The 236530-nt window shown below is 41.8% G+C and overlaps 2 protein-coding genes and 1 long non-coding RNA gene across 9 annotated transcripts; 1 reads left to right on the top strand and 2 right to left on the bottom strand.

The window, feature by feature from the left end:
• Positions 1-5049: 5049 nt before the first annotated feature.
• Positions 5050-27007, bottom strand: LOC110505140 (dihydropteridine reductase). 4 transcript variants are annotated; one of them, XM_021584137.2, is made up of 7 exons: positions 20343-20539; positions 19960-20052; positions 19470-19566; positions 19117-19257; positions 15433-15541; positions 14465-14548; positions 5050-5531 (listed from the first exon to the last, which is right to left on the bottom strand). In XM_021584137.2, exons 1-7 carry the CDS (start codon positions 20424-20426, stop codon positions 5429-5431), a joined length of 711 nt encoding a protein of 236 aa, XP_021439812.1. In that variant the 5' UTR covers positions 20427-20539; the 3' UTR covers positions 5050-5428. The 4 variants fall into 4 exon arrangements, with proteins under 4 accessions (XP_021439812.1, XP_021439813.1, XP_036826072.1 ...); XM_021584138.2 differs by lacking the exons at positions 19960-20052; positions 20343-20539 and adding an exon at positions 26864-27007; XM_036970177.1 differs by lacking the exon at positions 19960-20052 and having other exon boundaries at positions 20343-20546.
• Positions 27008-58301: 31294 nt separating this feature from the next.
• LOC110505137 (follistatin-related protein 5) lies at positions 58302-221891 on the top strand. Of its 4 annotated transcripts, none has more exons than XM_021584135.2 (17): positions 58302-58665; positions 72235-72385; positions 91881-91911; positions 125177-125428; positions 152612-152808; positions 159519-159639; positions 179875-180041; positions 183997-184008; positions 187410-187530; positions 192050-192211; positions 193306-193440; positions 200686-200712; positions 201056-201174; positions 204066-204215; positions 206698-206805; positions 207391-207515; positions 219364-221891. In XM_021584135.2, exons 1-17 carry the CDS (start codon positions 58643-58645, stop codon positions 220064-220066), a joined length of 2604 nt encoding a protein of 867 aa, XP_021439810.1. In that variant the 5' UTR covers positions 58302-58642; the 3' UTR covers positions 220067-221891. The 4 variants fall into 4 exon arrangements, with proteins under 4 accessions (XP_021439810.1, XP_021439809.1, XP_021439811.1 ...); XM_021584134.2 differs by having other exon boundaries at positions 183994-184008; XM_021584136.2 differs by lacking the exon at positions 183997-184008 and having other exon boundaries at positions 58308-58665.
• On the bottom strand, positions 188249-192839 carry LOC110505139. Its single transcript, XR_002470694.2, has 3 exons — positions 192736-192839; positions 192012-192222; positions 188249-188888 (listed from the first exon to the last, which is right to left on the bottom strand). It is a non-coding gene; the product is annotated as an uncharacterized LOC110505139 (long non-coding RNA).
• Positions 221892-236530: the final 14639 nt, after the last annotated feature.

Here is a 236530-nt window from a genome sequence, read left to right as displayed (position 1 = left end):
GCTATATTAATAACTCTGTGTGTATTAGGTATTTGTTGTGAAATTGTTAGATATTACTTGTTAGACATTGCTGCTCTGTTGGAACTGGAAGCACAAGCATTTCGCAACACCCGCAATAACATCTGCTAAAACACGTGTATGTGACCAATGACATTTGATTTGATTGACACCTTCTGATACAATGCGTTATATGTCAATCCTATTTTTTTTTTCATTGTAACTCCACCCCCAAAAAACAATATTTTTGTATTTATTTAATTAGTTGTCAATCCTTTTTTTAATGGTAACTCAACTCAAAAACAGTTTTTTTTTGTCATTTATTTTATTAGTCCATTGCAAAACACAGCATCACGTGATCCAAAATGCATAATACGGGACAGATCTCTGTGTTTTGAAAGTTACATATTTTGAAAACTTGACTGCTGACATGCAAAGCATTTTTGAGACTATGTCAACAATGGACTAATGAAACAAATACAAAAAAGATTGTTTTTGGCTAAAGATTTCCTTTAAGGCTTTCCAAGCAATGAGTCATAATTCTATGCTATCTGTTGCATGACGACACGCTCTGTTATTGTAATAAAAGCAGACCTTACATTCGACCTAAATATGACAACATCTGGTAATATGACGTGTGGGATACATGTAACAGCTTACGACAAAATCCTTTCAACCCTAAGGGAAGTGCAATCTGGTTGATAAGACAGGTAATAAATGTGTCTTTGACAAATAAGCCAACACGACGAGGAGTGCACACCAAGCACGAACCAGTGCTGCCATTGTGATCCTGTTCTTAGCTGTCATGTCATTCCATTTACGTGCTACATGTCATAGGCTACGTGTGCATTCAAGTGACACTCATACGTCAAAGATTTGCCTTGGCTATCAGCGCTGTGTATTTCTTCCTTCAGTGGGGTACAGTGTACATTCTATGGTTGCTTCCTAAGGATAAGAGGTGAACACAACGTTGGTACAATAGGTTTTGAGATGGTATTCTCCTTGCATACATATCACAACTAACCAAATGGAAGACAACCGAATATGAGCCAAATAGTGAAATTAAATCAGACAGAAGTCCTATTTTGATTCAACTCTGCGAAACCTTTCTGTAAGGGAATATATGCTGCTTATGTACCGAGTGTAATTATAAGAAACAGCAGGAAGTATTCAAGGTATTCAAGAAAATAAAAGTCGATCAATTCTCACCCTGGGCCACTATTTATTGACGTAAGGTCAATTTAATTACCGGGAAATACTTATCATGCACATTTTAATTACGTTACCTTACCTTAAACAGTCCGGCTAGGACGTAGCACCATCTAGCGTTGGACTACGGGGATATAAACACTGAAGGCATACCTCTCCTATTTAGGGAAACTAACTCAATAGACTTTAAAATTACTAAAGCCACATCGAAACTGTGCAGAGATGTGATGGACATATGTTCATAGTTTCCTGATGAACTGTGCACAGTCTTAACTGTCCAGCTTGCTAATAATCAATCACTAGAGAGTCAGGGAGCGTAATTTATTTATTTTTAAATCCAAAAACGATGCTAATAATCAATCCCTAGAGAGTCAGGGAGCGTAATTATTATTATTTTTTAAATCCCAAAACGATGGATAGGACTATTTTTAGGCTAATTTTGACAGTAAGGGATATATAACACATTTTCAGTGCAGCCCTCCGGACCTCGTTGAAGACCGAATGGGGCCCCTGGAGCCAAATGAGTTTGACACCCCTGCTGTTAAACATTAGACTACTGGGGTAATCTGATTTCAAAGTGAGTGACCGTTCATAATTGCTTTTGCAAGAGTAAGGATATAGTAATACTCTATGTTACAGCTTCAGCTATTATTTGATCATATTATCAATATTACAAATATTCCTGTACAAGGATAATTGCTATGAGTAATTTCAGGTTAAACAGGTTAAACATACTGTATATAGTCTTCATTTTGTCTATTTTACCCAAGATCTTGTTTTCGTAGTACTCTGTAGAAAAAAAGAACACTCCCTCTAAGAAGTGCCTGGGAGTAGGCAGATGTGAACATCAGAGGCATCAGCCACCCCCCCCCCCCCCCCCTCTCTCACGTAACACGTGTGCGCTTAGGTTTTTAGGTTCTCAGAGGTAGTGGAGGGGTCTAGTCCCATGCAGGTCATATAACTGTGTAGCAGGCTAACCACTACCATCTGTCCTCACATTACACACATGCACACCCCACCGCACTCTCTCGGGGCTCAATGGCTTCCACGGCGCCCTACCATTTGAGACATGCCCTCCCCTCTCTAACCCTGTCGCCACCCCCCAATAACAGCAACATTTAGAAGGGGATGGGAAAATGGGGCTGGAAGGTGGAAAGGGGGTCAGTTTAATCCAGACATTTATTTCCAGGGGTTTGTTTCAGGCCTTTGGTGGTGGAAGAGGCTCAGATGAGACCCTAGTGAAACCCCCACCGCGAATGTTCAAATTCTGTTCTATGACTGGTGTCGCTAACAGGGCTCTCCAACCCTGCTCCTGGAGAGCTACCATCCTGTAGTTTATCATTTCAACCCTAATCTAGCGCACCTAATTCTAATAATTAGCTGGTTTATAAACTGAATCTGGTTAGTTACAATGGGGGTTGAAGTGAAAACCAACAGAAGGGTAGCTCTCCAGGACATGGTTGGAGAGCCCTGCTAAACGGTGTATCTTCATATCCTCCATGTCCATCTTGTGGAGAGGCCATAAAACAGCAAGGTGGTCAAAACTGCAATAATGTGTAGCATATGATATCAGCTAAAATGGCCATAGAAATGTATTCACAATGCCAAGTTTTAAAACTGAGTGGTCACACAACTGTAAGTCCACTTTAGTCTTGCGAGCTAGACACCTTAACCTCGATCTCCATCTTCCTATCTTCCTCATCGAAAACAAAACTATGATCTCACAAAAGTAAGGAAGAAAACACCCAGGAGTTTCATCTCGGCAAATGCAAATTTCCCGTTCCCTCAACGAAAAATGGGAAACCATCCATTTCAACCATTCTATTATGATAGATGGACTTTTCTAGTCCTTCCACTCTAAATAAATAAACCAAACAATAACCCATTTATATATATATATTACTCTCGTTCCGTCAACCTATAAATCGTCCTATCGGTTTAGCGGATATGTGCGAATTCAAATTTACCCTAGGACATTTATTAGGCCTTAGGCTAAAACGCTGCTGTTTCTCATAGTGAGCTGCAGGAGCTACAGTTATAAGGCCTGGGCCCTGGTGATGACACACACCATAATAAATCACAACGCTGAAGAGAACAAGGAGGTGGTGTTCAGTCCCTCTGATACGTACTTATGCAGGGTGGCGGGGCAATTCATCTAGGCGTATTGTGTGAGGGCCCCCAGGCACATTCAACACGTCCCGGCAGCATACATTAGTTCCCATGATGTTGTAGTGCTATAGAGTGATTGCCCATGGGAATACATGGAGCCATTGTTTATCACAGAAAGCGCTTCAGCTGATCGAAGATACCTGCCGGTGATAGCTCCTTGAACATGAGAGCGACACGGACTATCTTCTCATAATGCTACCGATGCTATTGCTCTGTGTAATGTGTGGTAGGCCTATGGGGGCCAGCCGTTGTGTTCTGTCATACAGTGTACAAAACATTAGAAACACCTGATCTTTTCATAGACTGACCAGGTGAATCCAGGTGAAAGATAAGATCCATTATTGATGTCTCTTGTTAAGTCCACTTCGGTGTAGATGAAGCGGAGGAGACAGGTTTAAGAAGGATTTTAAAGCCTTGAGACATGGAATGTGTATGTGGGCCATTCAGAGGGTGAATGGGCAAGACAAAAGTCATTTGAACGGGGTGTGGTAGTAGGTGCAAGGCGCAACGGTTTGAGTGTGTCAAGAACTGCAACGCTGCTGGGGTTTTCACGCTCAACAGGTTCCTGTGTGTATCAATAATGGTTCACCACCCAAAGGACATCCAGCCAACTTGACACAACTGTGGGAAGCACTGGAGTCAACATTGGCTAGCATGCCTGTGGAACGCTTTCGACACCTTGTAGAATTCATGCCCTCACAAATTGAGGCTGTTCTGGGGGCAAAAGGGGGTTGCAAGTCAATATTGGGGAGGTGTTCCTAATGTTTTGTGCACTCAGTTGTTCTTAGTAAGGATATTCACTGATCAGTCGTTTTATCAGCAGCCTGGGGTTATAATATGAAATGAAACCAAGAAACTTGAATCTATAATGAACTTTTTTTTTTTTAAGGAACCGTAATGGAAATCAGTCTCTGATTTTGTGATATTCCAGTCACATTTTTATACTGTGTATGTATTTCTTTCAACTGGCATATAAAATCAATCAATAAATCTCAGACTTTCAGTGGAGCCCATTTATTGTATGTTGCCTTTTCTTCATTGACTTCTGTTTTCGGCCAAATCCACTCATATGTTGTATGTGTTAACATTACTTTATAGTTACTTTTGTGACCAACACATTTACACAGGCAGCCCACTTCTGATCTTTTTCTATTACTTGGTATTTTGACCAATCAGATCAGCTCTTTTGCCCATAATTGGGCAAAAGATCAGAATTGGGCTGCCTGTCTAAACGCACTCATATTCCCTTAGGCACACAACGGCTAATTTGACTGGTGAAGTGAGTTGTTATCCAGGGGCACCACCTGGTGGTGAAGGCTATAGCATGTCACTGGAAATGACCATGCACTAGAACAAGTCAAACAAGGCAGGTGAAGAATTTACTGTAACTGGTCTCCAACCCCATTCAAAATGGTATGTATTTAATGGAAGGCAAATAAGTCTAATTATAACCAGTTAAATTCAATGAAATATATTATTTGGGGGTAGGGGTGGGCAGGCATTAAATCAGGATTTCGACAGTGGTGAAACTGCTACAAATCCATAATCCCCAAAATGTGTTGCTTTTCTATGATTGTTTTCAGCAGATGTGCATTAGATTTCCACTGTTTAAAGTACCAAGGTTACGGTGATGTTGTAGTATCTTGATTGTGTCTCACATATAATTAAATCAGATTATGATTCATATGGAGTTTTATTCAAATTGAGACCGAGGAATAAAACCACATCAAAAGACACAAAAATACAAACAATTTGTTATGAGATACTGATAATAGTTCTTAGAGGGAACATCTTCAACCAAGCATTCATTCCCTCTTTCTCCCTGTGACTCATTTTAACCCCCCCGACCTGCCCTATCACCATCTCTCCCAACCATCCCGCTCAACTAGCCCTCCCTCCCTCTTTCTCCCTGTGACTCATTTTAACCCCCCCATCCTGCCCTATCACCATCTCTCCCAACCATCCCACTCAACTAGCCCTCCCTCCCGCTCTCCCTGACTCATTTTAACCCTCCCTCCCGCTCTCTCATTGTCTATCTCTCCCTCCCTCTCCTCTATTGCGTGGGTAGTGTCTGTGTCTTGCCTCCCACAGTAGTGAGCTGCATCAGACTGCCCGATGCTGGACGATCTGCACCAGTGGCCCAATTGAAGAACGTTCTGGAAGACAGAAAAATAAGACTGAGAAAATAAGAAAATTAAGAGGATGAGACTATGGAGATAGTGTTGGCTAATGTTTAACTATATAAAAGAAAAAGTGTTAAACAAAACAATATGTATTTTATACTTGAGATTCCTCAAAGTAGCCACCCTTCGCCTTGATGACAGCTTTGCACACTCTTGGCATTCTATTAACCAGCATCATGAGGTAGTCGCCTGGAATGCATTTCAATTAACAGGTGTGCCTTGTTAAAAAGTTAATTTGCCGAATTTCTATCCTTCTTAATGCGTTTGAGCCAATTAGTTGTGTTGTGATAAGGTAGGGTTGGTATACAGAAGATTTGGTAAAAGACCAAGTCCATATTATGGAAAGAATAGCTCAAACAAGCAAAGAGAAACGGCAGTCCATCATTACTTTTAAGACATGAAGGTCAGTCAATGTGGAACATTTCATGAACTTTAAAAGTTTCTTCAAGTGCAGTCGAAAAAAACATTAATGTGCTTTGATGAAACTGGCTCTCATGGGGACTCCACAGGAAAGGAAGACCCAGAGTTACCTCTGCTGCAGAGGATAAGTTCATTCGAGTTACCAGCCTCAGAAATTGCTGCTCAAACAAATGCTTTACCGAGTTTAAGTAACAGACACATCTCACCATCAACTGTTGAGAGGAGACTGCGTGAATCAGGCCTTTGTGGTAATTTGCTGCAAAGAAAACACTACTAAAGGACACCAATAATAAAGAAGAGACTTGCTTGGGCCAAGAAACACAAGCAATGGACATTAGACTTGTGGAAATCTGTAATTTGGTCTGATGAGTCCACATTTGAGATTTTTCACTCCAACCGCCGTGTCTTTGTGAGACGTAGAGTAGGTGAATGGATGATCTCCGCATGTGTGATTCCCACCGTAAAGCATGGAGGAGGTGGTGTGATGGTGCTTTGCTGGTGATTTATTTAAAATTCAAAGCACACTCCACACCACCTCCTCCATGCTTCACGGTGGGAATCACACATGCGGAGATCATCCATTCACCTACTCTACGTCTCACAAAGACACGGCGGTTGGCTATCACAGCATTCTGAGGCAATACACCATTCCATCTGGTTTGCGGTTAGTGGGACTATCATTTGTTTTTCAACAGGACAATGACCCAACACACCTACAGGCTGTGTAAGGGCTATTTGACCAAGAAGGAGAGTAATGGAGTGCTGCATCAGATGAGCTGGCCTCCACAATCACCCAACCTTAACCCGGTTGAGATGGTTTGGGATGAGTTTGACCGCAGAGTGATGGAAAAGCAGCCGACAAGTGCTCAGCATATGTGGGAACTCCTTCAAGACTGTTGGAAAAGCATTCCAGGTGAAGCTGGTTGAGAGAATGCCAAGAGTGTGCAAAGCTGTCATGAAGGCAAAGGGTGGCTAATTTGAAGAATTGATTTGTTTAACACTTTTTTGGTTCCTACAGGATTCCATGTGTCATTTCATAGTTTTGATGTCTTCAATATTATTCCACAATGTAGAAAATATAACAATGAAGAAAAACCCTTGAATGAGTAGGTGTGTCCAAACTTTTGACTGGAACTGTAGATACAGTATCTCTCTGTGCCTCTTAGTGTGTTTTGAGTTATCCTGTTAGCCAATTACCTATTTCAACAACAAATGTTCATGAGCTAGCCTATTCCAGTGATGTAGTCAAGTCACTAAACCTCGAGTCCGAGTTGAGTCCTAAGTCCCTTATGTTCGAGGAAGAGTCCTAGTCAGAGTCTTTATACTCGAGTCACGAGTTCCTTGTTAGTGCTAAAAGTGAGACCTACTGTATTGAACATTGGTAAGGCTAGGAGCTACAGTAGCTATTCAACATGTGCCGTTGTAGCTAGCATGTTGAATTATGCAATGGAGAGAGACTTAAGAAAATTACATTTTATTTGTCACATGCCGTGAATACAACAGGTGAAATGCTTACTTACAAGCTCTTTAATTAAAAAAAAAAAAAATACAGTGCCTTGCGAAAGTATTCGGCCCCCTTGAACTTTGCGACCTTTTGCCACATTTCAGGCTTCAAACATAAAGATATAAAACTGTATTTTTTTGTGAAGAATCAACAACAAGTGGGACACAATCATGAAGTGGAACGACATTTATTGGATATTCCAAACTTTTTTAACAAATCAAAAACTGAAAAATTGGGCTTGCAAAATTATTCAGCCCCCTTAAGTTAATACTTTGTAGTAAATATTTTTGTATCCAAATCCGGCTTTAAACTTCTTCACAACAGTATCTCGGACCTGCCTGGTGTGTTCCTTGTTCTTCATGATGCTCTCTGCGCTTTTAACGGACCTCTGAGACTATCACAGTGCAGGTGCATTTATACGGAGACTTGATTACACACAGGTATTTATCATCATTAGTCATTTAGGTCAACATTGGATCATTCAGAGATCCTCACTGAACTTCTGGAGAGAGTTTGCTGCACTGAAAGTAAAGGGGCTGAATAATTTTGCACGCCCAATTTTTCAGTTTTTGATTTGTTAAAAAAGTTTGAAATATCCAATAAATGTCGTTCCACTTCATGATTGTGTCCCACGTGTTGTTGATTCTTCACAAAAAAAATACAGTTTTATATCTTTATGTTTGAAGCCTGAAATGTAGCAAAAGGTCGCAAAGTTCAAGGGGGCCGAATACTTTCGCAAGGCACTGTATATATATATATATATATATATATATATTTTTTTTTTAATTAAAACTTATAAATTAAAGTATGAATTTTTTAAAATAAAATAACAATAACAAGGCTATACAGTGCATTCGGAAAGTATTCAGACCCCTTGACTTTTTCCACATTTTGTTAGGTTACAGCCTTATTCGAAAATGTTTTAAATAGTTTTTTCTACCTCAATCAACACACAATACCCCATAATGACAAACCAAAAACAGATTTTTAGAAAATGTTGCTAATTTATTAAAAATAAAAACCTGACATTTACATAAGTATTCAGACCCTTTACTCAGTACTTTGTTGAAGCACCTTTGGCTGCGATTACAGCCTTGAGTCTTCCTGGGTATGACGCTACAAGCTTGGAACACCTGTATTTGGGGAGTGGCTCTCATTCTGCTCTGCAAATCTCCTGATGCTCTGCCAGGTTGGATGGGGAGAGTTGCTGCACAGCTATTTTCAGGTCTCTCCAGAGATATCTGGGCTCTGGCTGGGCCACTGAAGGACATTCAGAGACTTGTCCCCAAGCCACTCCTGCATCGCCTTGTCTGTGTGCTTAGTGTCATTGTCCTGTTGGAAGGTGAACCTTTGTCCCAGTCTGAGGTCCTGAGTGCTCTGGAGCAGGTTTCCATCAAGGATCTTTCTGTACTTTGCTCCGTTCATCTTTGCCTTGATACTGACTAGTCTCCAAGTCCCTGCCGCTGAACAACATCCCCACAGCATGATGGTGCCACCACCATGCTTCACCGTAGGGATGGTGCCAGGCTTCCACCAGATGTGACGCTTGGCATTCAAGCCAAAGAGTTCAATCTTGATTTCATCAGACCAGAGGATTTTGTTTATCATGGTCTGAGAGTCTTTAGGTGTCTTTTGGCAAACTCCAAGTGGGCCGTCATGTGTCTTTTACTGAGGAGTGGCTTCCGTCTTGCCACTCTACCATTAAGGCCTGATTGGTGGAGTGCTGCAGAGATGGTTGTCCTTCTGGAAGGTTCTCCCATCTCCACAGAGGAACTCTAAAGTTCTGTCAGAGTGAACATCAGGTTCTTAATCACCTCCCTGACAAAGGCCCTTCTCCACCGATTGCTCAGTTTTGCCGGGCGGCCAGCTCTAGTAAGAGTCTTGGTGGTTCTAAACTTTTTCCATTTAAGAATGGAGGCCACTGTGTGCTTGGGGACCTTCAATGCTGCAGACATTTTTTGCTACCCTTCCCAGATCTGTGCCTCGACACAATCCTATCTCAGAGCTCTACGGACAATTCCTAAGACCTCATGGCTTGGTTTTTGCTCTGACATGCCTTGTCAACTGTGGGACATCATATAGGACAGGTGGGTGCCTTTCAAATCATGTCCAATCAATTGAATTGACCACAGCTGGACTCCAAGTTGTCGAAACATCTCAAGGATGATCAATGGAAACAGGATGCACCTGAGCTCAATTTCGAGTGTCATAGCAAAGGGTATGAATACTTATGTAAATAAGGTGTTTTTTTTAATATATTTTTTTATACATTTGCAAACATAAAAAAAAAAACGTTTTCACTTTTTTGTTATCAAATCAAAGTTTATTTGTCACGTGCACCGAATACAACAGGTGTAGGTAGACCTTACAGTGAACTCTTACTTACAGGCTCTAATCAATAGTGTGAAAAAAAGGTATTCGTGTGTGTGTGTAGGTAAGTAAAGGAAGAAAACAATAAAAATACATTTGAAAACAGTAGCAAGGCTATATACATATACAGACGGTTAGTCAGGCTTATTGAGGTAGTATGTACATGTAGGTATGGTTAAAGTGACTATGCATATATGATGAACAGAGAATAGCAGTAGCTTAAAAAGAGGGGTTGGCGGGTGGTGGGACACAATGCAGATCGCCCCGGTTAACCAATGTGCGGGGGCACTGGTTGGTCGGGCCAATTGAGGTAGTATGTACATTAATGTATAGTTTAAGTGACTATACATAAATGATAAACAGAGATTAGCGGCAGCGTAAAAGAGGCGTTGGGGGAAGGCACACAATGCAAATAGTCCGGGTAACCATTTGGTTACCTGTTCAGGAGTCTTATGGCTTGGGGGTAAAAACTGTTGAGAAACCTTTTTGTCCTAGACTTGGCACTCCGGTACTGCTTGCCATTCAGTAGTAGAGAGAACAGTCTGACTGGGGTGGCCGGGGTCTTTGACAATTTTTAGGCCCTTCCTCTGACACCGCCTGGTGTAGAGGTCCTGGATGGCAGGAAGCTTTACCCCAGTGATGTACTGAGCCGTACGCACTACCCTCAAGTGCCTTGCGGTCGGAGGCCGAGCAATTGCCGTACCTGGCAGTGATGCAACCGGTCAGGATGTTCTCGATGTTGCAGCTGTAGAGCCTTTTGAGGATCTCAAGACCCATGCCAAATCTTTTTAGTTTCCTGAGGTGGAATAGGCTTTGCTGTGCCCTCTTCACGACTGTCTCGGTGTGTTTAGACCATTCTAGTTGGTTGTTTATGTGGACACCAAGGAACTTGAAGCTCTCAACCTGCTCCACTACAGCCCGTTGATGAGAATGGGGGCATGCTTGGTGCTCCTTTTCCTGTAGTCCACAATCATCTCCTTAGTCTTGGTTACGTTGAGGGATAGGTTGTTATTCTGGCACCACCCGGCCAGGTCTCTGACCTCCTCCCTATAGGCTGTCTCGTCGTTGTCGGTGATCAGGCCTACCACTGTTGTGTCGTCTGCAAACATAATGGTGGTGTTGGAGTCGTGCCAGGCCATGCAGTCGTGGGTGAACAGGGAGTACAGGAGGGGAGTGAGCACGCATCCCTGGGGAGCTCCAGTGTTGCGGATCAGCGTGGCAGATGTGTTGCTACCTACCCTCACCACCTGGGGGTGGCCCGTCAGGAAGTCCAGGATCCAGTTGTAGAGGGAGGTGTTTAGTCCCAGGTTCCTTAGCTTAGTGATGAGCTTTGAGGGTACTATGGTGTTGAATGCTGAGCTGTAGTCAATGAATAGCATTCTCACATGGGTGTTCCTTTTGTCCAAGTAGGAAAGGGCAGTGTAGAGTGCAATTGAGATTGCATCATCTGTGGATCTGTTTGGGCGGTATGCAAATTGGAGTGGGTCTAGGGTTTCTGGGATAATGGTGTTTATGTGAGCCATTACCAACCTTTCAAAGCACTTCATGGCTAGACGTGAGTGCTACGGGTCTGTAGTCATTTAGGCAGGTTGCCTTTGTGTTCTTGGGCACAGGGACTATGGTGGTCTGCTTGAAACATGTTGGTATTACAGACTCAATCAGGGACATGTTGAAAATGTCAGTGAAGACACCTGCCCGGAGCACATGTCTTGGTAATCCGTCTGGCCCCGCAGGCTTGGGGATGTTGACCTGTTTGAAGGTCTTACTCAAGGCTACGGAGAGCGTGATCACACAGTCGTCCGGAACAGCTGGTGCTCTCATGCATGCTTCAGTGTTGTTTGCCTCGAAGCAAGCATAGAAGTTATTTAGCTCGTCTGGTAGGCTCGTGTCACTGGGCAGCTCGCGGCTGTGCTTCACTTTGTAGTCTGTAATAGTTTGCAAGCCCTGACACAGACGAGCGTCAGAGCTGGTGTAGTATGATTCAATCTTTGGCCTGTAATGACGCTTTTCCTGTTTGATTGTTCTTCGCAGGGCATAGTGGGATTTCTTGTATGCTTCCGGATTAGAGTCCTGCACCTTGAAAGCGGCAGCTCTGCCCTTTAGCTCAGTGCGCATGTTGGCTGTAAACCATGGCTTCTGGTTGGGGTATGTACACACAGTCACTGTGGGGACAACATCTTCGATTCACTTATTGATAAAGCCAGTGACTGATGTGGTGTATTCCTCAATGTCATCAGAAGAATCCCGGAACATGTTCCAGTTTGTGATAGCAAAACAGTCCTGTAGTTTATTCATCTGCTTCATCTGACCACTTTTTTATAGACCGAGTCACTGGTGCATCCTGCTTTAATTTTTGCTTGTAAGCAGGAATCAGGAGGATAGAGTTGTGGTTGGATTTACGAAATGGAGGGCGAGGGAGAGCTTTGTACGCGTCTCTGTGTGTGGAGTACAGGTGATCTAGAATTTTTTCCCTCTAGTTGCACATTTAACATGTTGATAGAGATTTGGTAGAACTGATTTAAGTTTCCCTGCATTAAAGTCTCTAGCCACTAGGAGCGCTGCCTCTGGGTGAGTGGTTTCCTGTTTGCTTATTTCCTTATACAGCTGACTGAGTGCGGTCTTAGTGCCAGCATCTGTTTGTGGTGGTAAATAAACAGCCACGAAAAGTATAGCTGAGAACTCTTTAGGCAAGTAGTGTGGCCTGCAATTTATCACAATATACTTCAGGCGAGCAAAATCTAGAGACTTCCTTAGATTTCGTGCACCAGCTGTTGTTTACAAATATGCACAGACCGCCCCCCCCTTGTCTTACCGGAGTGTGCTGTTCTATCTTGCCGGTGCAGCGTATATCCCGCTAGCTGAATATCCATGTCGTCATTCAGCCACGATTCCGTGAAACATAGGATATTACAGTTTTTGATGTCCCGTTGGTAGGATATTTGTCGTCGTACCTCGTCTAATTTATTGTCCAATGATTGCACGTTGGTGAGTAATATTGACATAACGGCAGCTTTCCTACTCGCTTTCTGCGGGTCCTGACGAGGCATCCGGCTCTTTGACCTCTGTACCTGCGTCGCTTCCTCTTGCGAATAACTGGGAAGTTGGCCCTGCCGGGTGTTTGGAGAATATCATGCGAATCTTGCTTGTTGTTGAAAAAACTCTTTGTCTAATCCGAGGTGAGTGATCACTGTCCTGATTTCCAGAAGCTCTTTTCTGACGTAAAATACGGTTGCAGAAACCTTATGTACAAAATAAGTTACAAATAAAGTGAAAACCCCCCACATAATAGCACAATTGGTTGGGCGTCCGTAAAACTGCTGCCATTTCTTCCGATGCCTATCTGGAGAGCTATGGGCTATTGTGTGCAGATTACTGAGAATATATATTTTTGAATCCATTTCGAATAAGGCTGTAATGTAACAAAATGTGGAAAAAGTCAAGGGGTCTGAATACTTTCCGAAGGTACTGTATACAGGGGGTACCGGTACCGAGTCAATGTGCAGGGATACAGGTTAGTCGAGGTAATTGAGGTAATATGCCCATGTCGGTAAGGGTAAAGTGACTATGCGTAGATAATAATCAGTGAGCACCAGCTGTTTCTGACAACAATGTCACCAATAGTCAAGTCTGAGTCCAAGTCGTGCCTGGCCATGCAGTCATGAGAGAACAGGGAGTACAGTCCGAGTCATCACTGGTTGAGTCAGAAAAAAAAATTGTAACTTGAGTCCGAGTCAAGCCTGAGTCCTGGACTCGAGTACTACAACACTGGCCTATTCACACGTCAGTCAACATTCATACTCCAGTCCATCAAGCGGACATTTGAGAAGCAGCAGAGACTGTATCAAAGGGTTAATTGAATTGCCCTCTCCCATTGCTTCTATTTATACTTCCTGACCCTCATCTGTTTCTACTGTTAATCTGCAGGGTTAATGACATCCAACTATTCTGGGATTATAAAAAATCCCATCTAATCTCTACCATGATACAGAGGAGAGACTGGAGACTCAGCGGTCTGTGTCTAAGGTTACATGAATAGAGGGACACAAACTTTAGAGGCTCCATACGCTAGCTTAGAATAGACCCACAAAAAAAAGTATAGCTCATTGATGTTGGTGTATGTTAATTACAGTATATCGTTAACATTGCATATACAACACATTTGGGCAAATCCTGAAAAGAGGATATGTAAGTAGTCGAAGCCAAAAGTATCCAAGTAATTTAAGATTGGAGATAATTAGTTAATTGATATGTCCATCAAATTCATATTATTTTTTTTATCACATAACAGTATTATTCAAACCAGACATTTGGCTCTACATATCTTTTGGCAAGGTGTTGATTTTAACAATATAATTGAGTAGGCTATTTTCCAGCATTGCCATCTTCTGGCGAAATATTGGTATACACCAATTCCCTTAAAAATAAAAAGATTGTCTAGAATTATAGTCATATACTGATCAAGAGATGCATGTTCTTAACCCTGGAATACATCGAATGATGGCCTTAAAGCATAAATATACTGTACATTTCAATTCTAAGTTTGAGATCAACTAAATTTCAGATAAAACAAACAGTAACGTAAACAACCCATCATCCGCCACATCACACTCACTCTGAAATGTACTCCAGCGGTGTCCAGGAACCAAAGTCTGCATCAGGCATGAACTTCCTGTTCATCGGCGTATCCAAGGTTACCCTGTGTAATTAAGTCACATGACAGTGATCTGGCAGTGGTGGGAACTGACCCGAGGCCTGAGGATCTGGCCCTGGACTGAATGTAACAGCCCCATGTAAGCCCCTTGTCTACATATTAAAACGCATTAGCAGAGCTAAAGCGTAGAGATGATATCTCTGTTGATTTATTTACTGCCAGCAAGCATCCAACAACCTCTGATTTCACTGTTATATTTTGAGATGAGCAAGAGAATTGCTACATAAACATTTACACACGTTGAAATATGATTTTAGATATCTATTGTATTAGTTGCATGTTTGAATGTGCACAGTTGCAGTCTACAGTCTTTCTTGTGTGTGTGCACAGTTGCAGTCTACGGTCTATTCAATCTGCACAGTTGCAGTGAGCAAAGCAACCCTCATCCTATACGTATTGGTAGTGCAGAAGAACTGCAAGTCATGGGGGTAATGCTAACCATATGTGACAGCTATTAGTAGCCTGGCAGGTGGCCTCAGCCCAACCTCATGTAATTGGAATGTACCATAACAGAGCCCTGAGAATATTGACAATAAAACTCAGATACAGGCTTCTCATCGTGACATTGCAAAAAAAGTGCTTTACATGCATCAGTTAATCAATGAAACTGTGTAAACAGATGAGGTGAATACAAGAGCGACTGAGCGAGTCTTCTTCCTTTAGGACAGGCAACCCTTTTCGATCCTCCCAGACATTGAGGCCAACTACACCTACAACTGTGATGAAATAAACAATTTCCTTATTTTCATTATTTACCCTTTGACCTCTGTTTCTGCAAATAAATTAAACTCCCAACGACCTTCTAATGAGGGCAGGGTTTTCCTATTCCTAATTAGTAAATAAACTTGGCAGGCGATCAGATGACTCACGGTAGTATGGCTACAGCCACACCTCCAGGGGGCATCCCACTGTCTTCTCCGGCTAGACTCTGACAGAGCTGGTGGACTGCTGCCTTGGCCATGCCATAGCCCACCATGCCTGAGGAGAGAGAGAGAGAGAGGGATGAAGAGAGGGAGGGTGATATAGGAGAGATGGTTGGATAGGTGAGTTGTCATTTATACAAACAGCCAAATCAGATAAGCAGAAAAAAAAACACCAATAAATCTCACCATTATAACAAGGGACATGAAATATACACAATAAGTGTTACAAAGTAATACACAGTACCAGTCAAACGTTTGGACAAACCTACTCATCACAGGGTTTTTCTTTATTTGTACTATTTTCTACATTGTAGAATAGGGAAGACATCAGAACTATGAAATAACACATATGGAATCATGTAGCAACCAAAAAAGGTTTAAACAAATCAAAATAATTTTGTATTTGAGATTCTTCAAAGTGCCACCCTTTGCTTTCTTGACAGCTTTGCACACTCTTGGTATTCTCTCAACTAGCTTCATGAGGTAGTCACCTGGAATGCATTTCAATTAACAGGTGTGCCTTGTTAAAAGTTCATTTGTGGAATTTCTTTCCTTCTTAATGCGTTTGAGCCAATCAGTTGTGTTGTGACAAGGTAGGGGTTGTATACAGAAGATAGCCCTATTTGGTAAAAGACCAAGTCCATATTATGACAAGAACAGCTCAAATAAGCAAAGAGAAATGACAGAGTATCATTACTTTAAGACATGAATGTAAGTCAATCCCACCACAGGAAAGAAAACCCCAGAGTTACCTCTGCTGCAGAGGATAAGTTCATTAGAGTTATCAGCCTCATAATTTGCAGCCCAAATAAATGCTTCACAGAGTTCAAGTAACAGACACATCGCAACATCAACTGTTCAGAGGAGACTGCGTGAATCAGGCCTTCGTGGTCAAATGCAAAGAAACCACTCCGAAAGGACACAAAAAAAGAAGAAGAGACTTACTTGGACCAAGAAACACGAGCAATGGACATTAGACCGGTGGAAATCTGTCCTTTTTGGTTCTAACCGCAGAGTCTTTGTGAGGTTCAGTATAAGTGAACGGATGATCTCTGCATGTGTGGTTCCCACCGTGAAGCATGGAGGAGGAAGTGTGATGGTGTGGGGGTGCTTTGCTGGTGACACGGCCAGTGATTTATTTAAAATTCAAGGCACACTTAACCAGCATGTCTACCACAGCATTCTGCAGTGATACGCCAGCACATCTGGTTTGCGCTTCATGGAACTATCATTTGTTTTTCAACAGGACAATGACCCAACACCCCTCCAGGCCGTGTAAGGGCTATTTGACCAAGAAGGAGAGTGATGGAATGCTGCATTAGATGACCTGGCCTCCACAACCACCCGACCTCAACCCAATTGAGATGGTTTGGGATGAATTAGCCCGCAGAGTGAAGGAAAAGCAGCCAACAAGTGCTCAGGATGTGGGAACTCCTTCAAGACTGTTGGAAAAACATTCCTGGTGAAGCTGGTTGAGAGAATACCAAGTGTGCAAAGCTGTCATGAAGGCGGCTAACTTGAAAAATCTCAAATATATATATATATATATATATACACTTTTTAGGTTAGTACATGATTCCATGTGTGTTATTTCATAGTTGATGTCTTCACTATTATTCTACAACGTAAAAACAAATGTCAAAACAAAGAAAAACCATGGAATGAGTAGATGTGTCCAAACGTTTGGTACTATATGTGATATTACAAACATAGTATATTTTGAGCTCACCAGCTGAGGAAACTATGATGTAACATACATTCACAACACATTTCCTGTTCATATACTATGGACAAATATTCCAGGTGCTTTTGGATCCCAGACTTTGCCCATTACAGTTGTATTGAGAGATGACTGCTTGTTCCACAAGCATGCTTTTGACTTCCCTTCAATGTTTGTAGCATCTGGAAACAATACGCAGCATTTTCCACTTAGAAACACTTCTTTGAAGAATGTAATATGCTCTCCCCACCCTCATATAAAACAGTGGAGGCATGCCACAGCTACATTTGAAGAATGGACCAATGGGAGAAAGGGGTGGAGAGTTAGCTCTTCCTTAAAATGGTTGTTCTGTACTACTAAAATGAACTGGAACATATTTGAAATGAAATGGAACACATAGTCTTTCGTTGGGGGAGACTGTCGTATTTGATTGCATAGATGTGCTCCAAATTGCGTTAGGATGGTTCATAGGAAGTGTGCTTAGAATCTATTACCCCAAAGAGGATTAACAGACTTGTGTGCTGAATCACCCAAAGTTAAATCAATGTTATTTGACAGTTCAACCTCTCTTTTAAATCTAGGGTGAAGGATAAGGGTCATAGGGTGCTCACATGGTTAACTAACCTCAGTCTTTAACCCCAAATCAACCCATAATCTTTTAGTCCACAATGGAATGTTTACAATGTAGCTTACTTTTCGTCTGCCTTTGTAAGACTAAGACACCACTGGAACCCAAACTGCCCAAAGGCAGTATATCAACATTGAGAACACAGTAAATCAGACTCATAAGTAGCTGGTAAAGTATTAAAGCTAAAATAAAAGTTTAAATATAAGCACAGATAACCCCTAAACACATGCAATCTTTAAGCACTACTTCTGTCTTCCACTGTCTTGTTTTTTTTTGTCAATAGTACAGAGCATTTGTATTTTGAATAGGCCTAAGGCAATCAATGTTTGATAAGGCACGGGGGAAATGCTTTACCTACATTATAAAATGAAAAGTAGTTTTAAAAGACGTATTTCTAAAACTCACACACTTCACCTAAAGGCAGCTCTGAGCATTACCTGAGGGGAAATACTGTAGAACCTTTTTTAATACAAATAAATACTGGCATACAGATGAGTTAAACGATAGGAACATCCCCAAATAATATTAGACATACCACTGTCAAAATAAACCATCCCCCCTCAGGGAAAACTCTGCAATTTCCTGGCCTTTGTCTAGATTAGCACTAGATGCTACATTGCAATAAGAGAACAGCACAGCACACTCTAACCATGTCCACATGTGAAGAGGCCCAAATTCTGCTGACTCATTCTCCTCCCCAATCTGACAGCCAATGAGAGCGGGAGCTCGGTAGCGACTGCCAATCAGGGATTTTAGGTGCCCTAATGTCATGAGTTGTATTGTTGTCAGGGTCATCATATGGGTAACACACCACACAGGGAATGGCATGGGTGCTTGGTCCTATAGGTACCTTCACATGCACACAGGGTCTAAAATATCAGACAGCATTGTGTGAAAAAACATAGTAGGAAGAATCTCTCTCCTCATAATTGTTCGACGTCGTGAAATATCACTATGTAGATCATATTAAACATGCTACTAATATTTTAGTTCCTACGTCATAGGCTTATTTGTACCCACGGGTTACAGGTTTCACAAAGTGCTTGATGACACAAGCTGCTATTTGTTTTGGCTGCTTAAATCGTGACGACAGTAGATGTATGCCAAAGTCCCTCGGACATCAAAGTCTGAATGAAACGGTGGTCAGAACAGAGGCACAATCTAACAGGCCCAGCATGACAACATTACAAGAGAAAATATAATGCATTTAAATTACAATGCCAGTAGAATATTTTAGAACACCAGAAGAATAGAATACCAGTAGAGGTATGTGGCATCTTACCACTAGTGCCACTCAGTGATGCTTTAGCCCCAGCCAGAGTCAGCAGCCCCCCTTGTTTCAGGTGAACAGCAGCCAGGTGGCTAGAGATGGTAGAGGTCCACACACTCTGCTTCCACATCATGTCTGTGTTTTTGTACAAGTCTAAAACATACATACACAAGAGAACATTTTGTTTGAGGAGCAACATGGTAATAATGAAGGACCATGTGACTAAATAGAACACTATACAATGGCACGAACAAACATCCCCGTTGAGAATTCAGCCTAAGGGGAAATTGGTTTTAAACTATTCATATCAGTGTGTGTTCAAAATTAACTGATGATATCTCAGGGAAATGCTGTTGAACTCTGACCTTTTGAGCTGCAATTTCCTCCTGCCCATCCACCTGCCACACACAAGATGGCATCTACTTTCTGGTCCCCTAGCAACTGTGCCACATCTGCTGTCACCTGCAGCAAAGAAGAAAACCGTCTTATTTGAAAGGGCAAGACTCTGTTTTGCTAATATAACATTTGATTTGAATATATATTTTATCATTTGGAATGTCACCACTTCCCGTGTTTACAATTCGTTGACATCCAGCTGCCACAACGAAGAAATCAATTTAACCTAGCATTTTAAAAATACACATTCAATACGGCAATGAATATAATAGACCCCTATAGACCTATGCAATAGCATAACCATGGAGTACAGTTTCCGATCGTGGCATAGAAATTACGGTATGTATCCAGCGTTTGGCAAATGGAAAGTCAATGATCGTTTCCCTTGATACCGGATCATTCACTAAGCCAAAACTGTCAACATCACAGAGGGAGCAGGTGAAAGCGCGTTCCTCCTACCTGCCCCGCTTGCTCGGTAAATGACTCGGATAACTTCACCAGCACGTTCGCGTTTGCCTCCTCATTGGCAACGATATCGATGCTGGCTACCCACTATTGTTGGAAAAGAAAGAAGCAATTGAAAATAGGATGATGGCATCGAACTATCCTGCAAAGTAGGCTATTTATTCAAAATGCAAGTGATGATATGTTTTCTGAAAGTTCTGGGCTGGCATCGTTCAACGTTAAATGATGACACTTTCATATGGATGAATAGAGACAATACTTACCATAGCATCTACTTAACATGTGGTTATTGCAAATAGACACTGTGGCAAGCAACAGCGCACACTATTTAGTATTTGTATTCTTTATAAAAAAAACAACTATAGTACGCTACTCACCCATCCTTTAGATTTGAAGTGCTGAACAATTTTGCTACCTAGTGCGCCTCTTCCTCCGTAAACGAGTACCCGATTGGCAGCCATGCGTTCTTTACTATAAGCTTTAGCAATGATGATTATTTCACAAAACGCAACAGCTACCACAGACAGAAATATATATATATATATAGGGAGAGAGAACGGGCGAGACAGAAGGAAAAAAAGAAAGAGTTACACCCACCCACAAGATTTAAAGAGACACACTCAGCACATCAAGAGGCGGATCCTCTAGTTCACATATGTCAGAGTCAAGGCCCGCGGGCCACATCCGGCCCGCAAGAAGGTTTTTTACGGCCCCTGGGATGATCTTGATTTATTATTAGAACCGGCCCGCAGCAAGCCGGCAGCCCGCAGATCTTTTACACGCACCAATACTACATTTCCCACAATGCAAAGGTGACGCACCGAGCAGTAGGCTGCTTCATTTCAATATTTATTGGCACAGCAGTCGTCAGCATCACAGTAAAATTAACTTTCAGATACCCATCAAAAATGGCAAAACGGAAGGTGGATACTGAGAACCGGGGGTTTCAAACAAGGTGGGAGTCGGAGTATATGTTCACGAAGGTAGCTGGAAAACCTGTGTGTCTTCTGTGTGGAGAAAGTGTGGCGGTACTGAAAGAGTATAATCTGAGACGACATTATGAAACGAAACACGCGGACAAAAACAAGAATATGGACATGGAACAAAGGCTACAAAAGGCAGAGGAATTAAAACGAGGCCTCAAATCTCGACAGGCTCTGTTCAAAAAAGCCAAATCACAAGGCCAGGCTGCTGTCAAGGCCAGTTTTATTTTGGCAGAAGAGATCGCTAAATCAGCCCGGCCATTTACGGAGGGGGATTTCATCAAAAACTGCATGATTAAAGTTTGTGACGAAGTTTGCCCAGAAAAAAGGCAACTCTTTTTAAATGTGAGTCTGAGCAGAAACACCATTGCCGAGAGAGTAGACCAGTTGTCCATCAATCTAAAAGAGCAGCTTGTGAAAAAGGGAAAAGATTTTATTGCATATTCCTTGGCTGTGGATGAGAGCACCGACATTTCTGACATTGCCCAGTTGTCAATTTTCATCCGCGGAGTGGACTCCAACCTAAGCGTGACAGAGGAGTTTTTGGCTTTACGTCCTATGCATGGCACAACTACGGGGCATGATTTGTATGAAGAGGTGTCAAGATGTGTAAATGAGATGGAGCTGCCTTGGGAAAAACTCGTGGGTTTGACAACCGACGGAGCACCTGCGATGTGTGGACACAGGAGCGGACTGGTGGCGAAGATACGGGAAAAGATGCAAGAGGAAAACGCGACAGGTGAGCTGACAGCTTATCATTGTATCATACACCAGGAAGCGTTGTGCGGTAAAGCCTTGAAAATGGAGCATGTAATGAGCATCATCACGCGCACAGTTAACTTTATCAGAGCCAAAGGTTTGAATCACCGCCAGTTCAAGGCATTTCTGACGGAGTTAGAAACGGAGCATGGTGATTTGCCTTATCACACAGAGGTGCGATGGCTAAGCCAGGGAAAGGTGCTTCAAAGATGTTTCGAGCTTCGTGAGGAGATTTGTCTGTTCTTGGACAGCAAAGGGAAAGACACAACACAACTCCGAGACGAAATGTTTCTGTGTGAAATGGCTTTTCTGTGTGACATTACGAGTCATCTGAATGCAATAAACTTGCAGCTGCAGGGTCGGGATCGTGTCATCTCTGATATGTACAGTACAGTGAAGGCATTTAAAACCAAACTGACTCTGTGGGAGACGCAGATGCGGAAAGAAAATTTGAGCCACTTTCCCAGCTGCCAGACCATGAAAGAGAAGCTCTCTACCAGTGCGTTCCCGAGCACACAGTTGGCTGATAAAATAGGTATGCTTGCCGCTGACTTTCGACGCCGATTTGCTGACTTTGAAGCACAAAAAAGCAGGTTGGAACTGCTCGGTAACCCATTTGCTGTTGACGTGGAAAGCTCACCACCAAACCTCCAAATGGAGTTGATTGACCTCCAATGCAATGATGCACTGAGGGCAAAATATGCGGCAGTGGGTGCTGCGGAGTTCGCCCGTTTCCTCCCCGGCACAATGCCCCAGCTGCGCATCCAGGCTGCTCAAACGTTGTCTATGTTTGGCAGCACATACCTGTGTGAACAACTGTTTTCTTTGATGAACCTGAACAAAACATCACACAGAAGTCGACTTACTGCTGAACACCTCCACTCAATTCTGAGGATTTCTTCAGCTCAGAGCCTTACCCCGAACATTGATGAACTTGTGGAAAAGATGGGACACCACCAAGTATCACCCTCAAACTCAAACAAGTGAACATTACTGTGCAATCACATATTTAGAGTTTTTACTCAGTTCAAGTTTAAAAGTTAAAATTTAATATTTGTTTTCACTGCATGTTACTTCTCCTTAAACAAAGTGTTGTTTTTGATTAATAGATTTTTGCACTTTATTTTTTTGTATTTCAATCCAATTATATTTTAAAAATATTTCAGTTGAGTGGATGATAGAAAATTGCTATTATTGTTTTTTCTTTGAAGTAAATTTAGCCCACTTTTGCTAAAATAGAAAATATAGTCTACTGATGGTGCCTTGAATACCGGTTTCTTTCATTTAATGTTCATGTTATGGGGATATTTATATAAAGGAAATTTGTCTTTTGTGTCTGTTGAAAATTAAAGATTACTGACAGAGCCATAAGAAAATATTGCTTTATTTATCTGATCATATTGTAATATATTTGTTAGGTTTTCAGTAGGTTCAATTAGGTTCACTAGACTATATGCGTCATTTAAAAATTTTTCAATGAACATTCGAACAGTCCGGCCCTCGTCTTGTAGCTGATTTTTTTATTTGGCCCTCCGTCCATTTGACTTTGACACCCCTGCTCTAGTTCAATAGTGTTCTAAATTAGTTAAAGACTGTTCGAAAATTCTGAGTGCATAGGTTACACCATAATGAAAGTCAGTGGAGGGGTTGACACTAATAAGTGCCTTTAAAATGACACATGATTAACATGATTTAATGTAATCAATACTAATCATGAGTATGGGTTAATTGATACCAGGCTCCATCCAACATGCACAAAGAAAGCCACTGCACCGTGACAAACTGTGAAATTGATCATGCGTTTAATCCAGTGGTAAACACACACGATTATGTGTGAACTTATGTATTCAGATAAAAATCAACATACAGTATTTGGATACAGTAGCAGTGAGACAGCAACATCTTATGACACCGGCTTGGCCTGTGTGGGAACACGTCCTAGTCATCCTGAGTACAGCGTGTCGGAATCTGTCACAGCAACACAGCTCATCGTAATGTCATCAAAGGATTTTCATGCTCTGGGATATCCCTCACAGTCAAACATACTAGATGTATCATTGCACGCTGATGGCGTATGGCCTAGCTTCTGCAGTAAATTGCACATCCAAGGAATACACATTTGAATCAACACCAGAAAATGAGGCCGCAAAATTCCAAATGTTTATTCGCATAGACTAGTACTTGATCTCACGTCGCTTTGACCAGGTAATGTCTGTTACGACACATCCAATGATGGTATGAAAGCATTTCCCCATGCATTTTTCTATGATTTGTGCCGTTATTAAATAGCATGTGGTTTTTGTAGGATGCACTATTACGCAAAGTGATGATTATGATGTTGAACACACTGCTCAAAGGGAGTTGATCATTGTAGTTGCACTTCTTGACTTCAGCTATTGTTAGGAGCAGTGGCAGAACTAGAGTTTTATACATGGGGTGGCCCGGGGGTGGCCAAGGCTACTACATAGACCATGACAGAAAATGAGTGTGTAACCCTAACCTGGCATCTAAGGAGCATGAGTGAATACTATGATTGCTGATTAGAGGGAGAAGTGATAACTCACTGAACCCGGAGTTCTTCAATGTGGCAAAAGGGTTACTTCACTAGAATTCTTTAACATACTATGAATAGTCAGTGTCTCTACCTCGGAACTGCAGCTAAATTTCTTTGTCTCTCTCTCTCTCTCTCTCTCTCACACACACGCACACACACACACACACAGTACTCACATACTGGAGAGACTTGGGTCCCTCTGTTTTCATGAATATATAATCTGGGTCTATAAGTGTTGAACATCTAAAATATTTTCAGAAAATTAAGCTCAAGCACCAAGGAGATAAGATAGCATTTGTGTGTTACATAAATTGCACAGTTTATTTACAAAAAGTACATTTACAAAAAAAACACACTGCAATTTGACATACCAGGTATCAAGTAGAAATGGACTTGAAAAATAAAAATAATTTTGGTGTCCATCAATATTACAAACTTACAGTATCATATTTATTCTAATATATATTATGTTAACTAATAGCAAAGATTTTTGGGGGGAATTGGCCAAGACCAAATTAAATCTGTGTGAGATGATACCCTTTGGATTTATCATTTTAGAATGTCAGTGTACTAGCTAGTACACAGTGCAGATTTTAATCATGACCAGAGGGACTGCCAAAGTGTCAAATTATCCTAGGTAGATTTAAAACAGCATAATTCTGCGGTTCTGGTGAGAACTGGCAAAATGTTTCACAAACTCATCCATGTTGAGGGTGTGTGCCCTCCTTGACTCAACACTGAGAATTCTGAGGTGACTTAACCTGTCATCAACCATTGTTGTCCTAACCTGGGTTTTAAATCAGTTTTATAGCTGAAGCACTGCTCTGAAGCACTGCAACACTCTCGCAAGAAGCACTGGTGTAACAACAGAAATCTTACAAAGTGGAAATAGCACATGGAAGACCTCTTTCTAAGGTTCTAGAAACACAACCAAGTCAAGGAGAGTAGACGGTCTGTCCCTTCCACTTGTCTCTCTCCTATCAAGAAGCCGCTTGGTTTGATGAACCTCGTGTTTGAGGTCCTCTAAATGTGACTCAAAGGTCTGAGCAAAGGCAAACAGAGGCTCCTCATTCAAGAATGTTGTACTCTTTGGGGTGAGAGACTGGACCCTTTGCATTATCTTCCAATTCTTCTATGAAAAAACCGCCTCTGCAGCTCAGCTGTGAGACTGTCGAGCAGCTGATAAAAGAGAGCTCTTTGGAAGCTCTCACCATCACGTTGGTCACTATTTTCATGTCCTACAGGGCTCATCATCAATGAGTCGTGAAATCTTAAGCTTGTTTTGGGCTGTCTTTCACACACTGTTCGTACACTTATTTTGCAGTGCTCTGCAATCTCTTCAACCTCTTTCCATAGTTCTCCATAGTAACCCTCACTTCTGTAGTCCTGTAATGTGTCTGTAAGGGCACCTACTAGATCTACAGCCCTTCCGGGTTGGCATCACCAGGCACTTTACAAAAGGTAACCAAGAGCCCTATGAAATGTAAATCTATCTGAGAAAGAAGGCCCCTTGCCTACACTGATGTATCACCCCTATTTTTCAAGTGTGATATCCTGTAGCACTCTCGGAACTGCTGGAAGCCTGTCCCTCAGATTATGGCATGCCATGTATCTACATGCCCACCTTACATCCGTAAGTCTCTGTAGTTCCCTGGGCTGCTGCTGTGGATACAGCTCTTTCTGAACTGCAAGCCACTTGAGATGAACGTACGAGCCAGATACAAAGTTCTAAAGCTTCTGCAGGAGAGCAAAAAAGGCACTGATTTTACAGCATCGACAAGAACCAAATTCAAACAATGATCATTGCAGTGCACATGAAATGCATATGTTGCACTGTTTTTAATCCGTGCAGACGCACCAGAATGCTTTCCGCTCATGACGGCTGCACCGTCATAGCCTTGCACCACATTAATATTTCTGTCGTCCAGACCATGTTTTTCAAGGCTAACATGTTTTTCAAGGCTGATATCTCTCCCTTTCTTTTCATGTTTAATTGACCCTATGCAAAAATAAGACCGTCTGTGGTTACATCTAAACATCCAATTGCCCACATTTTAGTCCAATCTCAATCTTAATTACAAATCCTCATTATCATAACTGTTCCTTAAAAACAACTACCAGCCTAAATTACTAGTTAGATCATGGCTAGCCCTACTCTGCAGTAAGTAACTTAGCTAGCTACACTTTCTTACACCTTTACGATAGCAAACAGGCTATCTGAAAATTGTGGTAATCTTTTGAGTAACGTCAACAGATTGATAGTAACAATTGTTCGTTTTGAGTTCAAGTACGAAAATCTAACTGAGTAAATGGATTTCCAATTGCTGAAGGTTAACTTTCTGAACAGTGACAGCGGTAGCCTACTAGTTACCCCACATTAGCTAAACATTCGTATACTGTAACTTATGACACTGCACTGTATATGCGTGTATTACTAGCACAGGTGTAAACGTAATGTTAGGCTAAATTGGGAACTGTTCTCTCTTATGTGATTAACTGTCTGTTAATGGAGCCAAAGGTCTAACATGAACTTACACAGCGACTCAACTTTCGTAAAAGTTGTTCAGGAAACCTAAACCCGATGCTTAACCTTAAAACTTACTTCAAATATGATGCTTTCGCCAATCGTGAAAAGAGCTCGTGGAGCTGTGGAAATATTCTCTCTTCTTATTCTTATTCTTCTGTATCTCGCAACCAACATTAATACTCTCTCTTCCTCGTCCTCGATTTGAAAAGGTCCAAATAAATGCTTCTTTCAACAAGAGGTGAAATGAGAAGTCATTCAGCGAATTACATTTTGGGGTGGCACCCCGGACACCCCTCTGGCTCCGCCCCTGGTTTGGAGGCCGGCTTAGCTGGTTTCCCTTCGACCAGACATAATTTATCAAGGTGTCGAATTCACCATTACTATCAATGCTGCTTCCCCGACAGTTATATACCCCAGAATCCACATCTGCTTTGGTTCCTATTATCATGCTCAACGTGCCTCCATCCTTCCTCTCCATCTTATCAAAAGCGCGGGTAACAGTCTATTTCTGCTTTAGCCAAGCCCTGCGTCATCACAACAACTAAAGCACAAACAGACTTCCACCCAGGCTATCATTCATCCAAGTTAAATAGCCTTATGTGGTTGTCAGTAGGCTTAAGTCTGGACACACCGTTAAAGGGTCAATTAAATGGACAATCATTTGATATGACACCACTTCTTCAGTTTGACCACTAGATGTCATCAAAAGACATTGATACAATTATTCCGAATGTAAGCACAATATGGATTTCAGGATCAACAAAGGCAAACAAAAAGTGTTAACTCTCAAGTTAAGAAGATATAAAAATGGCCTCAGGGATCTAATGACTTAATTTAAAAAGAAAAGTGTATAACCTTTTCCAGTTTGATAGCTTTTGTCTTATGCTGACATACTATACATTTACCAAGCATTAGGCCCTACCAGTTTTATAGATTTTATACATTTACTAATAGATAGAAATCTGTCAAGCTAGTTAGGCCTACAGCCCAATGGCCCACGGGTGAATTGACCTCTCATATTGTGAGGTAGGCTGTCGCAGAAAGGAGGCAGACAAGGGAAGCCGGTGCAAATCCCCACAATGAATATCTCAAAACATATTAACAGCCAAGGAGGGGAATGAGCTGAGGAGACAGTGGCGACAGTGCAAGATATATACAACAAAGATAACAAACAGGATGTTGAAACAATAACCAACTGACATGAATTCTATAATACAATATTTTCTTTATTTCCCCATAAAACTAAAATATATATATATTTTTAAGGAACTAAGTCCGGCTTTAAACATACTCTTAAAAGTTGTAATAGTAGAATGCACAAGGTGCAATTTCGAAATTGGGTAGTGAATCATCAGTGTCATTGTCATGTTAGTCATTGCATACCTTATGTACAAGCTATGTATAACTTGTCAGAAATGCCCAGATCAACTAGCCCATGTCAGCTAACGTTTTTTATTTCGTTTTTTTTAGCCCATAGATTTTGTTGTAATTTATTTTGTCACTTAAATATCACATGAATACAAATTAGACATGGCAAGATGTATAGAATTGCAAGAAAATTGGCTTTAAAACTGCAACATTTTCTTTCCACCCCATTACAAAATGTGTAGAATTGCAGGAAATAAGCTTTAAACATGCATCATTCTGTCCACCAACAAAATGGTTGTGATCAGTTTGTGTCATGAACAGTGTTCCGTAATGCTGGAATGGGGCCCCAAGTGAAAAGGTTTGGGAACGCCTGCCCGAACACACAGACCTGAAAATCATAGTTTACAGGCCACATCACATGTGTTTACAGGCCACATCACATGTGTTTACAGGCCACATCAGGCATGCAAGTCACATTATGCTGGTTTGCAAAGTGATGTGTAATTCCTACTGGAATCCAGCCAGTGAAGACATCCAAAATTCAGAATGACAACCAGGAATACAATGATATGAGACTAACTAAAGCATCTAAACTGGGAAAAAAAACATTTCAGCAACGTCCAACTTACAGATTGGAATAGTTTTGAAAAATTCATGTTATTTATAGTTGAGTGGCATGAGATTAATTAAATGCAAAAACATAGATATTGAAACAAATAATACTAAAAATCAACTTGCAAGAAAACATGCTCGGGAATATGATAATTAACCCCCCACCTAACTTTAAAGGTTCTTTATCAGGCAAGAGTTCTCCAATGCTTTTTTCAAAGCACTACTGATCCGACTTAATGTGCCGATGCAAAATGCTTTATTTTAATTTTATTGAACCTTTATTTAAACAGGTAGGCTAGTTGAGAACAAGTTCTCATTTACAACTGCGACCTGGCCAAGATAAAGCAAAGCAGTTCGACACATACAACAACACAGAGTTACACATGGAATAAACAAACATACAGTCAATAATACAGGAGAAAAAGTCTATATACAGTGTGTGCAAATGAGGTAGGATAAGGGAGGTAAGGCAATAAATAGGCCATAGTGGCAAAATAATAAAAATTTAGCATTAACACTGAGTGATAGATGTGCAGAAGATGAATGTGCAAGTAGAGATACTGGGGTGCAAAGGAGCAAAAAAATAAATAACAATATGGGGATGAGGTAGTTGGGTGGGCTATTCACAGATGGGCTGAGTACAGGTGCAATGATTGGTAAGCTGCTCTGACAGCTGATGATCAATGTTAGTGAGAGAGATAATAGACTCCAGCTTCAGTGATTTTTGCAATTTGTTCCAGTCATTGTCAGCAGAGTCCTGGAAGGAAAGGCGGCCAAAGGAAGAGTTAGCTTTGGGGATGACCAGTGAAATATACCTGCTGGAGCGCGTGTTACAGGTGGGTGCTGCTATGGTGGCCAGTGAGCTGAGATAAGGCGGGGCTTTACCTAGCAAAGACTTATAGATGACCTGGAGTCAGTGGGTTTGGCGACGAAAGCGGGGGCCAGCCAACGAGAGCCTACAGGTCGCAGTGGTGGGTAGTATATGGGGATTTGGTGACAAAATGAATGGCGCTGTGATAGACTACATCCAATTTGTTGAGTAGAGTGTTGGAGGCTATTTTGTAAATGACATCGCCGAAGTCAAGAACCGGTAGGATAGTCAGTTTTCAATTAAACTTTGTCTAAAGGTAAATCTGAAACTGCACAGTAACATGCCCTTTGTAATGTCACCACTAGGTGTCAACGTTAGCATTTGTCTTGAGTAGATTTACTACTGTGTTTACAACAGTCAAAGGTCATATAAACAAGGGTCTTTCTAAAAAAAATAATGGGGCCAATGTGTGACATTGGGATCAACATTTCAAAATGGTTTAAATGTAAATTAAAATAACATATGTAAATTGGCAAATAACACCACCTATACAACAACATAGCAGGATAAGCATAAGCAGGATTCATGCTGACTGGCAAGTCAAATTCAAAGACTTTAGGGTCTTTTTCAATAACTTTACTGTACTTTTCAAGGACCAATGTTATACAAATGTATAATTGTACAACACCCTTCAATTAAAGCGGCGGGGAAAAAAACAACAAAAGTGGCCACGTCGCCTACAAAAACTGGTCAAAAATGACATCACAGATCATTATAAGGGAGCAGAAGAACATATACATTGGCTACAATAATTACAAGGACTTGTCGAAGAGCAAATTTCCAGGTAGACCTACAGTATTCCAGTATTTTCATTTCTGAGCTCCAAATTCAAGTTCAAGTAGGTTACTTCCAGCCCCTTGTATTTGGCAGGTGTAACATGGAAAACAGAATGTATTTCTCATGTTATTTCATTACCAGATCATAGTGTGAATAAACCCACTAGGCCATGTGATTTGTTGTCATTTTATCAAGAATAATTAACAGGAAGAGCGTTGCTCAAAAAAATAAAGGGAACACTTGAACAAGACAATGTAACTCCAAGTCAATCACACTTCTGTGAAATCAAACTGTCCTCTTAGGAAGCAACACTGATTGACAATAAATGTCACATGCTGTTGTGCAAATGGAATAGACAACAGGTGGAAATTATAGGCAATTAGCAAGACACCCCCAATAAAGGAGTGGTTCTGCAGGTGGTGACCACAGACCACTTCTCAGTTCCTATGCTTCCTGGCTGATGTTTTGGTCACTTTTGAATGCTGGCGGTGCTTTCACTCTAGTGGTAGCATGAGACGGAGTCTACAACCCACACAAGTGGCTCAGGTAGTGCAGCTCATCCAGGATGGCACATCAATGCGAGCTGTGGCAAGAAGGTTTGCTGTGTCTGTCAGCGTAGTGTCCAGAGCATGGAGGCTCTACCAGGAGACAGGCCAGTACATCAGGAGACGTGGAGGAGGCCGTAGGAGGGCAACAACCCAGCAGCAGGACCGCTACTTCTGCCTTTGTGCAAGGAGGAGCAGGAGGAGCACTGCCAGAGCCCTGCAAAATGACCTCCAGCATGCCACAAATGTGCATGTGTATGCTCAAACGGTCAGAAACAGACTCCATGAGGGTGGTATGAGGGCCCGGCGACCACAGGTGGGGGGGTTGTGCTTACAGCCCAACACCGTGCAGGACGTTTGGCATTTGCCAGAGAACACCAAGATTGGCAAATTCGCCACTGGTGCCCTGTGCGCTTCACAGATGAAAGCAGGTTCACACTGAGCACGTGACAGACGTGACAGAGTCTGGAGACGCCGTGGAGAACGTTCTGCTGCCTGCAACATCCTCCAGCATGACTGGTTTGGCGGTGGGTCAGTAATGGTGTGGGGTGGCATTTCTTTGACACCAAATGCGCATCCAACAAGTATTATGCATAATAATTAAACAATCACGTCAATGACAGTATTCGATTTAGGTTTTAAGTATCAATGCAAAGGGGACTCTTTTGGTGAGAAGCATTTGATTGTTCAATCTTATTTATTACTATAGATTTGTGTGCCCATGAAAACTGCTTTCACCAACATAAGGAGGCACAAGATGTTACACTGCATTTCTGAGATTTCTATACAAAAACTGTCCGACAGCTCGATCCAGGGTTCAAGTTCAATGTCTATTTTAACTGATTAATGCTTAATCTATGATATGAATACAACTTACACTGCCATAACTTCAAGGACAGAAAAGTAATGTTTTATGTCACACAATCTTGGACAAATCTGTCAAGACACCAACCATGATTTGTAATTTATTAAGGACCCCCATTAGCTGCTTCCAAGTCAGCAGCTATTCTTACTGGGGTTCAGCAACATCAAGGCAGTTTATATACAATTTCAATCATTACATGACATTACATAACACATTTCACAACATTAAGTGTGTGCCCTCAGGCCATTACTTTACTATTATATACTTTATCTGCAATACAAAATCCATGTATACATGTGTGTAGAGTGTGTGTCTTATCATGTGTATGTGTAAGCCTGTGTCTGTGCCTGTGTTTGTTTCAGTCCCCACTGTTCCATAAGATTTATTTTTATCATTTAAAAAAACAAATCTGATTGTACTGCTTGCATCAGTTACCTGATGAGTAATAGAGTTCCATGTAGCCATGGTTCTGTGTAGTACTGTGTGCCTCCCATAGTCTGTTTTGGACTTTGGGATTGTGAAGAAACCTCTAGTGGCATGTCTTGTGGGGTATGCATGGATGTCCGAGCTCGGTGCATTCAGCCTGTCGACACTTCTTACAAAAACAAGTACTGATGAAGTCAATCTCTCCTCTACTTTTAGCCATGAGAGATTGATATGCATAGGATTCATGTTAGCTCTCTTTGTACATTTAAGGGCCAGCTGTGCTGCCCTGTTCTGAGTCAATTGTAAAGTCCCTCTTTGTGGCACCTGACCTCACAACTGGACAGTAGTCCAGGTGTGACAAAACTAGGGCCTGTAGGACCTGCCTTGTTGATAGTTTTGTTAAGAAGACAGGGCAGAGCTTTATTATGGACAGACTTCTCCCCATCTTAGCTACTGTTGCATCAACATGTTTTGACTATGACAGTTTACTCTCCAGGGTTACTCCAAGCAATTTAGGCTCCTCAACTTGCTCAATTTCCACATTATTCATTACAAGATTTAGTTAAGGTTTAAGGTTTGGTGAAGGATGCTTTCCAAATACAATGCTTTCAGTTTTAGAAATATTTAGAAGTAAATTATTTCTTGCCACTCATTCTGAAACTGACTGATTTTACTCACTGTAGTAACTGATGTGTATATTGTTGCGTCATCGGCATACATAGGCACACAGGCTTTAGAGCCAATGACAGGTCATTAATAAAGATTGAAAAAAGTAAGGGGCCTAGACAGCTGCCATGGGGATTTCCTGATTCTACCTGGATTATGTTGGAGAGGCTTCAGTTAAAGAACACCCTCTGTGTTCTGTTGGACAGGTAACTCTTTATCCACACTATAGCAGAGGGTGTAAAGCCATAACACATACAGTACCAGTCAAAGGTTTGGACACACCTTCTCATTCAAGGGTTTTTCTTTATTTTTTTTACTATTTTCTACATTGTAGAATAATAGTGAAGACATCAAAACTATGAAATAACACATGGAATCATGTAGTATCCAAAAAAGTGTTAAATAAATCAAAAAATATTTTAAATTTGAGATGCTTCTAATTAGCTACCCTTTGCCTTGATGACAGCTTGAATGAATAGGTGTGTCCCACCTTTTGACTGGTACCATACGTTTTTCCAGCAGTAGACTGATTGATAATGTCAAAAGCCGCACTGACGTCTAACAAATCAGATCACACAATTTTTTTAATCATACATTTCTCTTAGTCAATCAGCGGTCATTTGTGTAAGTGCCATGCATGCTGAAAGTCCTTACCTATAAGCGTGGTGCAATTATGTTGTCAATTTCTCTGTAAAATATCATTTTTAGGCCTCCTGGGTTTTTAGGCCTCCCGGGTGGCGCAGTGGTTAAGGGCGCTGTACTGCAGAGCCAGCTGTGCCACCAGAGACCCTGGGTTTGCACCCAGGCTCTGTCGCAACCGGCCGCGACCGGGAGGTCTGTGGGGCGACGCACAATTGGCCTAGCGTCGTCCGGGTTAGCGAGGGCTTGAACAGTAGGGATATCCTTGTCTCATCGCGCACCAGCGACTCCTGTGACAGGCCAAGGTTGCCAGGTGCACGGTTTTTCCTCCGACACATTGGTGCGGCTGGCTTCCGGGTTGGATGCGCGCTGTGTTAAGAAGCAGTGCGGCTTGGTTGGGTTGTGTATCGGAGGACACATGACTTTCAACCTGGGTCTCTCCCGAGCCCGTACGGGAGTTGTAGCGATGAGACAAGATAGTAGCTACTAAAAACAATTGGATACCACGAAATTGGGGAGAAAAAGGGGTAAAAATTCAACAAAAAAAAAATATATATCATTTTTATCAGGTCAAACACCAGTTTATTAAGGGTTAGTAACAGGCTGATTGGCTGGCTATTTCAGCCAGTAAAGGGGGCTTTACTTTTGCTTCCCTCCAGGTCTGAGGGCACACACTTTCTTGTAGGCTTAGATTAAAGATATGTCAAATAGGAGTGGCAATATTGGCCGCTATTATCCCCAGTAATTTTCCATTCAAGTTGTCAGACCCAGGTGGCTTGTCATTGTTGATAGACAACATATTTGTTGCTACTTCTTCCACAGTCACTTTTCAGAAATCACAATTACAATGCTTGTCTTTCATAATTTTCAGTTATACTTGGATGTCTAGTGTCGGTGGCATGCTGACATGTCATGCCTAAATATGCTAATATTGCCAATAAAAAAAGAATGAAAGTAGTTGGCAATATCAGTGGGTTTGTGACGAATGAGGCATTTGATACAATGAATGATGGAGCTTTTTTGCCAAAATGTTTGCTTAAGGTGCTCCAAAGTTTTTACTATCATTCTTTATATATTGTATCTTTGTTTCATAGTATAGTTTCTTCTTTTTATTCAGTTTAGTCACATAATTTCTCGATTTGCAGTACGTTCGTGCAGCCAGACCTATTTTCCCTTCCTTTGGCCATACAGCTTTAAATAATATTTCTGCAGCATTAGTATAGATGTGATCAAGGTGTCATTGTGATTGCTGACACCCCATTCTTCCAGTAACTGTGTGTGTTTTTTTTATGTTCAGTGTACATTTTGCATAGAGTTGTATGGTTAGTTAAACTTTGAAATCAATGTTTTTTGTTTGGCATACATTTTAAGTGAAAAATCTGAATCTCAGCACAATTCCGTTACTCTGGGATTACCCAGGATCTTAATTTCATCACCCTGTTGCAGGAGAACTTGAGTATTTGAGGTTTAAGTTTGTAATTTCCAAGTCTTTTTTTGATTGTGGGTTCTTAGCCAGACCCAATAAGAGGTAAGTTTAATTTTCTTACCTTTTTCCTTTGTAATATTATATATTTCTGGAATAAGATAAGTATTTCCTGTATATCATTCTTTCTGTTTAAATTGTGTTTTAAACCCGACCAATAAGAGCCCGACCAATAAATTGGCTGACCAATATTATCGGCATATATTAGCCTTTAACATAAATATTTTTGTCAGCCTTTATTCCACAAATAAAGCACCAATATTATATACATAGAATTTTAAAAAGAAGTCTGCTGATTTGTGGACATTTTTAATGCTTGCCTGCGTTGAACATCATTCAGCCCTAGGTCACAATGTGAGAAAGAGTAGGCATGGTGGTTTGACAGTGACCAACTTGTCACAGCCATCATATTTTAATAAGTACATTTATTTGTTATTTTTCCAGGTAAGTTGACTGAGAACACATTCTGATTTACAGCAACAACCTGGGGAATAGTTAGAGGGGAGAGGAGGAGGATTATTAGGTGACCGTGATGGTTTGAGAGCCAGATTGGGAATTTAGCCAGGACACCAGGGTTAACACCCCTACTCTTACAATAAGTGCCATGGGATCTTTTCTTTAATGACCTCAAGAGAGTCAGGACACCCGTTTAACGTCCCATCTGAAAGACGGCACCCTACATAGGGTAGTGTCCCTAATCACTGCCCTGGGGTATAGGGATATTTTTTAGACCAGAGGAAAGAGTGCCTCCTACTGGCCTTCCAACACCACCTCCAGCAGCATCTGGTCTCCCAGCCAGGGACTGACCATGACCAACCCTGCTTAGGAATTGGTTTTCAATAGCGGAGATTTGAAAACTTACTGTATGTCTGTTTCAATATTGAAATTCGATCTCCAGCTGTCCCATAGTAGTGAAAGTATAGTGGTCAGACAGGCAGGCAGCTTTTCTCAGCCAGTCGAAATCATGAATCAGCATTATTTTTATGGATATATACAAAGAAATGTCAATAGAAAACAGGTAAAACATAATTAAATGCAGCTAGTTTGCAATCTGTCCAGCTTCAGTTTGAAGGGATTGTGTTAGCTGTGTTGTTGGCTAGCTCCTCTGAACAATAGTGTCCTGACGAGAACCCATTTTCTATACCAGGTGAAATTGAGCGTCATTAGCTCATTGTTGTGGATGTATCCAAATAAATGTCACTAGAAAACAGCTTAAACAAATGCAAATACAGCTCTTTTGCTGTTATTCTGGTTGCACTGTTTGACGTGACTGTAAGTTAGCCGTAGTTGGCTAGCTAGCCAGCAAGGGATAAGAACATTGCCAGACAGTATGTCAATAGAATATTTAGAACGAACGACTGCGTCGCATCCATAGATACAGAACAGAAAGGCTTAACGACTGGGTCTCTGGTAACCAAAGACTTGTGTTGGAACTTTATCTTGTGGAAGGATGGAAAAGTATGAATACATTTGACTTTGTCTCGGGCCTAACGCCCATGCCAATGTATCCTCCAAACACTGGCTTCTCGGGCATTATCACTTAAGCATAAATGATTTCAGCCATCAGCTAATGCCATTTGCAGTTGAAATCCATAGCCAATATATGTTGTATTGAATAACAGTCTAATGTACATCAGGGTTTTGTAAGAACACATTGTCCTAATGAACAGCTAGCTTGTGCTTGTCATAACGTACTCTCATGGTCCATGCTATCCGGGTCCTTGGTACGTCCCTACACCATTGAAGTTGACATTTAAGATAGTTAAGATTAGGGTAAGGGTTAGAGCTAGGGTTAGTAGACAGTTAGTTGAAATATCACTGATAATCTGTAGAGCATCTTACAGATGGACTTTCCAAATAAATGTGATACTGGATTTACACCAGGTAACGGAATTGTGGTTCCTGATCTGTACTACACAGAAATGCATAATTATGGATATGAATGTCATTCTCTTCATCTGGATGTAGCCTAAATATGTACATGATGGTATAAATATGCACAATCCTCCTTTGCACATTTGGGTATTATTCTACACACTATTATTTTGTTATTCTTTTTAATGAGCTCTGCCCCTAAACAAGATCACATTGGGTTGGGCTGGATCTGACCAAATTTGAACCAATCATAGACATCTATGTTTCACAAGTTTGGATATCAGAGTACAGCACAGTAGAGCTCAATAGAGTGAAGCACAGTACAGCACAGCACAGTTGAGTAGAGTTCAGTACAGTACAGTACAATAGAGTACAGGAGAGTACAATTAAGAACATAGTTCAGTACAGTATAGTACAACACAATACATTATAGTGTACTCAACTCTTGTGTTCTACTTGTGAACCCAACTGTGGTTTTTAAACGGAATTTCGAGTTTCAATCACTTAATAATTCATAAACAAAATGTATATCAGTAAAAACACTAACTAATTGATAATAAATGTTTACTTCTGTGAACCTTTATTATCCTCCCTCCTCATGAGAGAGAGAAATCTTAAAGATATGTATGTTTTTGGTAATGGAATTTCAAGGCAATGTTCCTTAAACTTAAAGAATGCAGAAACGTGTTGATTTTTCTTGGCAGGGTTCTTTACTTGAACATTATTGTATTTTAATGTATTTTTAATACCTTTTAAGACTTTCTGGTAGATATTTTCTAAGACCCCTTTTCCATCCTAATTTTTAGGATGGAAAATGGTTGAAAAATGTGCATATGCCTTACTTCCACAAAAATATGGAATCTTAGTTTTCATTTGACACCCACATTTACATGTTCTTATGAAATTCACCTGTTGGTTCTCATGGGTCCTTTTGTTTACATTGAAATTACATCTGTAGAAAGAGATGAGTCTCCCAAAGCTGCTGTGGGATAAAAGTAACTTGCCTGGATAAGGCTGGATGACACTGTGGCTGAGGGGTTTGCAGGGGACTGCAATGTGATCAGAGATAGAGAGGGGGAAGATTCCAAGGAATAAAACAAATTCCAGTGGGTGCTCTATCAGAGTGGGAAAAATAGAAGAAAAATGGTGGGAAAAATGGAAGAAACAATTAAAAGGGAAGAGGGAAATCAAATTTTGCGTTGGAGCGACAGAAATAGAAAGCTGAGAAAATATGTTTTGTGAGTGTATGGTAGTGACTTGAAATTAAAGAATGCTGTAAAATAAACACAATGATTCATTAATGTCACTCGATTGTCATGGATAAATGCATCTACATTGCATTTTTTTTATTTACAGGCAAAAAGTTCAATGTGTACATCGTTACACAAATGATTCAAGATTAAAAGTATTTTAAACTTTTTTTCCTGAGTGTTTTGATTTAGTTAAAAGGTTTCAGTTAGGAAACCACTTTGACAGCTGCCTGCTTTTGACTTTATTCTGTCTGTATCAGATTGTATTTTACAAACAATGAATAAGGCAAATAAAGTGGCAGCTTTTGATGTTTTATATCAGTGGACAGAAGCCTATATTAAAGTAATCTCACTTTTAAAAGTTAATATTCTCTTAACTCGTACCAAAATAAGGATGTTGACTCATCCTTTACTCATATATGTGTCTGAAGCATGAATTGGAAAAAAACACTTAAAAACCCCACCTCAAACTTGTATCTCAAAATTACCGTTTCAAAAATGAATGCTACTTCCATATAGAGGATGATGTCATCCTCCTGAGGAGGAAGAGCTAGCCAATCAGCGTTCCACTTGCATTCATTTTTTTCACCTCTACGGGATTGGTGACCCCCCCCCCCACCCCCCCACGGGATGGTTGAGCTGATGTGCACTAATGTGATTAGCATGAGGCTGTAAGTAACAAGAACATTTCCCAGGACATAGACATGTCTGATATGGGCAGATTTACAGATTGTCCAATTTACAGTAGCTATTACAGTGAAAGAATACCATGCTATTGTTTGAGGAGCGTGCACAGTTATGAACTTGAAAATTTATCAATAAACCAATTAGGCCCATCTGGGCAGACTTGATACAACATTTTGCTGCCATTTTTACAACACTGACAATGTGTTTTACAACACATTTTTACAACACTGCTGCCATTTTCATCTGGATCTTCGCAACTAGCTAACCGCAATCCCGGGTGACTACCCCTGGCTAGCGTTTCCATCCCGGAGCAAGCACCAATTAGCCTGAAGCTAGCCCGGCCAGTGCTCCTGTGCTACCACCGAAGCCCACTCCTGGGCTACAATATCCAGACCCCCTCTACTGCCGGGGCACGGAACACTGCCGATCCTCTACGACTGGAATACCAACTACTTCTCTGATAGAGTTCAGTGTGTCGAATCGGAGGGCCTGTTGTACGGGCCTCTGGCAGTCTCTATCGGGATGCCACAGGGTTCAATTCTCGGGCTGACTCTCTTCTCTGTATACTTCAATGATGTGGCTCTTGCTGCTGGTGATTCTCTGATCCACCTCTACGCAGACGACACCATTCTGTATACTACTGGCCCCTCTTTGGACACTGTGTTAACAAACCTCCAGACAAGCTTCAATGCCATACAACACTCCTTCCGTGGCCTCCAACTGCTCTTAAATGCAAGTAAAACTAAATGCATGCTATTCAGTCGATCACTGCCCGCACCTGCTCGCCAGTCCAGCATAATTTCTCTGGGCGGCTCTGACTTAGAATACGTGGACAACTACAAATATCTGGGTGTCTGGTTAGACCATAAACTCTACTTCCAGACTCACATTAAGCATCTCCAATCCAAAATTAAATCTAGAATTGGCTTCCTATACCGCAACAAAGCATCCTTCACTCATGCTGCCAAACATACCCTCGTAAAACTGACCAAATCAAATGTATTTGTCACATACACATGGTTAGCAGATGTTAATGCGAGTGTAGCGAAATGCTTGTGCTTCTAGTTCCGACAATGCAGTAATAACCAACGAGTAATCTAACTAACAATTCCAAAACTACTACCTTATACCCACAAGTGTAAAGGGATAAAGAATATGTACATAAAGATATATGAATGAGTGATGGTACAGAGCGGCATAGGCAAGATGCAGTAGATGGTATCGAGTACAGTATATACATATGAGATAAGTATGTAAACAAAGTGGCATAGTTTAAAGTGGCTAGTGATACATGTATTACATAAAGATGCAGTAGATGATATAGAGTACAGTATATACCCTACATTATTTATCTCATTTGTATACGTATGTAAACATTATATTAAGTAGCATTGTTTAATGTGGCTAGTGATATATTTTACATCAATTCCCATTATTAAAGTGGCTGGAGTTGAGTCAGTGTGTTGGCAGCAGCCACTCAATGTTAGTGGTGGCTGTTTAACAGTCTGATGGCCTTGAGATAGAAGCTGTTTTTCAGTCTCTCTGTCCCAGCTTTGATGCACCTGTACTGACCTCGCCTTCTGGATGATAGCGGGGTGAACAGGCAGTGGCTCGGGTCGTTGTTGTCCTTGATGATCTTTATGGCCTTCCTGTGACATCGGGTGGTGTAGATGTCCTGGAGGGCAGGTAGTTTGCCCCCGGTGATGCGTTGTGCAGACCTCACTACCTTCTGGAGAGCCTTACGGTTGTGGGCGGAACAGTTGCCGTACCAGGCGGTGATACAGCCCGACAGGATGCTCTCGATTGTGCATCTGTAGAAATGTATGAGTGCTTTTGGTGACACGCCAAACTTCTTCAGCCTCCTGAGATTGAAGAGGCGCTGCTGCGCCTTCTTCACGATGCTGTCTGTGTGGGTGGACCAATTCAGTTTGTCTGTGATGTGTATGCCAAGGAACTTAAAACTTACTACCCTCTCCACTACTGTTCCATCGATGTGGATAGGGGGGTGTTCCCTCTGCTGTTTCCTGAAGTCCACAATCATCAACATAGTTTTGTTGACGTTGAGTGAGGTTATTTTCCTGACACCACACTCCGAGGGCCCTCACCTCCTCCCTGTAGGCCGTCTCGTTGTTGTTGGTAATAAAGCCTACCACTTTTGTGTGGTCCGCAAACTTGATGATTGAGTTGGAGGCGTGCGTGGCCACGCAGTCGTGGGTGAACAGGGAGTACAGGAGAGGGCTCAGAATGCACCCTTGTGGGGCCCCAGTGTTGAGGATCAGCGGGGTGGAGATGTTGTTACCTACCCTCACCACCTGGGGGCGGCCCGTCAGGAAGTCCAGTACCCAGTTGCACAGGGCGGGGTCGAGACCCAGGGTCTCGAGCTTGATGACGAGTTTGGAGGGTACTATGGTGTTAAATGCTGAGCTGTAGTCGATGAACAGCATTCTCACATAGGTATTCCCCTTGTCCAGATGGGTTAGGGCAGTGTGCAGTGTGGTTGAGATTGCATCGTCTGTGGACCTATTTGGGCGGTAAGCAAATTGGAGCGGGTCTAGGGTGTCAGGTAGGGTGGAGGTGATATGGTCCTTGACTAGTCTCTCAAAGCACTTCATGATGACGGAAGTGAGTGCTACGGGGCGGTAGTCGTTTAGCTCAGTTACCTTAGCTTTCTTGGGAACAGGAACAATGGTGGCCCTCTTGAAGCATGTGGGAACAGCAGACTGGGATAAGGATTGATTGAATATGTCCGTAAACACACCAGCCAGCTGGTCTGCGCATGCTCTGAGGGCGCGGCTGGGGATGCCGTCTGGGCCTGCAGCCTTGCGAGGGTTAACACGTTTAAATGTTTTACTCACCTCGGCTGCAGTGAAGGAGAGTCCGCATGTTTTGGTTGCGGGCCGTGTCAGTGGCACTGTATTGTCCTCAAAGCAGGCAAAAAAGTTATTTAGTCTGCCTGGGAGCAAGACATCCTGGTCCGTGACTGGGCTGGTTTTCTTTTTGTAATCCGTGACTGACTGTAGACCCTGCCACATACCTATTGTGTCTGAGCCGTTGAATTGCGATTCTACTTTGTCTCTATACTGACGCTTAGCTTGTTTGATTGCCTTGCGGAGGGAATAGCTACACTGTTTGTATTCGGTCATGTTTCCGGTCACCTTGCCCTGATTAAAAGCAGTGGTTCGCGCTTTCAGTTTCATGCGAATGCTGCCATCAATCCACGGTTTCTGGTTTGGGAATATTTTAATCGTTGCTATGGGAACGACATCTTCAACTCACATTCTAATGAATTCTCTCACCGAATCAGCGTATTCGTCAATGTTGTTGTTTGACGCAATACGAAACGTATCCCAGTCCACGTGATGGAAGCAGTCTTGGAGCGTGGAATCAGATTGGTCGGACCAGCTTTGAACAGACCTCAGCGTGGGAGCTTCTTGTTTTAGCTTCTGTTTGTAGCCAGGGATCAACAAAATGTAGTCGTGGTCAGCTTTTCCGAAAGGAGGGCGGGGGAGGGCCTTATATGCGTTGCGGAAGTTAGAATAGCAATGATCCAAGGTTTTACCAGCCCTGGTTGCGCAATCGATATGCTGAAACAATTTAGGGAGTCTTGTTTTCAGATTAGCCTTGTTATAATCCCCAGCTACAATGAATGCAGCCTCAGGATACATGGATTCCTCGACTTCGGTGATGTCATCTATAAAATAGCCTCCAACATTCTACTCAACAAACTAGATGCAGTCTATCACAGTGCCATCCGTTTTGTCACCAAAGCCCCATACACTACCCACCATTGCGACCTGTACACTCTCGTTGGTTGGCCCTCGCTTCATACTCGTCGCCAAACCAACTGGCTTCAGGTTATCTACAAGTCTCTGCTAGGTAAAGCCACGCCTTATCTCAGCTCACTGGTCACCATAGCAGCACCCACTCGTAGCACGTGCTCCAGCAGGTATATCTCACTGGTCACCCCCAAAGCCAATTCCTCCTTTGGTCGTCTTTCCTTCCAGTTCTATGCTGCCAATGACTGGAACAAACTGCAAAAATCTCTGAAGCTGGAGATTCACATCTCCCTCACTAGCTTTAAGCACCAGCTGTCAGAGCAGCTCACAGGTCACTGCAACTGTACATAGCCCATCTGTAAACAGCCCATCTATCTACCTACCTCATCCCCATACTCTCCTTTGCACCCCAGTATCTCTACTTGCACATTCATCTTCTGCACATCTACCATTCCAGTGTTTAATTGCTATATTGTAATTACTTCACCACCATGGCCTATTTATTGCCTTAACTTACCTCAATTGCACTCACTGTATGTAGACTTTTTGTTTTCTTTTGTTCGACTGAATTATTGACTGTATGTTTCGTCTATTCCATGTGTAACTCTGTGTTGTTGTATGTGTCGAATTGCTATGCTTTATCCTGGCCAGGTCACATTTAACTCATTGTCTCAGTATTAACAGGTATCCAATAGGTTATAGGTTATAGGTTATAGGCCACAGGTGTGCAATAAACTATTAATGAATATAGGCTATATGACAATAAGATCCAATTAAATGATTGGAAAGCATGCTCCAGAATGACTAGTAAGTATTTTTTAACCTCCCGCTTTGGGCTGGAAGTGCCAATGTGTGGTTCATACATGCATAATCTATGAACTGAATTACTGTCTTACCTCAATTAGAGATTAAATAGTTTGAAAGCGACTGTTTACTGGAAGATGTGCGGGACCATTTCCCCTTCATTTTCTCCCACGTGGACCAGCCCCCTAGCAATTTGAGTGACAGCTACCAAGATGCACACACAGCAGAGTATGAGAGAGAGTAGCCTCGTTTCACTGCCAAAAATCAAATTAAACCATCTAGTTTTCAGAGGAATAACAACACAATGTCAAATACAGGTAGCCTAGTCAAATAATATACATCCAATCACATTAACCGTTACTCTCTAGCGGGAAACCTTCACTCTTGCACAGACACTTAGAAGCAAACATGACAATTTGAAAAATAAGACACGGGAGTTTATTGAGCGAGAATAAAGATGACTTTGGAGTAGTAAGACATGTCTAAAAGCAACATATACTATTAATAAGAAGGGGCTAGAAGCATCTTATATGGTGAGCTACTGAGTGGCTAGGACAGGCAAGACCCATACTATTGTGGAGGACTTAATTCTTCCTGCTGCCGCGGATATGGCTGGGACAATGCTGGGGGAAAAGGCCAAAAAAACTATACAGACAATGTCTTCATCAAACAACACTGTTTCACGACGCATCAGTGACATGGCAGGAGATGTTTTGAAACAATTACTGCTTCGCATACAAACCAGTGAATTATATGAGTTGCAGCTGAATGAGTCAGTTTACAGGACCTGGCACAGCTCCTGGTATATGTCCGTTATGTTTATGGGTGGTCAATTAGGAAAGACATCCTCTTCAGCAAACCACTGGAAACCAGGACAACAGGAGAGGATATTTTTTAAAGTACTGGACAGCTTTGTGACATGAAATGGACTTTGGTGGTCAAGATGTGTTGGGATCTGTACTGATGGCGCGAAAGCCATGACAAGGAGACATAGTGGAGTGGTAACGCGGGTGCAAGCAGTTTTTCCCAACGCCACTTAGGTACACTGCAGCATCCACCGAGAGGCTCTTGCTGCCAATGGAATGCCTGATAGCTTGAAAGACGTTTTGGACACTACAGTGAACAAACCTTTGTTAATAACAAGGCCCCTGAACTATTGTGAATTTTCTGCATTATGCAATGATATTGGCAGCGACCATGTAATGCTTTTACAACATACAGAAGTGTGCTGGTTAGGGGCAAAGTATTGACACATTTTTTTTTTAAATTGAGAGACAAGCTTAAAGTTTTCTTCACTGACCACACGACTGGGCTTTCTGGATGGTGTTTCTTCTCTCCTGAATGATCTGAATCTAGGATTACAGGGACTCTCCACAACTATATTGAATGTGCGGGACAAAATTGAGACTATGATTAAGAAGTTGGAGCTCTTTTCTGTCTAACAAGGACAACACACGGTCTTTACGTCATTGTAGGATTTTTTGTGTGCAAATGAACTCAAGCTTACGGACAATGTCAAATGTGAGATAGCAAAGCACCTGAGTGAGCTGGGTGTGCAATTACGCAGGTACTTTCCCGAAACGGACGACACAAACAACTGGATTCGTTATCCCTTTCATGACCTGCCAACAGTCCACTTACCGATATCTGAACAAGAGAGCCTCATCGAAATTGCAACAAGCGGTTCTCTGAAAATTGAATTGAATCATAAGCCACTGTCAGATTTCTGGATAGGGCTGTGCTCAGAGTTTCTTGCCTTGGCAAATCGCTCTGTTAAGATACTGATGCCCTTTGCAACCACATACCAATGTGAAAGTGGATTCTCGGCCCTCACTAGCATGAAAACTAAATACAGACAATGATTTAAGACTGAGACTCTCTCCAATACAACCCAACATCGCAGAGTTATGTGCATCCTTTCAAGCACACCCTTCTCATTAACCTGCGATGAGTTATTCACCATTTTTGAGGAACAAATAAAGTTTTATATGTAAGATGGCTAAATAAAGAGCAAAATTATTGATTATTATTATATTATTTTTTCTAAGAGCTCTTTGTCACTTCCCACAAGCTGGGTTGTGACAAAAACTCACACTCATTCTTATGTTTAATACATTTATAGTATAGTGTGTGTGTGTGGCAGGCTTACAATGATGACAAAAAACAACATTTGAGAGTGCTCTGACCCTGGTGCTAGAGGGGGTATGTAGCTGTTATAGAACAAAAAACAGATTACTTTGTGTGTGTGTGTGTGTGTGTGTGTGTGTGTGTGTGTGTGTGTGTGTGTGTGTGTGTGTGTGTGTGTGTGTGTGTGTATGTGTGCATGTGTGTGCATTTGTGTGTTTGCATTTATGCGTCTCTGTGTGCATTGTGCGTCTCTGTCTCTGTTGATCACTACCAGCTCTCATTGCTTGGGTGTTCAAATCCTGTTGCTTTTTCAACATCATTCCGATTACAAACGTGCTTGGATCACGTTTGCATAAGTTTATCCTAGAATCACCCCAGCCCACATGTGGGCCTTCTTCTCTACTTCAAAATGTATTGTTTACTTGATTCTCCTATTGTTTCTTAGAATGCCTTCGGACGTTTAGCATCAGGGCAGCTAGAGCTTATTAACTGACCCAACTAATATAAATCATTATTTTTGCCTCTCTCAGACTCTCGCCGCCCAGGCTTGGTGGAAGGATATCCAGCCTGTCAGCTGAGATGAGTGGGCTCTGTTTGAATTGTGGTGCCCTGAGACTGGACTTCTATTTACAGCTGGTGAGTAATGATTTCTCTTTCAGGCAGTTTCCAGGGACTGGAAGTGGAATCGAGCGAAGGTGTTTCTCCAACTCGCCCAAAACTTCAGAAGTCAGTGTCAACTCCCATGGTAATGTATCACTGCCAAGTCAGTGCCCCGTCTTAATTTGAAGTTTGGGCGATGTCTCATTTGGGTGGAGAAGACATTTATAAAGCATCTCAGAGATGGAATGGTCACAGGATCAGCCCCCCCCCCCCCCTCCATATAATTGTACTAATTATGATCTAAAACAGGGATCGGCAAAAACAGGCCAAAAATTTTATTTAATTGTCATTTTGTGTTACTTATTTGTTACACTTACTCTAAAAATTGAGAATAAACAAATGAGTTGGGACACATTATTTTTAGTTGTCTAATAATTGTGCACACTTATATGTTCCCCTGAGAAAGACAAAACTCACTTTTCCTTTGTTAAACATTCAGGTCTGAGGTTCAGTAACATTTTTGATTGACTGAGAGCATTGTGTTTGCTCAACAATAAAATGAATCCTGAGGAATACAGGTTGCCTAATATTTGTGCATGCAGTGTACATAACAAGTTGGAAATTGCAAATTCAACAATAAGTGGTTTGGAAGGAATCAGTGGCTAACTGCAAGACTTGCAACGCAATCACTATTTTACTTCCCCCGCCTGCTATTCGGTGGAGAGGGTGTGTGGTCCAAGTCTGGGTTTAAGGGTCTCTTTTCCAATCTTAAAAGGATAAACATACACACACACCACCATGGGCCAGAAAAGGTTGAATACATTGGCCATGGTGTCAATCCAGCATGACTTCTGCCGCGTTCAAAACAACTGGAACCTCGGAACTGGGAAGTCTCAGACTTCAGTGAGTTCAAGACAACTGGGGAAAAACAGGCTCCGACTGGGAAAATACAGCTCTTTCTAGAGCTCCGACCTGAAGATCACTGACGACATGATTCGACTTTGTTTTTTCAGAGTCCACAATTGTCTTGAAAGCACCATCATGTGAATGCCAGACTTTTATGAAAAAGTTTAATGACAAAATTTGCCCACAAGAAGGACTGGTGCGCCACCTTTCTGTTCAAGTGAGAGAAGCTGTCACGCCCTGGCCATAGAGAGGCTTTTATTCTCTATTTTGGTTAGGCCAGGGTGTGACACGGGTGGGCATTCTATGTTCCTTTTTCTATGTTTTTGTATTTCTTTGTTTTTTTGTATGGTTCTCAATCAGGGACAGCTGTCTATCATTGTCTCTGATTGAGAACCATACTTAGGTAGCTCTTGCCCACATGGGTTTTGTGGGTAGTTAATTTCTGTTTAGTGTGTGTTGTTTTGCATTTTAGTGTTCAGTTTCGAATAAACATGACGAACATGTACCACGCTGTACTTTGGTCCTCACCTTCTTCCACCAACGGCCGTTACAGAAGCACAACAAGTTGAGTCCAAAAATGTGATATATGCTGCTGCAGAAATGATGTAATATGCCAGGGAGATATGTATACTGTAGCTAAGAAAGTAATACTAAGTATATGTTGTGTAGTAAGCTGTTAGAAGCACATGTGCCTAATAATTGCTGTAATGCAGCAAACATTTTTTTTTAGGGGGAGTTTGCCCCACGAAGATTTACATACTAAAATTGCTTCTGGACTGCGTGTATTGAGAGTTCTCTAAAGACCATTGGTTCCAGACAGATATACGTAAGAGTATACCCAGCTCGATTTCACCTATTTTTTTTTCTCTGATTTGAATGTGAGCATGTAACATGAATCTGTTACTTTTAATATTTCTATCTACATTTCTCCTATAATCCCTGCCTTGTTTCATTCGGAAATATCAATAATAACTGTTTGACCTTAGGCCCTCTAATCCCCGTTACCTGTGTGTGACTCTGATTCTGTAGCTTATCATATTAGTACATAATTTTGCCATTTTGCCTTAAATCGACATCGTTGCCAGGGAACAGTTGTTGTGGGGGTTACTTTCCTTGCACAAGGGCAGAACGGCAGATTTTTCAACTTGCCGGCCATGGGATTCATGCAAGCAAGCTTTGGGTTACTGTCCCAACGCTCTAACCAGTAGGCTACTTGCTGTGCATTATAAGGCACTAAAATACCTTATGGCTTCTTGTAATAGCCAATAAAAATGATATTTCGACAAAGACAAAGGTAACTCATAGAAAGTGTTACTTGTAAGTGTAATAAAGGCCTGACCCTTAGAGCTTTGTAGTGGAGTCGAGAGGTCAAAATGGAAGCTGACCTGCTGAGAAGTTGGACTGATCTACCATCATTCTCTTTCTTTTTACACAATCCTCTCAGAACCATAAGTGTCAACACAGTCTGAGTGCGGTGGTCACTCCCATGTGCCAAGGCCTGGTAATTCAGCCTGCCACAGTGGGTGTAGCCTAGGTTGACAATGCAATCTGGAGCTTTGCAGAACACTTGGAATGTGATGGAACGTGAAACTCCATTCACAAAATCATCAGTGGCTACTTTTACCAACCACTGACTATGCATGTACCATGTGACACATTTTATTTGGGTTTTATTAGAGTACCATCACAATCCTTCTCCAAATAAGAGACAAATATCCGAAATTATCATTCTTAGTTGTTATTGACATTGACATATTTCCCTTGTTTTCTCCTATACCGTATTTCACACATGTATATACTGTCACGACTTCCACCGAAGTCGGGTCCTCTCCTTATTCGGGTGGTGCTCGGAGGTCGGCATCGCCGGTCTTCTAGCCATCATCGTTCCACTTTTCATTTTCCATTTGTTTTGTCTTGTTTTCCTCACACCTGGTTTCAATCCCCTCAATCACTTGTGTATTTAACCCTCTGTTCCCCCCCATGTCTTTGTGTGGGATTATTTATTGTTTCATAAATGCGCACATTACGCTGGTTACGCTGGGTTATGTCAACCCGTATTGTATTTCGTGTTCATTGTGCAGTGTATTTTTTGGTTCACCTAAATAAAAGGCTCTGTTTGCTACGCAATATCTGCTGTCCTGCGTGACTCCCTTACAGCCATTTACGCATACCTAACATACACAGTTGAAGTCGGAAGTTTACATACACCTTAGCCAAATACATGTAAACTACATTTCTCACAATTCCTGACATGTAATCCCCGTAAAAATTCCATGTCTTAGGTCAGTTAGGATCCCCACTTTATTTGAAGAATGTGAAATGTCAGAATAATAATAGAGAGAATAATTTATTTCAGGTTTAATTTCTTTCATCACATTCCCAGTGGGTCAGAAGTTTACATACACTTAATTATTATTTGATAGCATTGCCTTTAAATTGCTTAACTTGGGTCAAACATCTTGGGTAGCCTTCCACAAGCTTCCCACAATAAGTTGGGTTCATTTTGGCCCATTCCTCCTGACAGAGCTGGTGTAACGGAGTCAGGTTTGTAGGCCTCCTTGCTCGCACAAGCTTTTTCAGTTCTGCCCACAACTTTTCAATAGGATTGAGATCAGGGCTTTGTGATGGCCACTCCAATACCTTGACTTTGTTGTCCTTAAGTCATTTTGCCACAACTTTGGAAGTATACTTGGGGTCATTGTCCATTTGGAAGATCCATTTGAGACCAAGCTTTAACTTCCTAACTGATGTCTTGAGATGTTGCTTCAATATATCCACATAATATTCCATCCTCATGATGCCATCCCTCATGATGCCAGTCCTGTCATGTATTGTCATGTTGTGTCTTTCTGTCCTTTCCTTTCACCCTGTCTCCCTCTGCTGGTCGTATTAGGTTACCTTTTCTCCCCCGCTTTCCCCCAGCTGTTCCTTGTCTCCTCTTGACTACCTCGTCACCCCTTCTCCCACCTGTTCCCCTTTTCCCTCTGATTAGTCCCCTATATCTCTCTCTGTTTTTGTTCCTGTCCTTGTCGGATTCTTGTTTGTTGTGTTTCATGCCTGAGCCAGACTATCGTCATGTTTGCTGTAACCTTGTCCTGTCCTGTCGGAATCTGCCGGTCTATCTGAGCCTACCTATGTTTGGTTATTAAAGAAGCTCTGTTTAAGTTAGTTCGCTTTTGGGTCCTCATTCACTCACCGTAACAGAAGAATCCGACCAAGAATGGACCCAGCGACTTCGGATCCTCTCCACTCAGCCGTCGAGATCCAGGGAGCGATGCTAGGCAGACACGAGCAGGAATTGTCTGCTGCTCGACATGCCGTTGAGACCCTGGCCACCCAAGTCTCCAACCTCACAGAACAGGTTCACCATCTCCGCCTCGATCCACCGGCCACTTCCAGGGCTTTCGAATCTCCGGAGCCCAGAATCAATAACCCGCCGTGTTACTCTGGGGAGCCCACTGAATGCCGCTCGTTCCTCACCCAGTGTGATATTGTGTTTTCTCTCCAGCCCAACACTTACTCCAGGAGCACTGCTCGTGTCGCCTACGTCATATCTCTCCTTATTGGACGGGCTCGTGAGTGGGGCACGGCAATCTGGGAGGCAAGGGCTGAGTGTACTAACCAGTATCAGGACTTTAAGGAGGAGATGATACGGGTTTTTGATCGATCTGTTTTTGGGGAGGAGGCTTCCAGGGCCCTGTCTTCCCTATGTCAAGGTAATCGATCCATAACAGACTACTCTATTGAGTTTCGCACTCTTGCTGCCTCCAGTGGCTGGAACGAGCCGGCTTTGCTCGCTCGTTTTCTGGAGGGTCTCCGCGCAGAGGTAAAGGATGAGATTCTCTCCCGGGAGGTCCCTTCCAGCGTGGATTCCCTGATTGAACTCGCTATTCGCATTGAGCGACGGGTTGATCTTCGTCACCGAGCTCGTGGAAAGGAGCTCGCGTTCTCCGTTGCCCCCCTCTCCGCATCACTACCATCTTCCTCTGCCGGCTCGGGAGCTGAGCCTATGCAGCTGGGAGGTATCCGCATCTCGACTAAGGAGAGGGAACGGAGAATCACCAACCGCCTCTGTCTCTATTGCGGTTCTGCTGGTCATTTTGTCACTTCATGTCCAGTAAAAGCCAGAGCTCATCAGTAAGCGGAGGGCTACTGGTGAGCGCTACTACTCCTGTCTCTCCTTCAAGATCCTGCACTACCTTGTCGGTCCATCTACGCTGGACCGGTTCGTCAGCTTCCTGCAGTGCCTTAATAGACTCTGGGGCGGAGGGCTGTTTTATGGACGAGACCTGGGCTCGGGAACATGACATTCCTCTCAGACAGTTAAGGGAGTCCACGGCCTTGTTCGCCCTGGATGGTAGTCCTCTCCCCAGGATTCAGCGTGAGACGCTACCTTTAACCCTCACTGTTTCTGGTAATCATAGCGAAACCATTTATTTTTTGATTTTTCGTTCACCTTTTACACCTGTTGTTTTGGGCCATCCCTGGCTAGTTTGTCATAATCCTTCCATTAATTGGTCTAGTAATTCTATCCTCTCCTGGAACGTCTCTTGTCATGTGAAATGTTTAATGTCTGCTATCCCTCCTGTTTCCTCTGTCTCTTCTTCACAGGAGGAGCCTGGTGATTTGACAGGGGTGCCGGAGGAATATCACGATCTGCGCACGGTGTTCAGTCGGTCCAGGGCCACCTCTCTTCCTCCACACCGGTCGTATGATTGTAGTATTGATCTCCTTCCGGGAACCACTCCCCCCCGGGGTAGACTATACTCTCTGTCGGCTCCCGAACGTAAGGCTCTCGAGGATTATTTGTCTGTAGCTCTTGACGCCGGTACCATAGTCCCCTCCTCCTCTCCCGCCGGAGCGGGGTTTTTTTTTGTCAAGAAGAAGGACGGGTCTCTGCGCCCCTGCATAGATTATCGAGGGCTGAATGACATAACAGTTAAGAATCGTTATCCGCTTCCTCTTATGTCTTCAGCCTTCGAGATCCTGCAGGGAGCCAGGTTTTTCACTAAGTTGGACCTTCGTAACGCTTACCATCTCGTGCGCATCAGGGAGGGGGACGAGTGGAAGACGGCGTTTAACACTCCGTTAGGGCACTTTGAATACCGGGTTCTTCCTTTCGGCCTCGCTAACGCTCCAGCTGTCTTTCAGGCATTAGTCAATGATGTCCTGAGAGACATGCTGAACATCTTTGTTTTCGTTTACCTTGACGATATCCTGATTTTTTCACCGTCACTCCAGATTCATCTTCAGCACGTTCGACGTGTCCTCCAGCGCCTTTTAGAGAATTGTCTTTTTGTGAAGGCTGAGAAGTGCACTTTTCATGCCTCCTCCGTCACATTTCTCGGTTCTGTTATTTCCGCTGAAGGCATTAAGATGGATCCCGCTAAGGTCCAAGCTGTCATTGATTGGCCCGCCCCTAAGTCACGCGTCGAGCTGCAGCGCTTTCTCGGCTTCGCGAACTTCTATCGTCGTTTCATCCGTAATTTCGGTCAGGTGGCAGCTCCTCTCACAGCCCTTACTTCTGTCAAGACGTGCTTTAAGTGGTCCGTTTCCGCCCAGGGAGCTTTTGATCTCCTCAAGAATCGTTTTACATCCGCTCCTATCCTTGTTACACCTGACGTCTCTAGACAGTTCGTTGTCGAGGTTGACGCGTCAGAGGTGGGCGTGGGAGCCATTCTTTCTCAGCGCTCCCTCTCTGACGACAAGGTCCACCCATGCGCGTATTTTTCTCATCGCCTGTCGCCGTCGGAACGTAACTATGATGTGGGAAACCGCGAACTGCTCGCCATCCGGTTAGCCCTAGGCGAATGGCGACAGTGGTTGGAGGGGGCGACCGTTCCTTTTGTCGTTTGGACTGACCATAGGAACCTTGAGTACATCCGTTCTGCCAAACGACTTAATGCGCGTCAGGCGCATTGGGCGCTGTTTTTCGCTCGTTTCGAGTTCGTGATTTCTTATCGTCCGGGCTCTAAGAACACCAAGCCTGATGCTTTATCTCGTCTCTTCAGTTCTTCAGTAGCCTCCACTGACCCCGAGGGGATTCTCCCTGAGGGGCGTGTTGTCGGGTTGACTGTCTGGGGAATTGAGAGGCAGGTAAAGCAAGCGCTCACTCACACTCCGTCGCCGCGCGCTTGTCCTAGGAACCTTCTTTTCGTTCCCGTTCCTACTCGTCTGGCCGTTCTTCAGTGGGCTCACTCTGCCAAGTTAGCCGGCCACCCTGGCGTTCGGGGTACGCTTGCTTCCATTCGCCAGCGTTTTTGGTGGCCCACCCGGGAGCATGACACGCGTCGTTTCGTGGCTGCTTGTTCGGTCTGCGCGCAGACTAAGTCCGGTAACTCCCCTCCTGCCGGCCGTCTCAGGCCGCTTCCCATTCCCTCTCGACCGTGGTCTCACATCGCCTTAGATTTTGTCACCGGACTGCCTTCGTCAGCGGGGAAGACTGTTATTCTTACGGTTGTCGATAGGTTCTCTAAGGCGGCTCATTTCATTCCCCTTGCTAAGCTTCCTTCTGCTAAAGAGACGGCACAAATCATCATCGAGAATGTTTTCAGAATTCATGGCCTTCCGTCAGACGTCGTTTCGGACAGAGGTCCGCAATTCACGTCTCAATTTTGGAGGGAGTTTTGCCGTTTGATTGGGGCTTCCGTCAGTCTCTCTTCCGGCTTTCACCCCCAGTCTAACGGTCAAGCAGAACGGGCCAATCAGACTATTGGTCGCATCTTACGCAGCCTTTCTTTTCGCAACCCTGCGTCTTGGTCAGAACAGCTCCCCTGGGCAGAATACGCCCACAACTCGCTTCCTTCGTCTGCGACCGGGCTATCTCCTTTTCAGAGTAGCCTCGGGTACCAGCCTCCGCTGTTCTCATCTCAGTTCGCCGAGTCCAGCGTCCTCTCCGCTCAGGCTTTTGTCCAACGTTGCGAGCGCACCTGGAAGAGGGTCAGGTCTGCACTTTGCCGTTATAGGACGCAGACTGTGAGGGCTGCTAATAAGCGTAGAACTAAGAGTCCTAGATATTGTCGCGGTCAGAGAGTTTGGCTCTCCACTCAGAACCTTCCCCTTAAGACGGCTTCTCGCAAGTTGACCCCGCGGTTCATTGGTCCGTTCCGTATTTCTCGGGTCATTAATCCTGTCGCAGTTCGACTTCTTCTTCCGCGATACCTTCGTCGCGTCCACCCGGTCTTCCTTGTCTCCTGTATTAAGCCCGTTCTTCGCGCCCCCGCTCGTCTTCCCCCCCCCCCCCCCATCCTTGTCGAGGGCGCACCCATCTACAGGGTCCGCAGGATTTTGGACATGCGTCCTCGGGGCCGTGGTCACCAGTACCTCGTTGATTGGGAGGGGTACGGTCCTGAGGAGAGGAGTTGGGTTCCCTCTCGGGACGTGCTGGACCGTGCGCTGATCGAGGATTTCCTCCGTTGCCGCCAGGTTTCCTCCTCGAGTGCGCCAGGAGGCGCTCGGTGAGTGGGGGGGTACTGTCATGTATTGTCATGTTGTGTCTTTCTGTCCTTTCCTTTCACCCTGTCTCCCTCTGCTGGTCGTATTAGGTTACCTTTTCTCCCCCGCTTTCCCCCAGCTGTTCCTTGTCTCCTCTTGACTACCTCGTCACCCCTTCTCCCACCTGTTCCCCTTTTCCCTCTGATTAGTCCCCTATATCTCTCTCTGTTTTTGTTCCTGTCCTTGTCGGATTCTTGTTTGTTGTGTTTCATGCCTGAGCCAGACTATCGTCATGTTTGCTGTAACCTTGTCCTGTCCTGTCGGAATCTGCCGGTCTATCTGAGCCTACCTATGTTTGGTTATTAAAGAAGCTCTGTTTAAGTTAGTTCGCTTTTGGGTCCTCATTCACTCACCGTAACAAGTCCCTCCTGCAGCAAAGCACCCCCACACAACATGATGGTGCCACCCCCGTGCTTCACGGTTGGGATGGTGTCTTCGGCTTGCAAGCCTCCCCCTTTTTCCTCCAAATATAACGATGGTCATTATGGCCAAACAGTTATATTTTTGTTTAATCAAACCAGAGGACATTTCTGCAAAAAGTATGATCTTTGTCCCCATGTACAGTTGCAAAGCGTAGTCTGTTATTTTATGGTGGTTTTGGAGCTGTGGCTTCTTCCTTGCTGAGCGGCCTTTCAGGTTATATTGATATAGGACTTGTTTTAGTGTGGATTTAGATACATTTGTACCTGTTTCCTCCAGCATCTTCACAAAATCCTTTGCTGTTGTTCTGGGATTGATTTGCACTTTTCGCACCAAAGTACGTTCATGTCTAGGAGACAGAACTGCATCTCCTTCCTGAGCGGTATGACGCCTGCGTGGACCCATGGTGTTTATACTTGCATACTATTGTTTGTACAGATGAACGTGGTAACTTCAGGCTTTTGAAAATTGCTCCCAAGGATGAACCAGACTTGTGGAGGTCTATAATTGTTTTTCTGAGGTCTTGGCTGATTTCTTTTGATTTTACCATGATGTCAAGCAAAGAGGCACTGAATTTGAAGGTAGACCTTGAAATACATCCACAGGTACACCTCCAATTGACTCAAATTATGTCAAATAGCCTATCAGAAGCTTCTAAAGCCATGACATACTTTTCTGGGATTTTCCAAGCTGTTTAAAGGCACAGTGTATTTAGTATATGTAAACTTCTGACCCACTGGAATTGTGAAACAGTGAATTATAAGTGAAATAATATGCCTTACTTGTGTCATGCACATAGTAGATGTCCTAACCGACTTGCCAAAACTACAGTTTGTTAATTGTGGAGTGGTTGAAAAACGAGTTTTAATAACTCCAACATAAGTGTATGCAAACTTCCGACTTCAACTGTATATGCAAGGCATTAATTGCCAATATGATTAACTGGTGCAATACCTGGGTGAGATGGGTATTCTGAGCACATATGTACCATGATACACACCGGTCATGGAGAAATTGTTATATAGAGGGTTTCCACTTATTTCCGACCATAAATCTCACTTTACATTCATTTGTCTATGGCAATGACATGGTTGGCATATGGGGCTGTATGACTATCCATGAGCATCATGTTTGATTATGGTGATACTGTGGGGCAAAAAAAGTATTTAGTCAGCCACCTATTGTGCAAGTTCTCCCACTTAAAAAGATGAGGCCTGTAATTTTCATCATAGGTACACTTTAACTATGACAGACAAAATGAGAAAAAAAATCCAGAAAATCACAATGTAGGATTTTTAATCAATTTATTTATAAATTATGGTGGAAAATAAGTATTTGGTCACCTACAAGCAAGCAAGATTTCTGGCTCTCACATACCTTCTTCTTTAAGAGGCTCCTCTGTCCTCCACTCGTTACCTGTATTGATGGCACCTGTTTGAACTTGTTATCAGTATAAAAGACCACAACCTCAAACAGTCACACTCCACACTCCACTATGGCCAAGACCAAAGAGCTGTCAAAGGACACCAGAAACAAAATTGTAGACGTGCACCAGGCTGGGAAGACTGAATCTGCAATAGGTAAGCAGCTTGGTTTGTAGAAATCAACTGTGGGAGCAACTATTAGGAAATGGAAGACATACAAGACCACTGATAATCTCCCTCGATCTGGGGCTCCACGCAAGATCTCACCCGTGGGGTCAAAATGATCACAAGAACGGTAAGCAAAAATCCCAGAACCACACGGGGGGACCTAGTGAATGACCTGCAGAAAGCTGGGACCAAAGTAACAAAGCCTACCATCAGCAAGGGCATTGAAGATGAAACGTGGCTGGGTCTTTCAGCATGACAATGATCCCAAACACACCACCCAGGCAACGACGGAGTGGCTTCGTAAGAAGCATTTCAAGGTCCTGGAGTGGCCTAGCCAGTCTCCAGATCTCAACCCCATAGAAAATCTTTGGAGGCAGTTGAAAGTCCATGTTGCCCAGCAACAGCCCCAAAACATCACTGCTCTAGAGGAGATCTGCATTGAGGAATTAGCCAAAATACCAGCAACAGTATGTGAAAACCTCATGAAGAGTTACGGAAAACGTTTGACCTCTGTCATTGCCAACAAAGGGTATATAACAAAGTATTGAGATAAACTTTTGTTATTGACCAAATACTTATTTTCCACCATAATTTGCAAATAAATTCATAAAAAATCCTACAATGTGATTTTCTGGAATTTCTTTCCTCATTTTGTCTGTCATAGTTGAAGTGTTACCTATGATAACAATTACCTGCCTCTCTCATCTTTTTAAGTGGGATAACTTGCACAATTGGTGGCTGACTAAATGCTTTTTTTGCCCCACTGTATATATGTGACACTTCCTGCAAATAACATAGCTCTTTTGGCATGAATATTGACCATGTTTGGTGACTTAAAAGAAATGTGTATTTTAATATGCCTGTATGCCTAAGCCTTCTTAGCCTGGAATTCAAACAGAATTGTTCTGTTTCATTACTGTTTCAAGATGGTTAAGGTTCCAGGCTTAAAAGGTGATACACGGTCAATCTGCCTCTGCATTGGCCGTGCAGAATTTACGGTGATATGGACTCTGCAAGAGTCAGGGTATTCATACTTGCGCTTCGCCAAGCAGTGCAGAGCTGTTGTGAAGGAAGTTGTCAAGGAGTTTGTGTTAATGCAGGACCTCCCGCCCTCCCCTACCGTCATCCAATCATGTCAATGCGAAGATATACATAGCTCTCTCCACATTGTTTCAACATTTGAAAGGCGCACTGCGATGAGTTACAGAGCTCAATTTGGCCTCTGCGTGCCTCCAGGTGCTTCACAATTGCGTCACACCATCCATAAGGTGCCTCCGACCACATTTTAGGATCAAGCGTAAATTGTCTCTTACCCTATCAATGTATTGGAGATGAATTCAGCTTAATTTACATTGAAGAGGTTATGTGTGCTTAGTAGAATAAAATGAAAGAATATGCCTTTATGACACTGTTCAGTTTATAAAAGGAAAGAAAAGTTGAACCAGCTGATAATGTGTATATCGATGAAAACAGATTATTGCATTGGTATGTATTTGGAGGACCACCATATTTGTCATAACCTTGTCTGTTCGTGGATGACGCTTGCTTGCAGGACTTGATTGACGGATTTCAGTGACTCAAAATTCTAAACAGTGGGAAGGGTGACATTCGACAGCCCCCAACTCTTTTCATCTCAGTCAAGGACAATTCATTCCAGTGGATGGGATCAGTCGAGGCAGATTGTTTATCTTCACTTTCGCGCTGGAGATTACTGCTGGGCTTTTGATTGGTTATTCCTGTGACTGTATGTAAATCGGATCCGGACGCATCCAGTAGGTGGTGGCTTGTGCTTCAGTGGCACAGGAGACGATCCAGAGAGGTTAGACCCGCAGCTTCTAACGGAGCTGTCCACTCCTCTGGTGGTGCTGAACGTCAGAGATTCGCTCTTCGTAGCCTACCCGATGGTTGATGGTATTCGAAAAGGATTTACAGACTTCACGTTTACAAACTTATAGGCAGGCTATTGTGTGGATGTCGAGTTACAATCGGTGGATTTGATCGGACCAGTTTGACATATAGTTGTTGTGAACTACTGTTTAAAAAAACAATCTCGTTCGGATTATCCTTCTGGATGGTTTGCGTCTGGACATACAGGTAAAACACAATATACATAGATATTCATAGTGTTTCTATTGTTAAATAACACAAGTAAAAGGTGGAATGTGAATAGAAAAACAAACCATATTCCACTGAAAGTGCACCTTCCATAAAAGTGTTTCATTTAGCATCGAACTGCAGTTTAATCGACATCAAAGACAAATCCCTCCGTACAACTCTTCTCCATCACCGGAAACATGTAATTTTATTCAAAGCATATATGTATCGGGGTTGTCATTTAGTTTACTTACTTGATAAAGCTAAGCTATGCTTTCTGAACTGTAGGCAATACAACTGCATCAGTTGATGGCAATGAAGTTGCGAGTGGAGTGCATGCTTTTTGTAAGTGCGCTATAGGTGACTGCGCTGCTAGAATGCCGTGATGAGTAGCCTAGTTCTGAAACGAAATCAATATGTTTGGGAATGAATATATATATATATATATTTGGGAATGGCAGGGACGCTCCACTCCGGTGCCTAGTATTTAGTATTTAGCGTGTTATTCTTTAGCAGGCAAATCCTTGTTACACTGTTAGCGGCGGAAGGATTACGGGATACTCGAGTTTTTTTCCACCCGCTCTCTCTCTGCGCGTGACTCGTTTGGCTTTATAGAGACTGCGATGGACATTCATTTTATTTGTAAATTCTCCGCTACTCTGAATGGCTGTGTACTGTATCTTCTCGAGCGTAGATGTAGGACTTTAGTCCCGTTAAGTCTTCAAGTCCGACTGGATAGTGTTATCGATTTGAATAAACTCCTACATTTTTTTAAAACTCTGAAATTGAATTCAAATTGACTATTTGTTGATAAATGGGTTGATTGGAGAAAATCTAACCAATGTGTTTTTGTATTGTCTGGCAGACCTAATGACCCCTTTTACTTCTCTCAGGCCCCTTGCGATCCAAACTTGAAGATAACAGTCGTTAGAAACCTTCCATGTGAGATGTACCTTGATTCACATTCATCTGAAGGTGCTGAACATGGAGAACTTGCGTTCAACAGTCCCTCAACCAGTTGGGCTATTACTATTCAAGCATCGCCCATGCTGTCCACTCACCCTGTATCGATTCGATTTTTTTAAACATCAGAGGGGAACAACACCTCTTCTGTCTAAATCCGAGAGAATTTGACACACACACACACACGTTGACATAAAAATGCTGAGGCACACACACACACGTTGACATAAAAAAGCCAAGGCATTGATGGAATCCCCACAATACATTTCTCAGTAGACCGGCATAACCTGCAATAACAACGAAAATGCATATTTTACAATAAAAATGGAGTGACTGATACCCCATAAATCCATTGGAAATGGCACTATATGTAAATGGCTAAACGCCGACGTTCTGTACATTACCTTGGAAATAATGGATGACGCAGCGGGACAAGGCGGAGCCAAGTCCTTTTTCGGAGTTTATATTTCCAGGGTAACGTACAGAACCGAGGCGTTTCACCCGCTTATACCAAAGTTGCCAAAGAAAACAATATGAAAGTACACATTTACCGCTATCATTTAAAAAAAAAGCTAATTCATACTTTCTCATCAAACCCAGTCGTTTGTTCGATTAGTTCGATATTTATGGACGCAACCCATTTGTTCGTTATTTATGTCCCGTTGCCATGCTCAGTGGCAACCTAGTGGTTCTGGGCCGACTCCGGCTGAGAGTCGGGGCATTTGGATGAGAGTCAGACTCGGCCGACGTCATGTGGCCGGAGTCTGGGCAGCCTTCGGCAGTATTATTTATGGCTACTATGAGGGGATTGAGCTAGGGCCGATTCCGGTCTGAGTTGTCTGGCCCAAATGTATTACTTGGGGCTCGGGCCGATTCCGGTGTGAGTTATCTGGCCCAAATGTATAACTTGGTGTTTTGGCTGATTGTGGTTACTCTCCGGCAGATGATTACACGGGCTGCTTTATATATTTAACATTTCATTACTTATTTATTTTTCCATACTTTGTAATTGCTTTTGTGATCAAAAAAACAAAAACAAACATTAAATTCTTTAAGAGTCCTGTTTAAGTAGTATTTTAGTATTTTGATACTTTGTGCAGGGAAATTGATTAGCATTAAACTTTGGATGGGGCCAACTGAGTTCAGCAGCTGTCTAAGACGCGGCATCGCAGCCAGCACGATACCAGTGCTGGCTGCTACTGGGAGACACATGAAACGATGCACAATTGGCCCAGCATCGTCCAGCTTAGGGGAGGATTTGGCCGGCCGGGATGTCCTTGTCCCATTGTGCTGTAGCGACTCCTGTGGCGGGCCAGGCGAATGACCGTGTCAGCGGTGTACGGTATTTCATCTGACACATTGTTCATCCGACACATTGGTGCTGCTGGCTTCTGGGTTAAGCATGCATTGTGTCAAGAAGCAGTGTGGCTTGGCGGGGCTGTGTTTGAGGAGGCATGGCTCTCGACCTTCACCCCTCCCGAGGCTGTACGGGAGTTGCAGCGATGGGACAAGACAATTGGATATGACGAAAAGAGGGTAAAAAATAAATAAATACAATAAAACATTTTTGGGGTGGATGGGTATAATTTGTATGTATAAAATGTATAATAGTAATATTTTAAATTACTAAATCGGGTCATTTTGTATACATTTATTTAAAATAGCATGGGGCCGCTTTTGGGGGGATTCCAGGTAGACGGCTGAATTCCGGTAGAAGGAAATTGCCCAATGTATATTCTGGGCCGATTCTGGGCAGTTATTCATTTTATTTCCGGGCCGAGTCCGACACCCGATTCAATCAGTTCCGGCCCGCCGGAAGAGGGCCACTTCTGGGCCGATTCCTCATTGCTAGCTGGGAACGTATCCCTTGTTTGCTAGCTAGCCAGCTAGCTATGGCCAACACGTTCACGATCTCTGCAGCCAGAATAACAGCAAAGTAGCCGTTTCTATTGACATTCATTTTGAGACATCCATAACAATGCCTGATTTTGCCTGGCATAGCTAGAAAAGTTTGCCTTCTCGCCAGGACACCCGACAGTGTTCATTACGAGGAGATCGCACTGCATATCAAACACTAGGCTAGAAGCCTGCTAAATAGTTTGTTGATAGCAAACCTGCCAAAATGGCTACCGAATTAAAAAATACCACTTGCTGAAAACAGCTGGTGAAACTAGAAACATGGGAGGATTTGACAGCATAGCTTCACTTGTGTCATGACTGCAACATTAGGGAGCAGAGAAATTCATGTTCATCACTTACAATGTTACATCATCAGATGCTCCAAAAAGATGTCTCTGCAAAAACAAATCAATCCTAGCTAGCTAGCAAAGTTTTTCCTCCTTGGATCTGCGTTTACAATGTCTCCAATTTCAGTTTGTGTAGTTGTTGGTTTAGCTTTTTGTAACTTTGTAGCAAGTATGGTCTGCATGTGTAGGCACATATTGCGTCATGATTGCAAGGTGTCCCGATATCTTTTCCAACGGTCCCGTTATCTGGTTTTAATTTATGTCCATTCTAGAAAGCACTTCTTCCCGATCAGAAATGAGTATTCAACAATGCTGTGGTATAAGAATAATAAGAATATATGATAGCTAGGCCACACTGAATCCCATGCATTACAAACAGACATGAATACTTTATCTGGGCATGTTAATGCCTGGTTTAATAAACCAACCAAAACTGCAAGCCTCACCATCTGCCACTCCAGGCAGACTCAACCAAACGATTTTGAGCCCAGGTGTGATTACAAAACCTTTCAGCCAAACATTATCCAACTCAGTAGGACATTTTCTATTTGAAAGAGGCATTTTTCACACGTTTTATTTTCCGACCTAAATGTACCCAATTAAATTTGTTTAGCAACAGGTATGAGATTGTGCCGGGGGAAAAGGTTCTCATATTAACGGAACAGCAGGAATTAATGTGCACTCCGCCTCTCATTACAATGACTTCAAGCACCCTGGGGACCGAATCGACGCGTGCTCATTTGCTAGACAAAGTGGCTCATTTCTTTCTGTCCTATTGTTACAATTTAAAAAGAACGATCCTAGATCAGCACTTCTATTTTGAAATGTATGAATACAGCCCCTGGAAAATGGATTAAGATTAGATTGAGATTAGAGAGCAGACAGAGGTACTCTGGCAATGTGTTGCACATATATTGGTGTTGGAAAGGTAATGGATGAAATATGAATGGAATACCACAGTGTTGGAGTAAACGTTTTGTAAATACTTGTATAATACTGTACCCTGATCCTCAATGCTTAATCTGTCTGGGAAACATGCCAAAGTGTTTAGGTTTGAGGGGTTAGGGGTCAATTGGGAATTTAGCACTTGTTGTGATTGATTGCAGCAGAGTCCTCAGTTCTAGTCATGTCTGGCAAATCTACGTTAGTGCACAGCGGGTTGGGACAGGCGTTTGGGTTTGATTTGAGATTCACCACTATTCATGGCTATAGCTATTTTATGGGCTGTGAGAAATATCTTATCGACTTTGAATGGCTTTGTCTCCATTAGGTCTATGATACCAGTGAACACACAGACAGTGGGCTAGTCTAGCCTAATATTGCTAATGTAGCACAAATAGAGGGGTAGCTACAGACGAGGGCGTTTACAATCTCGTTAACATGTTAGCACTTAGCTTAGTGAGTGATTAGGAACCCAATTGTAATAGTATGGTTCAATATTTCTTGTTTTTTATTTAAAGTGCACTTCATTGTGGCACAGCAATGCTATATGCCCATAGTGTGGATTTTTGCCATTTTGCCTGAATCTCAGCCATGGCAAAATGCTTTCATTAGTGTAACAGTATCGCCATTTGAAAGATACATTACGGATGTAAACGTGACATGTATAATATAGGCGCTCAAGCTGTTTGCTGTGGGCAGTACTGTCACGTGTACTCCCTCTCCGGCCTCTAGGTCATCAGGCTGCTGTCACCATCTTCAAGCGCACCAGCGCCTCACGACACTCACCTGGACTACATCCTATCCTTGATGGACTTCCCTATATCTGTCTCTCCCCTTGGTTCTTTCCTCAGGTGTTATTGATTCAGTTTTATGTCGGTGCATTGTTTGTGTTTCGTGTTTATTGTTTTGTTTCTTTATTAGAAAAGTCACTCCCTGTACTTGCTTCCCGACTCTCAGCCCGCTCGTTATAAGGGCCGTGTCTTTAACGCTGTGGGGTTGATCCTTCTGGTCTTAAAGACAGATGGTCAGGTCACTTATCTAGTTCATCAACAGGGTGGTTGAGGGTTAACGGTTTAACGAGTTATCACAAGCTCGCCCACTGTAGCTGTGTGGTAATCCTGTGTGTACAGCAGAGTGTGTGTGTGCGCGCGTGTGTGTGTGTGTGTGTGTTCATGTCAACGTATGTGAGGTTACGGGGGTTGAGATCAAAACACTAAGTGTTATTGTCTTTGTGGGTTGCTCTCTGGTTATTATGTGGGAGGAGTCTGCCCATGCATTGCACTTTAATGGACACACAGGTCACAGTTTGCCCCACATCACAGCATGGGCCAAGTGTGGCCACATTGTTCTGGTCCTCCTTAGATAACATCGCTGTGTTAATGTAATGTTGTGTAGCAATTGAGGAAAGCCCTGCTTCTATTGCCCTGAGATTTCACATTCGTTTCATTGTCCAGTTCTTCAGTTCTTCTCTCAGCTATAGTTATAGAGAGAATGTCATGGGATTTTCTTGTATCTACAGTACAATATTTAAGTGATAATGCCGGAGAAGTTGGTGTTTGGAGGATATATTGGCACGGGTTTTTTTTTTTTTTTACCTTTATTTAACCAGGCAAGTCAGTTAAGAACAAATTCTTATTTTCAATGACGGCCTAGGAACAGTGGGTTAACTGCCTGTTCAGGGGCAGAACGACAGATTTGTACCTTGTCAGCTCGGGGATTTGAACTTGCAACCTTCCGGTTACCCGGTTACTTCCGGTTACTAGCCCAATGCTCTAACCACTAGGCTACCCTGCCGCCAATATATCCCCCATAATGCTTCTCAGGCATTATCACTTATACAACGGGTTACCACCATATTCAAATAATGATTGACATATTTTAATGAAAAACTTTATTTTGATTCGTTTATTCATACTGTTTCATCCTTCCACAAGATATAGTCCCAACACAAATCTAGGGCTTGTATCCAGGCTGGCTGGACGTTCTTTCTATCAGTTTGGTTGCTAGAGTCGCGACCCAGTCTTTTGTTCTAAATGCTCCATTTGTCACACTGGCTGGAAATGTTCTTATCCCTTGCTTACTAGCTAGCCAACTATGGATAACTTATAGTCACGTCAAAAAGTGCAGCCAGAATAACAGCAAAGTAGCTGCATTTTTCGTTTGTTTAAGCTGTTCTAGAGACATTTATTTGGATACATCCATAACAATGAGCTAATGAGGCTCGATTTCACCTGGTATAGAAAATGGGCTCACTCGTCAAGACACTGTTGTTCAGAGGAGCTAGCCAACAACACAACTAACACAATCACTTCAATCTGAAGCTGGAAAGACTGCAAACCAACTGCACTTTGTTTCATTTGACCTTTTTTTCAATTGACATTTCTTTGTATATATCCATAAAAATGATACCAGCTGATTCATGATTTAGAGTGACTGAGAAACGCTGCCTGCTTGTCTGTCTCGTCCTGACTCCCTTCACGTTCATTACTATGGGACAGTTGGAGATCGAATGTCAGAGAGACAGACAGCAAGGTTTATACAAATCTCTGCTGTTGAAAACTCAATGTTAGTCTAAAATAAATTTGAGATAATGTCTAGATTCATTTTATAGTGGTGATGAAGTTTATAAATTGCTTGGCTGGGCTGATGAGATGGTGGATTGCGCGGTCAAATGGAACAGAGTAAATAGGCATTTTAATATAATAGATTTAGACGGTGGTAACTTGTGGAATAGGCACCGGCTGGAATGCTGTTTTAACCAATCAGCATTCAGGATTAGAACCACCATTGTATAAATGAGCATAGATGATTGCAACGATCCCACTGGAGGCGTGACATACATTCATTCCTTTGATACATGGATTGTTATTGTTCCCAAGGCCAGTGACTGAAAACGTTATTACAGGTGGTTGTCCAAAGCCAGTTGAATAATGCAACACTCTCTGAGGATAAATTGGGTTACATTTGAATAATTAATAGCAAGTCATTGATCACAGTGTAAGACCAAGAAAAGGTAGACTTGCTAGATCAAAGAAAGACTGCCAGTCTGGTCGTACACTGAGGGGAACACACCTTGTTGGATGTTCTCGAAAATGATTAGCTAGAAACCTTTGAAAAGCGCCCGGGCTTGGAAGTCCCACTGAGAGCAAAGCAGACAGCTAACTTGGAAAACACTGGAGACTCATTACAGTGCAATGAGTGACCAGCTGAACTCTCTTTTACCTTTTAACTCCTACAGGCTATGAGGCAGCCATATTGTTTTTGTCTTTTTTCGCCCACTTGTCACCAACAAAACCCTTTGTCTCTCAAAAAGCAAACCATGGAGAGTTTTATTATTCTAAATGGCTTGTAGTGCATTCATATCCAGTGCCATAAAGTATAATGAGACTTCTAGTACATTGAATGGTGCTTTTATAAAAAATTGAATTGACGGTAATGCCTTGCTGATGCATTCTGCTGGTGGTGCTGAGAGCTGAGAGACAGTCACTGCTGAGCCTCTCAATCATTGAAATCCCACATTTCATTTTCAAGTGTTTATCTTCTCAGGATATGGACTTCCTAGGATGATTTATAAGGGATTACGTTTTAAGAGTGATTTAGTTCGGAGGGCTTTGTCGCCACAGTGTTACGTGTTGATGTGATCTAAGCATTCCTCTGTGCTGGTTTATTTGAATACATTTGACATTTTAGTAATTTAGCAGACACTCTTATCCCAGAGCGACATACAATTTCTGCATTCATGTTAAGATAAAGATATGTGGCACTACCACACATCACAGTCATAGTACGTAGATGTTTCCTCAAAGTAGCTATCAGCAAAGTCAGAACTTGTAAGGGGGGAAAAAGTCAAGTACGAGTGTTCGTTTTTATTTTACTTGGAGAATAGAGGGTAACTTTAGTTCATGTAAGGATACTGTAAATAGTTTGAAAACAGTTAAATTTATCTGTAAGAATGTTTTTGTTTTGTATGTGCAGTTGATAGAAGGCTGGCTTTCTTGAAAGACAGACTGATAGGCATGCCAGCCAGCCGTGTGCGCACACACACACACACACACACACACACACACACACACACACACACACACACACACACACACACACACACACACACACACACACACACACACACACACACCAAGGGATTTAGGGGGAAAGATACAACACACAAAGCATAAGTTCAAAGCTCAATGGGATCACATTTAATTGGGATGGATACCTGAATGAAACCAGATAGCAGCCTCATAAAAAGGATTTGGGATAATAAATAATTCTGATGCAACATGTAGACGACAAATGTACACAAGGGCCTAACTCCTCGCTCATTTGTTATCTGATGGTGCGAGCGTGCGCCGGTGTTATCCGCCTGGCTCATCTGTTATCTGGTGGGGCGAGTGTGCGCCGGCGTTATCCGCCTGGCTCATCTGTCATCTGGTGGGGCGAGCGTGCGCCGGCGTTATCCGCTTGGCTCATCTGTCATCTGGTGGGGCAAGCGTGCTCCGGTGTTATCCACCTGGCTCATCTGTTATCTGGTGGGGGCGAGCGTGCTCCGGTGTTATCCGCCTGGCTCACCTGTTATCTGGTGGGGGCGAGGGTGCGCCGGTGTTATCCGCCTGGCTCATCTGTTATCTGGTGGGGGCGAGCATGCTCCGGTGTTATCCGCCTGGCTCATCTGTTATCTGGTGGGGGCGAGCGTGCTCCGGTGTTATCCGCCTGGCTCACCTGTTATCTGGTGGGGGCGAGCGTGCGCCGATGTTATCCACCTGGCATTTGGAAGATGTGTTCCTTGTGTAATGAGTCAGGGATATTTATCAGCTGTTCGGTGTCCACTTTAGGACACCCTAAGCCCTAGCCCCTCAGAGGGTGAGAACTTTTTCGTGAAGGTTAAGGCCTTTTAGGACATCCTTGGCCTCAAGCCTCACGGCTAACCCCTCACAAAGGTTGGTGAGAGGGCGAGCGTGCAACGCTGTTCCATCCATCGGGCATTTGGAGGCTTTGTTCCTCACAAGGAGGGGTGAGGCATGAGGCTGGAGGTTGAGGGTGTCCTACATCTGTCCCTAGGCCAGGATTAGTCTTCTGGTTCCTCTCTTATCCTTTTAAGATGGGCACGTGACCAAGAGTTTACATGGCTTCGGTCATGTGACCATTGCTAGACTTACTGGAAAGACATTGATAATTGCCCTCTAGGTAGAGGGGGAAGAAAAATAATAAATAAATATGTTTTATTGTCACATACACCAGCTACGTAGGTGCAGTAAAATGTGTTGTTTTACAGGGTCAGACATAGTGGTATGGTGTCCCTGGAGCAAATTAGGCATAAGTGCCTTCCTCTAGACCACATCGACAGATTTTTCACCTCGTCGGCTCGGGTATTCAAGCCAGTGACGTTTTGGTTACTGGCCCAACACTCTAACCGCTAGGCTACCTGCCACCCTCAGGGATAGTCTATATGTGTCTATGTCCCCAATTGAAAATAATACTACAGTTTATAATAGAATACTACATTACTTACTATAGAATTAAGGTAGTAAACTGCAGTATACTGTAGAACACTATACTGCACACTGTAGTATCCCAAGATCATGTGTATTACTTACTATAGAATGTTGTACTATACTGTAGAATACTATAGTAAATACTACTTTATTATCCCCCAAAAATACACTGTAGTAAATACTACAGTAATGTCTGCAAAAACACTACACTTTTTTTTAAACTATAGTGAATACTATACAGTATACAGTATTTAATTTGGATATACCCTTCACATTCCCCTCACCCTTATCTCGATTTGTGCAACTCATAAGAGAGACACATACATGCGAAGTATAGATCATATTGTGTTCCAAACAGGTGATAGAAAGGAGCAGAAACGCTGGGCTTGGAAATGTTACATTTGAGTTCCGTCAGTGTAGTTTTCTTGATGCCGTATGAGGGAGGCAACACAAACCACTTAATGCAGTGTCTGATGAAGATCAGAGAAGGATTGTACCTTCGATGTAACGTGGGACCATAACTATTGAGAGTTGTTTCGTCTTCTGCAGCATCAAAACGTTATAATTACACCGTTTAAAACATCCCAGATGTGCCCTCCGTCATGTTCAGATTACTGACAATCTAAAGGCTGCAACTGGGCCGAATCCGCATTAGTTGTCAGAGAATGCGAGTCAGGCTTTGAAAGCAACACATCCCACGAGAGGGACACTATTTCTACCCATAGAGTCAAATAAACATCTGTTGTCATGTCCATGGAAATTAATAGTTTCCAAGTAACAATGACATGTCGACATGGAAATGTTCTATTTTACTCCGCAATGCTTTTTATTTTTGGAAATATATTGAGATATTTGAGGCTCATGTTTTTTCCATATGTAGTCAGGGGGACACATTGGTATTGGTGTAGACTTCCCATAGGAACCATGCATACATTGCCTAGAGGCTGCAATTTGCAACACATGATCTATCTCTCAAGTATATGGTATGTGGCAAAGTAATTATGCTAAGCAGCCATATGAGTTATATATGTTCTGTGTGTTCTGACGGGTGGAGTGTGAGGAATATGAAATGAAGGAACAGACAATTTGCAGGTAGGCTAAATGAAATCATTGGGTTTCCGATGTGAAGTAGGTTTGCTGATAGACACACAAGAGAAGGGACAAGTTTGGGCACCATAATCGGGAAATATAATACTTTTTTCCCCCACATCTGTGAATATCAGTGGGTTTATTGTCTGTCTTCTATGTGTAGGTTGTTAGGAGAGAGAACAAGACACCAAAATAAGCTCAACTCCTGTGAGAGTTACAAAGTTAAGAGCACAGCGGTAGGGCAAAAGGCTCTGTGTTGCTTTGAAACTGAAGGATCTAGGCTACAATGCAGTCGGGCAGACGGCAGTAAGAGAAGTGCCATGATAACTTTCGGAAAGAAGACGTGGGATATTGTTTGTGTGGCAGACACACAGCACAGCAGATGTTTCCAATGTGGAAGACGTCTTGGAGACAGACAGCAGTAACTCCAACCCGGAAATTGATCCACACAGAAATACTGCTGAGCATGCTTAAAGAGGTCTGCTTTTGCACCTGGGGGTTTGCATCTGTTTAAATTGAGTTTAAACGTTCGAAAATATGAGTGGGGAGGAGTAGGAGTGTAGAGCACTGGAACTGGGCAACTTATTTTCCTGGTCTGGTCACATGGTCAAGAAATTCTCTCTAGTCATCACACAAAGCACAACCATAGCATAGCTGCACATGTAGATCAACATAGACTCATAAACATGTAGTATATGAAGTCAGGTTCACTTAGAAGGCAATCCGCCTCTTTGTATTTAACTAGGCAGGTCAGTTAAGAAGATAGTCTTATTTACAATGACGGCCTACACCGGCCAATTGTGCGCCACCCTACGGGACTCCCAATCACAGCTGGTTATGATACAGCCTGGATTTGAACCAGGGTGACTGTAGTGACACCTCAGGCACCGAGATGCAGTGCCTTTGACCGCTGCGCCACTCGGCAGCCCAGCTCTTAGTAATGTCGGCGGAAGATAACCTCCCTCTGTGTTTTACAAGTCTCAAACCGCATGTGCCATACCGCCCCTTTCAGTCTCTCTCCCTTTGCTCCCCACGCAAACACCCACTGCTCTGAAGCCTTGTGATGCTGTCTCTCAAATGCAGCCCCCTTGGTTGATTTAAAAGCAGATGTGGGTTTTACTTGAAAAGGTTTGCACTTCGTTTGCCATCTTTGTGGAAGAAATCAAATGTTAATGAAGTTGGGACAGCTGTACTTTCATTGGGCATAAAAAGAAACATAAGTGATCTTATTCAAACCCAAGCCCTCTAACAAATGTATTGGTTCAAGTCAGGAATACACTTGATATTATACTGCACAAACCAGTGGCGTACAACAAGAATGATCCATACTGCCATGATGATTCATTTATTATATCAATGAATCCTCTAACCAGCAACCACAGTATTACCATATCATCACTAAGTTATGAGTATCAAGGGATATACAGGCTTACGCAACATATTATGACATTGGTGGCAGATGAAGTGAGTCTCCCCCACAATCATTTATTATTATCATTGTATATTGATGTATGTTCTCCACTGCAAAACATGACAGTAGGAAAATAAATATACGTTCACAATGATATGCCTCAGTCTGTGACACAAGATCCAAAATAAATGCCGTTCCATTTAACAATTCGACACCAGTGGGAAACAGTAGATTTTGATGCCACTGGCAGACCTAGACCTGGGTTCAAATACTATTTAAATCTTTCATATACTTTTAGCGTTTTCTTTAGCCTGCCTGGAGTGTCATATGGGTGGGGTTTACACTGGCTACTGTTCTAGTGGTTCCATTGCACCAGACAAGCTAAGTCAAGCCCAACTAATGTATTCAAAATGATCTCACATAGTATTTGAACCCAGATCTGCTCTGTCCTCAAACAACAGAGAAAGAGTGGCATCGTCAGCACAGGGACCAGCAAGTGCAGAGGAAGCCAACAAGTCACAGGCACACAGTATGAACACTTCCTTGTCTTACTACAGCCGATTTTGGTGACACATTGTTTTTGTGAATTTGACCCTTCACCTATGGGAACAAGCACTGCCAGTGTTGTCGAGATATGTCTACTACTCAGAGCAACCGGAGAGCGGGGTCACACCCATGATGTCAGTTGTCCTACGCTTGCGGTGTGAGGAGGACTTTAAAGCAGAAAAAGGAGAGGCGGAATTGTAGACCGGTGACTCCAACGCCTGTTGTCTTTCTATGTTTCCTGCATTATCTGGCCCACAGAAATGGCTTTTTAAGGAAATGATGACTGTTTCTCAATGATGTTTGTTTAATTGGCGCCGTGCCAAGGTCGAACTTGTTTTCACACCGTGTAATGGATAATTGAAGGAGAGTTATATTCAGTGTGGCGTTATTGCTTTAAAAGATAGGAGCCCTTTTCCAGTGTGAGGTATTCACTGCCACTATACCTTTATGTAAATAGCATTTGGATGTAACTGATGAAAAGGATTGAATTAAGCCATACTTTCTGTCTCACAGTTGAGTTGATTGTATTGGAAGTTGTACTGCTGTACAGCTACCTAATTAATGTTTAATTAATGCAAAATCACCGCCTTAATGATCCTAATACATCGACTCCTTTGCCTTCCTTTATCTTTACTTTCTCTTGATGCCCATTTCCATTTAATTGATTCCAAAGCAGATCTGATCTTTTGTTGCTGATTGTGAGGCACTTATTGATAGCATTAGTTTAAACCAATGACAGATTTGTAGTGTCCATTTTCTACGCTAATAGCCCCTTGGTTAATGTATGGTCTCAGCCCCCCAACTGATATTGAACTGTAGCCACGTCGAAGGGCTCTGCCGAACTGCTCACTATTTTTTTTCATTTTTTTATTGTTGACAGGAACAGACCAATGAGGACATCCAGATGGTGCTCGCTGGCGTTCTTGTTGGGAGTGGTCTCCCTCGGAGTGGGAGTCATTGAGGGGAGACCGGGCAAGGAGGAGGGATTCGGTCCGCCACCGTATCGACCTGTCATGAGGTTCCGACATAAGGTATTGATTTCCTTCCTCTTCCATTAGCCTTTTCGTAACAAGAGATCTCTGCAGCGTTGCCAATTATGAAGCTAATCACAATGGAGTTTTCCCAGAGTGCATCGAGCAACTTTGTTAAAACGTTTTTTTTCAGGCTCACAAAAATACAGTGATTTATTACTGGTGTTTTGCCAGGGAGACTTGAGCATCAAGTTAACATAACATTTTGAAATTTAGCGGAGGAGAAGGGGAAGTTATCAAAGGGGGCATTAAATGCTAAAAGTGAATTGGCTTTTTAGAAAAACGTACAAGTTGAAAGTGTAATTGAACATTTATCGTCTCGACAGCGCAGGCCTAGCTCTGCAAGCACAATCAGATTCCAAGAAAAAAGTATTTCCAAAGCACTAACAAGCTTTCTCTCTCCCCCACTCTCTCTTTCATACTTACAAAGACGAGGGTTGTGCGATATCCATATTACGTAATAGATCAATTATGTCCAATTGTAATGGATTATACTTTGGCAAAGGAAACCGTTTGATGGGCACACACACTCTCTTTTGTCTGCAGGCATTTGTGTGTGTGTGTGTGTGTGTTTCCCCCCAACACACATTTACTGTAAATCCCCCATGCATTGGAATACACTCTCCTCAGCCTCTCTGTAAGCACAGAGATAAAAACTTGCCCATTGATTTCCATATTATACCCCATTACTTTGAGCCAGTCTTCTGCCATCTCCAAATAGAGACTTTATCCTTTTTCTGCTTAGAGATTCTTTCAATTAGCTTAATTCATGTTGGCATGTGAATAAAAAAAAAAGAGAAACAATGGTCATTTTAAGCCCAGGATCAGTGTTGATTATGACATTGTGTGAGAGAGAACAAGAGTGAGAGAGAGAGAGAGAGAGAGGAAGTAGGAGGACAGATGGTGTGAACAGAACTTGAGACCGGCTAGTCGGCTACCCTGCGCCAGAGGCTGGAAACTGTCTGTAGACCGACTCGAAGGTCACATTGGCATGGGAATGTTTTAAAAAAAAGCCTAATATTGGCAATGTTTTCATTAATGTGGAACATGTTGTGTTCAGAGTGGCTTAGGAAAAATACAAGTATGGACAGTTCTGGGCATTGCTGTGCTGCTTTTTTTGAGACACAGTTATTTATAGAAGTGGTGCCAACGCATATGCAAATGCCTCTACATTTGTTACATTGATTTAGACAAGGTCACACGTGTATCTTCAAGTAGGAACGGACTCTAATCTACACTCTTCCAAAAAAAGGTGCTAAGCAGAACCATATTCTTTGGTTTGTCCCTGTAGTGGAACCCTTTTTGGTGCTGGTTAGAACCCTTTGCAGAGGGTTTTTACCTAAAACCCTCTATGAAGGGTTCTTCAAAGAACCCCCTGTAAATGGTTCTACCTAGAACTCTGAAGGGTTCTTCTCTATGAACGGTTCCACCAGACTTATTAGCCTTTAAAATGAAACTCTTTATGACAATACATTACATACAGTGCATTTGGAAAGTATTCAGACCCTGAACTTTTTCCACAATTTGCTACGTTACAGCCTTATACTAAAAGGGATTTTTTTCCCTCGTCAATCTTCACACAATACCCGATAATGACAAAGCAAACAGGTTTTTAGAAATGTCACATTTGTGACCGACCGACTCGATTCGGTCTTACGTAGCAACATTTTAAATTGTGTTTATTTTATTTTATATTGAATAAAAGTAGAATCAGCCCTATAAAATGGTATATCATACACTACAGTTGAGGAACAATGGGAAAGTAATTCTGCTTTGAAAGTTGATAAACTTGTAAACTCACTTCTGAGAAAATTAGCTCCACCCATCTCTTTAAGGATTCACATGTGAGACTATGTACTAAACAACTAATGATTTCAAGACTAAAGGCTGGTTTATACTATGGATGTGTTCGTAAATTTAATCTGGAGGGCAGAGAGTGTGCTCTGGGCGTTTCGTAAACGGTCTCGGAGCGTTCAGAGCGCACACTGGATGCTCTGGCTGAGGAGTAGAGTTGATCCGAGCGTACTGACCTAACAACAGCAGTCGAGCACCCAAGCTAACTGGCTATCGTTGGCTAGCTTGCTAGCTACTCCCAGACACAAATGAGAGAACAGCTCACTCTGACCATTTTACTCGCCCTAGCAGAGCTGGTTAGGCTGCTTTTTTAAAATGTTATTCAGAGCGTTGGTGACTGCAACGGTGCTGCTGGCAACAATTGAATTTCTTTTTTTTGCCAGCTTTTACTGACACCGGCCATATTCAACAGGTTTTGAGCGTTAGTAAATTCGTCAGTTATTCTGCGCTCTGGCACACTCAGACGAGAGTGCTCTGAAAAGGGAGTAGATAAAGCTATCTGTTGCAGTGACATTATAAATATTCTCTTGAAAAATCTTTCAATGTCCATTTATTTTCTAAAGCAAGCAGTGTATATTTTCCTACACTCTTAAAAATAAAGGTGGAAGTTGGATCCAAATAAAGTTTTTAAGAACGATTCCTTTATGGGATCCATTTTATAGTCTCTGAAGAACCATAAATGGGATGGTTCTTTGAAGAACCCTACACAAATCCAAAGCCAGAAATGTTTTGGTCCTCCAGGCCCGGAATTGAATCGCCCTGCTGTAGGCTTTAAAGCAGCAATCAGTAGTTAAAACCAAAACAAAGTGCCGCCCCACCCCTGTTTTGGTAAAAAGCTGAGGGGTGAGGCTGGTGAAATTAAACCACTCACAAATTCATAGGTAGAGCTACGGATGCGAGGACTGACAGAACATTATATAGATAGTTTGAACCATGTTTTGAGGCTGTACAGTGCATTCGGAAAGTACTCAGACCCCTTGACTTTTTCCACATTGTTACATTACAGCCGTATTCAAAAATGGATTCAATTATTCACACAATCTATACACAATACCCCATAATGACAAAGCAAAAAAAACATTTTTTTGTTGTTGACATTTTTGCAAATGTATTAAAAATAAAATACAGAAATGCCATATATGTCTATATAAGGTCCCACAGTTGACAGTGCATGTCAGAGCAAAAACCAAGCCGTGAGGTCGAAGGAATTGTCCGCAGAGCTCCGAGACAGGATTGTGTCGAGGCACAGATCTGGGGAACGGTAACAAAAAATTCATGCAGCATTGAAGGTCCCCAAGAACACAGTGGCCTCTTTCATTCTTAAATGAAATGTAGCAACTGCAGATTGCTCCTTTAAGCCTTATTTGCATATTTCTCAATTTTAGAGTTACCAGTACCACCCATGGCTGTGTTTGCTAGTGACAGAGACACGGTTGTTGCATGAACAAATTTTCACCAAATGAGATCGTAGTTTAATATGTTGTCATTAAAATGGTATTACTTAAGAGAATATTTTGAGGGCCTAGTTTTACCCTAACACAGTGTCTTGAAACACATAGTACAAGAATCCAGCCAAGAGTTTGGAAAACCAACATTTAGCATTTTTATTCACCTGAATTCAGAATTACTAGGACAAGAGACTACCTTAAACATCTCAACTGGAACAACCACTTCAGTAACGGGTGCAATAAAGTCCAAGTAACAGATTGTATTTTTTTTTTTTACAGTATATTCCAGTAGCAAAAGATGAATTATTAATCAATCAATGTAAATACAAAACATTGATATTGAAACTAACAATTCTAAAAATCTATCAGCAATAGAGCATGCTGGGAAATATGATAATGATGGGCGTGGTTTTGGTTCAACTCTGGTTATTAACGCCTATTTGCTGTGTGCTATGAAAGGAACACATCTTCAGGCCGTAGATGCCACGTCAAGAACCCCACACTTCACCCTAAGGTTCTTTATCTGGCAACAGTTCACCAAGGAACCTTAAGAGCTGAGGAAGAACCATTTAAGAACCTGTATTTTTTTTCAGTGTAGGTATACCACTTTAAACTGCGGGACATTAACTGCACTGGCCATATAATGACTTCATCAATCACGTTCTCAGCAGCAGGACTGAACAGCTTCTGCTCTGCTGTCTACTGCTCAGCACTCTCTTTCTCTGTCACCTGTCTGTCTCTCAGAATTAGGCTGTGGCTCATGCTAAACCATTGTGTAGTTTAGTGAGCTGCACATTATGATGATAAGCAGTACAGACTTGGTTTCAAATACTATTAATTTCAAATACTTTATGTTAAATTGAGCTCGCTTGGCTTAACGGAACTATTAGAGAAGTTCCACAAGAGCAAATCTCGACCCACCTGGCAGAAAGTCAGGCTAAAATTAATGTAGCTGAAAGATTTTAAATCGTATTCGAACCCAGGTCTGGTCAGTAGGACTTTCTATACTTTAGATAATGGCCCAATAACCAACCATTCATCCTGGACACTCCTTCAAATGTAATGAAATTTGATTTTTTTTAAAATATTCGGCTATGCATGCCTCTGGCGAAAACGAGTAAAGAAAAAATTCTTTGCAATAATCACAGATATTTTCTGGCTGGCAAACATAATAGGTCCCACATTTAATTTTCTCTGAAGGCCCAACTCCCTTATCACTTGGACACACAGGCTGGTGTAGATCACCAAGAGAGTACCACAAGGCTCAATGCTAGGCCCCACGCTCTTCTCAATTTACATCAACAACATAGCTCAGGCAGTAGGAAGCTCTCTCATCCATTTATATGCTGATGATACAGTCTTATACTCAGCTAGCCTCTCCCCATATTTTGTATTAAATGCTCTACAACAAAGCTTTCTTAGTGTTCAACAAGCGTTCTCTACCCTTAACCTTGTTCTGAACACCTCCAAAACAAAGGTAATGTGGTTTGGTAAGATGAATGCCCCTCCTCCCACAGGTGTTATTACTACCTCTGAGGGTTTAAAGCTTGAAGTAGTCACCTCATACAAGTACTTGGGAGTATGGCTAGACGTTGCACTTTCCTTCTCTCAGCACATATCAAAGCTGCAGGCTAAAGTTAAATCTAGACTTGGTTTCCTCTATCGTAATCACATCTCTTTTACCCCAGCTGCAAACTAACCCTGATTCAGATGACCCTCCTACCCATGCTAGATTACAGAGACAAAATTTATAGATCAGGTGCTCTCGAGCAGCTAGATGTTCTTTACCATTCGGCCATCAGATTTGCCACCAATGCTCCTTATAGGACACATCACTGCACTCTATACTCCTCTGTAAACTGGTCATGTCTATATACCCATCGTAAGACCCACTGGTTGATGCTTATTTATAAAACCCTCTTAGGCCTCACTCCCCTCTATCTGAGACATCTACTGTAGCCCTCGTTCTGCCAGTCACATTCTGTTAAAGGTCCCCAAAGCACACACATCCCTGTTCCTCTTTTCAGTTCGCTGTAGCTAGCGATTGGAACGAGCTGCAACAAACACTCAAATTGTAGTTTTATCTCAAACTCTTCATTCAAAGACTCAATCATGGACACTCTTACTGACAGTTGTGGCTGCTTTGTGTGATGTATTGTTGTCTCTACCTTCTTGCCCTTTGTGCTATTGTCTGTGCCCAATAATATTTGTACCATGTTTTGTGCTGCTATAATGTGGTGTTGCTACCATGCTGTGTTGTCATGTATTGCTGTCTTGCTATGTTGTTGTCTAAGGTTTCTCGTTATGTAGTGTTGTCTCTCTTGTTGTGATGTGTGTTTTGTCCTATATTTATATAGTATTTATTTTTTATTTTTTATCCAGGCCCATGGCCCTGCAGGAGGCCTTTTGCCTTTTGAAAGGCCGTCATTGTAAAAAATGATTTGTTCTTATTAACTGACTTACCTAGTTTAATAAAGGTTAAATCATTTAAAAAAAGATTCCATGTTAAAGTTGTCCCCGTGAGTGCAAATATCAAATCAAATTGTCACATGCGTCAAATACAACAGGTATACAACGGTAGACCTTACCGTTAAATGCATACTTACAAGCCCTTAACCAAACAATGCACTTCAAGAGTTAAGAAAATATTTACTAAATAAACTAAAGTTAAATATGTAATAAAAAGTAACACAATAAAATTACCTAACAATAACGAGACTATATACAGGGGGTACCGGTACCGAGTCAATGTGCGGGGGTACAGGTTAGTCGAGGTATTTTGTACATGTAGGTAGAGGTAAAGTGATTATGCATAGATAATAAACAGCAAGTGATAGCAGTGTAAAAACAAAGGGGGGAGGGTCAATGTAAATAGTCCGGGTGGCAAATTAAGTAATTGTTCAGCAGTCTTATAGCTTGGGGGTAGAAGCTGTTAAAGAGCCTTTTGGACCTAGACTCTCTTAGCAGTGAGAACAGTCTATGACTTGGGTGACTGGAGTCTTGGGCCTCCCTCTGACACCGCCTAGTATATACTGTTCGGTCCTGGATGGCAGGAAGATTGGCACCAGTGATGTATTGGGCCGAACACACTACCCTCGGTAGCATGTTACGGTCGGATGCCGAGCAGTTAACATACCAGGCGATTATGCAACTGGTCAGGATGCTCTTGATGACGACCTTTTGACGACCTGGGGACCCATGCCAAATCCTTTCAGTCTCCCGAGGGAGAAAATGTGTTGTCGTGCCCTGTGGGCACTATGGTGTTGAACGCTGAGCAGTAGTCAATGGACAGCATTCTCACATTGATGTTTCTTTTGTCCAGGTGGGAAAGGGCAGTGTGTAGTGCGATTGAGATTGCGATTGAGATCTGTGGATCTATTGGGGCGGTATGCCAATTGCAGTGGGTCTAGGGTTTCTGGGATGTTGGTGTTGATGTGAGTCATGACCAGCCTTTCAAAGCACTTCAGAGCTACCGACATGAGTGCTACAGGGTGGATTTTCATTTAGGCAGGTTACCTTTGCATTCTTGGTTACATGGACTATGGTGGTCTGCTTGAAACATGTAGGTATTACAGACTCGGTCAGGGAGAGGTTGAAAATGTCAGTGAAGACAATTGCCAATTGGTCCACACATGTTCTGAGCACATGCCCCGGTAATCCGTCTGGCCTGGCGGCCTTGTGAATATTGACCTGTTTAGAGGTCATGCTCACATTGAGCATGATCACACAGTCGTCCGGAACAGCTGGGGCTCTCATGTATGCTTCAGTGTTGCTTGCCTTGAAGCGAGCATGAATGGCAATTAGCTCATCTGGCAGGCTCACGTCACAGGGCAGCTCGCTGCTGGGTTCCCCTTTGTAGTTCGTAATAGTTTGCAAGCCCTTCCACATCCGACGAGCGTCAGAGCCGGTGTAGTTGGATTCAATCTTAGTCCTGTATTGACGCTTTGCATGTTTGATGGTTCGTCTGACGGCATAGTGGGATTTCTTATAAGTGTCCAGATTAGTGTCGCTCTCCTTGAAAGCAGCAGCTTTAGCTTGGTTCAGATGTTGCCTGTAATCCATGGCTTCTGGTTGGGATATGTACGTAGGTCACTGTGGGAACGACGTCATCGATGGACTTATTGATGAAGCCGGTGACTGAGGTGGTATACCTCTCAATGCCATTGGATGAATCACGGAATATATTCCAGTCTGTGCCAGCAAAACAGTCCTGTAGCGTAGCATTCGCATCAACTGACCACTTTTGTATTGAGTGAGTCACTGGTACTTCCTGCTTTAGTTTTTTGCTTGTAAGCAGGAATCAGGAGGATAGAATTATGGTCAGTAAATATGTTCTAGAGTGTTTTTCCCCCTCTGGTTGCGCATGTGACATGCTGGAATATGAATATTCAATGAGAGTGAGGAGTAAATTAGGCCCCGGACCTGTCTTACTTATGAAACTGATTGGAAGTATTTCTCTAGGATCCCTCCATTCTCGCAGTCATTTTTGGATTTTGTGGTGGACAACAATATGTAACCAAAACTATATGTTTAACAGCAGAGATGCATAATCTGCTTTTGCTGTGGAACAGATTCCAAGTATTCTCCCTATTCTCCACACTCATTTGAGGATTTTAGAACAATAGACAGTGCCCTCCATAATTATTGGGACCATGAAACTTTGGTTCTATACTCCAAACGTTTAGATTTGAAGTTGAACAATGACTATGAGGTAAATGAGCCAGCTTGAACCCCCCCCCCCCCCCCCATTTTAGGGCACCAAAATTATTGGTCCAAATTCACTTATTGTATGTGTATTAAAGTAGTACAAATCTAAATATTTGGTGCCATATTTATATCACACAATGACTACATCGAGCTTGTGACTTGATGGATGCATTTTCTGTTTGTTTTGATTGTGTTTCAAGTTATTTTGTGCCCAATAGAAATGACATTGAAGTGACATTTTGGAATCACTTTTATTGCAAATAAGAATAGAATATGTTTCTAAACACATGATATTTGTGCTTCTATAGTTATTCACAATGAATTCAGGATTATCCGTAATCATGGTGGCATCCGCATTAATGTAGAAGTGTTTAGAAACATATTCTATTTTATTTTACAATAAAGGCGACACCAAAATGACACAATACATTATTTACCCTTAATTTCTATTGTGCACAACATAATCTGAAACAAAACCAAAACAAACAGAAAATGCATCTAACAAATTTGTAAAGTCACAAGCAATGTTCCCTCTAAACTGTGGTGTGCAACTGCCGCTGTCAGCCCGCACAGAGAAGCATGAGATTGAATTTCCCCCTTAGTTAACACTATCAACGTTTCGCTCTACTGTAGGAATTGTGATCGAATCAACGCAATATTAGCCACATTCAATGTAACATACCGAAACAAAACGAACTATGCAAGACTTAGTATGCAAAACTAACTGTGCAAGATATTTTTTTGTAGGCAGAGCACATTGGAGGAGGATTCTTTTGCATTGACAGGCCTGCTCAAGCCCAAACTCTATGCAGACCGGTGCACCATAACCAATTAGATCTGCAGTAGGCCTAAATTCAAATAGTCATTGCCATATATGGATCTGTGCCATTCACTTTGAACTGGACTATGTTTAGGCTACAGTGTGAGCGGTTCAAGTAGATGGGCTTGTTCTGAAATCAGAGCGAGAGCTGCATATAGCTACTTCTGCACATTTGTTCATATTCTTTGCTAGTTAGTGAGTTATTAGCCCAGTTAGAGCATATTTCTATTCAACAATGGGCAGTGGTACTACTTAAGTAGTTTTCTGGGGGTATCTGTACTTTACTTTACTATTTATGTTTTTGCTAACATCAACTTTTACTTCACTACATTCCTAAAGAATATAGTGTACTTTTTACTCCATACATTTTGACACCCAAAAGTACTTTTTACATTTTGGTCCTCCCTAATGCCTCTGATCTGGCGGACTCACTAAACACAAATGCTTCAGTTGTAAATTATGTCTGAGTATTGGAGTGTGCCTCTGGCTATCTGCCAATAAATAAATAAATAAAATACAATTGAGCCCCCTGGTTTGCTTAATATAAGGAATTTGAAATGGTTTACACTTTTACTTTTGATACTTAAGTACCTTTCAGCAATTCCATTTACTCGTGATAGTTAAGTATATTTAAAACCAAATACTTTTAAAAACTTTTACTCAAGTTGTGTTTTACTGGGTGACTTTCACTTTTACTTGAGTCATTTTCTATTAAGGTATCTTTACTTTTACTCAAGTATGACAATTAAGTACTTATTCCACCACGGACAATGGGGGAGTGGTTGCTTCTAACAAGAGCACAACCATCTTTGAAAAGTTTCAGGTAAAGACCTTTTTATGTCTTAAAGGGGCGGTGTTGTATTTTGAGACGGTCTTGAATAAGCTAAGTAGCCAATAGGAAGAGTGTATTATCATTTGTCTAATTCTCTGTAATAATGGTATGGGAATCATAATGCATTTTACGAAGTGGTTTCTTGCATCAAACACAACATTTCCAGTCACCTCCTTGTCTGACGGACAAGTGGATAAACAGGCAAGTGTTTTTATTTTATTAGGCAAGTCAGTTAAGAACAAATTCTTATTTACAATGACAGCCTAGGAACAGTTAACTGCCATGTTCAGAACAATAGATGTTTACCTTGGCAGTTTGGGGATTTGATCTTGCAACCTTTCAGTTACTGGACCAATACTCTAACCACTAGATTACCTGTCGCCTCATAATGCATGTTTTTTTTTCAAACATCTCATAGGCCCACATTGAACATCACACATTGGCTGCTACTGTAGGCTGAATAATTAGAACAACTATTTCAACTTTAAAATGTTATGGGATGTGTTTTTCTCCATTGTTTTTCATGGTAGACCACTCTGGTAGGCCTACATAAGGCCTACATACTACTTGGCCATTGTTAAAACTGTAGTGTAAAGGTGGTTGTGCAGAAACTTTGCTCAGTGCCCAAATTTTTGAAGCATTGGTCACAAGCTTAATGTAGTCATTGCGTGCTATGAATATGGGACCAAATACTTAACTTTTGGCTACTTTAAGTGAATTTGTCCCAATACTTTTGACCCCTAAAATGGGGTTAAACGGTTCACTAAATAGGGATGGAAATACCCTCAAATGAAAGCTGACAGTCAGCACTTTAACCCCATAGTTATGGTTTGATTTCAAATCCAAACTTTTGGAGCATAGAGCCAAAAGAAGAACATAAATGCTTCACAGTCCCAATAATTACGGAGGCCACTGCATAATCACATCTATGTTAAGTTTAATATCGGCGAGACATTCTTCTCTGTTGTGGACTTGCCTTTTATTAATATAATATCCAATATGAGTTATGGCCGCAGTAGACGTGTAGAAGCTGAGTAGTAAAATGAATCTTGATCTGTTATGATAAATTAACCTATCGTTGCCAGAGTGGTGTACCCTATCCTCTGTATGCTGTGACTTTGTGCTGAGCGGGCCCAACATTGTCGCTATGACTTTCATTATACGGAACGTGATGCTAACACGCTAGATTAATTGCATCATTGATGCATATTGATGACACGATCCCACTCGGGAACATTTGTGTCAGAATTCTAAATGGGAATTATTTGTCGATTCATCATGTTGATGAAGTAGCAATACCGTAGTAGACAGTATACACGGGCTACCTTGTATTCGTTAATCACGGTGTTCGTACAGTTTTTTTGCGCTCTTCTACCTTGAATGTCATCAAGTTGGATTGGAATTGTCCTTTGAAGCTCAATTGAATTCTAAAGATCCAATTTTGCGCTCTGAAAGGATGTCACATATGAACAAAACCGTGAAGGCCACTCCAACAAGAACACTGGAAATACCCCCCTTACATGTTAATTCAAATTTCAGCCTTGTCAATGGTGACATAAGGCCTCTATAAATAGAGATTGGAGAGAGTTGGGTATAGGATCCCATCTCCATTATAATAAAGCAAAAGCCTACACACATAAGTGGGCGCAGGAATAAAACACTGGAGCAGCGTATCTGGTGTGCAAGATTTTCTTCTGTTATTATCCAGTCTTTTTTTTGGGCTCAGCACCAGTGGAGAAATGTAGAATTGGTGTGTATCACGCACAGTCTCTCCATTCTCTCCCTTTACTGACATCCACATATTGAATTACCCTGCGATGAGCACAACTCCATGATAAAACAGATTAGCTGGACTGTCGGTGATACTTTTGCTAAATAGAAAAGTAACTCTCACAAAAAGGAATGAATGTACTTTCCTCTCTGTTAAAATGCATGCATTAGCTAGGTGCCTTAATAATGGACACAGAGAAATGCCATTACAGCTTTTGCCTATCGTACAATTTGTCTTGTGGGGATAGAAAGGTAAGCTTGGTTTAGTTGTCCAACAGGTCTGTGAGAATATATGGCGCATTATAATAAATTCCTAACTCAAGTCTTTTTCATACACCTTGATGTTTGTCTTGTTGAGGTTAATTGTTTTGAGGGGAGTCAAGGACCATCCACACACAACCGCATGTCAAAGAGGTTCAATTTTCTTACAAAAGTGCACTTAACGTTATAATTGTTGTGTGGTGAGGTATTTGCATTGTATTGTAGGCCACAACAAGACGCAGCAAAGACCTTGTACTTTTATTCCTTTTCCTTGCCTTTGCTCAGCCTTGGATTAGGAAAGAGCCAAGGTCGATTGGGGCCAACGGGTTGGAGTGAGATGGTATTCTGTCATAACACTGCTTGTGCTTTGTTTATGACATTAGAAATAAGCTTTGTCCCCATTAGCCTCCACTATAGAGACCACTTCCAACAACCTGGACTCAGGGGTAGGCATAACATAGTAAAAGTAATCCGTGACACTCCAATTAGTATATGTTACGTTTCGTATGGTATGTATTCATTTGTGGGTGTCCGTCATTGATTTCGTATGATATGCTACGAATTACAATTCGTATGATCCCTTATGAATTACAATTTGTGGTGGCTAACGTTAGCTAGGTGGCTAATGCTAAAAATTAGCTAGGTGGCTAACGTGAGTTTGCCTAGGGCTTAGGATTAGGGGTTAAGGTTAGGGTTAAGGTTAGGAGTTAGATTAAAGTGTTAAGGTTAGGGTTAAGGGAAGGGTTAGCTAACATGCTAAGTAGTTGCAAAGTAGTAAGTTGTTGCTATTGCGCAAAAATGCTATGTTGTCCGTAATGAGATTTGAACACGCAACCTTTATGTTGCTGGACGTTCGCTTTATCTGTTTGCCTTACAGCAACTGATTAATGAACCGACCAGGGTCTGTCCTTCTACCCAAACCGTCATTGACCTTGTGTTGTTGTCGGATAGATCAATGATAACAAACAGTAGGGTTGTAAACTATGGGCACACTGATCATTCCATCATTTTCTGTCATAGGAAGGTCCAGAAAACTGTTTTGAATTGTCATAACTCAATAAAAATGAGGTCTATGAAGAACTATAGTGCAGATACTTTTGTTAATTGTTTGAGCAAATTTGACTGGTCTGCTGCATTGAAATGTAACGAGGTGGAAAATGACTGGGGCAATTTTAAATCATTGTTTTTAGATGGTGCAGACAAGCAGGCTCCAGATAATTGTTTTATTAAGCAAAGAGCAGAATCATGGATAAACAATAACATTTTAAAGGCAATTAAGTGTAGAAATGATCTGGAGTTCAGGACATCCAGGGCAGATTATGTTTTTATAGACTATAAGAAATTAAGAAATTAGGTTTAACAGGATGATAGAGAAGGCCAAGAAAGATTATTTTAATGACAAAATAGTTTAGAATAGGATCAATCAGAGTACATTATTTATGGAAGTGTCTGAAGCTATTAGGTCACAGTAACAAATTAAAGACCAAAGCTCGACATTTTAGCTTGGACATTAGAGGAAAGGTTCATTCAGACAAGAACATGGTTGCAGACAGTCTGAATAGCTATTTTACAACTATAGCTAATACATTTGTTCGCAAGGAACCTTATCAATTAGGTTGCTATGGGGAAAGTCAAGTCCAACAATTTTACTCACAGCAGGGGATTCAAGTACTATAAATGCTATTTCATTTGAAAGTGTCTGAGTCAACTGCGCTGAAGAAGCTGAAGGGAACTTCCAAAGCAACTGGCCTAGACAGTTACTAAGGGACGCTGCGGTAATTATCACCCCCTGTGTAACTCACATTGTAAATCTGTTATTTAACTTGTCCACCCCCAGTGAAATAAAACTAGCAAGGGTCATTCCTCTATATAAAAAAGGGAATAAGTTAGATCATGGAAACCACTGGCCTGTCTCAATCCTGTGCATTTTATCGAAGGCCATGGAAAGATTATGTTCGAACAGATTGACAGTTACATTTCCTTATATAACCTACTATATGAGCTCCAATCTGGCTTTAGGAAATCCCATTCCACCAACACTCGCCTACTATATTTAACTGACCACATCAGAAAGGAAGTAGATGGAGGGAACATTTTGTGGTATTGTTATGTTAGATCTCCAAAAGGCGTTTGATACAGTGGATCATGAGATTCTGTTAATCAAACTAAGAGCCATGGGCTTTAACAACTTAGCCGTAAAATAGGTTAGCTCTTACCGGCAAGGAAGAAAACAGATGGTGGATGTGGATGGAACCCTGTCTAAATCCAAAATCCTGAACTGCAGGGTACTCCAAGGGAGTGTTCTGGGTCCACTTCTCTATCTGTTATATATAAATTATCTGAAATCTGCCTTTACATGTGACCTTTTCCTCTATGCATATGATTCTGAACCGTTGGTTTCCCATAAAGACAAAAATGTGGTTGAGAAAGCCCCCAGTGCTGAACTTCTGAATGTCAGTAAATGGCTATGTGATAATAAGCTGTGATTTCACCTTGGAAAAACAGAGTCCATCTTGTTCGGGTCCAAAGTGAAACTGAGGAAATCCCCAGATTTTAAGGTGGTAGTAGGTGAATAGTCGTCACGCAAAACACTTAGTTAATTATCTTGGATGTGTGCTAGATAACCATCCTGACAAGGGAGAGCATGGAACAAAACGTTATCTCCAAAGTTAACCATAAAATGTGGTTTCTGGCAAGAACCTCCAAATATCTGGATAGGAATACAATGGTGGCATTGGCTGGGGGCTCTTGTTCAGTGCCACTTTGACTATACGTACCTGGTACAATAGTGCCCCCAAGATCATTTAAAAATAAATTGCAGACATCTCAGAACAACTTAGTCAGGGTTATTCTTAAACTACCAGCACTTACTCATCTTGACTATTCTCACTTTGAAAGCTTTTGTTGGTTCAAAGTGGAGAATGGTATCACAACTCAGGAAATGAGCAAGATGCAGACACAGGAGGTTGATCGATCGATACTCAGAATGTGTATTATACAAAGGGGCAGGCAAAGGGCAGGTCGAGGGCAGGCAGTGGTTCATAATCCAAGGCAGGGTCAAACAGGGGCAGAACGGCAGGCAGGCTCAGGGTCAGAACAGGCAGAAAGGTCAGACTAGAAAAATGAACTTGAGAGCAGGAGAAATGGGAAATATGCTGGTAAGACCTGACAAGGCAAGACGAACTGGCAACAGACAAACAGAAAATGCAGGTATATGTAATGGGGAAAAATAGGAGACACCTTGTGCGGGGTGGAGACAAGAACAAGACAGGTTAAACAGAGGCGTGACAGATAGTCTTTCAGATGAAATTGTGTCTTGTACCTCAGATTGTTCAGAATATGGACCCCAGGTAGCTAAGTAACTACTTTAACTTGGTCCAGGATAACCATAACTATTCCACTAGAAGGAGTCAAACTGACGTGGTTCCTTTTAGATTTAATAGTGGTATGGGAAAATAAACTTTTTGGAATTTGAAACTTATAACCTCTAGGTAGTTTCAAGATCTCACTGAAAAAATTGCTAAATAGTAGCATGTCTCAAAAGTGAGTCAAAAGTGAGTAAGATTATAATTTGTTGCTGAGAAGGAAATGCCTGGGATAGCATATGGTCTGCCTTTTGGTGCCTGTTGTTAATAATCATTGAGACAAGGGAGATGTGCCTGTCCATAGTTGGTTATTAGGAAATGGAACTGTACTAATTATCTCATGCTATGAAACAAACAATTGTGTCTGTCATTGTCTGTCATCCCCTCCAAAAGGACCACAATGGAAATAAGATTTTCAACTTTGTGTTATCTTTGATGATTTTCTTAAATTGTATGTGGAGGCGTCACTGGCTGGAGCGCCCCTATGTATGTATTTAAAAAAATGTGTCTAATCAATAAAATCAATCAATCAATCAACCATACCAAATGTAACATATCATACTCATTTGAGTATCCCGGATGGAAGTTTACTCTGTTACGTCTAATCTATGAGACCAGGCTACGTCCAATCTATGAGACCAGGCTACGTCCAATCATACAGAGCCATTCAGCTTATAGTATGGAGCTTTATCTCTGTAGTCATTGTCATCGTCAGCCAATTGGCTGCCTTGTCCATGATGTCATTCCACAAATGCCCAAATGAGTGTGTATGGATGGGCATACCACATAACAAAAACATTTTCTAATTGTATTCCTTCTCAAGAATATCCTTTGTCCATATAAATTAAAGTCTATTAAATAACCAATAGATAAGGGAATTGTCATTTTACTCTGGTCGTCCTTGAATGTCTTTCAGAGAAAAACGACTTTATTGAGAAATGTACTTAATATACCTGTGATATGTGGTTGTCTCACTTAGCTATCTTAAGATGAATGCATTAACTGTCACTCAGAATAACTGTATCTGCTAAATTATGATAATGTAAATGTAATAGGACAACCAAAAGATATGGTTCTAAAACAACAAAGGATTTATTTTTATTTTTTATTTTTATTTTTTACATACGTTTGTTGTGAAGTTATCTACTGTACCGGTTGTGGCATCACAAAATGGAGGCAAGGAGAGGGAGGCTGATGAGAGCAACAACCACCATGTGCTGGCCTGTCCACATGGCAAATCTAGATTAGAAGCAGATAAGCCGACAGAGAGGGGGGGGGGACTAGAGAGAGAGAGAGAACCAGAGAGAGAGAGAGAGAGAACCAGAGAGAGAGAGAGAACCAAAGAGAGAGAGAGAGAGAACCAGAGAGAGAGAAGAGAGAGAGAGAGCAAGAGAGAGAGAGCGAGAGAGAGCGAGAGAGAGCTCAAAGTCGTTGAGGTTGAAAGGCAAGCTTTAGTGAAACAGTGTCCCTTGAATACCGAGAGTGGAGCAGTGTTGTGTGTGTGTGTGTGCGAGCCTGTGTGTTTAGTTGTGTGTGTGTGCTAGTGATGCGCAGGTCAGCTGTTTGTTAACCCGCACCCGCCCGCAATTACTAATAACCCTTCTGCAACCACGACTATATGTGATCATGTGAAATTCTGAGGCCGCTACCCGACACTAACCCTCTAGCTAATATAGAAAAATGTGCTGTATACAGTCAGAGATGGCAGAATGATTTTTTGACAGGGGGTGCAGGATTTTTTAAAGCCTAATTTTGACATGTTTCTGCTTAATTTCTGAAATGTTTGTAGGCTATTTGTTAGTCAATTTGTCTACACATAGGAAAGATTTGTATGCAACATTTTCAAATGACATCAGTTTGATCAGTTTTATGGAAATGAAAAGCTGTGAAAATGATGCATATTTAATGTGGTTGAAATACTATCAGCTTTTATAATGCTGATAAAGATGGCCCATTTACAGAAAGGGCTTAACCATGCACTAGCACCTCACTAGCATCTCAGTGCTAGAGGAGTCACTACAGACACTCTGGTTCAAAACCAGGCTGTATCACAACCAGCCGTGATTGGGAGTCCAATAGGGCGGTGCACAATTGGCCCAGTGTCGTCCGGGTTAGGCCGGGGTAGGCCATCATTGTAAATAAAAATGTGTTTTTAACGGACTTGCCTAGTTAAATAAAATACAAAAATACCTTCATTCTCTCAAGATGCTGAAAGAAAGAAATCATATTTCTCCACTCCTGTTCCACTGTCAAAATGTACACTTGGTGTATCATTTTACTGCAATAAATGCTTGATTCGACAGGAGTTAATATCATATTAGGCGATGTGAGAGGTTATAGACCTATAGTCAGTATCCACATTTCAGGTTGGCTACTATTCCATTTAACCCATCTGAACAGTGCAGTTCCCTTGACGTGACATATTTGACATATTTGAAGTCCCCGTCTTGTGACTGTTGAATTTCTTTGTAGAGCACCTCACAATCATCACACAGAACATAGCCGGCAATGCTATCATCCTCTTCTACCACTTCACCAAATCTTTCCCAAATATTACTGCTCTGGCCCTCCCCTCTCTTTAATTCAACTCTCCAACTCTCTTAACGTTTTCTGCCCAAGTTACCAAAAAGCATTTGCTGATTTTCAAGTATTTGGCACGCAAAGTCTACGGTTAAGCCCTAAAGCTTATAGGTTTATGCACTAATGCCAGATAAAAACAATGAAAGAAAAACCTAAATGTAGCCTGTAGATATGAATTGCACAAAAAAATGTTATGCAATGTTTTCTCTTCTTTTAAACGGCCCGCCACATACCACCTTCCACCAAATGTACACACCTGCATAGTCACAGACACACACGAACACACTCGCTGATAAACAACAACAAAAAATGAATTTGTAGGCCTTATGAACCAGGAGTGTCAGTTGGGTTCACAGTGATTTTATTTGAAGGTCTATGTCCCTAGTTGGAAAATGTGTGATAGCAATGGTAGCTTACTGTGTGTTATCACTCTTTCTTTCATCCCCACATCCCATTCATTTTTCCCATAGGGATTTGACCCTATGACAAACAGTGTTAGTATACATCAAGGCATTGCTCACGTATACCCTTTAATCATATCATTGGATACCTTTGATTCACAGTTATCCACCAGACACATATTCAGGTCAGCAGAACCTTGACCTTTGACCTCTAGGGGCATAATCAGAAGTAAATGTATGAATTACTTTAAAAAGGTAAAACCCTGATACATTTTAAACTTTGATTGACAAGTGGTTCTGAAAGGTCATGCAATTACCTTTAAAACGATATACAATATAACTCACTTTGTAAGCACCAGCTACAACTATTGCTTAAAAAAATGTCCATATTGGGCCATTAACATCAGAATGCTGGAAGCTTAGCCGTAGAATTCCGTGTAGTGGGGCAGCTGTCTTTTTGGATTATGACTTTGGTGATAGAAGCATCAAATTGCAAACACAGAGCTAGAACAGGTTTCTAAAAATATTTCTAGATACCCGGCCATCACAGGACTCACGCATTGACCTACATTCCATTGATTTAGGTAAGTCCATTGGGGACTTACATGAAAACAGGCATTGCTCTATAGCTTCCCTGTGCATGTTACCATGTCAATCTGTATGTTAGATACGATGAATGACAAGTACAGTAGGCTATCTTCTGTGTGGTGTCATTCAGAGAGAAGAGAAACGCTCTCGTTGTCGACTTTGGACCTGTTACGCTGTGTGTTCATTTCATAATTACCACCCTGCCAGTAGCTGGACTACAAAAGGAGGGAATCTCCACATTGAGGATAAGCAATGGAGACTGCGCTGGTGGAATGGAATACTTACCCCATTCCTATTTGCGGTCTTCAACAGCCGGCGAATAGCCGTACATGGTGGCACTACTGTAAATGTGGACCTTCTAATTCGCCATAAGGGTCCTATACCGTAGTATAACCATGATTCACTATGATTCACCATGATTCACTAGCCCTCTGGAAGTACCCTCTTTGAACCTTTAAAGGCACCCCTTTACGGAGATACGGCACCTCTTAGCTTTTCACTGTCGAACACTCGGCGTATGTTATGTTCTCCAGTGAGTCGGCAGTAACTTATGAATATGAAAAACGTAGCAGAAAAGACAAGTGGTCACCGCAACTATACGACACAATAAACATATTCTCAATTTGTATCCTTCTCTCCTCAATAGACCTTCCTCAATAGCCACCACAATTTAGTGCTTCATCCAGTAAAATCAATGCATAGGCATTCGACCTGAACCCCCTCATATCTGTAGCAGGGGGTTGAGATTCCACCCGTAAAAGTGAAATTGCTCTTGGTGTTGTTGCTCTGTTGGCTTCATTACTTTGATGGGCGTGTGATTGTGTTGTATCTCACGACTTTGTCTTTCTGTTTGTTTTTTGTTTCCGCAGGATGGGCTCCCAGGGAGTTTGGAGATAAAGGGTATGTCTCCGTTATTCATTTCTTCCTCTCTCTCTCACCATACCTGTTTTTCTTTCACTTCCATGAATGTTATTGTAGCGGTGACAGTTATTGGGTAGTTGAGTAAAACGGTTGACAAATTAAACAGTTAGATGACGCACATTTCCATTGAATGAACAAGGAACGTTCTGAAAAAAATCAACAGGCTTATGTTGTTTCTACGAAAAAGGATTTCAGAAGTTTAAAAGGAGAACCTGTGTGGTTGGTGGAGTGTGTTGCAATAACTTTGTTTCAAGAAGTCTACCAGTAGCCTTGGCTTGTGCGAGCTGGAACAGCTCATAAGGCTGGAGACTATCTCCTGTTTCTATAGCGTGAGGCAGCTTGATGTACAAGTACACCCCCTGGACAGGACACTAATATATTACAGGCTCTTACCCCCAATCTACACTATGTGAACAAAAGTATGTGGACACCCCTTCAAATTGGTGGATTCGGCTATTTCAGCCAAACCCGTTGCTGACAGGTGTATAAAATTGAGCACGCTGCCATGCAATCTCTATAGACAAACATTGGCAGTAGAAGTGCCTTACTGAAGAGCTCATTGACTTTCAACGTGGCACTGTCATAGGATGCCATCTTTCCAACAAGTCAGTTCGTCAAATTTCTGATGTGATGAATGACGTTTCACCATTTGGCAGTCCGACGGACGAATCTGGGGTTGGCGGATGCCAGGAGAACGCTACCTGCCCCAATACATAGTGCCAGCTGTAAAGTTTGGTGGAGGAGGAATAATGGTCTGGGGCTGTTTTTCATGGTTCGGGTTAGGCCCCTTAGTTCCAGTGAAGGCAAAACTTAACGCTCCAGCATACAATGACTTTCTAGACGATTCTGTGCTTCCAACTTTGTGGCAACAGTTTGGGGAAGGCCCTTTCCTATTTCAGCATGACAATGCTCCTGTGCACAAAGCGAGGTCCATAAATGGTTTGTCAAGATCAGTGTAGAAGAACTTGACTGTCCTGCACAGAGTCCTGACCTCAACCCCATTGAACACCTTTGGGATGATTTGGAACACCGACTGAGAGCCAGGCCTAATCGCCCAACATCAGTGCCCGACCTCACTAATGCTCTTATGGCTGAATGGAAGCAAATCCCTTCAGCAATATTCCACCGTCTAGTAGAAAGCCTTCCCAGAAGAGGCTGTTATGGCAGCAAAGGATTTGGGAATGTGATGTTCTACGGGCAGGTATCCACATGCTTTTATACCCTGATGAAGACAGCTTGTCTGTCAAAACGTTGAACATAAATATTTTTGCATCTGAGCTCCTAGAGTGTGCGGCTCTCCTTTATTTTTTTAAGTGTTCCACTCCGCTAGCCAGCACCTCGCCTAAATAGGTGTGCGCTTCTTTCGCCTCTAGATTGTCCACATACTTTTGGACATGTAGTGTATCTCCTTCATGCTCTGTGCCAAGCAGACACTCATCAGGTCCAATTTTTACAGTCTTTGGTATGACTAGGCCAGAGATCGAACTCACAACCTTCCTCAGGGCAGACACTGTAACCACAAGGGAACCTGTACATCAATAAGTTGTGGAAGATGAGAATCCTTCGCTGGGATATATCGACCAAATTGTTGGAAAGGGGAATTGGAGGTAGAAAAAGCACTTTTGCTTCACTGTGAGCAAAATGTCCCGGCACAGGCAAGATAAGTAAGAAGTAAACAGGCTATCAAGACTAACATACTGTATTTACTGTTCTGGAGGTGTGTTGCAGTACGTACCACACACTGGTGGAACGGAATCGGAGTTCAGATAGTACTGCATACCTTTCAAATGGTGTTTGCCTGGCTGGAGTGCTAGATGGGTGGGGTTTGCTTTGTCTGGTAAGCATTTGAAAGATACTATTTGAACCCAGGTCTGATAGAAATCCACTAGTCATTCCAAAAGGCTTCTCTTTTAGGTTTGTACAAAGTACTTCAGAGAGGTAGAACATGAGTCAAACCACTGAAAGGGAATCTGCTCCCTCTGCCTTGCATGAAAGAGACTATCCTATCTACTTAGGCCATCAACGTGGATGTCTATCATTCACTGCAGTGTTGACCCCTTCTCATCTCTTTGAGGAGGGAAGGTGTGCAGAGTAAGCCCGGGGATTTGAATCTCAGGGAATGAGTTTGTCTTTCATATCCCGCTTGTCATCCTCAAAAAAGTGAATAATTATATGAGCAAACTAAATAAAAGATTACCATCAGGGGTAATGACATATATAATTCATTCTTTCATGGGTTATTCCATCTTCTCTTATAATGATACTTGTTAAAACTTTAGGCTACTAAAACTGGTATGATGGTTTATTTTACTTACAGTACCAGTCAAAAAATGTGGACACACCTACTCACCAATTTGTCTTTATTTTCACTATTTTCTACACTGTAGCCACCCTTTGCCTTGATGACAGCTTTGCACACTCTTGACATTCTCTTGACATTCTCTCGCTTCATGAGGAATGCTTTTCCAACAGTCTTGAAGGAGTTCCCACATATGCTGAGCACTTGTTGGCTGCTTCTCCTTCACTCAGGCCATCTGATGCAGCACTCCCTCACTCTCCTTCTTGGTCAAATAGCCCTTACACAGCCTGTAGGTGTGTTGGGTCATTGTCCTGTTGAAAAACAAATGATAGTTCCATGAAGCGCAAACCAAATGGGATGGCGTATTGCTGTAGAATGCTGTGGTAGCCATTCTCGTTAAGTGTTCCTTGAATTCTAAATATATCACTGACAGTGTCACCAGCAAAGCACCCCCACACCATCACACCTCCTCCTTCATGGTGGGAACCACACATGCAGAGATTATCTGTTCACCTACTCTGCGGGAAAGAAATCTCAAATTTGGACTCATCAGACCAAGCAAGTTTCTTGGTCCAAGCAAGTCTCTTCTTAATGGTGTCCTTTAATACTGCTTTCTTTGCAGCAATTTGACCATGAAGGCCTGATTCATGCAGTCTCCTTTGAACAGTTGATGTTGAGATGTGTCTGTTACTTGAACTTTATTTGGGCTGCAATTTCTGAGGCTGGTAACTCTAATGAACTTATCCTCTGCAGCAGAGGTAACTCTGGGTCTTCCATTCCTGTGGCAGTCCTCATGAGAGCCAGTTTCATCATAGTGCTTGATGGTTTTTGCGACTGCGCTTGAAGAAACGTTCAAAGTTCTTGAAATGTTCCGCATTGACTGACCTTCATGTCTTAAAATAATGATGGACTGTTGCTTCTCTTTGCTAATTTGAGCTGTTACCGAAGTATGGACTTGGTACAGTATTTTACCAAATAGGGCCTTTCTTCTGTGTACCACCCCTACCCTGATTGGCTCAAATACATTAAGGTAAGAAATTCCACAAATTAACTTTTAACAAGGCACACCTGTTAATTGAAATGTATTACCTCACAAAGCTGGTTGAGAGAATGCCACGAGTGTTCAAAGCTATCATCAAGGCAATGGGTAGCTACTTTGAAGAATCTCAAATATAAAATACATTTTGATTTGTTTAACACTTTTCTGGTTACTACATTATTCCATATGTGTTATTTCATAGTTTGATGTCTTCACTAATATTCTACAATGCAGAAAATAGTAAAAAATAAAGAAAATCCCTGGAGTGAGTAGGTGTGTCCAAACTTTTGACTGGTACTGTGTATTACATGTTTTAAGCATGTATGGGTCGTTATAATGTCTTATTGCAAGGCTTATTGACAACTGACTTAAAATCGCTGTTATTTAATCAGGAACATTAGGAGATAATCCTGCAATGTTATAAAGGTGTAATACCCAGTTCTGACACGTCTTACAGTGCATTATAACTGCTTCATAATGCATTATACCTGTCAGCGTCAAGTGTCACCAAAACTTTCAATGTTATTATACAGACTCATAGATACAGTAGTAGTGTATATCAAGCCCAAATCACACTATATTTGGTACATTACTTACACTACATGACCAAAAGTTTGTCGTACATACATACATCTGATTCCAAAATCATGGGCCGTAATATGGAGTTGGTCCCCCCTTTGCTGCTATAACAGCCTTCACTCTTCTGGGAAGGCTTTCCACTAGATGTTGGAACATTGCTGCGGGGACGTGTTTCCATTCGGTCATAAGAGCATTAGTTAGGTCGGGCACTGATGTTGAGTGATTAGGGCTGGCTCGCAATCTGCATTCCAATTCATTCCAAAGGTGTTCGATGGGGTTGAGGTCAGCGCTCTGTGCAGGCCAGTCAAGTTCTTCTGATCTCAACAAGCCATTTCTGTATGGACCTTGCTTTGTGCACTGGGGCATTGTCATGCTGAAACAGGAAAGGGCCGTCCACAAATCGTTGCCACAAAGTTGGAAGCACAGAATAGTCTAGACTTTCATTGTATGCTGGAGCGTTAAGATTTCCCTCCAATGGAAATAAGGGGCCTAGTCTGAACAATGGCAGATTTGTCCGTCAGACTGCCAGTTGGTGAAGCGTGATCCATCGTTCCAGAGTATGAGTTTCCACTGCTCCAGAGTCCAATGGCGGCGATCTTTACCCCGCGGGTTGCTCAGCTATGGAAACCCATTTCATGAAGCTCCCGACAAACAGTTCTTGTGCTTACGTTGCTTCCAGATGCAGTTTGGAACCGAGGACAGACGATTTTGCAGGTCAGAAATTTGATTAACTGACTTGTTGGAAAGGGGGCATCCTATGACGGTGCCACGTTGAAATTCACTGAGCTCTTCAGTAAGGTCATTCTACTGCCAATGTTTGTCTGTGGTGATTGCATGGCTGTGTGCTCGATTTTATACACATGTCAGCAACAGGTGTGGCTGAAACAGCCGAATCCACTAATTTGAAGGGGTGTCCACATACTTAGTGTATTTTTCTGTAAACGTCAATACTTAAAAGAGGTGTTGCATTCCCCAGCAAGAAAACCAAATAATATTGCTGAAACAGAAGGGGGAACTAACAAAGAGTCACTGATAACTAAGTTGAAACAGGTGGGGTTTTAAGAGGGGTTCTGAAAGACACTCATGGGGGTGTCCACTGAAAGTTAACTAGTAACAACAACTGGACACCCACCATGAGTGCCCCATAAATTTGCCCAAGAAGTAGCAAACAAACGAAAAACCCACACCAAACCTAATGACAGTAAGTAAACCAAAAAGGTGAATAAAAAACAAAAGCAGGGAAGAATCAGGTTGTTTGTCTGGAAATCAAAATAGGGAGCTCTAACTAAAGGTGTTTAACCCTCCACATCTCTCAAGACAACTGCAGCACTGGGCCAGCCACTCTTAAATAACATCTGGGCTAGCCAGGTGAAATACCTTCCCACTAACGAGATGGACAAGCCAGTACAGGTGTAACATATACTGACTAACGAGGTGGCACCCATCGTTGCGCTCTACGTGCTAATGTGCTCTACGTGCTGAAAGTCTAACCTCGAAACGTAAATGGAAATACCAAAACCTGTAACAGAGGCCAACACACAGGTGATAGAGAGTACCTCTAATATTTCCTGTGCACAACATTACCCTGGCACCTAATCGTCCACCAATGTGGCACGAGACAACACAATACTACGGCATGACAAATGTCTTAGTGCTCTCCCACGGTGTCTGACAGATCCATCTCGTCTGACACTCTGTCACCTTTGTAATGTGGAGAACCTTCAACACGCACGCACGCACACACACACACACACACACATGCGCGCGCACACACACGCACGCACGCACGCACGCACACACACACACAGTCAATGTCAGGAGGTAGAAAGGTGATGCAGTGACCAAGATTTCTGCCACTAAGTGTTATGCAGGGTTGGTAATGGATGTCTCTCAATTTTTTCTCTCCACCTCGGGAAGGTCAAAGCTGAAATTGTAGAGGGGGCATTATCATAAAGGGCGGTCCCCAGCTGTCGGCTTCGATTCGGTTTTATGAACCCTTCTTTGGCATCCTGGCATCTCTATACTGGTACCCCGTCTAATTCCAGATTGAATTCAAATGTCTGGGAGTCCGACGGATGAATCTGGGTGTGACAGATTCCAGGATAACGCTACCTGACCCAATACGTAGTGACAACTGTACATTTTGGTGGAGGAGGAATAATGGACTGGGGTTGTTTTTCATGGTTCGGGCTTGGCCCCTTATTTCCAGTGAAGGAAAAGCTAAACACTCCAGCATACAATGACATTGTAGACAATTCTGTGAACTTTGTGGCAACAGTTTTGGGAAGGCCCTTTCTTGTTTCAACATGACAATGCCCTCATGCACAAAGCGAGGTCCATACATACATTTTTTGTCGAGATCGGTGTTTAAGAACTTGACTGTCCCGCAGAGAGCACTGACCTCAACCCCATAGAACACCTTTGGGATGAATTGGAACGCCGACTGCGAGCCAGGCCTAATCGCCCAACATCAAGTGCCCGTCCTCACTAACACTCTTGTGGCTGAATGGAAGCAAGTCTCCACATCATTGTTCCAACGTTGAACGTCTTCCCAGAAGAGTGGAGGCTGCTATAGCAGCAAAGGCGGGACCAACTCCATATTAATGCCCATGATTTTGGAGAAAGATGATTGACAAGCAGATGTCCACATACTTTTGGTTATGTAGTGTATCGCTGCCATGTTTTAAGTCATGCCCCCGTCCGTCCTTGACTTTTCCTAAATCATTTAATTTAACAAAAGTATGTTGTAAGAATTTCAATATCACAAACAGAATTTGTGTTATAAGTAGTTTTTAGAGGATGTCATTTTTGTCCCCAAGTGCCACAAAGTGACTTTTTCAAATCCTCCTATAGAGTCACATGCAGGTAAGATTTGGGAAGGCCCTTAGATTTTTTTTAAATATCAGAAAGAGCCGATTGAGGTTTCCAAAACACTTACCCAAATAAATCTCAGAATTGAAGGGGTTAGCTGCATTTCATTGCGCTCCGTGTTTGGAGCAGATAGCCTACGGCAACATGAACTAATGAAAATGCTATATTGTTTTTTTAAATAATAATGTTCGCTCACAGTATACTGACGTTACCCAAGACCTTCTTAAACACAACCAAAAGATCATTTGAAATGTATTTATTAGACTGTTAGAATGTTTGAGTCAAAATGACTGCTCATTGGCTTAAAGGGGGGTCCCGTGAGATCCGATTTGTCTAGCGTTCATGGTTATTTGAAGTTATGAACAGTGCAAAACAGGAAGTTAAAACCTTTCGTATTACTTATTGCTATAGCTAGTGCTAAATTGGATCAATTGGGATATGCAAATATTTTTCAGGTCAAATGTGTAGTCAAATCCAAAGGAATTAATCAATTGTTATGGTGACCTTATATGCCCTAGCTACAATATTTTGAGACTCCAGTTCAATCTTCAAAACAGTAAGTTAAGAGTAATTGGATAGACATAACATATCATCACAGTACACAAAGTCAGTTTCTATGCATGCTGTTGTCTCACACATTTTCAGACTGACAGATTGTTATATATTTTACATTTAGTCATTGGTTCGTGGTGCACATAAAAGAAATTAAGGACAGATTCAGAATAAACCAAAATGATGTCGGGCTGGAACGGACAAAAATGGACAGAATACACCCATCTCATGCCAGAACGCAGTGTAATCGGAGTACCAAATGAAGCCTGGGACCATATCAATATCTCTGGCTGTTCGGCTTGGTACAAAATACCTTGGGATGTTGTCAGGAAAATGCCATTTGCAGGAGTAAATAGGCTATCCCAACTTACAATATTGAAAAGCTGGTGGAACGTACATTTCAGATATACATTATGTCCCAACTGCATGACATTTGGCGCATTCAAAGCCATGCTGTGGTACTATTTGGAACAACAACAACAACAAATCTGAACTGGAAGTTGCAGTTACTCCCTGAATAACAATCAGAGAATCCTCTCGGTTTGTTGCTGTGTCAAATGTAGTTTACCTTCTGTTTTGAATTCTACATAAAAGCAGACATAGTTTTTTTTAAGTTACCTGAAATCAGAGTATACATTCCTCTATCTGTACTACCATCTGTACAACAAGTAACAACTTTGATATAATGATATTATCCTGTTACTTTGTATGCTCAGCATTACCACTGCCACCACATCCCAACCCTACCCCAGACTCTGGTACATTTGAATAAGTCAAAGGTTGCAAACATTATCCCCTAAATTGTATATTAATCCTAAAATGATATGCCCCCGCCATGAGACTGGGTTACACTTTTAATAACTTTGCAGCACAGCAGTATGTAAGAGCGGAACATTGAACATTTTGCAGTGCACTGCACTTTCCTCTGACAGACTTATTGGCAGGAAGACTCCCTGTTGTTTTAATCACATCCCACAGTCTCCCAATGAGTTAAAATGTAATAGCTTCCATAAGTCTTAATCAGGTTACCGGGAATTAAGATTCACAGAGTGTAGTATACTTTTATTAGCACTCCGTTATGGAGAGAAGTTGAGAAATCGCCTGAAGATATACTGAGCAGTAAAGAGGCCTGGGGTAAGAGTTGGATGATGTAAGGCGCTCTCATGGACAACAGTGACTCTTTGACCGACAAAAACCCTAGTGGACAGATGGGCATGTCCTAAATACTAGTTAAAGCTGCCTCAATAGCTTGCCTTCTCTATCTGTAATGTACACACAGTAGCTCGTACTGTAGATGCACTTGAAAAATCCTTGTGAATCAAACCATACATTTCCAATGGTCTTGTGGGAGACACATGTGTGGTCAACGGGATAATATGAAAAATCTGAATGAATGCTAGAGTGAATGCTAAAGACGAATGCTACAGTGGCTAATGTTCCGATCATAGTAGGCCAAAGGTCACCTTCATCAGAACTATTCCCCAAAAATATGGTTTGACTGATATTTCCTTATTTAAATCTCTATTGTAACCCCAGGATAGGATTCACTCTACATGAGAAAAGTCAATATTTGCATTTGTTGAATATTCATGGGTGTGAATCCGGTACAGGAGGGACTGTACACTTTAAACAAAAGGATTCTGTGTTTCTAAGGTAATGTGTGCAGGGAGATTACATATTCATTGAGAATGGGATGGTGTGTGCATAGACATGAAACTAATTAGCAACTCTCGAGGTGTTTTTCAAACTTCCTGGAAATTTCACATGGCAGAATGAGTGTTGAAATGCAATTGTTGCTGTTGACAAATCAAGCTTCGATTGATAGCCATTATCATCTTGCTGACTGACTTTCTCATCGTTATATGGTGTCCATATTAGGACAGCCTAATAATAGGAGTCAGGGCAACCCCTCTCATTTTGGGGGCCCTACAGAAAATGTAGAATGCCTTATCTCCGCCCAATTGTAAAAACAATATTTTTTCTCTCTAATTTTGCCATTTGGGAGATTTTTTATTTAAAAAAAAACTAATTTCATGCAATTCTTCAGATTTTGCAATTGGGCGGAGATAATTTAGAGTTTTCAAAGGTAATATCCTATAATTCTACACATTTTGCCATGACTTTTGACTAAGTAACTATGAAAATCCACTGGGTAAAATGGGTCCATATCAGGGGATATCTTTACATGTAATGTTGTTGATATTCTAGAGCAGTGGTCACAAACCTTTTTTGAGTCGAGATCACTTTCTGAGTCTCAATGCAAGCTGAGATCTATCGTTCCTTTTTTATTTAATTTTTTACATTACTTAAACTATGTCAGCCAATGCAACATTAACCTATTAAAAACAGTACAGTCGTAATTAGGTTAGGCCAGTAGGCTATTGGCCCAAAACATTATCGCTGTATATTGGATTTGCTTGAATTGCCCTGCTGATGCATTGTTGTTCTTCTCAGAACGTAAAAAATCTCCCTTTTCTCTGCTGACACTGACCAAAAAGGGACTCCTTTTTCCAGCTGATGGCAAAACTTGCACGGCATTTTTTCTGCCTCATGCACAAATTCATGTTGTTATTGTTATGACTAGAGACAGTGAAATATTCCTCGATATTAAAAAAGACCCAAGCAGATAACAATAACAACTCAAACCTATTGATACACTCTCCTACTTATTCATTGCAGCTTAGTGCTGGTTGTAACGCGAGTGGAAGCAGGGAGAAGGCACATTTTATGGATTATAAAAGTTTGAATAGAAAGTGTTGACAGTGCTGAGTAAAAACTTAAACATTCGTTGACAGTCTCTGTCTCTAGTCGTGGTTTTAAAAGTTAAGAAATCTTACAGTATCACCTTTGCTGTAGCTGCAGGCATGATAATCTGAGTCATCCGATTGGCCAGCGGTAGACCTATAGTGCCCTTGATTTTCTCCCTCCAGGCCCGCTGGGAAGGGAGTTTATACCTTCAAACGTATGAAATCATTCCAAATGGGAACACGTCGCCTACCCGGCGCTCGGGGCAGCTGAATCGGGTGCACCTACTGCCAACACCGCGAGAGGAATTAAAAAAATAGGAATGCAAGACCTATCAGTGGGTTTTTTACAGAAATGTTTGGCGATCGACTAGGAATGCTTTGAAGATCGACCCGTCGATGGCTATTGACCAGTTGGTGACCACTGTTGTAAAGAATACAGACCATTTCCAATGCATACAGTATTTTGAGTTTTATGGATATGCACCATATCCTGACACTCTGAATCCAGATGTGTCTTTTAGACATATATGATATTGGGATTACTCCGAATTACCACACATGGACATTTCCAAATGCCGGATATGGACTCATTCCATATCCAGAGATATGTGAAATCCTGTTTCCTCTCTTCCTGTTGACAAAAACTGACTATATACATAGCACATCTGTGTTTTCTCAGCACATTCAAGATAGGAAGCTACTGTATATTAAGTCCAGATATGCATCTCTTGGCTGTGTTCTTGATATGCTTTTGATATGCTGAAAATAAGAACGATTTCTGATGCAATTCTGAGTTTTCAGCATAATAATCAATAATACATTTTGGATTCCCTCCAGATATCATACATGGTATGGCCGGACATTAACTCATTAGATATCCTGAAATAGGCCAATGTGGACATCTTATTACATCTTCTTTTTTTTTTTTTCTAGGTTGACAAATACTGACAGTATAGTATATTTCCTCAGCACATACAATGCATATGCTCTTGGCTGAGGGCCATATCAGGATTTTGATTTGCTAAATAAGGACAATTTCTGATGTGTATTTGAGGACATGCTCAATAGTTTGACAAATATTAAGTCCATATCGTTCTTTTTTTTTTTTATTCCCTCTGTTTAAATGCATGAGCAAAGTTCCAACTGTCATTGTTTTATTTGGGCACCTCAAAATAGTTGGGGCTGAATTGATGGGGCTGAACTGGCAATGTAGAAACAAAGAAGTGAGAAGCTGAACTGACAATACCGCAAAGAAGTTAATGCTAAAGCGAGTAGCTAGTTTGAGATGTTGTATTTATCTTAGTAACTGGAATCAAGAACATTAACTCATTTGGCCAGTGGCCAGTAGGGCTAGCTAGCTAGGCTCGATAGGGAGGTAAAAGTTACCTGGTAGCTTAGCTAATTTAGCTAGGAACCTAGCTAACAAATAACAACATTACCTTCCCCTTTTTTTTTACCCCCTATCAAACATCAAGGTAACAGCTAATGTTTGAAAACATTTAGACAGATTTTGTATTACTGGTTAATATAAGCTAACTAGCTAACGAGCTGCTCACTAGTTAACTATTAACTTGGCTAGTCACAATTAGTTTTTTTCGTCATGAATGAAGCAGGCAGACTAATGTTAGCTACCTTGTGGTATGATGAATATTTTATTGCAATATTGACACAATTTAGATTTATGCATTGAAAGTTTGGAGTTTATCACAGACCAACACTCTGCCCCCACGTTGGTTCTGGACTGTGAGGGACCGCCGCTGACCACCCAATCTGCCGTCATCTCATTGTCCATTATATCAAACAGGGCAGGCAGGGATATTAACATTGAGAGTGCGCAACTGTAAAAATAAAATAAAAATGTTTTTCAAAGTTTCAAAGTTTGGCCTACCTTTGCATCTTTCCAGAAAACACGTGTTGTGATTGGAGCTCTGGATTTGCTATGCTGCATTCTTAAAATAGAAATATCAGAGATGTTCCTTGGAGATTTGATTAAATCTGATGATGCTTGCCTTTCCATGCCTTGTATAGCCTACTTCTGAATATAGTGCAAATGTATGCTCAGATATGTCACCTTCACGTGTTAATGACAACAGATATGATACATTTCTGAAAACATGTGGATTATTTCATGCCTGAGTAGAAAGGCTTAAGTATGTCAGATTGTGACACATACTTGCTTACAAATATAGAAGCGTGTGCACGTGCATCATGTGTCTTGAACATATCTCAACCCCAGATATCTCCCTGGGCTCATACGGTAGCAGGGAGATTTCAGAGGCTGGATTGGAGAAATGTAGAAACTGTCCTGTTACGGAGCATATCCTAGCCCCGTATATGAAATGAAGGACATGCGTATATGGATCAGGTTTACTCCTTTTATCTAATAAAATGTCAGATATCCGGAAATATATAGATAAAGACATCCCATGATGTTGACCCTTTTTGCCCAGTGATCAATGGGGGCCCCCTTTAGGTCAGGCCCACTGGGCCAGTGCCCTGCATGCCCGTTTGGCTTAGATGCTACAAGGCTTAGATAGCTGGCTAGACTACCTTACTAGCAATCCAGCTCAAAAAATGTGGCTAATTGAGTGACTGTGAATGACTGACATAAGAGGAAAACTGCAGATGCAATACCAAATTTTGAAATTACACCTTGTGTGTTCAACTTTTCTAACTCTCAACAATAAGTTGAAACCCCGACAGAGCCCCCTAGCGTTAGCGGGGCCCCATATGCAGCGCTCCAATATTAAGGAAGTTTCGAGGTTCTGCTCGCCTGATTTAGAATAGCTCATGATAAGCCTGTAGACTATACTATTTGCCAAGAGAGTTTTCATCTATATTTTTCTTAACTGTCTACTTACCACCACAAACTGATGCTGGCACTATGACCACACTCAACGAGCTGTATAGGGCCATAAGCCAACAAGAAAATGCATATCCAGTTCCAGCGCTCCTATTGGATGGTGATTTTAATGCAGTTAAACTGAAATCTATTTGACCTTATTTCTACCAGCAAATCACCTGTGCAAATAGAGGGGGGAAAAACTCTAGATCACCTTTACTCCACACACAGCTCTCCCTCACCCTCCATTTGGCAAATCTGACCATAACTCTATCTTCCTGATTCCTGCTTACAAGCAAAAACTCAAACAGGAAGTACCAGTGACACGCTCAATTCGGAAGTGGTCCGATGAAGCGGATGCTAAGCTACAGGACTGTTTTGCTAGCACAGACTGGAATATGCTCCGGGATTCATCTGATAGCATTGAGGAGTTTAACACATCAGTCACCGGTTTCATTAACACGTGCAGCGACGACATCGTCCCCACAGTGACCGTACTTATATATCCCAACCAGAAGCCAAGGATTAAAGGTAAACATCTGCACTGAGCTAAAGGCTAGAGATGCCGCTTTCAAGGAAATAGACACTAACCCAGACGCTTATATGGAATCCTGCAACGCCCTCCGATGAACCATCAAACAGGAAAAGTGTTAATACAAGACTAAGATCGAATCCTGCTACACCTGCTCTGATACTTGTCGGATGTGGCATGGCTTGCAAACTGTCCCGGATTACAAAGTGAATCCTAGCCACGAACTGCCCAGTGACACGAACCTACGCTCGCATAGAGGCAAGCAACGCTGAACCATGCGCGAGAGCATCAGCTGTTCTGGAAGACTGTGTGATCACGCCCTCCATAGCTGATCTGAGTAAGATCTTTAAACAGGTTAACATTCACAAGGTGGCACAGCCAGACGTATTACCAGGATGCATACTCAGGGCATGCGCTGACCAGCTGGCAAGTGTCTTCACCAACATTTTTAACCTCTCCCTGACCCAGTCTGTAATACCTACATGTTTCAAGCAGACCACCATAGTCCCTGTGCCCAAGAACGCCAAGGTAACCTGTCTAAATGACCCCTGATCACTTACATCTGTAGCCATGAAATGCTGGTCATGGCTTACATCAACTCCGTCATCCCAGACACCCTGGACCCACTCTAATTTGCATGCCGCCCCAACAGATCCACAGATAATGCAATCTCTATTGCACTCCAACTGGATCCTGGATTTCCTGACGGGCCGCCCCCAGACAGTGAGGGTAGGCAACAACACATCCATCATGCTGACCCCTGACACAGGGGCCCCTCAGGAGTGCGTGCTTAGTCCCATCCTGTTCACCCACAACTGCATGGCCACAAACAACACCATCATTCTTATTGACAATGACGGCCTAGGAACAGTGGGTTAACTGCCTTGTTCCGGGGCAGAACAACAGATTTTTACCTTGTCAGCTTGGGGATTCGATCTCTAACCTGCTGGCTACCTGCCCCCCCAATGATGACACGACGGTGGTAAGCCTGATCACTGACGACAAAGAGACAGCCTATAGGAAGGAGCTCAGAGACTTTGCAGTGTGGTACCGGGACAACAACCTCTCCCGCAACATCAGCAAGACAAAGGAGCTGATCGTGGTCTATGAGAAACGTAGGGCAGAGCATGCCCCCATTCACAACAATGGGTCTGTAGTGGAGCGGGTTGAGAGCTTCAAGTTCCTCGGTGTCCACCTCATTAAGGATCTATCATGGTCCAAACACATCAACACAGTTGTGAAGAGGGCATGACAACACCTCTTTCCATAGACTGTTCTCTCTGCTGCCGCATGGCAAGTGGTACCGATGCACAACCAACAGGACCCTGAACAGCTTCTACCCCCAAGCCATAACACTTTTAAACAAGACTGCTAAATAGCTAATCAAATGGCTACACGGACAACCTGCATTGACCCTTTTTTGCTCTAACTCTCTGCTCTGACTCTATGCACACACATACTTACACTGACACCCCAACACACACACACACACACACATCTCTGAAGCTAAGCAGCTAAGTATCTCTGAAGCTAAGCAGACCAACCTTGTTGGTCCTTGGATGGAAGACCAGGTGCTGCTGGAAGTGGTGTTGGAGGGCCAGTAGGAGGCACTCTTTCCTCTGGTCTAAAACAATATCCAATGCCCCAGGGTAGAGATTAGGGACATTGCCCTGTGTAGGGTGCTGTCTTTTGGATGGGATGTTAAATGGGTGTCCTGACTCTCTGTGGCCACTTAAGATCTCAAGGCACTAAGAGAAGGGATGTTAACCCCAGTGTCCTGGCTAAATTCCATCATGGCCACCTTATCATCCCCAGCTTCCTCTTGGCTCATTAGTCTCCCCTCCTCTTCCCTGTAACTATTCCCCAGGCCGTTGCTTTAAATGTGTCCTCAGTCAATTTCCCTGGTAAAATTAGGGTTAAATAAAACATTTATAAAACACATGTACACACACCTACACACATCACATACGCTGCTGCTACTGTCTATTATCTATCCTCTTGCCTAGTCACTTTACCCCTACCTATATGTATAGGACATACCTACCTCAATTACCTCATATCACTGCACATCGACTCTGTATTGGTACTCCCTTTATATAGCCATGTTACTTTTGCTCATTAGTTTTATTCCTTATTCACTGTGTATTTATTCCTCGTATCACTACTTCAATTTTTTATTTCATTTTTTATCTTATCTTTACTCTGCATGGTTCGGAAATGGACCCGTAATTAAGCATTTCACTGTTACTCTACACCTGTTGTCTACGAAGCACGTGACAAAAACATTTGATTTGATTTTATTACATCTATAAGATCAAACAGACCAAGAGGTTTCGAAGACCAAGAGGTCTACTTTTAAGTGATGATACTCTTTGTATGTTGACACATGTACATTTCTGGCCAACGACATCAGGCGAACGATGTATGGGATTAAACAAAGATTAATTATTCATTATCATTACTCTCAGTGATCAACGAAGGACTGTGGTAGGACTACTTACAATGGAGGCCATACGGATGGATTGGTGATAAGGTTCTATTCACCCCCTCCCCACTGAAGGTCAACACTGTAATTATCTTGAAGGACGACCCTAGATTTTGGCCAATAATTCCCCCCATAAATGCATTATTTATCTTGGCACCAAGAGTAGATCAGGATTCAAGCTTTAAAATTAGTTCTTAAGTAGCTAGACTTAGCGACACAACTCCGTGGCTGAGAGGGCGAGAATCACGTTCCTGTAATTCTACAGTGGGTTTTAGTCGAATGTCTATTCATAAGCATTCCTCAAGAGGAAATATCTCAATTCACTCTCTCCAAAGTTGGATTAGAATGGCCACGAAGACAGCATAGTTGTGGTGAAATGAAAGTAGGGAGCTGTGCAAAGATCTTGCGTCACGAGAGATGAATAAGGCTCTTAGGTATGTAACTCCTCATGTACCCCCCCCCTCCCCCCCATCCCCCTGATTATGCTCCTAAACTCATTTTTTGTGATTATTATAAGGCACCTGCTGAGCATAAATACAAAGATCCAAATGACGGAGTCGGAACACATGTTCCTGGTTGTATAACCCCAGTCCCTACAGGAGCTTAGTTTTCTCGCCTTCATCTCATCAGTAGTCATTCTGTGACTCATTTGTTTCTCGACACATGGATGTTTCCCTCCAAAATAAGTAATATTCCTTGGGCGATTCTGACAAGGCACTAATCCATTTATGCATTCACAATGCTTTTGACTTGGGGCAGTGAGGATGCAGACAACCATAAGGGCACTTGGTTCTACATCCTGCTACTTACTGTATCTATAAATTAATCAACAGAGAAATCTAGGGATAAATAAATAGGTAACCCTCACTTTTTCAAGTTCATCTCCCTTTATCTTCCTATCTTAATGGCTGTATCCTTGCCCATCTCAAGGCAAAGAGCAACGGACAGAACACTTAAAGTTTTTTATTTTAAATTCTAAATAATGAATGACCGGATTGGATTTGTGCTCATCCTATCGGCAGCACTCTCTGTGTCGTCTGGACTCCTAGAAACTGCATTAAAAAAGAGCGGACAACATTGCAGGCTCTCACTTTTTCTTAGGTCGCCTCTGGCTTTTTGAATAGATGCATATTTAATTTCCCTTCTGTTTTTTTTCCCATTCAGGTCAATGGTTATGGAAGTTGTTTGATCCAACAAGAAACAGTTACCACCCAAGGATTTTTTGTTTTGCCTTTTCAAACACACCTCTGTCAATCACCTCTGTTTGTTTTTTTGCTTGACATGGCTTCAGAGTCTTGCAAGGCTAAAGCCTGACAGTCATGTCTTCTATGTGTTCTATTTCAAGATAACAGTGGAAATCAGAAATGCTGGAAATCAGAAATTATTTGTATTTGTTACGGTGAGTGAATGAGGACCCAAAAGCGAATTAACTTAAACAGAGCTTCTTTAATTACCAAACATAGGTAGGCTCAGACGGACCGGCAGATTCCGACAGGACAAGACAAGGTTACAGCAAACATGACGACAGTCTGGTTCAGGCATGAAACACAACAAACAAGAATCCGACAAGGACAGGAACAAAAACAGAGAGAGATATAGGGACCTAATCAGAGGGAAAAAGGGAACAGGTGGGAAACGGGGTGACGAGGTGGTTAGGAGGAGACAAGGCACAGCTGGGGGAAAGAGGGGGAGAAAAGGTAACCTAACAACGACCAGCAGAGGGAGACAGGGTGAAGGGAAAGGACAGAGACAAGACACAACATGACAGTACATGACAGTACCCCCCCCACTCACCGAGCGCCTCCTGGCGCACTCGAGGAGGAAACCTGGCGGCAACGGAGGAAATCCTCGATCAGCGCACGGTCCAGCACGTCCCGAGAGGGAACCCAACTCCTCTCCTCAGGACCGTACCCCTCCCAATCTACGAGGTACTGGTGACCACGGCCCCGAGGACGCATGTCCAAAATTCTACGGACCCTGTAGATGGGTGCGCCCTCGACAAGGATGGGGGGGGGGGGGGAGACGAGCGGGGGCGCGAAGGACGGGCTTGATGCAGGAGACATGGAAGACCGGGTGGACGCGACGAAGGTATCGCGGAAGAAGGAGTCGAACTGCGACAGGATTAATGACCCGAGAAATACGGAACGGACCAATGAACCGCGGGGTCAACTTGCGAGAAGCCGTCTTAAGGGGAAGGTTCTGAGTGGAGAGCCAAACTCTCTGACCGCGACAATATCTAGGACTCTTAGTTCTACGCTTATTAGCAGCCCTCACAGTCTGCGTCCTATAACGGCAAAGTGCAGACCTGACCCTCTTCCAGGTGCGCTCGCAACGTTGGACAAAAGCCTGAGCGGAGGGGACGCTGGACTCGGCGAACTGAGATGAGAACAGCGGAGGCTGGTACCCGAGGCTACTCTGAAAAGGAGATAGCCCGGTCGCAGACGAAGGAAGCGAGTTGTGGGCGTATTCTGCCCAGGGGAGCTGTTCTGACCAAGACGCAGGGTTGCGAAAAGAAAGACTGCGTAAGATGCGACCAATAGTCTGATTGGCCCGTTCTGCTTGACCGTTAGACTGGGGGTGAAAGCCGGAAGAGAGACTGACGGAAGCCCCAATCAAACGGCAAAACTCCCTCCAAAATTGAGACGTGAATTGCGGACCTCTGTCCGAAACGACGTCTGACGGAAGGCCATGAATTCTGAAAACATTCTCGATGATGATTTGTGCCGTCTCTTTAGCAGAAGGAAGCTTAGCAAGGGGAATGAAATGAGCCGCCTTAGAGAACCTATCGACAACCGTAAGAATAACAGTCTTCCCCGCTGACGAAGGCAGTCCGGTGACAAAATCTAAGGCGATGTGAGACCACGGTCGAGAGGGAATAGGAAGCGGCCTGAGACGGCCGGCAGGAGGAGAGTTACCGGACTTAGTCTGCGCGCAGACCGAACAAGCAGCCACGAAACGATGCGTGTCATGCTCCCGGGTGGGCCACCAAAAACGCTGGCGAATGGAAGCAAGCGTACCCCGAACGCCAGGGTGGCCGGCTAACTTGGCAGAGTGAGCCCACTGAAGAACGGCCAGACGAGTAGGAACGGGAACGAAAAGAAGGTTCCTAGGACAAGCGCGCGGCGACGGAGTGTGAGTGAGCGCTTGTTTTACCTGCCTCTCAATTCCCCAGACAGTCAACCCGACAACACGCCCCTCAGGGAGAATCCCCTCGGGGTCAGTGGAGGCTACTGAAGAACTGAAGAGACGAGACAAAGCATCAGGCTTGGTGTTCTTAGAGCCCGGACGATAAGAAATCACGAACTCGAAACGAGCGAAAAACAGCGCCCAACGCGCCTGACGCGCATTAAGTCGTTTGGCAGAACGGATGTACTCAAGGTTCCTATGGTCAGTCCAAACGACAAAAGGAACGGTCGCCCCCTCCAACCACTGTCGCCATTCGCCTAGGGCTAACCGGATGGCGAGCAGTTCGCGGTTACCCACATCATAGTTACGTTCCGACGGCGACAGGCGATGAGAAAAATACGCGCATGGGTGGACCTTGTCGTCAGAGAGGGAGCGCTGAGAAAGAATGGCTCCCACGCCCACCTCTGACGCGTCAACCTCGACAACGAACTGTCTAGAGACGTCAGGTGTAACAAGGATAGGAGCGGATGTAAAACGATTCTTGAGGAGATCAAAAGCTCCCTGGGCGGAAACGGACCACTTAAAGCACGTCTTGACAGAAGTAAGGGCTGTGAGAGGAGCTGCCACCTGACCGAAATTACGGATGAAACGACGATAGAAGTTCGCGAAGCCGAGAAAGCGCTGCAGCTCGACGCGTGACTTAGGGACGGGCCAATCAATGACAGCTTGGACTTTAGCGGGATCCATCTTAATGCCTTCAGCGGAAATAACAGAACCGAGAAATGTGACGGAGGAGGCATGAAAAGTGCACTTCTCAGCCTTCACAAAAAGACAATTCTCTAAAAGGCGCTGGAGGACACGTCGAACGTGCTGAACATGAATCTGGAGTGACGGTGAAAAAATCAGGATATCGTCAAGGTAAACGAAAACAAAGATGTTCAGCATGTCTCTCAGGACATCATTGACTAATGCCTGAAAGACAGCTGGAGCGTTAGCGAGGCCGAAAGGAAGAACCCGGTATTCAAAGTGCCCTAACGGAGTGTTAAACGCCGTCTTCCACTCGTCCCCCTCCCTGATGCGCACGAGATGGTAAGCGTTACGAAGGTCCAACTTAGTGAAAAACCTGGCTCCCTGCAGGATCTCGAAGGCTGAAGACATAAGAGGAAGCGGATAACGATTCTTCACTGTTATGTCATTCAGCCCTCGATAATCTATGCAGGGACGCAGAGACCCGTCCTTCTTCTTGACAAAAAAAAACCCCGCTCCGGCGGGAGAGGAGGAGGGGACTATGGTACCGGCGTCAAGAGCTACAGACAAATAATCTTCGAGAGCCTTACGTTCGGGAGCCGACAGAGAGTATAGTCTACCCCGGGGGGGGGTGGTTCCCGGAAGGAGATCAATACTACAATCATACGACCGGTGTGGAGGAAGAGAGGTGGCCCTGGACCGACTGAACACCGTGCGCAGATCGTGATATTCCTCCGGCACCCCTGTCAAATCACCAGGCTCCTCCTGTGAAGAAGAGACAGAGGAAACAGGAGGGATAGCAGACATTAAACATTTCACATGACAAGAGACGTTCCAGGAGAGGATAGAATTACTAGACCAATTAATGGAAGGATTATGACAAACTAGCCAGGGATGGCCCAAAACAACAGGTGTAAAAGGTGAACGAAAAATTAAAAAAGAAATGGTTTCACTATGATTACCAGAAACAGTGAGGGTTAAAGGTAGCGTCTCACGCTGAATCCTGGGGAGAGGACTACCATCCAGGGCGAACAAGGCCGTGGGCTCCTTTAACTGTCTGAGAGGAATGTCATGTTCCCGAGCCCAGGTCTCGTCCATAAAACAGCCCTCCGCCCCAGAGTCTATTAAGGCACTGCAGGAAGCTGACGAACCGGTCCAGCGTAGATGGACCGACAAGGTAGTGCAGGATCTTGAAGGAGAGACAGGAGTAGTAGCGCTCACCAGTAGCCCTCCGCTTACTGACGAGCTCTGGCCTTTTACTGGACATGAAGTGAAAAAATGACCAGCGGAACCGCAATAGAGACAGAGGCGGTTGGTGATTCTCCGTTCCCTCTCCTTAGTCGAGATGTGGATACCTCCCAGCTGCATGGGCTCAGCACCCGAGCCGGCAGAGGAAGATGGTAGTGATGCGGAGAGGGGGGCGACGGAGAGCGCGAGCTCCTTTCCACGAGCTCGGTGACGAAGATCAACCCGTCGCTCAATGCGAATAGCGAGTTCAATCAAGGAATCCACGCTGGAAGGAACCTCCCGGGAGAGAATCTCATCCTTTACCTCTGCGCGGAGACCCTCCAGAAGATGAGCGAGCAAGGCCGGCTCGTTCCAGCCACTGGAGACAGCAAGAGTGCGAAACTCAATAGAGTAGTCTGTTATGGATCGATTGCCTTGACATAGGGAAGACAGGGCCCTGGAAGCCTCCTCCCCAAAAACAGATCGATCAAAAACCCGTATCATCTCCTCCTTAAAGTCCTGATACTGGTTAGTACACTCAGCCCTTGCCTCCCAGATTGCCGTGCCCCACTCACGAGCCCGTCCAATAAGGAGAGATATGACGTAGGCGACACGAGCAGTGCTCCTGGAGTAAGTGTTGGGCTGGAGAGAAAACACAATATCACACTGGGTGAGGAACGAGCGGCATTCAGTGGGCTCCCCAGAGTAACACGGCGGGTTATTGATTCTGGGCTCCGGAGATTCGAAAGCCCTGGAAGTGGCCGGTGGATCGAGGCGGAGATGGTGAACCTGTTCTGTGAGGTTGGAGACTTGGGTGGCCAGGGTCTCAACGGCATGTCGAGCAGCAGACACTTCCTGCTCGTGTCTGCCTAGCATCGCTCCCTGGATCCCGACGGCTGAGTGGAGAGGATCCGAAGTCGCTGGGTCCATTCTTGGTCGGATTCTTCTGTTACGGTGAGTGAATGAGGACCCAAAAGCGAATTAACTTAAACAGAGCTTCTTTAATTACCAAACATAGGTAGGCTCAGACGGACCGGCAGATTCCGACAGGACAAGACAAGGTTACAGCAAACATGACGACAGTCTGGTTCAGGCATGAAACACAACAAACAAGAATCCGACAAGGACAGGAACAAAAACAGAGAGAGATATAGGGACCTAATCAGAGGGAAAAAGGGAACAGGTGGGAAACGGGGTGACGAGGTGGTTAGGAGGAGACAAGGCACAGCTGGGGGAAAGAGGGGGAGAAAAGGTAACCTAACAACGACCAGCAGAGGGAGACAGGGTGAAGGGAAAGGACAGAGACAAGACACAACATGACAGTACATGACAGTATTTGACAGAGGAAAAGCTTCAAGTCTAATACAAGCTTGTTTCTTTGTGAACTTTAACCCCCCCCCCCCCGAACGCAACTTCCCCTGCCCTCCCCTCCCCTACAATGACCAACGACACCCCCCCGTACCACCCCTTTCTGTGGGCCTGAAAGCAAAGAAAAGTCTAAATGAATATATCTAATTGGCTTGTATTCAAGATTCAAGGTCCTATCATCATTAAGTATGCAAAACATTTTATATTTTAATTCATGCACTTAAAAATCTATTTTGTAACTTTGCCCCAGAAGCATCTAACTGCAGCGCACTCCCACATCATATGAAGGAATGTGCCTACCTGATTTAGGGGACATAGTGAACAGTTTGGGCCAGTTTCCTTGGTGTTAAATACAGTCTGTGAATAAAGTTCAAATGTATAAATTAATGGTTTGGATTACAGGATGCCAAGGTCATATTTATTCATATTATGTTCCAATTAAAGGGTTGTTCAGATTCAATCTGTGAACAATACTTTTTTAATGGCTAGCTCAGAATATGAGCTTTCCAAAAGGTGTTTATATATTATTGAGATCAGTTATTTTGGGAGCCCATCATTGGATGGTTCAGTAGTTGAGTTTTCCGAGGGACTCCATACGCCAGCATAGAAAAAGGGAATTGTCTGGTAATGTGTACGTACTGTATCTTTCAAATCTTGGAATGTTCTCAAACCATTACTGTCCATGATATCGGTAAGGATACAGATTCCACATTTGAGCAATCAGGGGGATGCAAAAGGTCACCCTCCAGATCACAAGGCATTATTGCGAAATATTGGGGCATGGGCATGCCATTTTCATTCTATTGTCTTTCAATTTTGCGGCAAATAGTAATTGTGCAAGCAATAATAGGGCCAAAGCATAGTTTACATCGTTTAAGGGATATATCAGTGAATACCACCTCTTCCAAGGCAATAGGAGACACCATATTTCTCTCTATAGTAGGCCAGAGGGCAGAAGAATCTTATCTAAACCAATTTAGGATTGGGCGAAATGCTAGTGCCTGGAAATACAATTTAAAGTTTGGTACGGATAGTCATCTTACATCTGTCCCTCTTTGTAAATGTGCTAATTTTAAAACTTCATCTGGGATCATTTACCTTGCCATATATATTTTCAAACCGCACTACGATTTTTTTTTTGCCAATATCCAGAAGGGTGAGCCATGGGAAGCATTGAGGTACATAAATTCAGCCGTGGCAATATATTCATTTTGACAATAGATATTCTGCCGGTTAAAGAAACAGAGATATTATTTCATGAACTGAGGTAGGAATGAAATTATTTTAGCATTCTGTTAACATTTCTGGCAATGGTTTAATCTAAGGAAGGAACCTTAGCTACTACCAAATATTTATAATGGGAAAGGATTGGAGATGGAGTCCTCCATTGGGTCTAGAGAGGCATTAGGGCTGATTTGGTAAGATTCATTTATCAGAATTGATCTATGATCTTCATTGCGTTTGAGAGCGATTGGGATACAGTTGAAGTCAGAAGTTTACATACACCTTAGCCAAATACATTTAAACTCAGTTTTTCACAATTCCTGACATTTAATCCTAGTTAAAATCCCTGTCTTAGGTCAGTTATGATCACCACTTTATTTTAAGATTGTGAAATGTCAGAATAATAGTAAGGAGAATGGTTTATTTCTGTCAGATGTGTGCGTACTGGTAGTGAAGTCAGGTGCAGGAGAGCAGAGATTTGTGAACAGGCGCACACTTTATTTAGGCAAAAGTGCAAAACGTGTAAAACAGTCACAAGAATTATGTTTAATAATAAACCTCTTCATGAAAATAACACGAAAAAAGCAAGCCAGTCTGGCTCATCAACAATACACACTTAACACAAACAATCTTGCACAAAGACATGATGGGTAACAGAGGAATAAATACATGTAGATTGATTGGGGAATGAAAACCAGGTGTGCAGGGAACAAGACAAAACAAGTGGATACATGAAAAATGGAGCGGCGATGGCTAGAAAGCCGGTGACGTCGACCGCCAAACGCCTCCCAAACAACGAGAGGAGCTGACTTCGGCGGAAGTCGTGATAATTTCAGCAATGATTTTTTTTCATCACATTCCCAGTGGGTCAGAAGTTTACATACACTCAATTAGTATTTGGTAGCATTAACTTGGGTAAAACGTTTCGGTTAGCCTTCCACAAGCTTCCCACAATAAGTTGGGTGAATTTTGGCCCATTCATCTTGACAGAACTGGTGTAACTGAGTCAGGTTTGAAGGCCTCCTTTCTCACACACACTTTTTTTAGTTCTGCCCACACATTTTCTATAGGGTTGAGGTCAGGACTTTGTGATTGCCGCTTCAATACCTTGACTTTGTTGTCCTTAAGCCATTTTGCACAACATTTGAAGTATGCTTGGGGTCATTGTCCATTTGGAAGACCCATTTTCGACCAAGCTTCAGCTTCCTGACGTCTTTAGATGTTGCTTCAATATATCCACATAATTTTCATGATGACATGTATTTTGTGAAGTACACCAGTCCCTCTTGCAGCAAAACAGCCCCACAACATGATGCTGCCACGGTTGGGATGGTGTTCTTCGGCTTGCAAGCGGTCCCTTTCTCCTCCAAACATACCGATGGTCATTATGGCCAAACAGTTCTATTTTTGTTTCATCAGACCAGAAGAGATTTCTCCAAAAAGTATGATCTTTGGCCCCGTGTGCAGTTGCAAACCGTAGTCTGGCTTTTTTTTGGGCGGTTTTGGAGAAGTGGCTTCTTCCTTGCTGAACGGCCTTTCAGGTTATGTCGATGTAGAACTCGTTTTACTGTGGATATAGATACTTTTGTACCTGTTTCCTCCAACATCTTCACAAGGTCCTTTGCTGTTGTTCTGGGATTGATTTGCACTTTTCGCACCAAAGTATGTTCATCTCTAGGAGACAGAACGCGTCTCCTTCCTGAGCGGTATGATGGCTGCGTGGTCCCATGGTGTTTATACTTGCGTGCTATTGTTTGTACAGATGAACGTGGTACCTTCAGGCGTTTGGAAATTGCTCCCAAGGATGAACCAGATTTGTGGAGGTCTACAATACTTTTTCTGTGGTCTTGGCTGATTTGTTTTGATTTTCCCATGATGTCAAGCAAATAGGCACTGCGTTTGAAGGTAGGCCTTGAAATACATCCACAGGTACACCTCCAATTGACTCAAATGATGTCAATTAGCCTATCAGAAGCTTTGAAAGCCATGACATTATTTTCTGGAATTTTTCAAGCTGTTTAAAGGCACAGCTATCTTAGTGTATGTAAACATCTGACACACTGGAATCGTGATACAGTGAATTATAAGTGAAATAATTTGTCTGTAAACAATTGTTGTAAAAATTACTTGTGTCATGCACAAAGTAGATGACCTAACCGACTTGCCAAAACTAGTTTGTTAACAAGATATTTGTGGAGTGGTTGAAAAACAAGTTTTAATGACTCCAACCTAAGTGAATGTAAACTTCCGACTTCAACTGTACGTTGTCTAGATACAGTAAAATATTGTCTGCATATAATGGGGCTCCCGAGTAGCGCAGTGGTCTAAGGCACTGCATCTCAGTGCTAGAGGTGTCACTACAGACCTTGGTTTGATTCTAGGCTGTACCAGCCATGATTGGGAGTCCCATAGGGCTGCACACCATTGGCCCAGCGTCGTTGGGGTTTGGCCGGGCTAGGCCGTTATTGTAAATAAGACTTTGTTCTTACCTGACTTGTCTAGTTAAATGATATATATTTTTGATGAAGTGATCAGTCGATTTTAGGAAATTTGGTGTTATTTCCTTCGTTTGACGAATTGCCTGGGCCAGAGGTTCCGTGGATAATAAGAATAGCAAAGTCAAAATTGGGACCGCTTCTAGTGATTCTGAATGGAGCTGAGCAGATATAGTTTTTTAAAACTATGGCTGAGGGATTGGCATATAGTATTTCAATCATATTAACGAAATGGGATCCAATTCCCATATGTTACAAGACAGACCAGAGATATGACCATTCTAGTCTACCAAAAGCTTTCTCTGCATCGAGAGATATGCAGCCCAATGAGCTGTTGTGTCTGATGAAGCATCTAAGATACGTAATAGTCAACAGAGGTTATCTGAGGATAAGAGCTTTTTAACAAACCTGCTTTGGCCTGTGTGGACCAATTTGGGTAAGTAAGTTTTAAGACGGGACGACAGTATGTTAGAAAACTGTTTAATATCTGTGTTTATCAAAGATAAGGGGAGATAGTGAGAACACTGGTTGGCATACTTACCTTTATTGAATAAAAGCCAAATTAGTGCTGTATTCACATCTCTCCCAAATGTTATTTTGTGAATGGCTGTGTTAATAATTTTGAGTAATAGTGGACCTAATTGATTCAGAATTTATACCGTTCCATCCAGGTGTTTTGCCTTTATTTATGCTATCCAATGCCCATTTGAGTTCATTAAGAGCGATTTAGGCTCCCAGCGAGGTGGCTTCCTCTTTTGAGGGTTCTTAATTATTTTTAGAAAGGACTGGTTTGGATTTACAATCAGAGGTGTACAGTTCTTTACAGAAACGGGAGAATCTTTGATTAATTTGGGTTCTGATGGTAAATTCCCCCGTTTCAGATTCAATAGTTGCTGTTACTAAGATTCTAAAGAACACACCGACTCAGACGCAAAAAAACACAACATGTGACATGTAGCATGCTCTTGTGTTCTTTTGACACACCATTAACAAGCTGTTATAATAGAACAAACACAACCCATCCTCAAATGAACAAATTCCACATCATAATATGAACACATTACTGGGACATGTGTTTCTGTCCCCTTCGACCAGAAAACCAGCGGTCAAAAAGCCAAAAATAAAAACTGTACCAAAACTCCCCAAGATATCGTATGTCACCAAACACACACTGTGGCTAGCTGCCACCAGCAAGACAACTTAATGTTATGTGAATTAACACTGGGAGTAGTGTTAGGAGTTGACAATCAGTCAAGCATGGCACACTCTGACAAATAGGACCATTTACTGACATGGAATGAGGGATGCATTCTAATATGGACACACTGAGAGAAAAGCATGGGCCCCTATTGACTGATCAGGCCAAAGAGATTAATGGGATGGAAAGTTCAATCCTGGTTGAGTGAACGTGCAGTTGGATTGCACAAACAGCACCTTTACACACCCAATTGTGTGCTTTGGTCTAGAACAGGGGACTAATGCTCACTTGCAATCAATCGATTGGCTGAGCACGCTTGGATAGGTTTAGCTTGTTGTGCCGACAGCAGTACTTTCCTGTTGAATACTTAGTTATCTCCCAAGACAACCTGTTTCGGTTCAGGCTTCACTTGTGAGCTACATCGAGAGGAACCCGAAGGCCTATGTGATGGAGTCATTTACGTGGAAGGGCAACATCACATTTTTTTTTGTAACTTTTTGAGGCTGCTTTAAATGGCGGCAAAAGCTTTTGCGCCTTAAATCATCACTTATTAAACATTTTCATTGGTTGTTTAATCAACACTAACAAGCACAATACATCGTCGCAATTTTGCAATTACTGCAATGTAGGTTGTGATGAGATGGACTTCAAAACACCTTTTTCAGAGTGTAAGCTTTGGTGCCAATACAACTTTTCAGAAACTTCATAGGCTACAACTTTGTACAACATCGGTACTATTGGAAAATGTTGAGCGACAACCTTGCAACAACCCTCTGATCATCTCCATTGTGAAGCCGTGACTACCTATTGGATGCATTCCTAGCAAGGTTGTGTTGGCAGAGAAACTACATTCAAATATTTGGGAATCTTTCTCCCACAAAGAAGTATAGGCCTATCCAAGTCACTGAGGATTTGGACAGATGCATCACTCTATTTGAAATGAAGGTACGGTAGCAAAAGGTTTAAGCGTGTGTGTGTTTTTTTTTTATTGTTCCAAAAAATGTCATGAGGCATCTATATTGAACCATGTTTTAACAGTTGGGCGTCACTCACCTCCGAGCAAGTCTGTGCCTACATATGCTTTTAGTAACAATGGGAGACCACTGGCACTGCGTTTAGCCTACCATTTTGTGTAATCAAAGCAATTACGTCTTGATCCTAGAGCTTTTAAAAATAGAAATTCACTATAATTGTCAATTTTTTCCACCAGTCAGTATGTAATTGTATAGATTGACAATTACATACCGCAAGTAAACCCACGCTCAACATGAATTCATTCATATGTGTCTCTAAAAGTATGTACAGTATTTCTCCATCTTCCCTACATCTCCTTTCCATATTGTGGGACTCAATATTGTACAAAAGTACATTTGTTTTGGTAAATACATTTTTCTGTCCCCTCGTTCAGAACACAATAGAATGAACTTTGCAATAGGTTCACTGAGGAAATAGTCCTCTGTCGAGAGATGCTAACTAAGATTACAAATCATGTCCGACTAATTGAAAATAACATTTGGTTTAAAGTATCACTCTGTCTTAAACAAGCCATACAAAGCTGGTTACAATTTCAGTTTTATCTTCCAGAAAAGATATAACAAATATTACAACAAATGTTATGGTTAAACTCAAATATACTGATGAATGAAAAAACATTGTTTATGGAAAAATGGTTTAAAAATGGTGTTATACTTATTAATGACATTATGAATGGAAGGAGTTATGTCACATATGCAGCTATCGGAAATATACGGGAATATCTGCTCAATCCTAATTTACAGCCAACTAATTGCAGCACTACCACAAAAGTGGAGGAGGCAAGTGGAAAAGGGAGAAGGTAGGGAACTTGTTTGCCCGCCATATATTTAAGATACAAATTGGCTGAAAGGAACTGGCATAAATAGAAAAATATACCAGTTTCATTTGAGAATAAAAATGTTGACAGCTGTGCCATACAGGTTCAAAATAAATGGGAAGATATTTTCGATATACCAATTCCATGGCACATGGTTTATGAACTGGCACAAAAAACGACACTTGATTCAACACTTAGTTTTTCCAATTTAAATGATTATATAAAATTATTGCCACCAACAGAGTGCTATATACATGTAGTTTCCCCCTGTAGTCATTTGCCCTGCAATGCAGTGATGTAAGAATAGAGCCAACAACCTTCTTGTGATTTCTGAGCAGGGGGTCCTTTCTTTAGTATTTATTCATTAATTATTCATGTTAAAGTCTTTCTCAATACAAAAATGACACAAGTGATTAGTGATGACACACTGGCGAGAACTAATCAGGCTTCTCTCTTCTGCCTAAAACACTCTAAAACACTCTTATCCGGTTTTAATTAAGCCTATGTGGAGGAATGAATTACAATTGTTCGGGATTGAAAGGGAGCAGGTTAAATGACACCGGCCTGCCACCGTGAATATATTACTCTTTGTTTCCATGACAGCAGGTATGCTAGTAAAAATACACAGTCTTTCCTGCTAGCGCTAATGTTAATGCTTTTCTCGAGTGCAGACACCTTTCCGGTTTTACCCACTTTCTACGTAGGCCGCTCCTCCATAGACCGTGGTAACACAATGTGTTACTGGTGCAACTTTCAAGGAACTAATCCAAGCGGGGTGACTTGTGGCGAGCGAGTCGTGTTGTGCGTCGTGTCATGTAAAGTTTTTTTTGCGTTGTTTAGTGTGCTGTTGATTTAGACTTGCATCATCTTGTTCTCGCACGTGCGTCTTCTGGGGAATCTTAACTCACCACGGTGAGATGAGCTGAGATGATCTGAGAGCTTCCAAACTGTTGTTTACTACACTCCCGACTTTCCCCAAGGACTCAGAGCCGCTGTTACGAAAACATCACATGGGCCGGGTCTTGCATCCTGGGTTTATGGAACAAATGGAGACGGCAAATGGGATATTGTTGGGGAAAAAGCATGCATTGTATATCTGAGAGAGTGCTGTAAATAGCATGCTTTGGGGGCATGCTTATGAATGTGAATGGGAGCGAGTCAGTTAGATTCAGCTTTGTAATGGGTTTGAAGGCTTCAGATTCAGAAAGGCATCGCAAAGAGAGTAAGGTGGAGCATACCGAAGAGGTAAATGCTTCTGGTAGCCACAAGGCACTAGATATTTATGTATTATAATGATTTAGCAAAGTATGATGCAACGGGTGGTGCACATGGACATTATTGAGTTTTCCATCCTAAATGCTTTCATGTTTGAACCACTGCAATGTCATTCTGGTCATGTCTTTTGAGTCCATGTAACTCTTCAGAGTTATACACGACATGCATCTCATTATGAATACGTAGAAGGGCGTTGCCCTTCAAAACTATGTACACTGGGGTCAACATATGTTCAAATCAACTTTTATTTTATTTGTCACATGCTTCATAAAACAACAGGTGAAATGCTTACTAGACCATCAGACTGAGCACATGGGCTGAATATATCTGACACTCACTGTATCCCAGTGAGCATGACTTATTTTTCCCTGGTTAACAGTCATTTCCACTGTTGTTGTTGCCTTCAAATCAAGACAGTTCCCTGTGAACTATCCATGCATTTTGGATGCAGCAGAACATCTACGCAACTCTATCTGTCCATCTGTCTTTCTGAAAATCGTCCTCATTGCTGTACAATACAGTTATGAATAATGAATGAACATTTTCCAAGTGAACATTCCAAAGAAAATAGTTTTTTCATCGGATAAAGCCAGCAACAATTACAAATGCAGAAACGCTAACTAGCGCCCAGAATCGGATACTCCCTCCCTCCCGCCGCACGCCTCTCACTTTGAAACGGCTAGTCATCAATAAACAAATCATTGCACAGAATTATTCATTTGTCTTTGATGTCACTGGATCACCCAGAGACTGGGTGTGCATACCAATAACCAACTCCCTCTGCCCTTCTATGACCCCCGTCAGTGGCGTTTGGGCACCTTACTGTGCAACACAAAGTCACATTGAATAATCATTATGCCACCCCACCGAGGGGGATAAATAAATCACAGCGAACCATGGCCATTGATTGGCTTGAATCAGGCCACAATGTAGACACTTGTATCGTTTAAATCCTCCCTGACAGATAGGGGATAATACACCCACGGGGAGTCGCTACCAGGGTGACGAAGCCTCTTTACGAGTGGTTTGTTTGTTACTGTATTCAGGTTCCCTGCCAACGGATTCCCTCGTTGACCAATGAGAGTAGAGTGTTTTTATTTCCCTCTATAGCGGGGTTTGTTTATTAGAACACCGTGTGCACCTTGTGGGGCAGATGCATTGGTAATTGTAAAGAAGGCATCTGAGGCACTGAAACATCGTACCATTAGGATGCACCACTCCTTATTCAATGGCCAATACTAAAGCTCAAAGATGATTACAGAGAAGAGTATGGTAGCCCCTTGTTTATACTTTGATCCTAATGTATATATTCATGTTATATAGCTCACTACAGCAGTGGATTGTCCGATAAATATAAACATTTCAAAATAGTGGTGGATTTGTGAAAAGTAGGACTGCGCTCAATACATTGTGTATACACATTTTTCTTCATACTTTATTCACAATGCTTTTAGCTTACGTAGTGAAATGGTGCCCTGATAATTATTGAGGTAGACAACCAAAAAGCAACATAAATAGACCTAGAGCAGATAAATTATGCTTATTGAGTGAATCTTCCCATCATTTCAGTGGCCATCATTAGTCCCAGTGGGATTGTTTTTCCAGCTTTGGTGGCCATGTTCTTATTCCCCTTGAGCAGTGCTAATTATACTGTGATATTTGGGGGTCCCTATTAATTTCATGATGATTTCATCTGACTGTCAAACAAATCACTCCAAAAAGTAGGCTACCTACGTACATTCGTCAACACCAAAATGATTCCAGCATCCAAAAAGTGCACTGTGAAGTGTGAAACCGCCATTTGATTAATGGAAGGAGATTTCTGTTACAAAACACCAAAAAGTGTAATTACATTCAGCGATTGTCATTAGGCCTACACTCTTGTAGCCTGAATTAGCCTAAGTGATGCATCTTGCTGACAAATTAACCTTTTTTTGTAAAAAGAAAAGTCAAGAACACCTGAAACAGAGCTGTGTCCGTCCCGAGCTCATCGGTGCGGGAAACTGAGTGCCCAGCTGAAACAATGTTTCTTGCGAAAGCTTAAGCCAGACAGAGAAACAAATAAGGAAAAGTAATTTGCACACTGCCCTTGAGAGTGATTCCAAAGGGCAATGGAACTGGTGGATAGGGGACCTAAGAGAGAGCAACCTTCCGTTTGAGACCCAACACATTTGGTACGGATGAGAGGTTACCGTGCTTCTTGCCCTGTCAAGAATACTCACTGGTGTGAAGGTTGACTTGTTAAACACACGATAACTCACTGCCTGAAAAGTAGTACAAAATAATATAAAACACACATTTTTGCCTCAATGCGAGATTTACTTAAACCTAGACAGTTACTACAAGTAAACTTCAAAAGCTTTTCAAACTCTGACTATCATCTTATTACCTTTCTAGTATCTGATGTTAATGTTTTTACATTCTTGTATAACCTGCCATGGGATCTTAATTTGATCACCCTGTTGTTGCAGGAAATGCAAACTTGTAGTGTAATCAAGGTTTAAAAGGCTTCTAACGTTTGAAGTTTCCATTTAAAAATGTCAGACTTGATTTGCCCTCACTAAAAATCTATCAACCCCTACAACAAAAATGTATATGAATTATAATCCACACAATAATTCAAATTTCCTGTTGTTGCATGATTATTTTTATTCTGTGAGAAACTGGTCAAATTAAGATCCCACAGCTGTACTTTAAGCCAACTTTCAAACTCTAACATACTATCGTCCTATTAATCTTATTATTTTCTGATTTTAAACATTTCTTTATTTGTGTTTTCCTTGCAGGGTTTATGGGCCATAACAAGGGCTTCCAGAGTCCTTGTGAGCACAAGTACTGTGGCCTTGGGCGTCACTGCGTGGTCAACCATGAGAGTGGTAAAGGGGAGTGCAACTGTCTGGACCGCTGTAAACCACACTACAAACCGGTGTGTGGCTCGGACGGCAAGTTGTATCAGAACCACTGTGAGCTCCACCGTGCCTCCTGTCTGGGTGCACAGAGAATTACTATCATGCACAGCGAGGAATGCTTCTACAAAGGTAAGAATTACATCTCATAACTTCATAAAATGTCTGTCATGGAATGTGCAAGATCATATTATGGGGTCAAAGCCACATTGTTCAGAGATCTTCTGTGGTGTATGTTCCCTTTATGCAGGAGCAAAGTAGTTACAGGAGATTCGTTTTATCTTCTTTATGCACTATACTCTTTGAAAAAAGGGTTCTTTGGCTGTCCCCATAGGATAACCCTTTTTTGGTTCCAGGTGAACCCTTTTGGGTTCCATGTAAAACCCTCTGTAGAAATGGTTCTACCTGCAACTAAGAAGGAAAAAGGGTTCTTCAAAGGGTCCGCCTTTAAAACTTCTTCAGGATCGGATGAGCAAACGTAGGCTAATGCGATTAGCATGAGGTTGTAAGTAACAGTAACATTTCCCAGGACATAGACACATCTGATATTGGCAGAAAGCTTCAATTATTGTTAATCGAGCTGCACTGTCCAATTTACAGTAGCTGTTACAGTGAAAGAAAACCATATTATTGTTTGAGGAGAGTGCACAATTTTGAACATGAAACGTTATTAATAAACAAATTAGGCACATTTGGGCAGTCTTTTATACAACATTTTGAACATAAATGCAATTGTTCTTTGGATCAGTCTAAAACTTTCCACATCCACTGCTGCCATCTAGTGACCAACATCTAAATTGCACCTGGGCTGGAATAATACATTATGACCGTTCTCTTGCATTTCAAAGATTATGGTACAAACAAAATACAAAATAACTGTTGTTTTTCTCTTTGTATTGTCTTTTTTCCAGATCTATTGTGTTATATTTTCCTGCATTCCTTTCACATTTCCAAATACGTCAGTGTTTCCTTTCAAATGGTACCAAGAAAATTCATATCCCTGCTTCAGGGCCTGAGTTACAGGCAGTTTGATTTGGGTATGTCATTTTAGGCAAAAATTGAAGAAAAGGGGCGGATCCTTAAGAGGTTTTAAGGTTCTTGATAGCCCCTTTTCCTATAAGAGTCTAAATTAGAGCTTTGGAGAAGCCACCAGAAATCCTGCAGTTCTCAGTAATTCATATCTTACGCAGAATGTTTTTGTTGTTAGAAAAATGGTTTTGTACAGTGATGGAGCCATCTCTCACTTTATAAACCTGATACAACATACAGTAGCTACTTCTTGTACCCTGCTATCTCTATTAGTTTCTCAGTTGGTGCAGAGCATTGCTTGTTTTTATATCATGAGCAGGTGGTAATACTGTACACACCAATCCTTTGATTTCCCCAGAGAATTTTAGATGCTCTGGAACATTGATTGTACAAAGACACCAATTACTTTTCCTGTATGGTAAAAAATGGGCTTTTCATAGGTGTCGACCAGGGATACTCAAGTACTATTTGAGAAGGTCCAGTCACAAAATAATCCTAGGTGGCAAAGGTCCGGATGGACATTGTAATTTATCGGCTTAGTAACAAACCACCACCTCGCAACACATGCGACCTCAAAGCCCAACCGAGTATTAACCCCGTTCTGGGTCCGGATCTGGTCCGTGGTCCGCCAGTTGAGTATGTAGGGTGTATACCATGGGTTGGGTCTCAATAATATCTTTGTTTTTCCTGAAGTGTGCACTTGTTCACTACTTTACACAAATCGAAAAGCATCGGAGTGGTGTAGGCAAGGACTAGTGGGAGTTTCCACCTTCTTATACCAGTTATTTCCTTTCAAATCAGTGAAGGGAAGTAAACAAGTGCACACTTTGGGAGGAAGGTGAGATGATTGGTACACATGACAAAGCTATGTGATTTCTTATAATATTAGTGAGAGAAACATTGGTTTACCTGGATTTCTGGGAAAAAGAGTTTTAACGTGCCTTTCCTTTTGCTGGATGCACAATTGCATGGTACCATTGCAAGCAAACTGCTGCTAGTGAGTTGTCACGCCACATGATAAGCTACACAGGAGAATAGGAATACAGTGAATGTAAAACTCATGTTTCCCATTTTCCATCACAATTATTAGTTTGGAATTGGAAGAATAATATAATCAAAGATGGTTGTACATATTGCGGAACAAAAGAGCCCATCATAGAACTGCTTATAAAAACCCTCCGCAATGAAAGTATGATCACTTTCCTCCCATGCATGAGTCTGAGGCAAATTCAGCCAGGGTAGGGCCGTGTCTGCATGCATACGCAAAGGGTACCAATCCCTTTCATCCCAATCAGACAAAGACATTTGGATCAATGATCTGTCCCTGGTTGTCTGATGCTCTAATCAACTTCTCCATGTGTCCTGTCTGGTCAACCTTCAATCCTAGCCATCTGAAAATCAAGCCTCAATCAATGAGCATTCATAAGTGGGATTGTGATATTTGACCAACGTAGGCGGAATCAATACAAGATCAACATGAGCCAAATCAAAAAGACTCTCGGCCTGAAAATGGTTTCTTTCAGTCGCTCTTTGTCTGTGCCCAGAATTGTATTTTACAGTGACTGATTTGTAATCAATTTCTTATTCGATGTGAGCAGCATAGGCACTGCTCGTAGACCTGTTGGTCCTATTAGAGCCCTCTCCTCTTTAAAATATTCATGGCCCCTTAAAAGCTTTGTTTTTCTCTCTAGAAATAGACTGCAGTGTTACTGCACTTCTAGCCACTTCCCTCTATTCCATTAGTATTTTCCCTGATAGGGCAAAGCCCTAATGTTTACAACATTTGTCTTTCTTCCACATTAGTGCCCGCGTAGGTCTTGGCGGCAAGCAACTGCAGAGGATTTGTTCATTGCAGCGCATACAAAAGTCACAGTTAAAATGGTGGGAAATAGATAATTGAGGCAAATGTGTAGTGGGGCTTACTGCTAGAATCCAGACATAATTATAACGTGTTATGATTGGGGGTTATTAGTGGTGAAATGGAATGTGCCTAAATGTCATTTTATAAAACATGTCATTCACATATTTATAGACCACGCAGTCCCTGATTTCAATTTACCTTGAGTTAATGGGCATAAATACTTCCTTAGTGTAATGGTGATTTCCAATCATTTCAATATCACTATAAAAAAAAAATCCCTTTTGGTAGCGTCAATGTAAATGGGGACGAATTCAGGTTCAGCCATTTCTATAAAATGATGTATAAAACCTGATTACTATATGGAAAGGGTTCTACATTGAACCCAAAAGAGTTCTACCTGGAACCAAAAAGGGTTCTTCAAAGGGTTCTCCAATGTGACAACCGAAAAATCCTTTTAGGTTCTACATAGCACCTTTTTTTCGAAGAGTGCATGGACCGACCAAATCAGAGCATGTAGTTCTTGATATCCAACATGACCCCTACTGTCTTTACACCCTTGGCAAGGAAATTAACCAATTGAACTTTTTCGTACTTAAATCACAAGATCAGTATCTATGTTTCAATGAACTTGTCCAGTAATTTTTTTGTTGGCTTTAAATAAAAATAAAATACAAAATAGATGCCACAATTACCTGCTAGGGTGAGTTTCCATTTAACTATCTTGTTCCGATAACAGTTGGACATATTGACATCACAGAAACCTAGTGTTGAATAAAACAGTAGTGGTTGAAGTGTTTCCATCACCCATTTAGGCAAATTGCACATTAATAAATTGGTGACCGCCTGTATGCCTGCCCACCTATCTGTTTCATGTCTCAGCAAAAGCCCGCAAGGCAATAACTGACTAATATTTGCCATATTCTAATCATTTTCATGTGCCAACGTATCGCCACGGTTCGTGCCATGGTGATACTTGCACTCCTGTAGATCTGAAGTAATTGGATGGTGAAACTTGCATCAAACCAACCAGAAAAGCAAGGTGAAGCAATTCAAGCATTCTTGAAAGTCAGGATAATCCTTGTCCTGCAAAGAAACATTGTTTTTATAGTTGAAAAAATTCATTTTCCAAGCAGTAGGCAATCATCGGCAGTCATCATTTATTTGAAGAAAAAAAAACATTTCCATCATCATTTGACGCATGAAAGAAAAATCCACGCCTGTCGAACGGATAGAAATGATGTTGAACGGATAAAAATAATTCTCATATATCTTCCATTTCCATTACAGATGTCGCAAATAAAATATTTGTGACATTGTTATTGTTGTGTCTGGCAGACACGGACCATAGACCCAGTAGGCTCACACTAATGCCATGCTAATGTCACAGTAAGACAAGAAACAGACATCCAGGCCTCAAAAAGACTTAAGTGAAGTTGCAAATGCCAGATTAAGTTGATAGAGGGACAATTAGTACCAGGGGCTTGGGTTGCCTAGCAGCAATGATTGTTTTCAAATGTGAGAAGAAAAAAACCTGCTAGGGCTCTTTTGAGTTGGTCTCAGCTTAATTAGTACATGTGGAAATGGACAGCCTCTATCTGCACAGCACTCTCTCGCTCTTATCTCCTAGGAAGGACAGGATAAAAAATGACAGCCAATGCGTTGACTGAAGGTTCTCATTAGGCCTTTGGATAACACATGACCCCCGTCTACTCCCCCCCCCCCTCCCTCCCCTCCCTCCTCTGCTGCTCGGAAACCGAGTCGGGATTGGATTTGATTGAAATATGAGTGGAGAACAAAAGCTTGTCCAATCCAAGGGGGAAGTTTCGTGGATGGAAGCAGGGCAATCTCAGCAGCCGACAATTGACACCACCATAGACAATTAACAATGAGGTCCTGGCATTCCAGCCAAGTGCTCTCTGTGCTTCAGAAACACATTCATGTACCAGTAGGATGAGATGTTTAGTTTGTGTTGTTGTTTTCACGTGATAACCAATGATGTCACTCATCCAGAGCAAGAATTTTTGACTATTTGGATGTTGAGTAGTGATATAGCATATCCGTGTGATTTCAGTGTGCCTAGAAAGACAAAGACAAAGGTTTAAGATGAGCCTAGGATACCTTAAGGTAGGAGATGCTTAATTACAATACCCTAAGGAGTATTTGGGTTATGAATGTCTTGTATGCGACTAGGGAATGGAGTCCCTATCTGTTATGTCCCTATCCCTATCTGCGTGTTCAATCAAACATGCATTGCATTAACCTGCAACTGCAGAGAAAGTCCCATGTTTCCTGCGCGACACAGATGCACTACTTTAATAAAACCAAAATACTGTAAGTTGTTTGGTCTCGCCCATGTAAGGTTGTTTTATTAATCAAATGCTTTTGCATATGTCTATAGGGGGAAATGTGCAACATCTTCCGAGTCTCACCTTAATTGTGTATGTTTTCACACTGTTATTGAGTACTTTCTTTTATAAGATTTTCCCTCCAGGGAAATTAACAGTGAGTTAGTACTCGTGGTGCTCTCTGCGTTTATTTATATTCAAGAAATACAATTTCACGTCAACTATATGTATGCAGAGGAAGCAATTAAGGTTTCAGTGTTTCATCTCGCTTCAAAATCCAAAATGAAATGTTGTTTAGAAACAGAAATAGTCCGGCAAAAGTGGAATAGTTTGCGCCAACATCCAGTCAACTGTTCATGTTATCTGTTGCTAGGTTTGTGGTGATATGGACTGAGTTCTCTTTGGAAATATAGTGTCTCAATTATTATTTTTTTTAAATGTTACTATCTCTCAACAAATTGTTTTGCTGAACTAACAAAAAATCTCTACCCGTCGAGCTCTTTAACATATTGGAAGTCATTTATCATACATAGTAAGTCTTCTTCTTTTTTTTATCATAGTACATCATCTCAAGTGCTGAATCTTTGTTTGAATATCCATATGTTTCATTCAGGAACCAAGTTTGATTCTTCTGATAGAAGACATCTGTTCCACTTTTGGAGGATCACTGATTTAAATGAGCATAAATGACTGGGCTTTCCTCTAAAAAGTATTTTTATGTTGTTGAGGGAGACATTTAATGTAACAATTCAAAGTCCATGAATACAAGAGACACATCGTGATTTCCTATGTGCAGTGAACGATAGATCACCTTTACAAAACAGGCAGCAATCTTAATTTATAATCAGCGAATACGCGGAAAAAGAACATATTTTGTCAACCACAACCTACAGTGTTCCGATGGCCTTCACAGTGTGCCTCACAACAAAACCCTTCCCTGGTGGCCTGCCGTACGTCAGAAAAACATGTTTATGAAGCCATCATGGCATCTTTTCCCAGGAGACCTTCTATCTAAATGAGGTCTCTGTGCTTTTCAATTCTAGTGAGACGACAGTGGGATTTGCCTGCCTAAAACCTCAGAAGTAAGACCTCAGAAGCCCTGTGCGCACTTTCTTTTTTTAATGACTAGGCTTGGCACGGATGCAGCGACCTCCACGTGAGACACTGGGTGTGTCAGCCCCCCCCCCCCCCCCAACCCCATAAACCTGCATTGTCACCGGCAGAAAGGCTCCTCATTAAATCCTGACCTGTGTATCATTACGTTTTCAAAGGCTATGGGTGTAAATCAACCCCCAGGGTCTGTCTACATGCCAGTTTTGATGCAATTTACCTACAGTATGAATATGTATCTCAATGCTCCATTTTTAAATGTTTGTGTGGTTGCGCTACAGTGTTTAAAAGTGGCTAACAGTTCAATGCTAAAGAGCACTAACACTCCGAGTAGTCGAGGTTAAACGTTCCGGCTCAAATCCAGACAGATTATGAGGCTCATCTGCTGTATATCAAATGAATGATGCAGGATCAGTTTGGTGCATGTGTAACTAAGAACAGCACACACAGGCACATTTGAGAAAATATAGAGATGCTAAAGTACCCTCTTGCCTTGAAATCATACAGCACAAGTATTTCTGTATGATGGTGTTACTCAAATTCTGCTTCAAAAAAGTCTGCCGCCAGTCAACCCTGCATTTGAAAAATTTTCAACAGAAATACTGTGGCAAGATCCTGAGGCCCATTTCTTTTAACCTGTTTGGGATAGGGGGCAGCATTTTCACGTTTGGATGAAAAGCGTGCCCAGAGTAAACTGCCTGCTACTCAGTCTCAGTTGCTAATATATGCATATTATTTGGATATTTGGATGGAAAACAGTCTGAAGTTTCTAAAGCTGTTTGAATTATGTCTGTGAGTATAACAGAACTCATATGAAAAACGAAAACCTGAGAAAAATCCAACCAGGAAGTGGGAAATCTGAGGTTTGTAGTTTTTCAACTCTTGGCCTATCAAATACACATTGTCTACGGGGTCAAATTGCACTTCCTAAGGCTTCCACTATATGTCAACAATCTTTAGAACCTTGTTTGATGCTTCTACTGTGAAGCATGCATTTCCTAAGGCTCATAAGGGCTGTTTGAGCCAGGTGTCTGGCAGAGTGCCATGAGCTCGTGACGCACGTTTATGTGAGAGTTAGCTTGAGTTCAATTGCATTTCTGAAGACAAAGGAATTCTCCGGTTGGAACATTATTGAAGATTTATGTTAAAAACATCCTAAAGATTGATTCTATACATCGTTTGACATGTTTCTACGGACTGTAACGGAACTTTTTGACTTTTCGTCTGCTCGTGCATCATGAATTTGGATTACTGGGCTGAACGTGCGGACATAAAGAGGAACTTTATCGAAACAAATGAAACATTTATTGTGGAACTGGGATTCCTGGGAGTGCATTCTGATGAAGATCATTAAAGGTAAGTGAATATTTATAATGCTAATTATGACTTCTGTTGACTTCAACATGGCGGATATCTGTTTGGCTTGTTTTGGTCTCTGAGCACCGTACTCAGATTATTGCATGGTTTGCTTTTCCCGTAAAGTTTTTTAAAATCTGACACAGCGGTTGCATTAAGGAGAAGTATATCTTTAATTTTGTGAATAACAGTTGTACCTTTAATCAATGTTTATTATGAGTATTTCTGTAAATTGATGTGGCATTACTGAACGTAACGCGTCAATGTAAACTGAGATTTTTGGATATAAATATGCACTTTATCGAACAAAACATACATGTATTGTGTAACATGATGTCCTATGAGTGTCATCTGATGAAGATCATCAAAGGTTAGTGATTAACTTTATCTATATTTCTGCTTTTTGTGACTCCTCTTTTTGGCTGGAAAAATGGCTGTGTGTGTTTTTGTGACCTGGCTCTGACTTAACATAATCATATGTTGTGCTTTCGCTGTAAAGCCTTTTTGAAATCGTACACGATGGGTAGATTAACAAGAAGTTTATCTTTCATTTGCTGTATTGGACTTGTCAATGTATGAAAGTTACATATTTCCCCAAAATATTTTTGAATTTCGCGCGCTGCCTTTTCATTGGAATGTTGTCGAGGGGTGCCTAGCCGTAAGAAGTTTTAAGGTATCTGTGACTAACAGGTAAATAAAGGATAAATAAAAATAAATAAATATAAGATGCACATCTATATACATTTATTTCAATTGACTGATTTTCTCATATGAACTGCAACTCATTAAAATCCTAGAAATTGTTGTGTTTATAGTTTTGTTCAGTATACATTCATGTGGATACTGCCATGATAATAGATAATCCCTAATGAATTGTGAATGATGATGATTGAGAAAGTTACGTACAAATATCATCCCCCCCAAAATACTAACCTCCCTTGTTATTGTAATGGTGAGAGCTAAGCATGTCTTGGGGGTATTATATTTGTGCAGTGCATTTCGGTTCTGAGAGGCCTGGGATTGAAGGAAAGTCAGTCAGTAATCACAGTGCCATATTAGTTTAGATGAACTTAGAATGAAGCTATGTCATGATTTGTAAAATACAAATAGTACCGAGGTTGTCAGATTTTTTACAAAAGGGGACATTTACACCCAAGGTTTATCAGCAATGAAATCAATCACTTTTAGTCACTCTCCGATGTACAGTTCATGATCTGAGCAGTTAGTATGTTTCAGCAAAGTCACAGGAACATCTATGAGGGAATTTATGCAGTGAGTAATGGAAGACCAGACATGGGGCTTTTAGTAGGTTCTGAATTGCTGTTAACAGGAGGAAGATCAGTAGTGTTGAAAAGTTGTAATTTCAGTCGTAAAGAGTATTCAGGTGAGCTTCCCAAACAGGGAAGCTTTTTTTTGCTGTGATAATAGATTTAAATAGTAACCTAGGTAACATCGAGGGACATGATCCCATTTCTACTACTGGGACTCTAAGATCAATATTCTGTGTGTTGGAATGGAGCTATCAAGTTCAGTATAGATTTTCTTGTCTTTTATTGCTCTTCATTTGGCTTTTTCTGAGATCAGAAACAGCGCATAATGATAGGAATATCACTGGATGGCATAGCCAGCCTTTCTTATTATGGCAAAATAACGACAGATGCTGTAGGATGACGTTGCAGATTTATTGCATAGCTTTGGGGACAAGGAATGGCCCGTTTGTCAAAAATGTATATGCTAAGAGAAATTTGCATTCAAATGATCTCATTTTTCTTTGTCTAGTCCTCTGCAGTCACGTTCATGTACTAAAGACTGACCAACTACCTGTCGGTGTCGGACCTGGGTCATATGCATGTGTCCAGACTGTTATTCCATTGAGTTAAAGTCTAGGAATTAGCTTGGGGAGCTAATATGTTTCTTTAGGAGAATGCTTCTTTAGGTCTCAGTCAAGGTTAGCCATCATGTGACGGTGAGTTTAATCCACTTAACCACCTCCGCTACTCTGGCCTACACATGCTAGTGGAGTGTAAGGTTGAGTCGACAATCCATCACTTTCCCAACCATAAAGCGATGCTAAGGGCCTTAGACATGCTCTTCCCCCTCAGTCCATGCCAAAGCCTGCCATACACTTCCAGGAAGAAGATTACCAGCTTTGACAGAGTCAGTACGATATCCCCCCTTTTTATATTCTTCAATTCATAGAAGTAAAAACTCACTGTCATGTGTTGCATCAAAAGTTGAAAAAAAATCAGCAATGTTCTTTGGAAGGTAGCCTACCCACAGACAATATAATAACTTAATTTAGGAACGGGGAAGAGGAGTGTTTCATAGGATGTGTTTTATTTTATTTGCCAGCCTTTTCTTTTGGAATGTAGTTAAAGTTGTGCAAACAAACAGTTTATGTAAGACTTGAACTTAAAATCAAATCAAATCAAAAAAGAATTGTGACATGCTTCGTGAACAACAGGTGGCAGCCCTTATGGCAGCCCTTATGGCTTGGGGGGTAAAAGTTGTTCAGGGTCCTGTTTCTTCCAGACTTGGCGCATCTGTACCGCTTGCTGTGCGATAGCAGAGAGAACAGTCTATGACTTGGGTGGCTGGAGTCTGACAGTTTTTAGGGCCTTCCTCTGAAACCGCCTGGTATAGAGATCCGGGATGGCAGGGAGCTCGGCCCCGGTTATGTACTGGGCCGTACGCACTACCCTCTGTATCGCCTTGCGGTCGGATGCCAAGCAGTTGACATACCAAGCGGTGATGCAGCCAGACAAGATGCTCTCAATGGTGCAGCTGTAGAACTTTTTTTGCCAAAACCTTTCAGCCTTCTGAGGGGGAAGAGCCATAGTCGTGCCCTATTCACGACTGTATCGGTGTGTGTGGGCCATGATAGATCCTCAGTGGACACAGAGGAAATTGACGCTCTCAACCCGCTCCACTATAGCCCGTCGATGTGAATGGGGTGGGGTGGGGGGGGGGGGGGGTGCTCGGCCCTTAAATATTTACTTCTTGTTAATCCAACTACGTTGTCAGATTTCAAAAATACTTTACGATGAAAGCAAACTACGCGATTTATCTGAGAACATCACCCAGCAGACAAATCATTACAAACAGTAACCAGCCAAGTAGACGAGTAACAAAAGTCAGAAATAGTGATAAAATGAATCACTTACCTTTGATGATATTCATATGGTTACACTCACAAGACTCCCAGTTACCCAATAAATGTTTGTTTTGTTTGATAAAGTCCCTCTTTATATCCAAAAACCTCAGTTTTGTTAGCGCGTTTTGTTCAGTAATCCACTGTCTCAAACAACATCCGGTGAAATTGCAGAGCGTGAAACTCAACAAAACAGAAAATCTCATAATAAACATACATAAAATATATAAATGTTATACACCAGTTTAAAGATAAACTTCTTGTTAATCCAACCACTGTGTCATATTTCAAAAAGGCTTTACGGCGAAAGCAAACCATGCGATTATCTGAGAACAGCGCCCAGCAGACAAATCATTACAAACAGTTAGCAGCCAAGAAGAGGAATAACAAAAGTCAGAAATAGTGATAAAATTTGATGATTTCAAATGACTGCACTCCGAAGATTCCATGTTACACAATAAATGTTCATTTTGTTCGATAAAGTCCCTCTTTATATTCAAAAACCTCCGTTTTGTTGGTGTGTTTTGTTCAGTAATCCATTGAAAAAAAGCGCGATCACAACAGACAGACGAAAAATAAAAATAAAAACATAAGAGTTTGTAGAAACATGTCAAACAATGTTTAAAATCAATCCTCAGGTTGTTTTTGTCATCAATAATCAATTATATTTCAACCGGACAATAGCTTCGTCAATAGAAAAGGAGAAACAAGAAAGGCGCGCTCCCAGTCATGCGCTGGACTCATGTCTGGTATTTCCACTGTCCTCTCATTGAAAGTGGTGTTTCTCCCTCATTGTTCAGAGTAAAAGCCTGAACCAATGTCAAAGACTGGCCACATGTAGTGGAAGCCATAGGGATCGTGAACTGGGTCATAAGTCTTTGTATGGTGGATAGGCTTTCAATGGAAAAACAGGCATTTCAAAATAATAGCATTTCCTGGATGGATTTTCCTCAGGTTTCCGCCTGCCATATCAGTTCTGTTATACTCACAGACATCATTCTAAAAGTTCTGGAAACAGTTCTATCCACCTCTACCAATTACATATATATCATCGCTTCTGGACCTGAGTAGCAGGCAGTTTACTTTGGGCACGCTTTTCATCCAAAATTCCGAATGCTGCCCCCTACCCTAGTGAGGTTCAAGGTCTTACATCGGCTATGGAGAGAGTGATAACAGATTTGTCTTGAACAGCTGGTGGTCTCATTGTTGTGTTGTTGTGTTGAATTGAATTGAATGGATATTGGACTGGGGGGGGTTTGAGAATTTGAAAAGCACTCAAATATTTTATAGCAATGCTTAAAGTCCTTAACTAAGATGTTAGGTACAGTGCTACCCAAGCTCTACTGTTCATCCAGAAGTCTTCAAGTGGGTATTTCAGAGGACCGCTGCATCAGAGTGTACCCACGCGTTCACCACTTTAACCACAGGGCAATCACAGTTGTATTCCCATTGTGATGAAACATATTGCTAGATTGAGGTTGGGAAAAAAAATGTTTTACCCCTAGCTATTCAGAACTCTACACATCCACACATCGAGGTGCGAGGACTCAATCAACACATCACAGGGCCAAATAAAATCATAAAGCACACAGTCAGATGATTCAGTGCATTCCGTGTGAGATGAAAAGCAATAATGATGAACATTTCACTTCAGAGGTTCTGGCCTTGTTTACGCACCGTCTATCTCCTTCCATTTATGCTGTCCAGCAGGCCATCTAACCAGGCTAGGCCGCTCCCACGTTTAGGAACCACCTCACAGAAGCACGTCACATCAATTGTAAATGCACATTAAAAGCCTGGGCTGCATATACACCCGTGTGTCAATGCTGCTTATTGTACGTGCGAAGTGAAACATGACAGAAGCCCCGCTGGTTTCACTCTTAAGACAAACAAATAACCATTGTCTTTGATTGGTGCGTGTATTTACTGCAGGCTAAGCATCAAAGCCTGCCCTTATTCTTTTCATGTTCATTTTGTACCTAAAATGGGCAATTATTCCATCAAACATGCGTGCAGAAAGTTGGAGGGCAGACACAAAACAATAACATGCCAAATTTGCCATTTAGACTTCTATTGATGCTGTGGCCCTCTGATGTGCAGAATAATATGTTGACATAATGGAAATGTCATTATTTGATGTTCACTGAAAAATAATACTGAAACAGGTGATTTTTTTATGAATAATTTTGAAAGGCAGGGAAGGGTATTCATTTCATTTATGCTTTGCTGGTATGTATGTGGTAATTGACTAGAGAATGAAGGGCTACTGTACAGTAAGTATATCTGCGAAATGTCATTAACCAGAAAGTGTCGTGGAAAAATCATACTATTGGTACTTTTGATAAATATGTTTTGGTACAAAATGACATTGCTTTGCCAAACTAGGAACTAACACAATTGTCCAAATGTCCTTTTTATTTGTCCGTGGTGAGAATACCTGCAGAGCTATCCATCTTAACACATTTCCTTTGAAATACCTGAGGTATTCTCACGAATTTATCAGCTTCAATTGCAAAAATAGTTTCCAGTTCTCTGTTTCTCTCTTCCTCTATCCCCCTCCCACTAATTTTCTTGATTTTATCCTCACTGAACAATTTGGAGAAATAAACCAAACAATTGCTGCCAAGATTGCTTGAAGCTGTGTCTTGAGTTGAGTGAGAGAGGGAGAAAAGGAAAGAGAGAGACAGAATGGTGTGTCTGAGTGGAGTTTAGAGCGTTTGATTCTGCAGAAGTGTGTCGTAGTATAAAAACACAAACCTCAAACTATGTACAGTACATCTACCCCCAAGCTTGATGACACAGAGAAATGCATTTAATTTGTGGACACTGGCTACTTCCTCTACCAGGACATTTATCTCAAGGCACTGTAAAAGAAACTCTGATCGATATCGTATAGAGCGCAGCACAGGCCCTTTGATTTGCCACTGTAATCGCCCCCAATAAGAAAATCAACGTTGAGGAAAGAAAAGGAAAAGAAAAGTTGAAGATCCCTTTTAAATATCGAAAAATCAGGATCAAATACCATCTGATCCTGGATCTGTACCTAAGGGCCTCTCCTATGAGACTTTGGTCGAAGATCGCCCCCCCCACCCCACCCTGAGTCCTCTATCAGTTTGAATGAGGGCCCCGCCAAGACTGTCTGTGCGAAAATGACTGAGCGGACTGCCAATACCGCAGATTACATCATATATCAAGGCCAGTCAGATTTCACACAAACCATCAGTAAGAGCAATGCACATTTTGGACACAGAATAAATATTGGCTGACCCATAAGCCCCAAGCCAATGTGTTACGTGTGTATACTCTTAAAGCCCTCGAGAGGGTGATGTCCAAGGTGAACAAGGATGTACCGCAACCAACTTGGACTTTGAATATTGATGAATTGGAACTGTTTCAAACATATTCATTCATACTGATCTTCTCTTCACGGTATTTAACACCACTTTTCAGTCACTGTTTGATACTCGTTGAACTCTCTATATAAACTCACAATTCCCCGGGGAACTGATATTTGTAACCCTTGATAGCCTTCATCTCGATCAATACGGAGCCACAAGAGAGTACTGTATAATCTTTATTTGACTCATGTCTGTAGTTCCCTGGTTGGGTTCAAAAGGTGATATGGTTGTTGGTGTGCTGTACTGTACTGTGCCCTGTCTGTGACCCTATTGGGGATTGATAGTAGCCTCATAGAAGATCTCTTCATAGGAGCTGTAATCCGATGTGTACTGCGAGCCATCAGAGGACAGAGAGGCTATGTTCACATCACATTTGTGTTTGAAAAATAAAGATTGTACAGTGTGTAAGAACCCTGGTATTTGTCTGGTTATCAGAAAATGTGTGCCCATGAATGTCTCTGTGTGTGCAAGAGTTTCTGTGGTCTGGGTGTTCCCTGACAGTTGCACAGTTAAAATAACTTAATTTGACCAGTCACTGTAGAAAACAGTGGGGGGGGGGGGGGGGGGGGGCAGGGCTTTCAATTAGGGTTATCCCACCTACCATCTTTCCAGTAGTCCGTATATAGATATGGTCCTCTGGTGCTGATTTGATCTGTATAACTGTGTTATAGCTCTAGATCTTCTTCCTGAGCCTTGAGGTTGGTTGTCCTCCATCATGTCAACATACCTCGCCACCAAAGGAGTTTAGCTGTACCTAATGAACAACAGGGGGATCAGCCTGTGCCTGTAAACGGAATCATACACAACACCACACTCTCTGCCCTCTCAAACACACACTGCCCTAGAGAGCTACAGCAGCCACGAGGCAGCACTTGGCGTTCTGAACTAGTTAAGACTGGCAGATCTAAAGGAAGGAATCCCTACTTCCTTTGCTGGGCTTGTTGTATGTGTGTTTGATAAATAATTTGAGTGGATCGATGCAGAGATGGCAATGTTGAAACATGCTGTCCATGGAGTATGGGGCAGTGGAGGATCCTCAGAGGAGGAAAGGGAGGATCATCCTCCTCAGGGAATTTATTAAAAATCTAAATAGTGAAAAAATCATGAATGTAGTTCTGTCCTTGAGCTGTTCTTATCTAATGATGTTCTGTATTATGTCATTCTGTATTATGTTTCATGTTTTGTGTGGACCCCGGGAAGAGTAGCTGCTGCTTTTGCAACAGCTAATGGGGATTCTAATAAAATACCAAATTATTATTTTGAACCTTTTTAGATAAAACTATAGTAAACAGTGGTGGGAAAAGTACCCAATTGTCATACTTGAGTAAAAGTAAAGATACCTTCATAGAAAATGACTCAAGGAAAAGTGAAAATCACCCAGTAAAATACTACTTTAGTAAAAGCATTTGGTTTAATATACTTAAATATAAAATGAAATGTAATTGCTCAAATAGTTCGTGCCTTGTGAGGATTAGGTGATGAGTGGCTAATCTGCCTTTGCCATCCATACTGTTAGCTAATGTTCAATCACTGGAAAAGAAATGGGACAAACTGAAAGCACGTACAGTATGCCCTACCAATGGGACATTAAAAACTGTAATATCTTACGTTTTACATAAGCTGGTGCACGATATCTAAGGAAGTATCGAGGTTTTGCTCGCCTGAGGTGATAAGCTGTAGACCACACTATCTGCCTAGAGAGTTTTCATCTGTATTTTTCATAGCTGTCTATATACCATCACACATCGATACTGGCACTATAACTGCACTCAATGAGCTGTATTCTGCCATAAGAAAACAGGAAAACACTCATACAGAGGCGGCGCTCCTAGTGGCCGGGGACTTTAATGCAGGGAAACTTAAATCTGTTTTACCTCATTTTTATCAGCATGTTAAATGTGCAACCAGAGAGAAAAAAAACTCTAGACCACGTTTAATCCACACAAAGAAACGCGTACAAACCTCTCCCTCACCCTCAATTTGGCAAATCTGACCATAATTCTGTCCTCTTGACTCCTGCTTACAAGCAAAAATGAAAGCAGAAGGCACCAGTGACTCGGAAAAAAGTGGTCAGATGAAGCAGATGCTAAACTACAGGACTGTTTTGCTATCACAGACTGGAATATATTCCGGGATTCTTCCGATGGCATGGAGGAGTACACCACATCCGTCACTGGATTCATCAATAAGTGTATCGATGATGTCATCCAGTGACTGTACGTACATACCCCAACCATAAGCCATGGATTATAGACAACATTTGCACTGAGCTAAAGGGTAGAGCTGCCGCTTTCAAGGAGCTGGACTCTAACCCGGAAGCTTATAAGAAATCCCGCTAGACGTCAATCCAGGACTAAGATCGAATCATACTACACCGGCTCCGATGCTCGTCAGATGTGGCAGGGCTTGAAAACTATTACAGACTACAAAGGGAAGCATAGCCGAGAGCTGCCCAGTGACACGAGCCTACCAGATGAGCTAAATAACTTCTACTGTATGCTCGCTTCGAGGCAAGTAACACTGAAACATGCATGAGAAAATCAGCTGTTCCAGGTGATTGTGTGATCACGCTCTCCGCAGCCGATGTGAGTAAGACCTTTAAACAGGTCAACATTCACAAGGCCGCAGGGCTAGACAGATTACCAGGACGTGTACTCTGAGCATGTGCTGACCAACTGGCAAGTGTCTTCACTGACATTTTCAACCTCTCCCTGTCTGAGTCTGTAATACCAACATGTTTCAAGCAGACCACCATAGTCCCTGTGCCCAAGGTAACCTGCCTAAATGACTACCGACCAATAGCACTCATGTCTGTAGCCATGAAATTCTTTGAAAGGCTGGTCATGGCTCGCATCAACCTCATTATCCCAGAAACCCTAGACCCACTCCAATTTGCATACCGCCCCAACAGATCCACAGATGATGCAATCTCTATTGCACTCCACTGCCCTTTCACACCTGGACAAAAGGAACACCTATGTGAGATTGTTATTCATTGGCTACTGCTCAGTGCCCTCAAAGCTCATTACTAGCTAAGGACCCTGGGACTAAACACCTCCCTCTGCAACTGGATCCTGGACATCCTGACAGACCTACCCTTACCCCCCAGCTGGTAAGGGTAGATAACAATCCGCCAAGCCCTTCAGGGGTGGGTGCTCAGTCCCCTCCTGTACTCCCGGTTCACTCATGACTGCACGGCCAGGCACAACTCCAACACTATCATTAAGTTTGCCGATAACACAACAGTGGTAAGCCTGATCACCGACAATGATGAGACAGCCTATAGGGACGTCCGAGACCTGGCTATGTGGTGCAAGGATAACAACCTCTCCCTCAATGTGGTCATGACAAAGGAGATGATTGTGGACAACAGGAAAAGGAGGATCGACATGCCCCCATTCTCACCGACGGGGCTGTAGTGGAGCAGGTTGAGAGCTTGAAGTACCATGGCATCCACATCACCAACAAACTAACATTGTCCAAGAACACCACTAGTGTTGAATAGAGTACGACACTACCTATTCCCCCTCAGGAGACTGAAAAGATTTGGCATGGGTCCTCAGATCCTCAAAGGTTTTTACAGCTGCACCATTGAGAGCATCGTGATGGGTTGCATCACTGCCTGGTATGGCAACTGCTCAGCCTCTGACCGCAAGTCACTACAGAGGATAGTGTGTACGGTCCAGTCCATCATGGGGCCAAGCTTCCTGTCATCCAGCACCTTTATATGAGGCGGTGTCAGAGGAAGGCCTTAAAAATTGTGAAAGACTCCAGCCACCCTAGACATAGACTGTTCTCTCTGCATGGCAAGCGGTACCGGAGCACCAAGTCTATGTCCAAGAGGTTTCTAAACAGCTTCTACCCCCAAGCCATAAGACTCCTGAACATCTAATCAAATGGCTACCCAGACTTTTTGCATTGCATATTACCTCAATTACCTCGACACCGGTGCCCCCTGCAAATTGACTCTGGCCGATACCCCCTGTAAATAGCCCCGCTATTGTTATTTACTGCTGCTCTTTGATTATTTGTTATTCTTATCTCTTACTTTTTTTTGTATTTTCTTTAAACTGCATTGCTGGTTAAGGGCTTGTAAAGTAAGCATTCCACTGTAAGGTTTAATTGAATTTGGCACATGTGACAAATAAAATTTGATTTTTGATTTGAATATACTTAAGTACAAAAGTAAAAGTATAAATTCATTCAAATTCATTATATTAAGCAAACCAAACAACGTCATTTTCTTGTTTTTGTTACGTACAGTGCGTTCGGAAAGTATTCAGACCCCATTTCTTTTGCCACATTTTGATACGAGAGAATGCCAAGAGTGAGCAAAGCTATCTTCAATGCAGAGGGTGGCCACTTTGAAGAATCTCAAATATAAAATATATATTCGATTTGTTTAACACTTTTTAGGTTAGTACATGGTTCCATGTGTTTTTTCATAGTTTTGATGTCTTCACTATTATTCTACAATGTAGAAACTAGTACAACCCTAGAATGAGTAGGTGTGTCCAAACTTTTGACTGGTACTGTATGTAAATGTGATATTTCAATTTGATATGTTCTATAAATTTGCAAACATTCCTAAAAAAATGATTTTTTTCATTATGGGGTATTGTGTGTAGATTGATAAGGGGGGAAAAACAATTGAATCCATTTTAGAATAGGGCTGTGAAGTAACAAAATGTGGGAAAAGTCAAGTGTGACTGAATACTTTCTGAATGCACTGTATAGCCAGTGGCACACTGCAACAATCAGACATTATTTACAAATGAAGCATGTGTGTTTAGTGAGTCTGCCAGATCAGAGTATGACCATGGATGTTCTCTTGATAATTGCGTGAATTGCATTCATTCATTCAAAATGTAACGAGTACTTTTCAGTGTCAGGGAAAATGTATGGAGTGAAAAGTACATTATTTATTTTGGAATGTAGTGAAGTAAAACAAAAAGTTGTCAAAAATATAAATAGTAATGTAAAGTACACATACCCCAAAAACGATTAAGTAGTACTTTCAAGTATATTTACCTAAGTACTTTACACCACTAATACTAAATACATTCACATGTCACCAAAGAATTGATTAAAACACTGTTTTGCAATGGTCTACAGTAGGCTCAGAAGTTGGCTCAGAAGTTGGCTCAGAAGTTGGCTCAGAAGTTGGCTCAGAAGTTGGCTCAGAAGTTGGCTCAGAAGTTGGCTCAGAAGTTGAACAGTTTTGAACAAATGTATTTCTTCCAAAATTAAGGAGAAGCGAGAGAGAGAAAGATATATTTCGTAGTATATATTTTTTTCACTTTATCTTTCACTTACTTAGCTACCATGGAACGCAGCTAGCTAGTTTGGTCTTCTCAAACACCCAGCTCAATCAGAGAAGGACGCTATGTTAGCTAGCTGACTATGGTTATCCAACACTGGAAGTCAAGGTAAGCTTTTGGTTTTATTTAATTTATTGCCACTGGGGCCCACCGGTGTAACTCCTAAACTGCTCGCTGCTGACGGTACACTGTACTACATGATTCCAGTGGGTTTACTTCCGTGTTAGTTCTAGTAGCTATGTTGACTTGACGTTAGCTAATATGGTGACAATGATGAAGGCTGTGTGTAGCAGGTAGCGGTCATGATATGAAGGTTTTGCTTGGAAATGTTTTTTTTTGCCTCGTCACAGACAGCTGATGGGTTGTGCACTGAAGTCCATAAGATAGATGCAAGAAGTAATTATATATACAATGAGCTGTTTGAATGTGGCTGCTATGAATGTGAACTGTGTTTGCTTGTGATCAGTGGTGTGTGTATTCATTGTGCCGATAAAAAAAAAAAATATATCTTAAACAGAAGCAATCGCAACGAAACAGGGATAGACATACCTTAATTTGTCCAATAGAAACTCTCGTTTGCAACTGTTGGTCTAATGATTATACCGTAGATCAGCTGAATGCAGGCAAGAGTGGGCAACACGGTATTGAATATGACCTGTCTGTCACCTTGATTACTCATAATTCTCTCGACTTGTGCGTAGATCAGTTTACGTTGTAAACTTTCATTCATAGGCTAGGTTGTAGCAACCTCATGATGGGTACAAGTAAAATTTGAGTATCATGTAGTAGCCTAAACCTATCCATGTTACATTGAGCTTGGTGAATGGAGTATGAATGCCAGTCATGTAATCTGCTGTAATAGCGCAAAAAAAATAATATCCCCCCTTGTCTTAAACGACACGGACAGCCACTGGTATGGGGTTATGATAAAAATGGGTTTGGTCTTCTAAATCATGGAATAACGATGGAATGTGAATGTATTTCAATAGCACCGATGAAAACATAATGTTTTCATAGAGATCCAATGGAATGTGAATCCCGCAGCGGATACATAATTGGAACAGTTTTCACTTTGCGAAGAAAAGGTGAGGGGACACTAAAATGCCTAAGAGCTGAGTTTAGCTAATTAGGGAGGGAGTGTATTGGCCATAGAATTAGGAATTAGAGTACTAACAATAATGTAATAGGATCTCTATGGTACTGGCTCTCTAAAGCTAGTTCTTAGAGAATGAGTAGATTCAAGACTCCTGGCAAATAATGATCTCCTCAAAGGTTGGGGTATGTGTGTGTGTGTGTGCACGAGCGTGCGCTCGTGTGAGTGTGTGCGTGTGCGTGAGTGTGTGCGTGTGCGTGTGTGATTGAAGATAAAGGAATGGAGAGGAACAGTGGGCCCAGCTCACCGGAGTGAGAAAAGCAAATTAGAGGTGCAACTGGGGGTACCAATACACACTGGGAGGTAGCGGTAAGGTGGTAAAGAGACAGAGACAGACAGAGACTGAGCGAAGAGAAGGGCTACAGACAGAATAAGAATATTTTTCACCTGGAGCTCAGTGAGGTATCAACTACACCGCTGTTATAGCTGGCAAAATCACAGGTTGCAATGGATCGTTTCATTTGATCTGGACTCTGATAGCTAGCTTGGTTGCTAGAATGAGAATGTTCTATGTCCAATTCGGTGTAGAATGTCTATAGGAATATACAGAGTCTAATTCAATGCATTGACTTGCATCTCAGAAAAACAGCAAATCGGTAGTGGGCTGGCTACGGCTGCGGTAATACAGTCCCCCGGCTCGGCAGAGCAGCTGTGGGGAGTTTGCGGCCCACTGCCCAGAGATCCATTTCGGATCCAGTCAGGTGTTACACCAATGACACCTCTAGTTGGTCTTTAAGATAGCAATCAGTGACCTTTGATTTGGGTAGCCGAGTTGTCACGCCGTGGTGATTTGATGTATGGTGGGGCGGAGGCAGTACCTGGCGGATAGAGGGGGAAACGGGGACGGGGACGGGGGGGGGATGTGACACAAGCTATTCCGCTGAGCAGCCTCTTTCCTCTTTCTCTACATAAATAAAACAGCAATACTTTTTGAGCAGGGGACAGAGTTCAGCGGCATTCACCGTCCCTTTAACAGTGAACTGTGGTTTGGGGTGAAGTGGATGTTTAATCTACCCTTAATGAACTGTCTCATTGCAACTCTTCCCCGTACATACATCATATCCTGTTTACGCTTTGTAATAATGGCTGACAGATCTATATGAGGGTTGCAAAAGCCCCTTGGCTAGAATTTAAAGTGATATTCTCCAAAACAATGGTAAAAAGGGATCATGTCAGTTTGGATTCATGGCTACAAAGGCTCAATCCTCAAGGGCCATAGTACTGCTGACTTTTATGTCCCTCTAGCCTGATCTGTTTATGTTTCTAATTTAGACATAGGTTTCACACATTTGGTTACCCGTGTATAATACAGTGTCTTAAAGGCAAAGGATGAAAACCAACGTACATGACGGACCTTGAGGACCAGGACCCATATTCATAACACGTCCTAGAGTAGAAGTGCTGCTCTAGAATCAGTTTCACGTCTTTTATCATTATGAATGGACCGGGGGGAGGGGGGTCCTAAATGAGCACTGAATTGTTTACTGTACAAATTGACTTTGAAAATGTTTCTTTCTGTGTACAAAATGTGTAGCAGAAATATGCTAAAGAGGCATGTAAAAAAGCAGGGTACACTGTAATCCATGGATCGTTGTTATCGATCCCATGCGATTACAATGCGTAATGTGTAACTCTGTATGTAATATTGTTAAGTCAGGTTGTGGGGAAGTAATGACAAATTATTGCAATGCTTTGCCACTTGATTTAAAATATAAACGCAATATGTAAAGTGTTGGTCCCATTTTTAATGAGCTGAAATAAAAGACCCCAGACATTTCCATATGCACGAAAAACGTATTTCTGTAAAATGTTGTGCACAAATTTGTTTACATCCCTGTAAGTGAGCATTTCTCCTTTTCCAATTGACAGGTGTGGCATATCAAAAATCTGATTAAACAGCATGGCCATTACACAGGTGCACCTTGTGCTGGGGACAAGAAAAGGCCACTCTAAAATGTGCAGTTTTGTCACACAACACACTACCAAAGATGTGGCTTCCGGCTTCTTCACCTGCGGGATTGTCTGAGGGGAGGGGGGGTAAGGCAGGTTTCTGTCTCTAATAAAGAACTTTGTGTGGAAAAACTCATTCTAATTGTCTGGGCCTGGCTCCCCAGTGAGTGGACTTATGCCCTCCCAGACCTCCATGTCCCTGCCCATTCATGTGAAATTCAAAGATTAGGGCCCAATGACTTTATTTCAATTGACTGATTTCCATCTATGAACTGTGACTCAGTAAAATATTTGAAATTGTTGCATATTACATTTATATTTTTGTTCAGTATAATTGATGTATTGACAACTCAAACATGTCAATTGGAATAACATGAATAAACGTATTAGTTTCAAATCAAATAAGCAAGAGACTAAAGCCGTGAATGGACCGTCAAATGATGATCTATCATATATTCTCCAGAGAGCTGTACAGCATTAGTTTAAAAATGATTTAATTTGAATTGATTGATCTTAACCGCTCGCAGATAAAAATGACATTGCGTCTCTTCTCCATCTTATCGTTTTCACTGGGACCCTCTTTTTATCTATCATTGCGGGAATGAAAAACAAGAATGACTTGACAGAACAAAGAAAAATGAATTCCTTCAGATTCGCCATGCAGCAAAGCCATTGCACAAGGCATGATTCCATGATTCAGCATTAGGACCACGACTGTTGTGAACAATTACTCTGTTTGATTGCTATATTCTACTCTGCTGTCAACAGTAATACCTCTGTGGCGTGGGGCTCTCGTGATGGATCCAAATCGTATCCTTCAACCCCTTCTGGCCAATATGCGTGCGTCTGCTCGCCCATATATTCTCATCCTCGAATGGGGAGCTGACCTGCAAATTATTTCACCAGTCCATTACAATTAATAACACGCTTTCGTGCTTAGCGAGCCACTTAGCGTCACACCCGCCTGACGTGACCAGAATATTCTTTTTTTTTTAAACAATGTCTGAATGGGAGTCCGTGGCGGCGGTGGAGAAAAAAAAATCCCCATCAGAATGGCCAGTCAGCCATGGCGACGGCTTTTACATGGAGTCTCTCGGGCCTCGAGGAGTGGTCACACGTTTCCGACATGAACAATGTTGCCGGAGTTTGCATTATACAGAGGCACTCCAGGGGGACAGAAGTCTCTCCGGGAGTCTTTTTTGCACTTCCCGAATGCATTGCCGAAGAGATGTTTCAGAAAGCCTTGGTTGAAATTGAAACTAACTTACTTTATCCAGTATTTCGACCCTCGTCAAGTTTGCTTGTGGTTGTAGCAAACATGAACAATTTGATTCTCGCAGGTGTTGATCAAGTTGGTTGAATGTAGGTTTTTTTTTCCATTCGAGACGGATTCCCAGCCATTCGGAACACACTGTATTGAAGAGATGCACTCACCAAGCCGTTTGAGTGTTTCACAAAGAATTTAGGTAGGGGTTAACAACGGCACTCTTCTCACAACATAGCCGAAGCACTAGACACTATACTAGTCTAGCAGACATTATGAGTGGCTGCCATTCTTTTCAAAGCGCCCTACTTGACAGCTTAAGTATATCTTTTTTAGTTTGTTTTAGAAAATAGGCTGCCGAGGCTGTTGAATGAATGCTCAGTAATTGTACGTGTACCTGTATGTGTGCGTATTTTATAGAAAGAGAGAGAGAGTGTGCGAGTGTCTGTCCGTAAGAGTGTGTGAGTACGTGCCTGCAGTGTGTGCGTTTGTATTTACGTGTGTGTGTGTGTGTGTGTGTCTGTCCCTGTGTGTCCAGGGCTTTTGATAACACTGACCTTCATATCCCCTGGGCTAGGGCTAGCAGCCATTTATCTTTTATTCATTCGGCCATTTCTGAGGCAGCTTTTCTGTCACCAAGGCTTGTCAAAACAGAGGCCATTTCATGATGTGCAGCGCTTGGCAGCAAAATGGTGCACAGTCACACCCTGTAGATGGTGATGCCACAGTCCTGGAGAGGCTTTGTCTTGAGAGGACTCTCTGTCACTAATTGTGTTATGCCACTGTCGAGAACACCTGTCTAAAGCAACTCGAAACATTCCCTCAAACTTTCTTTCCTGCTTTAGTATTTTATTTCTGTCTGGGGGAAGCAAAGTCTACTCAGGTGTAGTTCACAACAGCCAACAGAACTGTCACTACAGAACTGTCACTAACACTTCTCTAGATATTAGAAAAATAAGTTTTACAATATGTCATACATTGGAATGACAAGTTCCAGTCATTATTTTTGCTCGTAACTCTTCTATGCTGAATATTTCATGCAGTTGACTCTTTTGATGTCTGCTTTTTGGTGGTGGATTGCAAACACAAATCATCATATTTTCTCTTACTGTTGGTGTTTTGATAATGAATTCGCTCACAACTTCCATCATTGCCAACCCACACAACACTACAAGTTATGAAAGTGTTAAACTTAATATTCTGCATGAACAGAGACTCATATTCTGCAGACAGGGGCATCATGTACCCGTTATTTTAGAAGGGGCACAAATGTTTGGTTAGTTTTGGCTCTGTACTCCAGCACTTTGGATTTGAAATGATACAATGGGTATGCGGTTAAGGTTCAGACTGTATTTTCATCCATATCGGGCGAACCGTTTAGAAATTACAGCACTTTTTGTACATTGACCCCCCGCCCCATTTTAGGGTACCAAAAGTATTGGGACAAATTCACTTACGTGTATTAATTTAGTAAAAAGTTAACTATTTGGTCCCATACACACAATGACTACGTCAAGCTAGTGACTCTACACATTTTGGGGATGCATTTTCTGTTTGTTTTGGTTGTGTTTCAGATTATTTTGTGCACAGTAGAAATGAATCATCCTTATTTAACTAGGCAAGTCAGTTAAGAACAAATTATTTTTTACAATGACGGCCTACCCCGGCCAAACCCTGACGACGCTGGCCCATCAAGAAGGAATCAACAGGCAACATAGCTTGATCAAATGAATTTACAAACATATCTCCTGCGGGTGCTGCCCATCACCAGCAGCTAAAATCAAATCAGATGCTGGGTGTGTCACTTGACACTCTCTCCTTCTCCACTAACAATACTAGTCATGTTCCACTGCTTAGACGTTGCATGCATCAACTAATGGTTGCGTGCCACGTCATCGACTGTGTCATCGACTAAGATTGCTATAACATATGATGTGGTTATCTGATAGGAAAAATATGGTCCGGTTAGTGTGCCCCATCTGCAAAAGCACACTTTTTATAAATAATTTTGATCAAATGTGGGCTTAAATTTTTTTATTAAATTATTTAACATTTCTAGGGGAACCCCTCCACAACATTCTGCTGAGATATGTAACTTTCACACATTAACAAGTCTAATACAGCAAATGAAAGATAAACATCTTGTTAATCTACCCATCGTGTCTGATTTCAAAAATTCTTTACAGCGAAAACACAACATATGATTATGTTAGGTCATAGCCAAGTAAAAAAAAACACAGCCATTTTTTGCTTCCAAAACATCCGGTGATTTTGCAGAAATACTCATAATAAACATTGATTAAAGATACAACTGTTATTCACAGAATTAAAGATATACTTCTCCTTAATGCAACCGCTGTGTCAGATTTCAAACAAACTTTATGGAAAAAGCATAATCTGAGAACGGCGCTCAGAACCCAAAACAGCCAGAGGAATATCCGCCATTTTGGAATCAACAGAAGTTAGAAATAACACCATAAATATTCACCTTTGATGATCTTCATCAGAAGGCACTCCCAGGAATCCCAGTTCGACCATAAATGGCTGATTTGTTCCATAAAGTCCATAATTTATGTCCAAATAGCCACTTGTTGTTAGCGTGTTCAGCCCAGTAATCCATCTTCATGAGGCTTGAGCATTTCGTCCAGACAAAAACTCGAAAAGTTCCATTACAGGTTGTAGAAACAAGCCAAACGATGTATGGAATCAATCTTTAGGATGTTTTTAACTTAAAACATCAATAATGTTCCAACCTGAGAATTCCTTTGTCTTCAGAAAAGCACTGGAACGAGAGGTAACTCGTCATGAGACCAAGGCACTCTGCCAGACCACTGACTTAAAGAGGTCTCATGAGCCCCTCCTTTATAGTAGAATCCTCATTCAAGTTTCTAAAGATGGTTGACATCTAGTGGAAGCCGTAGGAAGTGCAACTTTATCCATATCTCAATGTGTATTCGGTAGGCCAATCTTTGAAAAACTACAACCTCAGATGTCCCACTTTCTGGTTGGAATTTTTCTCAGGTTTTCGCCTGCCATATGAGTTCTGTTATACTCACAGACATCCTTCAAACAGTTTTAGAAACTTCAGAGTGTTTTCTATCCAAAACGAATAATAATATACATATATTAGCATCTGGGACAGAGTAGGAGGTCGTTCACTCTGGGCACGCTATTCACCCAAAAGTGAAAATGGTGCCCCCTATCCCAAAACAGTTTAACATCTGAAAATAAAATAAAAACAGGAGAAATTTGAGATGTTAGTGTCCTTGTACCTCCTATGGGTATGACATCTCTGGGTGTGCACATTGGCTTTATATGGGCCTCACTTTACATGATTAAGCCATTTTAACTTTTTCTCTCTTGTTGTTGTTCCTCAGATGACAACTGCAGACTGAGTGACTACCGGAGGTTGAAGACCAAAATTCTGAACCTGCATGACCAGCGATACATGGAAACTGGCAACCATGGGGGCCACAAAGAAAACATGGCCACCAGAAAGAAGCTGGTCGACCTTCTGTTTAAGCGCTTTGACGCCGATGGTAGCGGGAGAGTAGACAGCAGCGAACTATCACAGGTGAGGAGGCCGGGACTTGGATGTCACTAAGTGTTTGAAAGAAAAAGGGAAAAACCAACGAAACATTGTGTTTACTACACACCAAGGAATAGGGAACTATCACAGGTGAGGACACGAGGGTGGACAATAAAGCCACAGTAAATGTCTCTCACATGTCAGTAGCCATGCCATCACACCCTTCCCTGAAATGAAGAAAGGGTCAACAAACAGAACCTTAACATTGCGTTTACTATAGCCTGCTAGGAATTTACTATAGGAGCCATCTTGATGTAATATTTTCAACATTATTCCCTTTTCAGTTGGTCTTTGCTTCAGAAAGCGAGGCGACTAAGAAATGTAATAATCCAGGTCAAAGGAACGTTCCGCTCGTGGGTAGAATGTCGGCTTTGACTGTTACGGCCCGGAAAAAGTGTGGTTGAATATGGAGTATTGTGTGACTTTCATGACAAAGGAAGACATTTTTATGCAAAATGAATTTATGTTTCGCAATACCCGAGGACTGGTTTATATCCCATGCATTTAAATAATTGAATAAGTAAGCAACCACTGCTGGTTTAAATAACCTTTCAACTGCTCTCAGTTTCATATTAATATATCCAGTGGCACTCTGATTACTCCTGTCTCTATTAGACTGATGTGAGATAGAAAACAAGCTTGATTCATATTCTTATGCATTCACTCTTTTGAATCCAAAGTGCCCCATTTGATTACAGCCAACAACTCTGATATTTAACTATAAATATATATATATATATTTACATAACAGCAACGCTTTCAGCTCGGGGATGGGAGCATAAATCGACGAGCAGCGGGCGAAATACATAACGAAAGAGAAATTGTAGTGTTGTGTTGGGCTTTATTTGACTATGCAAATATTCCCTGTTGATACATTGGTAAGTTGCTTCAGGTAGTTACCATGGGTACCAAAAGTATTACATTACGGATGACACTAAGGGCTAGACACAAAGCTATGAGCCATCGTCTATCCAGGTGTTTTAATGTCAAAGTCTGTCCACAAACATCCACTGCGCAGATTGAGTCACGCCATGCTGGTTTTAAGTCATTCCTCACAGAAAATGCTAAGGTCCCTCTTAATCCTTGAAACATATGGCAGTGGTGACACAGTACATATACAGTACAAACTGGTATTACATGCAGAATATGTAGTAGCTATTCTAAGCCCACTGTTTTTGTCTTGTCTACAAAAGCACTGCGGTCATTCATTCTGAATATCAGACGTTGACACAATTGACCTTAAACTATGCCACATCTCAAGAAGTCCTCAAACTATGCCACATCTCAGAGGTCCTCAAAACTATGCCACATCTCAGAAGTCACTCATGGCCCGGAATTCAACCACTGAAATCCTAAATTCTTCGCTCTTCTTGTTTTGCCAGGTTAAATTATACAAATTTGACGTGACCAATCATTTCAGCCCTCATTTACGAGTTTTCCATTTGTGTATTTGTTAATTGTAAATAAGAATTTGCTCTTAACCGACTTGCCTAGTTAAATAAAGGTTAAGTAAAATACATAAAATACATAAAGTTAATGGGGTGTTAATTTGACACGGACTCTGGCAGCATTCCAAACACAATGTGAATAATTTAGTTCAAAGGTTAAGGCTTGGTATAGATTGTGCGCGCGTGTGTTTGTGTGTGTTCAATATGTGTGTGCATGCGTATGTGTATGTCTTCAGATCTGAGTGGAAGAAGGGTCAGGTGGGTACACTCTATCTTCAGACACTGACCCCGTTCTCTATGTTGACGCAATCAGATAGTGTCGATTCCTCCGGTACATCAAACCCGAACATCAACTACAGAGCAAGGTAAAGATGGTTTGATTTCTAGCCGGGACATAAAACATTTAAGAGATGGTGTGAGAATCATCAAAGACTGTGGTGATTCACAGCCCCCTCTAATATTACCATCTCCCTAAATCAATCCGTCCGCCATGGGGTGGTTCAGAAAAGCAGGGAATACTTTGGAATGCCCTGTTTTTTTATAACACTTTCTCTGAACCAACTGTGTCTAATGTATTATGAATGCATTCAATTGCCAATTCTTATAAATTGTCTTAAAGGATGGGTACACTTTTATGAGTGCTTATAGCAAGTGTTGTAATGTACTGTGAAGTGATAGAGGTCAATGGAAATACATTTCTGGTACTTTATCATGCACAGATGGCTTTAAGGACGTTTTTGAAATCAACATACGAGGTTGAATCATCACAAACATTTTGATAATTCTTTATAGTTTACACTTGTAGTTCAGTAAGAGTTCAGAAAGCATAGGCAAAGTTGCAAAGAACAAGACATTCTTGATGATGATGCATTAGGCAGCAGTGCTGGGGAAGCTACTCTGAAATCATAGTTGACCAAACTACCAATTACTTCACACTAGAAGAAGTTAAGCTAAACAAAAGCTACTCTTAATAAAAATATTGTTAAAAATTATATAGTTTTCAAGCTACCTCAGGAAATATGATCATATCTAAATCTGAAATGTCATAGACGACAAATTGCAAAAACGGTTTCAAGTGAGAATTAGGCAGGTCTGAAGCTGAAGAATAAAATAAATTATTGCCTATTTCTCCATTATTTTCTTCTCTTTTTGCCCCAAAAAGTAGTGTAGTTTCAGTAGTTAGTTATACCGTTACATGGCAAAAAGTAATTCTCCTCAGAAAACACTACCAAGATTTGAATTGTGTTCAACTTCCACCAAGCTACTGCAAAATACAGTCGTTCACTACTTCCCAACACTGTCATATTTTGTCAAGCTTCATGACAGCTGATCTAGAATGATGGATGAGTGAAAGTCAGCCTGACCGTGAGATACTGTAGATCCAACTTGTCATATTTCAAACCATATATAAAACATAACAAGAGAGTCTTTGCAGCATGAAAAGGGGTTTCCTCGGGATAATACTATTTACTTCCAGAAATAAAAGATCTATAGACTATCTAGGACAAGGTAAGACTTAAAGAGTAACTTTAATGTAAAAAAAAAAAAAAAAAAAAAAAAATTCATCGAAAAACAGATGTTTTAGGCTTAGTTATAGTGAAACACGTCAATGCTGGTCTTCATTGTGATAGTTTGTTGCAAAAGTGATATATTTTGGTCTTTTAGTAGTAAATCTAGCTCTTATTGACCCTAGCGGTTGGGAATGGATCGACGCAGGAGATAAGAAGCAGGTACAGGAAGGGAAGGGAAGGTTTAATAACTGACGGACATGGAACAGGAACACGTAACAACAATTCATGCGGACACAGGGAACACCACCGAGGAACAGACAGATATACAGGGGCAATCAACCACTTGAAGGAGACCAGGTGAGTCCAATGAGCGCTGCTGCCTGTAATGATGGTGACAGGTGCGTGTAAAGACGGGTAGCCTGGCGCCCTCGAGCGCTAGGGAGCGGGAGCGGGAGCAGGCGTGACATCTTGAGAAGGTGCCTCTACGCCAGGGATCATCTAGATGTTTTCGCAGGCCGATCTTTTCTTGAACGGATGGTCAGGGGGCCTTGAACATAATTACAAATAATTTGTAATTAGAATTTGAAACAATTTGTAGAATGCAAATGGACCGGACCGCAAGAAGCCCAAACAGATATAATGACTAAAACATAAGAATTTCACGTCATCTCAAGGGAGGGGTTCAGTATGAAATACACTCTCTTCTAGATGTGCTGGGTGGTACCACCTCAAGGCTAACTATACAATTAGGTGACAGCGCACCTTATTTGGCAATGGTCTTGGTAAGTGGAATGTGCCATTATATTTTGCATGATGCTTCCTTGACTAGACTACTGACGTTCCACAAAATTCAAAATTCTATGTTTTTGCTTGCCGTTTCATACGAATGTATGTGCTTTTACGAATACAAAGAAAATAAACATGTAGGCTATGTAGATTCACATTTATATCAGTAGCTACATCCATCACAACAAGAAATAAATGACAATGGTGGTCATGTCAAATTGTAGTATTTTTTTCTTCTTCCAAACGCTATGATTGATTGGTGGCTTAGTCTGTTATGACAGTTGGTTTACAGTTCAATGGTTGTGAGTTTAAATCCCACATCGAGCAGAAATAATGTATTTACAATGTTCATCCCATGCCCACACACTTCTAATTGTGAAAAGTGAAAGCATACAGTGGGGCAAAAAAGTATTTAGTCAGCCACCAATTGTGCAAGTTCTCCCACTTAAAAAGATGAGAGAGGCCTGTAATTTTCATCATAGGTACACTTCAACTATGAAAGACAAAAAGAGGGAAAAAAATCCAGAAAATCACATTGTAGGATTTTTTATGAATTTATTTGCAAATTATGGTGGAAAATAAGTATTTGGTCAATAACAAAAGTTTATCTCAATACTTTGTTATATACGCTTTGTTGGCAATGACAGAGGTCAAACGTTTTCTGTAAGTCTTCACAAGGGTTTCACACACTGTTGCTGGTATTTTGGCCCATTCCTCCATGCAGATCTCCTCTAGAGCAGTGATGTTTTGGGGCTGTTGCTGGGCAACACGGACTTTCAACTCCCTCCAAAGATTTTCTATGGGGTTGAGATCTGGAGACTGACTAGACCACTCCAGGACCTTGAAATGCTTCTTACGAAGCCACTCCTTCGTTGCCCGGGCGGTGTGTTTGGGATCATTGTCATGCTGAAAGAGCCACGTTTCATCTTCAATGCCCTTGCTGATGGAAGGAGGTTTTCACTCAAAATCTCACGATACATGGCCCCATTCATTCTTTCCTTTACACGGATCAGTCATCCTGGTCCCTTTGCAGAAAAACAGCCCCAAAGCATGATGTTTCCACCCCCATGCTTCACATTAGGTATGGTGTTCTTTGGATGCAACTCAGCATTCTTTGTCCTCCAAACACGACGAGTTGAGTTTTTACAAAAAAGTTATATTTTGGTTTCATCTGACCATATGACATTCTCCCAATCTTCTTCTGGATCATCCAAATCTTCAGACGGGCCTGGACATGTACTGGCTTAAGCAGGGGGACACGTCTGGCACTGCAGGATTTGAGTCCCTGGCGGCGTAGTGTGTTACTGATGGTAGGCTTTGTTACTTTGGTCCCAGCTCTCTGCAGGTCATTCACTAGGTCCCCCCGTGTGGTTCTGGGATTTTTGCTTACCGTTCTTGTGATAATTTTGACCCCACGGGGTGAGATCTTGCGTGGAGCCCCAGATCGAGGGAGATTATTAGTGGTCTTGTATGTCTTCCATTTCCTTATAATTGCTCCCACAGTTGATTTCTTCAAACCGAGCTGCTTACCTATTGCAGATTCAGTCTTCCCAGCCTGGTGCAGGTCTACAATTTTGTTTCTGGTGTCCTTTGACAGCTCTTTTGTCTTGACCATAGTGGAGTTTGGAGTGTGACTGTTTGAGGTTGTGGACAGGTGTCTTTATACTGATAACAAGTTCAAACAGGTGCCATTAATACAGGTAACGAGTGGAGGACAGAGGGGCCTCTTAAAGAAGAAGTTACAGGTCTGTGAGAGCCAGAAATCTTGCTTGTTTGTAAGTGACCAAATACTTATTTTCCACCATAATTTGCAAATAAATTCATTAAAAATCCTACAATGTCATTTTCTGGATTTTTTTTTCTCATTTTGTCTGTCATAGTTGAAGTGTACCTATGATGACAATTACAAGCCTCTCTCATCTTTTTAAGTGAGAGAACTTGCACAATTGGTGGCTGACTAAATAGTTTTTTTGCCCCACTGTACCTGCTGTGAGAGGGATCCCTCTGGTAGTAATTGTAGGTTTTTACACAGTACCCAAGACCAATCTGTGAGTTTCTTTGACAATTGAGAATATAGCTGCGTAAATACTGCAATTTCGGGTTGGACTGAATTGAGCACCTAATCTTCATATTCAAGGTGATGACTGCATTTTTCTTCCCAACACAATAAATGTGAGTCCACATTTCAAAGATGTATTTTGCATCCAATGGGGGATTTGAACTTCCACTGCAAGTGGCTTTAGTAAGAAAAGGTTGGGATCAGGTACAATTATGTTTACCCACCCCAAAATGAATATTAATAGCAATTCCCCCAACCCACAACTTCTCACCTGAATGCATTTTTTGTTGTTGAAGGGATTGGACAAGGAATGAAATTGGGCTTGAGAGTTAAGCTTTTAATGTAAAATTGAGTTGAGGTTAGAAACATCATTTTCAAGTTTGTCGTCATTGTTATGTCTGCAGAGATGATCAAATCTGGGCTGGTTTTTAGGATGGCACCTGTTCTCCACTAAACCATGTATTGTACACACAATTTACACCTCAGTGGGTCTTCTCCAGTGTAATTGAATGCACATTCACCTACAGTGTCACACAAAGAAATGCATTCAGGTCTTACTGACATTGGAAAACAACACTGGAGAGGTTGTGATATTTCTCTATTTCAATCATCTTATTACTGAGGAATCAATGTCTTCTTTGACGTGCTATATTTAGACAGAGAACTGATTGTGTTGCATTGCATGCTCTATGCTGTAACATTAGAAATCCCAGATCCTCGAGTGGTTCCCAGTTTCGGAACCCCCCCAAAAAAGGAGACAGCGGGGGAAAAAAGTACAAGAAAAAAGAAAATCCCAGACCCAGAAAAATCCAGGCCTAGACTTAGGTTTAACTGTAAGTTATATACGGGCCCACTTAAAAGGCAAGGTCTAAATGCATTTTTCTGTTGCAGGTCATCAAGCAGGAAGGTCTGTCCAAGGATGTCTCTGAGTGCACCCTGTTTGACCTTCTCAAATACAACGACATCAATGACGACGAGCACCTGACAAAGGACGAGTTCTACACAGCTTTCGGTGAGTGACAGGACCAGTCCAGAGTGGATTGTCCACTCTTTTTATTTTCTACACATTACCATCTACTTTTTCCTGCTTGCATTTTCTTTGGCAAGGAAATTCAAAGAACCATACATTCCACAGGTTGTGTTGACTTGACCAATAGACATGACATGCTTTCAAGCACATATTGCTAAAAGCCTTATAACAAATCTATGCCTTTATGCAACAGCACAGTGGATAAAACTGTTAGCCATGTTTACTCTACACTATTCTATACATTCCTATACAATAGTTACCATGGGTTGGTTGCAGGTAGGCAATTCTTTCTTAATTTTTTTATCTCGGGCAATACAATTCCCAATTGAGATACAGCAGTAGCCCCCGGCTCTCTCTGTCTATGTTTACCCGCCATCCCCCCATGCCAATAGGATGTTAATAATAACTCAAACAAGTGACCATCACTATGCCGGTAGCTCTAAACAGAATATGCAAGGCTTTTCTATGGTCCTTATTATTTATTAGCACAAGGTTCTGAAACCTGGATCAACTTATTATCCTTAGGGGAACTATAAAAGTAAATGGAGTGTAATTTAGTTTCAATTAGAGTTGACATTGATGATATCTCGTTGAATGGCTAGACACTTGTCCTCATCGGTAGAACTCTCCATCTGGGAGATTTAAACCTCATCATAGACTACTTAATGGCGCCAGATGAGATGGCTGCCATTTACGGGCTCCTAACCAAATGTGCTATTTTATTTGTTTGTTTTTTCGCATTGTTTGAAATAATTTTGTTGCTGCTACTATCTCTTGTGACCGAAAAGAGCTTCTGATGAACATCTGAACATCAGAACAGCGATTACTCAACTCGAACTGGACAAAGATTTTTTCTTTAATGAGTCCGACGTAAAGGATATACTTTTTGACGAGACAAGGCCCAAATCCCCGTCATCCTCATGAAAAAAAGGTTTGAGAAAAAGAGGGAGGAGGACTGGGTGACTTGTAAGAATTCGCCGACGAGCAGGGAAACCACCGCTACACAAACAGGAAGATCTACAATTAAGACTATCCTGCCAAAGGGACATTAAAAACTGTAATATCTTATGTTTCACGGAGACTTGCCTAAATGACGACACAAATAATATAGAGTTGGCTGGCTTCTCTGTGCATCGGCAGGACAGAGCAGCTACGTCTGCTAAGACGAGGGGCGGGGATGAGTCTCTATATGTCAATAACTGCTGGTGCGCAATGTCTAATATTAAAGTCTCACGGTATTGCTCACCTGAGGTAGACTACCTCATGATAAGCTGTAGATCACACTGTCTAAAAAAAGAGTTCTCATCTATATTATTCGTAGCCATTTATTTACCACCACAAACCGATGCTGGCATTAAGATCGCCCTCATCGAGCTGTACAAGGCCATAAGCATCCAGAAGCAGCGCTCTGAGTGGCTGGGGACTTTAATGCAGGCAAACTTAAATCCGTTTCATCTCATTTCTACCAGCATGTCACATGTGCATCCGAAGATAAAAAAAAGCTTTACTCCACATCACAGAGATGCATACAAATCTCTCCCTCGCCCTCCATTTGGCAAATCTGACCATAATTATATCCTCCTGATTCCTGCTTACAAGCAAAAACTAAAGTAGGAAATACAATTGACTCGCTCAATACGGAAGTGGTCAGATGATGCGGATGCTATGCTACAGGACTGTTTTGCTCGCTCAGACTGGAATATGTTCCGGGATTCATCCAATGGCATTGAGGAGTATACCACCTCAGTCACCGGCTTCATCAATAAGTGCATCGATGATGTTGTCCCCACAGTGACGGTACGTATATATCCAACCAGAAGTCATAGATTCCTGGCAACATCTGCACCGAGCTAAAGGCTAGAGCTGCCGCTTTCAAGGAGCGGGACACTAATCCGGAAGCTTATAAGAAATCCCGCTATGCCCTCAGACCAACCATCAAACAGGCAAAGCGTCAATACAGGACTTAGATTGAATCCTACTACACCAGCTCTGACGCTCGTCATATGTGGCAAGGATGGAAAACTATTACTGACTACAAAGGTGACGCGAGCCTACCAGACGAGCTAAATGCCTCTTATGCTCGCTTCGAGGCAAGCAACCCTGAACTATGCATAAGAGCACCAGCTGTTCTGGACGACTGTGTGAATATGCTCTCCGTAACCGATGTGAGCAAGACCTTTAAACAGGTCAACATTCACAAAGTCGCAGGGCTAGATGGGTTACCAGGACCTGTACTCAAAGCATGCGCGGACCAACTGGCAAGTGTCTTCACTGACATTTACAACCTCTCCCTGACTGTACGAATGTGTTTACATCTCTATTAGTGAGCATTTTTCCTTTGCTAAAATAATCCATCCACCTGACAGGTGTGGCATATCAAGAAGCTCATTAAACAGCACATTACACAGGTGCATATTGTGCTGTGAACAATAAAAGTTTGCTTTAAAATGTGCAGGTTTGTCACACCACACAATGCCACAATAGTCTCAGGTTTTGAGGGATTGTGCAATTGGCATGCTGACTTCAGGAATGTTCCCCAGAGCCGAGCCTGTCTTCCAAGTGGGTGGGCCCATGGCTGCGCCCCTGACCAGTCATGTGAAATCCATAGATTAGGGCCTAACGAATTTATTTAAATTAACTGATATCCTTATATGAACTGTAACTCATTAAGATTGTTTTAATTGTTGCATGTTGCATTTATATTTTTGTTCAGTATAGTCCTTTACTTTGCTATTTCGCTGAAGTTTAAAACTACTTGTGTGGTTGCCAGATATACACTGAACAACTATATCTATATTCTTGAAAAATGTATCCTAACATGGCAACCCGTAGTGAGAGATGGGTAAATGCAGTAGTTTATATAGTCAGTCAATGTCGCTGTATAAAACTAGACACAGAGCAAATAGTGAAAGAGCTAAAACCAAACCCTCAATCTCTAGTACAACATAATGATGTAAATTAATCTTCACCGAACTAAGAAACACTAACACATATTGTGCTACCTTTTCTTGCTAATTCCCTTTCTCAAATCATCCCAGTCTGACATTTCCAACTGGCTCAATATCCTCTGACATTTCACTGGGGTTGACACGTCACGGCTAGAAAAATAATGCATAATGAATTTCCCAGTAAAATTGGTCACTCATCAGCACTTTGTATGTAAAGCATGTCTAGGTGAGACAAGAAAAGTTACAAGAGTAAATGGCAAACTGGCATAGTATTTTTTTTGTCTTGTTCCTCTCCTAGTCAGGCTTAAGCGGGGGAGTAGTCCTTCAGGCAAATCAAATCAAGAAAGGATACGGGTAAAATCTGTGGAGAGCTCAACATCCTTGAAGAGCTCTGATGCACTAGCTCCAACTACTCACTTTTTTTTAGCTTTCCCCCCAAGCTTCTTCAGGCTGAAACTGAAAAAGAAAAGGAAATGTCTTTCCTCGTTGGCTAAGCATTCATCTTTACCTGTCTCTTTTCCTCTTCTTTTCAATTGTTTTGTCTTTCTTTCTCCCCCTCTGTGCCTGCTGGTGCTTAAGATTATTTTACTCAGTAAATACTCATGGCAAATAGTGCTGAGCGATTTTGAGGTTGGTTTCGGTTAGATTATTACAAAATATGAAACAATTCATAAAAGTCATGATAGTAGTGACTGCCCATTACTGCTTATCACTTACTAGCCAACATTTATTCACATGACTTTACTTTAATAAAATATATCAGTTGTTTTGTATATTTCACTTGTTTTATTTGATTACTTTATTATTTCATTTCAAGTCATCATCTCTATAGAGCTGCCTCCTATGCTGTTTGACAAAATCAATATTTTGTAGTTCAAAGTAAACAACGCATACTTTTATGAATATAAACTATCAATCACTTAGATCATGTATTTTCATGTATCACCTCACAATCGAACATGAATCTCTCTTCGGGAGCAGTCGTAAAATAAACATTGTGGTCATTGTAGTTCATTCCCACGTTTAATGATGTGAACTATACTGAACAAAAATGTTAATGCAACAATTTCAATGATTTTACTGAGTTACAGATCATATAAGGAAATCAGTAAATTGGATGCACTGCCAAATTTTCTAAAACGTTTCCTGCAGTCGTAGTACCAAAACTTGAGACATCTGTGGCATTGTATTGTGTGACAAAACTGCACATTTTAGTGTCCTTTTATTGTCCCCAGCACAAGACGTTATATGTGAGTGAATGTTAAAAAAAAGAAGAAGATTTTTTTATATACAAATAGTTGGTGAACCACAATGATTGTTTGGTGAACCACAAAGATGGCGCTGTCTAACATTACTTGAGATAGTGTAGCACTTGTCTTAACAACAAATCTAAATGTTATTTCAGTCCTATGCACACATTTAAAATCGAATACCTTAAATTCCCTCGAATAGTAAATATGTTGATTCAGTATATTTAAGCAATAAGGCACAAGAAAGTGTGGTATATTTTTTATTTTTTATTTAATTTATTTCACCTTTATTTAACCAGGTAGGCTAGTTGAGAACAAGTTCTAATTTACAACTGCGACCTGGCCAAGATAAAGCATAGCAGTGTGAACAGACAACAACACAGAGTTACACATGGAGTAAACAATAAACAAGTCAATAACACAGTAGAAAAAAAGAGTCTATACACATTGTGTGCAAAAGGCATGAGGAGGTTGGCTGTAAATAGGCCATAGGAGCGAATAATTACAATTTAGCAGATTAACACTGGAGTGATAGATGAGCAGATGATGATGTGCAAGTAGAGATATTGGTGTGCAAAAGAGCAGAAAAGTAAATTAATAAAAACAGTATGGGGATGAGGTAGGTAGATTGGGTGGGCTATTTACAGATGGACTATGTACAGCTGCAGCGATCGGTTAGCTCAGATAGCAGATGTTTGAAGTTGGTGTGGGGAAAAAAGTCTCCAACTTCAGAGATTTTTGCAATTCGTTCCAGTCATAGGCAGCAGAGAACTGGAAGGAAAGGCCAAATGAGGTGTTGGCTTTAGGGATGATCAGTGAGATACACCAGCTGGAGCGTGTGCTACGGGTGGGTGTTGCCATCGTGACCAGTGAACTGAGATAAGGTGGAGCTTTACCTAGCATGGACTTGTAGATGACCTGGAGCCAGTGGGTCTGGCGTTGAATATGTAGTGAGGGCCAGCCGACTAGAGCATACAGGTCGCAGTGGTAGGTGGTATAAGGTGCTTTAGTAACAAAACGGATGGCACTGTGATAAATTGCATCTAGTTTGCTGAGTAGAGTATTGGAAGCTATTTTGTAGATGACATCTCCGAAGTCGAGGATCGGTAGGATAGTCAGTTTTACTAGGGTAAGTTTGGCGGCGTGATTTTGGATTGGAGATGTTTGATATGAGTCTGGAAGGAGAGTTTCCAGTCTAGCCAGACACCTAGGTACTTATAGATGTCCACATATTCTAGGTCGTAACCATCCAGGGTGGTGATGCTAGTCGGGCGTGCAGGTGCAGGCAGCGAACGGTTGAAAAGCATGCATTTGGTTTTACTAGCATTTAAGAGCAGTTGGAGGGCACGGAAGGAGTGTTGTATGGCATTGAAGCTCGTATGGAGGTTAGATAGCACAGTGTCCAAGGAAGGGCCAGAAGTATACAGAATGGTGTCGTCTGCGTAGAGGTGGATCAGGGAATCGCCAGCAGCAAGAGCAATAACATTGATATATACAGAGAAAAGAGTCGGCCCGAGTCGGCCAATACGCCACGGCTAAGGGCTGTTCTTAGACACGACACAAAGTGGAGTGGCCATATACCACAAACCTCCAAGGTGCCTTATTGCTGTTATAAACCGGTTGCCAATGTAATTAGAGTAGTAAAAATACATGTTTTGTCATACCCGTGGTATACGGTCTGATATACCACGTCTGTCAGCCAATCAGCATTCAGTACCCGAACCACCCAGTTTATAATTAGCAATATAGTACCATTTTGTGAATAACAGCAGGAAATGCAGAATGAGCCTATAATCCCAATGAAAATGACACCTGTCTTACAAATCATATTTTAATTGTCACATGCTTCATAAACAACAGGTGTAGACAACAGTGAAATGCTTACTTACGGTCCTTCCCAACAATGTTTTAATTTTTTTCTTTCACATTTATTTAACCAGGTAGGCCAGTTGAGTTCTCATTTACAACTGCGACCTGGCCAAGATAAAGCACAGCAGTTAGACAAAAACAACAACACAGAGTTACACATGGGATAAACAAATGTACAGTCAATAACACAATAGAAAAATCTATATACAGTGTGTGCAAATGTAGTAAGATTAGGGAGGTAAGGCAATAAATAGGCCATAGTGGCAAAATAATTACAATTTAGCATTAACAATGGAATGATAGATGTGCAGATGATGATACATATACTGGAGTGCAAAAGATAAAAAAATAAATAACAATATGGGGATGTGGTAGTTGAAGATGGGCTGTGTACAGGTGCAATGATCGGTAAGCTGCTCTGACAGCTGATGCTTGAAGTTAGTGAGGGAGAAATAGGTCTCCAGCTTCAGTGATTTTTGAAATTCGTTCCAGTCATTGGCAGCAGGGAACTGGAAGGAAAGGTGGCCAAATGAGGAGTTGGCTTTGGGGATGACCAGTGAAATATACCTCCTGGAGCATGTGGTACGGGTGGGTTTTGCTATGGTGACCAGTGAGCTGCAATAAGGCGGGGCTTTACCTAGCAAAGACTTGTAGATGACCTGGAGCCAGTGGGTTTGGCGGCGAATATGAAGCGAGGTTCAGCCAACGAGAGCATACAGGTCGCTGTGGTGGATAGTATATGGGGCTTCAGTGACAAAGCGGATGGCACTGTGATAGACTACATCCAATTTGCTGAGTTGTGTGTTGGAGACTATTTTGTAAATGACATCGCCGAAGTCAAGGATCGGTAGGATAGTCAGTTTTACAAGGGCATGTTAAGCAGCATAAGTGAAGGAGTCTTTGTTGCGAAATAGGTAGCCAATTCTAGATTTAATTTTGGATTGGAGATGCTTAATGTGAGTCTGGAAGGAGAGTTTACAGTCTAACATGACACCTACAGTGCCTTGCAAAAGTATTCATCCCCCCCTTGGCGTTTTTCCTATTTTGTTGCATTATAACCTGTTATTTAAATGGATTATTATTTGAATTTCATTTAATGGACATACATAAAGTTGTACAATTAAAAAAAATTAACTTAAAATAATCAAAAATGTAAATGGAAAAGTGATGTGTGCATATGTATTCACCCCTGTGCTATGAAGCCCCTAAATAAGATCTGGTCCAACCAATTAACTTCAGAAGTCACATAATTAGTTAAATAAAGTCCACCTGTGTGCAATCTATGTGTCACATAATCTGTCACATGATCTCAGTATACAGTTGAAGTCGGAAGATTACATACATCGTAGCCAAACTCAGTTTTTCACAATTCCTGACATTTAATCCAAGTAAATATTCCCTGTCTTAGGTCAGTTTGGATCACCACTTTATTTTAAGAATGCGAAATGTCAGAATAATAGTGGATAGAATGATTTATTTGAACATTTTATTGCTTTCATCACATTCCCAGTGGGTCAGAAGTTTACACTGCCTTTAAATTGTTAAACGTGGGTCAGAAGTTTCAGGTAGCACGCTCAAGTTTTCAGTTTTTTTGTCTTATTTTTTGCCTGTTTCACAATAAAACATATTTTGCATCGTCAAAGTGGTAGGTATGTTGCTTAAATCAAAAGATACAAACTCCCCCAAAATCCATTTAAATTCCAGGTTGTAAGATAACAAAATAGTAAAAATACCAAGGGGGGTGAATACTTTCGCAAGGCGCTGTAGGTATTTGTAGTTATCCACATATTCTATGTCAGAACCGTCCAGAGTATTGATGTTAGTCCGCCGGGGTGTGCAGGCGGGGATCGGTTGAAGAGCACGCATTTACTTTTACTTGCATTTAAGAGCAGTTGAAGGTCAAGGAAGGAGTGTTGTATGGCACTGAAGCTCGCCTGGAGGTTTGTTAACACAGTGTCCAAAGAAGGTCCAGAAGTATACAGAATGGTGTTGTCTGCGTAGATGTGGATCAGAGAATCACCAGCAGCAATAGCGACTTCATTGATATATACAGAGAAAATAGTCGGTCCGAGAATTGAACCCTCTGGCACCCCCATAGAGACTGGCAGAGGTCCAGACAACAGGCCCTCTGATTTGACACACTGCACTCTTTCTGAGAAGTAGTTGGTGAACCAGGCAAGGCAGTCATTAGAAAAACCGAGGCTACTGAGTCTGCCGATAAGAATATGGTGATTGACAGAGTCGAAAGCATTGGCCAGGTCGATGAAGACGGCTGCACAGTACTGTCTTTTATCGATGGCGGTTATGATATCGTTTAGTACCTTGAGCATGGCTGAGGTGCACCCGTGACCAGCTCGGAAACCAGATTGCACAGCGGAGAAGGTACAGTGGGATTCGAGATGGTCAGTGACCTGTTTGTTGACTTGGCGTTCGAGGACTTAAGAAAGGCAGGGCAGGATAGATATACGAGATTGGAGTAGCCAGGAGGAAGGCATGGCCAGCCTTTGAGAAATGCTTGTTGAAGTTTTCGATTATCATGGATTTATCGGTGGTGACCGTGTTACCTACCCTCAGTGCAGTGGGCAGCTGGGAGGAGGTTATCTTGTTCTCTTTGGACTTTACAGTGTCCCAGAACTTTTTGGAGTTAGAGCTACAGGATGCAAATTTCTGCTTTCCTGACTGACATACATTAATGGTTATACAAGACTACAAGATTCACGAACGGATGTGAATACGCAGTACCAACAGTTCATGGAGAAATAAAAACCAAGGCTTATTTGATAAAAGACCAAACTTCTGGAAGACGGGACATTCTTGTAACCTAAGGAGTATTGTGAAACTCTTCTACAATGCTTTATCCTGTTAGAATTGGTTCCAATTTGCAAAAATGCAATTTGTCATCGATTTAAGTTAGAAAGGAGGTGAAATCCTCCTGTGGGTTTTGTTATGCCCCATTTGGCTATTATCTCAGTACCTCAAGTGGTATTGAGGATATTTCCTGAAAAAAAATAAGGAAAAGCTTTTTTTTTCTCAAAACTTTTCAAATCTTCCAAATACATTAACACATTCGGGAAAAACCACACTTTTGGAGAATGAGACATGTATTATGGATCAAATTTAACAGCACTCACTGAAGCTAGTGAGCAGAATGCTCTGCAGAAGCTTATCGTGAGAAAGCATGAGGATCCATGAATTGTCATTGTGCAGCGAGGGATAAATAACCCAAGAGTCGTCTTCATTTTTACTAGCAGCATACCACTCTACATCCCACTGCTGGCTTGCCTCTGAAGCTAAACATTGTTGCCCCTGGTCGATCCCTGGATGGGAGACTAGATGCTCCTGAAAGTGGTGTTGGAGGGCCAGTAGGAGGCATTCTTTCCTCTGGTCTAAAAAAAATATATATCTCAATATCCCAGAACATTGATTGGGGACATTACCCTGTGTAGGGCACTGTCTTTCAGATGGGATGTTAAACGGGTGTCCTGGCTCTGGGGTCACTAAAGATCCCATGGTACTTATCATAATACCATGTGACTTCAGTGCGTTCAAATCAACTGGGAACTGACTGGGATAAATCGTTTTGAACGGTCATTCAATTCTGAATTCCAACCCGGGCCTCTTTCTAGAGCTCTGACCTGAATATCACTGATGTCATGATATTTCTGAGTTCCCAGTTGTTTTGATCATGTAACTTACCCGGGTGTCCTGGCTAAATTCCCAATCTGGCCCTCATGGCCACCTAATTATCCCCAGCTTCCAAGTGGCTCATTCGCCCCCCCCCCCCCCCCCCCCCCCCCCCCCCCCCCCCCCTCCCCTGTAACTATTCCCCAGGTCGTTTCTGTAAATGAGAATGTATTCTCAGTCAATTTACTACAGTAAAAGGGTTACTTAAATAAATACAAATGCAGGCATGCAGGCCCAGGAAGCAACCCGTCTTTGTCTGCTGCTGCCCAGAAGGAGACAAGGCTGTCGCCTTTGATAATCTAACTATGATCGATAGTAAAGAACCAGAGTTTCAGTAAACCTTTTTTTTTTCCTATCTCTGCAAATCCACACGGAGATCCAGGGATTATGAAGCCCATAAGAGTAGGTCAAATAAAACAAGAGAATAGGACGCTCAGATCTTTATTACGTTCTAAATGGATAATTCTTGAACTGTTTACTCTACCAGCGCAAATGACTTCAAATCGCTGATGTCAATGTGGTTTATTAGATGATATGACATTAACTGGTATTACCCTCGACTTCTAGAACTTGGCCCACCCGCATCACCTTTCCCAAATGGCACCCTAATCCCTAGTTATGCACTATATAGGAAGTCGGGCGCCATTTTGGACACAGCCTTAGACTGTGCAATGCCCCAAGGGCCTCCCACTCAGCAAAACAGAAGTGACATGTTTCGCCTGTCGCCCACCATCACCCTCTGGATCGATACTTCAGCCACTGACTGACAGTCAGCCAGAAGGAAAATAAAGCATGTACACCACCAGCTGTTTCCCCTCTCCTCATCTATTCAGACGTGCTTGATACTGAAATCAAGACATAGCGAAACAGTGATGCCTGCTGCCTTGCTACTTTAACAGCCCCCACGCCCTAATGTTAAGGTGACATTGAATGTGCAGTATGTGGATGACGTCTTTAGCCTTATCTGTCCTATACCTGATGTATTCAAGGATGACACTACATGAAACTATCTGTAGTGTGGCAGGCTTCATTTATATCAGAAACTTGATCTAATTCAAATCCATTACTCCTGGAAAGATATTTACCTTACTTTTTATTTTTTTTAAATATGGGACGGAGTCAATGAATTATGCATAGACGTTAGTGTCTTATCTTTAACAGTGACAAAAAAACTTTGCTGTGCTTTGAATATTCCACAAAGCTGTATGCCAAACAGGCACACATCCTAAATAGTTCACCAAATAGCTACCCCGACTATCTGCATTGACCCTTCTTGACTCAACGCACACACACTGGACTCTACCCACACAATCACACTGACACTCCAGCTCATACTCACACACACACACACACACACACACACACACGCTGCTGCTACTGTCTATTATCTATCCTGTTGCCTAGTCACTTTACCCCTACCTATATGTACATATAGTATCTACCTCAATTTCCTCGTAACACTGCTTTGTACTCAGCTTTGTACTGGTACCCCCATGTACTGTATATCTATCCTGCCCTGCCTTTCTTAAGTCCTCGAACGCCAAGTTAACAAATAGATCACAGACCATTTCGAATCCCACCATACCTTCTCCGCTATGCAATCTGGTTTCCGAGCTAGTCACAGGTGCACCCCAGCCACGCTCAAGGTCCTAAACGATATCATAACCGCCATTGATAAAAGAGAGTACTGTGCAGCCGTCTTCATCGACCTGGCCAAGGCTTTTGACTCACAGCAATCACAGCATTCTTATCGGCAGACTCAACAGCCTTGGTAATAATGACAATTACAAGAATACTGAATGAACACTTTTATTTTAACTTAATATAATACATAAATAAAATCAATTTAGTCTCAAACAAATAATGAAACATGTTCAATTTGGTTAAAATAATGCAAAAAGTAAAAGTGCAATATGTGCCATGTAAAAAAGCTAACATTAAGTTCCTTGCTCAGAACATGAGAACATATGAAAGCTGGTGGTTCCTTTTAACATGAGTCTTCAATATTCCCAGTTAAGAAGTTTTAGGTTGTAGTTATTATAGGAATTATAGGACTATTTCTCTCTATACCATTTGTATTTCATATACCTTTGACTATTGGATGTTCTTATAGGCACTATAGCATTGGCAGCCTAATCTCGGGAGTTCATAGGCTGGAAGTCATAAACGGCGCAATGCTTGAAGCACAGCGAAGAGCTGCTGGCAAATGCAGGAAAGTGCTGTTTGAATGAATGCTTACGAGCCTGCTGCTACCTACCACCGCTCAGTCAGACTGCTCTATCAAATATCATATCATAGACTTAATTATAATATAATAAACACACAGAAATACGAGCATTAAGTCATGAATATGGTCAAATCCGGCATCTATATTTTCGAAAGCAAAACGTTTATTCTTTCAGTGAAATACGGAACCGTTCCGTATTTTATCGAACAGGTGGCATCCCTAAGTCTAAAAATTGCTGTTACATTGCACAACCTTGAATGTTATGTCATAATTATGTAAAATTCTGGCAAATTAATTACGGTCTTTGTTAGGAAGAAATGTTCTTCACACAGTTGGCAACGAGCCAGGCGGCCCAAACTGCTGCATATACCCTGACTCTGCTTGCACAGAACGCAAGAGAAGTGACACAATTTGCCTAGTTAAAACAAATGCATGTTAACTAAATATGCAGGTTTAAAAATATATGCTTGTGTATTGATTTTAAGAAAGACATTGATGTTTATGGTTAGGTACGTATTTTGAATGCGCTTGTTAAATCATCACCTGTTTGGTGAAGTAGGCTATGATTCATTGATCACGCTGGTAGCCTACTGGTTAGAGCATTGGATTAGTAACGGGAAGGTTGCAAGATCGCGTCCCTGAGCTGACAAGGTAGAAATCTGTCGTTCTACCCCTGAACAAGGCAGTTAGCCTACTGTTCCTAGGCCGTCATTGATAATAAGAATTTGTTCTTAACTGACTTGCCTAGTTAAATAAATAAAAATGCAGGACAAGCTAGATAAACTAGTAATATCATCAACCATGTGTAGTTAGCTAGTGATAATGTTAAGATTGATTGTTTTTTATAAGTTAAGTTTAATGCTAGCTAGCAACTTACCTTGGCTCCTTGCTGCACTCACATAACAAGTCGTCAGCCTGCCTCACAGTCTCCTCGTGGAGTGCAATGTAATCGTCCAAAAATGCTGATTACCGGTTGTTATGAAAACTTGAAATCGGCCATAGACGTTAGTCTTCCTCCTCCTTCCTGTCAATGTCGACAAACAGACCAACAGAAAGACAGACAAACAGACAGAAGTGAAGCATTTCCATGAAAACAAACACACTGGCTTCATCCCTCTTGAACATTTCAAGGCTCTTGTCAAGGAGGGGTGGGTTGTTGACATGCTCACATTCGGAACGCAGTCTAGAGAGGTATGCAAGTATTGGAGCAACATTGTACTTTAAACACACCGGTGCTATTAAAGAACCCTCCTGTGGAGCTAGAAGGCAATTACTTAATGCATCCCTGGACACTCGGCTGTGTGTTGAACTCACTCCATCTCGCTTTTCATCAGTCTGCTGTTGATATGGCTCAGCGGCACACCTTAATCAAACATGCCTTTGAGACACACACACACACACACACACACACACACACACACACACACACACACACACACACACACACACACACACACACACACACACACACACACACACACAGACAGAGAACACCCACTTGTCTATCGCTCAATATTATTCACTGTTGTGAACCGCATGATAAGGAATAGGTGCTCACTTGAAACAAAATTGACTTCAAGAAGTAGCAAATTGTTTTAAACAAAATGGACTTCAACAAATACCAAATAGCAAATGATACACATGGGAGCATCAGAAGGAGCGGCATGGGTAAGAGAGGCACATACTCCAAATCATCATCGCCCCCCTTAAGATAAACCCCAATACCAAATACACCTTTGATTTGGAGCATTTTTCTCAATGCCTTTTTCACAAAGTAGTTTGAAATTTGTCCAATTAGAATGGTCTTCAGCCATGTTGAAAACTGATGTGTGGTCAGTCCCATGAGGTCAGTCCCCAGCTGCTCTGAAAATAAGGCCCCACGGTCATTTATTTTACCTTTATTTAACTAGGCAAGTCAGTTAAGGACAAATTCTTATTTTCAATGACGGCCTAGGAACAGTGGGTTAACTGCCTGTTCAGGGGCAGGACGACAGATTTGTAAGGTAAAATAAAGCTCAGGGATTTGAACTTGCAACCTTCCGGTTTCTAGTCCAACGCTCTAACCACTAGGCTATCCTGCCAAAAGTAATCAGCAAGACCATTTGCTCAACTTTTACAGGCTTCGCTCACATTAATAACCTTGGAGCAGAGGTTTTTATTTCAATTGGCCTTACATTCAGTTTTCTTTCTGAAGCTTCAAGTCTCGTTCAAAGTATTACTGGTATTGGCAAGGTTGTTCATATCTGCAGACACTGATATTGGAGCAGGTAATTAAGTCGAACTAACCCTGCTATCAGTCTAGGGAAGCCTATACCCAAGTGGAGTGACTTAGGGGTCGTTCAAAAGTATGTAACAGTACTCCACAATATATATAAAAAAAACAGCAGTGGTGGGGATACACCCAACAGGACTGATGACACCTCTTTGAAAATGCTGTGCCACAATTATAAAATATATGATGGAGAGAAAGCACAAGAGAGGGAAAGAGAAAGAAACAGAAAACGAAAGGGCTAGGTGAGCAGGGGAGTCGCTAAACGTCAGTGGGTAGCTATTTATCTCTTGCCTGCCCCTTTGGCTACTACACTTCCTGCAGCCCCAGTTATTTTCCTTGACAAACACTGTTCCTCTACTGTGCCATAGGTGATTTAGACTCCGGTGGTGGGCATGGACCACCATCCCATTATGGGAACAGTCGGAGAGAAAATGAAAAGCCAGACCCAGCCTATTAATCACTAATTACAGGCTGGATGTTGAAGGTTCGGTCCCTCCCAGGAGAAGAGCCATGGAAGTCCAAAACAAGACGAAAGGAGCAGCCAGGCCACTTGCCTATCTGATAAATCAGAGGCCAAAGAAGGTGAGCCAAAATGTCCAGCAGCCCGTGCTCCAGTTGGACCTATAAGGAATTGCCCATTCTGTGACTTTACATTCAAATAGTTTTCCCTGCGACGGTATGATGATGATGGAGCTCGCCGGCTGGCAATTGATCTTTTTAAACTCCCCCATAACTTCCCCCGTTTCAATCCCCCCGAGATTGCCTGTGAATCAACTTTATCGCTCGGAGCGCATTTCCAAAGCATTAAGATACAAGGGACACGTAATTGAATGGTTAGGGAGGATATTATTGGAGGAGATCTTCTGGGTATATCCCGTCACTATAAAGCCTGCTGGGTTTTGAAACGTCCATGCGTTGTGTTAACCGTGATGTTATCAGGGTTGTTTTGCCAGCAGTGTCGACGGGTAGGAGGATCATAATAGAGCCAGGGGTAGGAAGCTCCCACTTGGATGTTGTATTGTTTGTGGAGTAGGATGTCCGTTGTAGGCATCTGAATTTGTTTACGTGATATTGGCCCGACAGGGTTCAGTGAGCATGTCAAAAGATGTCAACCTTTTGCATGTCAACCTTTTGCTCTCGGAAACCATATTTATTTTGAATATTTTTGATCAACAGTGTGTTGATGTCATCTTTAAACCCGTATGACAATATTAAATCCTTGTATGAATCTCGATCTGCTTCTAGGAAAACATCAAGTTACTTTTTTTTTTATCTCGGCTGTGTCCAATAAACCCGGAGCTGAACTCTGAAAATGAGTTATTTCATTGTTTACAAACTCTTAACGTCACAATAGATTAAGTTTGCACTCAATCATTTGTAATAGATTCTACCAACTTTGTACAACTCTTAGAGCAACATATATCCATTGATTGGGTTGTGGGTCATTAATGGACAACTATATTCAAACATTGTCTCTGATTTTTACGCCGATTTACGCCGAGACTGGACAATTCAGGAACACTCAACACCTATTGGAAAGCCATTCTGGTGTATGTTTGGCCTTAACATTTGTGTATTTGTCCCGCTGAAAATATAACTATCCCAAGGTTAGTTATTCAAAAGGGATTCATCCAACTTTTTATCTGAACTTTGCTCTTTTCATGTTTCTTTCATCTTGACAAACTCCCCAGTCCCTGCCAGTGACAAGCATACCCATAATATGATGCTGCCACCACAATACTTACAAATACAGAGGTTCAACAGCATTGCATTCACTCCACAGTGCTGACCTCTATGACAAAATGAAAAGAGAAAAGCCTGTGTATAAAAATCCACAAAAAAGCATCCATTCTGTTTCCAACAAGGCCGTTAAGTAATATACAGCAAATAAATAGACATTTTGGCCTAAAAACAACTGGCTTGGGTTAAGCACTATACAACACATCACAGAGTGAAACCCTCTGTATTTTCTAATATTGTGGCAGCATCATGTTATGGGTGTGCTTGTTATAGGCAGGTACTTGGGAGTTTGTCAGGATCAAAAGAAACATGAAAGGAGCAAAGCCCAGGTAAAATATTAGAGGAAAACCTGTCTGTCTTCTGAAAATCTGACCCTATAATATAGTTTTTTTTTCTTCATAGGGACAGATTTTAATACTGAAGACACACCAGAATGGCTTTCCAAGATGTGTTGAGTGGTCCTGAGTGGTCCAGTCTCAGGCCCGACTTACAGTGCCTTCAGAAAGTATTCATACCCATTGACTTGTTCCACATTTTGTTGTTACAGCGTGAATTCTCACCCATCTACACACTATACCCCATAATGGAAAAGTTAAATAATGTTTTTTAAATTCTTTGCAAAATTCTTGAAAATTAAATACAGAAATATCTAATTTGCATACTGTAAGTAATCACACCCCTGACATGTTAGAATCACCTTTGGCAGAGGTTACAGCTGTGAGTTTTTCTGGGTAGGTCTCTAAGAGTATTGTACAATATTTGCACATTATTCTTTAACAAATTCTTCAAGCTCTGTCAAGTTGGTTGTTGATCATTGCTAGACAGCCATTTTCAAGTCTTGCCATATATTTTCAAGCCTATTTAAGTCAAAACTGTAACTAGGCCACTCAGGAACATTCAATGTCATCTTGGTAAACAACTCCAGTCTATATTTGGCCTTGTGTTTTAGGTTATTGTCCTGCTGAAAGGTGACTTTTTATCACAGATACAGGACGCCTGTATCTTTGTATTAACTGAGTGTATTGATACACCATCCAGTTCATCGATGCTCAAAGGTATATTCAATATGTTATTTTTTTACCCATCACCCATTAGGTGCCCTTCTTTAAGAAACAAGCACCTCCCTGGTCTCTGTGGTGGAATCTATGTTTGAAATTCATTGCACGACTGAGGGACCATACTGATACATGTGTGGGGTACAGAGATGAGGTCGTCAGTCAACTTATTAGGTAAATTGTTAAGCACATATTTACTCCTGAACTTATTTAGGCTTGCCCGTAACAAACGGTTTGAATACTTATTGACTGAAAACATTTCAGCTAATTTGTAAACAATTACAAAAACATAATTCCACGTTGACATTATGGGGTATTGTGTGTAGGCCAGTGACACAACATTTCAGTTGAATAATCCATTGTAAAGTCAGGCTGTAATGCAAAATGTTTTGGAAAAAGTCAAGGGGTGTGAATACTTTCTGAACACACTGTAAATCTGTATTTGAATCTTGCTGTGCATCTATGACTCCCAAGCAAATTTACTGAGCTTGAGAAATTTGGAAAAAAATGATTACAGTAAAACTTGCCCAAAGAGTTGTGCAGAGTTCGTAGAATCTTATTCAAAATGATTCACAGCTATAATGGCTGCCAAAGCTCCATCCATCAAGTATTAACTCTGGGGTGTGAAGACATTACGCAAACATTTTCCACCATTTTTTTTTTTTACTTTGAAAATGTGGACTAGGTGGTGTAGATCTATAGGAAACAAATCTAATTGATACCCTTTCGAGACGTAAGGTTAAGGCAGCAAAATGTGAAAACTTAGAATGAAGTGTGTAGACTTCCACTAGTATGTCCTCGTGTGTCTTGGATTTAGTGATCCACAGTGGAATTTCACAAAGGACAAAACATTGTTCCAGGACAATCGTATGCAATCCTCTCTCCATGAGAAACATCTCCCAAGAATTCTTGAAACAATGTAGAAGTGGAATTGTACATATTCATGACTTAGCTTCACTTAATCTTGAAAAGAGCAATCCTGTTTTAAGTTATTTCGTGATCTTTTAAACCATATAGTAATACCGGACACACATTGCTTGGAGTTATGAACCATTTTAAAGCATTAGTCAATACAATCTCGACTCAGGGCAAGAAGTGCAGCAAGGTATATCTTTATTTGTGTTTCCTACAGAATTAGGTGTCTGCAGTCTTCAAGCATTGATCATATGGGGGTTATTCCAGTTCAGGAATCACATAAATGGTACAGACACAACAAACAGATTGACTTAGAAGATCGTTATGTATGAGCAAGACTTTTGCTAAGAGGTAACCTACACCACATGGAGAGTTTAGCCTAATTCCAGCTCATTAAATCAAAGTGGTCGCATATACCAATTTGCAGATGTAATCACAGGTGCAGTGAAAGGTTTATGTGTCTAGCTCCAACAGTGCAGTAATACCTAGCCATGCAAAATGATTCACACATAATCCAAAAAGGTAGAAAAATAAAATAAAATTGAGAAATATCAGAACGAGCAATGTCAAGAGTCTGGAATATACATTTAAATCGGAAAGTATTCATACCCCTTGACTTTTTCAGCCTTATTACAGCCTTATTCTACAATGGATTCAATAAAAACAGTTCCTCGTCAAGCTACACACAATACCCCATAATGACAAAGCAAAAACATGTTTTTATGTACATGGGGCAGCAGTCTCTAAGGTGCAGGGTAGAGTGCCGGGTGGTAGCCAGCTAGTAAAAGTCACTAAGGTTCAGAGCAGGGTACTGGACGGAGGCCGGCTTGTGGTGGCCTGGAGATGGAAGCTGTTCATCAGTCTCAGGGTCCCAGCTTTGATGCACCTGTACTGTCTTCCCCTTCTCAGTTGTGTTTCGGTGCGCTAAGCTAATTGCTAGTCTCCGGAACTGGGCTTTTCTTTCATTAGGTTTTTGTATTTCATGCTCTCAGGAGCAGAACAAATTGAGTCAGTGTTTCCTTTTGCTCTGTTGCTCATTAGCCCAAGAGGAAAATTAAAAGGCTCACACTAGTTACAAATCTAGTTACATAACAGAGTTAAAGGGATGCTTGGGTAACAGATTTTTTTTTCATTCATTGTCTCATTGAAGAACTGGAAGCGTAATAGCCGCTAACCATCGACACCCTTACTGGCCACACACAAAAGTTCTCTGTTTTTCCAAGATGTTTTCTGTGCCTTGAGTCCCTTGTAAACGAAAAACAAGTTAACATTAACATACATATATATTTTTAATAAAGGCTGTAGATTTATGGCAGCGTCATACAGCATATTGTTATAGAATAATATGCTTTCAATAGAGCAATCAGTGACGATAGCAATATGTGGAGGACTGGGGTTTCTTTTGGTTTGCCGGTGCATTTCAAGTAATCTCTTTATGTAAATATTACATAAATATGGTGGCATTGTGGGAAATTGAATAGAACACCCACAATCCCTTTGGAAAAGTCCACATGATAATGTGGATAGCTAGTTGGGTGGATGAAATCCTTGGAGATATGGGGATGGTTTAAATTAAATGTACATTAAACCTCTTGTTTACTCAATGTTTTTACATAGCTCCTAATGTCATACATTTCTTCTTGATGTATGAACTCATTATGTTTCCCCTATGCATATTTTTACCAGGAAACAAACAATATCATGCAGTAATGCTGTGCCTTGCCAACAAAACACTGGCTAATTGAGACTCTTTCTGTCTATTCTACTTTTTTCAGCTTGATTAATTCAAAGAATGTGCACAAACACACTGCGCCATAATCACTCTGCTTTTCAGTGTGCTGTGCTCACACACACAAAACATAAATGTGCGTACTTCTTTGATATGTGGAAGTGAATACATGCACACACACACACAGCTAACCTTTTGGGGTCGTACAATTCAGTCCCATTCAAAATCCTATTTTCATTCATCCCTAACCCTAACCCTTAACCCAAAAACCGAACCTTAACCCTAACCCTAACCCTAGCTCCTAAACCTAATTCTAACCCTTACACTAATTTGAACCTTAACCCAAAACCAACACACACACACACACACACACACACACACACACACACACACACACACACACACACACACACACACACACGTTTGAATTCTTACATTTAAGCACCCTGGTAGAACAAAAGTGGCTGTGGCAACGCTCTCTATGACTAACGGGTGATCTAATTACCAGCTGGCTTTCTTTCTTTACAGAAGTGTTCCAGCTCACCCTGCCCGATGACCAGAAATTGAGGATCACCACGGTAACCGTTGGCCAGAGTGCCATCCTGACTTGTGCAATCACAGGGGAGCAGAGACCTCCCATCATCTGGAAACGCAACAATCAGGTTCTCAACTTGCTGGATCTGGAGGACATAAATGTAAGTGGTGCCTGCAGCCTCACCTGAAATACAGCTGAACTTCTAGTTTTGTAAGACACACACACACACACACACACACACACACACACGCTTTCTTTGAGGTTGACCTAGAGGTTTTGAACAACATTTTGGGTTTGACAGTTATTCAGTCTGCTTAGAGGGATACCAAAGGGGTTCAACTCCAATGGGGAAGCACCTATTTTTACTTCCCGCTGAGCGTGTCATCGTCTCTGACATTGTCTGTGTGCTGAATCTGCCGGTAGTCCCCGACAACCACCATGTCGCTTTCATCCTTCTTCAAAGGCAGGACACTTAGAGACTTGAGGTTCAGTGAGTCACCAGGCAACACTGCCCACTCTCTACGTTCTCCCCCTTCAGGGTTGGCCAAGCTATAGCTGACTCGACCATGCGTAATTGAGTCAACACTGTCGCATTAGATAAAGGCGGTCCAGCGAAGCCACTAATGTCACATTAAATGTTGATGACCTTTTAAACTGTGTAAGGAATTGCACAGCTGCCGCCAATCATCACCGAGCACCATCATCCCTGGGATCCGATTTCTGTCCCAACTGTTTCCAAGCGCTTCAGCTTCTTATGATCCTCCATTTACATGAAGAATCTTCTTCTTTCTTGGCCCCGTCCATCGCCGACTCTCCAAGGTGCTTGATGACTAGCATGTGAATGCAGGCGCACTGACATCCCCCCCTAGTCCCCTCTATAATAAATGATTCATAATTTTGTACGGCAAAATGACATGGGAATGCATCAAAACAAGCCTATGCCAAGTTGGATTAAAGTGAGTGAGCTAGATGTAACTCTTGGGTAAAGTAACGGCCTTGTCAGGTCAAGTTAGGTCGACTTCGATGTCATTCGGCTCGGTGTATGGTAGATATTTTCTAAGACTGTTTTATTTATTTTACTCGCTCCATGTGGGCAGCATCGGGCAACCGCTGAAGACATCCAATGGAGTTCAGAGGCTTTGCAACCTGAAGGGGGGTCTTTGTTTCTTCCTCTTCACATAGAATAACTTATTTCCCTGTTGAATGGAAGGAGAACCCTTTTATTGTTAGCATCGACATACAGTTAGTTGATATCAACTGTTATTGTACTAACTGGTTCCTAATACGATGTGCTGTGGTGTAGTAGAAAACCAACCTTACACGGCGTTGCGGTGTTACGGACTGTAACAGCTCAATTGAATTGGACACTACACTGTACTGTATGTGCACTATTTAAATTCAGTCACGGGCTAATGAAGTCAAGTTGGGATACCTTCGCTCTGTTCTGTTAGCGTCAGTTTCCGTGCCATTCAGGTTAACTGTATTCTGCCCACCGCTTGCCTCAGTGTGAGCGCAACTTTGATCCCGGTGTCTGTCAGCTTTGGATTTATTTTCCTGTAGTCGTCTTAACAAGGTTGTCCCTGACCTTGGGCAGATGATTACCGCAGATGGCCTATTGTTATGAACAGCCCACCAGCCATGAGAACAACAAAAGACTCAAGAGATTGTCGTTTAGTCTAGTTAGTTAGTCAGTCAGACAGTCATTTCTTACTAAACATAAAAGTGTCTGTACCAAGTGTTTTATCACTAACTAGACTAAGTGAAATATCAAGCAAAAACCCAAAACCGGTTTACCCTAGATTATTTATTGCCCTTAGTCTTGTGGCTAATTGCCAACAGAGTTGTTCATAGCAAAGTGAGTGGATTTATACACACCTGGTGTTCACCAACCCCCTCTGTGAAGGCCAATTATCCAATTTCACCAAAGTTTCTGTATAATTGTGCCTTTTAATATGCCAAGGCCTGAACTGCCAACACTAATTGGAGTTGTACTTCGGTAAATGGATTTCTAGGATTTACACTGTCTCATTTAACAGACCACTTCCCTTTAAGAATGGGTGTTATTTAAAAAATAAATAAATCTGTCAACAGCCCGACTCAGTGAATCCCACATTAATCCTAATGGTGTGCTCTTATTATGGAGTTCAATAGAGCCGGTTTCCATTATGACAAAGCAGCTTACTCTAATCCCATGAATACGACAGTTGCTGGGCATTGCATCATCATCCTCAGCTGTTGGCTGGTATTAGGATGCTCCAGACAGGAGAGGGCCGAAGCATGATGAAGACTGCAAGGATGAGTGCTCTGCTTGGGAAAGTATCTACATTGAGTCTTGTGTCTAGACTGCCTACTCTGCACGTTCGACGTAGAAGCTTAAGGAATTTATGTGGAATTGTAATAGAGGAGAGAGGAGACAGTATGTCTCGGTGCTGTACTTATCTTGAGAGTCTTGGTTCGCCCTGATCAAGGGTTTATGCGTATTGTGGTTTATCTCCCAATGTTCAAGGGCCTATTGTACTGAGTGGGGTAAAGCAGCTAGGATTTTAATCTATATAGGCATACTTTACACTGCATGTACAGTACTAGTCAAAAGTTTGGACACGCCTACTCATTCAAGGGATTTTCTTTATTTTTACTATTTTATACAAGGTAGAATAATAGGGAAGACATCAAAACTATAAAATAACACATATGGAATCATGTAGTAACCAAAAAAGTATTAAACAAATCCAAATATATGTTATATTTGAGATTCTTCAAAGTAGCCACCCTTTTTCTTGATGACATCTTTGCACACTCTTGGCATTCTCTCAACCAGCTTCATGAGGTAGTCATCTGGAATGCATTTCCATTAACGGGTGTGCCTTGTTAAAAGTTCATTTGTGGAATTTCTTTCCTTCTTAATGTGTTTTAGCCAATCAGTTGTGTTATGACAAAGTAGGGTTGGTATACAGGAGACAGCCCTATTTGGTACAGGAAAGGAAGACCCAGAGTTACCTCTGCTGCAGAGGATAAGTTCATTAGAGTTACCAGCCTCAGATATTAACTGCACCTCAGATTGTAAAACAGACATATCTCAACATTAACTGTTCAGAGGAGACTGCTTGAATCAGGCCTTCATGGTCAAATTGCTGCAAATGACACCAATAATAAGAAGAGACTTGCTTGGGCCAAAAAAAGACCTTTGGTCTGATGAGTCCAAATTTTAGATTTTAGATTCCAACCGCTGTGTCTTTGTGAGACGCAAAGTAGGTGAATTAATTATTATTATTATGGAGGAGGTGTGATGGTGTGGGGGTGCATTGCTGGTGACACTGTCTGTGATTTATTTAGAATTCAAGGCACACGTAACCATCATGGCTACCACAGCATTCTGCGCCATCCCATCTGGTTTGGGCTTAGTGGGACTATCATTTATTTTCAACAGGACAATGACCCAAAACACACATTCAGGCTGTTTAAGGGCTATTTGACCAAGAATGAGAGTGATAGAGTGCTGCATCAGATGACCTGGCCTCCACAATCACCTGACATCAAACCAATTGAGATGGTTTGGGAGTGGAGGAAAAGCAGCCAACAAGTGCTCAGCATATGTAGGAACTCCTTTTTTTTTCCTTGTTGGAAAAGCATTCCAGGTGACTACCTCATGATGCTGGCTGAGAGAATGCCAAGAGTGTGCAAAGCTGTCATCAAGTGTGGCTACTTTGAAGAATTTAAAATATATTTTGATCTGTTTAACACTTTTTTTGGTTACTACGTGATTCCATATGTGTTATTTCATAGTTTTGATGTATTCACTATTATTCTACAATGTAGAAACTAGTAAAAAAAAGTAGGTGTGTCCAAACTTTTGACTGGTACTGTACATGTTGAGCTATAAGACTGCTCTATTCGCTATAAATACTCCAATTCATATCGTAGGAAACACAAAATGCATGAAATAAATTAAGCTGTATGATGAGTAGTGTAACATGGTGGAAAGCGTGCCAACTTCTGATAGTTGCCATTGCCTGCTTTATATGTTGTGTCATGTCTTCCTTCAAAGTTAACCTTTACTCAAGTCTTCCTTTTAACTAACATCTAAATGTTTCATTTGTGTTCTTTCTCCCCAGCAGATCCCAACACAGGTAGGTTTTTATCGGAACTGATGTCATCCACAACAAAAAAGCCCACAAAGCTAATGAATTCCCTGTCATGGATACATCCGACCTTGACATCATATTGAAGAAGTCGGCTTATACACCTGGCCTCACATGTCCTGCCCTTTATTACGGTCACTTCTCCCGCCCTGTAGATGCCAATGAGACAGTTCCTTGGTGTTCTTTAAGAGGTCAGCTGGTCATACAAAGGGTTGCTGGCAGCCCTTTTTTTTCCTATCAGGATTGCCTGTAAATCTTCTTCCTTTTCCTCTTTTTGCTCCTCTGTCTCACCGTCTCACCTTCCCTCAGCTATGTCTGAGGGGTGGAGGGGGAAGGAGGGGTGGAGGAAGGGTGCGGGGTCGATCGCCTCCAGTGCCTCTAGTCCCACCCCTCTGAGTTTAATTTCTTCCCCATTCATTTTTCATTTAGAAGGGTGACACAATATGCTTTCCGCAGAGGGGCCAAAACGTGCCATCAATTCCCTTCACACAGCGACGGTATGATGATCCGGCACAGCCCGAGTCTCACAATCTCATACCTGATCGCTGTTTATTTGGTCATAGAGGTTGTACCTGCCACACATGGTGGCCCATGCCTATGCTTTATAGCTGTCTTGCAGGTCTATGTAAGGGACGACATGTACTGACTCTGAAACCGAAACAATGCCATCAGACATGATTGGAATTCTAATTGAATTATGACAAGAAACACAGATTTGCTATCTTTCTTCAGGTCTCTCTGGGTTCCCAGCAAGGAAAGCTGCTTAATCAAATTAGAATGAATACATTTTTATCAACTAACTGAAGTAAGAAAAACTCCCATAAAAAATATCAAATTACTGTGAAAGTACAAATGTTGATAGGTATTAAATGAGGAAGTGAATTTTAGTTATTTCCAGATGGATTCATTAGCTTTGGGGCTTATTTCAATGTACTGTAACAGCAGTATTCTTTTTTTATTACATTTTTAAAAATGTTCCTCTTATTCAGCATCTAAACTCAGCAAAAGAAGAAACGTCCTCTCACTGTCAACTGCGTTTATTTTCAGCAAAATTAACGTGTAAATATTTGTATGAACACAAGATTCAAAAACTGAGATATAAACTGAAAAAACCACAGCCATGTGACTAACAGAAATGGAATAATGTGTGCATCTCCTCCTCATGGACTGCACCAGATTTGCCAGTTCTTGCTGTGAGATGTTACCCCTCTCTTCCACCAAGGCACCTGCAAGTTCCCAGACATTTCTGAGGGGAAGGGCCCTAGCCCTCACCCCTGATCCAACAGGTCCCAGACGTGCTCAATGGGACTGAGATCCAGGCTTATCGCTGGCCATGGCAGAAAACTGACATCCCTGTCTTGCAGGAAATCACGCACAGAACGAACAGTATGGCTGGTGGCATTGTCAAGCTGGAGGGTCATGTCAGGATGAGCCTGCAGGAAGGGTACCACATGAGAGAGGAGGATGTCTTCCCTGTAACGCACAGCGTTGAGATTGCCTGCAATGAAAACAAGCTCAGTCCAATGATGCTGTGACACAACGCCCCAGACCATGACGGACCCTCCACCTCCAAATCGATCCCGCTCCAGAGTACAGGCCTCATTGTAACGCTCATTCCTTCGGCGATGAACGTGAATCCGACAATCACCCCTAGTGAGACAAAACCGCGACTCGTCAGTGAAGAGGACTTTTTGCAAGTCCTGTCTGATCCAACGACGGTGGGTTTGTACACGTAGGTGACATGGTGTCGGGGATGTCTGGTGAGGACCTGCCTTACAACAGGCCTACAAGCCCTCAGTCCAGCCTCTCTCAGCCTATTGTGGACAGTCTGAGCACTGATGGAGGGATTGTGCATTCCTGGTGTAACTCGGGCAGTTGTTGTTGCCATTGTGTACCTGTCCCGCAGGTGTGATGTTCGGATGTACCGATCCTGTGCAGGTGTTGTTACACGTAGTCTGCCACTGCGAGGACAATCAGCTGTCCATCGTGTCTCCCTGTTGCGCTGTCTTAGGCGTCTCACAGTACGGACATAGCAATTTATTGCCCTGGACACATCTGCAGTCCTCAGGCCTCCTCATGCCTCATGCCTATGCCTAAGGCATGTTCACGCAGATGAGCAGGGACCCTGGGCATCTTTCTTTTGGTGTTTTTTCAGAGTCAATAGAAAGGCCTCTTTAGTGTCCTAGGTTTTCATAACTATGACCTTAATTGCCTACCGTCTGTAAGCTGTTAGTGTCTTAACGACCGTTCCACAGGTGCATGTTCATGAATTGTTTATGGTTCATTGAACAAGCATGGGGAACAGTGTTTAAAACCCTTTATAATGGAGATCTGTGGAGTTATTTAGATTTTTAGGAATAATCTTTGAAAGATACGGTCCTGAAAAAGGGACGTTTCTTTTTTTTTTGCTGAGTTTATTTATTTTCACCACCAGCTTGATCATGACACAGCAAACATTACATTTGTTTCAGTTGTTTACCATGACCTTGGTAGCCTCACAGATTGGCTTGTCATTTGAAATTGCGCAGTGAAACTTGTATTTTGTGTTGCATTCATGTAAAAAGAAAAATAATAATTTACATCCTCTCATTTTGCTCTTTTCAGTGATTACTCATAATGCGTTTTCAATTGATTATGCTCAACACGACGAACATCAGTTCACATTGACTTGTTATTCGTACTTTCTTGTTTTCCTTATTTTTCCTTATATGTGTGTTGTTATCGTTAGATAGGAACTTAAGCATTTCGGTGCACCTGCGATCTGCAAGTCTGTGTACGGGACCAATAAACATTGATTTGATTTTGATTTGATTACCATAACATTACAGACAGACTTACTTCACCCTACCTCGGTTTTAAAACTGGCTCAACTATAGGTGAATTTCAGCCCCAAAACAAAAGACAAAGCAGTTTTTCATAGTTGCTTCCTGGACATGTTTTTGGTAAGATGCAGTGCAGGTTTCTCTTTTCGTAAAAGATAATACATAGAAATGTTCAAGTGTAACTTTACTCCTATCACATGTCGTTAAGGACCCAGTATTGGGTATTATGGTGGCAGGCATACAAAAAACAATAATTGGAAGATTATTGATGAACAACTGCTTGTCTTTGATGGAAATGTATGTCACAGTGTGCTATTATTGATCATGTCCTCCTTCTCCCCAGTTTTCCTTTGCTGCTTTACAAAAGTTCCAATAACATCAATTCTCTCTGCTGCAAGCCCCACAGCCATATTTGCCTGAGCACATTTTGCACATTCTCAAAACATTTTCATTTTCAGATCTGAATATCATTCATACTGAGGTGAATTCAATTTTGAACCCCATTTGTTTTTGTTGTTGTTGTTGTCCCACACAGCCATTGTGACGTCCCTCTTTCTTCTTCTGCAGGATTTCGGAGATGACGGCTCATTGTACATCACCAAGGTGACCACCACCCATACAGGGAACTACACCTGCCATGCTGACGGGTACGAGCAGCTCTCGCAGACGCACACGCTCCAGGTGAACGGTAAGCCGCCGCCTCTGCTCGGCGGGAACAGAATGGTACACTCTCGCACTTCCTTCCGCAGCTGTGTCACAGCCAAATGCCTATCCACGCCAAATGCTGTTAAATCACACTTGAGAGTGCGCCTGGATAGTTTGACACGCCACCATTGAGACAGAGATGTGTGAGGTGAAATTAAATGCTTACGGGGCTGTCAAGTTTTCTTTTTTTCTCTTCTAAATACGCAGAAAGGAAACTGGGAATGCGACATGAGCTTGTTGAGAGTGTTGTTTTGGATCTATAATTCTATCAGGATTATCACTCAGTCAGATTTAACGAATCAAATAGCCCTTAGTTGTGTGAAAATGCTTTCAAGTGTTAGATTTGTAATTGGAAAGGGGGCCATGTCTTGTCGATGCCATTTTCATGTTAGAGACATTAGTTGAGGCACGCAGGAAAAGATGGTACTGCTGTCTTATAACACTCACGGCTGCCGAATTTCTGACAGAAGGACAATCGTTTGAAACAGACAGTTTCCATTAACGATGACCTTAAAGCACACACAGTATCACTCACAGTGTAGTTAATGATAATGTATCGCTTTAATTGGTTGAAAAACAAATTGGCTGGCCCGGGTAAATGCAGCCTGGCAAATGATTTTGGAAATGGATGGGGCGAAAAAGTTCATCTTTGTGCTAACAGCCATCAGGGTTCACTGATGGCCTTTCGCTCAAATTATGCGTCAAAACATTGAAAAAACTCACATCAGAATTGTCAGGGGATAATGTTCGCCTTTCTTTGGAACTACAGTTCAGGGTTCGGTCTAAAAATACCACCTTTTGATTACCACTGCAGTTTATTATATAGAAATGCACAAGGGCATAAGTATATGACGTGTGAAAACTGGAAGAAATGCATTTCATTATAGACAAATGCTTATGTATTTTATTTGACCTTTATTTAACTAGGCAAGTCAGTTAAGAACAAATTCTTATTTTTATGATGCATAGCTGCTTGAGTAATGGAAAACAACTGATTACAGCCAGATGACTCAGCAAAATCTCCCCTCTACAGGCTTTCCATATGTTATTACATGCTTATTACATTGATTACTATCATAGGCTTTTTAGACAAGTTAATCAGCACTGAGCAATTGCGGTGACAATTTGTGAAAAAAAGCCACATTGAGCATTATTCTTGTGTCCGGGGCTGTTCATGTTCGAACTTGGTGTATGTGTACGTATTCACGTAAATTGTATCCCTCGACTTGGTGAAGTTGTCTTTCACAGTCTTGGTCCTCATTGGCTGTAGGGATGTAGAGCATCCGTGTATGGTTCCCTCTCTCTGATGTTTGGAAACCTCCATGGGTGGCCCAGAGCTAGCTGTGAGAACAGGCAGGAAGAAAGACTAATCACTACGCAGAGAAAAAGTGTTTTCCGTGGTGGGCGGCCAGAACACTCCGACAGCCCCGATAATGGGGCTTGCCTTGGTCGTGATGCTTGAGATGAAACACAGAGGGCAGGGGACTCACAGGGGCTACGAGTCAATTTGGTGAAAAGTTGAATGTCTGAAACCACCCTTGAGTGTGCTGGCAAGGCTGTCCCCTGAAGGGCTATGTGTGTGTGTGCCTGTTTGTATGCGTGCATGCCTGTGTGTATGCGTGTATGTCCGTGTGCATGCATGCATGCATGTGAGTCTATGTGTGTATTAATGTGTGTGTGTTTTTTTGTGGGTATGTGTGTGTGTGTGTGTGTGTTTGTGTGTGTGTGTGTGATACACACACTTCCTTTGCCACCAGTGCTGAAGGGAGACTTGCTGTGTGATTGACGGCAGGCTGGGGAGTTTTATGATGGAGCTGTCAACCCTGCTGTGTCCTATACTCGTATCACTATGTCTCTTGTCACTCCTAGGAAGACATCAGGCTACAACACGTCTCCAATTCTGTCTGAATTTAGTTTTGAGTGTGAAAACCGCTATGACTATATTTAACTTTGTGCCTGTCCGGAGCTAAAGGAAATGGTGATTCGAACATGAACAAGAAGTGTTTTTACAAATGCATGCACAGTGGAGGATTGAGGCATTTTGGGAGGGAGGGAGGAAGCACCAAGCCACTCACATGAAAATTAGAAGTGTTTAGAGAAATATATAATTTTTTTGTTCTAGGTTAATAAGACCTTGATTAACTTATATACAATGTGTGCTGACGGTAGTATATCAATTGGAAGTGGAACGGTGGAGTCTAAAGGCCGTCACTGTGTAAAGACGGCATGACCTCCAAAATGGTCTCCTAATCAAATCAGATCTAACGTTATTTGTCGCGTGCGCCGAATACAACAGGTGTAGACTTTACCGTGAAATGCTTACTTACAAGACCTTAACCAACAGTGCAGTTCAAGAAGAAGAACATATTTACCAAGTAGACTAAAATAAATAAAAAAGTAATAATAAAAAGTAACACAATAAGAATAACAATAACGAGACCCATGACAAATCTTTTCAGTCTCCTGAGGGTTGGAAAATCGTTTTTGTCGCGCCCTCTTCATGACTGTCTTGGCATGTTTTGGACCATGACAGTTTGTTGGGGATGTAGACACCAAGGAACTTGAAACTCTCGACCCGCTCCACTACAGCCCCGTCGATGTTAATGGGCGCCTGTTCGGCCCCGCCTTTTCCTGAAATGGTATTGATGTAACCGGTGGGAATCCGCAACATTAAACCATCGTTTTTATGACGCTTGACATAAAGAGTCAAACAACATTTTAAACTATGCATTTAATGGATTTTAGTGGTGTTATTTCTGTCAGCTGGCTTCCTTTATCTTACACCTGCTATGGCTCGTTCCGGTTGGTATGTTTGGCATTGCTGGGTGGCATACCTTCAAGCTGAGGCATGTTGTAGGCAGCAGGTTCTAGGAACCAGAATGTTACTGGGAGCAGATGGCCATGGCACTAAATCACTCTCCAGTCTCACACTCACCTGGCTGGCCAAAGGCTTCCTCTCCCTAGTCAAGCCCACAGGAAATAGTCTCTGTAGCCAGTGGCATTTCCTCTTCTCTCTCCTATGCCAGCCTACCAGGGTAGCAAGGTAGAAATCTTCTTTGAAGCCTTGATGTCACTGCTCTTTATAAGTGTATTTGAATCCTTAAGAGTCTATTGATGCGCCTGTACGTCAATCTAAGTAACATAATAAGAACATCCCAATCAAAATACGGTCCGTTTAGGCATCCTCCTATGGCGGCCTTCCACATCTGCGGTGGAAGGTGGTCAAGCTACAGCGGTGTTTGTCAGACCATGAGACAATCCCACAAAAATGTCTTGTCACGAAAACGTCTGTAACGTCCGAACGGTTTGGCCCACAAACAGACACTGTATGATTTTTTATTTTTTTTACGGTGTTGAATATTATTATTTCACTTTTTGATACCTAAAGGGGTCCTAAAATTCTAAATCAAATCGCAAATTGATCCGTGGTATGACCATCTTCAAACAAATCCATATTTTAGCTTAGGCTTTTAGAGGTTAAATGGTATTACTGGTATTGTTTTTACCTCTATTTTAAAGTGGGTCAATAGGCCATAGATTTGGGCCACATTTGCTGTGAATCAAATGTCAACGACAGGATAGCATGTCGGAGTGGTCTAATGTTCCCAATTGACCTCTATCAGGTCATTACTCTTAAATTCAACAGGGAAAGTGAAGTACAGAGAAACATACGGTCACGAGCTGCCATATGGACTTTGTTTATAAGGATTCCTCCACATAAAATTACAACAATATTGGAGGTGCACTTAATGAGTCAATAGTGCATTGACACACATTGATTAACTTAAACCTTGTAACTCATTTTTCAACAATGAAAATCATTTTTCAGCACTCTTTGACCTTAGTATTATGACAATCTGCCTTAGAATGTGCTATCCATTCTAAGGATTATTCAAATATATTAGTTAGATTTTGTACCACGAAATATGCTAACCAGTTATAGGGGCCCTGCATAAAGAACTATGTCACACTTTCATAAGCAATGCATAAAAATGACTCTTGTCAAAAACTGCAGGTTGACCTGTGGAATTCTGTGTCTATTGCTTCTAAATGCCTGAACATTGCTTATACATCTCCTATATCGAACACATCTTAAGTAAAGTTGTTAGATAAAAAGTTGTGCCTCTTCCTGCAGCTCCTTTCCCCCTCATCCCCGTGCCTGACAAAAGATTGCCCAAAATCAATGGTCGCCCAACAAAATCAATGGCCAGCCCCACCGAGGTTCCCTCCCTTATTTATCAAGCTGATTTGTTTGGGTGGCGCGGATCTCGCCGAGCACACCAATGTTTCTAATGGCATTCAGCATATGCTGGAAATGCACTTGATCCTATTGATAGTATGTTAATGCAGAGGTGAGAAGTTAAATGGACTTGGCAGACACCCTGAAAGAAAACTTCTTATCCAATAAGGCTGCCTCATTCCTCAAAAGCCCCGTCATTTTCAAAAAAGTGTGTGTTGGCCTACATTCATCTTTTCTCCTCTTCCTTCTTCCCACAATGCAGTTCCTCCCGTCATCCGCGTCTACCCAGAGAGCCAGGCACGGGAGCCAGGGGTGACGGCCAGTCTCCGGTGCCATGCTGAGGGTATCCCCAACCCACAACTGGCATGGCTGAAGAATGGCATGGACATCGCTACCAAACTGTCCAAACAGCTCACCCTGCAAGGTGGGTTCCATCTAGTCGCAGGTGGGGAATAGTGTTAGAAATTGGATCAAGCAACGCTGGCATACATCTGGGTCATGTTCAGTAGGGTATACCGAATCAAAATGTTTTGCAACCCAAGTGGAAAATATGTGTTCTTATTGGAGAAGTTAAGCTAGTACCTCCCAGTTTCACTCCATTTCAAAATGTTTTATTCTAGTGTCAAAATTGACTACAAAGTGGAAATTGGGTGATTTTGGTTATAAAGTCAGTCTTGGAACACAAGGGGTAGATGAAGGTTGTGTTTTGATTTGACAATGTCCATTTTTCCACTAACATGGGGTGAACAGCTGCGGTGATTGCGCTGTATCCAATAGCATAGACAGTGAGACAGGCCTGCCCAGCAGCTCCGACTTTGTTTACATAAGACGTCACGCACTTTCTTACTTGAGAATTACTGCACCAAACACCCTAGTTACATGTAAAATTGCACAACTAAAAGATCCTCAGCAAAAACGTCAACATTTATTGCACATTTCTTGAGTTACCTTAGATTCATCCTGGTGATTTTAAGGAAGTGAAACAGGCTTCCGCGTCTACGGTGTCTCATGGGGGACAAACATGAAATCGGTCAGGAAACACTCCTCCAAGACTGAAATGTCATTTTTGTTTCCGAGCAACAGAAAAACACGTGCCAATCGGCGTGTTCAGTGGCTCTTCTTAGTGCTGTTGGTGTGACACCAAAATCATTCCCCAGATGGGCAGACACCCTACCATTAGCGACAACTAGATCAACACAGTACACAATGACAACCCACTACATGGCGCAACTTTGCAAGGTCTCCCATTTTGACTTTCTCCAATCCTGTTAAGACCCCTCACTCTCCCGTCTCCTATCCTGTTAGTCTCAGTTATGTAATGGGGTGACTTTGATCAAAATTGGCAAACATACTCTTAAGTGTCACTGGCAACACACAAATTGTATTTTATCTGCATGTGGCCACACTTACTGACAGTGTCTGTGTGCGTGTGTGTGTATACGTGCGCCCGTCTGTCTGTGTGCGTGTGTGTCTGTGCGCGTCTGTCTGTGTGCTCATGTTTTCTTTTGTGTCGACCAGCTAACGGAAGCGAGGTGCACATCAGCAACGTCCACTTCGAGGACACGGGGGCGTACACCTGTATCGCCAAAAACGATGCCGGGGTGGACGAGGACATCTCCTCCCTGTTTGTGGAGGATTCGGCGCGCAAGACCCGTATGTATAAGTCATGATGTCTCCTTTGCGTGTGTGTATCCTTCCCTGGAGATAATGGAGACGCGCGGCTCAAAACATTCAATAATTCATCCAGTCACTTGTTAATAGTTTATAACAAATTGAATAATAGAACTTCAGCTAGAGAAATGATAGATGGCTACACACAATATTATTGTCTCCTATCTAGTGGTTGGGTGGTTTGGCTATGGATGCTAATGGTTGTCATTAGTAACAGGGTACCTATGGCAATGTCTGTGTTGTTTATTTTTTTTATCTTAGATTCTTATTTAATTGAGAGAGATTTGCACTGATGGTCCCGTCATCAAAAGGCGTGTGAAATTAATTCAGCTTTTTGAGGAAATGTTTGGGTGGCCCTACGGGACAAAGTAGAATTGTGATACAAGTACGTGTTCAGAACAGACACAGTCCTATTCATCATGAAACTTTCCAAAATGTAAAAAAAAAGAAAAAAAAAAGAGATCAATCCCTGATTAGCAAACCACGTTGTCACTAATCCTCTTCTCTCCTAATAAGCAAGGCCAGACTCTAGTGGATTACGACACCCAGTGTCATCATTGAAAGGGAGAAATGATGGCACTGGGTGGCATTTTATCTCCATGGCAATTTCCTAACGACCACAAGGGGCACCGCGAGTGTCTATTACCATTTAGTAGGCGTGTTGGCAATGGGGTTGAAGATGGGCTTAAACCGCGAGCTACGGCTCAGAGGATTGCGGGTTCAATCCCGGTGCTTGGCACTCATTTTGTATTTTTTGTTTTCCTGCTTTAACCCTATCCCAAACCTTAACTACTCAGAATGAATAACTGAACTTAGGTTTCAGTTTCACTTTTGCACAGTTTGACTGGCAGCTAAAATAGGGCCAAAAATATTCTGTAATTAAAACGGTATGCACACTCTTTAATCTATAGACGGCTCCACATGCCATAATTAAAACGGTAAGCCATGCCACATCTCTGTTGCTGCAGTTACGGGGAGGGATGGTGTTTTATTTGGAGCTTGTGTTGTAGTAACAGCACGTAAAAAGCAAACAGAGCAACTCTAACTCTCAAGTCACTCACATGTCCCCTTCGATGATGCATTAGGTTTAGCTGCTGTCCCAGCGACAGTGACACACTCCACGTGCCGTCACACATCACAGGATCACTCAGAAGTCAGTCAGTTGCCTCCTTTGAAGATTTGAAGTCACCGAGTATGATGAAACTGCTCAGGGGTTTGACACACGCACTGGTGACCATTTTGGATCATCCCCAACCCAGAGAGCATACTTACTCTTGGGTCAGAATTCAGTCAGTCTCCTTCTTTGAAGCTTTGAATTCACTGTGTATGATGAAACTGCTCAGGAGGTCTGCACACTTGCGACCATTTTGGATCCACAGCCCATAGTCAACATCAAAGAGATAGCAGCGTGGATGTTGAAATAGTCCACCACTACATTATAACCACCCAGCGGCACCCCAATGCATGTTTGACCTCGTCTGGTCTCCCCTTATTACCCCTGTGGACTGTCTACTTATCCAGGAGCTCAGCTTGCTCTGCTAGACCGCAATGCAGACTGCCTCTGGTTGCCTCTCTAGCCCTGAGGCTATGTTAGTGCTCTTAGTCAGTGTGTAAGCTGAAGCGCCGCTGTGCACGACTGATGCATCCCACCACTCTCTCTCTTCTGTATGAGAGAGAGAGAGAGAGAGAGAGAGAGAGAGAGAGAGATGTCAACAACTGCAAGGTGATACACAGTCACAATAGACAGTTGAGCACATTTTATGTTTTGTACAAAATAATGTATTATACCCTAATTAACCTAAATTCACTGTATTACAGCCATCACTGGAAAGTGATGTAGCCTTACAGTAGGGTATGGAACATCACTTTGTTTATGATGTACTGTAGCCTACTTTCTTATATCCGTATATTAACATAGACTTGTGAAAGACACTTGTGATCAGCTGATGCATGTGATATATGGTCCATGTGAACTGCCCTTCATATAACCAGTGTAACTTGTGTCCCTGGGCTGGCTAGCTTTAACCTTAGCCAAGCTATTCCTAGACATCTCTTGTCTCCCTCTTCCCTCCCGCCCTCCCTTCCTCACCTCCCTCCGTCCCTCCCTCCCATTGGATAGCTGTCTGCTGTGCCTCGGTGGCTGTCGATCCCTCAATGACCTCCCATCTTTACTGGGAGCGGTACAACCTCAACCCCTTTGGCAGTTGGAGCCGTGTGTGCACTTTCAACTCAATGCTGTCGACCATCGTTTGCTAGAGCTCCTTCATATCGCCCTTTATGTTTTCAGGTAGATGTGATGTCACACCACATGTTATATTTGAATTTCTCATGTCCACTATTGTCACGGTGTGAGTTTTCACTCGTGCAAATGGCTCAGTAGGCTGCATGGTTCATACATCAGGTATATAGTACAAAATAAACACAAGTATCTTGGCTGCCTTATTCAACACGGTGTTGATAGATTGCTGAAGTAGTTATAGTAACACCAGTGTGAGAAACGTGATACTCTGAGCGAAGAATGAACCCCACTCAGTGGATTCACCTTGAGCTCGTTCAAGGTCAGAAACCTGCTTTTCGCCTCCGCGAGAGTCAGACGTTTTTATTGAAGCTGTTGGTCCAATTCATCACCGTCAAAAAAAGCATGCAGACAATATTCAGAGTGCTCCTTTAAGAGTCAACGCCAGGGATTGTGGGTTCGATTCCCACGGGGGGACCACTACAGAAAAAGTTATGAAATTGTAGGCAATCACTACTGGATAAGAGTGTCTGCTAAATGACAAAAAAAATATTAGAATCATCTGACAAGAACTGGTGCTCAGCTGGCATGAATATCTGCCCTGCATTTAAAAATGGCCGCCAATTATTTCTGGAGCGTGTGCCTTGGTCAAAACATAGAGAGGGACATGTGCCTACAGCCTAAGCATTGTGAGTACTGTGTGTGTGTCAACATGAGTGTGTGTGTATCAATCTCTCGCTCAACGTCCCTAAAGACAAAGGAGCTGATCCTGGACTACAGGAAACAAAAGGTCGAAAACGCCCCCATTCACATCAAAGGGGTTGTAGTGGAGTGGGTCTAGAGCTTCAAGTTCGTTGGTCCACATCACTGAGGACCGATCATGATCCAAACACACCTCTTCCCCCTCAGGAGGCTGAAAATATTTGGCATGGGCCCTCAGATCCTCAAAAGGTTAAACAGCTGCACCATCTTGACTGGCTGCATCACTGCTTGATATGGCAACTGCTTGGCATCCGACGGCAAGGCGCTACAGAGCGTAGTGCGTACGGCGGCCCAGTACATCACTGGGGCCGAGCTCCCTGCCATCCATGACTTCTATACCAGGCGGTATCAGAGGAAGGCCCTAAAAATGTACTCCAGCCAAGTCATAGACTGTTCTCTCTGCTACCACACGGCAAGCGGTACCGGAGTGCCAGGTTTGGGACCAAAAGGCTCCTGAACAGCTTCTACCCCCAATCCATAAGACTCCTGAACAGTTAATTAAATGTCTACCCGGACTATTTGCATTGACCCCCTTTTTTTTGCATTGACTCTCTTGCACTGGCTCTATGCAAACTCACTGTACTCTACCCACACACTCACACTTACTACACTGACACTCCAACACACACACACACACACACACACACACACACACACACACACACACACACACACACACACACACACACCCCACACACACACACACTCAGACTACATATGCTCACACACACAAAACACACACACACACATGCATATTGACGCCACACACAAACACACACACACACATTTTAAAAATGTTTTAACTCTGCATTGTTGGGAAAGGGATCGTAAGTAAATATTTCACGGTAAAGTCTACACCCGTTGTATTCGGCGCACGTGACAAATACATGATTTTGATTCGGGGTGTTTAGGTGTGTGTGTGTGTGTGTCAACGTGTGTGTGTGTGCGGGCATGTTTGTGTGTGTGTGTGTCAATCGATGCCCATCACATTCGATCACATCATGCTTTCACACTGTGTTGGCCACGGTTCACAGTCCCTATGCAGAAACCTAAGCTGTGTGGCCAGCAACAGCAGTGTCATGGCCTGTCTGTCTGGCTGTGGGTCTGCAGGGGCTCCATTGTGAAGCGTTTGTAAGGCCTATATATGCCACCCTTGAGCATGTGTCAAGCATGTACTGTATGGTGCGTTAGGGTGTGCAGGCTTTTGTTGCAGCCAAGCACTATCACACAAAATTCAACAAATCCTTGAGCTCTTAGTTGAATCAGGCCTTGTCGGGTATTGTGAATGGGAGAGCGACAGGCTTTTGTTACGGCCCAACACTACCTTGACAATTTCAACAAATCATCAAGCCCTTGAATCAGTTGAATCAGCTTCATAGGACATTGCCAATGACTTGCGGTGTATTGTAATGCCAGTGTGTGACATTATGACGACTCGGGGAAGGCTGTCGGAGACCTGCACTTTTCTCCCTGACGTAAATATACATTAAATGATTAAAATAGTATAGTGAGGCTATAATTCTAAAAGTAAAGTTTCCATCACTGGGAGTCTTAACAGCTTGCTGTCGGGAAAGTACTTATTTGAAACCATCTAAAACATTTATCCTGCTTTTTCTCCTGACGAGGTAAAATCACATGGGTAGCTCCACACTTCTGTCTCACCAATTACTTGCGCTTTTGAATTTTTCAAGGATTTTCCCCTCCCAGGATTAAATCGTTGGCTATTTTTTTCTTTTAAAAGATGATATACTATCCCCCCAGTAGTCAGTTCTCTCCACAGAATTCCACCTCCAATTATAGAATAGTCTTACACCTTTGAAGAATTCCATTTCGGTATTACCCGGTATAGTATGGCTGGGTTGTTTCTCAATCCAGCTAAAGTTATCCTTCCAATAATGAAGCGTCCTTATATCGGCAGGATTAAGCTTTTAAACACAACTGCAGCAAAATAAAAACCTGGTTGAACATTAATCCCTTTACAGCGTTTCATGGAATTGGAACAGGAAGAATTGAAGTTGATGTACACTTAAGTCGATGGTGATACAGCATAGTTGTTGGTGGGCAAATATTGTCAACATTCCATTTTGTTTGTGTGTGTGTGTCTCTGAACTGATTTGTCATCTTTGCCTGGACGATCACATTCTCTAAGCTCTTTGTGTGGCATTTTATTAACTCGTATTTCAATCTTTCCATAACCTTCTATCTATCCATCCATAACTGATGTATCATGGTCAGACCGTGAAACAGGAATGTTAATGAATCCAATTGAAATCTGTGTCGTCATCATGTCAATAAAGCCAGGCAGTATTTGGACAAAGGTATTTATAACCAGCTATAATTAAAACATATCCTCTGTCTCAATTTTACTATGCTGCCAGGTCAATTTGCATAACAACTGACACACACAGCAGACACAACGTGCCAATGTTGCCAGGCGACTCAATCCCAAACACAGGCTGATAAATCCAATGAATCACAGTGGGAGAAGAATAAAGAGAGGAAGACACCCAGGGTGATTGTGTTGCGAAGCGTATTTTCATTTGCATCTGCCGACCTAGCTAAGTTGGGGATGCCTGGCATCACCTGTTAATTCAGTCAGTAAGTCTGCTAGCTGCGATGTCAGGATGTTCCAATCCACAGGCACTGTGCCCAAATTTTGCAGCTGTGTGCCCTTGTAAGCAGAGCAAGTTTGTGTTGTAACCTTGCTGGTGGGAAGGTGTCGTTATGTGGGGAATGTGGAGTCCCGGCATAGTGAACCCCGCCGCAGCTGAAAGTGGCGCCTAGCTGTTTTATAATATGGATGACGAATATGATTTATGTGCCCCTTGTATGTTTTAGAACGAGCGCAATCTTTCTGCCCTGTGATGAATAGCATCATATTAATGCGTTATTGGAAAAGACTTGGGCGCCAAGACCTCATCTCATAGCCTTCCGCCTTCCTCCATTTTCCCCAGCAGTACCAATTTGGCGCTTTTTTGAACACCACCAGAAACTGGAACAACTCAGTGTTCCCCTGCCACTCCCCTTTTTCTTTCCACGCGCGTCTTTAATCTACAGCAGTTCTCTGTGTAACTTGAACTCAGTTCTTTTAAATGAGACCAAAAATGTATGCACGAGCGCAAGGGAGTGGGACTTGACACAGCACTTTTGAAAGATGAGGCTAACAGGTCTGTTTTGCCACGACCAAAGCAATGGCACAACTGCTTTGGCAGCTATTTGTATTGATCTGTCTCTACTCTCTCCACACACCAGAAGAGAGGGCGAGAGAATGAGCAGCATCAAAAGAGGGAAAGATTAGAATTGGAGCTGAATTGGGGCCCACGATTGCTTTGCCAACAGCCAGGAAAATGGAAGATGGAATGGAAACAGGGGGTTGTGGGATGGATGAACGATAGGAGAAGGTCGTCGTGCTTATACGGTGGGAAAATCAGGATATTCAAAACAAAATGGGGCTGTTATTTGCATTTTGCTCCTGAATAGCAAATCGAACATTTTCCTGTGATAGGCCGATCTCACTCAGTACGCAGGCTCTGAGTGTTCATCGATTTTTGTGGCGAAATGAGCACGTCTTTTTAAGAGGCATATCATTCTCAACTCAAAAGGCTCTGAGGGCTTTGCAGGGTTGTAATTCCAGGTCATGCATTACATTTGCTTGGTTGGTATGCAGCTCAAGTTTCCAATTTCATGTAATTAGTTGTCTCAAAGTGAATTTCATGACAATTACGGCATTTTTAGTTAGGAAAAACATGTAGCCCCTTCAATGACCTATGGAACTCATCTACGCTGGAGATATGTGTAGACTTTTAATGATAACTCTAGTAATAACTAATACATAAAACATATACTAATTGACAGATAATTACCTGAGGCGTACCTTTATTTTATTCAATATCTTTCATTGCATGTGGTACATGCTTTGGCGGTATAAAACACAGAGGGCTTTTTAGGTGGGCTAACAACAAAACAGGAACAAACAAATGCTTTTTGTTTGTATGTATTTTCAATATACCATCTGGATTGTGTCTCACCCTGAAGTGTTTGGTATTCAATTATTCTAAAACAGAGGGTTTTCTATTGATTGGTTGTTGCAATAAGTATCAAAGAGACGGTTTTCTTCAAACAGACATTTTGTTTTGTCTAAATCGGTATGTGAATTCTTACAAAGGGATAACCATTAATTCCACAGTAATGCACTCTCTTTGTCTTTCTTTTCTTGTCATCCCATTCAGTGGCAAACATTCTGTGGAGAGAGGAAGGTATGTTGGTATTTAAACCATTTGTTGACTCTCATGTTATACAGTAGATTACTATAACATGTTATAAAGCAGATCAAATGATTTTGATTGACACAATTTCAATTGACATGTCAAGCTGTCCTCATATAGACACCGTTTGTTTGTATAATGTCCGTTTCTAACGAACATCTAATAATAACTGGGTCCGTTTTCAGTTATATTGAAGTAGCTAATTTCCTACCTACTCAACTGCTACATTTTAACGGTGCTGTACATCGTGCTCCATGCCATTTAACATAGTAGTTTGTTGTTAACCTTGTAATAAAACCTGTCTGACTTGTAACAAGGTTGCATTTCTCGCCAGGTCTTGGAATTGCCAATATGTTCTATGTGTTTTACGAGGATGGTATCAAAGTCATCCAGCCAGTGGCATGTGAGATCCAGAGACATATAAAGCCCAGTGAGAAACTACTGGGACTTCAGGTGAGACTTCTTCCACAAGAGAAACACGTCCAGTGCATGTAGCATTGTAGGGCTACTGCTAGCAGATTAGCTGTTAGCTAATTAGCATTATTAGCTTGAGGACCAACCACCTAGAAGTACGATTCCTTCAGGTGTAATGCCTTTTAACAGAAACACTTCCTCTTCATGTATCACTGTGCTCGGTATAGAGGGTTGGCCTAACAAATTAGCTTTAGCTAGCTGTTAGCTAAACAGTGTTCATATAATTAGCTTAGGACCGACCACCTGCTTCGGTATTATCAACACTTTGATAATTATTTGTGTATTTCACATTTGATCTTGCAAACCTGTCACAATCTTTTATTCAATGAAATGGTTGCGTCTCATAACAAATGGGGAGTTGATTGTCTCTCGTCACTACTGTTTCTCATATATTTGATTAAGTGAAAAGATCATGCACTTCTGGAGGGTTTGTCAACTCCCAAAAGTCTCTCTCGCAAGTCAGGCTCCTCGTTGAATTGCCGTTTTGACGTCAAAATGGTTCTCACTCTCTGCTGCGTCTTCCATTTTGAACCGGCGTATTATTCAAAGCCGGTCGCTGATAGATGCCCCTCAGATTTACACATGTACTCAAATGGGTGCATTCCTCCTTTCTACCTTTCACCAAAGAGCCTTTGTTTATTGGACAGCTGTTATGTGCGAAGGCGAGCCATGAATGCACAACGATCAGGCCCCAAGCTCCTCGGAGAGACGACATCTGTATTAGGATATCAATAACGGGGAACTCTATGGCAGCAGCACAAGCTCTGTCTACAAATAATTTTGTGTGAGTATGTGTGTGGCGTGTCTGTGTGGGTACTACTGGACAGAGAGGATGACTTTCAGAGGGAGGCGAAGATAGACTACTGTTGATTTGCCAGTGTATCAAGACCATTCTGGAAATGGCGCTCACATCTCACATTCTTGATTGATCATTCATGGTAATGACCCAATAATTAATTATTCTTAAGCGTTATATGGGAGTATTACTGTGATACACAGCCAGCTGAAGAAGCGATGCTGTTCGAAATTCAGTGGCGAGGCAGATACATTTCCTGAGGCAGGAAGCAAGGGGGGCTAAAGAACAGGGATGTTTAGGTTGAAGGATTGTGTTTGTCGTGTCCAAGGCTAAGAACTAGTCTTGCTCATACCACAAAATCAAATATGATCTTGGTATGTTACAGAGCCCAAATTGTCCTCACCCGACAACCTTTCCAGCATGTTTTCTATACTTCTAAAGCTTTCCATTCGATCCAAGGGCAATGTTGGTTGAAAATAACACAAGTTTTTCTTCTGCCTACCTGACTAGGGTTTTGCACATGCTCAGTTGCGACTTACTGCAGTGTTGTCTACAGGAGGGTAGAGGTAGAGTCTCTGAGGTATTCAGTCTCCAGATGGCTTCTGCTTTGATAAAGTGGCAGAAATTAAAAAATATGACTACATCCCAGAGTTTTAATAGTTTCCTTTACAAACATGTCCATGAAAATGGAACTTTGTTTATCTCGTTGACTGCCAATTCTGGGATTTAAAGTAAAAGGTCTAACAGCTACAGTTGCCATGTGATGACACAAACATGAGCACCCACATGAACAGAAGCCTTGAATTACGTGTAGTATTGGCATGATACATTGGCAAATCAACAGTAGATTATCTTCGCCTCCCTCTGAAAGTCATCCTCTCTGTCCAGTAGTACCCACACACAAACCAACAGCCACAGACACGCCACACACACGCACGCACACACACACACACAATCCGCCATTCACAGTCTCCACTGGATGTCAGAGTTAAGGTTTCACACCTCTTCCCCGAGATTATGGGGCCCGCGGCGGTGTGGCGATGTGTGACTTCTACCCCCCTTCTGTGACAGTAGGACGCGAGTGAGTTCGTCCTCCTAAGGCCATGGCACAAACCAGGCCATGAGGCCTCAAACAAATCTTCCCTTAGTTCAAGAACAGAGAACAGACGCTGGGCTGAGCCAGGCTCACAGGCCACGGGAGGGGACAGGGAGCGAAGAAAGGGACATAGCAGGGGATAGAAGGACAGAGCATACTATGGTATAAATAATATAGTATTCACTGTAGTGTTTTTGCAGACTTTATTGGAGTATTCACTGTAGTATTTTTGAGCACTATTGTAGTATTTACTATAGTATACTGTACTATACTGTAGTTTTTATAGTTTATAATAGTATAAATACTGTAGTAAAAGAAAAGTGTAGTATATACTTAAGTAAGTAAGTATACTGTAGTATTTACTGTAGTGTTTTTGATGACTGTACTTTTTTTGTGGACTGTAGTATAATATAGTATTTACTATTGTATTTTTGCAGATATTACTGTAGTGTTATTATCTTGTATATAGAAGTAGAGGCTTTCTCCTTCAGGAAACCTACTGGAGAAATATTAAAAAACCATTTACTATAGTATTGTAGAGTATACTACAAAATGCTATAGTAAGTACATGATTGAGCGATACTACAGTGTGTAGTATAGTATTCTACAGTATACTACAGTTGACTGTAGAATTCTATAGTAAGTATTGTAGTATTCTATAGGGAAGTAGTATTTTTTTCATGTGGGCAGGATGCCAACGTTAGCCAGGTTGAGGGCTGTGGATATAGGGTTTCAGAGTGTAGGACCGTGGTGGATTGCACACGGGCAATAGGGAGATTGTGTGTGTGTGTGTGTGTGTGTGTGTTCATGTTGCTGTTGGGATAAGAGAGACTTGGACTTGGAGTTAGCTGATAAGGGAATGACTCGAAGACAACAAAGGGGAAGAAAGGAGATAAAGATAATTTGTTTTTTAATGTGTCATTTTGATAAATGTTGCACAATACATGTATTAACTGTGTGTGTGTGTTTTATTTTCAGGCTGAGGTTTGCCCCAAGTCAGTAGGAGAGGTCAAGCAGAAGTGTGTGTGGTCATCAGCAGTTAACGTGAAGGACAAGTTTATTTATGTCACACAGCCAACATTGGCCAGAGTGCTTGTGGTCGACATCACGTCTCAGAAGGTTGTCCAGGTAATTTCGGCCACGAAAATTGGATAATCAAGATCAGCTTCCCCTTTGGACAGGTCCTGCTGTGGAGTGTTATGAGTACCGGTATGAAGTAAACACAATAACGAACCATACATACGGCATCCATTAGGAAGACTCTTAGTTGTCATACGAAACAACACATGTCCAGTAATAGGCTACAGTACACAGCAATGGGTGTAATGTTGTATTGTTTAAAATAAATAGCTATTCTGCCTTTTTCATATCTGCACTCATTCTCCTTCACTCTGAGTTAATATTGTATTTTTCCAAGCCTCGACTCGGAAGGACCTGGAATATTTGTTTCACAATTTCAATGACATTTTTGATCTGCACTTTTTTGAATCTGGAACAATTCATAAAGCAAATGTTGTTTTTCCGAACATCATTGAACAAATTACGAACTTGATGAGTCTGAGAGGCTTACACTATTCACTACAGCTGACAATCATTTAGCACTCTAGCTATTCTGGTCAAGGGATGGACACAGACTTTTTCACAAACCCTCAGTTGAGTCAGACTTCATTTCGATACAAATGCACCGAACTTTAGCAACTCAATTATTTTCTGTGATATAGATTTGGATTTTGTTGTTTCCAAAGTCTTTTCCATCAACCGACCTCTGGTCTTTGTATGGCTTCTTAAAAAAAATTAATTACATCCTAAAAAAAAAACAGTGAAAGCTGTTCCCGTTGCTCAGATAGATACAGGTGATTGTGTTACGTACTTCACCTCCTTTTACAGCCAGTATATAAGCTTATCAGTGGTGTAGTGGAGGGTAAACACACATAACCGTTGTTTACGCGCTTTTTATTTACACACAAAATTCCTTGAAACTGTAAAGAGTTGCTTTATTCACCGCGAACGGCGATCAGTGTTTATCCACCTATTCTTTTTTTTTATTTTTTTTTTTTTACCAATGTTGACCATGACATCGCAAAAAAGAATGTCGGCCTGACATCATTGCAGTTTTGCCTGCTGGGAATGGTTAACCCCATGATGAACCAAAAGGCTCCAACGTTCTTACAGTAGGAGAGTACCTTGAGCAGAGCAGGATGTGTATGTGCTGGGTTAAAAAGGTTTGTGCGTCTCGGAGTAAAAGGACTCCGCATGGGGGCCAGAAGGCGCCCAATTTCTGCTGCTGAAGGCTCCCTAGGGTCAAACCGGTAGTCAGGTTGTTGCGCTGGCGACCATCACAGGCTCATTATTGGGTCACCTGGAGGCCTGGCTTAATTACTTTAGATGAGCTAACGCTAATTAGCCACCTGATCCTCGCTCAGCTCTACCAAGGAAAGGAAAAAGGGGGTGGGGGGGTAATTTGGGTGTCTCAGTTTATTTACTCATCTTCTCTTTTCGCTTTCAAAATTGAGTTGTACTTTATATTGACTGTCCTGCCACTGTATTGTATGGATCATCCATCAACTTTACAATTTTGTATTTAAATAGAACATCAGCATACTGGATTGATTCTGTCTAATTCATAGCATATCCACTGTCACAGACACAGATTAGGTACATGTGAATATGGAGGGAATAATACTGTCAAGTCCTCGAGAGGCGGAAGTTGCCGGAGAAGAACAACAACAATGTCCACACCTATTCCATCTGATTACTACATGCTCAGAGATGAGTTATGACTCAACACATCTCTCATATCTCCTTGTACGATAAATCCCCTCGAGTTGTTTACTCTCACAGTAATACCATGCACTTTAACATGAAGCAGCCAGGTAAAATGCTCCATTAAGATTTTTACGGGGAGAAAAAAAACACTACTTCACCTTCCTTCAGCTTGTTTTGGTGTCTGCTCTAATTTCTCAGAAAGAAAGAAAATAATTGCTTTTTTGTGCCAAGCTAGGTGTAAAAAGCTGTGTTGTTGTGTTGTTTTTCTCACTGTGTGTTTTCTACTGTCAATCCGCACCCGAGTGGACATAATGCATGAGTGCCACACACATGACTCATCCGTCGGAGCCGGCTGGAACACATCGTAGCCAGGTGTCAAGGAATGGATACGGATTGAAAGCAATTACTTCGGTGTTGTCGAGCAATTGCCCTGTCACCACTCGATTTGAGAAGCCGCTCCACGTCCAAACACCTCATACATAAAAAAGGTCGAGCCTCCCCTTTTGTCTCGTTCAAAAGGGAAAACTTGACTCTTCCTGTCAAATCCAATGCATTAGCGAACAGGGAAAGTTGTGATATGCACCCCGCCGAGCGTCAAAGGGTATATCTGTCTAAGAACCGTGTTGAATGGTCCTGATTTGCCCTTTAAGTGCAGACCTGTCTTCAAATAGTTGTGCTTGCCTCAAGCTGCGCTTGATTGCGCTTGCCTGATGTGATGGAACCAATGGAAAAGTCCCAAAAGTGCAAACCCTGTCCACCTGGCACTCCAGGAAGGCTAAGGCAAATGATCGGACTGGGTAAGTAGTGTGCTATTTAAGGTTTGTTTTTGTGTGTGTGCTCTCAGACGGTGAGCACAGACCCCTACCCGGTGAAGCTGCAGTATGACAAATCCCACGACCAGGTGTGGGTCCTCAGCTGGGGAGACATGGAGAGAAACTTTCCTACTTTGCAGGTAACTGTTTGACATCACAATGAAATGCACCACATAGAGTAGTGTTACGTGTTTGTCTTGATACTAATGATCTATACAAGTGGGTCTATGTATGTGAAATAAGCAATATTTAGTTTCAACTCACTGTTTAATGATGTACTATTTTATGTATTATGATATGGCATAAAAAACACTTGTGTTGTGACATTTTCGGAACACTACTATGCATTACTATGCATTACTATTCTTCCAATGGGATACATTATCAACTATCAATCCAAGTTTGGTCAACAACCCTTTCCCAAATGGCACAGTACTAGGTGGCCTTTTCTGTTTATAGTTCAATACAAGTTATTAGCCTGCACGGCTTTTGGATTGTTCGGAGGTTCCAGTCTCTTCAGTGCATTGCGGCATAATTAAGGCTAGCCTTTCCTGTATGCGCACACTGGTACAAACGCACACAGAGGACCTCTCCTCCCAGTGTGAGTTCATGTCAGAAGCGATGCAGGAGGCAAACACAGTGAATAATTCACGAGGGCCGTGTTAAATATCTCCCCCCATCTTCTCCTCCTTTCCCCTCCTCCCCCTCTCCTGGTGTGGTGCTAGGTGATCAATCAGGCCAGCGGGAGTGTGTCCCACCATACCGTCCACACCCAGCCGGTTGGCAGACGCTTTGATAGAGTGGAGGATTTCTTCATTCCTGCCGCCAGCCTCATCATTAATCACATCAGGTACGTCAGTGTCGGTATGTGTGTGTGTGTGAGAAAGAGAGTCAGAGTGTGTTCGTTTGTGGGTGGGTGGGTGGTTGTGTGTGCGTGAGAGAGTCAGTGTGTTTGAGTGTGAATTTAAATACAGACACCCCCCCACCTCCTCGAACCACGCCCTCCTGCCTTCTGAAAAGCAGGGGGAGGTGAGTTTACTGACCCACTGCTCGTCAGCAACATATGCAGAGCAGATCGATTTGGTGCCTGAGCTTTTGACGGGCACTCACCGAGACTCAGTCCCGAGCTGCTGACACACTGAGGCTTAACTTGATACAGAAGGCCTAGCGCAATACCAAACGCTTAGCTGGAGTTGAAGTTGTGGAGAAAGCCAAGTGGCAAGCTGGATGTGTCTGGGATTTAAGGATGTTAACAGACTCCCGGAGAGTTGCATTCGCAAGCCCTAGTTGTAATTAGGTCGACTAAGACTTGTCTGATAGGGTTGCTAAAAAAACATGGAAGGTACTGAGAATGTACACTACCGGTCAAAAGTTTTAGAACACCTACTCAATTAAAGGGTTTTTCTTTATTTGTACTATTTTCTACATTGTAGAATAATAGTAAAGACATCAAAACTATGAAATAACACACATGGAATCATGTAGTAACCAAAAAAAGTTTTAAACAAATCAAAATATACTTTATATTTGAGATTATTCAAATTGCCACCCTTTGCCTTGATGACAGCTTTGCACACTCTTGGCATTCTCTCAACCAGCAGTCACCTGGAATGCATTTCAATTAACAGGTGTGTATGGCCCAATGCAGGAGATGAGAAGCAGGTACAGGGAGTGAACCATTTAATACAGATGGACATGCAACGGAACAGGGACAGCGTCTGGACATTAACACGACACGACAAACAATGCTACTACCGGGAACAACACAGAGGAGCAGACATATATTCAGGGGCAATCAACAAAGTGAGGGAGTCCAAGTGAGTCCAATGAGCGCAGCTCGGCGTAATGATGGTAACAGATGCGTATCATGATGGGTAAGGAGGGGGAGCGAGAGCAGGGCATGACAGTACCCCCCCCCCCCCCCCCCCCCCAGCCGGATGGGCCGGCTGAAGCATGACGTGGGATGAGAACCTGCCGAGCCAACCGAGGCAAGGAAAGCTCTCGAGCCAGCTATGAAGTGACAGCCCAATGAGCCAGCTTAGGCATTGGCGGCGGAATCCAAGCCCGACGTCACCAAAAAAACAAGAAAACTCATGGACCGGCTGAGGCATCCGAGCCCGACGGGCCGGCTGAAGCATGACGTGGGATGGGAACCTGCCGAGCCAATCTGGGCAACCTCCCCAGCCAGCTAGGGCATGACAGCCCGATGAGCCAGCTTAGGCACCCCCGGTTCCATCGGAGGCAGCCCCCAGGTCCGACGTCACCAACAAAACAAAACCCTAAAAAACTCCCTGAAAAAACCCAACGCAGGAGATGAGAAGCAGGTACAGGGAGTGACCCATTTAATACAGACGGACATGCAACGGAACAGGGACAGCGTCTGGACATAAACACGACACGACAAACAATGCTGCTACCGGGAACAACACAGAGGAGCAGACATAATATATACAGTACTGGGCAAAAGTTTTAGGCAGGTGTGAAAAAAATGCTGTAAAGTAAGAATGCTTTCAGAAATAGACATGTTAATATATTATATTTATCAATTAACTTAATGCAAAGTGAGTGAACAGAAGAAAAATCTACATCAAATAATTGGTGTGACCACTCATTCAAAACAAAACAGCATAAATTCTTCTAGGTACACTTGCACAAAGTCAGGGATTTTGTAGGCATATAGTCAGGTGAATGATTAAACCAAACAGGTGCTAATGATCATCAATTCAATATGTAGGTGGAATGTGCGTGTGGAAATTTGAAATGGACGTTATGGAACTCCCTTGTGTGTTTCGCCATTAAATGTGGCGAATTATACATTTGCATCTGTTGGCCATCCAGTAGCCTATTAATGTATATGCCATTGTAGGCTACGGTAGGCTACCATTTGATACAATAAATATGTTGAAATGACTATTTCACTTGAGTCATTGCTACTCAAATTGTGTGGCTTGTGTAGCCTACCTTGAGCTGGCAAACTAAATACTCCATAACTTCAGTGTATTGTGGTAGCCTTGTGTTATTATGGAATAATTATTGGCCGTGTTTAATTAATTCAATGGGAAGTTATCAAAGCTCTATCGAAATTGTCAATTAGTTATTACACCACATTAGAGAGACGTAACAGTCAGTCAGATGAGGCTACAGATCAAGATAATCAATGGCATGTTGTTGACAAGCATATACAGTTCATATTCATATTATTCATATTTAATTCAGTGATTGAAATGACGACCTCATTCTCAAATCGCCTCGCTATTCATGTTGAATAAATTAGTCTGTTAATTTGAACTAAGCAAGCTGCTAAATTGTTCAGTTTACATATTGCTTACATTTCAGATAGTCTACTGTAGCCTGAAGACTATCTAAATAAGATGTAGGCCTATCAGGGGCTATAGCCTCCCTGCATCTAAGTGCACTCAGGCTATCCGGAAGGCCAATGTTAGTTACTTTAAGGAGCTGTTCTCTCTCTGTGGGTCGAACCCCAAGAAGTTCTGGAAAACGGTTAAAGACCTGGAGAATAAACCCTCCTCCTCACAGTTGCCCATGTCCCTTAATGTTGATGATGTGGTTGTTACTGACAAGAAGCATATGGCTGAGCTCTTTAATCACCACTTAATTAAGTCAGGATTCCTATTTGACTCTTGCCCACCCAACATTTCCTCATCTCCCACCCTTTCTAATGCGCCTATCCCCAATGTTTTTTCCCTCTTTTTCCCCTGCCCCGCTACAAAGTTTCTCCCTGCAGGCAGTCACTGAGTCCAAGGTGCTACAGGAGCTCTTTAAACTTGACCCCCCAAAAACATTGGGGTCAGATGGTTTAGACCCTTTCTTCTTTAAGGTCGCTGCCCCTATCATCTCCAACCCTTTTAACCTGTCTCTCCTTTCTGGGGAGGTTCCCATTGCAGCCACGGTTCGTCCTTTATTTAAAGGGGAGATACATTTTTATTAGATTTTTTATTTAACCTTTATTTAACTAGACAAGTCAGTTAAGAACAAATTCTTATTTACAATGACGGCCTACATTTTACCCCAGCTGCCAAACTAACCCTGATTCAGATGACCATCCTACCCATGCTGGCATGGGGAGACATAATATATAGATCGGCAGGTAATGGTGCTCTCGAGAGGCTATATGTTCTTTGCCATTCGGCCATCAGATTTTCCACCAATGCTTCTTATAGGACACTTCACTGCACTCTATACTCCTCTGTTAACCTCTCTGGGATTTGTGGGAAGCTAGCGTCCCACCTCAACAACAGCCAGTGAAATTGCAGGGCGCCAAATTCAAACAACAGAAATCTCATAATTAACATTCCTCAAACATAGTAGTATACACTATCTTAAAGATAAACTTCTTGTTAATTCAACCACAGTGTCCAATTTCAAAAAGGCTTTACGGCACACCATGCGATTATGCTAGGACAGCACTAGCCACAAAAAAACAAATAGACATTTTCCAGCCAAGGAGAGGGCTCACAAAAGTCAGAAATAGCTATTTAAATTAATCACTAACTTTTGACGAGTTTCATCTGGTGGCACTCCCAGGACTCCATGTTACACAATACATTTTCGATTTGTTCATAAAGTCCCTCTTTATGTCCAAAAACCTCAGTTTAAATTGAGCGGTATGGTATGTTCAGTAATGAATTGTCTCAAATAACATAGTCTTAAAGATAAACTTTTTGTTAATCCAGCCACTGTGTCAGATTTCAAGAAGGCTTTACGGCGAAAGCAAACCATACTATTATCTGAGGATAGCACCCCATCAAACAAACACAGACAATCATATTTCATCCCACCAGGTGCGACACAAAACTCAGAAATAACGATATAATTCATGGCTTACCTTTGAAGATCTTCTTTTGTTGGCACTCCAATATGTCCCATAAACATCACAAATGGTCCTTTTGTTCGATTAATTCCGTCGTTATATCTCCAAAATGTCAATTTATTTGGCGCGTTTGATCCAGAAAAACTCTGGTTCCAAATCGCGCAATATGACTACAAAATATCTCATAAATTACCTGTAATCTTTGTCCAAACATTTCAAACAACTTTCCTAATACAACTTTAGATCTTTTTTAACGTAAATAATCGATAAAATTTAAGACGGGATAAACTGTGTTCAATACCGGAGGAAAACAAGGTGGAGCTTGCTTTCAGATCACGCTCCTCTATCAAACAGTACACTTCACTCGACCCTCGTTCTGAACAGGGCTACTTCTTCATTACACAAAGGAAAAACATCTACCAATTTCTAAAGACTGTTGACATCCAGTGGAAGCGATAGGAACTGCAAGCAACTGCCTAGATTCCCATTGAAAACCCATTGAAAAGAGAGTGATCTCAAATAAAAAAATCCTGGTTGGTTTGTCCTTGGGGTTTCGCCTGCCAAATAAGTTATATTATCAAACAGTTTTAGAAACTGTGTTTTCTATCCAAATCCACCAATTATATGAATATCCTAGCTTCTGGGCCTGAGAAATAGGCAGTTTACTTTGGACACGCTTTTCACGTGAAAGTCACTTTACCCCACCTACATGTACAAATTACCTCGACTAACCTGTTCCTCCTCACATTGACTCAGTACCGGTACCCCCTGTATATAGCCTCGTAATTGTTATTTTATTGTGTTACTTTTTATTACATTTTTTACTTTAGTTTACTTAGTAAATATTTTCCTATCTCTTTCTTGAACTGCATTGTTGGTTAAGGGCTTGTAAGTAAGCATTTCACGGCAAGCATTACACCTGTTGTATTCGGCGCATGTGACATACGATTTGAGAGAGATTTTGAGATCCTCTGTCCGAATTTCATCACTCAAACTCTCCTGCCGGATTTATCTATAGTTATGCGCATGCGCAAAAGGTAATTTATTTACAATTATATATGAGGTTCGAGCCCTGAATGCTGATTGGCTAAAAGCCATGGTATATCAGACCATGGGTATGACAAAAATAACTTTTTTCTGTTGTAATTATGTTGGTAACCAGTTTAAGCAATAAGGCACCCTGGGGGTTTGTGGTATACGGCCAATATACCACGACTACAGCTGTATCCAGGCACTCCGCATTGTGTCATACTTAAGAACAGCCCTTAGCCATGGTATATTTGCCAAATACCATAACCCCTCGTGCCGTATTGCTTAATAACAGTCAAATGAGTTAAACCGACATCCATTGATGGAAAATTATCTGGCTAGTTTAATAAGAGTGAATTATCTTTTCTTTTGAGACATATTCAAATTTGTTTATTACTTCATGTCGTAGTTTGCAATAATTATTATTTTGATGAAAATGCTTCTAACGTCGTTACGTCGATATTCCTTCTTAATTGGCTTAATGTTATGGAAAAAAGGTTTATTGTATGAATGTCTACATGGAATCTACATTTAGTCCACAAATAGACTTTAATCTATGACCATTCATTTTGCCCTAGGTGTACTCAATTGAACCTCAATTGATAGGTAGGCAGACTGCCACCCTTTAGGTCAAGCCATGCCCACTCTGGATAGCTCAAACTCAATCAAGCGCACTTATTGATAGCTTTTCGTGCGTAAGAACTCCCTTAGCCTCAGGCAAGATCAATCCATTGTGGATGTGCCCAACAACTCCACCAAACCAATATGCGGTCAGTGCACCTCATAGCCCAAAACAGGAGTCTCAGTGCACTGAACATCACAATATACAAAGGCTTTGGAGGCTTTTAGATTTATCAGGAAAAACCATCCAGGGGCTTTGGGGAGCTGCGAATCAATGCCAAGGATATGGCATTGTGCACAAGGACTTTTTAAACACCCTATTCCTTTGAAACGTCTGATAACGCAGCTTAAAAGAGCACTTGATTGTGCTCTTAGGGCGCAAACATCTATTGAATGTTTTTGCTGACTCTATTATAGAGGTCTTGGACTTAAATTCCGGTCCAATCTTTTGTACTGTTGTTTCTACCTCGCTTGGTGGGGAGTCGACAGTGGTGAAAGTTTTGCTGGCTGTGTTGTATGTCATGTTTTTACACTTCTGTCAGTGACTGAACGATGGAAAATAAGAGTAGATCTTACAGTGTTCATATGGATTTGAACATGGACGTATACAGTCCTTAGCCTTCCTTCATTTTACAGTAAGTAAGTGCCGCCATTCTTACATAAACATGGACCTTTGTCTATAACTCATCTATATCTTACAGTATTTCAAAGCAGCATAATGCATTTGGCAGGTCAGCCGAGCAGTACACTAGTAAGGTTTAGACCAATGATATCTAGGATGTAAACTCTGAAAGCTTCAACAGGCCTTTGTAGTTTTAGCAGTAGGGTTATTGCCGTGTGCACGGTACTGAAAGCTGGCTTATGTTAGGTAACAATACATCAGCAAGTCAATGCAATGCATGAAGTGTGAGAACGTTATTTAAAATGTGATTTTAATTTTCATGTTGGAGGATGGTTTAACATAAATGGCATATGGACTTGATGATACATTCAATAACCCGCACATAACACATTCATAAGTAGTGTGCGCAAACATTTCTTACATGCTTATGTCAAACACCGCAAGTTGATGCTTTCATTATGTTACAGTTCTGAAATTATACATTTGTGGTGGTAGATAGAAGCATTTCATCTATGTTCATGTCAAATCAAATCAAATTGTATTAGTCACATGCTCCGAATGCATCAGTAAAATACTTACTTATGAGCCCCTAACCAACAATACAGTTTATAAAAAAAATAAGAATAGGAAAATAAAAGTAACAAGTAATTGAAGAGCAGCAGTAAAATAACAACAGCGAGACTACATACAGGGGGTACCGGTACATCTGTCGGGGCACCGGTTAGTTGAGGTAATATGTACATGTAGGTAGAGTTATTAAAGTGACTATGCATAGATGAAAGCAACAGAGAGTAGCAGCGGTGTAAAAAAGGTGTGGGGGGTGTGGGCAATGCAAATAGTCTGGGTGGCCATTTGATTAGATGTTCAGGAGTCTTATGGCTTGGGGGAGTCTTTGACAATTTGTCTTTGACAATGTTTAGGGCCTTCCTCTGACACCGGCTGGTAGAGGTCCTGGATGGCAGAAAGCTTGGCCCCAGTGATGTACTGTGCCGTACGCACTATCTTCCGTAGTGCCTTGCAGTCGGAGGAGGAACAGTTGCCATGCCAGGCAGATATGCAACCATGCTCTCAATGGTGCAGCTGTAGAAATTTTTGAAGATCTGAGGACCCATGCCAAATAATTTCAGTCTCCTGAGCGGAAATAGGTTTTGTCGTGCCCTCTTCACGACTGTCTCGGTGTGCTTGGACCATGTTAGTTTGTTGGTGATGTGGACACCAAGAAACTTGAAACGCTCAACCTACAGCCCCGTCGATGAGAATTGGGGTGTGCTCGGTCCTCCTTTTCCTGTAGTCCACAATCATCTCCTTTGTTTTGATCACGTTGAGGGAGAGGTTGCTGTCCTGGGACCACACGGCCAGGTCTCTGACCTCCTCCCTATAGGCTGTCTCGTTGTCGGTGATCACTGTTGTGTCATCGGCAAACTTAATGATGGTGTTGGAGTCGTGCCTGGCCGCGCAGTCATGAGTGAACAGGGAGTACAGGAGGGAACTGAGCACGCACCCTGAGGGGCCCCTGTGTTGGGGATCAGTATGGCGTATGTGTTGTTACCTACCCTTACCACCTGGGGGCGGCCCTTCAGGAAGTCCAGGATCCAGGTACAGAGGGAGGTGTTTTGTCCCAGGGTCCCTAGCTTATTGATGAGCTTTGAGGGCAATATGGTGTTGAATGCTGAGCTGTAGTCAATGAATAGCATTCTCACATAGGTGTTCCTTTTGTCCAGGTGGGAAAGGGCAGTGTGGGGTGCAATAGAGATTGCTTCATCTGTGGAGCTCAGACAGGGAGGGGTTGAAAACGTCAGTGAAGACACTTGCCAGTTGGTCAGCAAATGTTCAGAGTACAAGTCCTGGTAATCCGTCAGGCCTTGCGGCCTTGTGAATGTTGACCTGTTAAAAGGTCTTACATCGGCTGCGGTGAGCGTGATAACACAGAACTGCTGATGCTCTCATGCATGTTTCAGTGTTACTTGCATCGTAGCAAGCATAGAAGTTATTTAGCTCATCTGGTAGGCTCGTGTCACTGTGCAGCTCTCGGCTGTGCTTACCTTTGTAGTCTGTAATAGGTTGCAAGCCCTGCCACATCCAACGAGCGTCGGAACCCGTGTAGTATGATTCGATCTTAGTCCTGTATTGACGCTTTGCCTGTTCGTTGCAGGGCATAGTGGGTTTTCTTATAAGCTTCTGGGTTAGATTCCTGCTCCTTGAAAGTGGCAGCTCTACCCTTTAGCTCAGTGAGAATCTTGCCTGTTAATACATGACTTCTGGTTGGTGCATGTCAATGCACTTATTGATGAATCCAGTGACTGATGTGATGTACTCCTCAATGCCATCAGAAGAATCCTGGAACATATTCCAGTCTGTGCTAGCATCTGCTTCTTCTGACCAATTTTTTATGGACCAAGTCACTGGTGCTTCCTGCTTAAATGTTTTGATTGTAAGCAGGAATCAGGAGGATAGAATTATGGTCAGATTTGCAAAAATGGAGTGCGAGGGAGAGCTTTGTACGCGTCTCTGTGTGTGTTGTAAAGGTGGTATAGAGTTTTTTTTTCTCTCTGGTTGCACATTTAACATGCTGATAGAAATGAGGTAGAATGGATTTAAGTTTCCTTGCATTAAAGTCCTCGGCCACTAGGGGCGCCATCTCTGGATGAGCGTTTTCCTGTTTGCTTATGACGGTATACAGCTCATTGAGTGCAGATTTAGTGCCAGCATCGGTCTGTGGTAATATGTAGACAGCTACGAAAAATACAGATGAAAACTCTCTAGGTAGATATTGTGGTCTACAGCTTATCATGAGATACTCTACCTCAGGCGAGCAAAACCTAGAGACTTCGTTAGATATCATATATCAGCTGTTGTTTACAAACATACATAGGCTGCTGCCCCGTGTCTTACCAGAGACTGCTGTTCAGCCACTGTCACTGATTCCTTCCAAACCACTCATTGTTGAATTTGCGATTTCCAACTTGTTGTGTAATGTTTATGTCCAATGGCTGATGAGCACCAATACGTTTTATCTATAATTTCTCTTCATTATTTCTATCACTGTGACAAGGATTTGCCAGTACATTGTCGACTTCATGATGATGACTGCTAGCTAAGATTTTGAAAGTGTGATGTTGACATGATCAGTCCAATGAAAGCTACTGTACATATATCGTGATTTGACGTCATTTTATCTGTGGCCAATGACCTTGAGCCTTCTTAGATGGGCTCTTCTAATGTGGCAGCACCCAAACTCTATGGCAGCACCCAAGGGGCTAGAATTTTCAAAGTCTACCGTTAGACTTGGCGGTGACGTACAGTGTCTCCATGAGTGACAGAACACTGAGCCAATCACGGCGCAATGCTCCATATTTTTCTGCTGGCTTGCTCCACCACCACAGAAAGCACTGAGCTAGGCTGAACACCTTCATTTTGGAGCTGCCTTACTCAAGAAAACAAAACAGAGACCATGTTTGTATGCGGCTTTATCAACTCAATGATATATATATATATTTTTTCTTTACTTTGTCAGATGATACTTTTACTGTTCATAGAGAATGTATTCATGCCAAAATAACAAGCAAAACAGGCAAGCTCAAAAATGTGAGGCTTAAAACAGGTCCCACCTGCCCTGAATGATGGGTCACCACTGAATTTAACAAGTAAATATTCAACCAAATGAATGAATGAAGCCTATTACACAGAAAACATCCTTCTTTTCCTCTGTTTACGAATTGAGTTCAGGTGGACCAGAAAAGCTAACTCCTGCCTTATTATAAGGTATGCAAGAAAAACTACAGCAAAGTATACAGCTCATAACTCAACACACAAGTGTTACTTTTCACATAATTGCACAGTATTTGTAAAATCTGTATAGTGTACCGATAAAGGGAGGCATGCTGAAAACAAAACAACAAAAGGCAACTCGCAATTTATATTTTGCTCAATGTGTTTACAAGCAAAGCCAGCCCAGATTACACTTTTTTCTGTTCATAGAGAACGCAAACAAGCCCATATTTATTTTTCTAACAAACTTCAGCACTACTCATTTTTTAGCAAAAATAAGGCTGAAGGCAAAACTGTCATATTGACCTTCATATATCAAGTACTCTGCTTTGTATCACTGTAGATGTGCTCCATTCACTGATCTGTTTTAATGTACACATTTGTAGAGAGTAGGGACATTTATCATGGGGAGTAGGGATGTCCTAAAATGTATACCATACAGGTACAGGTACATTCACATAGCACTTGATGGTATTTACAGTTGCTTGCACTAACATAGTACTCCTTTCTCCCTATCAGGAGTCCACCCGCAACATCATTTTTACTTTCCTTTTTTCTCATTCTCCCATAGATCAAATTCTAGTTATTTTCACTAACTGTGTTAGCTTTGAATTAATTTCGCTCCCTGTGGGTGTGCTTTTTTTTTTTACTTGAAGGTGCTTGTGTTGGGATCAAAAGCTCCCTGGGAAGAAATCCTGTGGATTTCGATCATTCTAGACACTCACAATTACACAAAATCCAAGAGTATTTATATATCAAAAGATAAAAGGCCATGGTAATGGACCATGCAGACCCTCCGATTTCATGACCCAATGCAGCACCTGGTAAACGTCCACGATCTGTCCCATTGATGTCCAAGTCCCCAGCCCTAACGCCTCAAATGGTTGATACAATCTCTGGATCAATGCTAAACTTCACAGTGCTGATAATGTGCTCCATCACTCTCTAACAGTAATTTTCTGTCCACATGAACAGACAGTGGGGGTGTTTAAAATCACATAAAAGAAGACGGATGATACCGAGATTGAAGTGCATGTCAGGATTGATCAGACAGCATTCAGATGTAATTTTGCCATGTCGGCCCCTCACATTCTCCCTCCAGTCTTGCATATCAGAATTGGAACGTGTCATTATCCCTCCTCTTTAGATTTTTTATGTATAATATAGTATTTTCAATGATTAATATGCCCATGGAAATCTATTACTGTGAAGCATAGGGCAGACGATTTCAACTCAGCTTGCTGAGATTGCTCATCTGAGGCGATAAGAAAATGGCCACTGAAATGTGAAAAGACCGTATCCACCCCTCTCTTCTTCTCAAACCAATCCTAAGGCCGTTTCTTTGAGGAACTGAAATACTGTAGCTAAGAGAGTCACACACCCAAGTCAATTCAGAGTATAATAATAGGAGAGGGGATGCAAATGGAAGTCCCTGTCACTGTTAAGATTTTAATCACAGCATGAGCGGGGAAAATGTGCAACTATTCAATAGTCGTGAGGAAACAGACTTATCTCAAAAATCATATATTTAATTCTACTCTCCACAATTGTAAATGTAACTGTAGTCTTCGTGAAGGTTGGCTTTAATTCTAATGTAGCACCACTATGAATTGTGAAGTCCGGAAGCAAAAGCAAATTGATTCAAATCTGTAGGTGTAATGTGCAACATGAATTAATGACTTAATTAATTAATTAATAAGCATAAAATACATTTTAAAGTATACATTTTTTGTGTCGACCCTCAACAGTACTTCTAATGGTTTTATATATGTCATAAAAACGTGAACAAGTATACTAACATTCCAAATATATTTTCTCTCTGTCTAGATTTGGAATCGTCATCCACAGAAATGAACCGGCGCTTCACAAGATCGACCTGGAGACCACGTCGTCAGGGAAGAACATCAGCCTGCTCAAGTACAACTGCATTCCCAAGTCCCTGGCTTTCACCCACCTGGGAGGCTACTACTTCATCAACTGCAGGCCTGATTCCACGGGCGCCACCCAGCCCCAGCTCATCGTAGACAGTGTGACAGACTCCGTGAATGGACACAATGGGGACGTCACCGGCACCCCGTACGTGTCTCCGGACGGTCACTACCTGGTCACAGTGGACGACCGCAACGGCTTGATGAGAATCCAGCAGATCACGGTGCGCGGGGAGATCGGCGAGCCCTTCGACATCCACACCAACCTTCACCTGTCTGATGTGGCCTTCCAGCCGTCGTTCACCGAGGTCCACCAGTACAACGTCTTCGGAAGTTCGGGAAGCCAAACGGACTCTTTATATGTCGAGCTGAGCACAGGCAATGTGAAGATGATCAAGAGTCTGAAGGAGGCCACCAAGACTTCCGATTGGCCATGGAGCAGTAGAAACCGCGTGATGACCGGCAGTGGACTTTTCGGACAGTACCTCATGACCCCGTCAAGGGAGTCTATTTTCATCCTGGACGGTCGTCTCAACAAGCTCAACTGCGAGATCACTGATGTCGTCAAAGGCAACGTAGTGACGTGGGTTGGCGAGTCGTAGGCCGGTCTGTGTTTAGACTCGTCCTGTGTTATTATTAAGGTACAGTTGCACTGAATTTGGTTGCAGATACATAATTTATTGGGTGTGAAGAAAAACGTAAGCAATTCTCAAAACCAAAATTCACAGATCAAAATCGTATTGGATGTTGGGAACTTCATAAAAAAAAAATAGGGAGTGATTTGTTGGCGTTGTTTACTAGCCGAGTTGAAATCTTGGTGGTTCCACAATATCTTCTAGGGGATATCAGTTAAAATTAGACAAATTAGAGTCATTTTAGCATTTTTCGATTGCAAGTCTTGCTAATTCAATTGGATGGACGTTTTTTGATAATCACGTCAACTGGCGTCTCGCTAAAAAGAGGGAGAAAATAGGTCTAGACTATCCTCCTCTGTTTTGTCTACTCCCGTTCCATTTTTTTCCTGTGCCTTGAAGGAAAACAAACTCCAAAAGAGAAATTCACATAATTATTCCCATTGCGGCTGCAGATTACACCTTCTTCTCTTTGACCCTCCTTCATGGTGAGAGATTCTCCAAAAATCCATGTCTCTCGTCTTATTTTCATCTCGGACCGACGTGGAGCCCATTCTGGGCTAATTAAAATGAGCTCTTGCTGAGACCTCGTCTCGTTTGAAGTGGAGATAGAGAGATTGAGTTGTCCATTATGATGTAGTGCTGCTTGGTCACCTTTGATCTCTGAGAGTCTTCAACAGAGCTAGTGATTTGAATGTGATTTCGTCCAACAATCCAAGTCTCAATGACAATGTTAATAGATTGATCCGTCTTAATATTTGTGGGATAAATTCATTAAAGTTTCACACTTTGATTCACAAGGTCAATGTGTGTGTGTGTGTGTGTGTGTGTGTGTGTGTGTAGAAAAATATTCAAATTTGAAGAATATCCCTGGTCCAAAAGGAGTCATAGTATATAATAGAATGTACTTACATATTGTCAGTCAATTTTGGCAAAGTTTAGCAATTGGATATGTATCATTACAGTGAAATAAAGAGAGATTTGTTTAGTTGGAAGTGGATTTGTGCAGTTGTAGAGAATAGAGGCCCTATGAGCTGTGTGGGTCTAAGGAGAATATAGAGAGAGACCTTGGTCTATAAGCTTCAAATGTGAGTCACATTTCTTTTCAAATGCTACTTGGCAGAACGTAGTTGGATGAATCAGTTGTACCTATGAAACCTGGCAAGTATGTGGCCCGTTGTGCTTAGGACACAAGTTCTTTCCTCAAAGGACACATTCTATGCATTTTCACCATAGCACTCTAACACAAACACAATGAGGAATATGTTAATGTATTATTTTTCAAATCTAATGTTGGACCTCTGGTTCGTTATGGACAGGTCCATTTTATGTTCCCAATTAAGATGATACATTTTTATATAATTTTATGTTTTGTTTTATTTGGTCAATTCAATTTCAATTCATCAAAAAAACAAAAAAAGATATCACATTTTGTTTGGTGTTGCCCCTTGATACCCATAGGACTGTACTGATTACCTGTGACTTGACTTATTGTTTTCTGTATATAGCAGCAGAGTTGACTGAGTTCCTTAACATGGAAGTTTTCATACAGTTTTTGAGGGCTCTGTTCATTATTTTGAGTGCATATGCACCCACCTTTCAAGAAACGGAAAAGAGCACCATTGTCATCTTCGCTATCCTTGACCAAGTACATTGTGATTTCACCTACTGAGACATTGTAGTTTTCATTATAGCCCTGTGCTGTTTGTTGATTCATGTGGTTATTATTTATGTAGAGAATACACACTTCACATTTTACCTGACAATAAAGTCTATACTTCCTTTCTGTGGAAAATGTGTTTCAAACATGGTTTCAGGCCACACTCTACTAACGCTGTTGAAAAACCAGGTTCAACACAGTTCAGAGAAACCTCTTCGGTAATGCTTCTGTTGCTGACAATAGCCTGTGTTTATACCTGGTTCTAACATTTGTCCTTTCTCTTGATATTGTCCACATTCTCACATTTTCAGACAGGTGTAGACAATTAGAAGATGCATTGTGATCTGATTGTGATCAGCTCTTCCTGACCACCTCCAGAGGTAGTCAGGGACCCATTGTAACTGGATATCAATCAAGTGAAAACAGATCTGGATGGTCAAACCATTTAAATCATAGTTATACCGATCTCTAAAATCATTGACAGGTAGCACCATTGACTTATAGCATCCATAATTGTTTTAAAATCAATACATTCATATTATTTTCAAAGAATATCTGTCAAATAATCGGCGTACAGGGAGGTAACAGGAAATCTGGTCACAATGCGGACACAGTGGATGGATAAGAGACACAATTTACTACCATGTGTAGATATAACAGGCTACAAAGTGTGCACAATCAGAATGTGGATAAGATCAGGACAAAGAATGCATGTTAGCACCAGGTATAAATGAGGCTCATGACATTCTGAGAATATGAACATATCTCTGAACTTTCTTGAGTGTCATTTTGAAAGAGCTTTGGAAATTTCATTTGAACGACCCCTATATTGATTCAGCAGTTTCTGTCACTCTTACAAAACTAATTCCACACCCAATCGTGTCTGCTTGAGATTAAAGGAGACCCACACAATGTGGGTGTGCTGATACATAACTTAGTGATGGGCACTTCACATAACCATGATTTTATTTTTAAAAAATGCGATCATCATTAGAAATTGCAATCGCTATTAAAAAATGATGTGTAATAGTCAGTGACGGGGAGTAGTGAACAATATGTAATTCAACTAGCAATGGAATTACATGTAGTTGTAGCTTGGTGGTAGTTGTACTAAATTCAAATGATGGTTGTGTTTTCATTATTTAATTACTTTTTTGCCATGTAGTGGTATAGCTAACTTCTGGAACTACAATTACTTTTTTGCAAAAGTAAACAAGATTTCCTTTCTTTTTCAGGAAGACCAGCATAATTTTCACTTGAAACAGTTTTTATGTTTTAATAGACAAAATTACACATGATGTTAACATCTGACTCCAGGGTGATCTTTCTTGCAATTTGTAGTCTATGACATTTCAGATTTAGATATGATGATTTTTCTCAAAGTAGTTTGGATGTAGTGAACTACTTTTTCAAAGTAACTATAGTTAAGTAAACTACACTGAACAAAAATATAAATGCAGCAACATGTAGTGTTCGTCCAATATTTTCATGTGTCACGTTGATATGAATGATTCGGAAGACAGACGCAGGAATGCGTAATCGTTTTTTTTTTATTGTACCCAAATTACGGCGTGCCACGGCACGGGACGAAGACCAGACAAACACTATACAAAACACAGGGTAGAAACCCAAAACAAAAGAGCGAGGAGGAATAAATAACACACGCACACAATGATTAACACACGGGACGAGACCCGTAATCATCAATGGCACAGAAGCCAAAACACACAGCACAGGTACTCACATGCACCAACAGACATTGTAACAATAATCGTCAGGACAATGGTGAACTTATACCATTACTAATCATTGGGAATGGGGACCAGGTGTGCGTGATGACAGTTCCAGGGATCCGCTGAAATAAAAGATCCCAGATATTTTCCAAACACACGAAAAGCTTATTGTGCTGGGGATAATAAATGGCCACTCTAAAATATGCAGTTTTGTCACACAATTTTTGCACACAGATGTCTCAAGCTGTAAGGGAGCGTGCAATTGGCATGCTGACTGCAGGAATGTCCACCAGAGCTGTTGCCAGAGAATTGAATGTTCATTCCTCTACCATGAGCCGCCTCCAATGTCATTTTTGAGAATTTCGCAGTACTTCCAACCGGCCTCACAACCGCAGACCACGTGTAACCACGCCAGCCCAGGACCTCCACATCCAGCTCCTTTACCGGCATGATTGTCTGAGATCAGCTATGGGTCTTACTTCCGTCAAGATGTTTAAGGACATAATTAAGAAGAGTGACAGTTACATCTTTCACCCCTGTCCTGACTGCAATGGGTCTAACTGGTCCTGAACCTTGGCCATAATCTCACCCTTAGCAATATGTTCAAAGTTGTTCATGGTCAGTGAGGAAAGGGCTACATGCAACAATTTCAGGTTTCTGGTCCACGCCCCTACCTTTTGTCTGTGACCAACAGATGCATATCTGTATTCCCAGCCATGTGAAATCCATAGATTAGGACCTAATACATTTATTTCAATTGCCTGATTTCCATACATGAACTGTAAGTCAGTAAAATCTTTTAAATTGTTTGTTACGTTTATATTTTTGTTATTTTACAATTATATGTTTCTTAAGGGTAGCTTTAGTGTAGCTTAACTTGTTGTAGTGTGAAGTAATTGGTAGCTTGGTAAACTATATTTTCAGAATAGCTCTCCCCAACACTGGTAATAGTGGACAAGTCAATTGCATATAAAGCGAGTAACAATCAGAGAGTATAAATAATGAGTGAGAGATGACGACTGATGCAAATAGATTTTTTTCTTCTTCTTGCATTTACGTTAGATATTACGTTTAAGGAATACAGTGCCTTCAGAAAGAATTTACACCCCTTGATTTTTTTCCACATTTTGCTGTGTTACAAAGTGGGATTAAAATGTATTTACTGTCAATACATGTTAGAATCACCTTGGCAGCAATTACAGCTCTGAGTCTTTCTGGATAGGTCTCTAAGAGCTTTGCAAACCTGAATTGTACAATATTTAACCATTATTCTTGAAAAAATGATTCACGCTCTGTCAAGTTAGTTGTTGATTATTGCTGACTGGCATTTCCAAGTCTTACCGTAGATTTTCAAGCTGATTTAAGTCAAAACAGTAACTAGGCCACTCAGGAACATTTAATGTAATCTTGGTTAGCAACCCAATTGTATATTTGGCCTTGTGTTTTAGATAATTGTCCTGCTGAATGGTGAATTAATCTCCCAGTGTCTGTTGGAAAGCAGACTGAACCAAGTCTTGCTCTAGGATTTTGCCTGTTCTTAGCTTTTTTCCATTTATTTGTATTCTAAAAAACACCTTGCCGATGACAAGCATACCCATAACATGATGCAGCCACCACCATGCTTGAAAATATGAAGAGCGGTACTCAGGCCACACTCTACTAACGCTGTTGAAAAACCAGGTTCAACACAGTTCAGAGAAACCTCTTCGGTAATGCTTCTGTTGCTGACAATAGCCTGTGTTTATACCTGGTTCTAACATTTGTCCTTTCTCTTGATATTGTCCACATTCTCACATTTTCAGACAGGTGTAGACAATTAGAAGATGCATTGTGATCTGATTGTGATCAGCTCTTCCTGACCACCTCCAGAGGTAGTCAGGGACCCATTGTAACTGGATATCAATCAAGTGAAAACAGATCTGGATGGTCAAACCATTTAAATCATAGTTATACCGATCTCTAAAATCATTGACAGGTAGCACCATTGACTTATAGCATCCATAATTGTTTTAAAATCAATACATTCATATTATTTTCAAAGAATATCTGTCAAATAATCGGCGTACAGGGAGGTAACAGGAAATCTGGTCACAATGCGGACACAGTGGATGGATAAGAGACACAATTTACTACCATGTGTAGATATAACAGGCTACAAAGTGTGCACAATCAGAATGTGGATAAGATCAGGACAAAGAATGCATGTTAGCACCAGGTATAAATGAGGCTCATGACATTCTGAGAATATGAACATATCTCTGAACTTTCTTGAGTGTCATTTTGAAAGAGCTTTGGAAATTTCATTTGAACGACCCCTATATTGATTCAGCAGTTTCTGTCACTCTTACAAAACTAATTCCACACCCAATCGTGTCTGCTTGAGATTAAAGGAGACCCACACAATGTGGGTGTGCTGATACATAACTTAGTGATGGGCACTTCACATAACCATGATTTTATTTTTAAAAAATGCGATCATCATTAGAAATTGCAATCGCTATTAAAAAATGATGTGTAATAGTCAGTGACGGGGAGTAGTGAACAATATGTAATTCAACTAGCAATGGAATTACATGTAGTTGTAGCTTGGTGGTAGTTGTACTAAATTCAAATGATGGTTGTGTTTTCATTATTTAATTACTTTTTTGCCATGTAGTGGTATAGCTAACTTCTGGAACTACAATTACTTTTTTGCAAAAGTAAACAAGATTTCCTTTCTTTTTCAGGAAGACCAGCATAATTTTCACTTGAAACAGTTTTTATGTTTTAATAGACAAAATTACACATGATGTTAACATCTGACTCCAGGGTGATCTTTCTTGCAATTTGTAGTCTATGACATTTCAGATTTAGATATGATGATTTTTCTCAAAGTAGTTTGGATGTAGTGAACTACTTTTTCAAAGTAACTATAGTTAAGTAAACTACACTGAACAAAAATATAAATGCAGCAACATGTAGTGTTCGTCCAATATTTTCATGTGTCACGTTGATATGAATGATTCGGGAGACAGACGCAGGAATGCGTAATCGTTTTTTTTTTATTGTACCCAAATTACGGCGTGCCACGGCACGGGACGAAGACCAGACAAACACTATACAAAACACAGGGTAGAAACCCAAAACAAAAGAGCGAGGAGGAATAAATAACACACGCACACAATGATTAACACACGGGACGAGACCCGTAATCATCAATGGCACAGAAGCCAAAACACACAGCACAGGTACTCACATGCACCAACAGACATTGTAACAATAATCGTCAGGACAATGGTGAACTTATACAATTACTAATCATTGGGAATGGGGACCAGGTGTGCGTGATGACAGTTCCAGGGATCCGCTGAAATAAAAGATCCCAGATATTTTCCAAACACACGAAAAGCTTATTGTGCTGGGGATAATAAATGGCCACTCTAAAATATGCAGTTTTGTCACACAATTTTTGCACACAGATGTCTCAAGCTGTAAGGGAGCGTGCAATTGGCATGCTGACTGCAGGAATGTCCACCAGAGCTGTTGCCAGAGAATTGAATGTTCATTCCTCTACCATGAGCCGCCTCCAATGTCATTTTTGAGAATTTCGCAGTACTTCCAACCGGCCTCACAACCGCAGACCACGTGTAACCACGCCAGCCCAGGACCTCCACATCCAGCTCCTTTACCGGCATGATTGTCTGAGATCAGCAATGGGTCTTACTTCCGTCAAGATGTTTAAGGACATAATTAAGAAGAGTGACAGTTACATCTTTCACCCCTGTCCTGACTGCAATGGGTCTAACTGGTCCTGAACCTTGGCCATAATCTCACCCTTAACAATATGTTCAAAGTTGTTCATGGTCAGTGAGGAAAGGGCTACATGCAACAATTTCAGGTTTCTGGTCCACGCCCCTACCTTTTGTCTGTGACCAACAGATGCATATCTGTATTCCCAGCCATGTGAAATCCATAGATTAGGACCTAATACATTTATTTCAATTGCCTGATTTCCATACATGAACTGTAAGTCAGTAAAATCTTTTAAATTGTTTGTTACGTTTATATTTTTGTTATTTTACAATTATATGTTTCTTAAGGGTAGCTTTAGTGTAGCTTAACTTGTTGTAGTGTGAAGTAATTGGTAGCTTGGTAAACTATATTTTCAGAATAGCTCTCCCCAACACTGGTAATAGTGGACAAGTCAATTGCATATAAAGCGAGTAACAATCAGAGAGTATAAATAATGAGTGAGAGATGACGACTGATGCAAATAGATTTTTTTCTTCTTCTTGCATTTACGTTAGATATTACGTTTAAGGAATACAGTGCCTTCAGAAAGAATTTACACCCCTTGATTTTTTTCCACATTTTGCTGTGTTACAAAGTGGGATTAAAATGTATTTACTGTCAATACATGTTAGAATCACCTTGGCAGCAATTACAGCTCTGAGTCTTTCTGGATAGGTCTCTAAGAGCTTTGCAAACCTGAATTGTACAATATTTAACCATTATTCTTGAAAAAATGATTCACGCTCTGTCAAGTTAGTTGTTGATTATTGCTGACTGGCATTTCCAAGTCTTACCGTAGATTTTCAAGCTGATTTAAGTCAAAACAGTAACTAGGCCACTCAGGAACATTTAATGTAATCTTGGTTAGCAACCCAATTGTATATTTGGCCTTGTGTTTTAGATAATTGTCCTGCTGAATGGTGAATTAATCTCCCAGTGTCTGTTGGAAAGCAGACTGAACCAAGTCTTGCTCTAGGATTTTGCCTGTTCTTAGCTTTTTTCCATTTATTTGTATTCTAAAAAACACCTTGCCGATGACAAGCATACCCATAACATGATGCAGCCACCACCATGCTTGAAAATATGAAGAGCGGTACTCAGGCCACACTCTACTAACGCTGTTGAAAAACCAGGTTCAACACAGTTCAGAGAAACCTCTTCGGTAATGCTTCTGTTGCTGACAATAGCCTGTGTTTATACCTGGTTCTAACATTTGTCCTTTCTCTTGATATTGTCCACATTCTCACATTTTCAGACAGGTGTAGACAATTAGAAGATGCATTGTGATCTGATTGTGATCAGCTCTTCCTGACCACCTCCAGAGGTAGTCAGGGACCCATTGTAACTGGATATCAATCAAGTGAAAACAGATCTGGATGGTCAAACCATTTAAATCATAGTTATACCGATCTCTAAAATCATTGACAGGTAGCACCATTGACTTATAGCATCCATAATTGTTTTAAAATCAATACATTCATATTATTTTCAAAGAATATCTGTCAAATAATCGGCGTACAGGGAGGTAACAGGAAATCTGGTCACAATGCGGACACAGTGGATGGATAAGAGACACAATTTACTACCATGTGTAGATATAACAGGCTACAAAGTGTGCACAATCAGAATGTGGATAAGATCAGGACAAAGAATGCATGTTAGCACCAGGTATAAATGAGGCTCATGACATTCTGAGAATATGAACATATCTCTGAACTTTCTTGAGTGTCATTTTGAAAGAGCTTTGGAAATTTCATTTGAACGACCCCTATATTGATTCAGCAGTTTCTGTCACTCTTACAAAACTAATTCCACACCCAATCGTGTCTGCTTGAGATTAAAGGAGACCCACACAATGTGGGTGTGCTGATACATAACTTAGTGATGGGCACTTCACATAACCATGATTTTATTTTTTTTTAAATGCGATCATCATTAGAAATTGCAATCGCTATTAAAAAATGATGTGTAATAGTCAGTGACGGGGAGTAGTGAACAATATGTAATTCAACTAGCAATGGAATTACATGTAGTTGTAGCTTGGTGGTAGTTGTACTAAATTCAAATGATGGTTGTGTTTTCATTATTTAATTACTTTTTTGCCATGTAGTGGTGTAGCTAACTTCTGGAACTACAATTACTTTTTTGCAAAAGTAAACAAGATTTCCTTTCTTTTTCAGGAAGACCAGCATAATTTTCACTTGAAACAGTTTTTATGTTTTAATAGACAAAATTACACATGATGTTAACATCTGACTCCAGGGTGATCTTTCTTGCAATTTGTAGTCTATGACATTTCAGATTTAGATATGATGATTTTTCTCGAAGTAGTTTGGATGTAGTGAACTACTTTTTCAAAGTAACTATAGTTAAGTAAACTACACTGAACAAAAATATAAATGCAGCAACATGTAGTGTTGGTCCAATATTTTCAAGTGTCACGTTGATATGAATGATTCGGGAGACAGACGCAGGAATGCGTAATCGTTTTTTTTTATTGTACCCAAATTACGGCGTGCCACGGCACGGGACGAAGACCAGACAAACACTATACAAAACACAGGGTAGAAACCCAAAACAAAAGAGCGAGGAGGAATAAATAACACACGCACACAATGATTAACACACGGGACGAGACCCGTAATCATCAATGGCACAGAAGCCAAAACACACAGCACAGGTACTCACATGCACCAACAGACATTGTAACAATAATCGTCAGGACAATGGTGAACAAAGGGCATACTTATACAATTACTAATCATTGGGAATGGGGACCAGGTGTGCGTGATGACAGTTCCAGGGATCCGCTGAAATAAAAGATCCCAGATATTTTCCAAACACACGAAAAGCTTATTGTGCTGGGGATAATAAATGGCCACTCTAAAATATGCAGTTTTGTCACACAATTTTTGCACACAGATGTCTCAAGCTGTAAGGGAGCGTGCAATTGGCATGCTGACTGCAGGAATGTCCACCAGAGCTGTTGCCAGAGAATTGAATGTTCATTCCTCTACCATGAGCCGCCTCCAATGTCATTTTTGAGAATTTTGCAGTACTTCCAACCGGCCTCACAACCGCAGACCACGTGTAACCACGCCAGCCCAGGACCTCCACATCCAGCTCCTTTACCGGCAGGATTGTCTGAGATCAGCCATGGGTCTTACTTCCGTCAAGATGTTTAAGGACATAATTAAGAAGAGTGACAGTTACATCTTTCACCCCTGTCCTGACTGCAATGGGTCTAACTGGTCCTGAACCTTGGCCATAATCTCACCCTTAACAATATGTTCAAAGTTGTTCATGGTCAGTGAGGAAAGGGCTACATGCAACAATTTCAGGTTTCTGGTCCACGCCCCTACCTTTTGTCTGTGACCAACAGATGCATATCTGTATTCCCAGCCATGTGAAATCCATAGATTAGGATCTAATACATTTATTTCAATTGCCTGATTTCCATACATGAACTGTAAGTCAGTAAAATCTTTTAAATTGTTTGTTACGTTTATATTTTTGTTATTTTACGATTATATGTTTCTTAAGGGTAGCTTTAGTGTAGCTTAACTTGTTGTAGTGTGAAGTAATTGGTAGCTTGGTAAACTATATTTTCAGAATAGCTCTCCCCAACACTGGTAATAGTGGACAAGTCAATTGCATATAAAGCGAGTAACAATCAGAGAGTATAAATACTGAGTGAGAGATGACGACTGATGCAAATAGATTTTTTTCTTCTTCTTGCATTTACGTTAGATATTACGGAATACAGTGCCTTCAGAAAGAATTTACACCCCTTGATTTTTTTCCACATTTTGCTGTGTTACAAAGTGGGATTAAAATGTATTTACAAAAAATACTCTACTGTCAATACATGTTAGAATCACCTTGGCAGCAATTACAGCTATGAGTCTTTCTGGATAGGTCTCTAAGAGCTTTGCAAACCTGAATTGTACAATATTTAACCATTATTCTTGAAAAAATGATTCACGCTCTGTCAAGTTAGTTGTTGATTATTGCTGACTGGCATTTCCAAGTCTTACCGTAGATTTTCAAGCTGATTTAAGTCAAAACTGTAACTAGGCCACTCAGGAACATTTAATGTGCTTCTTCACCTGCATTGCTTGCTGTTTGGGGTTTTAGGCTGGGTTTCTGTACAGCACTTTGAGATATCAGCTGATGTACGAAGGGCTATATAAAATAAATTTGATTGATTGAATGTAATCTTGGTTAGCAACCCAATTGTATATTTGGCCTTGTGTTTTAGATAATTGTCCTGCTGAATGGTGAATTAATCTCCCAGTGTCTGTTGGAAAGCAGACTGAACCAAGTCTTCCTCTAGGATTTTGCCTGTTCTTAGCTTTTTTCCATTTATTTGTATTCTAAAAAACACCTTGCCGATGACAAGCATACCCATAACATGATGCAGCCACCACCATGCTTGAAAATATGAAGAGCGGTACTCAGTGATGTGTTGTGTTGGATTTTCCCTCAACATAACGCTTTGTATTCAGGACAATTATTTTTTTTTTGCAGTATATAGCCTTATTGCAAACAGGATGCATGTTTGGGATTTTTTTAAATTCTGGACAGGCTATACTTCTTTTCACTCTGTCATTTATGTTAATAAGGGTTCCCGAGTGGTACAGCGGTCTAAGACACTGCATCACAGTGATAGAGGTGTTACTACAGACCCTAGTTTGAATCCAGGCTGTATCACAACTGCCCGTAATTGGGAGTCCCATAGAGCGGCACACAATTGGCCCCACATCATCTGGGTTTGGGTTTGGCCAGGGTAGGCTGTCATTGGAAATAAGGATTTGTTCTTATATGACTTGTCTAGTTAAATAAAGGTTAAATACATGTTTTAAATAAATAGTGTTGTGGAGTAGATCCATCCTCAGTTTTCTCCTATCACAGCCATTGGGTTCATGGTGAAATCTTTGAGCGGTTTCCTTCCTCTCTGGCAACTGAGTTAGGAAGGACACCTGTATCTTTGTAGTGACTGGGTGTATTGATACACCATCCAAAGTGTAATTAATAACTGGACCAGGCTCAAATTAATATTCAATATACTTTTAGGTGCCCTTCTTTGCGAACCACTGGAAAACCTCCCTGGTCTTTGTGGTTGAATCTGTGCTTGAAATTCCCTGCTCGACTGTGGGACCTTAAATATGGTTTTTGTATGTGTGGTGTACAGAGATTGGGTAGTCATTTTAAAATCCTGTTAAACGCTGTTATGCAACTTTTTATGTGACTTGTTAAGCACATTCTTACTCCTGAACTTAGGCTTGCCATAAGAAAGGGGTTCAGTACTGCTTGACTGAAGACATTTCAGATTTCATTTTTTATGAATTTGTAAACATTTATAAAAACATAATTCCACTTTGACATGATGTGCTATTGTGTGGAGATCAGTGACACAAAATCTCAATTTAATACATTTTATTATCAGTCTTTAACACAACAAAATGTGGAAAAAGTCGTCAAGAGGTGTGAATACTTTCTGAAGGCACTTTACCGGCTTGCCCTACCTGATAATGCCAGTCCCCAGCTAGCTAATCCAGGGACATCCACGTTTCTCACATTGCTGTATGTCATATAGGTCACACTATGATGTTCAAAGCCATTCCAAGGAGTTTCGTAGCCTAGCTTCAGTTTCCACCCTGTCCATTTAGGTTTTCCGTATTGATCCGTGGTGATTAGGCAAGCCCGTGCCTCATCACAGATCGCCCATTCCCGCTGCCACACTTCCCTTCACCCAGCTGATAAGCCCCAGCTAGTTTTTCCTGACAGACCAAATTTGCATTCCTCTCTAACTCGGTGAGACTGATACATTACATTAATAGTCTCCTTTACTCGATCCCTATAATAAAAATGCCAGGAGAATACATATCTCGGTGGGCGAAACGAGGTGGCTGGAAGTGCCTTAAATGATCTATTGTCAAGCCCTTCATCTTCCAGTGCATTGCCACATGGGTGGAACTCTCCCCTCCCCTCCCGGTGTCAAATGTAGTATTTTAATTATGTTCCAGGCCTGGGCACTAGTAATGCCTCACTTCTCTGTCCATCCCGCATCAGGGCTGATGACTGATCGAGGCCACCATGTGTGCTGTGCTTTGGGCCAGACCTGAATACTCATACATTTCACCCAACGGTCCCCTCTCTGCCTTCAATTCCCACGCTTTAACACTCACTGGTTTTCTATCTCTCTGAATGTCTGAATGGAATCAACAGCATTCAGTGGATATTTTCTGCATTGATTGGGTGTAAGGGTTGATTGGGGTCGGTTGACATCAACAAAGAAATTAATTGGTTCCTACTTAATTGAAAACCAACTAATCAATGTGCATATTGATTGATCAATTTCTGCAGTATAACATCCTCAGTTGTGTGCAAAATTCGTAGTCAGTGTGTGTCTGTGTAGTGTCTAACCTACTAAATAGATCGATAGTCAACAGGGTGCACCCATTGGCATCTTAACTGGCTGTGTGAACACTCCCCTTAGCTTGCCCCGTGTCAAACTCATAGTAGAGACTCACTGGGATGTTGGAAGGATATGACACGTATCAGCCAGAGCCCTGTGTATGTGATAAGATGGTGGCGGCGTCACACCTTGTCTCCTTTGGGCCCCATTGTCATGCTGAGCCTGCTGTTATTTAGTCGGGCATGACACCAGGGCCGCGCTAGGTGAGTGAACACACATCAGTGCACACACAGCCACCTTTTCGCCTCGGAGATGCACTGGAGTGATGCTGCAAGAGATAAAGAAGCCAAGGATCCGTCTACAGCCAACCACATTCCACCCGTCTGCTCTTTGTTTACACTACATGTTTTTAAGATGGCGGCAAATGGATTCTCCTCCAGGGTCAGATTATTGCATCTATTATACTTTTTATATCAACAAGCATTGTTTTAGATTGTAGACTAATTCAATACGGGCATTAACAGGCACTAGGTCTCCCTTGGGAAAGGCTTCTTCTGACCTCAATGGGTCTTCCTGGTTAAATAAAAGTGAACTAAAACAGTATGCCTTTTGATAACACTATATTCACAAAATGGCAACAAGAGAGCACATATAATAACCAAAAGCCGAGTCGGGAGAAGAGGTGAGGACACAGTGGCAGCGTGCATTAAAGACTCAAGAAATTACAACTAAACCGCATACCTCTCCCCTCCCATCATCCTGGCTAATGTGCAAATCTCTCAGACGTAAAACAGACGAACTTGCAAGCCAATGTTAAGTGATTATCCGATTACAGAAATGCCTGCATTCTGGCCTTCACTGAGTCGTGGCTGAAAGAGCAGGACCGGGACGCTGATTTAGAAATCGACGGCTTTTGCGTGCCTGTACGTCAAGGCTGGGATGCAAAAACGATGGGCAAAGCACAAGGCGGAGGGGTCTGCCTCTACGTGCTCATACGTGAGAGTCTGTGTGACCCAGATATTGAACTTTTACTCTCACTTCAGCCCTTTTGCTTACCACAGGACTTCCCCCCCAAAATCTCTGTCACATGCATCCTAGAGCTAACGTGGACAAGACGACGGACACCATCTCCCGGACCGTGCGACAGTTACAGAGCATCTCTCCCCCATGATGCTCCGCATCTTGTTATGGGTGACAATAATCGCTGTTCGCTGAAAAAGTCTCTCACTCACATCTACTAATACGTCACTTGTCCTGCGAGACCATGGTCAAGTGTTGGATTTGCGTTGTCGGACAGTAGAGGGGGTGAAGGAATCCATCGTCTGAGGTCCAATAGGCTCGTCTGACCATAATACTGTTTACGTCATTCCCACAGACAAACCTGTCCTGAAGAGAGGCCGCGTCAAAGCGAAGGCACGTTCCGGTGTGGATGGCTGAGTCATCGAAACGTACACAGAACTGTTTTGATAAAACTGACTCGGCCATGTTTTACTAGCTCCTGCACCGACCTGGATTCATTGACTGGCACTGTGACCAGTTCTGTTTCATTCTGTGAGAATTAGGTGACACCCCCAGAAATCGTGCAAAAGATTCCCAGATAACAAACCTTGGGTAGCCAAATCACTCGAACTATAACATGAAAAATATCCCTTTTCACCAGTGTAGGGGAGCACATAAAACGAGTAAAGAGGGAGGTTAAACGGGTTAAGTTGAAGTATAAAGACAAGGTGGAGGCTGAACTGAGTAGAGGCAACTCCTGTTCTACTTGGAGGGGATGAAATCGACGGTTGAATTGCAGTTTAGCTGGGAAGCTGGGAAGATAATTAATAGACCAATGACAACTTTTACCTACGGTTTGACACCCATTTTTTTAATGATGAATTAACTGGTTTAAGGGAGTGATGAAGTTGGAGGCAGAGTGTTAAAAACTCACTGGCATATTTTCCTCCATCTTCCAGCTGTCACTGCAACAGCAAAGGATACTGTACTGAATCAAAATATAAACGTAAAGTGTTGGTCCCATGTTTCATGAGATCCCATACATTTTCCATATGCTCAAAAAAATGTATTTCTCTCAAATGTTGTGCACAAATTTGTTTACAACCCTGTTAGTGAGCTTTGTCCTTTGCCAAGATAATGTGTCCACCTGACAGGTGTGACGTATCAAGAAGCTGATTAAACAGCATGGTCATTACACAGGTTCACCTTGTGCTGGGGACAATAAAAGGCCCATCTAACATGTGCAGTTTTGTCACACAAAGATGTCTCAAGTTTTGAGGGAGCTCGGAATTGGCATGCTGAATGCAGGAATGTCCACCATAGCTGTTGCCAGAGAATGTAATATTAATTTCTGTACCATAAGCCGCTTCCAACGTTTTAGAGAATTTGGCAGTACGTCCAACCGGCCTCACCACCGCAGACCATGTTTAACCACGCCAGCCCAGGACCTTCACATCTGGCTCCTTCACCTGCGGGATCGTCTGAGACCAACCACCTGGACAGCTGATGAAACGGAGGAGTAGTTCTGTCTATAATAATGTCCTTTTGTGGGGAAAAACTCATTCTGATTGGCTGGCTCCCCAGTGGGTGGGCGTGGCTCCCAAGTGGGTGGGACTGGTAGGGGATAAGGGATAGGCCCACTGCGCCCCTGCCCAGTCATGTGAAATCATTATGATCTAATGAATTCATTTAAATTGACCGATTTCCTTATATGAACTGTAACTCAGTAAAATTGTTGAAATTGTTGCATGTAGCCCTTTCCTCGCTGACCTTGAACACCTTTGAACATATTGTTACAGGTGAGATTATGGCCAAGGTTCAGGACCAGTTAGACCCATCGCAGTTTGCTT

Source organism: Oncorhynchus mykiss, chromosome 31, assembly GCF_013265735.2.
Source record: "Oncorhynchus mykiss isolate Arlee chromosome 31, USDA_OmykA_1.1, whole genome shotgun sequence".
Classification (NCBI taxonomy): domain Eukaryota; kingdom Metazoa; phylum Chordata; class Actinopteri; order Salmoniformes; family Salmonidae; genus Oncorhynchus; species Oncorhynchus mykiss.
Note: the sequence above shows the minus strand (reverse complement) of the source record. Positions and strands in the feature narration are given on the sequence as shown.

What these genes read in the sequence shown, in the direction of transcription:
- LOC110505137 (XM_021584134.2), top strand. Translation starts at nt 58,643, where the DNA reads ATGGTTTGCGTCTGGACATACAG. An exon ending in CGAGGAATGCTTCTACAAAG is followed by an intron (nt 125,429 to 152,611) that starts GTAAGAATTACA and finishes GTTGTTCCTCAG; the next exon opens with ATGACAACTGCAGACTGAGT. An exon ending in GCACACGCTCCAGGTGAACG is followed by an intron (nt 187,531 to 192,049) that starts GTAAGCCGCCGC and finishes CCCACAATGCAG; the next exon opens with TTCCTCCCGTCATCCGCGTC.
- LOC110505140 (XM_021584137.2), bottom strand. Translation starts at nt 20,426, where the DNA reads ATGGCTGCCAATCGGGTACTCGTTTACGGAGGAAGAGGCGCACTAGGT. An exon ending in AGGAAATTGCAGCTCAAAAG is followed by an intron (nt 19,258 to 19,469) that starts GTCAGAGTTCAA and finishes TGTATGTTTTAG; the next exon opens with ACTTGTACAAAAACACAGAC. An exon ending in CCGCTGGAGTACATTTCAGA is followed by an intron (nt 5,532 to 14,464) that starts GTGAGTGTGATG and finishes TCTGTCTTCCAG; the next exon opens with AACGTTCTTCAATTGGGCCA.